Here is a 243,793-nt window from a genome sequence, read left to right as displayed (position 1 = left end):
TATGGTAGCATAACGCTTAGCTTAGCTTAGCTTAGTTTATCTTAGGTTTCTTCCACAGCCCATCCATTTGATTTTGTGTGTTTGTTGATTTCAAGGATTGATTTGACTCTCCCCATAAACCCGCGCTGTACTACGGAGGGGAGAGGGAAGATATTTGGCTGTTCAGTTTTACGCTTGAGACAGTCGGCCAAAGCAAGATTCTGAGAGCAAACACTTCTATAGTTCCAAATTGCTATCAAAATAAATCCCAACCAATACCGAGAACAATCTCATTTCATGGTGCGCTGTGTTTAGCCTCTCAAGATGTTTGACCTGTGATGGAAAAAAAAAATCAAATTTAATTTGCGGCTGAGCGATCCAAAACACAGAGTTAAGCCTTCAATAGATGGAAAATCACAGCTGGGGCACAGGCGTGCGATTTGTTGGGAGAGCCGTGTATGTTTAAGGGGCTTTACGCTGATCTCCGCTCAAACACAGACAACGGTGCGGCTCAAACGCAAATGTGTTTAATTACAGCACCGAGTACCTCGCTGTACGCTCACACTTTATGCAAATGTAACAAACAAACAAAAAATACGAGCATCGATTTGATCGACCCATCTTACATGCTTGAAGTCCCACAACAACGACGTGCCACATTCCTAGTCCAGTTGGTGGCAAGACTGAAAATTCCAAACGATGCATTTCTTAATGGTAACGTCACTTTTTTTTCCTCCCAAGATGAATTTTTTTCTTTCTTGTATTTGCTCACCGTGTACCCGCAACATGAATGCCGAAGAGTTTCTGCATGGGGTTGAGATGAGGGGCAAAAATGCAGACTTCAGCGGTGAGACGAGTCCTCTAATCGTGGCAGCCGCTGGTGGCCCGAGCGGACGACTGCACGAGCAAAAAGCATATCTGACTGGATGGCCGTACCATTGGGAGACTTTCCCACCGCTGACAGGTGGGGAGACACACGGAGCAGGCAGGCGGGCGGGCATCAGGAACAGACACAAAGAAACAGCCACACAGGGAGACCAAAGAAAGAACGCGAGGCAGCGGAACGGTGACAAAAGGGGCTTCTGATTATCCACACGATTTGTCCGAATCATGAGCGGCCAGTTCGGCGGCTCTTCAATCCATGATGGCCCCTGCCAGCGCGAGTACTGATGAATCACCATATTGCCCTTCTTCACATGTGGATCCAATCGCAACATCCAGTTCTTCAGAGCAGGCTCGGTCTGTCGTTCTCACCGGAATGCCGCCTGCTGTAAAGGACTCTGCCTTTCACACGCTGACACCAACTCGCCCACTAACAAATTCGAGTTTTAAGGTGCTCTTGTTTCTCACCCACCTGGCAAGGACCGAGCAAAATAAAAGTTGGAGTAAAGCACAGGGATGAGTCGTCTTACGTGCTTTCAGCACATGGCACTGCACGACGGTTCCAGTATAATTAGAGGAGGGTGTGGGGGTCTACTCAAGATGGTCTCTTCTGTCTGACACACTGTGCCACCGGCTTCAAAAGCTCTGGCCGGGAAATGAAGCCTCCCTGGAACATATTTCATGCGCTACTCCTCGAGAGTATATTTCTTTTTCTCATTGTATCCACCGAAGTGGAATTGTGACAAAAATGTGAATCTCGATTGCGATGATAATGATCTCCTATTTCTATCACGCAAGGTTGGAAATGTTCGATGACTGGAGACGTTGCAGGGCTTCGCGTTAGGGTAAGATCATTAAGGCAGATGATCAGGAACTACAAAAACAAACACGCCTGCCCACCTGCTCGGGATTGAGGATGCGCGCATTACTTACAATAACTGTCTCGGATGAGACGTGATGCAGCTGAACAAGCGGCAGTAATCAGCTTCTTATCAAGGTGAGTGAATAATTTCAACGGACCTGTCAGGATCCCTCGTGTTATTTACCGTTGCTCATTTAGCCGTGACAGTGTTGGCAGATACAACACCGAAAGGAAGGAAGCCATATCGATGCCTCAATGCACCAGTCATGATCAGAATTGATCATTAGACAAGATGACAGGACCTCAATGTGCCAGCACTGCTTGATGGGCTTTTGCACAACATGCGCACTGGCAACTTTTATCCGGCTCCTCTTTTTCAGGTGTATCGGAAACGAACGTGGGCCTGGCTGCGGAAAAGAATCTCATAGCCCGGCTGCCTATCGATTTCAAATATCACACTGCAATATTCGTGGATTACAGGAAATACTTATTTGCTTATTGCACAAAACATGCCGATCGTTGTCAGGCACGACAAACAGAATGATATCGATTGCTTCTGCCACCGAGTTAGCTGTGCCCTGCAGCTGCGCTGTCAAGCTCTCCTAGCACTGAGCACATTTTTAGCTGTTATGATTATGATCCCAAAGAATGTCTCCTTCCAAAGTGAGCTGATTGCAATGTGAACAAGGTGTTGAATTGTGTCGCACTACGTGATCAGGCGCGGTTGCATGCCGCGCAGTGCGTTTGAATCGTTCGGAGCAAAAAAATGGTGCCCTGTCGCCCATTCTAACACCATCAGCCCAAGTGAACCTTTCGCAGCGGCGTGTCGGCGACAGCCAATCCGAGTTGAGAATGTAGCTACACGCAGCCAAAAATAGTTACGAAAATAGACACACACACACACACACACACACACACATAGAACGTGGTGAAATAGGAAAAATGTGGGACAATATCATTGCCATCTGTAGGATCGGGAGCTTCCTTTACCGGCCGGGACCGAGACAAAAAAGCAGCTGGTAGTCGAATAGGGAGCAAGGATGGTGGAGAATTCATTCATTTTCCGAACCACTTTATCCTCACCAGGATCGCGGGGAGGGGGGCGGGGTGCTGGAGCCTCTCCCAGCTGTCTTCGGGCAGTAGGCGGGGGACACCCTGAACCGGTTGCCAGCCAATCGCAGGGCACACAGAGACGAACAACCATCCGCGCTCACACTCACACCTAAGGACAATTTAGAATGTTCAATCAGTCTGCCATATATGTTTGTGGAATGTGGAGGACCAGGCGAAAACCCACGCAAGCACGGGTAGAACATGCAAACTCCACACAGGAAACCTGGAGCTGGAATTGAACCCGGCACCTCTGCACTGTGAAGTTGACGTGCTAACCACTCGACTACCGGGCCGCCCTGGTGGAGTATCTTGGACTGAATTGTTTACATCCGTGGAACCGTCAATCAAGGTAGCATTTAGCAGCATACACAACGACCGGACACCAGGTTGACTGACAGAGCCCCTCCTGTCCGCTCGAAGCAACCCCGCTGTAGTCACCCCCGTGAACAGACACATGCAGGACAAGCGTCGCGTCGCATTATTTCACGTTTGGTGTGTACGCAGCATGACAATCTGGTGATGGAATAAAGATGAAGGGTGAGATATTATCCATACACGCTGTTCGGCATTCATTAATTGACCTGTTTGCAGATTTTTTTTTTTCTCCTGCCCTCCATTAGTCACAAAAAAGACACAGTACCTGTTTGTGATCTTCTGAAAACTATTCCAACAACAAAAACAAAACATCTGAAAATTGTGATTTTATTTTGCGCCAAAATATTGTCTACGGTATGTATGGTAATCATTTTGTATTCTTATTATTATAGGTTTTTCATTTTATTATTTGTAGTATGGAAAGCCATTGTTGATTCTGATTTCGATGCCATTATATATTTTCTGATGAGTGGCTTGTATGAAGAGATTAAAAACCCACTGTTTTTTTTTTTTAATTTTCCATGTAAGTTTTACTGGATGGTGTAAACTTAGTTTGATGAGGAAAATGAACAATTTATTGGTCAACACGTGTGGTCATTTTGCTGATGTTGGAAGTTACACAACATTGGCTGTAATAGACAAAAAGATCCTCAATTAGTCAGGAGAAGACTCATTAGGAAAGCATTAGAGTTACACGTCCCCGTGAATCCCTGAGGTGCACTCTCAGATAATAAAATGCAAGAATCATTTTAAAATGCAAAACTCCACACCTGTGTTTCCCACTCAAGACAGCGCAACCAGCTGCAACTTCTCAAATCGGGTTTCCTGGAGTTGCTTTTCTGAATTTGCCCACTTCCATTAAAATCAAGAAATTCACACGTCCCACCTTTGTTTAAATCAGGGCTCACGACTCCAGTCCTCGAGGGCCTCGATCTTCCATGTTTTCGATCTTTCAATCCTCGAACACACTTGAGCCAAGTGATCAGGTTCGTTATCAGGCTCCTGCAGAGCTTGCTGACGGGCCGATCATTTAAATCAGCTGTGGTGATGGAAGGAAACCAACGAAAAAATGCAGGATAGTTGATGACCTCCGATAATTCAAAATGTGGTGTGTTTCTCTTTGGAAATTGTGTTTCTAGTTGGAAAATACGTAAATTTGAAAAGTACATAATTTTCAAACCATGGCAATATTTGCAATAAATTCATGATAGTTTTTCTTTTAAATATATAATCACCTTGAAAAATCTTAAGAGTTCTATCGATTTATCAATCGGTCCTTCGGCATTATTCAGACTGGTAACAAAGCTGAAAAGAGACGTGTTTCCTTCTTTAGGTTCCACGAGATGAGCACAAGGTCAAAATAGACTGTTCATACAGCAAGAGTTTCCATCAGCCGCACCAGCGGTGTGCGAGTTCACTGTCTAACACACGGCTCCTGGCTTGCATATCCGTAAGTAAAGAGAATGGAAAGAAACGCTTGACCTTTTTCAACGCATGGTCTGGAAAATAATGTGTAACCATGTGATATCCCGCAAAAATGTAGCCCAAGCCCAAACACCCGGCATTAAAAGAACAAGCCTTTTGAATTTCTTACAGCGATAACAAAAAGAAGAGTAAAGCTTCTCAAAATGTTCAAGTCTGTACATTGTGAATTAGTCAGTGAGTCCTGTTGGAATTCTCCAGGTTGCTACTGATGGGAAAATGAAGCTTCAAGATGCTACATGAACCAGTTGGTGCATTTGTTTGATTCCTTTCAAATGCACCGTTGGTTTAAAGAAAGGGGCTTACGAACTGCCAACGGCAGCGCACTTTTCGCGCTATAACGAACAGAGAGGGCCATCGAGTCGGCTCGATAAACCCGACGGGTTCATGAAGCATCTTGAAGCTTCATGTTCCCATCACTAATTGACCCCCAAGTTTAACGTTGAAGAGCTGGTAAACGTTCACTTCGCCAAAACAATGAGAATCCCACCAAATGATTGTTTCGGGCATGCCTATTATCCAAGATTTATAAATGACTTGAAGTAAACAACGTATCAACATGAAAACCCTCAATCCATGAACTGCAACACTTGTCAGTCTTTCCTAAATGAAGTAGCATCGTAATTATCCAGGCATCAACTAAGTGGATTTAGGCTACTACAGTGTAAAGTTTTAAGTGAGTGCGATGCCTGATTGGTATTCAAGATCCGCTGCGTGTGTGATGCCAATTATCCATTGGGTCATTACTGCTCTTGTGAGAGGGCTCAAAGGCAAAAAGGCCGAGATTTTCATCAGCGGTTGCAGCGACTCTTTGCTAGTTTGTCACGGAAGGGTTGAATCTGTTACGATTGTTGTGCTAAAACAAAAGAGTCGCAGAGAATCAACGGAATCGCGTCAAAGCAAATAATACCATTTAATTCCTGTCAGGGAAAACCAACGATTCTGAAGAAGCCTCTTACGCCTCCTGCACTGAGATGCCATCAGAAAGTAAGAAATAACCACATGTTCCAATAGTAACAATAAATTCCCAGGGGGGTCATTTCTTCTGATCTCTTGATAACAGACATGCTTGGGTTGCACGCTGTCAATTAGAAAGTTGGTCCACCGGTTATTAGCATTTTCTGGCAGCAGCTCTTGTGTTGTGGAAATACATTAATTACCGCCTTGACCTTTTGCTTTTATGTGCGTGAAAGGGAACCATGTTTGTTTTCCTGTATTATTCATGCAGCCAATTCAACAGCATGAGAAAGTCAATAAATCAGTGTGAGAATCAAATGAAGGTGAGCAGCGTGATTGACTGTATGGCTGTATGGGGAATTTGAAGACCTCGGGTTTGGACGCTTCCCCGAGGCTCTCTGTCTACAGTGTGAGGTTGTAGGAGGCGCACCTCGGCTCCTAGAACATATATTAGCATACTACATTATTCATCATCTGTCAGCAGCTTGACTGGCAGCGGCATTAGCTGCAGCCATCGTTCAACCCACTAAATAGGGAGATAACAAACCTGCGAAACACTGTCGATTTGGCGGGAGAAGCTCCCGGGACCGGCAGGTTATGTGAAAGATCATTTCATTTGAAAGCAGTCTGCATGAGATCTGCTGAGCCCATTTTAAGCTTCTCTTTGTGCGATGAATATAACTTAAATAACAATGTTTTTACGAACCAGCCGCGGCAATAATTGAGACCGATCTTTATTTCACTGTATGGTGAAATCTATTAGAAACACCTCTCAGCGTCACTGCAACCACAGTATACAACATTTGGTGAAATTAAGACCTGATGACTTTGTCAACAATGCGGCATAATCGAGGGACCGCAAGCAGGGAGCAAAATTCGGCCATCTGAGGGTGGGGGTGGGGGCGGTATGATCAGTTCAGTCCGCTGCCATTCTACGACAAATTGTCGTTAACGACGGGTGCGGAGGGGTGGAGATCGTGGCCGACCGGACCGGACATTATACCCCCCCCCCCCCCCCCCACACACACACGCGCGCGCAGAAACGCACTAGTTGCATCTCCATGCCCGAAATAAGCTCCCGCACAGAACTGGGCACTCTTTTCGTCAGCACGCGACAAAACTGAAGTGGCGGTTCACCCCAGATGCTCCCTGGCTGCAACAGAACACGTATGAATCAAGGGCAAAAAAAACAAAAAAAACAAAACGGGTCCCGTCGTCAGGTTTGACGTCCTGATGAACTGCTGGCCAGGCAATGAGTAGTTTCACAGCAGCCCGGTTGTCACCCGAACAACAAAAAAGGCTTTCGGGCTTGGTTGACGGTGTTACACGGTCTCTGATCATGCCTCACCTTGCTTTGAAATAAGACGGGGTGCTGTTCGGGGAGCCGAGCTGGCTGCGGAGTCCGATGGCACAGTCCAAGGATGAGGAGAAAATCCGCCTCAAGATGGCGCTGTTCACCACGATGGTTCGCAGTCTTGGATTGAAGCGGCTCGCTTTCGACAGAAGCAGCACCGTGGAACATTTGCAGGGTGACATTGGAATGAAGTCATGATTGGGAATTGAATGACGACCTGTTCTGAAAATCTTTTTTTTTTGTGCTTGTCTGCTATTACCTGACGTCACGTCTGACGTGCACTCATTCCTCGTCTTCACATTAGACGTCTTTTGTTGAAATGAAAACTTATCGAATGAGATCGCAATTTTTTGTGCAAGTCAAGCCATGGCTTCCTCAATTAATTGAGAATGAGGCAATAGACTTTGAAATTGGGGGGAGGGGGGGGGGAATAGCACACCCCTCCACACAGACACGCAACTGTCCGACTTTGATGAGCGGACGGAGTGTCAAGGTTAGTACTTGGAGCCATTGCTGATGAGTGCCTGCAGGCTGCCAAGTGCAGAGGACACAAGGCAGCAAATATGCAGCCCGTGTCAACATGCTTGGACGGCAGCATCCTCTTCTTGACTTCAACTAATTGTGACTCGGTTGCAGCCTTCATGCTTTAGCAAGTCATAGTCATGGATAACAATTGCATATATCATTTTTGAAGGGGGCGGGGGCGGGGGGGGGGGGGTAATTCGGACTGCTGCCTTTGCGTATCCACCCTAATTAGTGAGCGACCTGGCGACAGCCTAACAGGTTGCCTTTTCTTTTTGACTTTGATGCGTCATATGTGAACCTTTTACCCATACACCAAACATTGTCAGAGGGCATTCAATCGCCATCTTATTTTAGCAACAATATTCTCAACAGATCCATTGTCGTCACCCCACTCTCGCTTATTTTTTATTTTTTTTTGGTAGGGCGGTGTGGGGGTTATTGTGAAAACGTCTCCGCAGCCTGCGGCATCTTCGCGGAGCATCCCACCGCGCACAGCCTTCGGATGTGCAATAAGTGACGTTTTCTCCGGGCCAATCTTGTTCCGATTACGCCTGTCGACGCGGCTGAACGAGAGCCGGTTTGACCAATGGAAGTGGTTCGGCGGGGTGAGTGGGCGTCCGTGTACATCACCGTCCCTCCTGTGGCTCGACCGAAGAGAGAGAGAGAGAGAGAGAGAGAGTTGAGCAAGAAATCCAGCCGGGTGAGTGAGAGCGCAAGGATGAGTGGCGCGTAAACGTTGCGCATTGGTGTGACATTGAACGCCTCTTGTTTAAATTTGGCAGCAACAAGGAGGACAGACTCGGACATTTCCATCTCTTTTTTTCCTTCCTTCTTTTCCTCTTTTTCAACCCATGGGCTTCATGCCAGGTTTGGGTGACAATGAAGCCCCTCGGACTTGAAACATGAGGGAATAGACTCCTGCGTTCATCTCGCCCGCGCTTTGCACGTTTATTGCTTGGAAGTGCATTTTTTTTTCTTCCACGGGACGTCAACCGGGAGCCGAGCATTGATTTTGGGAGACGCTTTAATGGGAGACACCGCAAACCACTGACCACCTGGCTGCTGGAAGATGAGACGCTGATCACCGCAACAGCCGCAGGTCACACGCTTAAACCTTTTACATTCGGCAAGTTAATTTGGGGAGGAAATAACCGAGACGTCCATGTTGTTTGTGCTACTCCCTTTTGCCTTTCTTTTCTTTTCCAATTATTACTATTATTTTATTTGTTTTCCCGGACCCGATTACCGTTGCCAGCGTCACGAAAGGGCTGTGAGCAGGCAGCCGGCAAATGTTCTCAAGTGATCTTGCTTATGATGTGTATGTGCGCTCTAAGAGTGGATCTCAGTTTGCCAATGCGAATTTCAAATCTTTACCGATCGTGTTTTAAACGCTTGGATGTGTAGCCATTCATTCGGGAGCCTGCAAACAACTTCCACTCTTCAATTTTCGCAATTTGCGTCTTGAACTGATAAGAGTGTACCATGTTCACCTTTTGTTAACAAAACCAATGGTCGCATCCTTTTTTTTTTTAATTTAACAGTGGGGGCCTGAGTGGAGCAACACACACAAATGGCCACCTTAATGGCTGATGCAGTGTGCTATTAAGATGCTTTTCTCTGAATAATTCCTTCAAAAAATGTTGGTAGATAAAACATACTGGCCCTTATTTGCGAAGGTGTTACGGAATTATTTTCATAAATGTGTTTTAGTTTATTTTCAATGTATCGATCTGAAGTCCAAGTGATGTTCACAAAGTGTTAAAACTTAAACTTCAACAAGGTAATTGCTCTGAATACAGTAATATAACGTGAACAATTGTATTGCTGAATGAAAAGTGTTCTGTGGAATCATGTTTTAAAAAAAAAAACTCCCCCTGAACATTGTTGACTGGAATGTTGTCATTGAATGTGTGGAAGACGCTAAGAATGATTCATTCTCAGTCAGGCCCATTATTTTTAGGTCGGCAAGTTAAACGGTTCGGGAGGAGTGGGGGAGGGTGCTGCGTGTCATTTTGATGTGATCAAGTTGCCTCCAAATTATTGACTGAAAGTGTTCTCGTTGATGTATTTTTAGGGTCGGACGATCCCCGTCGTCAGTGAGAAGTCTGCCACCGCCGTTTCTTGGCAAGAAACCTTTGCCTTCCTTTCTCTGTCATGGATCTAAAAGACTATTACCTGTTGGGCGCTTTGCTGGCTTGCATCTGGCTCGATCCTTCCATCGCCCAAGAACTCATCTACCCCATCAGGGAAGAGCTGCAAGAAAATGTCCTCATTGGAAATATCCCCAGGGACCTGAACATCTCGCATACAAATGCTGCCATGGGAGCAAGTGGCAATCTCGTGTACCGGTTGGTCTCCAAAGCGGGAGATAAGCCCCTGGTCCGCGTTCTGAGCAGCACCGGTGAGATATTCACCACATCGAACCGAATCGATCGGGAGAAACTATGCCCCGGCCCCTCCTTTGAGGACAGCGAGTGCTCCTTTGAAATCGAAGTGGTCATCCTGCCCAATGATTATTTCAGGCTGATTAAGATCAAAATAATCGTCAGAGACACAAATGATAATGCGCCCATGTTCCCATCCCCTGTGATCAACATCTCCATCCCGGAGAACACGCTTATCAACAGCCGCTTTGCCATCCCTTCGGCCACGGACCCGGACACCGGTCCCAACAGCGTGCACAAATACGAGCTGATCAACGGGCAAAGCGCCTTTGGCTTGGACATTGTGGAAACGCCCGAGGGGGAGAAGTGGCCGCAGCTCATCGTGCAGCAGAATCTGGACCGAGAGCAGAAGGACACGTACGTGATGAAGATTAAAGTGGAGGACGGCGGCAGCCCACAGAAATCCAGCACCGCCATTCTCCAAGTCACCGTGACAGACGTCAACGATAACCGCCCCGTCTTTAAGGAGAGTCAGGTCGAGGTGCACATCCCGGAAAACTCCCCTCTCGGCACGTCCGTGGTGCAGCTCCAGGCCACGGACGCCGACGTGGGGGCCAACGCGGAGATTCGATACGTGTTTGGGACTCAGGTGTCGCCTGCGACAAAGAGGCTCTTTGCGCTCAACACCACGTCGGGCCTCATCACGGTGCAGCGGCCTCTGGACAGGGAGGAGACGGCGGTGCACAAGCTCTCTGTCGTGGCGAGCGACGGCAGCCCCAACCCCGCCAGGGCTGCCGTTTCGATCAATGTGACCGACGTCAATGACAATCCCCCCAACATAGATTTGCGATACATCATCAGTCCCATTAACGGCACGGTTTTCCTCTCCGAGAAGGATCCCATCAACACCAAGATCGCCCTCATCACCGTGTCGGACAAAGACACCGACATCAACGGCAAGGTCGTTTGCTTCATCGAGAAGGACGTGCCCTTCCATCTCAAGGCCGTGTACGACAACCAGTATCTGCTGGAGACGTCCGCGCTGCTCGACTACGAAGGTACCAAGGAGTACAACTTCAAAATCGTGGCCTCCGATTCGGGGAAGCCCATCTTGAATCAGACCGCCTTGGTGAGAGTGCGGCTGGAGGACGAGAACGACAACCCGCCCGTTTTCACTCAACCCGTCATCGAACTGGCCGTCATGGAGAACAACAAGCGGGACCTGTTCCTCACCACTCTCAGCGCCACGGACGAGGACAGCGGGAGAAATGCCGACATCGTCTACCAGCTGGGGCCCAACGCGTCCTTCTTTGATCTCGACCGCAAAACGGGGGTTCTGACCGCCTCCAGAGTTTTTGACCGCGAGGATCAGGACAAGTTCCTGTTCACCATCACGGCGAGAGATAACGGCACGCCGCCGCTGCAGACGCAGGCAGCCGTCATCGTAACCGTGCTGGACGAAAACGACAACAACCCCAAGTTTACGCACAACCACTTTCAGTTCTTTGTCTCGGAGAACCTCCCCAAGTACAGCACCGTCGGGGTGATCACGGTGACAGATTCCGACGCCGGAGAAAACGCCGCCGTGTCCCTCTCCATTCAGAACGACAACGAAAACTTCATCCTGGATCCTTTCTCTGGCGTTATCAAATCCAACGTGTCATTCGATCGGGAGCAACAGAGCTCGTACACGTTTGACGTCAGGGCGGTGGACGGCGGCAGGCCTCCTTGCTCCTCGGCTGCCAAGGTGACCATCAATGTCATCGATGTGAACGACAACAGCCCCGTCGTCATCTACCCCCCCTCCAACACCTCCTTCAAGCTGGTCCCGCTGGCCTCCATCCCCGGATCGGTGGTGGCCGAGGTGTTTGCAGTCGACGGCGACACGGGCATGAACGCCGAGCTCAAGTACGCCATCGTGCACGGCAACCACAAGGGCCTGTTCAGGATTGACCCGGTCACCGGGAACATCACGCTGGAGGAGAAGCCGGCGGCGAGTGACGTCGGACTGCACAGACTAGTGGTCAACATCAGCGACTTGGGCTATCCAAAGTCCCTCCATACCCTGGTGCTGGTGTTCCTGTATGTCAACGACACGGTGGGCAACTACAGTCTCATCGCCGATCTCATCCGGCGCAGGATGGAAACGCCGATTGAGCGCAACATCAGCGAAAGCGGCGAAACGTATCAAAGCGGGGACTATTTAACCATCATGATAGCCTTCGTGACCGGAGCCTTGGTGGTGATCATTGTCATCTTTGTGACGGTGCTGCTGCGCTGCCGGCACGCTTCCAGGTTCAAAGCCGCGCAGAGGAAAAAACAGGGGACAGAGTGGATGTCGCCCAACACGGAGAACAAGCAAAGCAAGAAGAAAAAGCGCAAGAAGAGGAAATCTCCAAAGAGCTCCTTGCTCAACTTTGTTTCCATTGAGGGCAACAAACCCGACGACCCCGCCCACGAGCCCATCAACGGAACCATCAGTTTGCCGACCGAGCTCGAAGAGCAAGGGATGGGGCGCTTTGATTGGAATGCCACACCCACCACCACCTTCAAACCGAGCAGCCCCGACCTGGCCCGACACTACAAATCTGCCTCGCCGCAATCAGCGTTCCACCTCAAGGCCGACACGCCGGTCTCCGTCAAGAAGCATCATGTGATTCAGGAGCTCCCGCTGGATAACACCTTCGTTGGCGGCTGCGACACCCTTTCCAAGAGGTCCTCCACGAGCTCAGATCACTTCAGTGCCTCCGAGTGCAGCTCCCAAGGAGGGTTCAAGACCAAGGCGCCCATGCACAGCAGACAGCAGGTAAAGGAGCACTTTTACTGGTCTATAAGTACTGCCTATAACTGCCCGGTTCCACAGTGCTAGAGTGCCAGTTACCAGTTGAGCCTCACGCTTGGGTTACGGATGCAACGACAAAGCAAAAGGAAGCGCACCCATTTTCCCAAACGATAACACTAAAAAAGATGAGAAAAACAAACAAACAAACAGCAACTAAACAGCCGCCAATTACGGATTTGATGGACTCTTCTGTCACATCCATACTTTGGTGGTTCAATCAAAGACTCGTGCTTGTGTCATGCAAATTGCTGAAAATAAGTGAGTGGCTGCCTTATTTTATGTCTTCTGCACCCAGGTTAGATCATTGCTTCACAAACAAAACAAAACGATCTATCTATTGTGACTCACTGTTCATTGTGAAAGAAACATTTTTTTCTTGCCTATCTACTCAAACCTGACACCAGGGACACAACCTCGACAGAGATAGAAGACATCTCACCTCTCATAAACCTCGAGAGTGCATTTGTGTATATATTTTTTTGGTTTGTTTCAGTGTTCTGGTGTGTACTGTGACATCACACAAGGCCACGTTTTCGGTACCCATAAGCAGTAACAACAAGTCACAATTAGTCCTCCGGAGCGTCACATTTGAATGTCACAGACGGCTTTGCCACATCGTCGAAGCCTGAAGAATTACATTCTTCCTCTCAAAAGCACACGAACAAACTGAGTGAGGCTTGTCTGGGACTTGATACACATCCAATTCAAAAAGGATTAGCCAATAATGAGCCTCAAATTTAACCATAATCCATGCTGCTTTTTGCGGAAGTGGGGGGGGGGTGGCATCAAAGCCTTATTAATTTTTCTGCTAATAAAGCCCCACTACACCACAAACAGTTACAATCTAGCACACATGGACAAATACAGGGAGCAGCAGAGGTGGGGGTGGGTGGGCGCAGGGGGGGTGAGAACGAGGACAGAGGGAGGGCCGAGTGAGAGAGTTGTTACTGGCTCAGACTTGACTGGTGGTGGTACTGAACCTTCAGGGGGCAGCGTTGAGCCGCATGGCGGCACCTAGCGCGCCGCCAGACCGCAGTGGTCCATGCAAGGCAGGAAAAGAAAGCAGCGAAATCCATGTTGGCGTTCTTCGTGAAATACTCTCTTCTAATGATGCTGAGGCTGCACGGGCAAGATTGATAACGGCAGGTAGAGATGAGAGTGATAAGGTCCGGCCAGGAGAGGACGAGGAATTACTGGGGTGATGCCGTGCCAGACTCGACGTCGATCCGCACCTCCGGGTCATTGCTTTTGGACGAGTATTTCATGCCTTTTCAGGCATAGCTGTCCAAAAAGCCATTCGGTTTCCCCCGACACTCGTAAGTGTGAGCGCGTGGCTGGTGGCGGGCGGCGGCGGCGGGGGACGAGACAAGGTGATGACATGGGTGGCTGTGGGGTGTGACAACCGCGATGGCACATGCGATATGACACTATACAGTAAAAAAAAAAAAAAGCTCTCCATTGATTCTTTCAGTCATACCGCGCTTTCTGAATTACTTATTGGGATCAATATTTCTCACACTTGATCAAAAGGAGCACACCGTGCGCTGTCTTTTTTGTCGTGCCACATATAGCGCGAATGCAGGCACTTCAGCGCCACCTGTTTGCCAATAATTTCAGCAATTTGGTTGATTCTGTTTTGTAGGTGCTCATGGAAGGTCTTAAACGAAACCTTCTTTCATCCCCAGAGTCAAAACTGACCTCAGATTGAAAGCTGGACGTTGTTTTAAGCTTTTCTGAAGTGAAGAAGAATTCATTTTTGCTGACCTTGTACGTAATAGCTAATACCTTGTTGACTTCAAAATAGCCGCTTGCTTCACCGTCATATCAATTCCGCGTTCTCTCCCTGAGGTTTTCATATTTGAGGTTAAATGGCAGTTATTGAGTGTGGCAAAATGTTTCGACAGCCCTGGGAGGAAGGGTGTCATTTCAATACTCTTCTTGAACCCGAATGTTTTTTTTTTTGCCCAGTACCATCATGTCAATGTTCGGCCGATATGCAATGAATACATTCTCGGACGCAAGCAGTCACTCTCCTTAGTTTGAACAGTAACATGTCATCCTGGTATTAAATTGCAACATGAAGCGCCATTGTGGCAAACTGCGCGATAGGGGAATTCAGTCTTTACATTGTTTCCTCATGAGTAACTAACATCATCAATCACCTCCTCTTGTTTGATGTGGACGTGAAATAAGCAACTAAGCGAACAAGGACGTTAAAGGCAAAGAAATGGCTAAAGCTTTGGGGAATAGCCTTTGAATTGATTTTTTTCCCCCCCTCCCGGATTGAAAGCCATTCTGTTTCGTCCCTCAGGAGTCACTTCTATGCAGCATCGGCATCAATCAATAAATAAGAAAATTGAAAGCAAATTGATTAACAAGTAGACGGAGAGAGGAGAAAGGTCGGGAGCGGCTGCAGCAAAGCATGAAAAATCCACCGCCGGTATCTCCCTCTTCTTGAATAGACAACATTAGGAAAGCGAAATAGGAGCCATTTTAAGCGGCATCATCACTCGGCGTGGCTTTTGAGAGACCTCCAGCCTGCTGATAACAATAGGCGCAATCCTTGCCTCGTCTGTCTTTTTACACCGATTATTTATCCTCCAGTGACCAACATAAGCGGAAACAACAGTGAGTAAAAAAAGCATAAAAACGCTGTCCTACTTTCACACGGCGACACGAGCATCCAAGAAAACAAGCATAATAATGCTGCTCCTTCAGCATCAGTTACCCCCCCCCCCCTCCCAGTATTGAACATTTCACTGAGTGCTATCTGTATGATATACTGACAAGAACATGGAATCTAATCTCATCCAAAGGCGAGACACAGGTATGGTTCACTAGCGTAACGCCTGCCCAGTGGCTATGCGTTAACAGCACACCCGACATGAGATCCCAAGGCTCGCGTTGAGCACACATTAATATGATTTCTCTGAGTGCGGCGAGCTACTAAGTAGTCCGTGAGATGGCGTCTATTTATTCGGCACCGTGCTAAACTGATCACAATCCTTGCTGTGATTTGTCAATGTTCATACATCAATTATTTGCCGGGGGGAAAAAAAAAAAATCAGTGCCAGATACGAGAGTATGAATTTTGCACTTTTACATCAGCCTTCGTTCTTCACCTTTAGATAATTTCCATAGTGAATGTGAAAATATGGCTGTCTATTATGCGAGAGGCCCGTGCCTGTGAGATGAGTCCATTTTCTCCCCTCACTCACTTTGTTATGGTAATGTGACAATACTCTGTATGTGGGTGCACAATTACCAGCCTTATATGGGATTCACAGCGATGTGACCGCATAGCACCGACGGGCCATTTATTTGCTGCCGGTGATCTTATTTCATGATTTGTTTTCAATGTGGCAGCAAACGCGCATGCACTTTCGAGCATGGACCGACAGTTGAGTCTTCAAACATTGTTCACTCTGATGTGCAAATCATACCGCCGCAAAAAGAACATTTTAGAGGAACTCCCTTTGGAACTGTTTGGCCAGGAACTTCCGCTGTATCGTATCTGATGGCGAGTGATGTATTCCCAGAGTCATTAGCCGTAGCATTAGTTGACTGGAAGTAGGCGGAGTCAGCCCTTAAGGTGGGGGAAAAAAAAATAAGTGTGTCTACTCCCCTTATTCGACTGTTGCCAGGTAAATTAAACGATGGGCAACAGCGGATCATCAAGTTACTAAACAAATAAATAATGAATTATAGAAAAGAAATAATAGAAATAATATAGAAAGAATAGATTTGTTCTTGGTTTTACTGTTCGGTGCTTTCTACCGTCTTTGTTACCGATTTGTTTTACTGTTTATTGTATATGTTAAATTGCTCCATGTACAGCACTTTGTATACAGCGATGGCTGTTCGAAAGTGCTCTATAAATACAATTGAATTGAATTGAAATATATAATAAATAAATTAATAAATAAATGTAATTTTTTTTTTTTTCTGTAAGGGCTGAAATTTCGGACTGCATTTGAATGCACTTCACGCCTTGTTAAATTGCTCCATGTACAGCACTTTGTATGCAGCGATGGCTGTTTGAAAGTGCTCTATAAATACTGTTGACTTGACTTGACGCCTTGAGCCGCTGACGCCAGAGACTTGTTCCGACTCATACAATGGTGACATAATTAACTTGTGGTTTCTTAGCGTCTTAAATCAGCAATGGGGTGATGTTGGTAGTCACGAGGTCATGGCAATGGAACTGTGATGAGACAGGGCAAAATGTCGAAAAGACAAGTTTCGCCAGCACACTAGCACGTGGCCCAACTTCAAAATAAAAGGCTACTGCATTGGCGTCCATGATTTACGCAGTAAGCTTTTATTTTGAAGTTCGCCTTTGCATTACCAGTGCGTACCGGCCCACTTAAAGCACTGAGTGGCGTGTATACTAATCCAATCCACTCCAAGTGTATAGGAAGGACAGAAACAAAACAAAAATATGCAGAAAAAAATGATTATTGACCGCAGGCTCCCTTCAAAAACCTTGTCTCTTTGTTTGATGAATAGGCAGACTCAGCAGCAGAAATAGCTTTGTCTTTTTGTCTCATGACAGCCTACACAACAAAAAAAAAAAAGAGTTATTACAGGGTGGCATAATTGAACTTTGGAAGGGTCGTCTTTCTTGTGCAGGTTCATTTGGCACATTCATAAAGGAATTAGTGGTACATATATGAGGGTCGATGGAAGCTTGGAAGTTTAGGCAGATTAATGGACTATGACAATGTGGCACCTGGGGGGGAATGTCTGTTGCTGTCAACTTGGCTTTTCTGACAGCGATGTTGGCAAGTGTGACTGACGAAGTGGGAGAGAAAACAGCCATGGTTGTTGAATGCCATCATTCAGCATGTCCTTGTATTGTACATGCAAAGGGCACTTGTGTCCACACTGAAAAAAAGAACAGTTTTTTTTGGAGGGTGGGGTGGAGGGGGGTTATTTTGTGAAGTAGTCGCACTAAACAAAATCATCTGGGTCCAGATTCATTTTTGTCAGTAGACTATATTCCTACTTGAAAAATCTACCTGCATCCTGAACATTTTATTTTGTGCAATCACTTTGATGAAATCAAACTGAGTAAATTCAACACAACATTTGTGCTGATTAAGCAGTGGAGGCATATTTCGCATGTCCAAGCTGTAAGTCATAAGAAATAAGGTCTCATTGATGTGAACACACTCCATCAGCATATCAGTGATCTATCTATCTATCTATCTATCTATCTATCTATCTATCTATCTATCTATCTATCTATCTGTCTATATTAAAAAAAAAAATATATATATATATATATATATATATATATACACAGTATACAATTATTTTTTTCTGGAGCAGAGTACTCAAAACACAGATGATGGCAAATTACCAGGAATTTGTTTGTTTGTGCACATTTGTATTCCTGTGAGTGTATTTTCCACCCACATCCTTAAATTTGGCATCATATATAAAAATCTGTTTTGATAATGGCAAGCGTCATATCAAAGAACGCGCACGTGTGCATGTGCGTGCGTGCGTGCATGCAAGTGTGTGTGCATATGTGTGTGTGTGTGTGTGTGTGTGTGTGTGTATACGCACGAGCGTGTGCGCATATGCGATTTTTCTCTGTCTATCATTTGTTTGTTTGTCTGACACTTTTGGCTGACAAGCCATTCATCTTAGAAGTAAACATCGTCTATCTCTGCAAATTCTCAGAGCAAATTGACTGATGATCAATCATCCCAAGAGTCACTATAGGATATTCATGTTCCGCACGTTCCGAAAAACACAAGAAAAAAAACCCCAACAACAACAACAACATTATTTTGCCTTTTGTGGCACTGTCATCACTCCAGTCATCGTCAGGTTTTTCACTAATCCGGATGACATTGCCCGTTTCTTGACTGCAATCGATCAAGCTGACGTAGTGAGGGTTAAAAGGAAAAAAACAAATAAATGTCTACACCACTTCAGATTTCGACAGCATATGTAACATAAGAGTAGAGGGTGGAAGAAAATGTTTCTTGACTTCTTGCTTGTCTACAAAAAGTTTTCATGGTACACCATGGTGTGAATGCCCTCCCCCTCCTTTTCACCCTGCACCTGCCCAACTCCAACCAATGAAGCCAGAACCCCCCCGGCCCCCTCCCCTTCCCACTCCCTTCCAACAAACCTCTCACCCAACTTTTATCGAGGTCACTGCTGTTACTAGCAATGTTAAATCATGGATGGCATGGTCACCTTCTTTTTTTTTTCGTGTTCTGATCATTTGTGACAGATGGGAGTGCTTTGTGTTCAGTGCCCACTTCCCTTCAGGGGAATGCGAGTGTAAAAGATGGGCAAAGCATTGCTTGTATGTCTTGACATGACAAACCCAGAGGGAGACACGTCTTTGTCATTCACTTGTTGTTACATGTGACGTGCGAGCCGCTGCTCGCTCACTCGCTTGCGCCAGTGTCCAGGCTAATAGTTGTGCGAATGGCTTTGCCAAACAAACATGCCCAAAGCTAGCCGGGGGTGTGGGATTGGGGTGGGGGGGTGTTTGAGGTGAAATGTGACTGCCATTGACTGCTGTGCCACGTGGCCTCATCACTAAAAAGACTCTGTAACCCTCATCAATGTAAATCTTTATTGTATATATGAGATGTTTCATGTAAATTGAACTCCTGGTAATCTTGCCTAATGTGCTGTGTTAAAGAATAATGGACTTAATTTTTTGTCTGATTCGCCCTGCTTCTTTTTTTTTTTTTTTACAATTGTTTTTCTTTTGTTTTTGTTTTTTTATTGCTGGGACAGCTAAACAGAACAAAAAAAAAAACGTGACAATTATTTAGAACACTGCAAGTCCTGTTTTTGAACGCTTTATTTGAACACTGCTATTCTACCTTAAGAATTTCATAATAAATGTTTCCAAGAGCTCACTTGCTGTTTCTTATCTGTCAGTTTTTTCCCCCCTCCATCTCTGATGAGCTAAGACAGGTCGTGCAAACTGGGACGTGTCAGGTCGCTACTGCACAAATTGTCAACTGGCTCCCATCATCAGCCGCCAAAGAAGGGAAGGAAATTGAGAGAGAAGCAAGCTTTGGGGGTTTGAACAGATCAAGGTATTAGAACTACCGGTACTTGTTCTGTGTTTTTATAGAAATTCCTTACTGGAATTTACTGTTCGAAGGAAAGTGGCCTCACAACAGTGACGCCACTGAAGTTGATTTAGAAGGTTTTCACCCCATCACACAGTCGATTAAAAAGTCTGAATTCCACACTTAGCAAATCTAAATACGTATGTTTTAATATACATTCATCTATTCAAGTGCAGATATGTCCTCCTAAAGAGATCTGTTGACCCAATAATTCCTGAGATTGTTTCTGTCACTGAACAGTGCAATATAATTCTTAACAGGGGCCATGCCATCACTGTTTCATGCATAACATCGGTCAAAAATGTCAGTTTGCTGATCGGATGAAGACGGACGATGCTGTGGCGCAGATATGCGACCTGTTATTCAAGTCCACGCCCGCTCAATTTAGAAAAAATGGCTGAGCAACAACATGACAGGATCTTGTGCAAAGTTATTTTATTTCATTTGATTTTTTTTTGAGTGGGGTGCGGGGTGAACACACATTCCGAAGCATTTCGGACCCAGAATTGGGTTGTGTCTGGGCACATTTCGGTGAGGATGACTTCCCCATTGGGTGGAAGTACCCATATTCTAAAAGGAAGATTTCACTCCATAACAACACTTGCACGAATAGTCAACGTAGCAATTGCAGCTAGCTAGCCGAATCCAGTCAGATTCGGGGAATATCTAAACCTCGCTCATGTTCCTTGCTAGTGGGCGAACAATACAAGGCTTGGTGAATCCTGCTTCACGGGGCTTCAAAGGTTGTGTCGAGTGAAAGTGGGTGTGGAAAATGAAGCCCCGTTTCGAGGGGCGTGTCAGTGACGTTGTCACGGGACATGGGGAAACTGAGGTCTCGTCTGCGCCTGTGCATGTCGAGCGGGGGGAAAAAAAAGTCACGTGACCGAGAAAAACGAAGCCTCATTTGGGGCGGTACTTGTCGAGCTGAAAAGGTCATGTGACCACGAACAACGAGCGCTCGCATTCGCGGGTACCGTGGCACCGTTTGAAAATGATTTGAATCTGGCGCCAGCGCCGAGCTAGTTCGGGTGTTGAGCAAGAAAGAGAGTGAAGAGTATTGTAGGTAACCATTCATTCATTTGTAGACTCAGAGAAAATTCAGAAATAGTCAGTCACGCAGTTACTTCAGTCGATCATCGATAAATAGTTGCGATTGAGTCATTCCGTTCAGTTGCAGTGTGGTGTGTTCAGAGTCTTAGTGAATTAGTTGAGCCCAACCGATATGCAACAGTCGGAATTTGGAGTGAAGCGACATGACGAGCTTTCGTCTCAAATACAAACTGCAATACTGCTCACTGTGCAGCTGGGGTCCTAAAAGAGACACAACGAATGAAACATCAAGGAATGAACCATTGGCTGATACGTGAGAGAAAACGGCTTATTGGTTCATAACTCAACACTTTGCCCCTCACCAGATTTTAAGGTTCTCTTTGTGCGACGAATGGGTGGAAATCAAAGAATTTAAGTATTGGTTATACCATAGGTGTCAAACTCAGGTCCTGCAGGGCCGCTGCCCTGCATGTTTTCCAAGTCTCCCTGTTGCAACACACCTGATTCAAATGATCAGATCATCAGCAAGCTCTGCGCAAGCCTGACATTGAACCTGTTCATTTGAATCAGGTGTGTTGCAACAGGGAGTCTTGGAAAACATGCAGGGCAGCGGCCCTCCAGGACCTGAGTTTGACACCTATGGGTTATACGATACCATTAGAAATTTCCAAGGGCCAGATTCGTATTAGCGCCTCCTGTGTGTTCTTCATTCTCCATAATCATGAGCTTGCCTGCTAACTAACAAACAAATCCACAACCAAGGCCACATACGCAGGTCAATGAAATATGTTTACTTTTATTAATAGTTCAGCCTTGGTGGAGCTTCTTAGTGGCCTTGTAGTATATACGACTGTACAGTATACGATCATTATGGCTGAACAACCAATTCAATGCTAGCGTAGGGCTATTTCACTGGAACTGTTCAAGGAGATTGAGGAAGAAAAGCCATCTTGCAGTCGGTATCCTCCATAATTGAATATCGTGGTTTACAGTTGGGTCAAATTTGGCGTTAGTTCTAATCCACATAGTCAAATCTACCAACGCTGTCTCTATTTTGCCAAGTAGCCAAACACACGGCTTGCATTTCAACAATACGGAAAACAAATCAACTTTGAACAGTGACGTTGACACTGACAGGATTTCGCTTGTCATTCACTTTCGATCCTAAATTACAAAAAAAAACAAACAAACATAAAAAGAGGTGCCACTTCCTCTCGAAGGTGCGTGGGCACGTGCGTGTGTGTTGGGGGGGGATTTCAAAGTGCCACACCGTCATATCTATGGAAAGTGGACCTAACTCATCTTAATCTGTTCACTCTGTTTGAAAGCCAGAAGCGCAGCTTAGTCTGCATTTGGGAGAGGAGGAGGAGGAGAAATAAACGGAAGGATGAATGAATACATCAACAAATAAATAAATAAATATCGGCTTTCGAGTTTGCCCTCGCGTGTTCGGTCACTTTCAGAAAGCCATGTGCGCTTTCAAACTGGATTTTGAAACCTGACTTCTGACCCCAGGTTTCATCAGATTGCCTTTCCTTCTGAGAAAAGTACAAAAGAAATGGCAATGACCATTTCTTTTTTTGGGGGGGCGGGGGGGGGGGGCTAAAAATAAGGCCATAATTCATCCATTTTTCTGGACTCTTAATGTGCATGTAAAAAAAAAAATTGACTAAAATTTCAACATGGGGAAAGTGTCTTGGCAAGATTTACTCGCATAGTATTGAATGGGAAATTGCATTTCCCTTCCGAAATGCGCGTGAACGCTGGAAGATGAAAGAAATGAATTGAAGACTGTAAGCGAGCGTTAATACGCCGCCACTATCCTGGGATACTGTACAACTGCCATGCCCCCCTTGGGGCAGTGAGCAGCGTAGCCGTGACATGAGACCAATCGGTTTGCCTGTATTTTATTTTTTTTCTCCGATCGTCGTTACAGCATCATTTCATATGAATTTGAATTTAAAGAGAAGTCAATGCGATTACAAGCCGTTAAAAATGATTTGCGATGTTAATAGTCGGCACCATCAACATTCACTGACTTCTGCATGCACACATTCAAACAAGAATCCAACTTTTTGCCTGAGCTCTCAAGCATTTACTGTCGGGGGGACTTGCAACGTGCAGCTTTCTCCGCACGCATCCGCAGCCTAAAAAGATTTGCAAGTGTGGAATCGTCCATACCATGACTGGCCAGACAGAACTTCGGCCACTGTCCCTGCAATCCTTGAGCGGTCGTACATGCCCACCGTCATGTTGTCATTGTAAATTCATGTGAAGCGGTCCGCTTGATTGCAACTTCTCTTCGTTGGCACGGCAAACACGTGGGGGTGAGTTTTCCCGATGCGCATAAATTGATATCGAACATCAGATGCTTTTGTCGCGACACATCGCTTTGACGTCAGTAACGTTTCATCAGAATCAGAATCAGAATCAGAATCCTCTCTATTGGCCAAGTATGTAAAACCTTTTAACTGTGACAAGTTACTTTGTAGACGTTTTAGTTAGGAACACATGATGAGGATATGTTGTGTCATGTTGTTCACTCTTGCAAACGTCATGATGGGTCGTTACCTGAGCAACTGTGACGTGGTTTTCGGTCGACGGCGGGTGACAAAATGGCCGCCCCCTCAGTCGGATAAAAATGGGTGCATTTTGCGATCGATTTCGTATTCCAGGATAAAAACAGCAATCGAAATGCGATGTTTAGACTGGGGGTGGGAGTGGGGGTGGGGGGGGGGCAGAATGACATTATAAAGACCAGTTTTCTTCCACCCCACCCATCACCATCATTACCCAACTTTCGATTGAGACCTTCACTCCAAATGTTGCATCATATCTCTGCACAAGACAAAAAAAAAGTCCACATTTCTAAACGTTACTTCCGAGACACAGTGCAAAACTGTAATGTTCCAAATAAAAAGTACCCATCCATGTATCTCTTCTCCCTCCTAGTGTGACACCGCTACGTCACGAGGGTCAGTGTGGGGAGTTTTTTTAAAAATCAATAGCAGTATGTGTGTGTGAGGCGCTATGAATGTTTTCACTTTGCAGTAACAGAAGTCAGTAGGGGTTTGAATTGAGATGGCGCCCGAATGCACGGGGCCCTGCGAAGGGGAAAACATGTACAAATATCTTTATATGTGCATATTCTTCTTCTTTTTATTTTTTTTCATCAGATATTGAATTCTTGGCTGCAAAACAAGATTCCCTGTGGGCAAAACACTGCTGTAGAGGAAACATTAAACGGAGCAAAAATCAAGATCAAGCTCGTTCCTCAATAGCTTGGAATTGGGGAACAAGCTGCAAGTGTTGATGTGGATCGTTGAAAAGGCAACAATAACCATGGCAACATGAGCAAGTACTTTGATGAGATTTGGGGTAAAGAAGGCCGAACAGCCCAGTCAAGTCTCCACAAAGCAGAGCGGCTTCGCTAAATATGCTTACATATGCTTCGTTCTCATATCTTTTCAAGAACTGACAGATGCCTTATGAACACAGTGTTGGCTGGGAGCGCCACGAAATGAGTCATATGCCCGACGCTATTGCGCCGAATTAAAATCCGGATAAGTCAGAAGCCCGCAGGAGGCCCAAGAGTTGATCCTTGAATTCTATTTTTTTTTTCTTTCTTTTTTTTTTTTTTTTAAAAAAGCTCTCACTGATTCACTGATGCACGCCTCGCCAGTGACAGCGTGCTTCTTGTCCCACGGACATCTCCCTCCCCCTTGTGTAATCTTTCTCATTCGGTGGCTCATCTTTTTCCTTTGGGTGGACACAAAAAAGAAAGGTGAGTCTGTCTCAGAATGTATCCGCAAATGTATATGGCTTCGAGTGGGAGAGAAACTTTTCTATTTATTACCATCATGATAGCACATGATCCTTCTGGACTGCACTGGGTTGTGATGTTACAAAAAAAGCCGTCGACGTATTTTTTTTTTTCCATTTCTGTCTTCAAGGCCCACTTAGAAATGTGTGCATGTGTCCCACATGCACTTCAAAAGAATAAAAAAGTAGCCCCAAAGTTGCATCGCTGTACCTTTGACCAGAGGTTTGTCGGGCTTGAGCCGACATCAGAAATTAGACTAGGGAGTTTAAAAAAGTATAAAAGTATTACAGGAAACCCTTAAGCAAGGCACTTCACCCTCACTCCAATGCGGTGCCGGGTTTTTTTAAATTGAAATTAATTTTTTTAAATTATCTTTCCAGGCAAAAAATAAAATTTTTTGCCTGGAAAGATAATTTGTGCTCAGTGAATTTTTCCTTGGGCGAAACGGCAACACGACACAAAATGTCAAATCAGGCGGCGTCAAACACATATTTATTCATGTCCCCTTTGATATTTGCCATAATTGAGTGAAACACTCACTGCCCACTACATGAGGTACTTTGTTTTTGCATTAGTTGGGGCCTTGTGGATTAACCTTATTTGAATTTGAAAGAGAGATGCACTAAACACTTACCATTACTGATTAACGTGAAGGGCAATCGGTTTGGAAAAAAAAAATAATAATAATTATATATATACACAAACGACTTTCTACTCTCTCTCTGCATTTGTTTACATTTTCAAATGATCACTTCTGTAACAAATCCAAGTGTCCAATAACCGGCGAGCTATTCTTAGAATCGGCCGCAGGCAACATATTGCTGACCCTCGCTGCAGTTCAATGACCGTGTATTTGGATCAAGCAAAATTCATATTTGGTGCAAGGTAAAAGAAAACAAGGCCACTCCTTGTCAATCATATTTTCTGGGGATTGTCAAGGATTTGCATTCAAGATGAATGTAACTAACAACATGGAAATAAAAAGGATAATCCACCATGATGAGTTTTATGTGCATATATTCAAGGCCATTGCCTTCAACACGTTTGCTTTCAACCCGCCCCTCACTCCCCCCGAAAACCCAAAAACATTTCGGTTGGTGAATTGAGTCAAAGTGAAAGCTACATTGCAAATGAGTTTGTATGAATTTCCTTTCATTGAATTTGAATTCAATTCATGTTTTTGGAGATTGCTGTTCGAATCTTCGGGCTTGGAAAATTGTAACAGGTGATTTGCTGTGAATTAGCGCTTTAGTTTTCGCCTCCTCAGAAGTTTGCTCTTTGGTTCTAATTCAGGATTTCCCCTGGCGCAGTGGATTAAAACTGTTGATTAATTGGCGTTAAGTTGAATTATTAACATACACGCTGTGGTCTGTATAACATCATTAATCGTTTGCCGTCGCTCACCGAGAGCTCGCACTGTAGCTTCACAACTCTGGGCTGACGATTTTCCTCGGGAGGAGGAGATACAGTATGTGCGTAATTTAGTCGACGTTTAATGCTCTTCAGGGAGCTAATTAGATAAGAAGTTGTGATGTATAGCTGCTTGAGGGATGTGTGTCAACCCACTCCGGTTCAACGTATAGACTGCAGATTTGTATTGATAGTATGCTCGGTCTTGCGCCTGGGGCTGAGACATCGTGCGCCGACGCCTTTGTCTGGCGAGGCCAGCCGATAAGGCTCCTGATAAATCTGCCCGCGAATGAGCTGTCATCGAGGTGCCGCGCACGGGAATATTTAACGCAAACATAAAATATAGCTTGTCTGTTGTTTTATCTTCAGGGGGGGGGGGGGGGTTCGCGATATGGCGGAGTTTTAAAATACCCTCACCTTCTTCGCTTTGCACTTTTCCATCTCAGCGGGCCTCGTAGACACGGAATCATGTTGCTGTTAGGGCCGGGGAACAAGACCCCCCCCCCCCCCCCCCCCAACCCCCACAAAAAAATGAGGAAGAGAACACATTACACGGAATGGTGAGCCCGAGCCTTATCGCAACTGAATAATATGCAGAGGTGTAAAACATTTGGCTGGCTTTTTTAGATGAAATGATTCAGTTCTGGTTGTGCAGACTCAGTGAGGGCTGAATGGAGGCCTGTGCTGGGCACAGGCAGGGAGGAGGATAAAAAAAAAAAACTGCTTTGCCCTATCTTACGCCGCACAAAAAGACTCAGCGAGCTTTCGTCTCTCTGCAGAGTCCCCTGTGACGATAACGTATGCTGATCATGGAGACATGCTCGGAGATTTCTTTTGTTATTTCGTGACGCTATAGATTTTCCAGGAAACTTCTCTTTTGTTTTAGTCTGAGCATCAGTCATCTGCTGTCACAAAGAAATGGTCGAAAAGGGTTGTCTGCCATACAAGAATAAACAACAACAACATGTTCTAAAGGCCAAATGCAGTTTTGTAAATGTGTGGCTACGATTGAAAAAAAAAAAAAAAAGCCATGTAAAATGTTCACGCAAGCATGCGAAGGTTTTTTTCCGCCCCTCCTTGCTTAGTCATGATCTCATTTAAAGCCATTGTAAGAATCGAATTGATATAACCACAGGACACATCATGAGGTACACCCGCACATTCCAAATAACATCCGACACAAGAGTAACACAATTTCTCGCGATTTTGCCGCCTCTAAATGTAAAGTGCTTTCAGCTTTCAGTATGATGCACTGCAATTCCGTCGGAAAACAGCAAAATACAATCGCAATTAGATATGAATTCAAGAAATGAAACACATGAAATACCTCTCAGATAGTGTCAATCTCAACCCAGTGCTAATACTTTCATCAACTCAACTCAACTGTGTTTTTGGAGCACTTCAAAACAACTAAGCGCTGTACATGGAGCAAAAATAATTCATACAACAACAAAGCATAAATGAATAACAAAGACAGTAGAATGCAGACAAACAAGTTAAGAGCCAAAGAAGAAAAATGAGTATTAAGGTGAGTTTTAAAGCTGGGTAGCGAGAGGGCTTGCCTAACGTTCAGCGGGAGGTCCTTTCAAAAAGAGGCACCGGCAACGGAGAAGGCAGCATCCCCTCTGAGCCACCGCTTCGGTACCTCTAATAATGTCTGGTCTGCAGACCTGAGGCACTGGGCAGGTGCGGAGGAGATCAGAGATTTGAAAACAATTCATATAATCATAAAAATAACTCTCAAATATATCGGGATACCAGAGTAGGAGTGACGTGCTCCCTCTTATGAGTACCAGTCAAGAGCCGAGCAGCGGCATTCAGGAGCAACTGGAGACACTTCATGGAGGATTGGCTGACATCAGAAGCAAAATGTCACATTCCATGACTTTCAAATGAACCAGGAAGTAGCCTGAACGCTAGCATACTTTGGACACTTTACAAAAATAAAGAAATACGTTTTCACTCTTTCGGATAGAGCGCTTGGGGATCATTCGATTGTGCATGTGGCCGATACCTAATCTTGTGACCAACGATTGCCCCAATTCTCTCCTTTATGTCTTCTCTTTAAAAGAAAAAAAAAAAAAAAGGAGGCGCGAGTGGCTCACTTTGTCATGTGATGCGCTTGCTCGGGCGTTTCCGTGTCCCAGAAACTGGCACAGCTTCCATGCGGGGAACAATGAGGTTCCTTGAGCGCCGCAGACTCCGGACTGTGGACGCCCTGGGCCATTTATCATATGGAATCCCACATGAATATCGGGCACGCATGCACGTGTGCGCGCGCACGTGTGTTTGATGCGCGTGCGTTTCCGAGTGCAGTGACGATGGAGCTTTACGCTCGCAGCACTTAGTCAAGGCCGCTCTAAGCTGTTCCTCCATAAAGATCACCGGGTGCCTTGTTGTGGTCCATATCTTCACAGAGGGAAGCGTGCGCCTGCCCACTTATTAATAGCGCGGCCTCTGGCTTGATATTCATACCCAGAGCAAGACGGGCTGGATTTAATGCCACGCAGCGGGCGGCGGGACTGATTAACATCTCGGAGGATCATGTCCTTTGATCTTGTTTGGACTCGGTGATTGGCAACGCGCCGTTTGAGGCCATGTGACTCCACGTGGCACCAGAGACAAGGGCGCGCTTTATTGCTTCGAGATGGTCATGAGCTTCGCAGTCTCTTTCTCGGCCCCTGATTTTATTTGCCGCCTCGCAATGGGGAGACACGGCGGTTAGCATACTTTCTCCGCTCTAATTGATTCTTTTTTTGTCATACGTTGGAGACGCTGCCGAAGATGACCAGCGTGAGGAGTTTTCGTGTGCCCACAGTTGAGCGCGAGTCCAAAATGAGTCAAGCAGGGCAGTCTTGCGCTGTGCGAGCAAAGGGTCAGTTTGTCACTTTTGCTTTCGTGCCTGAGCACACACATATACATCCGGCATATTCTATTATTCATGCCGCTTTTCTACAGAACTAACTTGGCCAGCTCTTATTATCCAACATGATTTTCTAATTTACTTTCTCCCTGTGTGTCATCTCCACATAAGACGTGCTCCTAATGCCTGTCTGACCCCAGCCTGACCTCATTTCCAATTTTAACAAGGGCCAACGCTAACCCATACGGAGCCCTGTATGTCTCGAAGCCACCGTTGAGTCTGAAACTCATTATTAGTCTTACACAGACATATAATTAAGTCACGGAAAGATGACATTTACTGTGGTATTTTATTTTTCAGACAACGTGTTTTTAACCTGGAAAGTGAACCCAAAGGAAAGTGAGGTAACGTGGAGGATGACACAACAGTATATACTGCCCGCAATCCCCAACCAGCACGGTGCGGGCCACCTAGATTGAAAAATATATATATACTGTGGAATTCCGTGTAAAATATCCCCCCGCCCACATTCAACCCAAAAAAGTCTTCTTTTTTTTCTCTGAAACCGTGTATAATACGTTGCCCTGATTTTCTGTGATCCCATATTATCATCTGGTGGCATTTGTGCAAGTGCATGTTTTTAATGTTCCCATAACACAAATCTCGCCTCCAAACTCTAAAACGCGATGATTGAAAATTGCCCTCTTGTTGACTGTTTCGCCAATCTTGGTGGTTTAATGCTGCTGTTTTGGTCAAGCTAAAATATCACATTTAAGTAAGCCTGATTTGTTCAAAAATGATCAATAGGACCGGCAACGGTGTCAGGCTGTCAGCATCAAAGTGTGCAGAGTCGTTTATGGCAAATAAACTGCCTTCGAAAAGTAACCCGACAGCTCTTCCCCAGTACTGCTAGCCGCTAGCGCGGCCGCCGCTAAACGCTGGCAACAGGCGCCGTAGAACACAGTCTCAGCGTAATGACGTTGTTTATGTTTTGAGCATCTTCAGTCAGTGATTGAACGTTATTTCAGGCTGCCGTTGTGTAGTTAAAGACGTAGCAAATAGCAAAGGTTTGTGAAGGCAAAGCCTCAAGATATGGAAAACGACTCACGTCTGCCGTGCCGCGCTGCTGGGAACATAAACGAAGACGTAGGCATTGATGTTGTTTGGTTGGGGAAGGTTTCTTTTGATGTTGGCCTTCTTACCACTTCGGGGGCGTGACGCATCGCACAGGACGGTCGCTGGTCCGGGACAAATCTGGACTACCGTGGACTGGTCCCCTGGCGGAAAAGAAAGCTCCACATATTTCATTTATGTAATAACACTTCCTCTACACACGCAAATATAAAACGTCTCTCTTAGCGTGTCCGCTGAGCATTCTGCACCTGGTTTCTGCATTTAAAGCCTCACAAGAAGGACTTCTTTCATCCTTCTGTCCTCACGGGTGTGCACGTTTGTGTCGAGGCCATGCCGAGGTCACTACCTTAATTGAATACAATAAGTGAACGAGAAGCTGTCAGGCTGGAGTCCTTATGTGACATTAAGGAAAAATGTTGACAGCCACCCACTCAGAACGCCAATTCAATTGTCAATAAAGTCTTAGCTCACGAAACAATAACCGACAAGCTTGCCTGCTGAATACCGAGGCTTCCTCCATCTTTGCAATGACAGAAGATGAACCCCCCCCCCCCCCCCCCCCCAAAAAAAGTAGGTTTGCATGTAGTTTTGCAAGCCTACCGAAGGCTTTCCCGAACGCCGGCTCTAATGTTTGATGCGGCTTGAGCCTTTTAAAAAGCCCTGTAATATCAAGCACAAGCAATCAATTCTGGCCAATCTCTTGAAGCCTTAATGGACTTGGAAAGAATATTAAGAGGTTTTGTCTGCGGAGAAGCTTTCTGCCACAGCAGTCGTCCCTCAGCTAATTTGTGTTTGTGTGCCAAGGGAGGCCACACACTGGGACCGCTGTAACTGGCTCTCATCCCCCCCCCCCCCCTCCCCCTTCTTAGTAGCTGCTGCCAGGCCAACAAGCAGGCACACACACAAACACACGCCCACACGCACACGCAAATATGTGTTGGCTTGAAACATGATGTGACAAGATGATTTTTAGCATTTGTGTTTGTGCCGCTAAAAGTTCCACTTCTCGGTCAAATGCGACATTTTCCGTAACGATCTCGCGTGTGAGGTTCCGTTTGTGACAGCGTGAAGGTGGCATTTTCGAATGCCAAGATGAATGTGCTGCGAGAATGTGGGAACGGTGCCCAATCCTTGGGTGGTGGTCCACTTGCAAATCCGCCTTTTGTTAACAGAGATTGCTAATAAGACTAAACACAAGAGTGTCATCGCGCCTTAGCCTTCCCTCGCTGTTCCGCATAACAAAACTCCGCGGCGAGAATTCTCATTAAAATGCGCTACGGACGACCTCCTATCCTAGTTCTTAGTTTTCTGCGGAGGGCTCGACTCAGATGCTCTCTCGAAAGGGTCGGCTTAGGACTCTGACTTGCTTGTATTTTTTATTGTTTGTTTGGTTGTTTTTCTTCTTGTCTCATTTTCCTCTTTCACTGCCATGATTGTTTTTCTGTCCTACGTTGATTGACAAGAACAAAGGCCACCTGGGAGACAAAGTCATCCCCCCCAGCTATTAATGACGACGAATGCGACACTTTGCCTCTGCCAGAGCTCAGGTGTTTAATCCTTTCTGTCGTTTCTTGCGACTGATTTCCTGCATTTTCTCACTTCCTACTCGTACGTTTTCCCTCTGCCAATTTCAACTCCATTTCCTTGCCGCCGCTGCGCTCTCCTTTTGCACTCCCCAATCTTTTATCTTTCATACCTTTCTTTCCTGTGCATCTGCCATTTTGTTCCCTAATTTGTTTCTCACTTTCCATCATTCGCCGCCCGTCCGGCAATTTCCTTTCAACACAAACATGGCAGCACTCCAATTTGACAGAATCCCTCTGTTCCTTTTGTGTTATTTTCACTTAGCCCGAGTTTATTGCACTATGTACAGTCACCATTTGATTTAACTTCGCAAAGCCGAGCCTCTCTCCGCGACCGCTCGACTGAATGCCAATTCAGAGCAGGTTTATATTCAGGAAAGGAAGGCGGGTGCCAAAGAGGCAGATGGTCAGAGGCGGCTGCAAAAGATGCTGGGAAATTATCCCCTAACCTCTAAAGCCTACACTGTCATTCCAGCCGTCCATTTTCCTACTTTATCTCCGTGGTTTCGTGGGTGATTGAAACGCAGGGGCAAAGTGGAAGGCAGCGACAGGCGATGCGCAAGCCACAGAATGGATGCTGCTTTTTGTTTTGGAGGCAACAACACCATGCCGGTGCCTGTGTGCTGAAAACCTACTTCATAGTCTACCTGTATATTGAAAAAGGCGTTTTTCAATATTGCCTCTACTTGTTGTTGTTGTTTTTTTTTGCATTTTCTTTCACCAGTTTATTTCCTCATTGTCATTCAGGTGGAATCCGTTTGTTTGCATTCAGTCATCTCAGTGTGTTACAGATTGTATTTTTTTGCCACCTTTTGTATTATCTGCATTCCCTTGTTGATTCACTCCTCTATGCCCCCCCCCCCCCCCCCCCCATCCCATACTCAAAGCTTTCACTGCTCTGTGAAGTCTAAGACTGCCCATGCAATTTAGACTTGAACAATAAAACCTTTCAAGATGTCTTACAATTGCACAATGTTTCTTTGCTTTGCCTCACTGGGGAGAGTCTTTTCGTCAGGCGCTGACTACCAATGCATTTGCAATGATTAAAAGCTCTTTTTTCCTTTTTGTCTCAAAATATACGCTTGATGTTTTTTTTTCTCCATAGTGACTGGACCGCAAGTGACCCCTTAGTTTGTGTTGCGTTTAATCTTGAAAGTTGTTATCACCCCCTGTTTGTGCAGACTGCTGTCTTTATTGTCATTACTTGTCCAACCATGTCACACTTCATTTACTATTAGTGCTGCTATAACTGCAGTTAAAAAAAAAGTTGCAATGAATGGCTGGCATCTTGGATCCTAAACGGTAAAGTGTTGCAATTAGAGCAATCCTGGAAAAGATTACGAAGTTTTGTTTACTGGTGACCATGTCTATTGTCTGGGAAGACCAATGGACATAAGATGTTCTTACAAATAAAGCAGCAATTCAAATGAGACATTTCTTTAACCCACCCATCCATCCATTTTCTGCCACTTATCTGGGGGGTCGGGATGCTGGGCCAACAGCTTTAGCAGGGAAATCCAGACTTCCCTCTCCCCAGCCACTTCTTCCAGCTCTTCCGGGGGGGATCTCAAGGCTTTTCCAGCCCAGCCAGGAGACTTTGCCTCTCCAGCGTGTCCTGGGTCAGTGTCTCCTGCGTGGGACACCTCCCCGGGGTGGCTTCCAGGAGGCATCCTAATCAGATGCCCGAGCCAACTCATCTAGCTCCTTTCGATGTGGACAAGAAGCGGCTGGACACTGAGCCCCTGCCGGATGTCCGGGCTTCTTACCTTCTCTCTAAGGGAGAGCCCGGAGGAAACTCATTTCAGCCACTTCTATCCAGGATCTCCTTTTTGCGGTCACGACCCACAGCTCGCGACCACAGGTGAGGGTAGGAACGTAGATCGTCCGGTAAATCGAGAGCTTCGCCTTTCGGCTCAGCTCCTTCTTCACCACGACGGACCGATACAGAGTCCGCATCACAACAGATGCTGGACCGATCCGCCTGTCAATCTCCCGCTCCCTCCTGCCCTCACTCGTGCACAAAATCCCACGATCCTTAAACTCCTCCACTCCTCGACCTAGAGAGGGCACTCCACAGTTTTCTGACGGAGGACCACCTATTTGGCGGTGCTGATTTTCATCCCAACCGTTTCACACTTGGCTGCAAATTTTCCCATTGAGAGTTGGAGATCCTAACTTGAAGAAGCCATCAGTACCGCATCATCTACAAAAAGTAGAGATGCAGTACTCAGCCCACAAAAGCAGACTCCCCTCACTGCTTCGGCTGTGCTTAGAAATTCTGTCCATTAAGGTTTGGAACAGAATCGAACAGAATTTCTTTAGCATACATAAAACCCCCCAAAATAAAACAAAACAAAAGCAAGCATACCATTCAGGATGGCTAAGAATAAAGACAGGACCACCATCGTGGTTCGCATGGCGGATGTCCTGGCTGTGAAAGCGCTCATACCTCCGTGCTTTGCTTTGTATGGCAGTACTTCAGCTGCCATGTTTCAGTGTGTATGGTTGTCAAGGGTAACGGGCCAAGACAAGAGGATGAGAGGCTCATTATTACCTTACTGAGGGAAAATTGCCCTTCACAGGACAGTCTTGCATCTCTCTTGTCATGATAATTGGTCCACTTCACTGCAAGTGCTGAGGTCGCTCAATGAGTGATACGTCTTCTTTTTTTTCCCTTTTTTTAGGCCGGCAATTATTTGTATACATCATGATTGGACTTTGAGTCCTCGCCTCCCTGTTTTCTGTCAGTTTAAATTGCAATCAATACGAATTGGCAGACAATCTCCGGTTCCTCATTGACGATTCTAAATGAACGACCCTTTCTATCATCTTCACATTGATTTCATGCGAGTCCGTCTGTAATTGAATGCTCTGTTATCGCAAATATGATCCTTTGGGAAGAATGTGAGCCAAGTCGTGATTCGAGCCTAGATCCTTGTCATCCGTCCGTCACGTTCAGCAAAATTAGCATTTACCAATACATTTACAAAGTTGGAGTTTGACGAGATTGATTTGTGATTGATGATTGCTAACTGCGCGTTTCTCGCAGGAAACAGCCGTGGTGACTTTCCGCGTGCCATTTCCGCAACTCTTTTATTGGCAATCTGAAGTTCAGTCTGACCTGGATGACTCCGTAGTCTGACGTCAGTGGTCAATTGTCACAGATGTAAAACGATTCCCATAGCGGTGGTCTTTTTCATCCAACGCTGCAATATATGTTTGAGTTCATAGTTTCCAATCAGCACTGGCTTGCCGTGTTGTTTGACCATTCCCCACAATTACGTGAGACAAAGAGGGTGTCCGTGCCTTGACTAGGAAACCGTGCCCCAATTAGCGCGCCGGGTACTCCATCCACTTAAGACATATTCATGCCTCGCTTTTGCCATGAGGAAAAATGAATCGTCATACCTGCACTCACTCATAGATGCCATTGTTCGCACACAGGCGGTATCAAAGACTGCTCGCATGTTCTCAGATGAATTAACCCGGTGTCAAGGAGTTCCTCCGCTTGGTGCAGTACTTAAGCTGATCCTACGTTGCGTGGAGAAAGTGTTTTGAGTCATTGCGGTGATCGCTCCGCATTGCAGCTGGTGTGCATCCTTGTTGAGGAAAAGGGCGACGCATTGAATCTACCCCGTCTGCTTGGGTTCATGCCATCTAACTGTAGTTCTCCATGACGGTATTTCTTTATTCAGTTTCCCGCGGACTAAATTCACGCCGAAAAATGTTCTTCATCAAATGACAGGCGTCACCCAACAGGCGCGAAAGCAATATGAATCACTCGAGTTGTTTTCCACTAAGAGGTTCTGACTCATGTGCTCCGGGTTTGTTGCTGTCCAGGTGCTGACATTTTTCTCCGCCTTGAAGTTTGCGTCACAAATAACAATAGCAATCGAAATGCGTTATTCCATTGAGTGAACCAGCACCTCTGAAAACGGTTGACTGAGGCACATTCCTTCTTCAAGGTACATATGAGCCTTGAAATTGACAGAAAGCTTCCCTCCCATTGGAGCAAGTCTCATGTGTGTTTGGATTAAGATCAGCTGCTCATCAATTTCTGTGTCCTCGCTCATTTCACTCATTCAGTTGTACGCTGTACAACTGAATGAGTGAAATGTACAATAAGAGGGTACAATAAGAAAAGCTTTTAAGGCTTAGAAACCATTAGCTTGTGCCGCTTTAACGATCGTTCATTTTGCCGCAAACTGAAAAAAACAAAACAAAACTGCACACCTTGCTTCTTGTTGTTCTTCACTCGCCGGTGAGAACGACACGGCTCCTCTTAAAAACAATACTTAGAGCTTGTTAGCAAGGACCGCCTTCACATTACCGTCAGTCCAAACGAATTGACTTTGGCAAATCCCACCGCAATTATACTTAATTCATAATTAATGTAGGGAAGACAGGGGACCTAATTTACACTCGCACGATGTCACGTTCTCTGCTTGTGCTTGTCATTCTGCATAAGAGTAAACATGAGTTGCTTCGGAAAGAGGGGAGCTTCTCTTCACTTTTACCTCGGCTCGAGGGAGCACAGTGGCAGATGACTCTGCAGTTGGAAAAAAAAAATGTAAAAAGTGAAAAAACAAACAAACAACGATCTGACAATGCCGTTTAATCAAATACGAGCAGGTGCTCACGCGCGGGAATAACACCCGCATAGTGTTGGATGTGGGCTGTGTCGCTTATGGTGGATCAAAAACATGACATTCAGTTCCGGCTGAGCTATTGGAATAATCTGGATGTGTGCGCTTTGCTGTCCGAAGTGACGCTTCTGATAGACTTTGACACGCCGCCGCAGACGAGCAAAGACAGTGGCTTGGCGAAAGAACCCCACCGTACTACTGCAATCACAGCTCTGGCGGGAAGACTGACACTGAAAACAAAAAACGGTGTGATGAATTTAAGCCCATGTCAGACCATTCGGATGAAGCCCGATTTTGACCTGACAAACGTGCCTCGGAGCCAATTTTTAGTTGTCTTGACACATAGTAGCCCGCGTCGTGTGAAATACTGCACAATTAGTCATGGGGCGTCTGGGAGAAGTCGAGGAAAAGTTCGACATGTCAGAGGTTTTGTGCGTCCTGCCGCATAGTGTGGGTGGCCTGTCCTACTTGGTCCTTCGATCAGTTCTTCGGCATTAAGCAATAGGAAGGCGGTGCCCTCCGCCCGATGACAAGAGACTGCACGTAGCACACGCAGTCACAATGCGGTGTACAGTATTGAAAAGTGACAAGGGGAAATATTGGAAAGGATACGAAGCATTTCAACTTGTGCTACGTTTGCTAAGTGAAAAGCTGCTAGCAGATTAGCAAACACGGTGCCATGAAACAAACTTAACTTCTTTTTGGAATGTCCATACCGCCTTCTCCTCACCATCCAGGAACGGGTCAACACTGTCTTTTTGTTTTCCTTTTCTGAACAAAGAAATACACATAAGCACATAACGATTCAATGACTTTGACAGCTGCATGGACTGAATCTTTACGGACTTTCAGTGTGATTCCAAGACACCGAATGACACACATCCGGTGGTCTGACAGCGTGACCGTCGTGTGAACGACAACAAAGTGGTGTGGTTTGACGAGGCCATTACGCCGTTTCATTCGTCGTTTCACAACCACTTGAGGGAATAAAATTGAGTCAGCACACCTTCCAATGAACGTCAACGTACACTCAAGCGATCCTTCATTTGGTGCACTCGTGCAGCAGGGGAATGAAAGCAAAACTCACGCAACAGCTGGCAAGATGATATCATTCAAACCTAAACCCAAACAGAATATTCACACAACAAAGTAGATCTCGTCACTGTAAATTCTTCAACCAAGTTGTTGAAGAGCACTGTTTTGCGTGCTATCAAACATTCAAAACAGGTGGCAAGATTCCTCCCGGATCGGAGTGTTTTTATCCACCAAACATTCAATGACATCAACATACACCAAATCTACTTGAACCGAAATAGAGTAGCAACTCATATGAAACTGTTTTTTTTTTTTTTAGCAGAATGGTCGTAGCGGAATTTTTGGAGTGCCATGACCAGCTGAGGTCTCCAAGTGCCATTTTTGACATGGCTGATCACCCTCAAAGTTTTTCCCTTTGAAAGACGTGTTGCTGTCTCGTCTTCACATGGAATTAATTAACTGCCAAGGTTGCTAATTCCTGCGATTTAACAAGATGCAGCGTCTTCTGTGAGCGGAAGCCCACAGGAGAATGAACATTTAATTGAGAAGTCATAAATATATTTTTAGCGGTCTGGGAAGAATAAGGGACTACAATTAAATGATTTTTGAACAAATTCAAAGTAACGTTTATATCCAAGTGCATAAAAGGCAAGTTATGATGTTTGGGAACTGAAACAAATCAACAAAGCCAATGCGATACTTTGCATCATGGAGATTTTAAAATTTAATTTTGACGTGGTTTATTATATACTGCAGAATACTGAGAGAACTCAAAATTCACAGATCGTGTGGACAGAAGTGGTGTTATGGAAGCAGGGGCACAGCGCAGCAATAACTTGAACGAAAGCAAACACTCGCAAATACAAGCCGTCTGCTGGTGCTTCACAGAGACATATCAAATATGGTTCATGAGGCCGCAGTTCGATACAAGAGACAGTGGTGCCACGCGAGACGCGCCATCAGTTTACACGAGCGGAAAAGCTCGTTTCTCCTCGTCATGGTTCGGCACGATTTGCGAGTTGACACCTGCCTTTTGGACGCGGTATCTCAGCACAAAATCAACCGTCGCAATTTTCACTAATAAATAGTGAGCCACGTTAATGTGCTAAAAGGGGGGCGTGCCCAACCATTTTGGACCGATGAAAAAAAAACTCCAGCGTTTTGAAACACCTCCGTTCGGATGCATCGTGGCAGCCGGGCAAATTGCAGCCGCGCAAGCAAACGGATTGGCAAAACTGTCATCATGCAGAGAGATAATGACCCAAAAAGCTGCAGCCAAAATTACAAAGGAGTTCATCAGGGCGAAAAAGGGAGCGGAAGCTTTCGGAGTGGCCAAGGCAATCTGCAGTCACGAACCCCATGAGCATTCGACTCTTCGACTTGATCAAGAGGAGCGTAGCCCCGCAAAACAAACAATAGCAGAAAAGGGAGCTGCGGGAGGGGTGGGGGGGGGGGAAGAATCAAAACACAGCTGCAAAAATTGCAAGCAGAGGATTTAGATAAGCTACTCAATACTTCTGTCTACTTAAAATTTCTCTGTCAGAGCACAACAGGCTGGATGAATGTCAGGAAAAGCACAGGACGCAACTTCTCCGTGGTTTGAAATGATTTCTTTTTCTTTTTTCAAAAGCTTCCTCAGTCATTTGCGTCACGCCCGAGGGCGAGTTTTTCAGTCACAAGTTGTTTTCTGTTTTCAAAGCCTTTATTGAGAGAATTGGGAGCACAACCCTTTATTTCACTGATGGATCACATGGTGGGTGTCGGGGTGAATGTCATGCAGAAAATCACCTGACAGTCTTTGGCAAAGGTCAAGTTTTATCAATCGTTGCTTGTATGACCTCATTGCCGCCACAGTTCAGTCTTAAAAAATAAAAAATAAAAAAATGGAGTTGATCGGTTTTCACGTATCCCTCTGATGTCCAAAGTTGAGCATGTCAATTGCAGTGGATCGCCATATACAGCGTGAGTCCACTGCTCTCGTCGTCTACGGCAGCGGTCCCCAACCTTTTTTTTTGTCACGGACCGGTTGAGACAAGTACATGCTGTTCACGGACCGGCAATCATTTTCCCGTTTGAAAGCACCGAGAATGACAAGAAAGATAATTATTGGGTCTGGGGACATTTTATGAACAAATGTCATTAATTTTCAAACAGTCTTACTCAATAGTACGACAAAGGCAGAATAACATAAACTAACACCGTGAACTACAGTACAACGAACTAATCAGGAATAAATGAATACGCCTTATAATGTAAACGTAATCATGTATAAGTTATGATCCGGCATGTGGCGTTAGCATCGTTGCTACTTGCAAATGCGACTGACCCAGAGATGACACGATTGATTGCTGCTTTCATCCCTGCGGCTGCCGGCTACTTATTAGCGACTAAAGTGCTTGCTACTGCTTACGCGGCCAGGCTGTGCAAACTCCGCTCGCATTTTTGCTACATGTACAAACGATTCAACCGGTTTCTTTTATCGCCTTGTTTTTGACGACAAAGCACGCACGACAGCTTCTTCCACCACGTCACTACGGGAGGAACTTCTCTTGTCAAAATGGCTTCATCTTCAGAAGTCACGGCTGCCTGTCAGCTACGCATTTAGCCTTACGTTTGGTTCATTTGTTCTGATTACTTTCTGTTGAGTGCTTCTTCTTTCGTTGACTGACGGATTGTGTACATTTCACCTTACAAATCGATGTTAGAAGCAGAACTCGGATTGCCTAGAGTGGCGCAAAATCTCGCCACATCTGATAGTAAATTTTCTGACAGCTCGCAGGTCTGCACTTGTGCGGCCCGGTCCCAACAGGGCCGTGGCCCGGTACCGCTGGTCTCCGGCCTTGGCAGCCTCTGTCGGAGTAACCGAAATCCTGACGGCTATACAACTTTGGTGATAAACTATAAGGTCATCCGAGCATAAAAAGAAAGCTTGCCAGTGACACTAATGCTGAGTGATGACTCGGTTGTGCCAATGCTTTGTTTTGGGAAGCCCCGTCCTCTCGTTCTCCAGCTGCCGTATCTGACAAGCGAGTCTGCTAAATTGGCTTTAAGTGCCAGGTCGTCCCGGACTCTATTTCAGGCGCAGCCGACACGTTGAATTCATAAAACATTTAATGAAGGAATCCACACATTTACTGCGACGACTCTTATGGGCTCAGAGGAAAACAAAAAGAAAGAATTGTGTGGATCCTTTTTTGGGGGGCGGGGGTTCTTTTTTCCAATGCACACTTAACATTGGCTGATTAGATTTGCGAAAAATCTAATTTGAAAGCGTCACAGTGTGTCTCATGAGGCATTCTGGAAACTCTACCAAGCGTGTCAGATGACGCATTTGAATTATTTTCGGCGACGTATGCCAAGAAATAATTTTTGATCCAATGCATTTATAGTCACATGCGCTTGCACAAACATCCAACGCCTTGAGCATTAACTAGTTATCATGACTCCCTCATCTACCTTTCGTCAAATGGCAACGATTACCCGACGTTGTGAAGCAATGTCACTTTTCCCCCAAACAGACTTGTGACTGGTGTTTTTCAGTCTGCAAACGGGCCTTTCTACCTGCAATGCGCTTCGGGCCTGGAGGCATCCGGCCCGCAAAGCCGGGATGAACAAAACGCTTTCAAGTCGCAAGCGCACCCCTTCCAGCTCCAACTTAGGAAAGAAAGGCCTCCCAAATGGATCTTTCTCACACACCTTCTGCATCATGCACGCCATGATTTTTGTCCGAGGAGCTCATCCTTTGACCTCCCGTCTGACGACCTGTTGTGCAGCGGCGTATTTTCCTTCTGTCTTTTGTCCTTGTTGTTGAAATGAACCGTATGCTTTTCCCTTTTTTTTTTTTTAATGGTGGCTATTTTTGTACTCTTACTGTGCTTCTTGCGTCCGGCTTTCGACTAAACGGACAAAGCGATCAGGGGAAATGATGTTGAGAGTGCCCGCTAGTTATTTAGAGATAAACCCAATGCCCGGTGACACTCTGAAAAGAACATTGTTTTCCGCGTAATCGTTTTTTTGGCTGGCAACCGGTTCAGGGTGTCCCCCGCCTACTGCCCCAAGACGGCTGGGAGAGGCTCCGGCACGCCCGCCACCCTCGTGAGGAGACGCGGATTAGAAAGTGGAAGGATGGATGCTGATTGTACATATCTTTGATAGTTACAATACTTGTTTCAGATGAAAACAGCCAAAGAGCCCCGCTCAGGCAAGTGAGCGTTGTGATATTTTCGTACGGTATTTCCACAAGCACAAACATGGCCACCCGGGAGCTTTAAGATGCAATAAAGTCAACATTTTAAGCGATCGACTCTCTTTGCAGATATGCGCAAGTACGATTTTGCGACTCTGCCGTGCCGGTAACTCAATTATGTCTCTGCACGTGCACATTTAGCACAGACACCAGTGAGTCATAAGTTGGGAGACAGATGCAAAGGGAATGCACATTAGTGAAGAACATCAGTGAGGAGGAGGAGGAGGAGGAGGGGGCGGGGCAACGACAAATGATGAGGTGCCGTCGCGGCAGGGATGGAGGAGCGAGTCTCTTGCTTTGGGGCAAGACGTAAAAGTAGCTGCCGCCACCCCTTTTGTGCTTCATGGCTTGCAGCTGGTGTTTTATTTGGCTAGTCAACATGGAGGGAGGATTGTGTGCAGAGGAAAAGACGAAAAACCGAATTTGGCTTTGGTGACACCGCAGATGCGACACATTCACACTGACCTGCTTTGAAACCCATTCAGCCTTGTATCTCACATCGCGAATGTTGGGTTTTCGTCAGGGTTCTCAAAAAGTCGCAAAAGGTTGCAAACCGTTTTTTTTTCTTGTCAAAAAGAAATTTTGAACATGTTGATATATTATTTATTTTATACATAAAATCTAATCATCTGGATAGAGGGCAGCGATTGACCGGTTCGCACGTCGACCTCACAGTGCAGAGGTTGTGGGTTCGATTCCAGCTCTGGCCTTTCTGTGTGGAGTTTGCATGTTCTCCCTGTCCCTACGTGGGTTTTCTCCGGGTACTCCACTTCCACATTCCCAAAACTCTCTGAAATTGTCGCTTCATTTGATTGTGAGCGCGGATGGTTGTTCGTCTCTGTATGCCCTGCGATTGGCTGGCAACCGGTTCAGGGTGTCCCCCGCCTACTGACCAAAGACAGCTGGGATAGCACGCCTGCGACCCTCGTGAGGAGAAGCGGATTGTAAAATGGATGCAAGGTGTGATACAAATACAAAGCTCAGACAGTAAACAGGTAAATGTCAAGAAAAAAAAGCCCAATTTTCTAAAATAGTTCACATTTGGACAAAAATGAGAAGTCTCACTGCCACTGACATTATCCTGAATGTATGTTCGTGTCGAAAAGGTCGGTATTTGATATTTTCGGGCTTCCTGTTGTTTTCGGCGTGGTACTTTGGTATGTGAATGAGGTGTGACGCATATCGTAAAAAACCTCAACTACAGTCTAATACAGCGAATGAGGCGCCACGTTTGCGACTTGCGCTTTCCCACCTGGACCGAAACCAGTTGAGCTGTCACACGAGTCAAAAATTGACGGTGACTGCCCCTGACACTAATTAACGAGTGACAGTAAAAAGTTGCCTCAGGAGCCGCATAATGAGTGAACAGTCATTTCCATTCTGACCTTTTCCCGCTAAACTGTCATGGCGGTTATTTTCTTGCACATTGTCTGAGTAATGTTCTGGCATTAACTTTAATGTCATTGGTTTTACTGCCAAGCCGCCATTCATTTTGCACGCCATCAAACGCAGACGGAGCCGCTGACACCGGACACGTTCATTGATTAATACACGTTGCGATTATTTTGTCATGAACCTTAAGAGCCTCTCTTGCAAGATGCATGTATACCGGGAGGGTGTCGGTGGGGGTGGTGATAAGTCAATCATTGTTTGCCCTGTGGCAGTGGCGTCCCCTATTTTCAACATTCCTCCATACGGCAATGCGTTTGGGAACCTTTTGTCACAACGAGACCAATCAAGAGTTTATAAAGTGAAACCTGTCATTAAACTTAAAAACCTGTTTCGTTTCAGTTAATGATTGGATTTGTTTCTGCTACAATGATCACCCGGAGGCCATTACTTTACCATTCAGAGTTAATTGGCTATTTACTGTATCGAAAGAAAGCCGGAGCGCAATTACGATTAGGCCTTGCAGGTAAGAGCATTCAATGGCTTCAAGTTATTCCACATCTCCGCAAAAAGTGTGTCGTTAATGCCATTTAGGATGAGAAAATTGAGAAAGTCTTGAATTCCATATTTTAATCAACTCCCCCACCCCCATCATAAAATTTTAACGGTTGACGAAAAGCTACATTTTAACATGATCCACTAATTTGAGGAGCTTGGACGTTTTCTCAGCTTATCTTGAATGCTGGAACGTTTCAGGTGCACCCGTGGCGGTCGGAAGGGAAAATGCGGACGTTGCTGGAGCAACACAGAAGATGTCCAACATGTGGCAACTTTGCTTTTGCCCGTGTAACACGACAACCGCTGGCTTCTCTCTCTCCTCGCGCCCTGCATCGGCTCCAGTGCTGTTTTTCCATCTAATTGGCCATAAAAACGAGATCCAATTACTAAGCCAGCAGATGCCGACATCAAGTACCATGCGTTAAATGCACGGGAATGATCGCATTGTTCTTCCTTCATACCATGTTGCATATTCAGATGCTCATTACACTTTTATAGGATGTGTAAATAATGTCGGCGTCCATTCCGCCCCTCTGTTGCCGATAAAGTCAGTCAACATGAGTGCATGCTGCGCTGGCGCTAAGTGGACGTACTGGAGCAAATAATCTGCCAAGGACACCCAACGCATTTTTTGTTGTTGTCATCATCGTATGATCGTACAGTATGTTGACCAACAAGATCACCTCTCCCAAACCGTCCTCCATTTTCAAGGGCCTTCATTCGTGACTGATCATAAAAATGAACTCCTCTCACTAAAAAAAAAAAAAAAAAAAAAAGATGACAGCCACTCACTTTGAGTCCATTTCCTTTTTCCTCCATTGCTTTCTTTGACTCTCGAGCCGGATGTTGAAAAGCACCCTGGAGTTCTGTGGAGCAGCACAAGCGCTCACTTGCCGGTATCTGCTGCTATTTGCATTTGATTGACAGGTGTGTCATGGCCAGTGACACAGTGGGCAGACCCCCAACTGCCAGTTGTCTTTGTGGGGCTGACTTGAAGCCGCCGACATGGATTGTCTGGCCAACACGGAGAACATGCTGAATTAGAGAAGTTGACATGGTAAATCAGCCCACTTGGCTCTCGGTGGACTGCTGTGAGCCATGCAGATCCGCCGCGCACCAAACATTGCGTCACACTTATTCACCATTTCTACATTCCCGGACTGCTACGAGTGTTCTCTTTCAATGGCAGAAGCTTACTTTTAACAAAATGACCAAACATAAGCGAGCGCAAGGACTCTCCTCAAAAGCGATGGTGCTGATTATGATATGACGGTATGAGCCGAAGATGGAGGTGCTCGGTATGGAGGTGGAAGGGTACACAGAGAAAGCTCTGAATGAATCCAATCTATCGCACGCTAACAAAAACGATGAACATGTTGAAGAGGGAATCTGCAGTCATGTCGACCTGTGACAATTTGGGTACTGTTTTTCGCGAGGATCGTCATTTTTGAGTCGGACACCTGTGCTTTAAACAATTGATTCTGTCAAATTTTAAGAGACGATAAGCCTCGACGGAGAGCCCAAAAATGAGTGAGCCTAATTCGTAAATGCTCTCGTCACCTGACATTCAGTCCCATCCAGGTGGACATGGAGACAAATCGTGATGCGAAGGAGATGTTTTAGGCGGTGCATCCTCGTAAACAGACAAGAGGAGAGCGAGCAACCCACACTGTCGGAAAGATGGCGAGGGAGGGAGGCAGGCAGGGAGAAAACGGGATTGTTTTTGATTAAGCCGATCACAATGCGCCCAAACCAGGAAGACGATACATATCCATGCTTGGCTGTCTCTCAGTGGTCAGAGTCAGTCACTCCCACCCTGACCCTCTTATAGCCAGGAGCTCTAAACACTGCAAAACCGATTCATTAAAATCTGCTGTTAGCGAGAGGACACACACACACACGGATGAGCAAATGGACCACGGCCAATTATGTGATTCCCTGCCAGTTAGAAAGAGATTTAGGCAATACGCATCTGAGGAGGGAGCTCGCACTCACCGCGGCTTATTTGCACACGATTGTTGTTTGGAAGCAAGCGTATACGTTGTCTTAACGCAGCACATGAGGCTCCTGTGCGACTCATACCAGCACGGCGGTCACGATACACGGCGACGAGTTGAAATGCACAGCCGCTTTTCAATGAAAAGAAAGGCGCCGTTGATGCAAAGTCAGAACAATGGAGGACATGAACAGAAAAAAGAGAAGAAAAATCCTCAATTAAGCAGGGGTCGACTGAAGTTTGAAGTTGTAATATCATCATTCAACACTAGGAGACAGCTACGTATTAGTTGTGCTATATTCCAACGTGAGTAGGCCGAACAATTTTTTTCTTTTGTGGATTTGGATTGATTTACAAGACAAACACAATAATATAAACGTTTTGAATGAGTTAGTTTTGGAGAAAATGAATTCTTGCACTTAATGCTGTTTTCTTGTTCAGCAGTTTTGTGCCATCCTTGAATTGCCATTTTTATGGAAGAGAGCCCTGAGCGCGTAGTTATTTTGTTGTTGGGTTAGCATAGTGCATTGAAAAATGTTAACAAATGAAATGTATTAAGAACACGCATTTTGGATAGAGGATAAAGATATCAACTTTAGGATGCCCGGAGAGCAACTCAGATTTGATATTTAAAGTGCCATTTAGGAGTATGTTCAGTTTGATTCAGCAGGTTTTCTAAATTTCAAGCAAATATCAGTGAATTGGTAAATGCAGATTCCCGTCAGAGACGCAAACATGATGGAAAGGAGTACAGATTGTTTTGTTTTTCCCCCCCTCTTGGTTGATGCACCTCTGGAATAGCCATTCCATGTCAATTCCACGTTCTGACAGCATAAAAAAAAAAAATCTGAAAATTACCATTTCGGTCCTGTGTTGTTGTTTTTTTTCTTTCTTCGACTTATTTGCGTTGTAGCACCCGAGAGATTATTTCACTGCTTGTGCAGTGACGTGTTCATATTCCAAAATATTTGGAGTAGAACGGCCATTAAAATACGCTTACGCGGTCGTGCAGATTTGGCGCCCCGGGGTTGGAATTGATGGCGAAAGGCCAGCTCACATTAAGAAAAGGACTTTATGGCAGCGAACAGAAGGCCGGCTCCAAACCTGCCGCTTTGAAAATTCATTGCCGCAGCAGCTGGGGGGGACGAGTGAAAGGTTGATGGCAAACTCCCCTCCAACATTCTAACTAACAGCTCCCCTTTAAGTCCTTCTGAGCTTCGTTAATCCCTAAATGCCTCAAAAACCCGCATTAGGGATTGATTGTACTGTTTATTTCTCTCGATACCTCGAGGGCATCGGCAATGCGTTTGACGTGAAGACCAATCGATAGCGCACTCTAACGTAACCTGGGTTTTACATCCAGCTTGACTTTTCCTGACCGCCAGTTCTGGGCGGTCCTCGCGTGTGGGTTTGAAAACACATTAAGCTTCTCAGGCGACGGACACTTTATCTTCCGGAATCAGTCTAGGATGTACATACATAATGCATTCCAACACATCATTAGGTACAATAATGTAGTTGTTAGCGCGGTCGCGGCCCGTCATTAGTGACACTAGCCGACCTCGCGAAAGCCTCTGCGGCCATTCAACGTCCCGCATTCTGACCACATCGGAAGTACAAGAGACTCTTTAAAGCAAAACATCCTCCGGTTGAAGCGATCGTTGTGTTCCGGAGCGCCTGCCTTCTTCCTTTGCAATCTCAAAGCCTTCAAATCCGACAGGTTTAGCGTCGACTGAGTGATTTAGATTGCGCTATTAATGGCATCCCGGAGACGCTCGATGTGGACCGTTGGCCCCACTGCACTTGACTTCATCTCATTTAGTGGCACGATGGCTGGGGCGCTGCGGATAGCATCTTCTGCCTTTATTAACGCTGGATTACCTGCCGCAGCCCCTCTGTTGACTCATTTCAATCTGCGCTAAAATTAATTTGTATCACTTTAGGATTTATCACAGGCTCGCCTTGGCCCTTTACTGCCTTTCTCGCCAAGCATTTTCTTTCAGTCGTGTCTGTTTGTTTTGGATTTTTTTGACAGCCCCGGCCGGCTGGGGTGAAGGGCGTTTCCCTCCATTAGGCGCACCTGTTCCGCGTTGACCAATCAAGCCCGCCGTGTGTTTCCGGACTGCCGAGCTGCCGAGTCATTGGCGGATTTTGCTCAAGTGTTGTTTTCGAGAACTCTCGTTCTCGTTCATGGTCATTTTGCTCTCTTAGTTCCTCGTTTTGTAAGTGTTGGTGTTATTGAGGCTTTTTCATCTTGTTCTTGTTTTTCATGTAAATTGGACTATTGTCGTTTTGTTGTTACTTTACCTTGCCTTTTGCAAGCACTTTTTGCTTATGCCTTGTTTTCTCCTGGCTCCTTGCGACTTTCTGTTTAGACTGCGTCAGTTTTGCGTTTTCGATCATAAACATTTTAGGTCATAGGTGTCAAACTCAGGTCCTGGAGGGCCGCTGCCGTGCATGTTTTCCAAGTCTCCCTGTTGCAACACACCTGATTCAAATGAACAGGTTCAATGTCAGGCTTGCGCAGAGCTTGCTGATGATCTGATCAATTGAATCAGCTGTGTTGCAACAGGGAGACTTGGAAAACATGCAGGGCAGCTGCCCTCCAGGACCTGAGTTTGACACCGATGTTTTAGGTGTTCGCCTTTTGTCTATGTCTGCATCTTGGGATCCAAAACATTACAAACATTTTCCCTAAATTGAATCTTAAATCCTAAAATTTCTAACATTTATTCCTGATTCTTTATTATGATGATGATGATTATTATTATTATTTCATTTTATTTTAAGAGTATGTTTTTGTTTCACAGCAATGATTCTCGCTTGCACTGGCCAGGACTCAGTGCTGGTACCTGAAATAATCACTTAATGTTCTTGCAAGGCTGCAGTTGCGTTGAGCCGATTGTGCAGGAGTTCCGTCGTTTCACGAAGGTGACCGAGTGCGATTTGTGAATGGGCGAGGGAGCCGAGGGAGCGCGGGGCAAGGAAGCAGGGCCCTGAGTGCTGAGCAATGTGTACATGAAACTCGCTTATCTCCAACACCATCTCCTAACAAAACACCAAACATTTATGGACAAAGCGGCTAAGCCCTCCACAGTCGGGGGAGCAACTGTGTTTACTTGTTCAGCCACAGCTTTGTACTTTCTCTTCAGCCCACCTAGTCGTGTGAATGGGCTTCTCTTCACTTTTGTATTTCTTTTCCAGGACGTTTTCAACAGAGTTTAAATGTTCAATTGTGTGTGTGTGTGTGTGTGTGTGTGTGTATGTATGTATATATACAGTATATATATATATATATATATATATATATATATAATTATCCATTTTCCGAACCGCTTGATCCTCACTAGGGTCGCGGGGGGTGCTGGAGCCTATCCCAGCCATCTCCGGGCAGTAGGCGGGGGACACCCTGAATCAGTTGCCAGCCAATCGCAGGGCACACAGAGACGAACAACCATCCACGCTCACATTCACACCTAGGGACAATTTAGAGCGTCCAATCAGCCTGACATGCATGTTTTTGGAATGTGGGAGGAAACCGGAGCACCCGGAGAAAACCCACGCAGGCCCGGGGAGAACATGCAAACTCCAAACAGGGAGGCCGGAGCTGGAATCGAACCCGGTACCTCTGCACTGTGAAGCCGACGTGCTAACCACTGGACTACCGGGCCGCCCTATATATAATTAGTTTTTCATTATTATTTTGGGCATCTTGGTGGTCCAATGGTGAGTGTGTCGACCTAACAGTGCAGAGGTACCGGGTTCAATTCCAGCAGGCCTCCTTGTGTGGCGTTTGCATGTTCTCCCCATGCTCGGTGGGGTTTCTCCGGGTATTCCGGTTTCCCCCCATATTCCAAAAACATGCATGGCAGGCTGATTGAACACTCAAGATTGTCCCTCAGTGTGAGTGTGAGCGCGGATGGGTGTTTGTCTCTGTGTGCCCTGTGATTGGCTGGCAAAGGTTCAGGGTATCCCCCGCCTACTGCCCGAAGATGGCTGGAATAGGCTCCAGCCCTCCCTTGTGAGCGTATTGGAAAATGGATGGATGTTTCATATTCTTCGAAAATATTTCTTAACTTCTACCTCTCACACAACACAGATGCTCTGTCATTTCCATTGTTCATTTTGTTGCATGTAGTGGTAGCTCACTGTTGATGTTATTAGGTCGGAGTTAGGTGATTTATTCATTTATTTATTTTTCTGCGAGCTAGGAAGCATTTTAGGTGTTCCGAGAGATCACCGCGATCCTCTGGTTGAATTTGAATGAGAGAAGCACGCGCCGTCGTGTCATGTTGGTGTGTAAATATTTAAGCCAAATTGCTCAGTGAGAAGAGAAGCAAAGATAAGGATTTTATAAGATAAGATAAGATAAGATAAGATATCCTTTATTTGTCCCGCAATGGGGAAATTACAATCAGAATTCAGAAAGGAAAAACGCTGGGTAGGGAGAGGGAAAAAAAACCCACGCTCGAACTATCGTCTTCCGAGGATAATTTAAGTCCAGGATAAAAAAGACCCTAGCACATGAATAAGCCTTAGACAGTTACAACAAGTCACAAGACATAACATGTATAAGGGGGGGATGAATGGGAAGGGGGGTAGGAGGGGTAGGGTAGGGTAACCGTGACCCGTCCGAAATGACCAGCTGCACGGATTCACACGAGCGCTCTGCATGTCGAACCACGTCACGGGGGGAAAAAGAATCGGAGTGATGAAGACGGTGATAACAAGGATGTGTATGCGCGTGTGGTTGTCCAGTTATGTATGTGTATGCGTGTGCAGGTCATAGCTGCTTCGTCGAGGTCTGCTCATCATGAAGACAGTCCCGGCTTATCAGTCCATGGCCGAGAAGGAGGGGGGTTGGTGGTGGGGGGCCCTAGACTCCATGCGTATTTCCATCCAGGGGAAAGGCCAGATAGCGTTGTTTGTTTTGGAGAGACGGCCGCCAACAATTCCAGACAGCCTTGAGTCCTTGGTCTGTATCTCTCACTGGTGCCGATCAGCCAATCCTCAATTCCTTTTCGAAGCGAAAATTCCAACGTCTCCATGGTATTATCGATCGCGCGGAGTCGCTCCAAACCGCAACAATATTGCGGTTGAGCTCAGTCACCGCTTGAGTCTGAGTGTTGGACATTCGCGCCAAGCCATCCAGAGTGACCGGCAGCTTCTTCACTTCCAATATATTTTATATTTGTATTCAAGTTATTTACTCGGGTCAATTTCTGTTCATGTGTTTTATATGTTGTGGATTGCATTTCGTACAAAATGAGTAGTGCTACAATACTTTTTTTTCTAAATCCAATCCATTCTCTTTTTGCCTTTTGCTTTTGGCTCAACATTTAAAAAACCCTTTGTCAGATTTGAGTTTAGGTTGACTGAAGACTCCAAATTGTCCTTTGGTGCGATTGTGGGTGTGAATGGTTGTTTGCCTCCGTGATGATCCAGTATGTGCCCTTCAATTGGCTGCCTCTCGCCCGAAGTCATCTGGAATAGGCTCCAGCACCCTTGTGACCCGAAAGAGGATCAGAGGCTTAGAAAATGGATGGCTGGATTTATTTTGGAACGTGGGAGGGAACAGGAGTACCCAGGGAAAACCCACACAAACGCTAAGAGAGCATGCCAGTGCCACACAGATATTCAACTGTGAATTGAGGCAGATACGATTGACGCCACACGATGATGCCTTTGTCATGTCCTCTGTTGAAATTAGCAGGACAAAGTTTCGGACTCATCGTGTGTGACAGAGACAGATCTTATCGGCCTTCATTAATCGAAGACACCGTTTCAACGCTGGACAAACAGCTTTGCCCCTTCCGCATGCAGCACCGTTTCGAACGGGACACCACCAACAACATATGTAGACTGTCGACCGTTTTTAGGCTTGGGTAGTGGACACAAGACCTTATTTGACCTCACTTTCCCGTTTGGCAGTTTTCTGTCCAAGAAGCATTATCGTCATCTCATTTGAAAAATGCTAACATCAATTGGTACGGGAAGCAGTGCTGGGACAAGTGGCTGTTGAAGGGTTGAAGAGCATTAGCTTAAACACCTGAGCTACTGGTAGCAGCTGTTCCATCTCCCAGCTGGTTTGCGCTTTGTCCCACCTGGCATTTGCTGGATTCAATCTTTCTCTCATTTTTTTTTTCCCCAGCGCAGCAAAGACTCCAATAGACTCTGATAAAGAGAGGAGTTGAGCAATTATATGTCTTTTCCTTGGAAGCCATTCTGTAGAACGCACATCCGATACTATGGACTTCATTTTACTTGAAATCACGTGCTCACTTCTCTGGGGCTTGTTAAAATTGCAAAGTCAACTAAAACGTTGCAAAACTTTAATGAGAAATCTGACTGGCTTAAAAAAAAATCTATTGGAGGGAAGAACCTATGAGGCAGTGGTTTGAAACTCAGGTCCTCGCAAGCTGCTTTTCCGCCTGTTTTCCAAGTTTCCCACCTCACCTCACATGATTCAAATCATCAGCTCACCAGCAAGATCTGTCGAGGCTTGCGAATGGACCCCGATCGTTTGAATCAGGCATGTTAAATTGGGAAACCTCTAAAACAGGCAGGACAACGGCTCTTCGGTTGTCTACCTCCTGGTGTAAGGAGACAAAGACGGAGAAGGATGGTGACGAGGCACACGTTCAGCATTTTACGTTTGGTAGGAAAGCTTTGTGAAATGGGTGCTGTTGCTTTCCCCTCCTGAATAATTGGAGGTGATGCCTTCCACACGCGTTCTGTCTGCCCGCCTTGTCGCCTGTGTATAATTGCATGCAAAATTGTATAATGAAGTGCCGCATTTGCACCAGGAGGCGGGGCAGAGAAAGAGAAACACAATGTTTGGCCTTTGGCTTACTTTTTCAAACTGAGCCGCGCACATTCATTTTCCAAACAACTGGTTGTGGGGAATTCTTCACCAAAACACAGACTGTGACAAAAAGAGAACGGTGAGTACAAAGTAGCCGTCAGAGAAAAGGACACTTGCTGCGCAGCTTTTTGAATGGGAGAATATTTGAATTTATTCTATTCACATTAGTGTCCATTAAGGTAAAATTCTCTGCACATTGCTGAGGTGTACTTTGTGTTGCGATCTACCAAGACAGCCTTGCTCGAGGGCACCTCGACAATTGCAGGCACGCAAACGAGCATCTCTCTAACGAGTTGCCAATTCCAAAAAATTGACTCGTGTCCTCCAAATCCAAACCCCAAGACCTCAGCTATGACCGTCTAAAATCAAATAACTGAATAGAAATAATAATTTGGTCAATTTTTTTTTTATCAGGATAGCCGTTGCATTGTTTCCTGTAGTGTAGATGCAGATGGACAGACAAACAGTCGAGTACCTAAACTGAAGTGTCTGATGATGATTAAACAGAGGAGGGAACGAGCGTCTTACCTTCAGGTTGCTTCTGAATGACATTTTTTCATGTTGTTATTCGAATCTTATTTTATATTATAAGTCAGGAACGCAGATGACCAGACAACACAACTCCTCTGATTTCAGCCTGATGTCCGGGGGGACTTTCCCCACGCAGGACCACTTACCAGGCTCATTTGTATTAGCACCGCTTCAGCTTCCACGTCATCAGGCTGAAAAGGAGCAGTGCGCCATGCCAGCACAGGGTGATTACAGCCTTAATATATGAACCCAGATTGGGCCATATCCAGGGACAAGTCCCGCGAGGCTCGACTTGATTTGACTGCGCTCCGAGTGCCACCTATGAAAGTTCCTTCATGCGGAATTTGCTCATTGCCCAATTTGAAGTCCTGCAAGGGGTTACTCAGGGTAGGGATACGGACCCCTTCTTGTTTTGCGTCGCCAACCCGTGACAAAATGGCAAATTGACCTTCACATTTCACAACAAAGAACAACAATCACTTCGATAGAATATGTCAAACGGTCACTGAATCAACTTGAAAGTGAACAGGCTGGCATTTGGCACAATAGAAACTCACCAGGAGCGCACACTCGAGGAGCTTCTGAGAGAATCCACAAAATTGCGGCTTCTTGCCATCGGGGAGGCTTGGCTATGTCCTCGGGCTGCTTTGCTCCATCCGACAGAGGGTTTATTTCTGTGCAGCAACGATGGGGAGCGGGCCAAAACACCTGACAATAGTCACAGGTGTCGTTTGCTTACTGAGATTGCCTCAAGGTTTTGCAAGAAAATGCTCTGATGAAAAGTTTCCATCATTTATATCTTTTATATATATATATATATATATATATATATATATATATATATATATATATATATTGTTTTGTGGGGTTTTTTTGGACCACACAAAAAGCAATGCCAGATCGGCCTTAGTTCCTAGTCATTCTCAGTAGATTATGTTTTTATTAGTTGTTTCCCTGATTAGTCACTTCATTTGAACATAAGGGCGGAGAGAATTTTGTCGCCATGCAATTGTTGTCCTTGAGGCAGTACAGCGCAAGACGCTAGAGGTGACGAAGACTTTGAAAAAATTGTGAGGGTTCGGATTGTGTGATTGTTGTATCGTTATCGGTGCCTTAACCCGACAGCATGAAATATTTCATCAAACAAATGCAAACAATCGAGTGATTCATTAGAGCTCCTGAATCTTATGAGCAGTCACGAGTTGCCAAACACCGCTCTTTTCTTTGTACCGCACGCACAGACACGCGCACGCACATAGTTAAAAAAAAAAAAAAAAAAAAAACTTGTTGGTGGAAGGATGTAGTCTTGTGATGTCAGGGAAGAGTGCACACTGTGATATCGCCGATGTAATTAAACAGAACTAAAGGTCTGCTGTGACTCGCATGCGTTGGCAGCGCTCGGCTAATGGTAAAGCTAATTAAAGTGTGTTTTATCCCCCTAATGAAACTCATCTCCTCGCCCACAAGTTCAGCGGAATGACTTTAAAGGCCCATGGGGAGATTCAGCACGATGATACGACTTCTTACCTTTCCATGTTCTCTGTAAAAAGCGTTATCGACAAGGGTGAGAATGTGATTAGAAGCTGAGTTCATTACTTAGGGCGAACCCTTTTTCTCCAGTGGTCACGTGGTCGTTGTGTTCCGACAGCAATTTTATTGCCAGCGTTATTATCGGCCTTTGATGAGATTCCCTATCACTTTGTTTACAAGTGATACAATTTCTTTTCAACTTTCACTCCTACAATGCAGGAAAACAACCACAAGATGGCACAGAATATACAGTAAGTATACTGTATACAACATTTAGCACAGTGTAGCATCAAAAAAAAAATAAAACAGACTACCCTTTTTTTTTGCAGAACAATAAAGGAGCTGATTATGTATTAGTTGTTAAACTTTACATACTGGAGAAAATTTGTTCAAGTATTTTGAGTCTGGGGGCAGAGATCTGCGCTTGTGAATAAGTTTCACATCCGATGTCGCCTTTGCCGATGCCGAATCCGAGTTGGACGCCGCTGCCTGGATGAGGGCTACGCCTTCCGTCTTTGTGCTTTAGCCCTGCGTCGATGTTGTTGATCTGGGTGTCGGCTAACGACAGTGATTCATGCCTGAGGTTTCATACGGAGTACGTAGCCTCATTACGCGCAGCCATTTTGAGAATCAGCAGATAATTATGGCATACATCAAGGACCTCGTGGGGCCCACAAGATTCAGTCCGTTCCACTGACTTCCAGTCTCATCTCGGGCACGGGGCCCAAGAAATGCGACAAAAAAACAAACCAAAAAAAAATGGATGCTGCAATTGTTTGTGACAGTATTTGCTCCTAATTTAGCACGCGGGATTTCCTTTCGAAATCTCACTCATTTGTACTTTTAATTGTTCCGCCATGACAAACTGTTCCACATTATCCTGCTCCTGATTGATCTCGATTCAGTGCAAGGTGTACAAGCGCTGGGCTCCTTTGAGAACTGGAGAAGAGTTTTACATTCAATGATGAATTGCATGCTTGTAAGTCCGGTATGTTGCTTGACTTTGCCCCAGTGCAATGTACTCGTTGGATTTTGTAAAAGATCTGCACAAATAACTTTTTTTTTTCTTAACGTACCATTTTCTAACTTTTATTTTCTAATCTTCGTTAAAGGGAACGCTAACGCGCACCCGAACTGAACTGAACCCTGAATATCTGGACCTACGTCCCCGAGCTGAGCTCAACCCTGAATATTGGACCCCTTGCACACCCTTAGTGAGTACAAATTGTCCCATTTGTCATGAATCACCATGCATCCAAGCATCTCATTCAATTATCGATGCATCGTACGAGAATTTGGCTTGTGAAGTTGAAGTGACTTGTTGCAAATCCAATGTTTGCCTCTCATTCAAGCATGCTTGGTCTCGTCCTACTCCCTTCATACACCAAGTCTTCTTCACTCATTCGAAATTGTCTTCCATTGTCGTTACAACCTCATTCGGCTCATCGCTTGACGTGGTGAAATTATGCCTGTCCTTTTTACCGGAGTAATAAGTACCGGTCTCATGAAGGGCAGACTTGGAAAACATAGCCTGATCGTCTTCCGGCGGTTTGTTGCGCATGCACGCGGGAGAATGTTGACGTCAGTTTCTCTGACTTTTCCCGCTATCAACACAGGCAAGGTTTCTTTATTCACATTCCATTATGAACGGTCTCGCCACGATAATTTGCTTCTGTGCCTCGGTGATCCTCTTGAAAGCGCAGCTTTTCTTTTCTTGATCTCTCTCTATATGCACCTGACTGATGATTGCCCACGGTGATTACGATCCCATGGAACTGCCATAATATCCTACAAACATAACGCCCACGCGTAGCACGTGCGCTTATATAGAAGGTCCGCAAGGAGAAGAAAGAGGCACAGACAGACGGCAACATAATGATGTCTACAGGGTCCATATTAACCCGTTTTCTGTCTACCTGTGATGCAAACGCACCTTGTGCCAACATGGTGGCTGAATATTTTGGCGTGTTATTGTAATTGCTAAGCCACCGCCAATATTTGTGAAAAGATTCTCTTCCTCAATGGGAATTATTCAATTGTTCATTTATTTCTTTTAACGGGGACCTGCTTCCTGCCACTGTTTTTGCCCAAGGTTTCAGTTACGTGTTGTCAAGATAAACTTAAAAAAAAAAAATCATAAAATATAAGACGTCCCCACACCACGGTCAGTTGCTAACTGCTTACTCCAGTCCAACCTCTCGTTGAAGTTCCCCGTTTACGTTTCCACCCTTATCCATCCATCCATCCATTTTCCGAACCGCTTGATCCTCACTAGGGTCGCGGGGGGTGCTGGAGCCTATCCCAGCCGTCTTCGGGCAGTAGGCGGGGACACCCTGAATCAGTTGCCAGCCAATCGCAGGGCACACAGAGACGAACAACCATTCACGCCCACACTCACACCTAGGGACAATTTAGAGCGTCCAATCAGCCTGCCATGCATTTTTTTGGAATGTGGGAGGAAACCGGAGCACCCGGAGAAAACCCACGCAGGCCCGGGGAGAACATGCAAACTCCACACAGGGAGGCCGGAGCTGGAATTGAACCCGGTACCTCTGCACTGTGAAGCCGACGTGCTAACCACTGGACTACCGGGCCGCCCTGTTTCCACCCTTATAACGTTCACATTTCACAAGTCCCGATTTCACACCACTCATTTTCCATTTGTCTGCAATTAGCTTTCTCTGAAACAATTAGCATCTACAAGACGCATTACACATCACACACTGACCTCGCGCAGTAACAGTTTTGGATGGAGAGAAATGTGCACCTTTCTCCCCATCCAAAATCCAGAAAAAAAATTATTGTCAATACATGTCATTCAGCATTATGACAGACTGTTTTTATATTTGTTTTATTCTTAGTTTTTTGGTTTTTTTATGTTTTTTTTTTCTTGGGTGAAGCGAATGACAGATTTTACCTTTTGGCGGTACGGCGAGGATCCTGGTTAAAATAAAAAGAAAAAATGTTTCGATAATGTGTGAATTTCAGAATAGTACATCAAATAATGATTCTATCAGAACCAAAGGCCAAATAGCAAATCGGGATTTAGAGGGTGATTCCGAGCCTGAGTCTGTACAAAACGTTTTACCACAATGAAAATAAAAAAATTATATATATACAGTGATTCCTCGCCATTTCGCGGTTCGTTTATCGCGGCTTCAGTGCATCACGGATGTTTTTCAAACATATTCATAAAATAAATAAATAAATAACTATTTTTTTTCATATACATGGAGTACAGTACTGTATATGCGTGACTCGCTTTTGTTTTGCAGCTTCTCGCGGATCGTTTGCGGACTTTTTGCGGACTTAAAAAACAACTTTTTTTTTACCTGGATATGTTTATTGGTCGCTAGTACGCGGATTTTCGTTTATCGCGGGTGGTTTTGGTCCCCATTAACCGCGATAAACGAGGGATTACTGTGTACAATTTGCATCCAAATGTTGTTGCATCAAAATAGCGTGGTTCCATGCATTTTGTCTCAATGTGTTGCTTTGTTTGACCAGGTATTATCTTGCCGCCTACCTTTATTCTCATTAGTTGTGCAGACATGAAACATTTATCACCTGCGCTCTTGTGGCTTGAATATCAACACGTGGGGATGGCTCACAAGACAGCAGGACACTGTCAGCATAGACAATGGAAGTCTCACCTCGCCGAAAACTCCCGATAGGACGGAAACAAGCCCTCGGGTACCGTCTTGTGTTGCACTGATTAGACCAGAGTGGCTCCAGTCAGGCGTCAAACCACCGCACATCTCCAGAATTCACTCGCAATATTCCCAGCCTGCGATGACATTTTATCTTTCTGTGGTCATGAGCACGAGATGCTTTTTTGATTTAAGACTTCTGGTCCTTCTCACATAACAAAACCCTCCTCAGGCTGTATTTTTTGGGGGGTGATAAATGCAATTTAAAGTATACTGGGAAAATGGCAAAAGCAGGATTTGCTTGGTTGTTGATATCCATGTGCGATGTTCCAAAATGGCGTGTGGAGAAATTGCTGTTTCAAAAGGTTTCAAAAGTTTTGAAACAGGAAAACCGCTTGGATTAGTACTTTGGTCATCAAAACAGCTCGTTGTCTCTGCTGGCTTGAGAATGTGAATACGTGAATTTCATGACGACTCAAACGTTGGTTACACATGATACAACCACAGATGGAACCGAGGTGGAATTCATGTATGCAGCCAGTTTTGTGAAAGTCAGCCGTGACTTTGCTCCATTTGGGCTGTGCAGCCTCTTTTTGTCTCCCCCCCCCCCCCCCCCTCCCCATTTCTCTTTGGAGAACACACATCAAAACAAATCCTTCTTAGACAACAACAGGAGCAGCAGCATCTCCAAATAACGACGGAATCCATTTAACGTTGACATAGGTGCAGCCTGTTTGGTCCCCGTACAGTCGGTGTCATGAGTCGGGTCGACAGTGGCGCCAATACAGACTGGAAGTCTGATTCATTTTTCAGAGACGATTTGATCCCACCGAGGCTGACCTTTTGTCACCAATTTCGTCCAGACAGCTTCAATGACCGAATTCCAAGGCAGAGCCAAAGCCTCAGTATTACCGTACGTCTTTCCTTTTTGGGGATTACGTGGCCCCGTTGGCTTCATCAAGCCGCAATCTTCAACGCTCGCTCGCTTCGCAGCCGAGTGCAAAGAGGTTGGAATGAGAATCAGCAGGTCCAAATCTGAGGCCGTGGTACTCGGTGAGTAAATGGTCGGTGCGCCTTCTCCGGCTCAGGAAGGAGATCCTGCCCTGTGCGGAGAAGTATTTTGCGGTCTTGTTCACAAGTGAGCAGAGGACGGAGTGGGAAGCTCGGCGGCCGGATGGGGGCAGGATCTGCAAAAATGCAGACTCCATCTACGGTTGCTCATATGGGAGGGTCGAGGAGGAGGGTCATCGATTGTCCCCCATTGAGAGGAGCCAGAGGAAATGGTTCGGGCATCTGGTTCCACTATAAAAAAATACGGTGTTGAATTTCCTCAATTTCATTTTTTGCCAGGTGTTTGCATGAGAATAAGATCAGCTGGTTTCAGGACAGGGCGGCCCGGTAGTCCAGTGGTTAGCACGTCGGCTTCACAGTGCAGAGGTACCGGGTTCGATTCCAGCTCCGGCCTCCCTGTGTGGAGTTTGCATGTTCTCCCCGGGCCTGCGTGGGTTTTCTCCGGGTGCTCCGGTTTCCTCCCACATTCCGAAAACAGGCATGTGATTGGCTGATTGGACGCTCTAAATTGTCCCTAGGTGTGAGTGTGGGCGTGGATGGTTGTTCGTCTCTGTGTGCCCTGCGATTGGCTGGCAACTTATTCAGGGTGTCCCCCGCCTACTGCCCGGAGATGGCTGGGATAGGCTCCAGCCCCCCCCGCGACCCTAGTGAGGATCAAGCGGTTCGGAAAATGGATGGATGGATGGATGGATGGTTTCAGGACATGTCGCAGAGATGGAGGAGCATTGTGACAGATTCATGTCCACCAGTTGCACTTATTGTATTAACACAAATGAATTATGCCGACATCAAACAAACATCAAATGAAATAAACAACAACAAAAGAAATGTAGAACTGTCGATGTGATAAAGGTTTAAGTGGCCAGACCTCTCCCTTCTCCCAATCGCTCGAAAAAGTAGCTAGTACAGTGCCTCCTTTCTTGTCAAGTACAATTTTTTTATACTTGCAATGGGTGATATGAAGCAAGACTTGCCACTGGACATTTATGACTCCCAAAACCTTCGCCAACCAGACTTGGACCTCAAGTTTCTCGTCTGATGTCACTCAGGATTTATCAAAGAACTGTTTCACTTTCTTACGGGACCGAGGATCCTCCAAGACAACATGGACATTTGCAGACGGGTGCGCACGCCCTCTCTTTGCTTTCTTCCTGCCCAAAAGGAAATGACTGCTGTGCTCCTAAGTTACCCGACATCTTAATTATCTTGTTGCTTGAGAAGTTCTACCTCCATCGACATTGCCAGTGTGTTGGAGGCTTGTTGCAGAGCGGAGACAGACAATGTCAAGAACACGCCGGGTAAAAATGGATTCCATTGGCGTGAAGGAGGGTCGAGAGGAGCCTCGGCACGCCGTGCTCATTAATCCTGATGAACCTTATTAGGCATGAATGGAGAGAATGTGATCGAGTTACCGTGGATTGAACACGATGCGTTCTTAGCCGGACGGATAAATACATGAAAGAACTTAAATCACCTCGGCGACTCAAGTCAACTTTGTTTATAGTCCACTTAAAAAAAAAAAAAAAAAAAAAAAACTGCAGCTGAAACAAATTGCTGCGCAATAATGACTTCTGCTCCTACTCATAAAAAGGAAAACTTATTATGGTGATAAGTAAATAAATAAAAGCAAACAAATATAAAGATGAAGCACGTAAGAGCATAAAAGCAGTATTCGACAGCGGTCCGAGGCGAAAAACACAGTAGAATCTCGTGATTGGAGACCAAGCATCTAAAATAAATGGGGGGAAAAAAAAATTATAATAATAATTGATAGCGTCTATTAGCATCCCAAATTAGATTGTGTTTTGACAAATTTGAAAATATGGGCCCAGGTTCATTCCAAGTACAGATTGTTAATTAACATTTAAAACAAGTTAACGCTACTCACTGACTGGCTGATGAAATTCGTGTCGGTGCTAAATTGAATCCTGTGAGGCCAAGAATAATTCGGGCATCCTATTTTTTTGTTCTTTAACATGTCACATTCCCCGAAACTTTCACAGAACACGGCGATAGATCAATAATCAAGTCATTAAAAGAAGTGTAGTGCCCAACAACATCTAGAAACTACAGCGGAGGCCGCTCTATAATTGCCATTTCTGTGTCATCTTCACCAAACATTTCTCTTGCATGTTTTCAGCCAAAAAGCATCAGCCTGCGCCCGACTCGAAATTGTTCTCTGCAAAACAATAAGCCTCCCTTCACGATATGAGTTTTTTTTCTTTTTCTTCAACCAATCATTCAATTGTTGTTTAGCGTGTGTGTGTGTGTGTGTTTGCTTTGATAAAGCAGCCGCCTTTGTTGCACAAGCAGTGTGCCGTTTCACACAGCCAACCAAAGCCGTTTCAAAAGTGCCGGCGTCCTGCGATGACGCTCAAGCGACAGTAAATACGCAGCGAAAGCAATTTGCTCGCTTCCTGTTCTGTTGGCACCGGACGCTTGGTTGATATTCATTGCGCTTCACTCAACTTTCAGTCACTTGTGTTCTTTACGCCCGCTGACAGACATTCCTGTGACGACGTCAAAGATTGGAAGACGGGAGCATTTGGTTTCCCAAATATCTCTTCTTGTTCCCATTGTCATGGTTCTGTTTGTGACCAACAGGTGGCACTGTAGGGCTCCGCGTGCAGCTGCACCCCTGTTGGTCATTTTGTCATTAGTTGTTTGTTTAAAAGGACTCCTGGCACAATCACTCAATGTCGGGTCGTTGCCTCTGTCACGGTTTCTGTTACTATTATTTTTTTTTGGCTTCAGCCATGGTTTTTGGTTGTTACTTTGGATTCGTTTTGTTTTCAGGACTCTGTTTTGGATTTAGTTTCCTCAGTATTTTGTTCAATCCAATTTGTCCAGTTCACCCTGCTCCTCCCTCTTGCCCGCTTTTTGGGGCCCTCCACCACCACACATCGTGACACCCATTCAGTGTCCATGGCTTGCCAAGTGTCATTGCATAACGGTGCTCGGGCGACGGTTCAGCGCCGCTTCCGATTCAGCCCGCATGTCCTTGAAGATCGGTCTGTTGTTCCGAACTCGTCAATTCCCCTCTGGTGAACTTTGGTGGTAACATAGCATTGAAAACTGGCCAGATCTTGAATGGCGGGTATTCATGGCAAACTCTACCCCTACATGGAAATCCACCCAAAACGTGTGAGGACGCTCAACCTTCACACGGGGAAATGCTGCTCAAGTGCCGATACGATCCCTCGCAAATGCTCCAAACAAACTATTTGGGCTGGTCTCATTGAACTTACATGACCCAGAGACTGAGAAGCCTTCAAACGGTTCAGGTGTGAATGTGTGCCAAAAAATGTTACGCGGAGTAATCAAAAAGGGTCGACGCCCTTCTGCGATCCAAAAGCCACGAGTGGATTAAGCCGCAGTGGATTTGTATGACACGCCACTTTCTCTTCTTAATGTTGGACTTTTTCCGAAGGTCACTTTGGCCATTAGCTCGATCAGCCTCTGAGCCACTCCCAATTCTTTTCACTTCTCCTGCCCGTGACCTGAAACGCAGAGGTCTAAATCTATCTTCAAAGGTAAGATGCCAACTTGGTTACTAATTGCCGCTCGCATTAACTTTACCGGTTGGAGACATCTGTCAAAATAACAGGCGCCCATTTGTCCTCTACCCCCTTATGCGTCTCCCTTCTCTTTTTATCCCCGACGTGATCCTCCCATCCCGGTTTTTATTAACAACGGGGCTGGTGGCTCGTGATAACTGGTCACTCCTCCAGGCGTCGAGAAGCAAGGACACTCTATTATCCTTGCGAGATGGATGGGGTGAAATATTGCCTGCAAGTGGCGGAGCTCACTGCAACAACTCCCACAGACTTAAAACCTCTTTGTCTCCGACAAGGGAGGAGTGGGGGGGGGGGGGGAAATTAGTGACAGTGGCAGGTTTTGGGATCGGGATGGGCTCCTTTGAATGCAAACCACGGGGAGAAAAGTATGTCAGGAAATCCAGAAAATGCACAGTTATTGTTTGCTTTGAGCGCCGGGCCTTGACGAAAAACTGCTGCATTGCTGTTGATACCTTTGCTTTTAAATCCCCAATTCCCTTTCCTCCCCTTGTGATACATACAGTATGGAGGAAGAAAAAACAAACAAACAAATAAGATTCAAAGAATGTGAGTCTCTGGAGAATATTCATCTTAAGAAATAGCAGCCTTCTTTCTTGCGTCGGTTTTTCTGAGGCACCTCTTACCGCCCTTTTGCCGTTTCTCTCTCACACTAGCATATGCGCTAGCTCGTTTGATATCTATCCGAGAACTTTGTACTGGAAACAAAAGTGTCAGCGTTGAATCACACCACACTGGAGTGTCTGTATTCGATGAAGCAGAGAGACTTACGATCTCATGATTGATTCCAAAGTTGAGGCAGAGAATCCCTTAAACGCACCAGGGGCAAAAAGCGGATCCATTGCGGTAAACTTTGACTGCGTTGGAACATAAAGTTCATTCGAGTGTGCAGTAATCCACCGATATCGGAAGTGGGTGATCAATTGTTACAGCCCAGCTCAAGCACAAGTATAAAAGCAGCAAAGCAAGGTTAAATTTGGCCTGTTGCGTCTCGTGGCCCGGGATATTCGCTGGACCGGTTCTGTTTGTACTCCGAGGTGGTTAAAAAAAGAAAAAAAAAGGCCACAAGCCAGAAAAAGTTGCACCATGTTAAATTCTACTTTTGCGTTCACGGAGGACAATCATTGGAGCAAAGCGCTTTGGGCTGTGACACTTACATTTGACTGCGGCAATGAGAGAAATTGGTGTCCTGATTACAAGGCTGTTTAATGCAGTGCTTTCATAGCGAAAAAGATCACAGCTTTAATTGATTCTGTTACTTTGTTGACAAGACGCCTTGCAAATTGTCACCGAGCCGCACGCTTGTGAGCAGAAAGTTTGCCATTGGGCTCACGCGCATAACACGCTCACGCTCCAAAGCATTTCTGGTTTTCATTCCTCGTGGCCTTGCGATCTGAATTAAAACGGGGATGAGAAATGCACAGGACGCAGCTCGTCGTCATTATTTGTATAATGATTGAAGGATATTAGTTTGGGAAGAACCTGCTTGACCCTGTGAAATGTTACTTTTGTCTTCTGCTACTTAGGCGAATATCATTAAATTCCGTGTCACTATAGTTGTGCTTTTCACGATACGTCACTGGCATAGATAGATGAAGAGATGTTTTAAAGATTATATCTAAAACAAGACTAATACTTTTCAGTCAAATGAAGTGAAATCAGATCATGTCCCGTGGCACACCGGCTGCCTGAGTCAGCACGCGGGCTCCCCTTCGAAGTAAACTGAATGGCTTCAGACTTCGGCAATGAATTTCACTCCTTGGCAACTGCTGGGCCCAGCCGGGGTTCAATTCATTTTGCCCCAGCTAGTTTACTGTCTATTTGAAAAAAGTACCACTCAAATGTATCCGGGCTTTATAGATTTATTTACTTTTTTCTTCTTCTCTTGTTTGCACAAGCCAATGTATAAGTAGTCGACAGGAGAGAGTTCAACATGTAAAGCACGGAGCATTTATCCTCATTCTCCCAATTATTCCATAGCAAGGACCGCGCTGATTTTGCTGACGTTTATTTATTTATTTTTCTTGAGCTCCAGCTCTGGTTCTTGACACACATACCCTCCTGGGTTTCCTGTAAAATAAGACTTGATTTGACTAATTGGTACCAAAGCTGTTAATTGGGACAGCGGAAAGAAGGAATGAGGCACCGCAACATTCACTCCAGGGAAATATGTTTATTCAACCTCATTTTCTACCTTTACACATTGTTTATTTTTGTTCGATTAAGGGGGGAGTGAAGACATTTTGTTGTCATAACAAAATGGCCCATAGAGAAATGCATTATAAAAACAAACATAGTGGCTTAAAGTAAAGCGCCTGCATCAACTGTGCCCATATTTGTGCAAATGTACTCAATGGCAGCCCTCAGATTAGCCATCCATCCGTCCCTCCATTTTCTAATCCGTCTACGAGGGTCGCGGGCGTGCTGGAGCCCATCCCGGCCGTCTTTGGGCAGTAGGTGGGGTACATCCCGAACTGGTTTCCAGGTAATCACAGTGCACACGTAGATTCGCGCTCACAGTCGCACTGAGGGACAATTTCAAGTCCTCCAAAATACTTGCCATGCGTGATTTTGGAAAGTGGGAGGAAACCGGAGTACCCGGAGAAAACCCACCCAGGCACATGGAGAACATGCAAACTCCACAAAGGAAAGCCGGAGCCGGAATCGAACCCTGCCCCTTCGCCACAGTGAGGCGGAAGCGCTAATCAGTCGATAACCGTTCCGCCCTTCAGATGATCTGTTTCTGTTTTGTTGTTTTTTTTTGTTAAATATCATTGTGACATTCATAGAGTCGTAAACTTCCTGCCGCTGAGCAAAATCCTCATGCTATGAACCCTGGGAATCGCAAGTAATAAGTCCGTGACCATCATCAAACACGTTGCGCGGACAAGATTCGTGTGCCCAGGCAACAGATGTGAAGGCAGCCTTTGATGTGCCGCCCAGTCCTGAAAAACCCACGCAGCTTCAATCTGGACACCACCAACAAAAAATTCTGACATGCATGACAAGGCCACGTGAATCCACTCAGTGATGTGTGTCATTTTTGCAGGTTCTGTTGAATGATCTGACTCATCAAAATGAAGTGATTTCTGGATGCTAAAAGCCTGTTTTGTCATTGAATTCTTTTTAACATAATCCATAAAAAAGGCGAAGGGGGGGGGGGGGGTCTAGATGCGGCTGGACCAGGGCTTGCCAACCTTAAGTACTGTAATTTGTATTTCAAAAGTCAAATCAGCTCTCAAGTTCAGCGGTGAAAAATAGAAAACAAAACAAAACAAAACAAAAAAAACAACATTAGAGAAATTGGCGATTGAGGAAAAAATAGAAAAGTATAACTGTTGAAATTTATAAATAAACCTTCAATTTCCCGGGGTCAGCCTCTGTAGACCTCGTGGTCTATGAAGGCATCATTAACCGGCTTTATCAGCATATTGACCCGAAATCCAGTACCTGTGGGGCCTGACTACAGTGGCGCAGGCATCGGCGGATGAGTCTTGCTTGGATGAAATGAGACTTTGAAGTGGATTTTCTATTTCAATGATTCTGCTGGGATTTTGAGTCATGCCCTTTTTTGGGGGAAGGAGGGGGGGGGGTCTTTGAGGCTGTACGGTTGTGTGGGTAGAGAGAGTCATAGTTACTGAATTGAGGGTAAAAAAAAAAAATGCTCGTGTTGGCACTTTTTGTTTTATTCAACTAGAATATCGACTGCATAAGTGAAGTGCACCTCACATTCGTTGCACACCATCAAACACCTTGTGGAGACAACAAACATGTTACTTCTTTAGTATGATGTCATTTCATGTCCCAAGTTAGTGCCATCGAGCGCCAGGCAGAAAACATCACACATGAATAAACGTGACAATGTATCAAGGCATCCGAACTGTGAGCCAGGCATGCTAACCACTCTGCTTTTTGTGGAATGCATTTCATCAGAATAGGAGGTTTTTTTTTTCAATTTTGCTTATTTCTGTCGAGTTTGGCAAACGTTACCTTTTTTTTTCCTGTGTTGAAGAATGCTAGCAAGACTGGCATTGTCTTTGTGATTTACCAGTACCTTTAATTATTCTGGAAATTGGATCTGCAAATTTACGATGATTATTTCACTACAGATGGAAACACCCGCCCCCCGCCTCCCCGGCCAGTCCCCCCCACCTACAAAAAATATCATGGATATTCCTAATCCCCAGTATATGTTTTCATGACCTACTTTGGTTATGAAATTTAGAGAATGTTAATCCTTGAACGTAATGAAAGAAGCCATTCGGCACCATTGACCTATTTCAAGAAAAAAAAAAAGCCTTTTGTTTTGAACTAGTCTGCTAAGCCGCGCTATCAGCCACATGGCATACGCCGAAACAAATTTGCAGTCCACGCACAATAGCAATTTTAGGATGATCTTATTAATTAGTTTTTTTTTCAGTGCACAAGTCGAGAACAAAGATGCATTTGAGGCATCTGTCACTGACAAGCTTTGACTTGAAGCAAGGTCAAGTTTACCCGCCAAGAGGAATTCTGTACCTTTATAAATTGGGGGCTATTGTATTCAAAATAAAATGTAAATACTTTTTGTTGGTGTGATGCTCGCTTTGAGCTAATCTCGAAGAATCTTTGGTTCATATACAATCCTTTTTTTTTTTTTTATATCAGGGGCGAGACGACCAAATGCGTTTGGATCATTTCGTAATGGCAGTTGTAACCTTGAGCAGTCAAACGTCTTAAATCCCCGCAGATTGTATTCTGATTGGATTAATACGCTTAATCTGCAATACTTCCAGGGCAGTGCAAGTGCCAAGCACATTTCAAAATACAAAGTGCCAAATGGAAAATGTTTGTTACATGGTCATAGAGACCTAATAATTTTGAAGAGCAGATCCAACAAGCAACCACACAAAGCAAGTTTCTAATGACGCAATTCGAAAAACTCCCGTAACACCGATGGGCCGTATTTGAGTTGGAATAGCGCCCGTACGCTTGTCATAAAAATGGGCAGAATTTTTCTAGCCGCTGATGTTTAGGGCCGTGCTCCTCCTCTCTGAGTATTCTGGTGCACGAAATTGCCTCGCCCCCGTTTCATCCAATAATATGTGAACAGAAAGTAGTCTGCTCACGGCATAAAAGCGGCCACATCGTCATTTCCGTGCAGAAGCAATGGTCGAATTTGGCTTGTTTTTGAATTAGAGGACGTGCTATGCTAAACTCGGCGTTCTTCCGTGCCCTTGCGCTTATCTGCAAATTTGGTTTCAAAAGTTACACCACATTTTAGACTTTAAGACAGGGTGTCCAAGGTCGGTCCTGGAGGGCCGCTGTCCTGCCCGTTTTCCAGCTCTCTCAGGAGCAACACACCTTATTCACATCATCAGGATTGTTCTAATGCTGCTCCATAGCTCATTGATGAGCTGATCATTTGAATCAGGTGTGTCACAGCCAGGACCCACTTTGGACACCCCTGCTTTAAGATGTCCCTTGTGCCGCACAGCTGGTGTATTTCATCAATTCGCAGGCAGAAAAATTCGGCTCTTCACAGATGTGTGTGGCGGGAGTTCGTTCATAAACATGACACCAGCGTGGGACACTCTCTCCGAATCTTTGAACAAATCGTTAAATCGTTATCAACTTAGAACTGTTTTAATACCACCCCGTCATATTGGGAAGGGTTACACATGAACGGTGCACGGTGGTCTCCAATTGCCCACGTCACATGCACGGCCGAGTACGTAATCCACAGGGGGAGATCCTGCAGGTTATCTGCTCAATGTCATGCACGGGCTCCAGCGAATGTATTTCTGCTTCCGCAATGTCAAGCACTGTGTGCGCTTGGACCGCCTCAATTTTAATGTTAATGTAAAATGAGGGATACCAGCGTTCCATCGCGCAATATCGCAGAAAGGCGCAAACACCCAATTGTACCAGTGTAAAGTCCCGCAAACTACCAAAAGAAAAAAAAAACTGCACCGCCCTGCACCGTTAGGCTACACTTTGCGCTTGACCTTGCCCTGAGAACCAAAATAGAGCCGTCGACTGGACCCTTCCCTGAACCCCCTACGAATAAAGATTATACAAGGGGTTCCCAACCTTTTAAAAACGGTGAGCTGTAAGAAACAACACTGTATTATTGCAAGGTAAGACTTTGAGTCAAAAACTTGTAACATGATGAATTCTAATAGATGGATGCCAGACAATAATGTCAGGCATCTAGCTAGAAAACCTGACCACACTGCACCACGCAAGTTCATAGCCTATTGTAATCAACTTTATTCAGCTGTGCACTATTGTCGAAATTGCCTTTCCGTACATATTTATTCATGCTATTTATTATTATAATGATATTTTAATGTTATTCAGGACAGTTCTGAAGCCTGACTAGGAAGCAAGCCTGCAAATGAGTTAATTTTTTTTTTCTCAGGAAATGTTGTATGTGCCGTCCTTGTAAATTAAATATTAATGTTAATTTCACTATAGTAAAAGGTAAAAAACACACATAAATTAAGCGGGCCAATGCTTCTTTCAAACAACACGTGTCCTTTCCAAGTATTCTGCCTTCCTCGTCGTGGCGCTCTCGACTTGCCTTTCTTCATGTCTTTCATTCTCTTCATTTTAAACCCTTAAAGTTAGGAGGGCCCGCCGAAGGGCCCTCCGTCATCTGTCAAAACAAATCGCTGATGCACGTCGTCAGCTGAGTACATGTGTGAACATGTTATACATCTTTTAAAGCTGAGTTTCTGGAGATTTGAATGGTACCCTAACAAGTGACAATTGTCGAATTTGAACCGGGACTTAGGGAGACCTCAAGCTCTGATCCTGTCGTGTTTTCAAGTCCTAATCAACATTTTAAATCCATTTTCAAGGCAGATTCACCTTTCTCTTCTCTTTTCGAATATCCATAGTTCATTGACAGGAGCACTTACACAGATTCTTACTGTATGGGAGAAATATTCATCATGATGAAATTTTGAATATTTAAAAAAGAGACCAAAACTATGCTAATACTCCAAATGGTTCAAGAACAGCTACACATTTACCTTGGGTGCACCTTTCCATAGGCGTTTTTGGCAAAGTTGCCATCGGTTTAAGGGGTTGACGAAAGGCGATGAGAGGAATGCCAAAAACTTCAGCACCTCAGGATCTAAATGATAAGCAATTAGAATAGGTTACTGTGTGATGGGCTGAAATGAATTTGATGCCACGGATGGAACACAATGACCTTGACACAATGTGAAACAAACACAGCACTTTGGATGCTACATTCACTCTGCAGAGTGTGATTCCCAATTCAGAATTTTGCTAAATCCGATCTTTTTTATGTACTCGCTCATGTTCCAAAAACAAATGTGGCTTCTAATGTGAACGCAACTCATCCGTGATGTGCCACGCATGCCCGCAAAGCATGGCGTCAAGTGACAGCACCAAGAAAAACTACGCCACGTGGTTTTTGGACGTGAATGCGGTCCTGGGTGTAGGGGCGAGGCGGGAGGAGCTAGAAATGTTTTGAGGATTTGAAGCAACGCTCCTCAGTCTCATCATTTAACAGAGATGTCGACAAAACGTGACATCACGTCATTGCTCCGCGCAAGAAATTTAAAGTGGGATTAAATGAAAGCCAAATGCAAAGACAACAACTGTTACTCAAAACAACTTCACGGATGATGTCATTCGTCTAGCGAGCACTGTGCCCCGCCCGCGCGTACCACATTTTTGGCTTTTGATGATTTATAGGCCGGAGGTGTGCAGATGAGCGTTCATACTGCAGACGCATGTCATACAAATCCAATTTCTATCTACATTTGAAAGAGGCTCAGCTTGGGTTTGGAAAACAAAACCAAAAAAAATATATACTGTATATCGGAATTTGCCCAAAGTCAGCTAAGAGCAAGGCTCCGGCTTCCTACAACCTGGAACAAGAATGGCTGAATAGCGAATGATGACGCCAGTGAAGAATGCTAAATGTTATTTTCACCACATGCGGCGATTATATTTCATGTTTTCTATGCGTTTAACAATAGCAATATAGTTATGTATTTTCAAATCACATGTACTCCATTGTGTGGCTGCACAGAGGGGGAGAAAATGGAGTCTCAATATGTGATATTTCACTTGTGCATCGTACATTCATTGATGACACACTCTGCTGTCTGTGCCGATATCTGATTCTTTCTCACCTGATGGCTCGAGCAGACAATTCTTCCATTTCTCACCCACCTTTGATTATTCTTCTCGACAATTTTGACACCTACCGCTGTTCTGCAGCACTCAATTATGAAACTTATTTTAAAAATAAGTGTTTTAATCTTAGATATGGCACCTGTTCGGGCTTGTCTCTGACAGTAACTCATAGCTTTACTTGCTGTGTAAAAAGGGGGGGGAAAATAAATCGAGCAAGTACAATGGAAGGAATTGTGCACAAAAAAACAAAACAAAAAGATAAAACAAGTAAAATGGAAAGATTTCATTAGCTATGGCAAGGTATTTTTAAAGTCTTTCTTTGTATGCAACCAAATAACCTATTTGATTGCCTCTCATTAATATGGGGGGGGGGGATACTATATGTGGTCCTGCGTGTCGGGGCGAGACAGGAGGAGGTAGAAATATTTTGAAGAGAGATGTTCACAAAAGATGATATCATGTCATTGCTCCGTATAATAAATGAAGCGTCTGCGTGGCTGATTTAGTGCCATCGCCACAAATGTCCCCTTTGTGCTTCATTTTCCGAGTGGGATTCAATGAAAGTCCAATGCAAAGACAACAACTGTTACTCAAAACAGCTTTGTCGATTGACGGATGATGTCACGAGTCTACTGAGCACTCTGCCCCGCCTGTTGAAAAGAAATACTGAAAGCAGAATGGGGAGAGTCGAAGCAATAGATTTGAGTTGGGCTGCTCCATATGTATGAACGTTCCAACAATAATCCGGGTCGAGCGGAAAAGGGGGAAACCAATTGAAGGACCTCTACAACATGAAAACATTGTGCCGAGGTTGTCCTCTGAATGTAATTTTAGCATTTAAAATGCAGTTACTGTGTTCTTTCTTTTCAGCGTGCATTCTGAAAGTCTCGGCGGGGAAAAAAAAAAGTTGAGAAAACACAATGTTGGAAACAGTGCAGCATGTTTGTCGAGGGCTGCTTCTTTAATCTTGTATTCAAGGTGAAGCTGACTGGCGCTGCCGACTCCCTTGAGTTGCCTTTTCTTTTTGATGATGACGTGAATGGCTATGTGTTGGATACATTTCATGGCTCACTGACTTTGTCTAAGACAGACAAGTGACTTCAATGCCCTCAAAATTCTTCTCCATAGCTTTTACCTATTCGTTTTATGACCACAGGAAAGGCCATTTCACAGCAGGGGGAATACAGATCTCATTTGAGGCCCTGATTGGCCACAAGCGATGACTGAACGGAATTATGCAACTTGCATATTATGGAGAACAAGCATGTATCTGATATTTGGCCAATAATTATATTATATTTCGCGGTATAATCTAAACATATCATTTTATAGGGGCTCCATTAAATCATGTGCCTGTGTTCCTTGTACATCTTCCTTTCTTCCAGTGGCTATCATCGCTCTGACAAGGCGCGAGCAATAATTCAAAGAAAAGTGGTGGCAATGGTGTCGTGAGTGTGAAACATAAGAGAGGATCGCAAGGTGGGGAAAAGATAATCATTGAATTCACCCATCGGGTCACTGTTTAACATGCCCGTTTCTAATTCTAATCTACATTTATTTGCTGTTACATTGAATTGAGCCATGTCATCACTGCCCGGATTATGTTCTCCGCAAACTGCATTTTTTTTTTTAGATTGAAGTCGATAGATTTATGGGCCTGGCTGTCGCCACAGGGAGGTGGCCTGAGTTAAAGAATCATTACAATTTCCACCTGAAGTATTTCCCATGAGTCATTGGGGCTCAATGGGTCAAGCATGACTTGCACTTGTGCGCTGCAGTGAAGAATCTGGGAAATTGAGAAGCCCTTTTTAAAAAAAAGCATTTCTGGACAAACTACAAGAAACAACTTCTTCTATTAACGGGATTGCTTAAAATGCGTGTGTGTGTGTGTGTGTGTGTGTGTGTGTGTGTGTGTGTGTGTGTGCGTGTGCATTTCTTTCTGTCTCATATAATTTGTTGCTTGTTTTTTTTTTTATACAGCTGTCAATCTAAATGACAGAATCTGGCACGATTTTTGCCCAAAAAGGACAGGAATCAATGAAATAGCCGCGAAACTTGATGACATTTTATTTGCGGTTTTAGGGACTTACTGACAGAAACTGTAAAGTACTGGGAATAATTTGGATGTTTCATGCTTTAAGCTACTGTTGACCTTCACTAAGTGGCCAGACTGTCATGTTTACCGGGTGTCGAACAAGCGCTGCTGACATGTAATTCTTCACCTCACACGTAATTCCAGAAAATGTTAAAAAGGGCCTTTTCCCTTTTACAACCGTTCGAGTCCCACGGTTGTTCTTGACATGATTTTAAAACCATAGACATTCCGATAAATTGTTCTGGAAGTGAATTTCAAAAGGGTGGGCGCTCTGAATAATGACCTTTCACACACAAATGCTGCAGTAAACAGACGGTAAATCACAGTTTCGTACTAATCTGTGAAAAATGACTTCAATGAAGATGAAGGAACTACTCCTGTTTTTAATCTACTTCCACTTGGCCTCTGAGGGGCACCACATTGCCCCTCAGAGGCCAAGGCACACATGGGCGGATTGGCAGCTATTTATTTTTACTTTGTTGGGGGAGGGGGGTTGCTCTTATTCTGACCTTCCATCCATCCATTTTCTGATCCGCTTTATCCTCAGAAGGGTCGCGGGGTATGCTGGAGCCTATCCCGGCTGTCTTTGGGCGGCAGGCCGGGGACACCCCAAACCAGTTGCCAGTCAATCGCAGGGCACGCATAGACAAATAACCATTCGCGTTCACATCACACCTGAGGACAGTTTTGGAGTGCCCAATCAACCTTCCATGCATGTTTTTAGAATGTGGGAAGAAACCTGGAGTACCCGGAAAAAAATATATACTGTATATATACCACGCAGGCACGGGGAGAACATGCAAAGACCACACGGGAAGCCCGGAGCCGGAATCGAACCCCGCACCTTTGCCCTGTGATGCCGACATGCCCACCGTGCCGCTCTGAAGCTAATATATGATTATTTTTAATTGGTCCTGAATTCATTCCCTGGTTGTGGTTGTTTTTGCTCTGTTCAAAGTTGAGTTTTGTTGTTGAAGAAATACAAAGTTTTGAATCAATGAGCAGTTGTGTTTTAATCACGATTTCAGTATCTATGGTGGTGCTGATTTTATTTGATTATTTTTCATGACTGTGTAGCACTCTTCTCTTGACCACCGGGTCTGTTTAATGACGGCCTCGTTCCCAAGTTTGCCTTGTAGGGGTTCCCTCCGCAGTCTTGTCGCTAAGTTCTGCTCTGCTGCCTTTTAGACGTTGTGTAACCGTCATCAACAATCCACTTCGCCTTTATGCGTGTATCCCGTTCAAATCTGTCGCCCCGTTGGGGAGTCGAGTGAGTCGCTTCCGTTCCTTTTGTGCGGCCAAACTTTGTTTCGCTGTTTTGTTTCCTTGTTCATCTTCCTTCCTTCTCTGCCGGTACTTGCTCCGTGGCTGACGGATGCGGCTTTAATAACCACTCAAGGATGCTCTCGGCTTTTTTATTTTATTTTTTTTTATCTTCCCCTTGACTTGTGTGTACCACTGGGAGCTGTAAGGGCGACCATGTGAGGATCAAATGCAATAAAGCATTCTTTGAGAGTTTGTATTTCCCGACATTTTCAGTGGGAAGGAACTGTACGTAGGGAAAAGGGCTCATGATGTATTGATTTTATCTTCCTTGTGAATCGCGCAGGACTTTAAAGCGCCTCGCGGTTTTGTTTGCGCGTTGTTTGCCTTCAACCCGCAGTAGGCCCGGATGACTGTATAGGGGGGGAGAAATGAAATGGCACTGGCAGCAACATGTTGAGAGATCCCCGCTGTCGTTTGAACACCGACCATTTGAAAATGGTCCCTTTGTCCCTTTGTTGTCGTCGGCTTCATTCGATCACTCCGAAGGCTTCATGATCATCAAAGTCATGTAAACATGTTCCAGTGTTGCTTTTGTTTGTTTTTCTGGTTCTGTTTTCCACAACTGGGGAAGCGGCGCTTGCAGTCACACTCTAAACATTGTGTCCATTTGTTATTGTTTTTAGAACAGTAAAATATTATTTATCTTTCCTTGTGTGCTTTTTCGCAAGTCAGTGACTGTGGACACACTCTTGGCTGTATCGATGAAGTCCCAGGCTTCATCTGTCGAATTAAGAGTGCTCTTATGGGAGGTCACAATACATTCCGTGTTGAAGGCATTCTGTATCAATGACAACCTTTTGGACGTGTGCGCCATTCCAGCGTGAACGCGCGCAAATACACTTCAACATTTGCCACAATCATTCAAACCGACTCTCCGCCTGTCCCGAGCCAACAACTTTACACTGTCATTCTCAAATCTTTTCCTCGTTCTGTCGCGGCCTGACAAAGACAATTGGCACGACCGTTTTGAAGAATTTACAGTTTTGACTTCATTCATTCGTCGCAAGTTGTCAATGTAGGTGGAACTCTCACGACTCGACTTGTCTGTTGTATTACGATGTAGCAATGAAGATTATGAAGCATTTTATCCCTGTTTTTACGAGCAGCCGTTTCTTTGAGCCGAGTGAGAAGGGTTTAGATTCTCGCTCCGTAATTTGTACATTTCGATGAATAATGGAGGAGACTTTGAGAGCGAAGGTGCATCATGCACTTCTGAAGCCCATGGTTCCCAATTAGGAGTGTGGATTGGTGCCAGAGCACATGGTTTATTTTTTTCTCCCTCCACTGTATTTGCTGGCACTTTTGAGACATACCCTCCTGAAGAATTAATGAGACCAGCAAACAAAGCAGTACTTGCCAGAGATATTTCATGCTGCCTTCACAAGTTTGCCACTGTGCAGCAAGAGATTGTCACATCGCATGCCCGCACGCAGCTGCTTTCCTAAATGGCTGAGGGAGCAGCATCCATTTATATCCGCAACATCTTTCCGACTGCTTTGCTACGCGATAGCAGCGGCCACTTTTTGTCGTTTGCCATCCACACCAAAATACTCAATAATGATCCTGCTGGAAGTGATTTATTTTTTATTTTTTAGTCTAAACTAAATCAGCTTTTATCTTTGAGGAACCTCCTTTTACTTTACTTTAAAATGCCTCAAGGCACGGCAGTCTTTTTTTTTAAATTTTTGTTTACTAAGAAAATAAGACCTGTTTAGGGAGAAGCAAAAGAATATTCAGCCAGAACAGAGATCATTTTAGGTTGAAGGTTTCTTTTTTTCCCAGCCAATGGTCTTCTTTTTTTTTGGTGAAGAGCAAACCTCTTACCTGGCTGAGAGTTTGAGCTGTCACTTCAGCCTTCATCGGAGCTGTCACTACTTCCCGGTGACATGTCGTGAAAACAGCTGGCACCATCAAAAAAGACGAGGGGGCTTACATGCTCCCACACACCTGGGACACATTTCTTCAGCGGCTGCAGGGGGTTGGAACGCAACCTTGACCGGGTTGGGGAGCCTTATTTTGAAGGTTTCCTGACCCGGTCAACTATTTTTAAGACGTCACCAGGAAGATGTGACAGCTCCGATGAAGGCTGAAGCGACAGATGAAATTGTCAGCCAAGAGTTTTGTTCTTCCAAAAAAAAAAAAAAAAAAAAAAAATTGGTAGTCTGGGGAAAAAAACAAACACATTTTACCATAAGAAGACAAAATGAACGTCATAGCGTTCGGGTTGTAGGTGGGAGTCACCCTCAACTGGCTGCCAGCCAATCGCTGGGCACACGTAGACAAAAAAAACATTCATGCTCACAATCACACACAAACATAAATGTTCAAAATGTACACTTTATGAAGTTTAGTACATTTACCTGGATTACTTCAAGGATGAATCTGCCACACCCAAGATGGCGGACACACGGATGGGCCACCCCCAGGAGTACATCTTTGAGCAACCCGTTGAATGAATCATCAGCTATATGTGTACCAGTCCAAACCTCCAAAGGCCAGCATTCCTTTTTTTGAATCCATTTAGTCCACAGGTTAGAGCCATCATTTGCAAAGAAAACCTTTACCAACTTTTCCGCTGCACATACTATGTTACGGGAGTCAAAATGCGACAAAAGCACACAGACGATAGGGACCAAGGTTCATTCAACCACAGCAGGGCACCGCCAAGGTACCCCCCGCCGCGCCTGATATACTAACGCAATGCAACAATGTATTTGCATTTCAACCCGATAATATATGCAGTTGTTTTTGGTTGTTGTTGTTTTCTTCAAGAGAAAGTAGCATCCCGCTCAGTGCATACTACCGAGCATCTCGCTTGAAACGCCTCATGACAAAACTTGAGTCAAAATTGTGTTGTTGCCGACTGTCCGCGGTACCCCACGCCAAGATGTTACTTTGGTCTTTGTACAACATCCACATTGCACGATTTGCCATTTTACTTCCTGTTGTTTTTTTGTCTGCATATTGCATGATACCACCTGCAGTCCGGCCCAGTACAACAATGCCCGCATTTAAAAGCATTTGTGTGTTCATTTGCCTGCTGGCTATAAAATATTAAACCCCTCAAATCGTTATTTGAGAATTGAAGGAAAAGTAGTCAACAACAGCACCGTTGTAGAAAAACAGTGAGCTATAAATCTACGCCTTGTTGTCGGGGTTTTTTTTCCCTTCCTATTAATCTGAACATAAGTAGAATGCCACTTTGCCTCGGTGGGTGTCGGGGAGTAATGTTCTGCAAAACAAATCGGAAATAACAGTGGCACTGTGCTGCATGTGCAGCCATTAAGAGGCCGGCAACTGTCAGCCATGCACAGTCAAACGCTTTTCATGAAGCCAATAAGACAATTAATACGCTCTTTGAGGCACACAAATGGGCCGCACACGCAGACGCGTAAAGTCCTATACAATTCCTCTCTTGATCTAATAATATGGCAAGTCGTTGAGCGCGTTGTAAAACATCTCAATTGTTTGCTGAAGCCGGTCTTTAAAACTATAACGCTTTCAATTACAGTGGTGATGGTTTGAAAAAAAAAAAAAAAAGTAAATTACTGACCACATTTCGTCTCCTTTTATCACGCCGTCAACAATAGCAAACACTAGAAATTGCGATTCTGAGTGGTCACTCGCTCGTTGGCTCTCCAGCAAGGCGACAGCTAGGCCCACGCAACAAATTCTCAGTGTGAAATTGAGCGACTATTTTTCCGCTTGCCCGTCTTCATCTGAAAGGCGTCCAGTGTCCTTGGGCCTCCGACAGAGGTCAGCTTTCACAGCTTTGTCTGACTTTTTACCCTCGCCCTCATTCTTTGGCCGTCTCCTCCAAAGGCCCGCACTCGTTCAGCAAGCGCGGCGAGGCAAACAACGGAGTCGCTTTTGCAGCTCGGGCAAATTACACGACATGCCATGTTGGTGGTGTCGCAGGTAGCCGGCCCCACGGGAGATTTGCCGGCTTTAATTACATTTCTCTTGCTGGCCGTTGAGGAGAAAGGAATTAAACGGGACAGTTTTCTTCATCAGCTCTCACTCTGTGTGTAACCAGCCCGGCTTTCCAAATGAAAAAGTGCATTGATGTGGAAACGCGGTGCTGCATCCACTCGTGCCTATGCGGTAAACAATGGCATGCCTGTGTGTGTGTGTGTGTGTGTGTGTGTGTGCGTGTGTGCGCGTGTGTATACAAGCGGATTCAAGTTTGGAAGATGGACTCCTCGGCGTGGGCTTTGCTTTCTAGCAACCACTGAATGGAAATGTGTTCCTGCTGATTGCTGTCCTTGGAAAGTGAACATCTGCTGGCAGCGGTGTTGCAGTCAAATATTTTCAGCATGAGGAACATGAACCCTCTGTGTGGGCACCAAAACTGCACGATGATGTAGCGTGGCCAATATCCCGATAATGTAGCGCCTTCTTCAAAAAAATGGACAACTCTCATTGCAGTTGTAAGTTCATAATCAGGACGACGCGGTGGAGGTTGTGGTTTGCACTTTGGATTGTAAGATTCTGGGATGATACTCTGTGAATGAGGGTGAATGAACGTTGATGTCGATGTGCCCTGTAGTTGGCCCACTGTCGGTTGGGATGGATTTCAATGGCGACAAGCGTGAATGGAAATGGACGGATTGCTCCACAGCCCTGGTCATGATTTTTTTTGCGTTGATTCAGAATCTGCCACAAACGCATCAATCTGATAACACAACTATAAAATGTGACACGGTGGTAGATTGAGTAACGTTTATGAATTAAGGGTTTAAGAGGGATCGCTGGAAATTGGTGAAATTGTTATTTCACAGAACAAATTCAACACCTAAAAATAGGTGGACATTTATCTGATAAACTAGCTGTTGCTTGAGGTGTTCCCCAGGGATCGCTGCTTGGTCTCCAGCTGTTTGACTGAGACGTAAGCAACCATTTTTATGTAATGAAATGATTACAACTAATATTGGTGGAACGAACTCGTGAGTACAATGAATGCAGAACTCAGTAAAATAAAAATGTGGATGGATCATAACAAATTAATTCTCAATGTAAATCAAACAAAAGTATTGATATTTGGTTTATTAGGTTCAGCAACAGGTGGGATTTTTTTTTCTCTGAAACATCACAGCTGTCAACGACAACAGATGCTCAAATCTGTGTCGCATGTGATTTCATAATTCAAGCCTGAAAAGCAGAAGATGTCTCAAGAACCCTGTGTGCTAGGAAAAAACAAAGTCAAGACATTCTTTAAATCCGCATCAAAAATAAGCGTAGGGACGCAAAACTATCTCGGAATGAAATTTCCTGTTGACTGATATGATTAGAATGTAAACGTCAGCCTTATTCTCACACTTTTTTCACTGTCGCAATCACTTGTTTCCATTGTTCTGTCATTGCATTTGCCATTTCATCCTTTTGTGTCGGTCTTGCTCGGCTACAGCGTGCGTTTTTTTTCCCTCTGGATGCGCTCGGAGATGGCCGAGCTACAGCTGAGAATTTACTGCCCCATCAGATGCTTCTTAATGTATAAAGTAGAGCATAATGGCTATTGAACAGGAGAGAGAGTTATGATGCACGGTATTTATACCCCTGGCCCCTGAGTCCGATAACACGATATTGAGATTGAGCTGCCCGCCAAGCAAAGGGGGAGTCGAGGAATACCGGCCGCTCCACGCGCACGAAGGGCAGAAAAGGGAACGGGGCACCTCGAAATGAAATAGGGCCAGCACGGTCCGCAGAAGATAAGACAGTCTCCGGCTAAAGCGGCGTATTAATCCTGATGTATTCTGACATGCTAATGTCAGAGGTCATGAAAGAATGCCAAGGATGAAGACATGACCTTTCATCCAAGGCTGTGGTTGAGGTTGAATCTGATGCGCTTTGACCTCATTCCCCCGAGAAGAAAAGGTGTGAAAGCCAATCAAAGTTAAAACTCATGTGGGATTAAACCAGGGATAACTCTGCCCTGTGGTTCCTTTTGTGTGTGTGGATCGCGAGCATGTGTGTATCTGCTTACAGTGGAGGTGTGTTTGTAAACACAGGAGAGAAACCTTAGAGGCTGATGATACTCTGCTTGGTGTTGACACTAAGAGAGTGGTGCCACAGTGTGGATCAATCGCTGAAAGTGCTGGATAAGAGAAACACACACAGTGTTGTACATACAGTATATCTATATATCTATATATCTATATCTATATATATATATATATATATATATCTATCCCGCGACCCTAGTGAGGATCAGGCGGTTCGGAAAATGGATGGATGGATATATATCTATATCTATATATATCTATATCTATATATCTATATCTATATATATATATGGCGGGCCGGTGATCCAGTGGTTAGAGCGTCGACCTCACAGTGCAGAGGTCGTGGGTTTGATCCCGGCTCCGGCCTTCCTGTGTGGAGTTTGCATGTTCTCCTGTGTGGTTTTTCTCCAGGTAGTCCGGTTTCCTCCCACATTCCAAAAACATGCATGGCAAACTGATTGAACACCCAGAAATTGTGGCATTGGCTGCCGGACAGCAACTGAGCAGAAACCTTCAGCGTCTTTCCTGCGCAGTCTCATACTGTCAGTAAAGTAAAAGGCCGACTGACTGTATGTAAGAATTGTGAAGGGCTACTTCCCGTGTTTGCTTCTTGAATGACTACGATGGCCTCTGCACCATCACGTATCAGCCATGTAGACGGTTTTGTTGTTTCTGACGTTGTGGTGGATTTTTAATTTCATTCGGGTCAGCATTGTGAAGGAAGACAAGTTATAGATTTCTGTGTGAGGGCGGGGAGCTTAAACGAATAGGCTTGTCTTCTTGGGGCTTCACGGCGGGTCGTGACAGCACACGGCATTTGGCCTTAAATCTTTGAGCAAATCGGCTGCCAAACCGAGCAAGACTCAAACATCAGCTCGTTCCACTCGCCTCAGTTGGGCAATCGCACACCGTACGCAGTTATTTTTACATACGGGGCGATGGTCACGGTGCATACTCCATCTCATTATTACGCAAAAGTAAGATGGTTGGATCTGACCGTGTGGGACAGTCGTAGGAGGATCTTGTCTGCCGATGCAGCATCGCATGCGCGCATGGGTCACGATGCTGACAGGCTGAAGTTGTTTTGTTGTTTCCAGAGTGGCGCGCGGCTCAGAAATGGCCTCGGGGGGTCAACCGTGCTCTTCAATTGCGAGCTCAGGAGCGCGTTTCCGGCTTGATGAGAGAGGAGGGGTTCGCACTGAACACAAGTGGAAGCCAAAAGTAGGAAAATGCTGAGAACTTGAGCGTATGATGCCAAGTAGCCAAACATTGATTGAGATCTTCAAGTGCATTTTAGCATTCAGGAAGCAGGTGCAAGTGGACTACCTCTGTTAATACTTGCGACACACTGATACAGGAGGAATAATTCTGAATAATTAGGCGTTGTTTCTGCCTTGCTCTCCACACAATTACTGTACGTATGTTTTTTTTTTAATTTATTTTTTTGGTGATTATTTTCAAGCGTTCTGAATATGGTCTGAAATGTTCTACTTTGCATCTGGACAGGTCGTTAACAGTATTTGCAATAGAAAAAAAATCACACCTAGTTGATAGATTTTTTTATTTGGGGGAGGGGGGATCATTTGACAGAATTTCTTTAGACTTGCCAATCAATTTAAATGTGCAGAATATCAAAAAACAACATCTAAGTGGTTTAGCAAGAGAAACTGCATTCAAATGCGTTTTTTGGGGTGACACGTGGATATTTTAATGCGGGTTTATAAAAACCCACGCAACCTATTTGTTGAGATGCCATGACGGTCAACGTGCACGGCCGTGACGTCGGCTGTTGAAAGCCGTCTTGGCCTTGCCGTCCGCCCAATCCGACGTGGCATTTTCTTGGTCAGATTCGGACGAATCTCGGTTTTGTCTTGCCATTTTCCAGAGTCAATACAGAAGGAAGGTCTGTCGCTCCGTCACCGACGAGACCCGTTTTGCTTGCTCTGTGCCACACGAGGCCCTTGTTGCAGCGAATAATAAACAATCCGCTGCCGTGTGTGAAGGCGGAAGCCTGTCTGTGATGTGGGTCAGGTTACATCCTTTCCATTTGAATACTTCAGTAAATCAATCAATATCCGAGTCTGGATGTCACGTTCACGGCCTTGTAACCGACCGGGCGACGTCTTGCTGTTGGGTGAGGAAGAGGGCGGCGCTTTGACGCTTTGGCACTTCGGCGCGCGGGCATGCCCTGAAGGGCAGTTGACTTTTATTATTTTCTATGACAGCCCATTAGGGTACGGAAGAGGATTTTTTTTTTCTTCATTGGTCTTAATCCTCTTCCGGAGGGTCACCTAGTGAGGAAAAATAAATAAAAGACAGAATTTACATCCATCAGCAAGCGATCTTGCTTATCACTCAATCGCAACTGATGGGTGCAGGAACGGCCCAGTCAACGATTTGACATCACATCCGTTCCCAATATGGCGTCGCACATTAAAATGAACCAGGGGGATTATTAAGACGACACACAAAAATGGGAAGACCAGATATTTGTCCAACTTCACAACATTACTCTGTTTCTCCGTCAATACCTCAAAATGGGCGGTCGGAGGTCCAGGATGTGGGAGCAGGAGGTCACCGGCACACCAGAAGGAAGGATGGAGCAAATCGTGATGCAAGCTCCAACACGGCCGTGCAATCCAATCCAGAAGAAATAACAGAGAAATCTATTTGAGAACAGACACCGTCTTGGCCTAGGTCGGATGATTGGGATTGGGAACCGGCTGAGTGATCCTGACGGCAATTTCAAACTCCGCAGCACGCCCGCGCGGGGCACGCGCCAATGCATGCATATAAAATGATCCGCGAGGATAATAGGAAAAGCAGACACGGGCGCTATCGCGATCACGGTCGCAGGCTTTCCATGAACCTGTTTTGTTCTCTTTGGTTTGATATGCGCCGTCCTCCAATCGCCGTGTCTCGGTATCGCTCCGTCTTATCTGTCGCTCACATCAACGAGAGCGACCGACCATCGAACAGTGCTGGCAAATATTGCTCAGTCAAAATTGCCTCCTTTGATCGAACATTTTCAGATGCAAAGTTTGCCTGGCAACACTCGTGCCCTTTCAATTTTTCATTTTTCTTTTCTCGCGCCACACTTTAGTGCAGGAATCATTTTGGACAAGTAGCGAGAACAAAATCATCCATCCAAGTGTGACATTCAGGCCTGTTGTGGTGCTGTAAGACTGATGTCTTGCAACCTTCATTTTGTCATTCTGGGTTTGGAACGGGAGCACCTCTGACACGCATCTCAGCACTGGCAACCGTGTGGCAACAGTTGGTTTGAAGTCCAGCGCTGATTTTTAAAAAATCTTTTTAGTGGTGACGCCCAACATCGCTTTCCACAATCATTTATGATAACACTTCACTACTCCTTTTTAGGGTGTGCACCTCTCCATAAAAGACAATTCAATTCACTTTTCAATGCGCGGGGTGCAAAACAATTCAAAGAAAAGTGAAACGAATGCAATGACTTTTCTTCTTGTCATTTTACATACATTTGATTGAACTTGGCCAGTCTTGCAAATGAGTCGTTCCCTTCGAAGATCGAGCGCTCCAATACATAATGATTCGATAGGTATCTCAGTGTATTATTTTGAAGTGGAACGATTCGTCTTGATTCGATTTGATGCACTTGCATCTTTTAAATTAAAACAAAAACAATGTTCCTGTTTATGTTACTCACGTATGACAAAAAAATATAAATATATATCATATAGTTATGGGTGGCACGGCGCTCGACTGGTTAGCACGTCCGCCTCACAGTGCAGAGGTGCAGGGTTCGATTCTGGCTCCGGGCTTCCAGCGTGGAGTTCGCATGTTCTCCCCGTGCCTGTGTGGGTTTTCTCTGGGTTCTGCGGTTTCCTGACATTTCCAAAAACATGCACGGCAGGCGAATGGAAGACTCGAAATTTTGTGAGGGTGAGCATGGATGGATGTTGGTCTATGTGTGCCCTGCAATTGGCTGGCAAACGGTTCCGGGTGGACCCCGCCGACTGCCGGGAGACGGCTGGGATAGGCTCCAGCACACCCCGCGACCCTTGTGAGGATAAAGCGGCTCGGAAAATGGATGAATGAATTAAAAAAATGTGCACTGGTTTCAAGCGCCAGGGCTAGAGCCAATTTCAGCGGTGGAAATAGAAAGAACTGGCGCTAACCTGGGCGCTGGCCCGCAACTAGCACAAGCACAAGCGCGGTGGAAAAGGGCCAAGCGTGTTGTTGTGGTGTTTGGATCCCACCAACACTGTCTTGCTGCTCATCCTCCAACAAATATCTCATTTTTGACAAGTGTGAAACGGCCAAAGCAATATGATGACAAGGAGAAAGAAAAGTCACAACTTTTATTTTATTTATTAATTATTTTTTTTTGCAAATGTCACCCGCAGAGCAGAGTAGAGTCGCCGAAACAAGACACAGTGGGGCGGTTTTAATTCAATTTTGCCTCTGTGGGTTTCAGAAGATGAATTGCTACAGAAATTCCACTGTGTTGTGGTAACACGTGCATGTATTTATTGTTGTGCACGAGGGTCTCTTGCTCTCATTTCCAGACACAATCAATCAATCGTATTTAGCGTAACGTGCATTAATGGACATGTTGGTTTACCTACATTGTCGGGAAACGACACCAGAAGACAGACCGCTGTGGTTAATGGCCAAGACGGATTTCCCAATATGCGGAAGAACCTACTTCACGAAATGTGGAGGAACAGAGTCATTAGGGGAGCCAGATGGCTTCGCCTGGCAGGCCCACATCCTCGGAGAGCGTCAAGGACACAGATTCAGAGAATTTAACACCGCTGAACAAGAAACACGGACAGAGGGGTCAAATGTAGTCTTTGGAACAAGAGCCCTGCGCTGGAGAAACCTTTTCCCACCTCTTTGGAAGGACCTCGCGCCAAACGTTGGGCAAGCCCCCTCACTGCCCAACTTTAAAACTCGTCTCAAAACTCATTTGCATTCTTTGGCTTTTGACTCAGCATGAGACTTGCTTCTCAGTTCGGACTGTTTTTGCGCTTTGGACTATCTTTGTCATGAATTGATTGTTTTCTGTGGTGGTTGTTCTCAAAGTGCTCTCGAAATACAACCGAGGTGAGTTGAGGCAAAAGATCCAACGCGGTCTGCGCTCGTGTGTCAACACAGACGTTCATCTCTGGTGGAAAGTTTTGTTTTTCCCCCTGTTGATGTAACAGGAACAATATGGCAATCGCTCAAAATGAGACTGCATTACACCCCCCCCCCCCCCGCCCCCCAAAAAATGGTCAAATCATTTGAAATAATTTCTGTTCAAAGCTGTTATCGCAGTTTGTCGTGCCAGCGAGATTCGGTGTGGGCGTTCTGCTTTATTTCTTTTTCTTGTCGTTATCCTCGTGAGGATAGCAATAAAGCGATGGACATGAAGTCGACGCAGAGCGGTTAAGCCACGAACAAACTCCGGTCGTCGGCGCGTCTTCGAGGCGCGTCATGAAAATCCATCTTTGATAAGACACTTTGGATCACAGAATAAGGGCCCGTTAGAAATAATTGGCACCGTTTCCAACGCTTTTATTCTGGATGTGGGAGTCACCACGTGTGTGTGTGTGTGCAGGCCTACAGAATAGTCAAGGTGAAGATGTTGCAATGTAAAAATGACGGACTTGAGTGGAGCAGCGATGCCGATGCTTCAGACAGCTCAAACTGGGAAAGACAAAAAAAAAACTCTCCACAGCTGCGTGTCTCTTGATCTGTGAGTGGCACTGGCGCATGGATGTGCTGCCAGTGCACAACTGCCACCCCCCCCCCCCCGCCCCGCCACCCACTTCCCCACTCTAAAAGTGGCACATGTCTCCTGGGGGCGCACGGGGGATTGCTTGAAATTGACAATCGCCAATGCTCATTAGCGTACGTCCTGGATTTATTTTGGAGTTAATTTCCTAATGACTTGATTATATATCGGAAATTATTTGTTGGCGTTCCCCCACTTGCAGCGGTTTGCACAAGACATTCATTACTTTGAGAGTCTCGGGATAAGTATTGATCGGGTGGCACTCCTGCTGATTCTTTGCCACACGCTGGAATCAAAAGTTGATTCATCACCAGATGTTGCGACTGAATTTGATATGACAGGCGTCGCTTCAGGAATGACCCGCATACTGTCCGGCGTACGTTCAGAAGTGGAAGAATTGCTTCTGTTTTATGTTTAGTTTCCTAACTTTCCACGCGTGCCAGTTGGTGTGATTTACACTTCAGCCACGGCGGTGAATACAAATGAACCAAAGTGCAGCTGCATTGTACATAACTCTGAACAGTAATCGTGCTTGTTGCACATAAATAAACGTCCGGGTTGCTCCACCGATGTTATAAAACATTTGAAACAGGGGTGTGGTTAAACCTGGAGGAAATTGAGGTTCTGCTGTAGATGCAGACACAGTAGCGTTAACTTAACCCGTTGGGTTTGTCTGCCCACCAGTTTTTATCAATGCTGTGCTCCTGTTCACATGTTAGCGTTTTGCATATGCTGTTTCCTTGCTTTGCGTTTGGCGCAAAACTCATTTTCTGGTTGGCTGCGCGGTGGTCAACGCAGCAGTCTTCATGAAGAGGCGTCTTCGTGCTTCAATTGACATATTCACTTGGGTGCATTTCCCTGCTCATCAATCCTGGCCTGACAGCCTCCCGTTTACGATCAAGACGGTGAGAATGTTCGGGTTTTAGAATGAATAGACGAGAGAATAAATACAGTCAAGTACATTCAAGTTCTGAGTATATCAGCAAATTGGATCATGTCCCTTTTGACAGATTTCGAAATCATTAGTTTATCATGAGAACTAGTTATCCTGGCATCAAAAATGCCCAAAGCATACTACATCATTTTCTACCGCTTATCTGGTATCGGGTCGCGGAGGCAGCAACTTTAGAAGGGAAGCCCAGACTTCCCTCTCCCCAGCCACCTGACCAGGGAGGCGTCCAAGAGGCATCTTAATCAGATGCCCGAGCCACCTCATCTGGCTCCTCTCGACAGAGATAAGTAGCGGCTCGACTCTGAGTCCCTCCCTTTCACCTTATCTCTGAAGGAGAGCCTGGACACCCTGCAGAGAAAACCCATTTCGGCCATTTGTATCCGGGAACTCGTTCTTTTGGTCACGACCCACGGCTTGTGACCATAGGTGTGGGAGGGAACGTAGGTCGACTGCTAAATTGACAGCTTCTCCTTTCGACTCAGCTCCTTCTTCACCACGACGGACCGATACAGAGTCCGCATCACAGTAGACGCTGCACCAATCCTCCTGTCCATCCCTCTGCCCTCACTCGTGAACAAGACCCCGACATACTTAAACTCCTGCACTTGGGGCAGGATCTCATCCCCGACCCGGAGCGGGCACTCCATCCTTTTCCGACTGAGGATCACAGTCCCCGATTTGGAAGTGCTGATTTTCATCCCAACCGCTTCACACTCGGCTGCGAACTTCTGTGTTGAGAGTTGGAGATCCCGGCTGGAAGAAGCCACCAGTACCACATCATCTGCAAAAAGCAGCGATGCAATACTCAGGCCACCAAAGCGGACCCGCCTCACTGCCTCGGCTGTGCTTAGAAATTCTGTCCCTAAAGGTTATGCACAGAATCGGTGATAAAGGGCAACCTTGGCGCATTTTCCAACCCTCACTGAAGACAAAACCGACTTACTGCCGGCAATGTGGACCAAACTCTGTCATCGGCAGTACGGGGACACGACAGCCCGTACCGGGGGTCTCGGTACAACATACTCCAGAAGCAAGAATGTCACCCACTCATAAAATGTGCGTCTGCATGTGCATTTTAATCCGCGAGGGATGCATTTACAACCAATTTTTGTTTGATGGTGACGCTGAACGAAAAGGCGAGTTGATCGTCTAATAACGAGAAGACTGCCCCAAGAACTGTGCTTACGGCGAGCAAAAATTGTAGTTGAGACAGACTTGAAAATGTGGATTATGGTTCTGATATACCGTATTAAGCTTGTCAGTTCATGTTGACTGACTGCCAGGACTAATTTAGCATATTCAGCGGATTCAGAGAATGTTTGGGAATACGTCTTTATTTTTTCTCTCTCTCCATCTAAAGATTGGACAGCTTTGGAATATATCAAGAAATGCACGAGTCCCTTTATCATTCCTTTTCAGTTCTTCAGTTCAGGCCGTTTTTGTTTTTATTTTATCTCTTTTCAGCAGCCCAACTCACAAGCCGACTGCGCAGTGCTATTAGAACGCTCTTAGATTGAGACGGAATTGCCACGCTTGTTCTGTAAGTGCATTTCAGAGTACGGCGGCCATCCTTTGGGAGAACACAGATGGACTGTTTACCATCCCCGTGTCATTGCACGTTTCCTCATTTCGTGTTCACTTTTGAGGTCCTCTCAGTCGGACATCTCTTCCCCCTTTTCCTTTTTTCATTATTTACCAATGATTCACCTCAGACATACGCCGTGTGACATTTTATGGCAGTGACTAAGAGAAGCGTGCAGGCCTTGCATGAGACGTTGACGGTTCTTTAAAAGCCTTTTTTTGCCAACCCAATTTTGACGTTGTGTGTGGGCGGCTTTTGCTATTTTTAGATCTACAAATTACATACGTCTCTCAAACTGATGGGGGGGAAAAAAGGAAAAATGTAATTGTATTAATTTTTTTATGGCTTATTTCTCAGGAGTTGCTTTTGTGTGCGCAGTGGGCTATGCGAGTGCAGGATGAGGATCGCACTAACGGGATTGTATCATAAAGTTCATTTGTTTTGAAACGTGCAACATGACAGTTGAGTTTCTCTGAAAATATTCGGTGAAGAAAAGAAAAAAACCCCGCTGAAAACATGCAGACCATATTTTGTTTACTTTCAGCAGATGTGAGAGGGAAAGAACAGACACACGACACGCCGTGCCACACCTCATACCTGCGTTTTTGTTTTACGCACATTTTTTTTTCCCCTGGAGAAGTCAACGAAGATCACCGCAAAAGTCATTTTGACTCGTTTGTCATTCAAAGGCGCAAACTTGTGTGCTGAGAAGCTGAACCCATCAAAATTGGAGCCATGAACAAATGAGGGGAATTTTTATTTGTGTTATGATGATGATGATGATGATGATGATTTCCGCACCATTTGGCTAAGCTGATCCGTGAGCACATGGGCAAGCACGTTTCTTGCGCATGAATTCCTGTAATATTTTCTTAAATTTGAATGCCTGGAATATGTTCTCAAGTTTATCCTTGAATTCCAGCTATAAGTCAAAATTTTGGTTTCGCTTGACTTGAAGAACCTGAGAGAAGATTTCAAGAGGGGCATGGCAGGAAACTTTACTTCCAATGTTAATTTAACAGGGTTGAAAGTGATTGTGTTACGAGGAAACCTTGGTTAGTGTTGCGGTTCCGCATATGTTGCCAAGTATTTAATTATTTTTGTAATAGCTTTTTTATTTTTTTTCTCAGCTCAGCTGTATTTCTAGAGCACTTATAAATAACCACCACTGTACACAAAGTGCCGTACATGGAGCCAACATAATTCATACAGCAAACAATAAAGAAATAGATGAAAAGCAAAGACAGTATAAAGCACAAAGATGAAAAATGAAGTCTCATGCTGAGTCAAAAGCCAAAGAATTCAAAGGAGTTTTAAGAGGAGTTTTAAAGGTGGGCAGCGAGGAGGGCTTGCCTAGCGTTCAGTGGGAAGCACCAGCAACAGAAAAGGCTCGATACCCTCTGAGCCTCCGCTTAGTTCTCAGTAACTCTAATAACTCTAATAGCGTCTGGTTTGCAGACCTGCGGCACCAGGAAGGTGCGGAGGAGCTCTAAAATGTGTCGGGAGCCAGTGAAGGGATGCCAGAGTAGGAGTTCTGTGCCCCCTCTTACGAGTAGCAGTCAAGAGATGAGCAGCGGCATTTTGGACCAACTGGAGATGCTAAGTGGAGGATTGGCTGACTTCAAAGTCAAGTGCGCTCAGTAATCCAGCCGAGATGTGACGAAGACATAAATGACTGTTTCCAAGTGCTCTTGAGAAAGGAGAGGCTTGACTTTAGCCAGCTGCCCAAGATGAAAGAAGTTGGATTTGACAACGGCATCAAATTGTCCAATTGCTTCAAAAGATCTGTAAATGCTCCTCTTTGCCGCATGAGGGACGGAGTTCGGTTCATGCGATGCAAATGCAACTCACTTCTGAGTGGCTGCTGGTGCACATAAGGGAGTTTGGCAAAATGTGTTTTTGGAATGTAGCCCCCTGAAAGACGTCCCTCCCCAAGGTAGCCGCAGTATGGTGGGGGTTCGCCAGCTCGGCAGGAGGCTCCTTGCTTGGCATTCTGAACCACACTGCGGGGGACACTGCGGTGGCCACTCAACTCAGCCCTGCTCACTTCAACTTTATTCATAAAGCACTGACAAATAAAATGTGAATAGAAGTGCAACAATTAATCACTAATCGATAGTCAAATCAATTGATCATTATTTTTGAGAATCGATGAATCTTTCAAAGACCTTGTTTTATTTAAAGTCATCCAAATCCTCAAGAGTTCAGCCTCTCACCGCAAAATTCTGTAGCTCTCCATGAAAGCTAACTGACTAGCTTTGCGTCGAATCCAAATTAAACATTTCAAAACATTCCCTTTTACTCTGGAAAACATCGATGGACATTTTGTTCCTATTTTCTGACATGTTATGGACCAATAACCAAATCAGTATTATGTTTGTCCATTTGAAATCTTTTCCGATTTTGGATTGTGGGTTGGAAATTAAAACATGTTCTTCAAGTCCAATAAATTGATGAACGGACAAATAAGCAACAGATTAATCGATGATCAAAATAATTATGAGTTGCAGCCCTCAATGTGAAAGAAGTGACACTCGCGGAATACTTTTGCGAGTATTCATCATGTCTTCCAAATGTCATGAAAGTACTGTGTACCACATAAATAAACACATTAAAAACTCTCTCAGTCCAAGAACCCCCCCACCAAAAAAAAATCGATTCAATATGATTTGAAGGTGAATTGGAGGAGAATAAATTTAGTTTGAAAAGCTTTAAAAATAGCTCATTCTTGTGGCTTTTAGCTGATGGCTCTGATTGCTCATAAAACAACCGAGTGGTTTTCAGCCCCCACTTCGTAATTTCTGCAACCACACGACACAATAATTGCAAATAGTAAGTCGTGTATGTGACGGACCCTAAATAAATAAATAAACAAAAAAAATATATAAAACCTGTATTTTACGAGGCTCTGTGTGCACCTGAGTCACTCGCCGAGCAGCCCCCTTTATCAGAGAGGAGCAGCAGGATGGAAGAGCACATCTTGGGCTGATAGCGAGGCTGCTGCTTCTGGCTAATCCCGCTCCCTGCTCGAGAAATAAAGAAATAAATAAACAAGGACTTGAGAAAGGGGGTGGGGGGGGGGTGGTGTAAAAAAGAATCCGTTGTATCGAGAGCAGTTCAAAGGCTTTCAGCCATATAGAGGAAATCGCTAGTTGTGATCCAAAAGATAAAGATTGGGTGGCAGAGACAGGAAATGCTGACGGCTCGTCGTGCACGCGCACTTCACTGCATTTCTAAACACACTATTGATTTTCACAAATCAAGTTATCAGTTTGACTCTGTAAGTTTCTTAAATTTTCACACGCACTCAATTTAACGGCTCGTACGCGACTCTCAGCTGAAACTTGACAAGGTGCCTGGTTTCAAATAGTCGAATTGCATTTGACACTTAAGAGACGCATTAGTTGGAATGATGTCGGGGAAGCCTTTGCGATGCTCTCTGCATTCGATCATATTTCTCTGTTTTGCTCGCAGAAATCACATGGCGTAACCTTTTTATTGCTTGAAACGACCGCTGTCCCAGATATCAAATGTTGCCGACCTCTCTTTCTCAGGTCAATCTTTGCTACATGTGAAATAACGGCCATGCTTTTAAATTTCCAGTTTTAAAGCGCTGCTACCGACAACAAAGATAATTATAGAGTGATGGGACTGATCAAAAAAAATGACACGACTGATTGTTGCTTCCATCTGGTGGCTGCCAGCTAGTTATTAGCGACTAATCTGCTAATGTTTACGTGGGTAGGGTGTTCAAACTCAGCTCGCATTTTTGCTACTTGTTCAAATGATTCAACGGGTTTCTTGTATCGCCTTGACAAAGCACGCACAACAGCTTTCTCCTCCACATCGCTCTGGAAATACCGCCAGCGCGGGTACGTCTCTTGTCCAAATAGCTTCATATTGGGAAGTCCTGACTGCCTGGCAGCTGCGTGTTTCACGATACGTTTCGGCACTTTGTTACTATTCCTCTCTGTGTACTGCTCCTTCTTTCATTTCTGTTTAATTCAACGAACAAGGTTAGCAGGGAGACTCCGGTGGGCTCGAGCCGCGCGCATTTCCACCACGTCTAAGTGAAGCAAATTTGCTGACACCTCGCAGGTGTATGTGCCGTCCGCTCCCAAACGGGCCGTCTGCGGAGCGGTGGTTGCGGACCAGTGGTTTAAATTAGGATATTTCAAGTCTAATTTTAAGAACTGGGGACAGGCAACCAATGCTATTTTTCCAGTTGTTCAAGAGAGTTTCAATTAATCTTTTAAAAATTGCCTGTATTAAATATGCAATCAGATCAATGTGCAGCACACTTAAGAATAAAATTAATAATAATTAAAAATGATTTACAGTTCATTTTGTGTGTATGGTATTTTATTTCCCTGGGCTGCAAATGGAACCAATTCAATGGAAAACTCAATAATAATAATAATAATAATAATCATGATAATAATAATAATAGGAAGAATAAGAATCCGACTCGATGAACCCGATTCAATCAAAACGAGAAAAGAAGAAAGAAAAAAAAAAACTTCACGATGGCTTCGAGCAAAGCACTGTGATTCTTATGCCGTCGGGCAATAGACAGTGACAGTGGCGTGACAGGAGCGTTGGAAGTATTTCAATTCTTTGTTGTTTTTTTTTTTTTTTTTTGCCAGTCATGTGTGTTTTCAATAGTGAATAGATGATGTAGCAATCTGGAGACCTGTAAGTACATCACCCTTGTGCCTGTGCAGGCTGCACCGAATATGGCTGATGTTCTGCCCGGAGGCTGAACGCGGCAATAAAAGCCTTTCAGGCTGACAGGTTGTCAGTACGCGTTCACTTACTGACTTGGTGGAATTGCATAGCGTTCTGTATTTAATAGACTCCTCCACAAAGCCAGCGTGCGGCGTCCACATTTTCTCCAAGCTGACGAAACAACTTTGGACTCAAACCGTTGGCGTGACCGCATGATCGACCACCCACACCTTCGTCCCCACCAAAGCACCACGATGCCATTTTCTTTTTCAAGTGTTTCATACCACGATGAGAATGAACTCATCGCTTCTTGTTTCTTTTGTTTTTTTTAACATAAAAAACACTTCTCTAGGTACAAGGTTTTTTTTCTTTGACGAGATACATCAGAGCAAAATATTTCCTGATGGTTCACTTGCAAGCTTACGATAGCTCGCAATCACACCGAGGGACAATTTGGAGTGTTGCATTCACCTGCCATTCATGTTTTGGGAAAGTGGGAGGAAAGCGGGGTACCCGGAGAAAACCCATGCAGGAATCGAGCCCCGCACGCCCACCGTGCCGTCTCACGAGATAGATTAGTGGGATAGAAAATGAATGGCTGGATTTCTGTTGCGTTGGGTTGTGATTTAAAAAATTGGCTGACCTGTAAACAAAAGTGATTTAGGGTCATTTTAGCGAGCATACAAAAAAAACAACAACAATAACAAGCTTCAATGGAATTGACCACTCTTTAAAAACAATCTGGATTCACATATCGCGTAGTTTTACAAGTGTTTTCTCAAAATCGTTTCTTTCCCTCATTTCCACATGCGGGAATGATAGAAAGCTTAGGAGTCGTCATACTGCATGAAGAACCAGTGCTGCAATCCTTCTGCGTGGAATGAAATAAAGGTCTCACATCCATCTTTGGTCTTCACTGAAAGACACGCTACATGCATCCATTTCCCTTTGCATCCACTTTCTTTGAAAGGATGACAGCTACATCACAGTGAGTCGAAGTTGTCAAGCCAATACTTGGCAAGCCAACTTTTTTTTTTTCCCCCTTTCCGAAGAGCAGTGGGAATCGGCAATCCTCCCGGCATCAACGAATTGGCTTTATTTCCCTCGCCGCTTCCGCTCCCTCTCTTGTTATTCTCCGAAGGGCTCCGTGTGACCCCCAACATCCTCGAGGCACACTTCTTTTGCCGTCGTTGTTGTTGTTGTTGTCAATGTCGAAATAGCCATTCAGGGATTACTCGCTACTTTTGAGTGTTTGTTCTCGGCCATGCTGACACATTTGTAACTAAATGTGAGGGAAAAAAAGAAACGTCTAATTTCAGCACTTGACACGTTGGCATTTGTCAGAATCATACCCCGTGTAATGCATTTATGGTAAAACGGAACGTGTGCGTGACTGAATGCAATTAGTCAAGGGCATATTCTGAGCAAATATTTCATTCTCTAAAGTAGCTGCGCTGAATCAATAGTCCATAGTTAGAGTGCACAGTATGAGGACATCAGCGGGAAAAGTAGGAACGTCTTTGAGCCTCTGGTTAGCTTCGACCATGCCGCCTAATGCAGAGTGGACCAACGATGCGGCGGTAACACCCATCATCTCGCCACATTGCTCACGCCGCTTCCGCGTTTCCTGGAAGCCGGCGCGACGCAAAAAAAAAAAAAAAAAAACTCCAATCTGAAACCGTAAAAAAAACACAGACGTCACAAATCGGCAAACGCGTTCAAAGTCGATCTTGCTACAGGCCAGAATCACTCGTGTGCGCCGCACAGAATAAAGGCGGCGATTTTGGAGTCCGACGTGATCTTTGGATCTCGTTTGAGGGTTGGGCTTGTGCGGTTTGCCATCAGCCAGAATGCTTTACGGGACAGCGGCAAGGGTAAGGCGAGGGCTCTCAGAGGTGAGCACCGCTCGACGCTCGCCCATTTATCACCAGCGCCACGGCGAGGATCGACGAGACACGCTGTGAATGCAGAGCGCTATTATGGGATGCCAGTCTCTTGATCTTGCCGGTGATAAACATTACACCGGAGGCCAAGTGTGTCTTCCACTGTTATTTAAAGGACTCTAAATCGGAATATCCTCCCTGCGGCCTTACGAGGCTTACTTGTTAATCTTCTGTTCGCAAACACGCGTGTGCGTTTTGAGCGGCTTGATGCGTGGACACATATTACTGTGCGTCTTAAATGTAATGAGAGCCATTATTAGCACACGTGCACGGGCAACGTTTTTCAAGGCGGCGCACGACGCCGGCACGGTTTTTTCGACCGGCCTCAGGGTGAATCTCAGTGCGTTCCGCAGGTGCGAAACACACATTGTAAGGCGAGATAATGAATCATGCATCATTATGCATGAGTTCCATTCAGCCTCATCTTTCATGACGTGAGGCGGCAAGTTGCAGACCGCAGCAAGGTCTAAAAGTGCACGTGCTGCCGGGAAAGCGTTGTGCACATTGCTCACCGATGCCGCACTAAAATACTGATTGCAAGGTAAGGCATGATACAAGCCGAGGGAAATTCCACAGTCATCCTTTCCTCACTTTCTGGGCCTAAATGTGCTGGAAAAGGCATTCTTAGCATTCATTTCGAGGAAATAGACCTTGTGATTGGCTGGCCACCAGTCCCGGGAGTGTCGCGCCTCTCTGCGGCGGATGGGTGGATTTACTCGACATTAAAAAAAAAAAAAAACAGGGTGCTCACAGCCACACTGTGACGAGGTGTAAAGTACGCTGGAAAAGATCTTTTCATTTTCATTAATGCTCATCTGACGTCTCCTAACACATCTCGAACGATGGTGATTAAAAATACATTTAGAAGTGAAAGTACACATCTGCTAAATGCGTTTAGAGCAGATTCATGTATAAATAGAAGCCTTAACGTCAAGATGTTTGTTGTTGTTTTTTTTTGGTGCATAATGTGAGTGGTCAGAACATCTCAGATCAGTTGTTTCTTCTTTCTACGTCAACAACAAACAAACGCCGCTGCAGATTTTAGTCATTAATCAAGTCGGAGTAACTTGGATCAAAATGCATCACCGGACTAATTTATGAATTCTCAGCATTCGGAGGCGAGGGGTGGGCAATTGGCAAACAACGTGAGCCGTCGTCCCCTTGTGCCAAAGGGGTGCATGCACTTCCGTAAGCAGTCTTTCCAAAATGTTACTCTCTCATCGCCCCACCTTTATTTCCTCGGTGCCTCTGATGGGGAAAAAAAACAAACAAACAGCCCTTTGGGGGACCCGGGGGAGGGAAAATGTCTAATTTTCCTCCACCTGCTAACCAATAAAATAGAACTATTTCCTTCCATCAGCGACATCCGATCCCCAGCAAAGACCCGCATCACAGAGGCCACCTTCCCTGAGATCGCAGCATCTCGCCGTCACTTCCCTCAACCCCTGCACAGTCATTTTTGTTCCCTTTCTCGGTCATTATATTTTAAGCTTTCAGTCGTGCTGAGCTCATTTGGTTTCCATTTAGCTGCTCCCATCCTCCTGTCCACACCTCCTAGTAATGGGCTTTTCTTACACCCACAAAAGAACGCTGAACTTGACATCTACTGTACCTTGCGCTGTCAATGGTTGTCGGCAGGCTGACAGACAGCCACGAAAGACAAAAGGTTGCCCCCGCTCAGGCTAATTAGTTCATAGGATAAACATGCATATACTCTCAGAAAAGCAGGGGGTTTTTTTCAGGGGGAGGGGGATCCAAAGCCCCCGCAGGGATGCTTATAGACATACTTTTCAACACCAGACTGGTGATCTTGGCTGTGCTCTGAACACTGAGCAAGTCTTCGAATGGACATACGTGTATTAACTCACATCTTATTCCTGGTAATCGTTTTTTTTTCCCCCTTGAACGATGTACTGTAATTTTTCAAGAATAACAAGATCCTCGCCCCCCCACCCACCCGAAAAAAAAAATGGTTTGGACATAATTCCCTCATGGAACTAAGAACTAATTAGTATTTTCCACACATGTTTTCTTGGCATAGATATGGAAACTAAATACGCTAGCACACTGTCGCAAGTGGCTAACAACTGCCCACATGGTGGCCATGTTGGGGAGGGCGACATTCCCATCAGAAGACAGTGTATGACCAATGAAATAAAATCATAACATGCACATTTCTCAAGAGGTTTTTCCTTTTGTCAACGCCAACGTGTGTGCTCTTAATGGAGAGCATTTGAAAAACGTTGCTTTTCTTGTTGTCCATTCACTTGAAATGCACTGATGATATTGCCCCTTCTAGCTTAGCGTTGCTGTCGGCAGGCTAGTTCCAAAGTGGCATGTCATGGCGACCTATTCATACCCGTGACCCCGAGGGGTGCCAGCCGAAACTGTTAGCAAGGTGAGAGAGATTCTCTCCACACATAACAAAATATGCGTCTGATCAAAGCAATATGCAGGTACATTTTTGAGCATGGATCTCAGCAAATTGGGGCAGCGCATAAAGTACAAAGGCAGCTTTTGAAGGGCATTTTTGGGGGGCATCTAATATGCATGTTTATTCTCAAGACATTACGGTTTGAGATTCGGATAGAATGCGAAAAATAGGGTGGAAAGGATATTGCAAACGCTTGTAAAAGCAGAATGTAAGTTTGTGACCTGTTCAGTGAAATGATTAAAAAGCCCCCCCTCCCACTCCCCCCAAAAAATTGCAAGCCAGGACACCCGAAAAAAGCTGCCAGTGGCACAGGCCGAATACCTGAGCCAGTTTTTGTAAAAAAATGAATGATTACCCCCCCGCCCCCCCCCTCCACCCCCATACATTGAATACAGATACACACATCACAGCACCCCTCACTTGGAGGGAGGCGACACTCCTGCAGAGGGAGTGTGTAGTGGCATAGAATTACCATGAATAATTAAAAGGCTGGTGTGAGCATTCTGGTAGCTCTTTGATTGACTCTGAAAGCCCCGGGAAGAAATTGGCAGATGAGAGCAAAACTGCAAAATAGCCAGCTCTTTGCTCTCAGTTCCTTGCCCAGGATTTGCTGGGCTAAAACCTTGAATCAGCAGTGTGTTACAATGCCCCTTTTTGTGTCTGTCTGCCCCATGGTGGGATCCAAATATAAAAGGCGAGGAAAAAAAGAAAATACCCAAGCTCGCGCTTCTGGAATGTGAGATGACGGGGTTTTCGAGGTTTAACATCTATTTGGGGACATCCGATGGCCTGGAAGCTTTTAATGTGACGTTTCTTTGCACATTCCCCATTCTGGTCCTCGTCGTCACCAACGGCCATTAAAGAGCTTCGAGGAAGAATCCGATTGGTTGCCTGAATTCACTTCTTGGGAGAAAGTCCCACTGGGGGACAGAGAAATATGCCAAGCGCACGGAAAGGAGAGGTCAGTGGGGAGTGGGGCTTGGCGACAGCCCTTCACCTTCCCACAGAGTCCGGACACGGGCGGCATCCCATTACTCATCCATATCAATTTGCCAAGCCAGCACGGCCGACCTTACATATGTGACATGAAGGCCATGGAGTGAAATGACGCTTCGTTTTGGTCAGCTCCAAGTGATGATCTGTAACGCTTTGCAGATTCAACCATTTGACGACCCCGCCCTCATGATTTCTTTTCACCATTTTTCATTTTTATTTAATTTTTGGGTAGGGGAGTGCCCAACAGTGTGAATTAGAAGAGGCCCCTATCTGGCGATGTTGGAATGCACTGATTTTATAGTTGTGTATATGGGTTCCTGTATTTGCTGAAAGCCTCGTACGACTCCAACATGACTGCTCTTGAAATCCTTCTTTTATTAATTGCATTCAAGTGGGGCAGTGGAAAGTGTGTATTTAGGGCCAGCACGTTCTTTTTTTTTTTATAGTTTTTTTACTTGTAAACAGCTATTTGATTGCAAAACAAAAGGTGTACGCATGGACATGCTTGTAAAAAGATTTGACGGATTTGCTCGTGTGTGTCACTGTGACTTCCTCGTCAGTAAGTAGCCTAGTTTGCCATTCAAACAGGCTAGTGTGCGTATGTTGCTTTGAAAGATGTATGTGCCAAGACTTTAAATGTACATTTCAAGCTGGCGGCATTAAAATTGCTCTAACTTTGTCAGTCTCTGAGGAACCTCCATGGACCGTATGCCATTTTAAAGGGAATTACAAGTCGGTTTTCAAATGTATGAACATCACTTTTTGTTTTGACCCATGAGGACCATTTAGCCAGAGCCCATCACAAACACTCTTACAGTGAGATGCACTTGAATGCAACTGAATGTCTTGCTTTCATACACACTGTTGAAAGACTCACAAACTACAAAATCATGAATACTCTACTAAAACTCACTATTGAAATGCTGTCATACCCACTTATAAAAAATAATGACATTTGATAGCTAGCTAGCTGACTGGATGGATAGATAGAGAGATAGAGAGAGAGAGAGAGGTCACTCAACAAAAAGAGTGTTCTGTGCAAATCAGCACCAAGGAAATGTCAGGTAGCTTTCCTACCTTACCGCCTGACCTAAATTTGCCGTTTGATGCCCCTTTGTGCACTCTGAGAAAGATTAAGGGGTTCCAAGGAAAACATCCAGTACGAGTGAGAGGTTAAAGGTTTTCATAATTGCATTGCTGCAAAAGGAGGACCATTAATATGATTGACACCCATCACATCGGTGTGTTATGTATTCTTTTAAACAGAATAGCTTGCAGCCATTTAGTTTCCAGGAATTAGTTTAATGCAACGTAGAGGCGGATTACAGCTAAGGCGCATTAATGGAATAAATGAATATTTATGGGAGTAATAAATTAGCAAAAGGCTTTGCAGCTGAAGCGATCAAGTGTGTGCCTCATATTTCATACTCCAACAAAAAATACAATGGTAGACTTATTGAGTACATTTGGAATGGGGCAGAGGTAGCTAGCTCCCTCTCTTGCCCTGTTGTCTGTCAACGAATGCAGGCTAGTAGAGTTCCTGGCTCATTTGAACCAAATTTCTGCGATAATCAAAATACAGTGGTCACAAATGTTTGATTTCCAGCAAGTTGCGATTCCAAATAGTCCATTTTATGCAACCTCGCCTTGAATTAGTACTATGAATGTGCACTGCTTTGTCTCATTTGTAAATAAGAAAAAAACAAAGTCACGTCTTCGGAATGCTACATTCACACAGCAGGGGTGAGCAGGTTGTGGAAAAAATCTTGTACTGCTGGCCAAAATTCAGATGTGGTAGCCTTCTACGGATCCAGTAAATGTAGGCCTTTATGTGGAGAAACATCCATCCAGCCATTATCTGAACCGCTTTATCTTCACGAGAGTCGCGGGCATGCTGGTGCCTATCCCGGCATCACTCGATGGATGATAGAGAGCTAGCTAGATAGACAGCTAGATAGACAACGAGCTAGATCGACAGCTATCAATCTCTCTATCTATCTATAGATAAATAGATCCTATTTATAGCATCCTACTTGTGAGTCCAGGGCCCTTCGGGAGCGGTGTGATGTTATTACATAAGGCAGACCTGGGCTAGCTTACAGGAAACTTGCATTTATCAAAATTCATGTCATATGCAGCCTTTTCTCTTCCGCAATCAAACAAGTATGAGTGTTGGCTTCTGAAAGCATTGGCATCGTGAGAATTGCCATCACAAGACTTCATTGTCTGCCACTCTGTCAGGATGGAAGTGTGCCAGCGGTACATTTGCTCTAAAGCACTAAGGGAAAACTCTTTGCATCATTTTACATGAACTGACGACAGTTTACACGCACAAATGCTGCTGCATCAACATTTTGAGAGTGATCAGAATGCCTAAGTCTCGTAGCTGCTCCATTTAAATTTCAAAGTCATGTTTTCATTTTTAATATCTGTCCATCCATTTTTCCGATCCACTTATTCTCACAAGGGTTGCGGCGCGTCCTGGAGCCGACCCCAACCGCCTTCGGGCAGCAGGCGGAGGACACCCTGAATCGGTCGCCAGCCAATCGCAGGATTTTTAATATAGTCTTTTGAATGGTTGTGACTTCTGAACACCATGTCATGTTTTTGTCAGTATCGTTTTATTGGTGTAACCTTCTGTCACTTTTTCCATCCCTAAAGAAATGCGATTTGAAGACAATTTGCTCTCTGTAAGCAGGGTCAACATGTTTAGCATCAATCCAAGTTATATCCAGATCTTGCCCAGACTGTCCATTTGGCAACCTTCTTAGTTGTCTTTAATCCCATTTGATATTTTTATATTATGTCTGCCCAATCTCAGCAGAACAGTTTTTTAGTTTACAGTATTGTGCTTATGGGGGATCACATTATTCCCCGCCCCCCTATCATCCATCGTATTCGTGCATATTCTTCTTTTATTTACTTTTTTTAGTCTTCCCTAGTCTCTTTAGTGTGAAACTATAATATACGATTGCGTACACCCTTACTCGCCTTTTCAATCCGTATCGTCAAATTAAATAAATCAAACGTAGTCATGCCAACAATAATACCTGTGTACCCGGATGGAGACAAACAAAAAACAAACATGGTACATACTGTAAGTAAAAACCCAACCGTTTTGAATGCCATGTTTCGATTGCTCTCGGTTACATTGTTAAACAGACTGACAGGATGATTGAACAACAAAAGGTAGAACGACTGATAAAATGGAGGTGTGAAAGCCCCCATACATCACTGTGAATCATATATGCACTTCTTCGGCCGGTAATCAGTCGGCGCGAATGCGGCAGATGAGTCACAATTTTCTACTCCTTTCGATATTAGCCATGACCACTGAAAAGCCCCCTGGCAAAATATACCTTGAAAGTAGCTTCGGAGAGAATGGCAAATGTGTGTGCGTGTTTGAGGGGGAGAAGACTGCGCGATGGGGAAAGGAGGGGAAGAGAGAGAGACAAGGGAAGCAAGGTAGCTAGGCAGTGAAAGTAATGCTTCTGTTTATGGATCGGGGCTATTTTGTACATCAAAGTACACACCAAAAAAAAAAAAAAAGAAGAAGAAATGAGAAAGAGGAGGAAGTAGGGGACCCTGCTGCAGGCCATTCCATTGTCATTGTTTCTCTGAGGTCATGTGGGAGTGCACACTACACGTTTTAATTCTATTTTTCTTTTTTTGTTTCTTTCTTATTTTTTGTGTCTCCGTTTCTCTGCAGTGAAGTCAAACAGTGCCGCTGAAAGTGTTGTTGACATGAGCCTGTAACGTGCACATTGAGCTTCTCTTTGTTGTTTCCATGGATGAAAACCTCAAAGATTGCTCCTTGTCCTGCCTCTCTCCTTTTCTTTTAAAACGCTACGCACGACCCAGCCATCTAAGCCTTTCATAATCATTTTAAAGTAGTCAGTCTTAATCGCGTCATCCCTCCCCTTAATCTCATCATACCTGTTCTTTTAATCTCCTCAGCGAAATGGTCGGATATAGACAGAGGTTTGCTCAAAGTAATTGGAATAGATACTGTGTAAGTTCCAAATGTATATGTTGGCTTTTGTTTCGAGCCAGATATTTGTTTTCAATATTCTGCGCTCATTCGGCTAACGTGCCCTCTGCGTGTAGCCTTGGAGCCGGGACACCTAAAGCCGCCGAGGTTCGCAAGCGTTTGTGGAGGTCGCAAATGTTGACTTCTCGTCACGGTTTGTCAGGGGTCGTTCAAGGTCGCAAACGTTCGCCAACCCCAACAGAGACATTCCAATGTTTTTTCATAACGTGTTCAAAATTTTCCCTTGTGACAAGAAAAACTGGCGGCGTCCACTGAAACTTTTGCCGCACGTCTTTGGGCGTCTTTGCGACCGTTTGGCACCTTGAGAGAACCCTGACAAAAAAAAATTGAGCAAATATTCACAAATGTTCAAATGGGATGCTGCAGCTAAAAACCCCGTTTTGCTGTTTCCGTGTAGATGCCCTCGCAACGTTGTTCAGGTTGAAAAAAAATTGCTGACCTGTAGGTAGCACCGTGTTTGAGTTTCCATCCACGGGCACACTATGCCGAGGCTAGTCGAAATTTGAGAGAGAGGTGGGTCACGCCCTCGACTGCAATATCCGCACAGAAATGTCTCCAAAGATCACGAATGATCATTATGAAATTAATTCAGATCCACACAAAAATTTCACGTGCAAGATGTGTCCTGCGTGCAATATAAGCCTCAGTCCACACTACCACTACTGCTGCTGTTGTTGTGTGTTGTTGAGTTTTGCATTTATTTAACCGTTATTTTATTTTATTCTACTTGATTTTTTTACGAAATGCACTAAGGAGTGGCACCCAAATTCCGTTGTATTCTGTACAATGGCAATAAAGGCGATTCTGATTCTGATTCAAAAATGAAAGGTAAAAAAAAAATAAATCAGTCTCTTAAAACAGTCGCCTATACTATATATAAAACATATGACAAAGCATTAGACATCCATTCGAAGAATGGGAAGCTGTCTTGTGTGATCCAATGTTTTTCTCAACCAACATGATGAAAAATTTTGATGACCTGAAAAAAATTCTTTGCCCTTTACGTAGACAAAATTTGATCAACTCAATGAAAATTGGAATGCCTTTATTTTACGAATTATATATATACGTGTGTGTGTGTGTGTGTGTGTGTGTGTGTGTGTGTGTGTGTGTCACTTCCCCTTCCTTGACACTGTCTGGAATGTCCTTGGAGTCCCCTTGCATGTAGTGGCTTGTGTGTGAGAGCCCGTCCAAAGAGATTTGACAAGGGCCATGCAAGGAGAAGGAAATAAAACGCAAAGAGATGAGGCAAACATTAATCTTGTTAAGTTAAACGCCGACCCCCGCCTCCCGGTGCAGCACCCGCACTCGCTCTTCTCCTCTCCCCAGTTGCCTACCCGGAAAATATGCGGCATTCACAGTGAAAAATCTGCTAATTTCAGACCGCAACTTGGTTTGACTCATGGAGGCTCTGTATTTTTGCCATTACATGCCCCCCACCGCCATTGTCTCTGCTTCACTCTCTGTCACGCTTCCTGGGAGTCCTTCATGTACACACACACACACACACACACACACACACACACATTCAAACGCATTCAATCTTCTGTCTCCATTCCGTTGCCCTCACACACGCATTTATCTCCGTCCTTCATCCTTGCTCTTTCAGTGACCTTGAGATGTATGATGGATGGGGGTCTTGGGTTTAAGTGAGTTTGAAGTTTTAGACTGACACTGATGGACCAAATTGATTATGTTGTACAGTACAATGGAGAGGAAGTGGCCAAAAGACAAACATACAGTCATACAAATTACAGAGGAAAGAAAAAAGGGAGGCGGGCGGGGGGAATGAACTCCACTGTTGGCTGATGTGTAGTTGGACAATGTTTCCCCCTTGTGGTACTGGCAAGCAGGTAGGATTTGACCTGTATTTGTTGTCTGCCTTAAATCCAAACGGAGCAGCTGAGATTGCTGAAAGCTGGCCCAGTTTCCCCCGGGCTGCATCATGACTTTTTCAAAGAAGGCGAAGGAACTGGAATCCATGTTAAATTTCAATCTTTGTCGATCTCCCTGCACTGCTCATTTCGCCCCATTGCTGCTCTTCATTCTCCAGAAAAGCCCCCCCATCATCTCCCTTGAGGAAAAGAGCACTGGCGCTCTTGTGATTCTTTGTCATTTTTTGTAGTTATGAGAGGGCGGCACGCTGAGCAACTGGTTAGCACTCCCACCTCCCAGTGCAGAGGTGCAGGGTTCGGTTCCGGCTCCGGCCTTCCCGTGTGGCGTTTGCATGTTTGCTCCGTGGCTGTGTGGGTTTTCTCCGGGTACTCCGGTTTCCTCCCACATTCCAAAATCATGCATGGCAGATTAATGCAGCACTCCAAATTGTCCTGGTGCGAATGGTTGTTCGTCTCTGCGTGTCCTGCGATTGGTGTTTCTCCCCCCGCCTCGCCTGCTGCCCAAAGACAGCTGGGCTGGGCTCCGGCACGCTCGCGCTCCTCGTGAGGAGTGTAATTATGAGAACCTCAGTTCAGGTTTTGACACGCAGCCGTACATATCCACCTTCTCCAACTAAAAGCAATGCATATTTCGGCAAAATCACATCATACGTACATAAATGAGTTTCATAAATGTGTGTGAAGAAGTTCACACACACACGCTGGAAAGGACTCCCGTTTCCGGAATATTGAATTATCCATCCAAGGAAAGCAAACTGGGAAATCTGCTCTGCCATCACCGCAGATGTTGCACCGCAATCGAGAAAATGGCTCTTAAACCTGAACTTGCCCTGCTCTCGCTTGCTTTTAAGTTTTCAGCGGCACAGCCAACCGGCTCCACCGGCTAATGAGATTATACGTGATCGAGCAGTGAAAAGCCCACATCTCTCCCATATCCGGACCCGTTCCCCTTTTTACGACGCATCATCTGCACCGCCCTTCCTCTTGCGGACAACAGAGGTCAGCCCTCTAAATGCTGACCGCCGCGCTTGAGCGCTACGCGGGTGAAAGAGACAGACGGAGCATAATATGAAGAGACACACAGCTGGTAATGCTGTTACAGAGCAGCACTTTGCTGTTCGTCCCAACGCTTGATATTTATCAAGGGAGAGAAAGAGCTCCGAGTTCTTTCTTTCGAAATGCGCTTTCAACGCTTCTCTTTCCACAGCCGAGGAAACCGCTAGGGAGGTACTGAACGCTTGTCGTCCTCACCGTCCACACCTTTTCTTGGCATTCAGAAGAGACGTCGGTCGATATTTTGGCGTACGATGGCACACAGTACGTCTTCATAATCATGAGCCGCCACTTCTTCAAGTGCCCGTGGTAAAATCTTTGGAACTGGACGACGGACAGAAGGGAGCCACATTGCGAGCTCCCACTTCTGTCACTTGGCAGTCAACAGTTGCCGATCGAGCGTGCGTTCGTGTTCGGCAATGCGTATGCGCGCGCGCGCGGGCATGCGCCTTCCGCCAAATGGCCGAGCATATGGTCACCCCGTGGCGGTATGGAAGCCGTTAATGCCGCGCGGCCCTGAGAGCTTAGCGCCGTGCGCGGCAGTCGTCCTGCAATGGACGGCCGCGCCCGACTCAGCCATTACGCGGCTGGTTTTAAGCTCTTGATGACACTGTGCCATGAAAGACGAAGATTATTCTTCAATTGTGCAAGAGAGATGTGGCAGATTATCTCTGCGCGGAGATCGCTCCTCTACAATAACTGGGTAAGCGGAAGCCTGATAGTTGGCTACACGCAGCCGAAAGCTTTGATTTATTCATGACATCAGAGTATGGCACTTCTTTCGCAGGCTTTCGAAATGGAATGACATTTCAAAAAAAGCAAACAAACAAAACAAACAAAAAAACTCATATCCATGCAAACAAAAAGTAAAATTCAAAAGATACACGGGTAGTTAAATATATGCTCTTCAATTACATGAGAAGGGGGATTAATTCTCTTTTGATGTGTGTTTAAAGAGTAAAACACACACACATGCACACACACAGTACAGAAATGCAGGGTTCGATTCCAGCCTGCGTGGGTTTCCTCCGGGTGCTCCGGGTTCCTCCGACATTCCTAAAACATGTATGGCAGGTTCATGGAACACTCTAAATTGTCCCTAGGAGTGATTGTGAGCGCAAACAGTTCTCCGTCTATGTGTGCCCTGCGATTGGCTGGCTACCGGTTCAGGGGGAGCGTGCCCCGCATCCCTTTTGTGAGGAGAAGAGGATTAGAAAATGGATGGAGGGGTATGTGTATGTGTGTGTGTGTGTGTGTGTGTGTCTATATAAATAAATATATATATATATATATATATATATGTATATATATATATACATATATATATGTATATATGTATATATATACATATATATATGTATATATATATATACATATATATATATATGTATGTGTGTATAGTATAGTGGATATACAATCGATGGTCAACACAGACACATTGAATTTGCCAAGGTTTAACTACAAGATCAACTCCAGCCTCAAGTATTTGTGTTGAATCAATTTCAGGTCAAATAGTCGCCAAATGTTCATTAGGAGATAGACAGGAGTGAGGTGATGAACACGGAAAGGCCAGCGGGAATCGCTGATGAGGGGGCGCAGGGGGTGGGGGGCACGATATCCCTTAGCTAACAGGGAGGAAAGCACCTATTCAAGAACAAGTACAGGAGAATAATTGGAGCACAAGAGCTCGCCTCACATTAGCGGATCGGCGGGCTAAGTGCTCGGCAGGGTGTGGGAGCGCGCACGCAAAGACAATGGAGACGGATTGAGAGAGGTGAACAGATGAGGGGACGGATCGACCTGAAAGTTGATGGATGTTTTTGAAGGTCAGAGCAGTGAAAGTAACATGTCAAAACATTTTACAGCCCTCGAGATGAGTGTTCAGCAAGCTTTGTGTGAGGTCACCGCAACAATTGGAGCCATAATATCGCACAGATGCGGACGCACGTTACCCGGAAATTAAAGGGGCATCTTCAAGCTGTTCAACGGTCATTGACTGGTTAAGGAGCAAGTGCTCCTGTTCTAGGAGAAGAAAGTTATGGTTATTATTCTTCTTATTATTATTTGTTTCTTTAGAAAATCTCTATTTTGGGCAATGAGATGCAAATGTATTTATCTTGATCTCATTGCTGTTTTTAAATGTCAAGAAGAAAAACAATTCTAATCCGGCGCTGTTAAATTTAGTGTGCGTGTCAATCAAAGAGCAAGGCAAAATGAATTTGGAGGAATTTTCGAAGATCAAAAGACTTTGCGTGTCGTGCTTACAGTGTACACTCACACACGGAGGAAACCGTTTGAGCAACAGATCCCACCGCAAATAAAATATGATGCGTATGTTCTGCTTGTGGGCGATATAAATGCACTTCAGTAGCGAATGTTTATTAATACCGGAGACAGTCACGAAAACTTTGTTGAAGTTGAACAGTCGCGACTCAATCAGCCAGCAATTGAAGTACAGAGATATTTTAAACTGACTATGAATTCAGTATATTGTTTTGGTCTTACTTATGTCATCATATTTATTTTCATTTTCTCCTTTTCACGACACCGTTTTTCCCGCTCGCTTTGCGTTCATGTTGCAACGGCACGACCGAATACGACACTGTTTTCCGATACCCGAGTACAATACTCTGCAACATGTTTTCATTGGACTTTTTTTCTTTTGCTGAGAAACCACCTCAAGCTTCCAGTGTTTTTCCTTGATGAATTTACGGGCAGGTTAACAGGCAGTACCGTACTGTAGGTCACACTGTATTACGCACTCGTCTAGGGTGAGGTGCATAACATAAATGGGAAAAAAAATATCACTCTCAGTCCCCATAGGCGTGCAAACGAAGGTTCTACCCCAACACAAGAACGAACTAACTACGAATTCTTGAACAAGAGGAGGCCGAGCGGAGGTGAGCTACGGCTCCGCGGATGACCTTTCAACCTGGCCGCGTGAGTTGTTGGCCAATCAGGAAGGGCCCCTCCCTCGTCTCCCCAGAGATCCTATTAAAGAGATGAACGGTCACTAGCACATACAACACAATAGACAGCAGTGCCCCCCCCCCACCCCCCATTTTGTGCGCGAAGCTGCACGCGGTGTCGTGCGAGTAAAGTACATTCGGACTCAACTGGATTGAGATCAAATGCGACCGAGCGATAGCGTGATATTGATGGCGAGATTCGATAGACTGAGCGAGCGGCCTACCACTCGTGCTTGCTCCTGCTCCCTCTCTATTGTTCTCTCTTTCTTTCTGCTTGGTAAACTCCATCAGCTGTCAGCTCCGACCAAGAGAAATCATGGCAGGCGAGCGAGCACTCAGCCCCCTTGAAAAACAGCACGTGCTCCCCAGCATATCCGTCTTGGAACTGCACAACACTGAAACCGCATATGGTGTCTCATTCTCTTTACTTGCTGCTTGACAACAGACTCACCTTTGTTTCCTGTTCCGACTCTCTCTTATCTTCTACCTTTTGTCCCTTCTCTCTTTTTTTTTTGTTGGTTTGTTATTTTTGTTCATGCCTGGATATTCTCCCTGAGTTGGCATTGCTGGTTTTGAGGTACTCTGGCTTCCCATCACCTCCAAAAGAAATATGATGATTTTTTTTTTAAATTGAAGACTAGCTTTCACTGACGTTTCTCTGTGATGTAAGACAGAATTTTTCAATAAAAACACATTTTGTTACGATGAATAATTCAGTCATCTTGAAATGGCTTTCAAGTCAAAATTTGACATGACCTCCAATTATATTTTTATTACTTTCCACGTAATTGGTCAATTTTGCCCATAAATTTTAAGTTAAGCTTTGGCATTTCAACTACTACCCATCTGTCACTTCCAGTAGAAATGCCCCATCATTGAAGCAGTCCATACGTGCATTTATTGATTATCACACAGTGACCGGTTGACATGTCTCTTGCATGTCATTCAGTCATACATGTTAATTGTTGAGCAAAAAAATAAATAAAAGCAAAACTCAATAAGCGCACTGACTCGCTTTATTTTGTGGCTCCAAGAGGAAAGAAGGTGATTGTGTGAAAATGTTAGAATTGAAACTCAGTGCGGTAATGTTTTGTTTATCTTTGCCCACTCATGAGATAAATCGAGGCATGTGAATAATTTCGCTAGAAAGACACTAAGATTCATATTTATTGAAGTCACACTTTGCATTCTGCCTTGTGAGATTGGAATCTATAAAGTTATTTCAACATGTCAAAAAAGATGGATACGGAGGAGCAAAAACAATCACTCAACGTTCCGGAGCATTTCATCTCTATCTCTGTGTAATTTCCCCGGAGCGAAGGAGACCCATCGGTATCCAGCTTGCAACCCGACTCGTCATTGCGCCAGCGGCCCGCCCGCATTAGCCCTTGTTCCCCAAACACAAAGGATAAGCTTCTGGCTTGCTCCCTCTTGGGCTTTTTTGAAGAGAGCTCGAACAGACTCCACCGGCAGGGCGCAACGCGTCTTTGTAGACTAAACACATTCTCGGCAAAAGTCGGCTCGCTTTAAGTGATCAGACAGCTCAACGCTGTAAAGGCCGCATGCAGACAAAGGACCGTTCACCTTATGGGTCACTGGCTACGTTCCGAAAGGGAACGCCGTGGTCAGGCCTGAGCGGCGGCATTCCAATTCCGTGACAAATTTTCTTCAGATTTGGATTCTGGTTCAAGAAACACTTGTGCAATTGAAACAGGCCCGGACTATATATTACACCCCCCCCCACCCCACCACCCCCACTAAACACACCGTGCTTAACACAGTCACAAGTGGTCTTTCTGTCCGCAACAAAGTATGCTGGGAATGCCAATTCTTGGATGATGACACAAAAACTGCTCATGCTGTAGAAAAGGCCACCGGCTAATTTATTCATGAAGACAAACATGCGATTCTTTATTAAGTGTCACTGACTAATTTGCATGCATTTGTATCATGTTCTCGCTTGAGTTGAGTTCACACAATTTGCACGTGCGCGTTGGCACGTGTGCAAAGTGTGCGAACTCAACGTCGTCATACGTGTTAGCTTGCGCTGTGCACTCCACTGTGAGTTTGTTCAGAAGTGTGCGCCTTTGTAGTGTGTACTTAGTGTACGCTAAGTCGTGTCAGTGTCATGCAAACACAGGGTCAGCCAGAGGTTCTTTTCAGCCCAGTAATTTCCTTTGAGTGTTTTAAGACTGTGGCACCCAACCACCGGTCCGCGGACCGGTGCCGAGCCACAGCCTTTTCTGGTGCCGTGCTGCACACAGACAGACCTGCAAGATGTGAGCATATTTATTCCACCAGACGTGGCGGAAATGCGCGGGACTCAAGCCCCCACTTTGACCAGAATGCAACCGCAGCCACGATTGTGGCTTCTATCCGATGCACCTTATAATGCGGTGCACCCTACATATGAAAATAGGCCAATCATTGAAGGTGCGCCTTATACATTTTCACCGCTGTAACGTTTGCATTTCAAAGTCCCGATTTCACGTCATTCATTTTCCATTTACCGATTTTGCTTACAACGAACGCCTCAATAACGTAAACTTTATTATAACGATTGGATTTTTCCCACAAAATGGTGAAAGGCCTTCGTTACAACAAACCCTGAGAAGCCAACTGCCGTTGCGACCTTGCTTATGAACAAAATGTACAGTCCGGGATTCTCCTTCGTTGCTAAGCAACACTACTGATCGACTCGGTACGTTGTCAAACTTCCAGAGGCACGGCGCACACGGTCTGAAAAGCAAATCTCCTTGTCTGCGAAGGCTGAAATTCTCACTTTCAAAAGCAACCCAGCCGAGACGACCGATTGGCAAAGTCGACGATTTTGGCAATCATCCGTAATGGCGACAAAATCATGGCAGAGTTGGACGCCAACAGATTGAAGGATGACCATATACCGCTTTGGGGGGTGGCACATCCTGAATTGGAGAAGAGGCACTTTTCATTGGCTGACTCAATATTTCCAGATAGGAAATAAAAACACCACAGTTGTTTTTCATTTCATATCTTATAAAATCCTTTTTGTCTTCATTGATACGCGGATTTGTAATTGACACGCTTTCACTGTATTACATGTTTTTACATCTATAAATGTTCATATTGTATTAGACATTGTAGTTGGTGGCCATTTTGTTGGAAATAGTTACAACGAACCACCTTTTGAACGCACAGATTCCCTTTGTCCCCTGAGGTACGTGGTAACGAGGCTCTAATGTACACCTATAAATATACAGTAGTCCAATTCCCACCTCCCATTGGTTAATTATAGCCTCCATTATAATAGTATACTTTACTGTATATAATTATATACAGTGTATATATATATATATATATATATATATATATATATATATATATATATATATATATATATATCTATATATATATAGGGCGGCCCGGTAGTCCAGTGGTTAGCACGTCGGCTTCACAGTGCAGAGGTACCGGGTTCGATTCCAGCTCCGGCCTCCCTGTGTGGAGTTTGCATGTTCTCCCCGGGCCTGCGTGGGTTTTCTCCGGGTGCTCCGGTTTCCTCCCACATTCCAAAAACATGCATGTCAGGCTGATTGGACGCTCTAAAATTGTCCCTAGGTGTGAGTGTGGGCGTGGATGGTTGTTCGTCTCTGTGTGCCCTGTGATTGGCTGGCAACTGATTCAGGGTGTCCCCCGCCTACTGCCCGGAGATGGCTGGGATAGGCTCCAGCACCCCCCGCGACCCTAGTGAGGATCAAGCGGTTCGGAAAATGGATGGATGGATGGATATATATATATATATATATACACACGCACACTCATATACACACACACACACACACACACACACACATACTTTTTTTTGTTTGTTAACAAGAACCCTGCTTCTTGAAAGTGAGCCGTCTGTCGAACTGTGCCAGTGTTTCAGTCTGTGGTTACAGTTTAAACAGGGGAGCAGAAAAAGAAAAATTCAGCATTAACCTGTCAACAGCTTTCAGCAAAGCGACTTATAACCTCAACACAAGTACGGTGGCTCAAAGAGCCAAATGAAGAAAAAAAAGTGCATCAGTTTGAAATTCCCCAGCTTGTTTGGCTTGCCGAGCTGCCTTCATTTGGTCGCGAGCATCCTAGTTGATACTCGACCAGCTTAATCATCGTAAAATATGAGTCAGATCGGCTGCTTGTTTTCCTGGAGGTAAAAGCTAGTAAGTCCGCTTGTAAATACACCCAGAAGAGAGCATATATCCTCAGAGACCAATATTAGCAAAAGTGAGGAAAAAAAAAAAAAGAAAGGCTGCCTTGTTGTGTATGTTGCGCGCAGCCTTTATCTGACAGAATGCCTCGCACGGTTGCGATTGCTTGCCTGGTCCCGGGATTTTTATTCAAGGCGGGGAAGATGATTAAAGCTTCACAAAGCAGAGGTTGGGTGACACTCAAGGTTATTTTGCTTTGTTGTTGTAGCCTATCATCTCCGGCCCGTCGTCGCGGCCATCTCAAAGTGCCGAGAGGCCGACGGCGTCTGAATATCGCAACGAGATCCCGCAGCAGTCGTGTATTCCCGCGGCCGGGTAATACCCTGGGTACAATCCGCGCATTTCTGACATTGCCTCGTAGCATCTTTCATCTTGACATAAGCTGGCATATGCTGAGTGGCTCCACATGTTTATCTTTGTGCAACAAAAGCAAGGCCGAGGCATGTAAGGTAATCACTTCAAAGACCTCTATGCTTGACTCCAGCGTGAGATGCCGCTTTCCTTCTAATCAGTCGTTGACCGTGTGGGTATTATGTGCATTGGAAATGAGTTCACAAGATTTTCACCGACTCGGCGTTGGGCGAGATAAATTGGGTGTTTTCCAGTTCAAGCTGTTATGGAAGAATACACAGAAGCAATCTTTTCAAGGCCAGCCTTTTAATTATCCCAGCCGAGATGCCCAACTTTTTCATGAAAAAACTTGGCAAACTTTTGTGCGCGTTGATGAAACACAGTCGACAAAACATGTTTGTAAAGTATGAATCTGTCCACTGCTGGCTCACAACGATATTAGCACCTCAACCAAAATGTTTGTGGGGGATGGTTTAAAATTTTGTTGCAATACATTTTCATCATGAGTGTGTGTGGGGGTGGGGGGGGGGGTTGCCAAACAAATAGCATTCCTTCCATCTTGGGAGGTAAATAAACATCACGCCTTACTACATCTTTTTGCGTCTCATTTCTAATGTTGCCAGGAAAACAGAGAATGGAACTATCGAGCTATTCATTCGAACTTTTGGCGGGGGGGGAAAAAAAAACCCATTCAAGTCACGGGGGTGTGTTCGAATGGATTTGCTTGACAAAAACGTTGTGACATTTCATTTGTTTTCTCTTGATAACCGAAAAACACCTGTAATCAGATATCCTCAAATTACACTCTTCAAAATGATAATCCATTTAATCTCATGCCGCATGCGCTTGGTAATGTTTCTCTTTCCTCTCTCCAAAAGAAGGAATATGCACAGTCTGTCAAATGGTTTCCCTTTCCCGAGCCTTCCATTTTGGTCATGTACACACATGAGCAAAGTCGGAGATGGAAGACAGATACATGTGGCGGAGTAAGAGCCCCCCCCTCCCCCCACCCGCCCCTCGTTGAGTAATGAAATTAAATGACAGCTCTTGAGCAAGGAGGGATGCTGTGAGAGCGAGCGAGAGTGAGAAAGAGAGCGAGGGGAAGCGAGGTAGGGCGATTGTGTCCAGCCAGGAAATTGAAGCCACGGCAAGCAAATTGAGTTCAGGTCATTTTGGCGGGCAAGAGCCGACCAATCAATTTGGCCTGCTACTCAGTGCCTGTCAGCCTCACAGAAGGACACCTTGGCATCCAATAATAAGAGCACAGCAAACAACCCAAGTCCTGGCTCACTTACTCTAAGCTAACATCTCGCTAGCTATAATTTCTCCTTAGGGGAAACACACCGATGTAAGTCGAGTCTGCTATATGAGCTATATTTGTGCTGATACCAGCTGTCAAGTTAAAAGGTTGGACCCATTTAACTGGGTCGTCTATCTACCGCGTGCATAGTGAGAGACCGCGTTTGCGTTCGTGCAGCTGTGAATCTACTCCTCCTTGCTTTCACGTTTTTAAACTGGCGTTGCATTGGAACCGTAGCCCGTTCCATTCGTCGGCTAATTCACAAACAAATCTTGTCTCGTTCAGCAAGGTGGATGACAGTCCCCCGCGCTGGCAGATCCACAAAGAAAAAAAAAAAGGAACCCAACTTTCTCATGTTTGAACGGTTGAAGTAGAATTAAGCAAGGAAAAGTGCCTTGGGCATTTCGAACGCACGAGGAATTTACTTTCCAAGTTTACAACCCGTCCAGAGGAAGGTAAACAGAATAATGACCAGCAGGGGGAGACAGAACGGGAAGCCTGGCGGTTCGCTGTTAAGCGCCCCGATATCAACTTTACTTATCCACATTCACATATTAATCCTGGATAAACATAAATAACAGAAGCTTTGTTGTCCATTTCCATTTTACTAAAGATATAAAAAAGGTAAAGAGCAAAATGCATCAGGGAGTTGACGGGGACATGTTTTTTTAATCAGTCATGTGTTTGTTTTGCATCGTAGCCTCTGCTAATCTGTGGACATTGACACAACATTCCTGTTAATGAACTAAATTACACAGCAGGAGCACTGTGACGCTACAATGCTGAGGCAACAGGCAAAAAAATAAATAAAAAACAAACCAACAAAACACAAAAACAGTGGAATCAGACAACCCCAAAGGCCTAATTATCTCTGTTGGCTCCCAATTAATCCATTAAGTTGTTCTGGCTCAACTGCAAGACCTGCGGCGCCATTTTCACATCTCAATGTATTGCACCATCAAATAGAGATGCTACAGAGCGTTGTGATGGCTAGCGTGCTAGCCGGTTCTCTGTTTTCAAAATGTCTCCACCTTTATTTTCAATGTAACCGTAAAAAGTGGCAACTGCCTTCAGACGTCCGCAGCAATCTAGCTCGCATTCTACTCACACAAGACCATTTTTATTTTATTTTATTGTCGACGCCTGTACGTTGTTGCGCCTTCACTGGCTTACCTGGATTGACTGTCAGACCTTACCATATGTAAAACTGCACTCATGGTATTGATGACTTTCAAAGCAGCCAATGATTGTTTATTGGATAAGCCGCTGGACTTGTGCGGGATGCTAAGAGGCGCTTCAGGGCCCTCTCGGGTGATGAGATTGACGGCGCTACGGACTGAAGACATTAAGTTTGTTTACACACTGCCAGCGGAGTCGAGTTAGCGCGCGCGAGTGATTGTTTGAATATTGCTCTCATCTCTTGAAACTAATAATCATTGCCGCACACACCCAAAGCCCCAAAGATAGTCTGCCATCCCCATTTACTTCACTTCAAAAATGTTAATGTTGTTCTGTCAAAGATGGTAACAAGGGATGGGGACAGTCCAAAAAAAAACATAAAAAATAGAGGATATCGCTATTTTAAAATTGGGATGAAAGTGGCACTTTGTCTCGCTTGGATTTTTAGGCAGTTTCAAAGACTCCTAAGTGAGCACATGCAAATTTACACACGCACACGCGCACACACACACACACACACACACACTAGTTTGGAGTCTGCGCTCTCAATTATATAGAAAGAGAAGATGTTGCTGCAAAAATGCTGAGTTGTAGTTCATGTTTTGTATCTCAAGGGATTGTTTTCTTCTGGGATGCGTTCAAAATATGTAAAACTGTGCAAGTTTTGCCTCGAGGTATACTTGAATGGAAAACATTATTTCCAGTTATGTGTGATATAATATTATTATTATTTATTTTTTTTATATATATTTCCGGTTCTTTCCATGACGTAAGGGGCACATGTTTGTGCCAGATGTTACTGAGGACATATTTAGGGAGGGGGCGAGTGTGGCAAGTCTGCAGCTTTAGCCAAAGGACAACCCTTTTTTTTAAGCATACTTACAAAAGTAGCTTTTTTTCATGCTATGGTAGCAATAGTTTCTTTTTACTACTTTTAACTTGGGCTTCATTGCTCGAGCTTGCCTTGCCAGGATGTGTTGTGATTATCCCTCCACAGAGTACAATTACCCCTTAGAACTTGGGTGTGTAAAGTGACTCGGTCAGCTATTTCAGCTCCAATAGGGGAAAATTGTGTTAACTGAAGATATTGTCCCTGGGCGGGCCCACACCTAGGACACAGTACCATTCTGTGACGAATTAAATGTAATGCTTCGCTCGCATCAGCAAGACTCATCTTTACAGCTGTCAGTAACAAAACACCAATCAGGTACATGACAACAAATTGCCATCATTCACCTCCCTTACAATTGCAAAGGTTACAACTTACCGTAGTTTGCAATGATCCAACAACAGCCCAAAAAAAAAAACAAAATAATTGAAGAAAGAATAAAATGCAACTCAAATATTCCACCTCATGTCACAAAAGTGAAGGCGGGGCCATTCGACTGACACCGAGGACAACAAGTGAATACTCTTGCACAAAACCTCTTCTGGAACCCTTCCAGCACGACTTTTGACAGGTATTCTTGTGATCGTACATCTATCGCTCCGGTTACGTGAAACACAATGACATCACATTGACCAATTCAGGCACCGAGGAGTAATGACGTCGACGTTGCAAAATTTTGTCCTCATCATTTCTATGGTGGTGAATGATTTCTGATTAAACATGGTTGACTTTCATGATTGTTAGACCCATCGGTTTTCCGAGTTGATCGGGAACGGAAAGAATCCTCTCAACGCACCTCATGCCACAGGACAGTCAGTTCGGGTCAGTCATGGCTGGTGAGGCACTGACAGTAAAACGGCACTTTGCAGTTTGCAAACTGTGAGCAAGTTCTAAAGGAGGCGTTTGCATCCATCAGGGATGGCCATTTGAATTTGCGATAACGAGAAGGACTGCAGCCCGACTTGTCATCTATGCGGTTTTGTACTTTGCTAGTGGAAGAGGCAAAAAAAAAAAAAAAGTATTACTGAGAAAAAAATGTGATGGCTGATAATTTGAGGGATGCCAGCGGCCACATGAAACCGTGGCTCAATTGGTCATTCCTGCAGGATGGCTAACACGAGTATAAAGCATTCCATATTGGAGCCTTGCTCATTTTCGAGTAGGCCCATTTCACTTTCCACCGGCTCCGTGATATCGACCTTTCACAGTCATCACGGATCCTGCCGTGAGTGTGATGTTGCAGCCTGGCAGCTGGCGCGTATGCTCAGAGCACAGTGGCAAGAGCAAAGATCTGGTGGCAATGTCAACAACTTTCCGTGGCGCTTGAAGCATCGGGCACCACATTGATCCCATTAAAAGTAACTAATTTGCAACAGGAGATGAAAAGACCTTCCCCTCTCAAGTGGCAAACCACTTCTATTCATCTAGAACAATCTGAAGTCACGACAAATCTTGAATTTACCTGGTCAGTGTGGGCCACCGATGAGCGCAGTGGTTCATATCAGTGTTAGAAACAAAAACAGGATGTCATGATTCGGTTTGGGACCAACAGGTGGCACTGTAGGGCTCCCCCTGCAGCTGCACACCTGTTGGTCATTAGGTAATTAGTGCTTTAAAAGGACTCCCAGCCCGACCACTCATTGTCGGGTCATTGTTTGCTCTTTGCTACTATCATGTTCGTTTGTTTGCTGTTGCTGTTTCCTACTGTCATGTTTGTTTGTTTGCTCTTCCTTTGCTGCTGTCATGTTTGTTCTGGTAGTGTTTTGGTTATTGATAGTTTTTGTTTAATTCATGGTTTTTGTTTGTTACTTTGGACTTTGTTTTGGATTTAGTTTTCTTTGTTTTAAATACAATTCGTCAAGTTCACCCTGCTCCTCCCTCCTGCCTGCTTTTTGGGGTCCACCACCCCCTCGCAACGTGACACAGGAGATGCCAGAAAAAAAAAATGGATTGCCTTTTGTATTTTCAGCCCTTTAGAAACTACCCCCCTCTCCCGAAAACAAATAAATGTCAATTAAACATAAATACTCTAGCAGTCTGCTAGAGTAGAACTAAATGGAATGATGAAAAAATGGTCATCGCGGTTGAAGAAGTTCATAACACAACTCCATCTGAATGCCCAAAAAAATCAAATCAAATTCAACAGATGCACATTATTTATTCATAACTAAGGTTGTCTTCTTTCATCTTAGGCAGCTGCCTGAGGCCCAGCCTCTCCTTTCTCAAGAACACTTTGAAACAGCATTTTATGCCTTCGTCACATTTCGGCTGGATTACTGTCATGCACTTGACTTTGGAGTCAGCCAATCCTCCACGAAGCGTCTCCAGTTGGTCCAGAATGCTGCTGCTCGCCTCTTGTTACTCGTAAGAGGGAGCACATAACTCTTACTTTGGCATCCCTTCACTGGCTCCCTGGCCTTTTCACTCTCTGGTGAGGAAAATCTAGTCGTTATACTGAAGTTTACGTTATCAAGGTGTTCGTTGCAAGCAAAATCGGCAAATGGAAAATGAATGACGTGAAATCGGGACTTTGAAATGCGAACATCATAGCGATGAACACGGGGTACGTTAAAAAGAGGTTCAACCGTAACACCACCTCCCCATTGAAGGCTCATCACGTGACAGGCACAAAAACGCTCTGCTGCCAAATGAAGTTAAACTATCTTGACGTTGCAATTGCATCTCATAGTTTGCCAAGTGATTGCGCACTATGCACTGTACCGCCATGGGTAACAAACGCATCGTGTGGACATGAATGCAGAAATATGCCGAGCCCGTTTTTAGCGGTTTTGTTCGTCGGCACCTCCGCACTGTTGTCAACAGTCGCTTGACTGGCAAATTCTCTTCTCAACGTGAAAGAGTCACACGGAGAAGAACTGCTGTCTGTGGCGCTTTGCGGCTGTCTATGCCAGCGGAGGGTGGTGCCAATGAATGAATCAGACGAGGCTAACGTGTAGCTGACGCTCTGTGGCACTTCAACAGATTTTCACAGCCCCGCTTCAGGCGCGCAGAGCGGGTTGCACTACTCCAATCTCGCAGTTCTCACTAACCTGAAGTCAGCTTTATTTAACGACAGACCAAATTTAGAGTGAAGGTGGGGAGCTAGCAGTAGTGAGATGTTCACTTCGCCAGAAAAAGGAAATGTGACTTCTCGGTGAAGGGAAAGCACAGTCGATGGGGAACTCAAGCTGTGGATGGTTATAAAACAAAACAAACAAAAAAAAAAACAGGGATAAGTCAAGTCAAGTCAAGTCAACAGTATTTATAGAGCACTTTCAAACAGCCATCGCTGCATACAAAGTGCTGTACATGGAGCAATTTAACATGCACAATAAACAGTAAGACAAATAGGTTATAAAGGCGGTAGAAAGCACCAAACAGTAAAACCAAGAACAAATCTAAGTCATGCTGAGTCGAATGCCAAAGAATACAAGTGAGTTTTGAGGAGGGTTTTGAAGATGGGCAGCGAGGAGGCTTGCCGAATGTTCAGTGGGAGGTCATTCCAGAGAGAGGGACCAGCAACAGAAAAGGCTCCATCCCCTCTGAGCCTCAGTTTAGTTCTTGGTACTTCTAATAAAGTCTGGTCCACAGACCTGAGGCGCCGGGCAGGTGCGTAGGGGCGGATGAGCTCAGAGAGGTAAGGTGGCGCGAGATTATTCAGAGATTTGAAAACAAATAAGAGGATCTTGAAAATAACTCTAAAATGAATGGGGAGCCAGTGAAGGGATGCCAGAGTAGGAGTTATGTGCTCCCACTTACGAGTACCAGTCAAGAGGCGAGCAGCGGCATTCTGGACCAGCTGAAGGCGCTTAATGGAGGACTGGCTGACTCCAAAGTAAAGGGCATTGCAGTAATCGAGCCGGGATGTGACAAAGGCATGAATTACTGTCTCAAAATGTTCATGTGAGAGGAGAGGTTTTATTTTGGCCAGCTGTCGAAGGTGAAAGAAGCTGGATTTAACAACGGCACCAATTTGCAGATCGAGTTTGAAATCACTGTCGAGTTTAAGGCCCAAGTTTGAGACTGTTGACTTAAGATAAGGAGACAGGGGGCCCAAGTCTACAGGATGGAATGTACAAGGGCCACTGGGTCCAAACAATATCACCTCTGTCTTCTATTCATTGAATCTCAAGAAATTTTGTGCCATCCAGGTTTTGATTTCTTCCAGACAGGATAGGAGTGGCCTTAATGAGAAGGCGTCTTTCTTGCTCAGTGGGACATAGATCTGACAGTCATCTGCATAGCAGTGGAAGGGAATACCATGTTTCCTTAAGATGGAACCCAATAGGAGCAGATACAGTTAAGCATTTTTCGGAATCAGAAATGCATCAATGCAGTCAAATGATGACACCACAATACTCACAATCTATATCTATATCTATATATAGATATAGCTAGATAGATAGATAGATAGAAAATAAAAAAAAAAACCTTTGAACTAAAGACATATCTGAAGTTCATCAGCTGCTTTGGTACATGGTGACGGAAGAGTGAAGAACTTCTTTGCCTGTTCCTGGGTTACGTCATCATATTGCCATGGCACACTTCCTGCCCAAAGACAATGCTCACACTTTCACAGCTTTCTTTCAACCCTTCCCAACCATGTCTTTCGTAGTCCAGACATTTCATGCAAGCTTCACTGACGACATCGCTGATATTTGCTTTTAGCAAAGTCAAGCAAAATGAATGAATGAATCCTTCAGGCAGTAGGCATTGCTTTTATAAATGCTGCCTAAAACTTTGGACTGAAGTCACAAGATGACAAGAAAAAAAAACCCAAAAAACATCATGGCGATAATCCGCAAATTAATAACATTTATTTTGGAGGCGGTGTCTTCTGCACTGTAAAAAGGGGGGAAAAAATGAAGTTTCAAGATGATTCATGAATCAGTTGTTGTATTTTTTGGACTCCTCTGGTTAGTTTATTTAATGGAAAGTCAGTGCCCTTTCAGCTCTACGTTGAACAGAGAGGAGTTTAAAAAAAACATCTTCAAGATTAAATTTGTCATCACTGCTTTTTGCTCTTGAAACTGCACGCAACCATGTGATTACTGCTTGATCCATTTTCAGGTTGCAAGGAGTTTGGGCCCATCCGACTTGACTTTTAGACTTAAGAGGCTCGGTAGACCTTTGTACTGAAGGAGAAACAAACAACATTCCATAATTACACATCCAGCTTAGGGACATTTGGGTTTTCCAATAAATCTCCACCAACTGCGTGGAAGGGAAGGCGCATGAGGGCAAATGTTTCACAAAAAGGCTGCAGCTGCCCAGGGAAGGAAATACATTGTTGATCCAATAAAAGACTCGGATTTGCCATAGCTTGGGACAAGAAATTATACACGGGTCAATAAATCACCGCATCTCATTCCCGTGCTGTCGTTTTATCGCTCGCATTACTCTTTTGGGCTGTACTCATCATCCTCATTTTCCAACTTTGGCAGATGACTCAGATAAGCAGGCCCAGCTCAGTAAAATTGAGAATGAATTTTGGACGAGCACTCATGTTGGCAGAAAGACTTCTTGAGGCAAGCTCATCAAATGAGGATGTGTGCAAAGGTAAAGTGTACTCATCTGAATGTTTGTAGCATTTATATATTTTTTCCTCTTAATGAAAAACAAAATGCACAAATGGCTCAATTATGATTATTTTTATTTTAAACAACCTGTATTGAGACTGGGCAAAGTACACAAATACACTCACAGGGACATATTTTTCAAAACGTAAGGGCGATGACTTCACTTTGAGACGTGGAAGGCTGCAAAGTTTGCCACAGGAAAGGCAGTCAGAGAAGAATGAGTCAATGTTTGAGTCAAAATCCAAAACAGGCAAGACTGATTCAACTGTCACTTTGAATGAACGTTTCTTCTAAATAAATAAGGCTGGAGCAAGATGAGCATTTTTCAACATTTCATTGTTTTTGGTTTGTTTGAGCCCCAAGTCAATAGACACGTAGTTCCAAAGATGGCCAGCAGATGGCAGAGCACCTTTGGTCTTCGGGGAAATGGGGAAAGAAAGGGAGAGATGGAAAGAGGTCTTTTTGTGTGCGTTCTACTCTCCCGGGTGACTGATCTCCCTTAGTGGTGTGATTGTGAGAACACACTCGTGGGATGTGTTCTCTCACTGCAGGCGTCAGACTGCTGCGAGATCAGATTATTTGTGGGGGTGAGGAGGTTGCAGTCTTCTGGGTGTGCAATTGTGCGCGTCTGTGCATTTACATTCTGCTCAGTGTGTGTGCTTCTCGACTGAGGATCGCACCGTTTTCCTGAAACACAATACCGCACAGAAGTTGTTGTTGTTGTTTTTTTTTTATTATAGTTTTTTAATTAAACACTGCACTCCATGTGGTCAAACTCAGGAGCAAAATGAGTGCGCAGAAACATCACGACTTGTTTACTGTCACATCAAGCGGCCCTTTAGTTTGATCGTAGTGACCAAACCTTTTTCCTGAACAGGTCCGTTCAGGAAAGAACGAAAGGCTGAAAGAAAAAAAAAAAGCCTGTGATGCATTGCATTTTCAGTCTGCTTTAAACACAGGCTGCGCCTTTGAAAGTCAATATTCCATTTCAGTTTAAAGGGCTACTTGTTAGTTCTTGAATTTAATATGAAAAGCCAAGCTCCGAATCAATGGACCCCATGCAGTATAAATTCATTTGCAATGCAACCGACTACATTTATAGGCCAATCTTAGATTTAGAGCTACAATGGTTTCGTAGCAGGCTAAGATGCCTTATACTGTTGGAGGATTTTTGTTGACTTGGATGACGTATGCCAAACTGGCCTTTGATTTTACCTATTAAATTCTGTACAGTTTGCTTTGCAAACAACATGCAAGGACAAATGCAAGTCCTCATCATTTGCAAGCTTTTGACAGAGTGTTTGTGTCGAGTGTGTTTGGACAGGGAGATGATTTTATTTAAAAAAACAAACAAACAAACAAACACAAGCAGATAATAAGAGTTAGCCGGCGTGATAAGCCATAATATCTTGTAAACTGGCAGCAGGGACAGTTAAAGCTGGTCTTACGCTAATATTATTACAAGCGACTCTCGGCAAGCCGGAATGCAGAAATGCTTCCAAACGCGCATTCGGCCACGTCCCGCAGATGGAATCAATTCACACATTGGCAAGTCTCAAGTCGTAACGTTCAAGTCTGAAGCCGTTCCCAAGTCAGTTTGACTTGGGCGAGTCCAGTCCCGTCCTGCGATGAGTCAGATCACAGGCTAAGCAGCGGTATGTGCTCTTCATCAAGATTCTGTCTTGGTCAAAGTGGTCAAATAATAACAGCCACCAATGTAGCTTACGTGCCCGATGAATTATATTCGAGAGTAATTCAACATTTGATGAAGATTCATTTTAAACAGTGTTATTCTCCTGGACAACAAATGTAGAATAAAATAAAATAGCACCGTGAACTACAAAGAAATGGACCGATGAGGAATAATTAAAAACGCTTATAATGTACCAAAGGCATGAGCGCCATTGCTACTTGCAAATGTGACACGATTGATTTCTGCTTCCATCCGGTGGCTGCTGGCTAGCGATTAAACCGCTAATGCCGACGTGGTCAGGCTGTTCAAATGACACTCACATTTTTTGCTACTTGTTGAAATAATTCAACGGGTTTCTCGTATGGCCTCGTTTTTGACGATGTAGCACGCACAATAGCTTCCTCCTTCACGTCGCTGCGGACGAACTTCTCTTGCCAAAGCCGCTTCATCTGCGGAAATCATGTCTGCCCGGCAGCTGCGCGTTTGGATGGACGTTTTGTCCATTTGTTACCGTTACTTTCTGTTAACCGCTTCTTCTTTCATTTATTGGCGGACAACAAAGACAGAATCATGACACTGTTAACAGCCCTCCATTTCAAATGTAATTTCCTTCTCAATTTCCCCGTCAGGGTTGACACGCTAATGATTAGCACGTCTGCCTTACAGTGCAGCGCTCCAGGGTTTGATTCCGGCTCCGGCATTCCTGTGTGGAGTTGGCATTTTCTCCCCGTGCCTGGGTGGGTTTTCTCCGGGTACTCTGCTTTCCTCCAGAATTGCACCTCGGCACTGTGTCTCTCTCTCTCTCTCTCTCTCGGACGAGATGCACTTCTTGTTAATGAGAGGATTGCAAAGATTTGGCAAGCAAGGTACAATGGTCCACACACTGAGTAGTTTCCACCCACCTCCATTTCCATCCTCGCTTTTCCATCCCCTCTTCTCCGCTTTAGTGTACCCATAAATACATCCATCCATTATTCACATCCATCACGACAGAAGTATTTGAATCTGAAGGAAACAATCTCTCTCTTTGCAAGATGCCTCCCACCCTCCCCCCCCCCAACCCCCTCTCTCCTCCACTCACACAGACCCCCCCTTTCCACATTCTTGTTTCTGTTATGAGACACCTTTTTGGTTTAATTGAACAACTGCATGTTCTTGGAGCAATTTTAAATATATAACGAGGTCATTTGCATGAGACTGCAGATTGGGTGACCTTTACTTTTGCCAATAATGAGTGTAAAAGCTGTGGCTGTCTGTCATCAACAATGATGTGGCACGAACACCTCCCCGTGACAATGAAAGGTTAGCTGGAGGCTCGCGTCTGGATTTAGGAAAAAGCCTGAGGAAAATGTCATTAGAGCTGGTGGGGGGGGGGAGACAATCGAAATTAGTCATTGAAATTCAATCAGGTGGGCTTTGAAGATCGAGTGCGTGGGTGCGCGTGGGCGCCCGCAAACCAATAATCGCAGAGTTTACAAGTCATGTCTGTAGAACAAATTGCTTTTCTCCACACGAGTGTCAAATGTTTTGTTCGGTCCGCTTTGCTGTGGTAAAAATCAAATCAAAGTGACAACACTCAACCATTTCGGCAGCAAAACTCATGTGATAAAACATTGCCACTAATACCACAAAGAGATCGTCTTTATGTTAAATGTATGACATATCACTGAAGAGATCATCACACGGTTTCAACTCTTCACCTCTTTGTATTATTTTCCTCACGATGTGTAATTTGCTTGCTGTTATGGGTTGTCATTGTGCAGTGAAACGTGACCGTTTAGCGTACGGTGAGGCCCCTCACGACACTTAACAGCAAATCTGAGGCGAAAACGTTCTCAAAATCGCATCTTAAGTCCTTACTCTAATGAGTCTAAATGAGTCGATGGCCAAATCCGAGGCGGTGTCTCACAAACTTCAGCGCTGTGAAGTAGCGAGCACTCGTTTCGATTAATTTCATGATTAAAAAAAAAAAAAAAAAAAAAAGCGCGACGCAGAGCATTAACATGCCAGGCTCTGTTCTGTGCTCTTGGTTCTAGTCGCAGCGGCGCGTCACGTTTCACCTGCCGGACGGCTCCCAGGAGAGCTGCAGTGACAGCGGTCTGGGGGAGCACGAGCCCGTAGGCAGTGGCGCCCTCCTCACACAACCTCTCCCTCTGGTGCAGGCGCAAGACGACCTCTACGAGCAGGCCTCCCCCGACAAGAGAACCGAAGCAGACGGCAACTCCGATCCCAACTCCGGTGAGTTTGGTCATTTTGTTTTTCCATCTTTCAAAAAAGTCAATCATGAAACACCTTGAGAGTGAAAGAATGACGTTGTGAAGAAAAACAAGTGATCAAATATCATTTCATTTGGAGTCATCCAGCCGCTCAAGTGGGTTTCTCGCGTATACATGAGCAGGTCATTCATTTCTCGGTTAATCATCCAGACATGTTGGCGCTTCCCAAGAGCAAACCTGGGCCTCCCGAAGGCTCTTCACCTATTTGTTAAACTCATTGGATTTATTTAGAGATGATTTCCCAGTTGGAAGTCTTGCTGCTCTCAAGATGTTAACGTGCCACTATTTCTGGTTGGGGGATGTACATCGCCGACCCACTTTTCTCATTTTATCATTCAGTGGCAAGCGCACCGCCCCGAGGTCGGCGCCAGGTTGGGTTGCGAGGGCGGACCGGCCGGCGCCACATAAATACGGGCGGCAAGAGAAAAACGGCGGGTGATCTCTGACAGAATCGCGGCCGATCTTTTCGCAGCTGACAGATGAACGAAAGCGAGCGCCGCGTTGGCCTAATTGACTCTGAAATTGTTTTTGAAGAGTATCTGATGATTTCAAACGTGGGATCCGTCCATGGTTTCTATCGCTCTGGTTTTTTGATGAGCCGGATAAATAGAATGTACAGAGGTTCATAATGAGTTCAGTTGTTCTGCTCGCGCCCGTGCCGCGTCTCTCTGTGAGGTGGAGAAATGTTTACTCGTTGTCATGTCCAAAGTTTGACGTGTGCAGCCGCTCCTCCTCCATGCAATAGATAGAACCATAGTGCGCCCCGAGTTGGTTTATGTTTCATCCAACCCTCGCGGTTCGGTCTCTACGCACGCACCATTTAGGCGTTTGCACATTCAACCTGTGAAATAAAAATGAATAAATAACGACGATGGGGATAATGTTTTCACTTTTGTGGAGGTGGCTTTCCCTCATAAAAGCTGACATTTTATGTCAATAAATTGCAAAATATGGTGCTGGTTGCGCTTATATTTTCATATATTTTTTGAAGTGGACAAAAGTAGAGCTGTGCATATCAATTTTGGTGACGATTGGTCACCATTTTGGGACACTAGGTGACACCAAAACGTGACAAAGCAACAATATGTGGTTGCACTGTGGTTGAGAGGAAAGACTTTTCATCTGTGCTGTCTGTTGCACATAGAGCATATTTGACATTAAAGCTGACTTGACTTGACTTGACTCAATGCTTGCCTCTTCCTCCCTTCAATGATTTAAGATCAGATTAAAAAAAAAAAAAAAGAAAACAGGCCAGGCCCCCCCAAAAATGGTTGTCATTAAGATGTGCTGGACAGAGAATGAATGAATGAAACAAAAACCAGCATTAAATCACAACTGAGTTTAAATGAGACGGGTGGGGGTTGGGGGGGGGGGGGTGACATCATTTTTGCACACTGACATTTTATATCAGCGCCAATGTTCAACCCTACAGGCAGAATACACACATCTCACATTTTCAAAACTGACCTCTCAGTAGTCACCGAATGAATAGAAACTCTTGTCGACTCCCTCCCACTACAAGGACATCAACAGCATCTTAAGAACAAGAAGGACACAAGAAACTCAATAGATCACTTGGTTAATGATTCCGAGCTGGTTGAATACAAGTGCAGGTAAAAAGCTGAGTAAATGACACAATGGCCTAACACTGTGACACTTTCAAGCTAATTGACGTCTTTGTTAACAGAATCAAGGCTTTTTTTTTTAAACGACAGACATAAACAATAAATGTCAGTCCTCCTAGAATCCCACATGACAAAGATATATCCTGCAGCGTCATAATATCGACATGGATATATAAACAGATCCTAAAAATAAAACCCCCCAAAAAACCACAACAGACATGAATTTATTACACCAAACGTTAATCAAATAGACCTTTGCCAAGAAAATGTGCGCATGCTTGATGATCAATAAAACAGCTTAAAGCATTTTTACTCCGTCCATAGCCGCATCCGAAAAGTCATTCGGAGTTTAATGATGCTGGGAAGCGAGCCAAACAAAATGAGTGAATGTGGAATTTTACAGGGTTAAATGGCCACCGGATGGCAAATCGCTATTGGCGAGACACCACCAATGTTTCCACCCGGCAATCATAAACTTACTTTTCTATTAAGTTGCCACAAATTGAGTCTTGGGATGACAGAGTTAGAAAGTAGACTTTCTTTTACATTTTAAAGTGTAACGCCGACGTGAATAGACCGGGACAGTTACACTGTCACCTCCGTGTTTATCTGTAAGAAAATGTAACAGACAGAGGAAACCCTTTTTTTTTTTCTCAAATGCATACATAACATGGACAACATACGGAGGCAACAAAAAAACCCCCATCTTATCTCAGCCCGGAATGCAATACAGGTTCCACGGTATTTCAGCAATTTTTTTTTTTTTTATGTTCTGAGGAAAACACTGCATCCATTCATCCATAATTAATCATACAGTATTTACAGTGAACCCAGAGTTGAGTCAGCAGGCTGCATCTCGATCTCCACTTTAGCTAAGACGCAACGGGGAGGAGGATGCGCCGTGTCACTTTCTTGCACGCACAGGCTACTTTTCAAGTGGAATATCTGCACTCATGTCTCGTCTTGTAATTTCAGTTTGAACATAAATAACACCCATGCGCACACTACGGTATGAAAATACATCCATTCATCCATCCATCCGCTCCTCATGAGAGTGGCGGGCGTGCTATCCTCACCGTCTTCGGGCAGTAGGCGCGGGGACACCCTGAACCGGTAGCCAGCCAATCGCAGGGCACACGGAGACAAACGTTTACACTCACAGTCACAGCTCGGGACAATGTCGAATGTTCCATGAACCTGCCACACGTGTTTTTGGAATGTGGGAGGAAACCCGAATATCTGGAGAAAACCCACACGGGAAGGCTGGAGCCGGAATCGAACCCTGCACCTCTGCACTGTGAGGCGGACGTGCTAACCAGTCGACGACCACGCCACCCTATGAAAATACAGATGACTGATATAGTCGAACCCTTAGCAGGAGGCCTCAGCAGTAGCTATTATCGTCAAAAGTGGGTGGCGATCTTGAGATGTTGATTGTGTGCGTGTGTGTGTCCTAAATACCAAAGACTTGCCAGACTCACGACATAAAAAACTTTAAAAAAAGACTACATTTAGCATTTGTTACTATGGGAGAAGACGTGTAGCGGAGGGGTAAGAGGGTAACTACTCACCTAGCCTGTATTGCTGTGCTCCCACTGATTATTACAATTTGCATATTGCAGTATGCGGTGAAGTGAAGCCACTTGAGGATGAGTGACGCTAACATTTCAAAATACTTGCATGAGGTACGCGCAGAGACAACGAGGTGACCGAAACGGTGCAGCGGGAGAGTGGCGATAAGTGGTCAAGTTGGGTGGTCAAGTAGCATCTTGCTAGCCATGAGAAGCCGATAATGCGCTTGTTCGAAAAGGGTGTTTGTTAAAAAAAAAACATGCAAACCACAATGGCCACTCGTGACATGAATGGTTCAGACCCGTCACTACAAGTCATGTGTCATCAGATTTACTATAGTAGTTAACTGAAAAACATGCACCTAATGTCTCTCTCTGAGAGAAAGACTGATGGTCGACAGTGAACAGAAACTAATTTTGTGAAGCAGAAAAATCTGCATTTCATCATTCACTTTTCGCATAATACCAAGTATCAGTTTAATGAGAATCATTTGTTAGTCATCGCGCAAATGTTTGAAATGCAAAGTGGACACATTGCTTCTTTTCTTTTTTTTTTTTGCTCCTCTACTTGCTCACTTGTACCTCTCGTTCGGGTCCAAGGTTTCAAACTTGGAGCTGTTGAATGCTTTGATTTTTTTACTCAAGTCTACTTGCACTCAGCACTTTTCATGTGGCATACAAATGTCACCTGTGCGTCATTAAAGGACCAAAAAGCTGTATTTTGTGATTATACTCTTTACAATTCACAAGATAATTTAACCATGGGATATGTTTTTTTGGTTTATTTGTTTGTTTGTTTTTTATGTAAATGCATTCCAAAAACATGGTCGCAGACAAAAGGCTGATGTTTTCTTGCGTCTAGCTGGCCAGGGAGTCGGACATTTCAATAAAGTCATGGCAACGGTATTAAACAGACACAAAAGAGCTCGACCCTTGCATGTTCACGGTTTCAAATTCGTAAATTCCCCTATTCCCAGATTGTAATTTGGCAAAAAAAAAAAAAAAGTTTATTTATTTCATCCATCCATCCAATTTCTTATCCGCTGATCATCAGGGGGTGTTGGGCGTGCTGGAGCCTATCCCAGCCGTCTTCGGCCAGTAGGCGGGGTCTTCCCCAACTTGTCGCCAGCCAATCGCAGGACACACAGAGACGAACAACCGTTTGCTTTGGAGTGTCCCATCAACCTGTCAGAAATCGGATTACCCGGATAAAACCCACACAGGCACAGGGAGAGCAAGCAAACGCCGCACAGGCCAGAGCCAGAATCCAACCCTGCACCTCTGCACTGCGAGGCAGACATGCTAACCAGTTGACCACCGTGTTGACAAGTTTATTTATTTATTTGATGCCTATTTACTTTTTCATCTTCATTGCAAAAATACTTTCTGTAGCGGGGATCCCTAACCGCTGGGCTGCAAACTTGTATTCTGCCCCAAACAATTTGGTATTGGGCTGCAGCACAAGTCTCTTCTCCCACCAACGGTCCAACACCGAGTGGTTGGTGTGGCGGGCCTTTTAAAAGAAAAAGCTCATGACATGATGACCAACAGGTGCGACGCTGGAGGACAAGCTCCTCTAATGCCACCAATAAAAGGACAAGTGAAAAAGAGAAACACTACTTGGAGCTGTCTCCATAATAGTTAAGGTATTTATTGTCCTTATTTTTAATTTTATTCTTTCCGAGACAACAAATGGTTTATGCAACCAAAGTTTCATCCCAACGACCAAATCACAGACCTCTCAGCAGCCAAATTGGATTTGTGATTGACAGTATGAGTGGCTAGAGGAGATTTGCAACGCCCAAGCCTCTGTTGGCTCGCGACAGGAAATACGGCCTCAGGAACAGCGGCTCAGTGGAACATCGTAAAACTGGGTGGTCGTGTTGTCGTTTGACTAATTGTATCAACCCGCCCCCCCAAAAAAAAACATTGCTGTCCAACCAAAACTGCAAAATGAGCTTTCCTGTCATTGTCACTGTAATATACAGTCCAATAAAATTTAGTATTTTATCCTAATTGTTGATTTCCAATTGAAATGTGAAAGGTGCAATGGAATTATTTGGAGAGTATGTGGTAAAAAAAAAATAATAATAAATTACTAAATAAAATACCCGCTCCCCACTCATACAGGGAAGCGGCTTGAAATCCACTTCAATGTTTCTTTTTAGAATGTTGTTTCAGAAAATGGGATCATACTGATTTTGGGATACTCGTTGAGACAAAAGTGTCGACACGTCTGAAATTCTGAACTCCTTCCCAGCAGCCATGTTGTTATTGTAGTTCACACGTCTTTTGACAATCGAGGATGAACAAAAACAGGCTGTCACTTTGGCAGCCGTGCGACCCCATGCAGCAAAATTACTGTACGAGTGTACTACTGATACTTTTTGGAGGATTCATGTTTATATTGAAAGACAATTCAAGAACAGCCAATCATGAAAAAAAAACAAAAAAAACAAAACCAAACATTGTGGATTTATTTATTTATTTATTTTTTTCTTGTATAATTTTTCATTTGGCCTGACAGATTTTCCTTTCAGAAAAGAAAATGAATATAATTATATTAATTTTGGGAGGTATCATTTTGACAGAATCAATGTCCGAACTCCCTACGAACCGCACCACGTGTTCAGAAGATCGGAGCGGGACCATGGCCAGAGTTGCTCAGGCCCTCGCCCCGAGTCTGTGGAAGGGCGGCACGCATTCATATATCGGGAAGCGGTGTTCATCTCTCCTCGCTATTGGAAAAGCGGGCCTCTGTAAATATGTTGCCCTAGGATACAATGGGCTTTAAAGGATTTCTGTCTCCAAAGAGAAATTAGACAGGTGCTTGAGAAGTGAACTAAATGGAAATGCTTGCTGGAGCATGCAGGGGAAGCGGGGTGCTGCTGTCAACCAATAAACATCGTCTCAAACTCGCCTCAGTCATTATCGCCAGAGTCAGTGCCAACAGCTTGGGTGAGCAGACGGGGGCCTGATGAAGAGCATCCTCTAAGATGATTAGTCACAGTAAGGAGAAGAACGTTCCCAGGAATGTGGAATTACAGGCAACTCTTTGGTCCCTGCTAAAGTTGCAAAACAGAGCGATCAGCCAGTACTAAATAGTCATTTCATCAGTTGCAATTAACAATTTTAGAATTTAACTGTAGACTCTGAGTTGAGTCGATAATAGATAGATAGATATTTTTGAGCCAACAATCACTGTGAATATAATGTGCGTTTTCTAGTAAATTCATGACAGATTGTTATTCGCTCTTCATCCACTGTAAATAGAATCACCAACAGTATTTTGTGTTGGGCAAATAACCTAATTGCATAGTTTGCGCAAGATGATCACATTCTCTCGATGCGAATGTGTTTGGGATTGGACAAAAGTAGCCATCAGGAGAAAGCATTTTTTTTGCTTCACGGGGCATAGATCTGACTGTTACCCATGTAGCAGTGGAAGGAAATAGCATGTTTTACCAGGATGGAACCTGGCGGCAGCAAATACCAGGAATACAGCAGGGGCCCCAAAATAGAGCCCTGTGGATCACCATACAATAAAATTGAGAAGTGCTGGTACTCCATACTGGTGCGTACCGGTACACGGTCTCCTTATATTTGTGGTAGTGTTGTACTCAAGACCACACAATTCGGAGCAGTTTTTCTCTTTATTTTCAATTTCCTTTAAAAACATTTGACAGCCAAAACAGTGTTTGCATTGTTTTAGGGTTTTTATTTTCAAAGCACGGCATCCACAGGTTTTCCAATCTTAACACTTTTATTGGAAGTCGAGTTTGAGATAGCTAGGAGACCTTGAAAATGTGGTCTCTCGAACAAGTACAGTCTCGAGTGTTACAACACAAAACTTGGTGGTACCACAATTCATGCTATATTAATGTTGAACATTTATTGTCACGGCAAAGCAAGAAATCCAAAGGGTGCGCATGGGAAACAATATCTTATCTGGGTAACCAAAGTTCCATTTACGCTGGGCTCCTTCCACTTGTCAAAGTTGTTTTTATTTGCAAAGAACTACATTGCTTCATACATTATCCTTCACGTCGATGAATTTATCTCAGCGGCGCAGACGCTGCCGTACAAAATAATCCTCTGTTATTTGTTTGCAGACCATTTTAAAAGTGGTGATCAAGAAAAAGAGCAGAGAAGCTGAACCACGTGCTTGCGTGCGTTCACTGATGCTAATCTGCGACTATTTCGGTTGCAGCACCCCACCCAGAATTTGTTGTGAGAACTGTGCTTCAAAATGAGTTCATTCAAAAGATGAATTTTCATGCGGATGGTCCATTCGTCCATCCGTTTTCCGAGCATCTTATCCTCTTGAGGGCCGCGGTCGTACCGGAGCCGATCCCAGCCGTCTTCGGACGGAAGGCGGGGGACACCCTCATCTGGTCACCAGCCAATCGCGGGGTACACAGAGACAAAATCACACCTCGGGACAATTTGGAGTGCACAATTATCCTCGCAAATGTGGTTTATTTCTTTTAAAATAATATACTGGCAATAGCGTAGGAAAACCGAGGAGCGTTTTGATTTTATAAAAGCTTGGGCCATGTCTTCAACACTAGCGTGTGCCGCTTACTGAGAGTCGCGCTCTGTTAGTGCACATCTAGGGAGGAGTTAACATGGGCACCACCAATAAGAGGCCAGCAAGATCAGATCGCATTGAAAATAGATGACAGGATGACGGCTGAATTCAAGGTGAGCCGACAGGGCATCGAGTAATCAACGGCGAGTAGAATGCAGACTGATCCTGTAAGTGATAGAAGGGAAAAGGTCACTCGCGGAGCGGAGCACATTTGAGGGGAGAAAAGGTTGTAAAATGCTAAAAGCTTTTTCAGACAGTAGCAACGTGAATCTCGACGATGACGTTGGGCACGCTTGCGTTGATATCGCATAGGGTGGAGATTTTAAACACGGGAAAAGGGACTTGGAATTTACATACGACAGCATATAGTCCTCAAAATGTTTTTTGTTTTCTTTGTGGAGCAGTTTGGCGAACCTTTTTTTATTTTTTTATTTTGCGGAGCAGTTTGGCAAATCAATGACTTCATTGGAGGAGCGACTTTCCAACTTTGTGGACCTTTTTTGTTGTCTGCAGGTTGATCCTAGGAAACTGAAGCAAGAATTTCATTAAACAACACAAATATGACAATATAATGAATGAACTATTGGTTTTCTTTTTTAGCTAACTGCCTCTGCGTAAATGGCACATGGCTTCCCTCGACCTCCCAAATTCCTGCGCAGGTGACGTGGGCCGAGCAAAGAGTTTGAGTCTCAGTTTTGCTATCTAATGTGTATTAATGAGGTGCAAAATATTCTTTGTGACGCATCTTATTCCGAGCCTTGCGGTATTGTGACCCGTTGTTGATTATCTTGCGGCCGCCACCCGTCCCTGCTTTTTTTGGGGTCCACTACCATGACGTCCATATGACACTCTGTATAAGGAGAAATTTAAGATATGGAGAAGTTTGAAGAAAATGACGTCTCGCGGCGGAGGTTTTTTCGCATGGAGCCCCAAGAGCGATTGCAGGATCGGTCATGGTGAAGGTGGAAGATGTTATCATTGAAGTGAAAGTGACAGCCATTCCACATGTCGATCGTTCTTACGAGGCAGCGAGTAAGATGCAAAAGGCGAATAGTTCAAAGAACGATGAAGATTGCGCACTGAGTAGAGGGCCTGTTGCCAAGGACACAAAATGCCTCGTGTGTGTGCTGCAGTGGGCCAGCCATAAGAAGAATTCTAATGACCCGGTGGAGTAGGAATCGTCTCGCACTTTGGCACCTCACGATAAGTAACGTAGCTGGCTTCTTTTGAGGCTTTAAGGCAAACCTGTATTATATATATATTTTTTACCGGCGGTCCATCAAGAACACCCACTCTGTCATTTGTGTCTATGCCTTTGACTGTAGGACGTGTGCAGTTTCTTCTCATTTACAGGTAGACAAAAACCATGAACCGCTTTCAGACCTTTGGGGTGGAAAAAAATGAATTTGCTGACATTTGACGATCTATCGTTTTCCAATGCATTCCATTGGACGGGCGGTCGATGGACGTTTTTCCGTCATCGTCGTCGCATAAATGCCTGAAGCAAGTGGTAGATGAGCTGCAACAGTCTCCTCCGCCGGCCCCTCTATGTTCAATCCATGAGTCAATTATTTTCTTTCGCCTCATGTAAATTCTCTGGCCTCTATTTTCGCACATGCGCTCAGCATAAAAACCGACACATCTTGATTTTCCCGCCGTAGGAAATGTATTTTACCATGCGTGGGGAGTTGGAGCAGGTCTAAGTTGTGACGCAGGCGGCATAAGACAATTTTGATGAATTCGATCGAGGTGCAGCCAGACAGATCATGTGCTCCGTTGGAATGTGTGGTGGATATCACTTCACTCTATTTCATTTATAGACATAACAGTGTACATCAAACCCTCTGGGTAATTCAGTTGTGTTTACTCTACGAGAATACCTAAAGAATGATGTGCACAGTTGCGCTTGGTGATAGAATTGCAAAAATAGGGTCCTCTGTCTGTGCGTGACTTCTCCAACCACCTATGATTTTGCTACTTGATAGTTTGGTCTTGCGTGAGTTCCAAATTCAAACTGCCACGCTTTGGCACATGACCTTGTTCAACAACAAAAAACAGAATAGTTTCTTTTTTATTGTTCTGCTTGTTTTTAGTAAAAACAATACACTTATTTTATATATTTTATGTGTAATATTTTGTAAAATAGCTGCCTGGATGGGACGGGTTTGGACATTCACATTTATATATGACTCGATGTGGCAGAGAGATTAAATGAATAGACAAAAACGTACATTGTGTAGTGTTCAAATGTATTATCTTTCTGCCATCATGGCAAGATATCATTTGGAACAGTTTGTGCTTGACTCTTATACTATCTTGTTATCTCATGTGGTGATGGGATGTAAGGTCAGTGCTATACTGCACAACAACTGAATCCCCCTCAATAAAAAGACCTCCACCTTACAACAATAATAATAATGATAATGGTTTATATTAATCATCATACTTATACAGTATACACATGTGCCAAATGCCCTTTGTTGCCTTTTTGACATTCTTATTGAAGTGCTTGGTTTGGTGTGTACATGTGGCGGCGGTGGGATGGCTATTCGCTGTACCTCCTAATGTGTCCTTCTTGAACCCTAAAATCATGAGCTAATCCCTGAAACTGCCATCCGGATCTTGACAAGCCACCGGTTGCCTCCCGGTGTGGAATTTGCCACCAGGTGAGAGAGATTGCCTTTAATCTTCTCTCATTACAACCTCCAATTTTGCAAGCTAGACACTTATGAACCAGATCAAGTGTTTAACACTCTAACGCCTGCTTCACAGGGGGCAATCCTCAAGCGGCTGAATACAAACTTTTCTTTTACTTTCAAAAGTCAGCTTTTTTTTTCCTTTTCATTAAAAAAAAAAAATCATAATAAATAGGGGGTGGGGCATGAGGTCCAGTATGCATTAAAGGTGCCAGTAGATGATCCTCTGGACATGTGAGCGTAAAAGATAACTGTGCTTGATGGCATCTCAGAATCCTGACACACAAAAAACAAAATCTGAAAAAAAAATGAAATAAACAAAGCATCACAAAGAATGTGGCCAAAAACATCATCTTTGATGATGACTAAAATAATTAATAATGCATGTCTCCCAATTTTCTTAGTGCTGTCATTATTTTTTCACCATTATTAATGAAAAAAGGTTGTACTTTTTGAGGTTTTTATATGTTTCGATTTATTTTTCAAAGAGGATTTAGTTTTTCCATGGTCAGACTTTAATGTCTCGATTGCAAGCATCCTGATTCAAAGTTATCTGCGTGCCATTTTTCAGTGAGCTGCGGACAACATTCCACCCAGTCTACAAATTCCCGTTGGAAAACTTGAAAACGGACATCATTGGCAGTAAACAGTCAGGGGGTATGTTGGGCGTTGCCATTCGGGCCGAATCTGTCATGATTCGGTTTGGGACCAACAGGGGGCACTGTAGGGCTCCCCCTGCAGCTGCACACCTGTTGGTCATTAGGTAACTAGTGCTTTAAAAGGACTCCCAGCCCAACCGCTCATTGTCGTGTCATTGTTTGCTCTTTGCTACTGTCATGTTTGTTCGTTGCTTTTTGTTTGTTTGCTTGCAACTGTCATGTTTGTTTCTGTCATGGTTCTGTTCCTGTTAGTTTTTTGCCACAGTCATGGTTTTGTTTTGCTACTTTGGATTAGTTTTGGTTGTTAGCACTTTGTTTGTTTTGGATTCAGTTTTCTCTGTTTTATTAAATATAATTCGTCAAGTTCACCCTGCTCCTCCCTTCTGCCTGCTTTTTGGGGTCCACCACCACCTCGCAAACGTGACCGAATCAGAATGTGACTGAAATGAGCTTTAAATCAAAACATTTGTCAGTGTTTGAAATGGCACTGAAAAAAGAAATGGTGTGTTAAATTGGTGACATTTGATTTCATGAAGGGGTTGCACCAAATATAATCATCTGGATCCAGATCCATGTTCTAAGTCGACTCCATATTTGGATCTCGATGATGCTATTTCATGCAGCTGTTCAATGAAATCAAATCGAGTAAATTCAATAAAAAAACTTTTTCAATGCGCAGTGCCCCCCCCCCCCCCAAAAATCACGCAGTGTATAAAAAAAAAAGTGTTGAATTGACCCAATTTTATTTCATCAATGGGTTGCACAAAATAAAATCATCTGGATCCAGATACAATTTTGAAACAGATTATTTCACTCACAGACTGTTAGGAGGACCTCCGCCTCCCGGTCAAAATCAGCTGGGAAAGGCTGCAGCTCCCCCGCGATCCTAAAATGAGGAAAAGCCGTTTTGAAAAATGACGACCGAATGGACCATCCAACCAGTGTCTCTTTTACGATGAAGTCGGACGCTGTGCGGGTAAAGAGTTCAAAGACCCCTCAGCCCTGACATGTCATTGATATTCTGTATCCTATGAAGCGGCTTTATTACGGAATACGTTGGTATTGTGTGAACGGGTGATTGGTGAGTCAAGTTGCCAGCGCTTTGTGGCATTCTGATGTCTTCATGAAAGATCTGCGACATGACATGTAAAGAGCCAAAAGCGATGGCTTCATCAAAGACGAGCGTCACAAGTTAGTTGGCCGCACTCGCCGCAAGTTGAACAAACTCCGTCTCAAATCCTCCGATATCAATGAGCGGATGTTCACAAGAAGTTCACGTTTGAAGCCCCAATGCGTATTCCGAGCCGCATCAAAAATCGGACCAATTTCCTTTAATATGGAAGCTTACGGGAAAAGGAGCTTTCACACAAATCCCAAGTGTCTCAATTAATATTTATATTTGTCCATCGCCTCAAACTCTGCCTTCCAGCGTTCATTAAATTATCATCAGTTTGGGCCGAGGCTTTTTTGTGCGTCATGTAGTGCCGTGCTGCTCTGTTGTAGCGCGTGCGCGAGATGTCACACGGTTGCACCGCGTTGCTCAAATCCTCAAATGAACACGTTGATTGTTTTTTGACGACGTGACATGACATGACACACAAACACGAAGCAACGGCGTCAACAAATTGGGGGAAGGCCATTCAAACGCTTGTTTGTCTCCCCGTTTATTTTGCATCAGCCAGCGATGCGGAAAGTTGCCTTCGGCGGCCCCGAACTCTGAACACCCTAAGCGTGACATTCTGCACAATTAGTGGCTGTCCTGCGAGGTCTCCGACAGCGCCACCAGGAGGCGCGCGCTACCTTGCGCTCGTCGCGGTGTTGCTAAAACGCACGGCGGCTATGGTAATTAGCGTTTCGAGCCAGAAGCTCCTCACTGGCGTCTCATCCCTCCCCGCGCTGACCCGGGGAGATTGGAAAGACGCCTGGCGGCTCCCGAGAGGCTGAGCCTGTCAGGTCTGTCGCTTCTCTCGTGACACGAGCGCGAGCGGAGGTGTTTCAAATGCCAAAAACGACACCCTCTCCAGAGCCATCGCCTGGTGCCTGAATACGAGTCCTGTCCGTCAGCGCGTTTTGTTCCTTCTCCGAGAGACCCCGGAAGCAAAGCCGAGGCTAATTGTTCGGGATGAATTACCCCATCGCGAAGGAACCGATCCCACCAGATTAAGCGACATGGTTTCCACGTGAAAATTGAGTCCCGCGTTACCTGGAAATGTACTTTTGCCGCGCAGGTTGTCACAGCAGCGGAGGGCTTTTCTAACACGGCGCTAATTTGAATTGATTTTCAAAAAAATCCAAGTGCGTCAAGAAAAGTCACAGGAATGCGATAACATTTGTATGCAGGCGTACTTGAGATCAACAAGAGCGAGTGCGCTGCCTCTCTGCCGATCTGCATAATGATATTTGTTTGCACTGTGTTTGTTCTCCCTTTGACACGAAGCTCAAAGTGATGAGATGCAAATTTCATGGTTTTTAGAATGAGAGGCTCATGCTGCGGGTTCCTCAAGTGAATACGAAGCAAAGTCATCCATGCTAAGTAGAGAAAGTATTTTTGCACGGACCTGTTGTTTCCGGCTCACAGCAGATGAGGAATTTTTCAAAGTCAGACTGGAACAGGAAACAGCTTTGTACCTCTGTTCAAACTGTAACTGCGCTTAAACACTTGCTTAAATTCCGAGGCCAGGCTCAATTTCCGTATGTTATGCTCAGAAGAACAGCGGGATCTTTTTTTGGGGGGTGGGTCCGCCATATTGCCATTTCATAAACACGTCCACCAAAAAGTCTGTTTAAGAAATGAAAAAAAAAATCCACAAGGGCTGAGTACAAAAATGTCAAGGTTTCAATTTAAACTGGAATGAAAAACAATTTGATTTTCTATAAATAAATAAAAGAAAACAATACATTGTGATATGTTTCAGCTTTTGAAATGTAGCTTTCGGAAATATTGGTTTATTCGGAGAGAAGGCGATCTATTGTCAAATCCAAATGCAAGAATTGCAAAAAAGAGTAAACAACTGTTTTGTACGCTAAGCTCATATCATCATTCAAAATGGATTCCTCTCTTACATTATGCAAGCAAATAGTGACTCTGTTTATTTCATCGTGCATTCAGGCTTTTTGAGGATATTTCTTTCCAGCCTGGTTTCTGAAAACCAATATCTCCTAATCATACCCAAATTGTATTTCAATGTTCCCAGAGTCGAGTGCAGGAAAAAGAGCAATCGACACACGTGGACCAAAGCCTCGGCAATATTAGTTGAAAGAAAAGAAACATCTATAAGTCAGTGGAATCGTTTGCTGATGTTTCAGACACGACAATCCGAGCAGCCCGCGCACTGAACAATGACGACAACATCTCCTTCTTTCGCTTCACGATTGAACGGCAATTTTATGAAACTATTCATTTCATAAAATTCCCTAATTTCTTCCTGTGACATTTCATCACGCCAGTTACATTTGATTTCCTCCAAGCCACCAAATACTCATCCTGGAGACTTTGAAATGAATGCTTTCACCGTTACCATCTCAAGAGCTGTCCCGCTCTTGCCTTGAGAATTCAGGGCTAGCAATTGTGCTCCTTAAAACCCATCATGACAACAATGCTTGTTTTCTCCAATTTGATTTTATTTTTTTGGGGGGGAAATGACTGCTTGCGGAGGAAAATGAGCCCAAGTGAACAGCGAGGCATGATGTAAGAACCGCAGCAGATGGGTTTTAGAGAAGAGAAAAAGAGTAAACCTATCCTACCGGGGGGGGCCATATGCGACTTGGATAGCATCCCAACCCGTGGCGCGTAAATACGGCAGATGTTTGCTTGACGATTGCTGCACTCCAAAACAGAAACTTGAAAGTGGAAAGTAGATCATTACAAAGCAGAAAAAAAATAAGATTATTGTTGTTTTTAATTTCCTCTAAGATCATGCCGATTCAAATGTTTCGTACTCCACATTATAATTCATTGAGTTCCATGGACATTTTTAATTTTTTTTTAAAGAATCTAAACATTCAATCCCAGATTCATCTTTATGTATTTTTTTTTCTCCACTTGGTAGGGTAAAGAAGCGTCTGAAAATGGCTGGTCCTGACTGTGTAATGCACTTGACTTTGGAGTCAGCCAATCCTCCATGAAGCGTCTCCAGTTGGTCCAGAATGCTGCTGCTCGCCTCTTGACTGCTACTCATAAGAGGGAGCACATCACTCCTACTCTGGCATCCCTTCACTGGCTCCCTCTACATTTTAGAGTTCTTTTGAAGATCCTATTATTTGTTTTCAAATCTTGAAATGGACTCGCCCCACCTTAGCTCTCTGAGCTTCTTTGCCCCCAACGCTCCTGCCCGGTGTCTCGGATCTGCAAACCAGACCCTATTAGAGGTAGCGAGAACTAAGGGGAGGCTCAGAGGGGATGGAGCCGTTTCTGTCGCCGGTCCTTCTCTTTGGAAAGACCTTCAAATCTCATTGCCTGTCTTTAAACCTCAGTTTTCTTCTTTGGCTTTTGACTCAACATTGGACTTGATTTTTAGATTGACTGTTTTTGTGCTTTTTTTACTGTCTTTATTATGAATTTATTGTTTTTTGTTGTATGAATTCTTTCTGCTCCATGTGCAGCAATTTGCCTACAGCACTTGATTGTTTTAAAGCGCTCCGTAAATACAGTTGAGTTGAGAGTTGAGTTTTCGGGAAGGGTTTAAAGTGACCTAGGAAATGACAAGCTGTCAACAAGCAATTGTTGACAGCTCCGAGTTAAGGCCTACAACGGATGTCACAGTATCAGCGATGATGCCCCCGTGATATGACTCAGTTGGAGTTGAGGCCTTTAAAAATGGGTCGCCGTGACCTTTCCCTTGGGTACGCGAGCTGTCCGGTAGAGAAGAGCTGATGCGGCTGTTTGCACTGTGGCCATTATGCCATTTGCACCGCATATTCAGCATTCATCGCTGTTTAGTGCCAAAAGCTTTGTTAGTCACTGCTTTTTGATGATCGGGGCTGACGGGTTAAGCAATGTAGACATTAATGCTGAACAACCTCTCGTGTTGTCCCGATCGTGGCCGGCGGTATTCTTGGGCTTTTGTTTTAGAACACGAGGATGGTCATAAAACACTTTATCGGCTAGAATAAACGGGGTCAACATGCCCATAAATGGATACAGGACACTATCCGAGCTGAAGACTGCAGTACAAGAAAGAGAAAGAGACAGCTATTTTATTTCTTTGCACGGTCCCTGTGTCATTTACACTTGGCCGGAAATAGAAATGATATTGATATTTCGTAGGGCGGATGTTGAAATATGTCTGATTGCCCTTGGGGGACTTGAGTTGCCCTTTAAATTAAGACTCGGAACAATCAAATACGATGAATTTTTATTCTTCTTAATCATGAAAAGGATGTGGGGGGGTGGGGGGCACGGCGGATCCAGAGTTGATTAAAGTGCGGCTGAGATTCATTGAATCTGGCTCAGAGCTCAAAGGAGTGGTTTAAATAGTCGTTCATTTAACAAAATGTTACCTTCTTAATGGGTAGGTAATAAGATGGTCTTTATCTTTTATGGAAAAAAAGTGGAGTCGTCTCACAGCATGATGTATGCCTTTTAAAAGGGAGCTACTTTGAGCAAAGGCAGCGGGCTCGAAATACCATGAGAGAGATCAAACATTTGATCATGACTCCAGTCCGCCGTGACGCTTACCTGCAGGCTCAGAGTACAACCGGCAGTTGGCGGCACAATAAATTGCTTCAACTGAAACTGACTGTTTTATGCGTCTTCAAACCAAGATCGAAAGAAAACGGGATCAATGACAGTCAAGTTCACTCGCACCTTACAGATGTTCTCTCCGAGGCCACGAGTGCCGTTCGTGGAATTAATTGCAACTTGATGGACCGTAAAAAACATCAGGACCAAAAAATGCAATCCTCAATATAACCACACCGGAGCAACTAATATTTTCCTAACCTAGATAAATAACGGTTAATCGGGAAAAAACAAAAACAAAACAATAATAAACCCGTCACACCTACATACCACTTTTCTCACTGTCAGCAGACATTTTCAATGTGTGGATGTGAAACACGCGGCTTTCTTTCTGTGAACGTGGCTGGGGATCACACCGTCCATTTGGCTTGTTTACGTTGGTCGATATATATATGCACCGCCCAACTTGGCGTGAAGATGACAAACATCACGGGGTAGCAGAACTCGTCGCTGGGTGTGAAGAGCAGCACGTCACCCTTCCTGTCTGGATCTTCTGATACCCCTTTTCCACCCAGAAAAAAACAGGGCCCGTGCTGTGCTTAGTTGGTGCTGAACAAGTTCTTACCAAGCGTTTTGAGATAAGAGCATCCTCGTGGAGCGAATCAGCCTCCGACTCCCTAGCAAACAAAGCAAGACAAATGCGTGCTGCAAATACAGCAGCCGACTGGCAAAATGCGTACACGTGTGCTCCAAAACAGTGTTTTTCAAACCCTGTGCGAGACATTGTCAGGTGTGCCGCGGTAAAATATCCAATATGTATGCCTGTGCGGTCTATCGCCCAGAAAGTAATCGTGTAGTACCCTCCTATACCGCTAGGGAGCAGCAACAGCTAGCCAATTGCCTTGTGTTTCGACCACTAGAGACAAGCGAATTTGTGCCGCATGAATGCAGGACAACAGTGAAACAATAAATATGGAAGATTATAAAATACTTTTTTTTCTTTGTGCTCATTTGATTCCAATTCAAGCTGTTATAACGTCATTCCTCAATGTTAAAAACGGTCATAGTAACAATATAACACATTAATGGTTCTTTTTTTTTTTTCACATTTTCAGCTAGTGGTGTGCCACGAGATTTTTTTCAATGAAAGAAGTGTGCCTTGGCTCAAAAAAGTTTGAAAAACACTGCTCTAAAAGACATCGACTGTCCGCTGCTGTTCTCACTCTGGCAGCTCCCGTGGATGAAAGCGATTATTGCACTGCAATCGAATCCAGTCATGAATTCGCTCGTCGGTTTGATGCGGTCGTTGAAGTGTCAGGCGGACGTGTTTACGGGTCATCTGAAGTGAAGGGTAAGAATAGCAGGGACGATTTTATGCATTTCTTGGCACACAGGACAGCCACCTTAGGCCACAAAGTATATCACATCCAGAGTAATGTCATTTAGACCTTGGCATGCTTCTTGTGGCCCTCTCGGGGGACTCTGTCGCCTCCACAAGGCCTCTCCTCTTCTCTCCGCCTTCTGCCTCCTGTTTTCCTCCACACCTTGGCAGCATTGTTGTTCTTCCCCCCCCCCCCCCCCCCATTTCTCACGTCTACTTCTGCAAACACCACTCGTTGTGCTTTTGGTCCTTTTTATCCTCCTCCATCGCCCCATTGCTTTGTCCATCCCGGTGCTCCCGGAGCACCGGAACGCCATTGAGCGTCGTCACAAAAGCAGTGCCGTGATCCAGAAACCCCATTAACGCTGGGATTTCACCCAGAGATTATTTAAGTGCGGCGTGCCTGCCAGGCAGGGTTGTTCTCTGTAATCTCTACAGCCCAATGAATAGCGCAGGACTCGGGGAAGAAGGGATTTGCAGGAGTTTGAAGGCTGGTTGGGTTCGAGAATGGATGCAAAATGGGCTTTTGGGCATTTTCAATATTTCACTCCCGTATGGAGTTGGATTTAGGGCGTGGGGGCAATCGCGCAATGTGTTCAAGAGAAGTGGAGGTTAAATCCCCGGCAGTCTGATCCCATTCTTCGTTAGCTCCGTATCCTTCGGAGGTTTGCAAAGTAATTTAATTTGAAGTAATTGTCGCGAGGATCCGTAATTAAAATAATCCAAATGCACGCCATTTATAGAAGAGGAAAATGAAATGATAATAAGGCCGCCGGCTGATTCTCCTCGTGCCCCATACATGGCTTTCCTTTCATAATCGTTCCTTTGTGAGTGCATCTAAAATCGCATTTTTTTTCATGTGTCGCAGGATTGAACGTTGGATAAAAATAACAAACTTTAGACAAAGCCAACAATGGCACCTTTCATCTGACTACTTTGCAAACATCCCTGGCTGTCTTGGGGACTTGTATCTATTGATTCGCACCTTTTGTTTATGGTGACCGTCGCTGTTGTTTTCCCATTTGCCGTTGTGGAAAGACTTGTCCGGATGTCTCTCGGGGTGATAGCGGAGCGTGTCCTCGCCGCAACACGGTTACCCTCTCACAGCGGCGGAGGTCTTTGACCCAATCAGTGAGTGCAGAGTGCCTGCTGAATTTTTGACATTGAGAGGGGCGCAGACAAAGCCGCTCATCAAACATCAAATGATGGAGCGGATTGGAGGAGGGAGGGGTTTGCAGGGGGGGGGGGGCCTTTCCAATTGGCATGCTATCCTTGCTGCGTCGGCCACTGAAAGAGAAAAGATGATTGTTCTGGGCAACATATAACACGAAGAACAAGGTACGGCGTCCAGCGCCGTTCTGGTCATCCCGGAAGGCTGATTCTCGCATCTACGGCCCCATCTCAAGGTTTCTCATTTTTCCCCAGGTGGGGGGTTTTGAGTTATTCCTTGCCCTCCTGGGGGTTAAGGTTGGGGGATGTCGTGAATACTTGTCAAGTGTGGGCATGCGAAGCCCTTCGGGACCGTTTGCAATAAAGAGCTCCATCAATAAATGTGACTTGACTTGAAATGGGTGGCGGTATTTCTTATAGTTTGCCCATCGAATGTAACGGTGTGGCTCATGAAAATAAAATCATGTCATCAACAGGATCCAAGATGGGTTCAGCAAGCACTGCAAAATACTAAACATCACCCTTCACGCCTACCTCAATAATGAACATTGTCATCACGAGAGAACACGGTTCGAACAGCTCAGAGAATATGGCGCGATTGTATATTTGATCAGGAGAAGACATGTCATGCATTTCAAAGACATCAGAGAAAATAATGTCATCTTTTTTTTCTGAGAAGTGAGGACAACTAGATATTCTTGCACCAGGCCTGATATTTGATATAAGACAAGGTAGTTTTATTTTTAGCACCTTTCGCACACGAGGCAACTTAATGTGCTTCACACGAGCAAATACAAAATACCGAAAAAGCATTTACAAACGCAACAGTTTACATTTAAGGAGCAAAGAGAAAACAAAAGTAGCTTACAAGAATTTCCAGAACGTACATTGAAACCGTTTGAACGCATTATGAGGACACTTCAAAAACATTTGTAACTCGGATAAAAAAAAAAAGGTTAAATTGCTGTCGAGGACCTTCATCAAAGGTATGCGAAAGAAGTTTTTAACCTGGATTCATAAGCGTTTACACTCAGGGCTGACTTCCCTTGTGTTGGCAACTTATTTGTGTTTGTGCAGCATAACAGCGAACTGAAGCTTCACCGTGTTTACTTTGAACTCTGGGCTCCACTAAGCGACCCGCATCTGCAGATCTCAGAGCTCCACTGGCTTCGTATTCAATGAGCATCTCCGTTATGTATTCAGTGATTTGCAGACCAGTCAACAGTATTTTCTTTTTTGAGGTAGATTCTAATACTCTCCCTGTGTTTTATAAGCCCGTATTTCTGAAACAAAACACGGATGTGAGACTAAGAATTTGTACAAATTCGCAGGCATTACAAAGTGACAATTTCATAGGTTGAATGTGTATTCTGTCTTTGTACAAACTTGATTGTACGAATGCCCTTTCTGACACAACTACGCCTGCAAATTCACTTGAAAGCCCATCAAAGTCCGCATTGCATTATTTTCACGTGGATTAGTGCCAACGAAATGATTCTAGCCTCTAATTAATGAATATTTATTGAAAAGAGGTGCAAAAGGTTTTCTTTTTGGGGGTGGGCAGATGTCTTGGATAAATATGGGCCATGTGGTCAAAAGGATTAGTATTGCCTGTCTCATTAACAGCAACGTGAAATGCTGTCAACGAGACTGCTTAAACCAGGGGTGTCCAAACTTTTTTCGTTTGAAGGCCACTTTTAAATTCTTCAAATTTTCGAAAGACGCTAAAGTCAGTCAAGAAAGTAATTCGAGATTGTTTGTATTGTTCATCAGCTTTCTGTTAATGGTGTTTAGGCAAATGTTTTTGGGTGGCCAACAGCCCTCGACCACACAGACTAGAACCAGCTCGGCGCTCAACAGCAGCCGCATGCCATCTCCTCATTCAGGACCCGAAAAAGAACAACCCGTCGTCAAGTGGCCATTTTTCAAACAGTTACTTGAGGATCATTCATGTGACGTCTTCATAAATCGGTCATCGAGAACAAAGTGCAAGAAACTATTTTTGCCACAAAAATTGAATTATCCTCATTCACTACAGTGATAAATGGTGTTATTCTTTTAATCATAAATTGTATCTTCGACTGTAGAGAAAGGTTCGTTGACAGTATATGAACAAATGTCATTTTTATTTATTTTTGTTGGGGTTTTTTTCATTATGTCGCGGGCCGCTGAAAAATCGATGGCGGGCCGCACATTGCCCCCAGGCCTGTAGTTTGGACACCTCTGGCTGAAACCAGCTCTGTTCAGCGACAGTCTTCTCGGTGATTAAAACCCACGTTCACATGCCATGTCATTTCATGAGTTTTGGCTGGTGGTAAGCGGGAGTGTTCCAAATGGAAGCAACGGAGTCCACTTTCATCCTCGTGTTTCGCAGAGAGAGTGCACGCTGGAAAGAGTCGCTACGGCAGGACTGGCGGGGGAGAGTCCTGATTGTAGGCACAGATGTAAGGATTTATGAGTCCTCATCGCTGGCATTTACACAAGGCAGCATAATAAAAATATTCTCATTTTGGGCCCTGGGAGACCCGACGAAAGCCCATAATCCTCCAGATTAGTGTGATTGATTGTTTCCTCCAAACAGGATTTAAAATAGCAAGATAGTTACAATCTTCCTTGTGATTGACTGCCGAGCAGTCCCGGGTGTACGCCGCCGCTCGCTCAAAGTCAGCCGGGAGAGACGCCAGCTCGCCCCCGTGATACTGAACGGGGATAAGGAGGAGGAAAGAAATGAATAGATTAGAAAGAGCTGCAATTTTACGCGCCGAGATTGTTTGGTTACGTCGTGACTCATAAAGTGCAGGTCAGTTCACAATATTTTGGTTTTGTTTTGTTTTTTTACCCCCCCAGTGTCCTTGAGCTGGTTTCATTTTCATTGCTTCATATTTATGTTTCAGCAGATGTTTTCCGTTCTTCATACTAACGCCCCCCCCCCCAACACACACACACATGACCCGGAAAAAGAAATGGAAGCGCAGGAACCTTGTGGGCAGCGTGTGAAATGACCTCGACAAGTGCACATCTTGTATCACAGCACATTTGATTTTCTCGGTTTGAGATTTCAAAGGTATCACCTGCCGTAATTGCCTGACTCAGGAATCTATAAATCATTGCTGAGTAAGGTCATCTTAGAATTTCTTTCCTGAATGTTAGCATTTATTTTCCTAGCATGCTCTCTTTTTCGCATTTAATCTCGCCGGGTCATTTGAAAGATTAATTGCTGCCATCTTCAAAAACAACCAATTACTTGCACGCGTCCTGACATTAAACGTAGGCACCAGCGGACACATCAATACAAATGCGGGGGGGGGGGGGGGGGGGGGGGGGGACTACCTTGCAGATGAAGCTATCACTGTGGTGCCCTTTCCAAATCAATCAAGTGTTAACCCTACAAAGCGGCCCTGTTTTTCATGCAAAGAAGTTCATTTTAACAGCAAGTCCGGACTACAATTGGTGCTTATCCATCCATTCATTATCTGAACCACCTACCCTCATGAAAATTAAACTAAATGACTCCGGTGACATTTCCTCATCTCTTTATTTCGAGGAACGCTCTTTCCCCAGCAGCAGTGGTTAATTACTAAAATCACATAAATGCGGTGAAAAAACAAAGTCGAATGCGAAATTTGAACTGCCACCCACATTCAGCAAATTAATTCGGACACATATTGAAACAGATGGCGAGCCCCTTCGCAACCTAGCTTCCTGATAGTTCCGATTTTTGATTGATTGAAATGCTAACTCGTTTTTTTTTCTTTCTTCTGTATAGCTAGATGCATTTTTTTGGGAAAACCTTTGAAATGTATGGATTAGCAATTTGCTGTCTCATACTGTACTTGACCAATCTTCTCAGCTCTTTCTCCCTTCACTCAATCGGTCGTTCCTCCTGGTCGCCCAGGCAAAAAGTTGTGGTTTGTCAAGATGGAATTGTAGTACAAAGATAGCGTTTGGGCATCACGCCCTGCAGCGTGAACTGAGCATTTATTGATCTCGCTACTTTACGTTTCTCCAAAATCCGCGCTACCCAGAGGGAACGCTCATTTGCTTTTCAGTCAGTTTTGGTTACTGAGATGGGAGGGGCGGTGGGGGTGGTTCAAGGATACGACGTCTTGGAAGTGCAGCCTGATGTTGTTAAAGCCACGGTCTCACAACAGCTTCCAGCCGGTTTCTGGATGAACACAAAAGTCATGAGCCATCCGTTCATGATGAAAAGCTCTTTTCTGAGTCTGCTTTTAGAAGTTTGGAGCAAGTCCTGCAACAATCTCTGCTCTGAGCAAACGGTTTGATTGGATCATTGTTGTCATGCGATCAACACAACAAGGGTATCCGGTTGGTGACGGCGGCACGTGTGAAGAAAAAACAAATCTTTGGAAACACTTTTTGAAGATCCATCCATCCATCCATCCATTCTGTGTACCATTTATCCTCCCAAGGGTCGAGAGTGTACTGGAGATGATCTCAGATGATGTCAAGCGAGATGCGGGGTCTCCCAGAAGGACACAAACAGACAAACAACTACTCACACTCACCTCCATTTGGACCTACAATATTAGAAATAGGGCCTGTTCAAGTAAATTAAGTAAAAAAAAAAAAAGAGACCAGTTCAAAATTTCCCAATCGCCCCTCCCTCCGCTGGACAGTAAGTTGTACCAGAAGGCACGAGACGGACTGACACAGCGCGCGAGCGAGTGAGGCAGACTGCTTTCACTAATATCGGAGTGCCTGAAATGTTTGCAGATCGCTGCCTTTGAATCTCCCGTTGCTGGTCTTGAGTAATGAATAGACACTGGCAGACAAAGCAAAGGATCAAGTATTTATGTTCAGAGGTGAAAAGCGGGCAGGCGTTTACCGTTTACGTAACCCGCCGGCTGCAATTCAACACCACCGATTCATCTTCATAAATAAAGTCCGTACGTTTTGAAACCAACCGGGATTGGCCATGATGATGATCTTTCCCACCGATTGCATCATTCACATGCATTTAGCATTTTCGCAACTCCTCTTCCGCACCGATGAGGCTCGTGGGCAGACAATTCACGCATCCTCTTCCATGGCAGCTAATTTAATGCCTGAGCAACTTGCAAACTCGGACTGGATCGCTGTCGTTGTCGTGATTGTGAACTCGGCGAGACTATTACCTTGAGATGAACCGCGAGCTGATGTTTAGCTGCGTGGGACAAATAGAATATCACAAACAGTTTCTTAAGTAGTACACGGTCATGAAGTCGATGGGTTGAGGTCGGATACCGCTTCCCTTTTCAATCTGCATCTGGATATGCACGTGAGTGAAAACGGTTGCTTTCTCTGCACATCCCATTTGGGTGACTGGCAACGAGTCTCGGCACTGCCTCACTCCCAAAGTTTCCAACTCACCCGCGACTCACCTTCGTATTGCAATTACAGAGCTCTCATGGGACGGACAAGGTCCTGGTCTATGACCAAATTCCTCCAGGCCGAAGGTGATGATGAACATAGAAAGTCTGTCGCGGCTGCACTCTGCGATCTTAATCTTTGTCTGCTTTGCTCCTCCATGACTCTTATTTCTGACAACCTTTCACAATACGTGCGCAAACACCGGCCATGAGCGACTCCTCCTTTCTCCGTGGATTGGTTTACCCCATTCCCCACATTAACGCTGTACCTTTTGCAACATGTTGCCCCCCCCCCCATCCCCTCTTTCGAGCCAAGCGATGAGATAAGATGCTAAACAAGACAGAAAAGAAAGAAACCCAAATCTCTTGGCATTTAGCAAACAGATGCTACCATCACGTTTCCAGACAGAGAGGAGCGATCTGCCACTCGGCAGAACACTTTCTTCCATTTCAGATTCCAGAGGCAGAAAGCTTTGCACTACTCCATCAAAGGCTTGGCATTGTGCTTATTTGTGCAGAAACCTTGGCCATGAACACTTTTACGACCCTCCTCTCATTTGCATGGCTGCATTTTGGTGAGCTCTTGTATGAAAAGTAGAATTAAATCTGAGGAATGCAATGGACACCACCGTTACAGCTTCATAGCGCCTCTTTGTATTAAAACTGACTCGTCTAAAAATGTCAAGACTAAAACTGCTGTCTGAGTCCAGTAAGAGACAATTTCACTTTCTTTTATCTGGCTGTGGCATTTGAATTTGCATGTGTTGCAATATGTGGAGATGAGGCCCCTGACCTAAAATCCGGTCAGTTAGACACCGGATTCTTCATCTGTGTTCTATCCACTGCCGTGACGGGCAAATCATAAGTTATCCTTTTTAATTTCTTAGATCTGAAATGAAAAGACATGCTCATTGGCTAAAGTGAAGGCAGTGCAACAACCGAGAGAATACGTTTGCTTTCGACGGCTTCACCACAGGGACCGAACAAGCTCCCCCGGATCTCTCGAGGAAAAATTTTCAAATCATGCAGAAGATTTGCAAGAATGTGTCAACACCTTCAAGCAAAAGGATGACAACTTTTTGGGTCTTCGGAAGTCCTGGAAGCAGTCTATGGTGTCTTGTGAAACATTTTGGTGGGTGATGTGGGTAATTATTTCCCACTAGGATTTGAGTTGTTGGTAATATAGCACGGGCGAGACTGAGTGAACAAACAACGGCCCTCCTTCACTGATCCCTCCAGAAAAGATAGTGGCAAACTGTGTGCCAGACCTGATTAATTGCTCAGGCAACAAACCACTATCTGAGATAAGACAAAGAGAGAGAGAGAGAGAGAGAGAGAGAGAGAGAGAGAAAGAAACAAGGTCGTGTGCCCTGTTCCTGCTTTCTCACAGGCAGGGATCATGCAAAACAGGGGAGTCCAAACTTTTTCATTTGAGGGCCGCATTCACAAAAATGCAAGGATGCAAGGGCCACTTTGAAATTCTTCAACTTGAAGTCATGAAACACACTAAATTCAGTCCAACGAGCAATGATATATGTCAACCTTTTCAGGTTCAATATTAGCTTTCTGTTCAAGGTGATCAGGCAAATTATTTCGGGGTTTTCGAAGTTTTAGGGTGGCCAACGGCCCTGGTTCTCACGAGACTCGAACCACCTCTGCGCCGAACAGTAGCCAAAATCCCATCTCCACATTCAGAACCAAAACAAGCGCAAACTGTTGTAAGAGGACCATTTTTAAAACAGTAAGCTGAGAACGATGAATGGGACTCGTTCATGAATCCGACCTTGAGGCAGCAGAATGTGTGGGTGGGGGTGGGGCCGGGGGAGGGTGGACAATTGATGCTCCTAAAATTTAATTCTCTTTATTTGTCGTGTTTTGAATTATGTTATCATTTTAGTTGTAAATACATGAGTCCATTTGTATCTGCATATGTGGAAAAGCTGCTCAGAGGTTGAATCTATTTACTTACTTATTTATTTTGGGACACCCTCCTTTCTCACTCTGCCTCCCTCCTTTCTCACTTTTTTTTTCTAACGAGGCTTGTGGACCGGCGTCAAATGGCATTTTTAGTATATGTCGCGGCCCCTGAAAAATTGATGCCCAGCCGCAAATGGCCCCCGGGCCATCGTTTGGATATCTTGATTTAAAAGGTCAACATCCCATTGGGAATTAGTCGAATTAGTCTATCGTGCAGAGTCAAGACCGAACTGAATTTTGCTGACGAGAGAAGCCGTCCTCACCTACATGTCATGTCATATCAGTTGCTACGAGCTAAAAAAGAATCCCCCTTCTCAGATAAATGACGCTTTGGGAACCAGCTTGCAGTGCACTCAGCCTCGACTGCAAATTCAGTGATTTTCTTCACGGTGTGTAATGAGCGGCAGAGGTTTCATCCACTGGAACGCCGTCTGTATTGTGCTTGCGCAAACTTGACATCACACTCGGCACATTCCAAAGCCAGTCGTTAGAATGAGATCCAAGAAAGTTTCTTTCCAAAATTGACGATGTGACAAAGTCAACAACGGCAAACGTCATGGCTCTTTAATATAGAATCACCAAACACGTTCATGAATGGGAGAGTGCGTATGCCGCTGGGTTTCATTTCTGTCATGCACAATGCGTTTCACTTTTAGCATAAAGTACTGGGAAGTGGAATTGTGTGCATACCTATTGCTATAAAAAGATGATTTTATTGGTACAAAATTGACAAACGTGTAAATGTCATTCGGTTGGAAGAAGACTTTGTGTTGTTTTTTTTTTGGTGTATTTTTTTTCACTTTGCTTTGCCTTTTTCTGCAGCTCCCCTTCTAACTTTCTCGCTACTCTTATATAGCCCTCTGATCACCCCTCACTTCCATTCTCCATTTTCCCCCCACTCATGTTAGTTCCGCTCGCTCTTCATCTCTTCTCACAAGAAGCCGCTCCCTGGCCTCAAAGGAAACACTAGAAAGGATCCATCAACTGGACGAGTATTCTCCAGAGGATGCAGTCAGTGTGTTGCTATGTTATGTTCGCTATCATATTTAACCAGCCTGCGATAGCCTTTTTCTGTAGATCACAGGTCTCATTTGGAAATTTGCTGCAGAGCCCCATGAAGTCGCATGACTTGTGCGATATTTTGGAGCTCAGTGTGAAGTATATATATATATATTTATATATATATATATATATATACATACCCATTACACACACACACACACATACATTTTCTCATTCGCTTTTTCCTCACCCTCGGGTGGCGGGCGTGGAGGAACCTATTGCAGCCATCTTTGGGGTGCACACCCTGAACTGCTCGCCAGCCAATCGCAGGGCACACATCATTCGCGCTCACAATCCAAATCACCCGAGGGACAATTTTGAGTGTTCCATTAGCCTGCCGTGCATGTTTTTGGAACGTGGGAGGAAACTGGAGTAACCCGAGAAAACCCACACAGGCACGGGGAGAACATGCAAACTCCGCACAGGAAGGTTGGAATTCAACCCTGCATCTCTGTACTGTGAGGCCAACGTGCTAACCGGTCGACCGCTGTGCCGCCATTTCCATACGTAAATATAGATTTATTTTTTTTCTCCAGATGCTTAGCTTTTTACATTCATGTATTGGTGGTGCATCCTGCATTGTTGTTGCCGTAGCTCCTGAAATGGTCACAAATAAAACCTTGGGCAGATTTCAAGATGGCAATCTTCTACCTTGTGGGTATTTGAACAGCAGCTGGAGACGGCAATCTGCCACCAAAACAGAGTTGCGTTCCTTCCCAAATAGCAACATCTGGGCATGCTTAACAGCATGGAAAAATAAACAAGCCCTATGGACACTGGATCCCCCGCACTCCATCACGTTTACTCCCTTCCCACCCGTTCTTCGCGCTATTGTGAAGGCCGTAGGTTGTTGGCGTGCGCCTGGCACATCAGTACTGATGGAGTGCATCCAATTAATTAGCCAAACACTATCTCATTAGCGGTAGCCAACAGAGAAAAAAAAATAAAATAAGAAAACCAAGAAGAAGAAGAAGACTCTTTTAAACAACCTTCTCTCCTCTTCTATAACCTCGGCGGTGCTGAGTGGGAGGGCCATGAGAGAATATGTGAAGCGCTCTTCAGTAGGAGTGCCCATCTTTAAACAACAGTATTGCTCTGGGCTAACATTTATTCAACTGTGCGTACAGAATTCATCAGATAGACCCACAGTGCGTCCTCACAACTTTGTGTCGGGATGAAATCTAATGGCTTTCTTTGTCTTCATGAAATCCATCTGGGTGGACAGCTGCAGCTTTTGCGCAGTGCTGTAAGCAAAACTCGGCACCTTCTGACACACTTCGGAATTTCTCAACATTTGTGGCTCCGTTTTATTGAAAGCACTCAAGGGCCGTGTACCAAACCAAAGTCACTGGCTATTTGCCTTTTTTTTTTTTAATGTGTATTTGTGCTTGTTGGCAAGATGAAACTTTGAGCGCGGAATACCCATCAGTCTTTCTGCTTCACTCGCTCTAACGCCGTCGTGCCCGATAACATGCTCATTGTGATTACAGAAGGTCAAATTGTATCGAGGCAAACGACGCAAGTTAAGGCGCTATTCTTGGGCCCCGAGACAATCAAAGACGCCAGCCCGTGATAAGCCTCGGAGGTCACTGATTCTTAAGTAAGGTCGTTTCTAAAAAGCAAGCAAAAGGGGGGTTTGTTTTGTTCCCTGCGTCGGTGCGCATCGATCGGATGGACTTAAAACACCGAGGTCACAAAGGAATAAAATCATGACTCGTCGGAATCTCAACATCGAGTACCCAGCGAAGTGGCACGTTTGTGAAAGTGGTCGTGTCGTTCTTTAGCAGAAGCGGTTTTTGGAGACTCTGGATGCACAGCAGGTCATGAAGCGAAGGCTGCCAGTTTCATACACGCTTGTGAAAGGGCGCGTTTGCTGAAATGACCTTGAATTACCTGTCGAATGAAAGACATGTCAAGACACTGATTACATTTGAAGATAAAGATGAATCATATCAATGTGCTGCACTTTTTCTCTGCAAATATTCATATTTTAATCTGATCACATCACCGGTGAGCTATTTTTAGAACATGGTTGTTGGGGTTTACCGGTGCCCCCGGGTCGGTGAGCCCTGCTCGAAACTGTCCGTTTAAGACAAGGTGTCCAAACTACGGCCTGGGGGCCATTTGCGACTGGCCACCCATTTTTTCAGCGGCCCGCAACATGACAAAAAATAAAAAGAAATTAAAGACATTTGACATGGGCCGCAAGATGAGTTACAAAAACGGTGAAGGTGGACAGAGTGAGAAGGGAGGCTGTCAGAAAAATAGGTGCCGTTATGACTCAATACTATTTGTCCATATACTGCAGAACATTTCTCTACAGTCGAAGATACAATTAAACCATTTATCATTAAAAGATTAACACAATTTATCACTGTAGTGAAAGAAGATAATTCACTTTTACAGGCGAAAAATAGTATCTTCCACTTTGTGCTCGACGGCTGATTTATGAAAACGTCACATGAATGATCCTCAAGTAACTGTTTGAAAAATGGTCACTTGACGACAGTTTGTTCTTTTTTGGGTTCTGAATGAGGAGATGGGATGTGGCTGCTGTTAAGTGCAGAGCTGGATCTATTCTGTGAGAGAGAGGGCCGTTGGCCACCCCAAAACTTTGCCTTACCACCTTTAACAGAAACAAACGAGATAGAATTGCTTTCTTGGCTGACTTTGGCGTCTTTCAAAAAGTTGAATTTAAAAGGGGCCCATTCATCCTCCCATTTTTCGATGTGCGACCCTCAGACAAAAAACAGTGGACACTCCTGGTTTAAAACAAGCAAGTAGAAGTTCCGACGTGATATTTTGATGGATGTAGCGATTCTTTCATACAAGCGAGGCGTTTATATGTGTTGAGAATGTATCATTTGCACAGCTGATTGTTTGCAACATTCTTGAAGGTCATTTAAGAAAGCAACCTCAGCCAGCCACTAGTATTTGAATTTTCAGACTCCTTACCGTATGAAGGTGATGCCCGAGGGCTCCACCTCATTATTTGTTTTCTGTCACAAACATGACTGAATATTTGTTTGTTGTTTTAAAATCAATACACAGCATAATCTTTGTCAATGAAGCGATCATAGCACTCGCACGGTCGCTGATTCACTGTCACGTGTATCCTCATGTTCAAATGTGAGAACTGCAAAGACTTCACGATGACGCTCAATGTCATCGTGCTTGACAATGAACTCCGTATCGTGTACACGCACACGCGTCTCGCCGTTTACCATCTCTCTTCCCAAATCGCTCCCCTGACGTCTACTCGCCGGTCGACCATCTCATTGCAGGAATTCATCCTGCTGTCTCACGGGTGCCATCGATTATTGCTTTCTGTGGTTATGCACGCGACAATGGTAATTGGTGTCTCGCTTGGAATTTCGGCGTGCCAATTATGGCCTCCTATTATTGCGATGGGCTCCGTGTTCCCCGAAAGTGTCGTCATCAGGCGTCACATTTCTTTGCGTCACAAGCCACAACTTCATGTTTAGGCCTCATAGATTAGTTTTGTTCAGATGGAGATGTCCTTGTCAAAGACTCCAAATACATTTATTCAAATATCGTACACATGAATGACCAATCATAACAGTCCGCTCCCATCAAGCCAATTCAATATTCTAGCATCGCTTAAAGGAGAGCGCACAATATCAAAATTGCGCACAGTGCTGCCTCACAAACAATAGCATCAACAATGAAGAAAATTTGACTTTTTTTTCCCCCTTCAGCAAACCAGCAACTCACGTTCGTCAGGCATGCACCAGCATCACCCATCCAAAACCTTTTCAACTTTTTGGGGTGTTGATGGTTTGCAGCCTGAAAATGCACCATTTTCTTGGCATTTCTTTTGAAAAAAGTTACAGTTCATTCCGAGTCCAGATGACATCAAGAGTAAACCTTAAGACAAAAAAAAAAAAAAAAAAAAGAAGCTATTTTGACAACCACAAAAATAAATTTAGATTCAACACTCTTCATGTACCTACTGTGTGTGCCGATAAATAACAAAAAACAATTAACTGTTTTTGTCGTGCCCGTGCCATTTGTGTCTGACATTGTCTTCTTACAGAATCTGCAGGTAGCTTCATGTTTGTTTGTTTGTTTATTTGTTTGTTTTTTTGAAGACGTGGTGGCTAACGCCAATTTTGGAGGGTTGGAAAAGCCAAATGATCCAACCCCGTGACTGAAAGAAGAAGTGTGGTTAGTTTAACCAATCATATGGCAATTTTTGTAATTTAAAAAAATAAAACGTTTCTTTAGGATGTTAATTTTCAGGAGTAAAAACATAGTTGAATGCTGAAAATATATCAAGTCGCTAAAAATATTTTTTGAGTGCAATGGCCGAGTGCGAGAGGAGTCGCAGTCATATGCCAAGGAGTTAGAGTCAAATCCGGACAACAAAAGACCACGTCGGGTTCGGACTCCAGCACTACAGCTCTGCCTTCCGACAGAATAAGCGTTTTCCAATCGCTGCAAAGCAAGAGGAAGCTTTCACTTCATCAAATTGCAAATGCACATTTTATTTAATGAGGATAAAACAGTCTAGGCAAGTTGGTAAACACCATGGAATTTTTACATTGCTTAGCCATCAACCAATTAGGTGCGTGTCGAGGAAAGCGACAAATCAGAACAAATAAATTTATTTTTCTGCCTTGGACATGCAAAAGAATAAATTGTGGGCTTCTTTAGAAAATACAAGCCAGTCGACAGAAGAGGAAAACAATGATTACAGTTTTCAAGCCTTTCAATGACATTTATTAAAATGATTATCGCAAGTTTGAGGTCCACGTTCATACAAAGAGCTTTTCAAGTCAGCAATGGGGTAGACAAAGGTGCCCCCTGATATGTTCTCATGCTCTTCAGCCATCTTTTGAAATAACGTGGCAGGGAACAAGGTTTGGGAGGATGTCACCCTTTACTCCGAGATCATGAAGGCAGGGCGCTCTGGTCGTCAGTCTGCCTACTGACAATATGAGGTTTTTCTTTCTTTTGCTTTCGTTGTTTGAAATGACAGTGTATGTGAATGAACACTTCCAAAAGGAAATGTAAATGCGGCCAATAATTGCCGGAAGGCTCATTTCCATTGGTAGTCCCCCAGCCATAAGGAGCAATGGTTTACTCAGCCAATTTGAAACGTTTATCATGACCTTGGTCATGTGTGTCGAAACCTCTGAGTGGTCTGCTCCTTTCATGAAAATCACAGTGTCAGCTGCGATCTGCGTACATAATGCCCTGGCAGCCGTGGCACACAAAGGGTAGATCATTTATTTACAGACAAAACAGAGTTGGATTTAGGATTGACCCCTGTGGGACTCCAGTGACAACATCTCGGAAAGTAGATGTATTATGGACAGAGATCAGTTAGTGAGGTATGAGTTCAACCAATTTGAACCAATTTGCACTGACCGTGTGACAAATTAGTCATTTCAATTCAGCATGCTGTACTGACCTGTTTTTCTTTCCTTTTCCATCCTCTCAGACGGCCCGCTGGGACCGCGCGGCCTTATGGAGGCCTCAGAAATGTGCACACAGGAATGCCTCGTTCTGGGGCACTCGGACAACTGCTGGATGCCTCCAACTTTGGCACCCTACCAGCAGCACAAGTCCCCCGTGTCCAGTTTTGGGTCGCAGAGGGAGTGGGGTCCCAAGGACAAACTTCTCAATGGACATACCTTGACTAGAACCTGGAAAAAGGAGAATGGGCAGTCCGAGCATTTTTGTGACAGGAAGCAATTTGGAAGTGAAGAGGGACACTTCGCAAGCAGCGGCATGGCTGATATTCCTTTGGTAAGTTTGAAGTCCTGCCCGGACAGCTCGAAGGACCAGCAGCTTTAAAATGGACTTCTGTCGCAAACGCACAAACGAACGTACTTGAGCTATTCTTGTTTTTTATGATTTCTTCTTTTCATCGTCTCTTACCACTTCTGCTCATGCTTCTGCATTGTGGCAGCCGCGTGTACAATATACTCGTACGGCATAAAACTCAAGTGCTTATGCGGTGTTCCCTCCACCTCAACACTTCTGAAGCTCCGTCTTTTATTTTTATTGAACCTTCGTGGATTGAAATGTTTTCCGTCATCGATTTGCAGAGGAAGAACATCTAATGGAGCAAAATGAAAAGACATTACGAAAAAGAAAAACCCAACTATATCGTGGCAGACTGATATATATCTACAAATATGTAACGTGGTTGCTATTGAGCTGTTCTCAACTATTTTATTCACCACAATCAAAGAAACTGGAATGAACATTTCAGAAGGCAATGCTCTAAAACACTGTATGTGGACAATTATTCATTGCTTAATTCATTCATGTCACTGTGTGTTTGTAAATAAGACTTATTAACCACGTTCATGTACTGGACCTATAATTTGGAGAAGTCACGGCTGTCGTCACTGCTGTAGTCGTCAGGAGTGGGATTTTTAACTGGATCTGTAACGTGTTTGCGTCCCCCTTACCCCCTCCCACCTCCCTTTTGAACTCCCACATTTGCTTTTGAAACCAAATTATTACCATGGTATGCCCATTGTTTCTCATATGCTGCATAATATTACTGAAAACATAAAACCACAGATAATTTAAAAAAAAAAACGTATGAAGGATGTCAGTACTCAAATATGTGCATTAAAAATACAACAATGCTATGAAAACTCTATAAACTGATTTTGAAAGTGTTCGGTACAATTGGATAGCAATATATTTGTAAATGACTAAATGTTTTATCCGATGTTGATCTTATCGCTGTATAGACATGGTGACTTAACCGGTACAATCCTGCAGTAGTATTTGGAATTTGGTGACATATGTATATACGTATATTATTTCCACGTGGACTATTATTTTCCACGTGTCAAAAAATAAAAAATAAAAAAAAATCACAGATGGAGATAATATTTCAATCGCTGTGCCTTCATGACTTTACTTTAAGAACTGTTCTTATTCAACAATTTACAAAATGTTGGCCACAATAACTGCCTTATGCACTGGCTGTTTGCCAAATTCGGAGTCATAACTACACAGGTATTAAAAGGAAAATCATATTGGAGATTTTTTTTTTTTTACAACTATATATGTAAAGGCATGTGCAGAGAACGCTCATACATTCTTCCACTGTCTGAAAAGGTTTGTTTTCTTCCACAGCATGGATGGCTAAATACACAATGGAACAGCATGCTTAACGATATAGCTCTTGAAATTGACTTCATTTTGTGTCGTTTTTTTGGGGGCGGGAGGGGGGTAGATTTTATCTGTGCATACAATATTTGGTTTGTGAAGCACTTTCATGTTTCTGTCACAATATAAAAAAAGTTAAAGTAGGATGGAGTGATTTGCTTATTGCGGTATGTGCCACTTGTGAGGGTGTTTGACATCGGCGGTATTGAAACAGTTAATCCTTGTTACTTCTATACAGGTATACAGCTACTGCAATAAATGTTTTAAATATGTGGATGCATCATTGTGGATATTTCTACTTGCCACCACTTTTGAGACTTGCACATTGTTGTTCGTTGCCTGACATGAAACCACAGTAAATCTAGTGGAGGAATAATATCCTAAATAAGACATTAAAAACATCACGCGATGACAGTTGACACGTGAAGGATGGAAAGCATGTACTGGGTGCCTTGAAAACACAGTCAAAGCACACCATACTTGAAAACGGCGCCCCAAATCAACCTTAAAAAAAGTAGTTCACACTCCCCCTCTATTTTGGGGTTAATTTGTTGGAGGAAAAAAAAAATGCACAATCTGCATAAGATTTCACAATCTATAGTTTAGTCAAGCAGCACTCCAGCACCAGTTGCACTTTTCATGCCAAATTCAAGCGGCGGCTCTGTGCACGTGGCACGGGCCGTGGATACATTGGCCAGCAAACAAAATGCTGTCACACTGGGGCCCAAATCACTTCCCTTAGACCATAGGTGTCAAACTCAGGTCCTGGAGGGCCGCTGCCCTGCATGTTTTCCAAGTCTCCCTGTTGCAACACAGCTGATTCAAATGATCAGATCATCAGCAAGCTCTGCGCAAGCCTGACATTGAACCTGTTCATTTGAATCAGGTGTGTTGCAACAGGGAGACTTGGAAAACATGCAGGGCAGCGGCCCTCCAGGACCTGAGTTTGACACCTATGCCTTAGACAAGTAAAGTATACACGTTGACATGCTTGTGTAATTTGACACTTGTTGGTGCTGCATCAGACGTTCCAGAGTCCTGCATAGAATTGAACTTCTAGACAGTATCGGAAGCGCTTCTCTCGATGGTGGCGGGTGTGCTGGAGCTAAACGCAGCCCTCTTCGGGGAGTAGGCGGGGGACACGATGAACTGGTTGTATTAGGAAACAAACAATTCAACAGTCCCTTTTCCATAATATGATGTCTCCTTTGAGGGTTTGGTAATTCTCTGATTTAGTCGCACGGTCACTCATAAGACCGGTGATGAAGGTTCCAGGCAAACTAGAATAACTACGAAAGTAATGAGAGTTTCTCTCTGTATCTGTTTTTCCGTTTCTTTTATTCTTTTTTTTTTTTTTACCCGATATCCTATTGATGTATTTATCAGCTGTCACCCAATGGACCTGCTGAAATTTTTTATTGTCGTGCTAGCAAGAATTGTCTCTGAAATGCATGAAAGCTAATTGGCTTGGAAGAGGGAAGAGAGCGAATTAATGTTATGCCACGTCCAAGAAGAAAAGGCTCCATATCGCCTTTGTCTTTTCACAGGGCTTTAAGAGATTTCTGCAAAACCTTCATGCACAAGGTGGAACAGAGTGGATAGTCGGCATACTATTTGGTGCCATTTTTTTAGATTAAGACATGAAACCTGAGCATTGTGTTGTGCATTGTGTTTCAAATCAAACAGTCCAGAAGTGAGATTTGTAAGGTCCTTTATGAGAAAATTGACTAAAAAAAAAAACAACCTGCCATCTACTGTTTTGGGATGTCACCCATTTCTAGATCACAGCACAACCTTTCCATGTCAGAGTGTGGACAAATGCACCACCCCAGAAATGGTCAGAGACAAAGTAAAGGCTAATATATCGCTTTGAAAATTCCACGCAATAATCTTCATTTGGACAGATTGGAGAGCTAAGTATTCACGATCAAATGTTCCCTCCAGAAGCGGAGGCTTCCAAAACGGAACATGAAGGTCAGCCGGGAAAATGATGAGCGAACAGATACTGTCATGCAAAACCCACAGTAATAACTCTGACAGATTAACGGTCACAAAACATTGCGCCTTCTTCTACTATGACCTTATGTCATACTTTTGAATCATCGGCGCTATTACACTGCCAGAGGCCACACCATTATATATTGTAGGTCACATTTCTGGAATGAAGGAGGAGTATCAGCTTCAGTCAGGCATTTGGAAAACAACATGAATAACGCTTGGCTCATTTTGAGAATCCCACTTTAATGTACGTGGCATTACGTTTGAAAATAGCTTTCCATTTTGACATTGCAATTAATAGTATTAGCTATAAGCCTTGTAAGTCTTTTAAAAAATCAAATAAAATTACCGCCCTTTCCCGTTTACCAGTGGGACTGCGACTACCTTGCCAGAATATATTTGCAAGTTTACGACCAGTTGTTGAAGGTGGAATATGCAATTTAAAATACACACTGGCACATACACGTCTGTTACACTTTTATTTGTCAGATTCTCATGAAATGTGGTCCAGGTGACATGAGAGCCCCAAAATAAACTTGCTCACAACCAGGTCACAATGTTATTTGCTTTAAATCAAAACATCCTGCAGTGTGCTCTTCAATAAGTAGAGAGAGTTCACTCAACCCTTTGTTTGCAAAGACATTGTTGAATGCTGTGGTACTCCATTGCTTCATATATTGTAGCACTTGGTACCTGAGCACTTCAGCCATTTATATATATATATATATATATATATATATATAATATATATATATATATATATATATATATATATATATATATAAATGGCTGAAGTGCTCATATATATATATATATATATATATATATATAAATAAAAAATAAGTGGCCCGGTAGTCCAGTGGTTAGCACGTCGACTTCACAGTGCAGAGGTACCGGGTTCAATTCCAGCTCCGGCCTCCCTGTGTGGAGTTTGCATGTTCTCCCCGGGCCTGCGTGGGTTTTCTCCGGGTGCTCCGGTTTCCTCCCACATTCCAAAAACATGCATGTCAGGCTGATTGGACGCTCTAAATTGTCCCTAGGTGTGAGTGTGGGCGTGGATGGTTGTTCGTCTCTGTGTGCCCTGCGATTGGCTGGCAACTGATTCACGGTGTCCCCGCCTACTGCCCGAAGACAGCTGGGATAGGCTCCGGCACCCCCCGCGACCCTAGTGAGGATCAAGCGGTTCGGAAAATGGATGGATGGATATATATAAGACATATGTCAATGTAAGCACTGTCAAATATTTTTTCATTTATTGTTGACGAAACAAAGTGCGTTTCTATTCCGTGTTGTCAAGTTCTGGAATGAATCATTTTCAAAATCTGTGTTATTTTGTGATGTCATTTTGATCAACTTAGTTGCAGGTTTTGCTTTCACAGTTCTCCTAATTTAGGTCACAAGTATTCTCAGCTCGACTCTGCTGCCATTTAGACTGAATTGAAAGAGTAATATCTATAACTTGGCTGGCTTTGCCGACTATTGCACTTAATGTAGTGTCTTTTGAGTACCTGCGAGAATGGAAAGATATCATCGATTTCCATTAACATTTTAATGAAAAGACTGCACCGAACATTACCAGAAATAAGAGCTTTTGCTTATTCACATGCTAATGACCGGACAAGGAATTTCAGTGACCCCCTCACTGACATTTGATTTGGAGAAAATTGATAAATTAAAATTCCTCTCACGATGGAGTCCCGCTGGGCCATGTGATTAACTGCACGATTTTCATGCATCACCATGTGCGTCTGTACGTGCACGTGTCATTGCAAGAATGAATATGAATGCATCTGGTTGTTTTCAGTTTTGCATTTTGTGATGAGACGAAGACTTTTTTTGAAATTGCAATTACAGTCGCAAAGGGAGTATACGGACCGTGGTATCCATCGATCAATAAATCATATCTATATTTGGAACTTTTTCACACAATGTTGAAAGTATGAAGTCATTTGGAATGACATAATTACAAAGAAACAAATTCTTTTCAGGACCATACTAACATTGAGAAAGCTCAATTGCTAGCAATATTATTCTGCTTATTGAAAGAGATTTATGTTATGTTTGTATTCATTGTGATTGTAATTAATTGTGTGAATTCTGTTCTCCGTGAGGATTTCATATCAGTTTTCATCATTGGTCATTTTGTTCTGATATTGAATAATAATAATAATGAACATGATTGTCGAAAGCGCACCTTTTTTTTTGTTGTTGCGCGTGCACACACTACAATACAAATTATTATTATGATAATTTAATGTTGTTTTTAAGACCCCCGCCCCAGGTTCCAGGCCAGATATTTATTTGACTGGTATTTTCTTTTTGAACGTTTAAGCACAAAATCCCAAAGCGTGTCGCACATCAACCTCAGACGGTCCGGCGTCCGTGTTCAATGGTCGCCTGATCAGACATTCATTTGGACATGATGTTTGAAGAAGACGACTTTGTTTTCAGCCGTCCCATTTTCACGATTCAGGTATTTCCATCGACACTTCTTCTTCCGCCAATTAGCTTCCTCCAAAGGATGAAGAGACGTAATCTCTAAGGAGAACCAACGAGCAGAAGTCATTTTCCGTGCCGCATCAGCATCATCGCCCTAATAAGGTGTGCCGAGTACAGAAAGGGCTTTTTTTTTCTGACCTTGCGATGGGTTTGTAATCTCCTTTGTGGAAATTACACTCTCACTTTATGAATATATTGTAATTAGGCATATGTATTCTGTCGGACAGTAAGATATAGTTCCTGCCTAATCTCTCATTTATATGCAAAGGAGCATCGGGTAAAGAGCTTAGACTTCCTTCCGTCTTAGTGATTCTTTTCTGCACTGATGAAGTTGCTTTTTTTGCTTTTTCATCCCCATTGCTGTCACATGCCTCCGTGATGAAAAGAAAAATAATGTAATCATCATGATAATAATAATGTTACTCGCAACTAGCTTTTGTGGCTGATTTCCAGAGAACCGAAGAGCCGCTGAATTAGCCGCGCTCAAGTTCCGACTGCTAATTCTTCTCGGTGGCGAATGAAATGAGGTGGCGATCGCGTAAAAGGTCACCCAGAGGATATCGCACACGCGGAGGCATAAGTTGCTCTTAAATAACATCCGCACAGAGTATTATCATGGGAACTGCTTCTGTCTTTCCTCTGGGGATAAGCGAAAGCTGTATTTTACTGCAAAATGGTGGCGATTATCCCGATGATAATCTTATTCCTACACAGAGAGCCTCTAGCCTCCAAACCGTGGAAGGGAAAAAAAATAAAAATAAAGCAGGGATGGCAGCAAAAATACAAAAAGCCAAGCATTTACAGTCAAAGTGTACATTGATTTCAAGTTGCATTTGTCAACGGAAAGAAAAGCAGCACAACATTGTTACTCTTAAAACGGTTCCGTTTCTAAAAGAGATCTATTAAGAAATCCAACAGCACTGTGATATTTTTAGAAGGAAAAAGAAAAAAAAACAGAAGGCAGCCTGCATATTTGCTCTCAAACCTTTCAGTCATTTAAGAGTAAGCTCCAAACAACTTCATTTACTTGCCGCATGTGTTCAATTGATTTTGCACCTCAACTTCAAAGCGGCAAAAGTCAGAGAGCTTGAAAGCAAAGGTTCTTCGTCTGGCTCGCTTTGCAGAACTGATCAAATGCCTCCGACTTGGCCGCGCCAAATATCCCCGCAACCAACCGCAATTAGTATTCATTGAAATTCCAATGACGCTTTGTTCTATCTGCCGCCGACTTCAGGCACTGGGAGTGAAATACGGAAACTTGCGATTATTCTTCAACCATCAGTGAAAAACTTTGGTGCTATTTACCCTGCCTGCTACACCATTCCATCTCCACTCATCTTAGTGCGCCACCACCAGCAAAAAAAAAAAAAAAAAAAAGTGATGTTCATTTGTAAATAATTTTAACTGAGAGCAATGCTGACTGAAAGTTTAAAAGTACTCCAAAGTGAGAATGCGCAAGAGAGCTCTTTTTATGATGACTTTTATCAGGTCAAGGTTGCTGCCGAGGTGAGATGCGTTCATTGCGAAGATTATACAAATGATAACTTGCTCTAATTATTCGACTCTATAATTCTCTCAAGGTCTGTACTTTTTTGTGTGCCACACTCTGACACACATTCAGAGGACAGAGTACGAAGAAAAGAAAAAAACAAAAAGCTATCTTCAAGTTGTTGAAACTTGCCATGAAATGTTGGACAAGTTTTGCATTGCTTCCATTTCCACTTTTCTATTTTAAACAGAAAAACAGCAATCTCTCGAGAGCACAGGTGTCAAACTGCAGATCCGGCCCACCGCGTCACTTTATGTGCCCCGCGAAAGCAAATCACGTGTGTCAACTTGCACGATCCTTGCTAAAATCTGTAACGCAAAGTCAAACTGTCATGTGGAATATAACGTTCCGGTTTCACAATCATTTTGTTACCCTGCTTACACTCACTTGAACAATAATTGAAACAAAATATTATCATACTGGGCGGCCCGGTAGTCCAGTGGTTAGCACGTCGACTTCACAATGCAGAGGTACCGGGTTCGATTCCAGCTCCGGCCTCCCTGTGTGGAGTTTGCATGTTCTCCCCGGGCCTGTGTGGGTTTTCTCCGGGTACTCCGGTTTCCTCCCACATTCCAAAAACATGCATGGCAGGCTGATTGAACGCTCTAAATTGTCCCTAGGTGTGAATGTGAGCGTGGATGGTTGTTCGTCTCTGTGTGCCCTGCGATTGGCTGGCAACCGATTCAGGGTGTCCCCCGCCTACTGCCCGAAGACAGCTGGGATAGGCTCCAGCACCCCCGTGACCCTAGTGAGGATCAAGCGGTTCGGAAAATGGATGGATGGATGGATATTATCATACTGTATATTCGTAAGAACTTGTTCAGTACCAAGAAGCACAGCACGGGCCCTGTCGCCGAATGAGAACCACGTTTTTGCGTATCAGCAGAACGCTGCCAGCGGCCAGCATAGCAAGGAAAGCCTTTGGAGTGACTTGAAAAGTGCACGGCCGCCACGAGGACAAAAAATACATTCATCATCATGTCGCAATAGAAAGGTGTGCTTTTATTTCATTTGTTGGTCTGTCCAAATTTGTTTATGCGAAAAGGTTTGAGGGCAGCTGATGTAGACAATGGTGACCTGCAAACATGCATTCCGTCACAAGCACAGTATGATGAAATTATTTTTGTTGGACTCATTTGAAATAGATTACAAAACAAAAACAAAAATCTCTCCTGTAAAGTCCAGGCTGCTGGTAGCATTCCACACCTACCGACTGGCTGACCACACATCCGCTACCTAAGGTGCATTCAGATTTTAAGCGTGCTTTTTCCCGGGTCCAAGTGACATTTTCAAACTCATTAAAGATTCATGCGGGCATGATTCGAAGGCAGCCTCAGCCGACAAGACGTCATGCCTCCTCGGTGTACACACCCTCCGACCCCCTGAACCCTAACGCCCCGATGCTGTCAAATTTTCAATTGGCCTTTTAGTGTGGGCAGCCTAAGGTTGTTCAATTGGTGGAAGCATCATAACAGTCAAACTGCATATTACAGTGAAGCGGATCCTGCACACTCATGGTTCGCAACCCAGATTGCATTGCATTTTTTTTTTAATACGTACATCGAATGTTTATCAGTTTATGGAAGCATTTGGGGTGGGGGTGGGAGTTAAAAAAAAAAACGGTCTCCGAAATAGGCAGATTTTGGCTGTTCGCGGGGGCTGAAATATGGGGCCGCTGTTTTTTTTTTTTTTTTAAATTGCGGACACCTGTGCAAATAAATGATGCTGTCTAAACAGAATCTTGACATGAGCTGGATGAATTCTTTTGGAAAAGGAGAGATGATCACGAAGAGCTCATGAAAAATCGGAGCATGAACAAGGGTGACATAAAAGATTGATTTAAATACATTTTATTTTTTCCAAGTGAACGGAACAGTGTGACATAAATGCTCGACAGTGCTGAACTCACAGCTTTACAATTAAGGGAAGTAACTATTTTGCAGCATTGCAGTCACTCATGGAGCAAGTGTGAGGACCTTGGGGGCACTGAAGCCCCAAAATATGCTCAACCCCCCCCCCCCCCCAAGTGCCAGATAATTGACTTTTGGGTATTTCCGACGATTCCAGGATTTTTTTTTTCTCCACATTTCCTTTCCATTCTTTGGAAGGAACATACAACAAATGTTTTGACGGATTTTGGGAGTTTGTTAAAAAAAAAAAATGGAGGGTTGGGGTGGGGTGGCTTAATTAATCAAAGGACATTGTTTAGGCTGTTGAGTGGACAATTTATAACATCGTGTGACTGGAAGTGATGCCAGCCGAGAAGTAACAATGGGCTTGAGATGCGGTTGGGGGGGGGGGGGGTTGTTTCCAAGTTTTTGTTTTGTGGACCCTCTGAGCTAGCCTGGGCCACCCCACCGCCCTCTCAAAGATCAATAAAAGTCGAGCTCCGCCACTGATGATAGTCGTCGTAGTTCTAAGTTCGTGCGTCACAGACGGTGGCGACACAATCTTGAAGAAAACACTTTGTCAAGATGGAATTCCTGTGAATGAGAAACGTCCCTGACATTTCGACATTTACAGCACAAGTCAAAGGTTGGGAAAATCCTGACACATCCATTCCATGTTGCTATGAAATAAAATCCTTTGAGCTGATACAAATGTTCCCAAGCAGATGGTCTGATGTTAAGCTGGCTCTCGTGCCCCCCCCCCCCCCCCCACCCAGTCACTGAAACGATGTCGACAACACTGAGTTTCAGCCAGTTGGAAGGCGTCAACACTTGCGTGCTTCTCTCCTTCACTTATTCTCTCACTCGGTCTCTCCCTGTCCTCTATTTTCTTTTTCAGCTTCCGACGTCCCGAAATACGGGTTACCCTTAGGAGAAGGATAATTATTAACAATTAACATTCATAATGATGTCTGCGTCCCTGGACGGCCTTCGCAGATTCTCAGTCAAATGGATTTAGAATTCCATTTTTAATTTTACATAATCCAATCGGAAACGTGGCCGCAGCCTCCTATAACGCGGTCCCCCGTTGGCGCTCAGTTTCATTTCTCCGCAAAGCACGTTCTTCGTGTTAAGAGCGTACACCTCTTTCGATTTTGCTTTCAGGAAAAGTCGGCGAGGTTTTATCTGACGCTACTTTTGAGTGATCTTTTCAATTCGATTGATTTCATTGACAGATGGCAATCACGCTGTGTCCTGTTGGAGTTCTGCATTCCATGGCCGGAGTCGCCGAAAAGGATTTTCTTCCTCAACCAAAGGATTCGTTTCATATTGCTTGTGTGTGTCTCATTTCATCATCGTTGAGCATACGTTGTGAAAAGAATTGGCTTTTCTTTCCCCCGTGGGGTCGATTCGGCGGGAGAGGTCAAAGTGGGAATATTCAGCGGGCCTCGGCTGTGTTTTGCATCAAATTTTGATCGGGACATAATTGTGATAAATGATGCATGTAATCAAGCATTAAATAATGCTAGAATATGCAAGCTCCAAAGTTTAACAGTGACTAGCGTCCGCCCTTTGTCCCGAGGCGATGGACGCCATCTGGCCGCGGCCGTTACCGGTGACCTGAGTGCCAGACTCCTTAATGTGCAAGGAAGCTCAACATGGGCAGGTCAAGGCCCCCCCGCAGCCGACCACATGGATGCAACCTTGCCAAAGGTGTTAGGGGACAAATTACAATTTCCACATCGCCACCTCCTCAAGGTTCTTCTCTCAGGTACGCAGCTTGAATCGTGCACCGCAAAGTTCACTCTAAAACGCCCGATTGAATGCGTCTGTACTGTTTGAACGCCAGGACGTCGAAGCCGGCACGAGACCAAACATACGACGTCATACCATCCGCCGGGTGTTGAAGTTACTCCTTTTTATTTCAGCAGGTGCACGCACAAAGTAAAATCCTCTGAATGCAGGTAATTATCAGGACTATATCAAACACACAACACTCCAAATTGTCCCTCGGTGTGTGTGCGAGCGCGGATCATTGTTCGTCTGTGTGTGCCCTGCGATCGGCTGGCAACCGGTTCAGGGTGTCCCCCGCCTGCTGCCCGAAGACAGCTGGGATAGGCTCCGGCACCCCCCAAGACCCGTGTGAGGATAAAGTGGATCGGGAAATGGAAGGATGGATGTCAAATACGTTGGAATACAATTACAGTATATTGTTTTGGGATGTGATTGTTGTCAATAAAATCATGGAAAACCTTTTTCTTAATCTCACGAAAGATTTGCCCAAACAAAACCAAAGAGCAAACAGAAGGATCTGTTAGCAGGGCGCACATCTGCCAATTGAACGAAATTAGTGCGCATATTTTGCAGGCTCCAAATTTGATGCTTCGTCTCATCACGCTGTTTTGTATGGAGATTGCCACAGCGACAATCTCCTCGCATACTGAGCACGTCGGTCGAAAAGCTGGCGGAGGGAGAGTGATTGCAAAGTTTTCATGACGTTCCACTCCGAAATACCCCATTTTCACTGTGCGCTTTTCTTTTTAGTTGGAACAGAACATTTTCATATCAAATACGCTCGGCTAGAACAGCCGGCAAAGTGTCAACAATATGTGCGCTGATCCAAAAGAACAAAAGTCAGTCTTAAAACTTGCACTCGCAGCGCTGAACTCTGAGTGACCCGGTAACAGGCTGTCCATGTATTATTGGCATGGACACAATGCGGGTAAACGTGTGCTGACCTGACCAAAACACGTACAAAAAAACCCCCACCGCTTTTGCGGAGCCAACCCCCGGTGCCGCAGCACTGCGGCACGTACGCAGTTCATGTGTTGGTCGAGGGCAAACGCTGCTGCGCTAAGTGCAGTGTGAAAAGGCCTGAACCGCCCCGGGGCCACAAATTGGTGGCTTGCAGGCGAGATGCGGCCCATGCAGGCGATGTCTCTCGAGGGCCGCCCTTCAAATCTTGTTTGGTGCCATACTCACCGGTCGTCATGTGTGACCAAATGCGTATTCTTAGTCACAGAATTAGAATGGGTTCTATCTTTGAAGAGAAGTGTTTAAAAATGTATGCGTTCCCCTCCTGCAGAAGTGAATAGAAGTTGTCCTTGGGCAACTAATATGAATGGAATCATTTCTAATTATAAGCTAATATGCTATTCTGAAGCATGCTCAGACGCTATTACTTTACCGGGTCAGTCAATTTACATGGCGTTATCGTGGCTACGAACGATTAGATAGACGGCCTTTCTGCATATGACGCACACTGTCAACATGAGGTGAAAATATTCAGACTTGGCATTTGCCTAACCTATGCAAGGGATGTTTCGAAAGACAAGGCCTCTGCATGCCGAACGTGCATTTTTATTTGATTTTTTTCAAATGTATTTCCTTTTTCTCATCCTCTTCACTCCTTTCACTGCATGTAAATCCCTTGCGGACATCGCACGCATTATGTGCAAATAGAAGTGGCGAAAAACAACGGTCGCTCACTGATCAGTTGGGCGCATTCCTTCATGACTGCTTAGTTCAAGATCAATCAATTAAACAGTCAAACTTTATTGATACAACACTTATACATACATAAAAAAGTAATTCAAAGTGCCGTACAATGCTTTAAAACATTTCAAACTTACATCATTTTATTTTTTTAGGTGACATTACCAAGGTGTTCGTTGTCAGCAAAATCGGCAAATGGAAAATGAATGATGTGAAATCGGGACTTTGAAATGTGAACATTACAGCGGTGAAAACGTTGAAACAATGTTGGACTGTCATGAATAGCAAGAAAATAAAACAACGACGACAACAAAAAACATCAGCACTATTATGGCGCGCCATCAGTTGGGTGTTCTTCAGTCACAGAATATTCACTTTGTGCGCACACACACGCGCACAAACACACACACACACACACACACACGCACACAGAGGCTCAAATCAAAAGCTTCTTCATTCGTTTATATTTGAAACCCATTTGGGCTCATTATTTTCATGAGTCTCACTCCCGGCTCTTTTAAAATACAATTGTTGAGGAAGCAAGTGTCGAGGAAGAGTATCGTTAGTTTAAAATGACGATCTGGCTCTCAGCATTCTTACAATCTGTGTTATTAATGGGATTGCCTCTCATGTGTGAGTTGTAGCCAGGACCCGCTCGCTGGGACCGGTCGCCACTCGACCACAGGACACAAATTGAAAAGACAAAACCATCTTGCGGTTTGAAAATGAGGCTTGATTGCCTTTGCGGCGTGTTTCTGACTGCGATGACGACGCTTTTAACAAGTACTGTAGCCCGTAATGATTTAATGCCGGATAGTTTGTCACTCTGACACAATTCTGGCAAGTTTCTCGTCCTCTCTGACATGACCGTTATGGAAATTCGCTTTCAACGGATTTGCAATATTTGACAGAAGGAAGATCTCTAAATTCCCACAATTTGCATCTTAGCCACTGAGTGCCAGAGACAAGTTTCAAGCAGTGGCAAGTGAAACCCAGATCGCAATAAGACAAAGCTGCGAAATGCGGCCAAGAGGAAATGAGACACACGCCAGGGAGCAATCGGTGCTCAGTTTAGTGATCGCCTTTTGAGGAGCATGATAGGATTGTCTGCAGGTGACGCCGCTCTCACTTGCCATTTTCTCTCCTCGATCAAACCCTCACGTGCCAGAATGTTCCTGAGGAGGACGTTCTTGCAACAAATTTTGCAGGACGGTCCACAAAAAATTCATTAATTAAAAAAAACCGCCGCAGTATCGCTTCATTGAGAAATATGGATGAAAAAGGATGCTCTTGTCAATTGATCTTGGAATGGAAACCTATTTAAAACGCACACACACACACGAGCTATCAGTGGGAGATGGCCCTTCATTCTTCAGGTTCAAGAATTAACATTCACAGAATAGCACTGGAAAATACATAAACTCCATCAATATCTGGCCAGGGACACAAAGACTGTCTTCTTTTGTTTGCAACCTTATTTAGAATGCAGCAAGGAGCACAACCCTGACATTACAGTCATTTGGACTTGGCATATCTGTTTAAGACTAATTAGTGTGGGGGGAGGAAACAAAAGCAAACACTGTCAAGATACCATATGGTAGGAATGACAAAGCAGCTTGCCAAGGTCTGGTGCCACAAAGTACACTCAAATGCTGAAAAGATGCTCTGCGTCTAGTAAGGTACACCCTATGCAAATGAGGTCAAACATGATCATCGTGACATATTTGTTTCACGTTAACGGAGCGAGCGGGAGCCGAGGGCAGCCGGGTGTGCGCGTGGGAAGGGGCGGCGCAGTAAATAAATGCCTCCGTTATTTATTTCAAGCGGGGTCTCCGCCGTACAGAGGAGCAAGGCAAACACCAATTGACACGCTCAATAATCTGGATCTTCAAAGTGTCATGTGATTTCTTCGAAACTATGGTTGAGATGAGCGGGCACGGCACAGGGTCAGTGATATCGCAAGGGCTGGGGGTGTGGGGGGGGGGGGGGGTTGAGGGGGATTATGCTAATGCTGATTTAAGGAACATTGAGCATTGTCCTCAGTCAGATGAGACAAATCCTTGTGTGACGCTATTTTACAGAACGCTTCTATTTTGTCTTTCTACCTCGCTGTCCTGTAACAACAAGTCATTCAAGTATGACCAAAACGCTGAATGAGTTTGGATCAAGCGGAGACTGAAAATTCCGCCCTCCTTCAGCGTGCTGTGTGCAGTCTGGCGGAGAGCATTGAGTCCTTCAATTAAAAAAAAAAAAGAAAAGAAAAGGAAACCATTGGCTGCGATTGGCTAGCAACCGGTTCAGGGTGTCCCCCGCCTACTGCCCGAAGATGGCTGGGATAGGCTCCGGCACCCCCTGTGACCCTTGTGAGGATAAGCGGATCGAAAAATGGACGGAAGGAAAGAAGGGAGCCAAACGTGCTTGCTGCAAGCTGGTTCTTGCCACTCCTAAAAACGAAAAATTGATCAGAGGGGATTTCACGTTGTGTTTTGAAAAAGACGGCATCACTCTGTCCTACGAGTCAAACAGCTTTTTGCGAGCACAAAATGGGAATGCCATAGATGGGCTAACAAAGCAAGCATCGACATTGCGGTTGTTCATATGACAGCATGTTCTTCATGTTTCATTTTCATGATGCTGTCGCTCTTGAACGATTTCCTCCTGCCTTGGAAGCGCAGCGGCCAGCGTCAAAAAGAAGAAGTCGAACGCAGGCAAATGCAATCTTAATGGGGATCGTATTAAATCTTATGAGCACATGCCGCAGGCCAGTGAAAGATGCGCTGCAGGCCTCCAATGTGGTGTTTTTTCAACTCTATTTGAAGTGCTGGTTCATTAAATGAAACTGGGAATTTATGGGTCATCAATGTTCAGGCGCAACTTTACTCTCAACTCTCAAATGATCTCAATGGGTTTAACCTGCCCATCTTGAATGCAAGGGCTGCTGTATCAAATACTGTAGAATAAAACAAAACATTTCATGACATGCAGCTTTGAAGAGCTCCACTTGGACGGTATCGTCCAAAAAAAAATAAATAAAAAAAAAGGGTTAGTGTTACAAAAGCAAATAAATTGTATTTCGGTTTTGCATTTTATCGTAAAGTCATTTTAGTGAAGCGACGGTACATCATACCAGTTCCAATCTCTTGCAGAGACCACAAACCTACTCGTCGGCTCCACTGATTATTTGCGCTGTCACATGAATCATGACGAACACGGTGATTACTGAGCCAGTGTTGACACCAGTGTGGCAATGTTTTTTGTTCTATTGTTTTCACTTTATGGAGAGCGGTTCGATCATTTGATTAGCACCAAGTGGAAGAAAGTATTTTTGCCTCAAAAATGGAATGATCTTCATCACGTTTTTGAGGTATTCTCCAAAAGTAGTGCAATAAATGCGTATGCATGAAAATGAAACAGAAAGATGAAAAAACAGCTCCGAGCTTTGTTCATGCTAAAAACAAAACAGAAAATTGCAATTTTGGAATCGGTCTGCTAATTTTTGTTTGAATCAGCATAAAAATCTAAGAAAGCTTGGGATTGTGAAAGACTTCGACACGCAGCGGAGTAGGTCCACTCTGCTCTCTGGTGAAGCTTATAAAAGTAAAAAGAAAGTAAAAAAATTCTGTTGCATCCAAATGCTGCTTAACAAAGCGAATGTCACCCCTCACTTTTTGCTAAAAACTCAGTAGCTCTTGCTCATCTCGACCCTCTTTTTGCATAATCCTGCAAGCTAACAAGCTAACCCTCATCTCACTCATTATCCCTGACCTGAATGCACGGGCTCCACTATCTCAACACTTGCAGTGTTGTTCAAGGTGATTAACCTTGGATTTCACGCAAAGTACATATGTTTGCAAAAAGAAACTGCCGGACCCGGAGAAAAGCCATGCAGGCACAGGGAGAACATGCAAACTCCACACAGGAAGGCTGGTGTCATGATTCGGTTTTGCCTGTCATGATTCGGTTTGCCCTACAGTGCCACCAACAGGTGCAGCTGTAGGTTCCCCCTACAGCTGCACACCTGTTGGTCATTAGGTGATTAGTGCTTTAAAAGGACTCCCAGCCCGACCACTCAGTGTCGGGTCATTGTTGCTTTTTGCTGCTGTCATGTTTGTTTGTTTGTTTGTCATGTTTCTGCTCATGTTTCTGTTAGTGATAGTTTTGAGCTTCAGTCATGGTTTTTGTTTGCTACTTTGGACTTTGTTTGTTTAGGATTTAGTTTTCTGTGTTTTATCAATACACTTCTTCAAATACACCCTGCTCCTCTCTCCTGCCTGCTTTTTGGGGTCCACCACCACCGCGCAACGTGACAGCTGGAGGCTGGAATCAAACCCTGGACCTCCTGCACGCTGCCCATATATATATATATATATATATATATAAAACAAATAGATGACCTCGATAGTGTTTGATCTACATTTTGGGTTTTAGATGACATTAATATTAAAATGTTCAGCCTATGAGAAGGCGCAGCAGTGCTGCAAATAGCACAAGTGAGAACATTTGTCTTTCCAAAGCCACTGAGAGAAAATCTGGGGAAGACTAATTTAGGTGTTGTAATTCGTCAATTAAAGCCAATACATTTTCCAAGTCAGGACTGACTCCCCCGATTCAAATATAGTCCTTTGTGATAAATTCAATAAAACGGTACTTTGCAGTTAAACACTCAATGTAATGCACTCCTGAAAAATTAAAGAGAGCAGAAAAGTGTCAGTTCAACATTCATCTCGGTGACCAAATATGGTTACACAATCAAGTTAAGCTGCACGAGATAAATGGGCCGAAGTGGAGCAGCTATTTCCTCATTCGACAAGCCCTGCAGTTTTAGCACACAAACAACAAATGCCAGCTTGTTACAACCCGTAATAACTAACCACAGCCGAACCTCGTTTCGATGTACTCCGTATACAACCTTTAAACCGCTGTTAACGTTTGCATTTCAAAGTCCCGATTTCAGGTCATTCATTTTCCATTTGCCGATTTTGCTGACAACAAACACCTTTCTAATGTAAACTTCATGATAGCGACAATATTTCCCCCACAAAATAGTGAAAAGGGCTTCGTTACAACCGACCGTCGGAGGCTAACTACCGCCGTGACCTTGCTCATGACCAAAATGTACAACATGGGATTCCCCTCCGTTGCTTAGCAACGATACGGATCAATGCGTACGTTGTTGCACTCGTCCTGAGCACGTGCCCTGAAAACATGTCTGATAAATGGAAGCAAATCTCGCTGTCTGAAAAGTCAACAATTTCGACAACCGGCCGTAATGGCAAGAAAATCATGGCAGAGTTTTTGAGGCCAACAGATGATCGTCAACGGCTTCGGGGTGCGGCACATCCTCAACTGGAGAAGGCACATTTCAGTTGCTGGATGAATCTTTTCTTCATACCGTGCACACGTATTTGCAATTGCCACGTTTATACTGTGTTACATGTTCATGTTTTTACATCTATAAATGTCCATGCGGTATTAAACATCGTCGTTGGCGGCCATTTTACTGGAAACGATTACAACGAACTGCCGTTATGGCGTACAGATTCCTTTTATCCCTCGAATACGTTGTAACGAGGGTATGGGCTGTATCAATTCCAATTCGTGTTTGTCGAAGCAATCACCTACAGCACCAAAGTTGTCATCTTTAAAAATGACCGAATGTCTGTGGACTGAAGTGACGCTGGCTGCTTATCTGCCGTATTAGCATTTTGTGCCTACCATTTCTTTTAAAATGCTAATTTTCACAACAGAGCAAAATGTCCATCAGAATTCTGAATATTGAGATGTGTGCGACAAATCAAAAAAAAAAAAATCCCCACAACAGGCACATAATGATGAGTACCAACGGGAACTTAATTAATGTACTGACTGCAGTATTCCACAAAAGAAGCTTTGGCTTAAGCTTTAAGCTACAGCTCAGTGAGAGAACCACACATGTCAAAATGGACCTTGACACACTGGAAAAGAGCACGATTCCTCCTTTTCAGGAACTGGGCTGCATTCTGGGCAACGAGACGGCCACTGCACCAAATTGATACTAAGGGTGATGCGCCGGCCAAGTTTCCAGACCTTAACCTTATTTGGCATCTGTGGAGCAGCACAATGTTTCTAATCATCTATCATCTGCTCTGTGGTGTTGCCATTGCGGAATGAAAAAGCATCCCAGTGGCAAACTGGGATGTACAGCCATTCCCAGGAGGGTTGAGGCAGTGCTGGTCATTTTCACACGGAAGGGTTGTCACTTTTGTTGCTGGCGGTTTTGACATTAATGGCGGCGTGGGCGTGGTCGAGCCTATCCCAGCCGTCTTCGGGCAATAGGCGGGGGTACACCCTAAACTGGTCGCCAGCCAATCACAGGGCACACATAGGCGAACAACCATTTGCACTCGCACTCACACTGAGGGACAATTTCAAGCGTCAGTTTGTAAAAATAACTCACATGAGTGGACTGACCACTGCTGTAAATTTGAAAAAAATAGATCTACCAAATTGTGATGTTGGAGGTTTCGGCCTGACACCAACAATATGCTATTTGTGTTATAAATGTTTTTTTTTTAAATTGTGTTTTATTGTTCTAGCATAACTTGTGGTTGGACTTATATGATAATAATGTTACAGTTTTATATCAAACAAACACGAATGCAGAATTGTAGGTCTTCTGTCTCAGCGTGACGGAACACATTGTGGGTGACCTTCAAGGCTTCACTTTTGTAATTTTCCGTTCTTGTCCAGCAAAAGAGGCGAGCGCCTTGACGAATTTAAGTCACAGGGGCTTCCAATTCACTTGCAATTCTCTGCAGATGCACAAGTCCAACTGACATTTCTTATTGAGCTGGTACAAATGGCATTTCCCCAGACAACTTGTTAACTTTTAAAGGTTGATGGATTCAATACACATCTGACTCAAATAAGCAGTGGATCACTTTGAAAAACAAAGTCCAGAGATTAGCCGCTGTCAGCTCAAGGATGAGATGTGCAATTTTGAGTGGCAAAATGCGAACACCATTTATCTGGCCACATGGAACATATTGATCTCGAAGCATTTGTTGGAACCAAGACCCTAATTTGAGGATCTCAGCTGCTGCAGCTGCTATCCGTGTCCAGTGACTGTAATTCAACAAGCACTTTCAGTTAAAAGAAAAAAAAAGGCCTCAGATTTTCATTTGGCAAGTTAAAATGGTTTGCATTGGCATGTACACGACTTTTGTCAGACTAAAGAATAAATACATCCACTCAAAGAGGACACATTTGCCTAAATAATCCACAATGAAAACAAGGTACCCTTGAAAAATACAGTACATTCATCATAAAGGCACATTCATAGTCCTGCGCAAAGTGCTACGATAAAAAGGCTCAATTCAAAGTCATGATCCTTGCATTTTCAAGGTTAGATCATAAAATTACCTGGTGTGTGCATTTAGACTGAAGACGAAAATAACCGCAAAGGTCAGACTGTCATTTTCACAACAGGAAGTACATTTCTCTCTCTCTCTCTCTCTCTCTCTAGCTTGCGAAAGTATCTATCTATCTATCTATCTATCTTTCCAGTTGGCTAGCTAACCATCTAGCTAGCTATTTACGGTAGCTAACCCAGATATTTAGCTAACTGTATAGATAGCTAACTAACTACAGTCTCTATCGATCTATCTGTCTAGCTATCTATCTATCTAATCCATAGGTGTCAAACTCAGGTCCTGGAGGGCCGCTGCCCTGCATGTTTTCCAAGTCTCCCTGTTGCAACACAGCTGATTCAAATGATCAGATCATCAGCAAGCTCTGCGCAAGCCTGACATTGAACCTGTTCATTTGAATCAGGTGTGTTGCAACAGGGAGACTTGGAAAACATGCAGGGCAGCGGCCCTCCAGGACCTGAGTTTGACACCTATGACTATAGCTACCGATTTAGCTATCTATCTAGCTAGCTACAGTATCTATATATCTATCTGTCTGTCTGTCTGTCTGTCCGCCCGCCTGCCTGTCAAAAATTAGCCTTTTTTTAAATTGTAATTATCATTCTAAGTAATCAGATGGCTTTCCTCTCCCTTTCTATCTCTGCTGTGACCATTCCATCCAGTTCATCGAGTCACTGCAAGCAGTCTGGTCTAAATGAGAGATAATATGTGAAGGAGACTTTGAGTTTTTGACATTTCATAAAGATAATGAATACACACTCGCTCATGACATTTGCATTTTCATTAATATGTCAGGAAGCCTGGGTATTGAAACACATTCAGCATTCAAAGGCAATAGTTACACTGGGAGTATTTCAGCATTTAGTCAAACAACACGAGTGAGCTATTGTACTATTACTCTTTAATTGCTTGCACACACACACACACACACACACACACACACACAGTTGCATCTCAGTCGTGTTTGCTCCCCCATCACATATGAAATTAAACAGACAAGAAATTCGGTTGTCGACGGCCCATTTACGACCTAATTTGTAAGCTGCATACAATTCTGTGAAATATAATGGATTTTTTATTTGAAAAATATGTAATATTGGCCTTCTGACAAGTCGTTTTTTTTCTCAGCTTATTTGGATACAGTATGTGTGAGACGAGTTTCACACACTGACTCGGAATACTGAAATACATCTACTCTGGCTCACTTACAAAAAAAAATGGACAATTTCGACTGTTATAGCAATTCATTGGAAATGGCAACAGGCTAACTGTCAGTTGAAATATACAAAACATAACAGGTATTGTACTTTTTATTTTATTTATTTATTTATTTTTACTGAAAACACTAGTTAAACCCCGAGCAAAACAAAAGTTAGTATTTGGAGAACTCTTCATTGGCAAGCGCAGTTTCTTGAAAGTTGGTGAACATGTTTACACACAGCTCAGGGGGGATTTTGGCCCATACCTCTTAACAGAAGCTTTTTAAATCCTTCAAGTTTCTTCGCTGCTGCATGGAAACAGAAACAGAAAAGTTCCTAAAAGTAGTTGAGGAGAGTGAAATTATGGATAGTGTATATACATGCAAAAACATGTTTGTTCACTACGTCTCATACTATTGGCCTGTTTTGTTACTCTCGCAATTCATGCAACAATTAGAAAAAGTGCATATCAGGAGACTGGATAAATGTGTTCACAAACACAAATTGCTTTCTGGATTCAGATCACAAAGAGAGCTCCATAGTCAAAAAGAAGGTATCGGTGTTTATTTATCGAAGAAAAAAACCCCCAAACATTTGATATAATAAATGAAAAAAATGTTCAGGAAGTTGGAGCGTTATGAATATTGGGGTTGTTTGACATTGGCTGAAAAGCTGTTTGGGCAACAGGCTGCTATTTTAGAAAATGGGTAACTTTCAGTCATCTGGTTTGGCTATTGCGTGTGGTGACCCCCAGGGGTCAGTGCCGGGACCTAAACTCTTTACTCTACACATGAGTGGCAAATGTAGACTTTATAAATCACTAGAAATTGTCGGCTTGCTGATGATTGATAACAATCTATTGTCTATACAGCAGCCCATGCAGGAAAAAAGTGCGGGTTACATACAAATAAGCGGTCATTCAATTGAGGCAAAACAACGTTTGTACTGCTTGAAAGTCATAACAGGGGATAGTGATTTGAGAATTATTATAGAGGGAGTTAACATAAAACATGTTCAAGCTAATTAAGCAAGTTTTTTAGTCCAACAGTTGGTGAATTAATCCTTTGAATGTACAGATTCTTTTGATTCCGGACACGAAAAGGAACTGCCGTGCCCATCACGAGCAACCAGCTTAAGGCAAGACTCGAAATAGCTGTTCAACAGAAAAAAAAAGGCAGCAAATTAAATGTTTAAACCATAACTCAGATATACCAGCAATATCTAATGTTCAGCCAAATCTTCAAAGGTAAACAGAACACAGAAATAATATGTTCCCAACAGTGTCACACATTAAGTATAATACTGTACATGATTGAGATTTATGGACTAAACACAAAAGAATCCTGCTTAAAATGTATTTTCTACGTCGTTCTTTGTCCATTCACGATTGCCAGAAGAGCCACATTATACTGTGACAAGAGTACTGGAAATGCAATCAAAAAGTGCATTTTTCATGGTGCTGAGTAAAAGGACCCTATTAACTTCTCAGCGCGCGGCACCAAACATGCAAAGATTTTATTTTATTTTTTATTTTTTTTAAACAGCGGAAACCCTTGCCGGCAGTTACAAATTTCCGTCAAGCCACCAATGAGGTAATGGCTGCATGGCTAAAATATGAGGCCGCTGCACATTTACATAGTTTCGAGTCCACAAGTACATGTTGTTGAGCGAAAGTACGTTGTTGAAATGTGTCTTTCAGTCACTGCTTTGTGCTGGGTCGCGACCCAAAAGAGAAGTTGAGCATCACAGTCATTTCCAATCGATACCTCGAGCGAGACCTCATCAATATTAAAAAAATATAAATAAAGCGCTAATCCACAACTGCGACGAGCGCTTCTTTGAGAAAAACACCAACATTCCGTTGCATGCGGTACATTGACAACACGAGCTGAACTCATGTCAATTCAAGAGATAAACGTGTGAATGATTGTGGTACTATTGTGCTACATATCTGAAAGTTAACAATTGTGAGTAATGTAATGAAGCCATGTTTGAATTAGCATGACATTTGCATCTAAGCTTCCACTCAGTCAAGAAAAATGTCCCCCAGAGAGCCTGCCTTTGTTTTGTATTAAGCCCGGATTTGAATTTTGGCTTAAAATAAGGGCTTTCGAATAACACCTTTAATGACAGCGGTGCATGCGTGCGTGTGTGTGTGTGTGTGTGTGTGTGCACTCTCACAGGTACACAAAGAGGAATGACCAGTATGCAGGACAAGAATTATTGGACGTCATTCATTTTTAACTGATATTTTAAAAAAAAGATGAAATTGTTCAAGCCACATTCGAAATTTAAACTCAACCAAACTAGTTTGCAATAAATCAACAAAACCAACCAGTCAACATGGCCATTATATTGTAAGTGGCCATACATTGGAAACTTGTACTTGATAATATTTTCCAATTGTGGTCGATGAAAAAAAACTTTAATGGAAAAAAAAAAAGACTGTTGGAAATAAATTATTATCACGGTCACATGTCAGTTGTAAATGTCGGCCTGTGCTTCTGCCCGCGTTTGGGCCGGAGCGAAAGCTTTGAAGACCCCGACGGCACGCCACTTGTGTCGCTATACCTGTACTGTTCTGTACAAGCGCCACTGGCAAAGAAAAGAATGGCGAGTGAAGTCGGCCCAGAAATTTTCCACCTCTGGAGGGAGTGTCAGAGCCGCAACTAAAGGTCGTGAGGTACCTGTATGTAAAAAAAGCACAACGGATGCACCAAAATATTCCTTTCTTCTGCTCTCTCTGTTCAGCTCAAAATGATCACTGCGTGCCCAAGAATTTTACGTCACACTCAGCATTGGCGCTGATGTCATTACGTATTAAAATGATTTGATTGTGGGATGTTGCCGCCACTGTGCACAGCAGCAGAAACTGATCACGGACGGCTTATGTAAAACAGGCAAAAGTTTACTGTTCCTGCTCGGGTAGGGCGGTTGCTCGAGCAGTGTGGCAAAGGTGTTGCGTGCCAGCAATTAGCAATTTCTGTTCTCACATTTTGTGCCGATTGAGTGCTGATGATGAGATCTATAGATTCACGGTGACACGTTGTTCTGGAGCTGGTGATTAAAGTTAGTCAAGTCCTCAGTTCTTTGAATTTGCCTTCATCACATCCCGGCCGGATTCCTGTAATGCACTTGACTTTGGAGTCAGCCAATCCTCCATGAAGCGTCTCCAGTAGGTCCAGAATGCTGCTGCTCATCTCTTGACTGCTACTCATAAGAGGGAGCACATCACTCCTACTCTGGCATCCCTCCACTGGCTTCCTCTACATTTTAGAGTTCTTTTGAAGATCCTATGATTTGTTTTCAAATCTTGAAATGGCCTCCCATCACCTTTGATCTCTCAAACTCGTCTCAAAACTAATTTCTATTCTTTGGCTTTTGACTTGTTTTTTTTTTTGTTTGTTTTACTGTTTTTGTGCCTTCTACTGTCTTTGTTATTAATGATTGCTTTATCGTTTGCCAACTGATAATGGAATCCCAGTGGATTTAAAGATGCCAGCAAGGCACATTTTTGAGGTCCAAGAAGTGGAAAGGTCTTTTCATTTGATTACACTTTCTTCATATTTCAACACTGGAATATTTGTTTCTTATATCTTATTTCGTATATATATTTATATATATATATATATACAGTATATACCCCCCCCCCCCCCCCCCCCAGGCTCACCAGTGGTATTTTGCAGAACACAAAAAAACTCAAGTTTGGTTCAAACCATGTACCGCTAATCTGTAAAATATTTTTCCAGTTGGCAAAACATCTCTGTCTTGTGTTCTTTTCCTTGGGGAAATAAGTGGGAAGTAGGTCATCCCTTTTTTGGACTCGCCATTTTCCTGTTGATACAACATGAATATTTGATGCATGTAAAGTCTCATGTGGATCGGAGGAAATATCAACTACTCGGGGAGGAAGTTGTAAAAGATGAAGTAAACACAGACTCTGAACAGCGGCTCTCGACACTGTACAGCTACAAATATGTGTTGTGACGACTGAATACTGAAACATTCTCAGACTCCACAAAGATGCTCATCAATACAAAACAAACTCAATATAAATGAAATACATATTTAGATATCTTTATCTTTTATGTTATTTTCAGTCAAACCAAAAATGCGAATTTCAGAGAGACTGTTCACGCCAGAACGGCTTTTAATTTAATCTCTTTTGGAAACCAATATTTAACCATAAGAAAAAGAAATTGTTGGCACTCACAAAATTTCTTTATTTATTTCTTAACAAGAAGCCTTTTACTGCAGAATCCTGATGGTCCAGCATGCTAAAGAAGGTGGTGGTAATGCACCAAAAGTAAGGGAACAGGGATCAGGGAGGCTAGTGAGATCAGGAAGCTACCTGGAGTGGGAGGAAGGGGGGGTGGACAGCAAAGGGCGTGTATCGCCTGTCAAATCTGTCAAATTGAACATCAGCTGGTAAAGATGTGTCACACACCATCACGAGACACTCTAAAGAAGGAGAAAGGCTTCCACCGAAACATGTCGGGTAAATAACAACCTAAAAGAAAAAAAAAATGTTTGAGATGAAGGAGCCAACAAGTTCAATGACCTGCCAACCGCCAAAACAAAGAAGAACAAATGGAAGAAGAAGCAAAAGAAGGGAGAAGAAGTCAAGGCAACTGATGAGTGACATGGCGAGTTTAACATGCAGGATCTGCCACACGGATTAACCATTTACGCCACCAGGATTGTACCTTTGGGCACATTGCAAATGAAAGTAATCCATTTTCAACTAAAAAGAAAAAGTGAGTTAGAAGCGTCAATTTGGAATGCACCCGGAACTCCAGAAGGATTAGGGAACGGGGATTTTGGATGATGCTCCGAGATCTAATTTTAATACGCACAAATAGCCTCTGAGTAGTCAGTGGCATGACCAGCCAAACTATTTCTCTGACCGCCACCCACACTGCATCCAATCTCTCTCTCTTGCTCCTCCTCCCTCTTCATCCATCCATTCCATCCATCTGTCTCGTGATTTTCAGCAGGACCAAACGGTGCGAGGGTATGGATGGTCATCTTGCTAATTGCCTGCGCAAATCCAACTTCGGGAGTTGGCAAAGCTCCTCCCTTCCTGGGTGAGTGAGGTGAGGGCTTGTTGAACTATTAAGATCCGTTGAACTCGCATCTGAAATTTTCCAAAACTGTCAGTTGAATTTGCCTCGCAGGCTCCAGGCGGGATGTTGAACTTCTCGTTTTGACCTCCATCGATTGAAGTTCTGCAAAAAACCCTGCCAGTGTAAAAGTACACATTGCCTGATAACTGTATGAGTTATGATTATTGATTCGATAATGTCAATGCAGTATGGTTGAATGACTGCTTAGCGCATCCGCGCAACAGTCCAGTGTGTGGATTCAAACCCAAGCTCCGGTACTCCCATTGAGTCTTCCTTTTGTCAACGATGATGATATTTTTTTTCCGTGACGATGACGAGCTAAACGTGGCTCTTTGATGACTAAAATACGATGTGATGTCCGTGAGTTTTCGTTGACGAGACGAGACTGGACCAAATGGTTCGCGTGCGGTCTCTCAGACGTTGAAAGTGCATGACGTCTCTTCCTATGGCACATGTCATCTGTCTGTCAAAAAATATCAGCAACGCTGCTGCAACCTCTCCTTGTTTGGTCGCGCCACCCACCGGCACGACACAACGCGGCGGTAACAATATTTGTGGGCCCAAACTAGGTGGAAAGTCTGCTTATTTGTGCCTCGCCCGCCGGACATCCGCCAGCAGGTTTCGGTGAGATTCGGAGGACAGAAGTGCAGTCAAAATCTTCCCGCAAAGTCTTCAGAAGGGCACCTCTTATTCTCATCCATGTCTTCACCTGCTATTATTATTATTATTTTTGTAATGCTGTAAACATGTCGTAAATGGCAACTGTTGTGGACACACCTCTGGAACCTGTTGTACTTTGGCCTGCCTCCAAAACACCCTTTTATTGTTGTGTTTTTAAAATGTCATACTGGTGAGAGATAACTGAAAGGGAGATATTTTATTGTGCTTCAACAGAAATAAATAAGTTGTGGCCTAGCAATAAAATGTGTTAGTTTGATCCATATTTCAGCCCATCATTTTTGAACGGAGAAATGCAGAATGATTTTGACACTTCTGCAGATGATGTCGTTCCCCCCCCCCCCCCGGCTTCTATTTTTGGACTAAAACCAACATGAAGCAGCGATGCATGTTTTATTATGCATTAATCGAGACATCCTAGATTTTACAGTTCCGACCCTAAAAGCATCAGGCTTTCAAAGGGCAAAAGCGAGCCGTCACTGCACTTTGGAAGATTAACGCGAGGCTTGCAGGTCACCCTTTCGACCGGAGAAGGACAGTGCACGGGCCTAAATCGAGGAATGATGTGAATTGTGACGTTGCAATGTATGAACTATTAGAGCAGGGATGCCCAACGATCGCAAGTGGCAATTGCAGACGGCTGCCCGCTAACAATTTGTGATGCAGATCACGCACCACCCTAACATAAAGTTTTAAAAATGGTCGAATAGCATCGCATTTGATCAATTTGAACGACACAGTGTAGCTTTTGTACAACCTTCAACTGGGTGTAGGAGCGATATGATCGACTATTTAATCCATCCTAAGGCTGTACAATATAACAATGACTGGAGGTGTGACCTTCTCAAATGGTGGAGGACGCTCCGACATTTGTGTCACAGTCGAGAGCTTCTGTTGGGAGCCTGACAGAGAGGGATAATCCTGTGGTTTAAACTTGGCAAATATTGATCCGGCGGTCCTGCGTTTCAGGCCCCGAGACCTGAAATTGGGTGGAATAGATTATTTTGCAGAGTCAAAAAGAAGACAAATGAGGAAGAGCAAAATATGCTATCTCCACGATCAAACGAGATAACACACTTGAGGGGAAGCAGAGCCATCGCCCCTGTTTGGAGCTGCTCTGCAAAGCAATGCTCTTCATTCACGAAAAGGATTGTCTTGCATTCAGGCGTTCAATGCACCTCTTCTCATCGGTCAAAGCAGGTATTCTCCCGGCTCCTGTGACATTAACTATGAGAACGTGGCCTCGCACAATGAAACCATGGAGGGTCGTGCAGTCCAGGAAGGGTCAATGCTAGTGTAGGAAAAGAAATAAGATGGCATAATACATACATGTATATCTTCACCCATCCATTTTCTGATCCGCTTTATCGTCACAAGGGTCGCGGAGGGTGCTGGAGCCCATCCCAGGATGCACATAGATGGACCACCATTCACACTCATCATCAAAATCACCCAAGGAACAATTTGGAGTGCACACTTAACCTAGCATGCATGTTTTTGGAATGTGGGAGGAAACCGGAGCACCCGGAGAAAACCCATGCAGGCATGGGGGAGCCGCAATCGAACCCTGCACCTCTGCACTGGAAAATAAATGACGTGAAGTCGGGACTATGAAATGTGAACCTTATCGGGGTGGAAATAATGACTTTCATCCATTTTCTATCCTATTTATTCTGTCTGGGTCACTGGGAGCTAAAGCCTCGTCCCGCTAACTTCAGACAAAGGGCTGACTATAACGAGGGACAAGACGTCATTCAATCGGCGGGCAAATACTGGCTAGAAAGAGGTTTGTCAAGCGCACACACACTGACAAGTGTACCGCTGCGCCATCAGTAAAGGGGATTTACTTACTGCACAAATTCCAAAGAGCTACATAAGAGAGGTGCGCGTGTGCGTGCGTTTTTGTGTCTTGACAAACAGACGTGCATTGCTTTTCGTATGTCGCATTAGCGTGGCGCGAAATGAACACACCTTCAATATACAAAAGGCAGAGATCACAGGTTACACTGACTGACACGGCAAAATGGTTTCCTTTTTACAACAAATCCATCGACAACTGAGCACCGATTCAGTGTTGACAAAGGTGAAATGTTCAATTCATGTTGATTTGATTTTATTTTCTGCAGCATTTGAGTCAACTCATCATGGGACATTCAAGCGTATGATTGCAGTTCAGCTCACATAGCTTCTGAATAATTTAGTGCTCCGGTGGCGTCTGCATTTCTTCTGTGAAACGCGAACGAAATGTCGTAAAAGTGCTATAACAAGGGACAAAGCGGGAACACCTTTGTGGAAGTGTGTCACGTCATGTATTAATCATGGGAAACATGCTCCTTCACATGTCACGGTGAGCAGCGCAACACTTTTTTTTCACACTTGGGCCTCGGTTCCTTGTTTAAGGGCACTTCGGTGTGTGTTTGAAACCGTAATATTCTATATTTTTATGCGAGACCATCGTTCAATCCACCCAAGAAAATGCTGAGGCAATATTATTGTTTCAAAGTAAAGCGCAGACTTCGAGGGCTTATTTGGAGATGGCGCGGCTGCGCTCAAGTGTATAAGCGTCACATTTCAACCGAGCCAGAAAGCACCGTGCCAATACGGATCCAGAACGAGCCTGGACAACTGGTTCCAGCGAAGCAGCACGAGCAGCCCCATCAGCCTAATCTTCGTCAGGTCAAGGAATCGCTCAATCCCTCAATCCCATTCAGAGCCTGTTATCTGCACCAGCGACGCCCAGTTTCCGTCAATGCCACATTGCACGCTCCAGCTCCCAAATCAGACTTTTCAAGAAACCTTTGTGCCCACTTGCACACTGCGCAGTAGGTTTTCAACAGAACACGTACAGGTCGGCAAAGATTGTTTCGTTTATCGACTGTCTTCGAGGAGCCGGCTGAGTAGGAAATGCAATCATTACTATTGTGGCATCCGAAGCTTAAAAATGATTGTAAACGCCGCAATATTTTGTCAACAGAAAGTTTCTTCTCCAAGCGAAGCAATACCACGCTCCCCGGTGACACAGCAAATCACAGTGTTGGTTCAGCCTTTGCTCTCTAGGCATGAGAACAAACACACAAACACACAGCCAAGCTACACAAAACAAATAAACAAACAAACAAAAAAAAACCCCACCATAATTCAGTCAGACTGTTCAACTTCTTATTTCAGTATTTCAGCCGCAGAAGATTCCTTCGCCAGGGTTCCTGCAGTTTAGTGGAATTTGATGTTGCATTTCAAGCAATCTTAACAACGAGGCACTCCGTGAAGTATTCCTCCATGCTCTCAATGAGTCCCTCAAGGGCGTTGGCCTACCCAGATGAACACACAGATCTTGACCGACTTGTCAATGTCGCCAGTAAGAATTGATCGTCGTCTTCGAGAGTGACAGAGTGGCTTCGGAAAACTTCATCTTTCACCGAAACCTGCTGAGCCAAAAAGGGAATAAGACCAGTCAACTGGCCACACGTTTGAAGACGGTGGCCCTTCATGGGCAATTATGGTTCCTGCGTAGAGCAGCACACGGTGCCCGTCTCTCTCAAATTCTCTGGTATCCACTCTGAGCCAAGTTGGTTTTGACTGTCCTCAACCTTGGTGATTGGGTTGCCCTGGCTTGAAATACACGAGCCCGCATATTGATCAGACGCACCCTAAAAGCACCGCTTTCAATCTGCGTGCCAGAAGTGTGTCATGGAGCCAGCCCAACATGACCTTCCAACTTGTCCCCAAGTGCGACAAGACCGCGACCTCGGTTGAGTTTTCAGCAAGGATCAGGCTACGGCCTTCCTCCTCCCGCCGCTCGTGGGTATATGCCATCGATCTCCAGTTGGGAGCCGATCTCCCTCGTGGAGGCCTTTAGAACATCTTGTGACTGGAAAGACAGCCTTCGGAGAATATCTGGTAGCAAGAATGCTTCAGCCTTTGTCCTCCCGGGTGGGTTTTTCTATCAGGGAAGGAAGGAGACGCGTTAAGACCTTGCGTGGACTCATAAAATCAGTAAAAAAAAAACAATTGGGAAACAAATCCCGCGCCCCTCACCCCCCTCCCATTGATTGATTCACCGTTCACCCCTCTCCGTGGTGCCTGTTCCAAGCTGTAGCTGCACGATGCTCACCACCTTGTTTGCATGAGAGAAGGTGATGAAAGGAAAAGGACATTCAATACCCCCCATGAAGCCACGACGAATACCTTGCATGCCCTTTGGGTTCACCGAAACCCGCGGCCGTTAAATGACGTCGTCCTCTTAATCCAGTCTAAATTAAGATTACAGCACAACAACTGTAAAAACAGGGTGCTTTTTTTAATTCAGGAACACTGCATAGGAACGTTTAGTTCAAGCACTTTGCGTACACACTGTCTTTTACACTAATGCCACCCCCCCCAAAAAAATAAAAATAAAAAATCAACTCTTGTAGGAAAGCTGAGTGTGCATTTTGCCGTTATGACTGTAATTGCTTCTGTGTCGTGTGCTTCTGTACAATATATTGTAAAATAGACATCCAGTATTGACATCCAAACAATTGCTTCCATGTAACGATCCCATAGGTGAGACAACATAAAAAAATAATAATAATTCTCGACACTTCAGGAAAAAGCCAAGAATTTGCTGAACAAGGTTTGAACACTTATTGAATCGTAAAAAAGTCAAAGAAAAGAGTTCCGCTCTCTCTGAGTTTGTATTTGTCACTTTTATTTTCACATTGTGAACTCTGTGGGAAACGTTTCCACCTTTTCGGCGAATTCAAACTTGAGAAATGAATTCCGAGACGCAAGACTTTCTACGTGACCGAGCAAATGTTCATGACATGTTTCCACTAAAGTCATGATGCTACGCAACAACGTGACTGTTGCCGTCTCACAAGAACGAGGCACTGATGTCACCATTTGCATCCGCCTTTGGATTATTCCAATCTAAGGACGTCCGAATTCTGCTTTCCGACTACAGGGGGGATCACACTCATCAGCTTCTCTGGTAAAGACTATTTCCTGGTGCTGGAGAGGAACGTCCGCCAAATCTCAGCTTCAGGAGGAGCCGTGTGGTTTTCGTCCTGGCCGCGGAACAATGGACCAGCACGACACACTCAGCACAGTCCTTGAGGTTGCATGGGAGTTGGCCCAACCAGTTTACTTGTGTTTTGTGAACATTCAAAAGTCGCGTCTCTCCAGGAGTTCTTTGGTGTGAGCGCTTCGGGACCGTGGCGTAGCAGACCCCCGGGCATGGGCTGCTTGGTCCCCGCACGACGGGTACCAGCGACGGGGAGGAGGACACGTTGGAGCGACTCCAGAGACCGGGAAGCTCAGGCTCAAATCGGAAGAACTGGATGAAGTGGCTCGGGAGAGGCAAGTCTGGGCTTCTCCGTGAAAAGCTGCTGCCCCGCAATGTGAGAGTCTCAAGGGGCTCCGCACCATCCAATAACACGGCGGCATCTGCGGATGGAAAAGTAGACGAGAAGGGGTGCCCAATGAAGACTTTGATTCTCGATTACGCTGCGCATTCAGTCGGCGCTTCAAAAATGCCATTATGATTGACAAATGAGCCCAAAGGATTAACGTGATTTCAGCCACCAAATTGCGTTCATTTGCTTTAACTGTGCCACTGTAATAGACGATTGCAAAGGGAAGAGAAGATTAGTGGAAGACAGCGATTTCAAAGCCTTTATGCATTCCTATCGACAAACGGGGAAAGAAAGACGCTGCCTGAGCGCAAAAATACAAGTATTAGTCAGACCCAGTCGAAATCCCTCATGCTCGGCCCGTGGCAGTGCAACATTGCCGGCTGTTGTCGACTTAATTTCCTCGGAAGATTATTTGCACTGCTTTGAGAGACAAACAAGCACTGAAATGCTCCAAGAGCGTATGTCACACGGAGGGTAAATAAATATACTGGGGGGAAATCTTGACAGGTTATTACACCCTGCGGGTTTAAGATGGAGGAAGTTCCCGCATGATTTTATTTGCAGTTTGTTTTGGACATCAAATTAACTGCTTTCAAAAGAGAGTCGGCGCTCATCCGATTAAGAGGGAATGCATAGTGGGCTCGTTCGACATTTGAGCAACTCGTGGGTGGACGTCATGAATTCGACTCAGTCAGAGCTGAAGTTGCATTCAGGCCTTGGCTGCCGTTTGAAAGCTGTGCTTTTTAGAAACACTTTTAACCATTTGACGATTATTTTCAATCATAAACACAATTTCCACAGCTTCAGAGCAATGGAAGGGCGTGTTTCCGAATGATACAATTAGCAAGAGTATATATGTGTCATGGTTCGGTTTGTGACCAACAGGTGGCACTGTGGGGGCTTTTCCTTGCAGCTGCACACCTGTTGGTCGTTAGATAATTAGCGGCTTTAAAAGGACTCCCAGCCCGAACACTCAGTGTCGGGTCATTGTTTGCTCTTGGCTACTGTCCTGTTTGTTTGCTGCAATCTGGTTTTTTTCAGTCATGTTTCGGTTGCTGTTATGTTTTATTTTCAGTCATGATTTTTGTTTGATACTTTGGACTTTGTTGGTTTTGGATTTAGTTTTCTCTATGTTTAATACAATTCGTCAAGTACAACCTGCTCCTTCCACCTGCCTACTTTTTGGGGTCCACCACCACCTCGCAAACGTGACAATATGCCAGCCATTGATTGAGACTCCGCTTCCTTTTTACAGATGTTTATTGCACAGCAAAACGCCGTAACATATCGTAGAACTAAAAGTTCAGAATGACAACACACAGCAACATATTACATTGATGACAAAGACACCTTTGCTAAGCATCAAGGCTAATCACGACAGATAATCCCAAATACTACTGACCACATTGGCCTAATTTCAATCAAGGACAGTCTTCTCCAAAAGATGGTGCTCAAAGTAAAAAAAAAAGAAAAAAAGTGATGCTTCAACAAACCTCTATTAACTTTGTATAATCACTCGGAGGAATGACGAGGAAAAAGTACGTGACACGCATGGCAAAAACCGCCACAAATGCTTCTTGGTTTCTTTGTAAAGCTTACGGAGACACATCATTTCCGCTACAGTTCTTCCAAAAAGGAAGGTATTTCAGAATAAAAATGGCAGCAATTACGGTATACATCAGGGGTGTCGAAATCCGGTCCTCAAGGGCTACATGTTTCAGATGTCCCCCCCACCCCAACATACCCGATCAGCTCGCTCTGTCAAAGCCTGACAACGACACTGACGATTTGAATCAGGTGTTTTGAAAACATTTAAAATATGCAGGATAGCGGTCCCCAAGGACCAGATTTGGACACCCGTGGTATGCATAATATGTACACGTCAGAGCCCCCCCAAAAAAAAACTGCTATCACCACCACCAACAACAGAAACATTAATATGTATAACACCATGGCAACTTCATTTCTTAAACGTAACTGGGGTCCTTTGTATCCAATGTGTTTTTTTAAACGACCATAAAGACACAACAGCAAAACAAAACAAACCGAAAACAATAACAATAAATCACAGTGGCACGTTGTGAGCATGTGAAAGTAGCCCAAGGGTATCTTTTTTTTTTTTTCTGCGCTTCATCAGCAAGATTGAGATAAGATATTGTACAAAAAGACGCATGCACAGCAGTACGTAGAGGAATGAGAGGAAAGATCTCGCTGAATTACACAATGACTAATGGGCTCTAAAATTGTCCTGCCTTTTTTTTTTCCCCCAGTATGCGTCCAATTTTCATTTGAATGATACAAAATAACAATTGCGGTTTGCCGCTTGTTACCAAGCCATGTCATAGAACGATGCCAAACGCTGCACTCTTTGACACGTTGGAAGAAAACGTGCAAAAAGCAGCAAGACCACAACAGGAATCAGAACCCTGATTGAGGCGACAGGTTCATCTATATTGTTACACTTAAACCTTGGACTTAAACCATGATTAATGTGCCCAGTAAAAACACACACAGTACCACTGTGCAATTAAATTCTCTCTTTGCTCGTCTCCCACCACATGTTCAAAGAATATCCATCCATCCATTTTCCGAACCGCTTGATCCTCACTAGGGTCGCGGGGGGTGCTGGAGCCTATCCCAGCCATCTCCGGGCAGTAGGCGGGGGACACCCTGAATCAGTTGCCAGCCAATCACAGGGCACACAGAGACGAACAACCATCCACGCCCACACTCACACCTAGGGACAATTTAGAGCGTCCAATCAGCCTGACATGCATGTTTTTTTTGGAATGTGGGAGGAATGTTCAAAGAATATAAAAGATTAAAAAGAACAATTTTAAACAGTGACATAAAAAATACTGAAGAAAAAAGGCAATGTACAGTACATTAGAAACATTTCAAAACAATGAAAATTTAAAAAAAAAAGTGCAGTGTATTTGCATTTGGCAAGAGTAACAGTCTAGTTTGTTCAAAAGAAAAATGTGTAAATGACTTGCACAGTGTAAACTGTGGAGAATGTACAGTGTAAACCAGGGGTGTCCAAAGTCGGTCCTCCAGCTCTCCCAAGAGCAACACACCTGATTCAAATAATCAGGAGCGTGCGTCAGAGCTGGCTGATGAGCTGATCATCTGAATCAGGTGTGTTGAGAAGTGGAAAACAGGCAGGACAGCGGCCCTCCAGGCCCGCAGCTGGACATGCCTGGTCTAAACGCTCACGTGAACAGGATTACAAAAGAAAAACATGGCAGAGAGTGATTGAAAGATTGTGATGCAATTTTTTCGAGAAACAGTCAAATATCACTGAGTAGCTTTTCAATGGATGCTAATTGAATGGAAAATACAGCAATCCGTTTTGCTCAGAATGTCAATTTGACCCCAATGTCAGCGCTGCAGGACACACGAACTCGGCCATTTTCACTGGAAGCTTCAGATTATGATGTTTTTGTTTCGCTTTCCATCGTTACCTCGACCAGCTAGATATGCGTAACCAGAAAAAAAAACATAACAAACCATTCTTTGATGCTGCCTGTCTCTTAAAGTGCTAAAAATGACTGTGGGTCAGTTCCAAAAACTGAAAGGGTTGCAGTCACCCGATGAATTTTCTCAAGTGAACAGATGGCATCCAAAATTCTGTTGACAGGTATCATGCTCGTGACGTGGCTCGTCCCCTTTCTTTAGGTTCTTCCTTGGTGCGTCTACCCTCCCTGAGAATTTCATCGGTCGTATTGGCAGCGTTCTCCTTGGCATAGGCAATATCACGGGGCAGTTGGCAGGCTGCTCTAATTGAAAAGACAAAGGGAGTGGAACAGTCTTTGGAATTTCGAACGAGCGCAACACTTCAAAAACAAACAAACACATGAATACGGCTCATGTTCCGAACTGGCTGATAAGCCTTTCGGGACGCTCGTTTTGCTCAGGCCAAATCTGCCTCAAAGGGACTGATTTAATTGTTTGTTTCTGTTAGCCGCTCTTCTTATTATTTTTAAGCCACTGTCAATTGTTTGTGTGCCCCTTCAGAATTCTGATGCGACACAGCAAAATGTCGTCTTTTCGGAGCGACGCGCTTTCGACATTGATCACATTTTACAATCCATCTTTATTGAGAGAGCGCTTTCACAACAGCCGCAGCTGTAACAAAGCGCTTGACAGAAAAGTTTACATCAAATAACAAAATACGGTCCCATAACAGAAGACATAACATAAGGCATGGACAGTCATACAATCGTAACCCCTCTTTCTGCAGACGCCTTGTTGTTTGAATTGTTGTCGATGAAAGAGGAGAAAAATCAAAGGCTCGTTTCACCGGTGGATCAGAGACTCGCATGACGTCCCACACGTCTGCTACAAGCTAAGTTTGAAAGTAAACAAGAAGCTGTAGCGCCCATTAACGAAAAAAAAAAAGACATTGGTTGACTGCTCCTGTCCCATGTCAATTCGCTTCAATTCCAAGCGCGTGACTCTCAGTTCCAAATAGGCCTCCTCGCTCCACGCCGACACTCCTCTCTCCCCCTCCTCGGTTCCACCAGCCATGCATCCAGCCGAATCAACGCAGACTGTCCCAACAGCGCCAACATCTCCGCTGAACAAAACGGGGCTGGGAAAAATGCTGTCCATTACAGGCGCAAAAAAACCACAAGCGCCCCGTGGCTGTCGAGCGCCGACATTCCCCATCAAAATGAGCGCTGGTACATGTTTGCTGCGAAAAAGCGCAACCATCAAGCATCGATTCTTCGACTTCGGCTAATCTCGTAGCCAAAGTGCTCATAAAAAAAAACAAAAAAAACAAACAAACCTGCAGAACAGGCAAAGATTGTGAGATAACGAAGAAAGTTTTTTTTTGGGGGGGGGGGGGGGGGTTTGGCAAGGAAACACCTTTTTTAAAATGCGTGTTCATGTATTTCCGGGTCATCTTCCGGGTAAATGAAAGCAATAAAGGTGGAGCGTTTTCACCCGTGGGCAAGTTTAATCACAGTTTACTTCGACATTGGCTTGCAATACAAAGAAAAAAAATCAGTTCCTTATCTTACGCATAAATAAGCCAAAGCCATCTGAAGCAGACTGTCGTCTCTCAAACAGCCGCTTGTTCGAGGCTACAGCAGCCAAACTGACCCGGAAGCACAGAAACGTATATTTTCTTAAAACAACAACAACAACAAACGTTCTTGTGCAAACAAATAAACAAATAAATAAATAAAATAATGAATCATCTCGCAATCTTTGCGCGACAACGCAAAACTTTGCAAGGGAATGCAATGCTATTTTTTCTTCCGTGTCACCTTTAGGGCTGTGTACGAAGGACAGCAAACAGAATATGACAAATAAAACAAACTTGCAGAGCTCTCGCAGACGTCTGCCAACTAATAATGCACATTTTTACCAACAACACTGGGGCGCACTGACTTCCAAGGATTTTTTACAAGGGTATACATCGCAAAACGTGACAAGCATTGGTATGGATAGATGAGGAGAGCGGTTCCCAAACACCAGGCGAATATTTTCCAGTCTAATGGTAGCGGCACTGCCGGGGTGTGATGTTCGTTAGCACCTTCACACACCCCCCCACCCCTCTGAAAGCCGGTTGCCGCTCCGTGAAATATGAACCCGGCCGTGGCCACAGGATTAATAGATGGTTGGATTCACAAGCAGTTTAGTGTGTGTCGAAACAAAGAGAAGCGATCGATTGCGGGTTGGGTCTTTTTCTTTGTTACCTGCAAACTTTGGCCTTGCTGCAGCGTATCTTCTTAAAATCACTTCCCACTCATTAAAATCTGTGTTTTTCTTTCCTCACACCACTTGTGAACTACAATTTCTGCTTCGTTTGCCAACGAATCGAGCGAGAACGTGACATTCCCAGAAATGAACATGGAACATACAGCGCAATGTTGCTGTTGTTTTTGTTTTTAATCATTGCATGAGATAAAAGGCAGAAAGTCCATCCATCCATTTTCCGATCACAAGGGTCGCGGGGGTGTGCTGGAGCCTGTCCCAGCTGTCGTCGGGGGACACCCTGAACCGGTTGCCAGCCAACCTCAGGGCACACACAGACGAACAACCATCCGCACAAACACTCACACCTCGGGACGATTTCGAGTGTTCAATCAGCCTGCCAAGCACGTTTTTTGAATGTGGGAGGGAACCGGCGGACCCGGAGAAAACCCACGCAAGCACGGGGAGAACATGCAAACTCCACGCAGGGAGGCCGGAGCTGGAATTGAACCCGGTACCGCTGCACCGTGAGGTCGACGCGCTAACCACCGGATCACTGGGCCGCCAAGACAGAAAGTGATCCTCTTTAATCCTACCATGGTCGACACACGGTACACAATCAAAAGACCTGCTTTGATGAATTTATTTTTTTGCTTATCTGCTTTCACTCTACTGGTGGAATTTTTAGGGGGGGGGGGGGATTAGAACAGAAGCATGTCCAACGTCTCTCAGTACCCAACACTAAATGGAGACCATAAAATGTGTCAAAAGAAAGAGCCGACAAAGTGAATCCGTTTTGCAATTTCCAGACGAATTGTGTTTTTAGAACGCAGTCTAGCACATATCATAAAAATAATGACTACGCCGGACTAAATTCATATTACGTATGTATTTAGGACGTTCTTTGCTCAAGAGAAAAGCTCCAGTTTCAAGGAGCATCCCGTACGAACCAGTATTGGCTTTTAGAGGTACAAGGTATCAACTCAACTCTTTATGTACGATATATGTTTTTACAAATAAATAAAGGAATGATTATAAAAGAACTGCAGAGTATTCAGAGAATCCTCATCGGGTTGCCTCATTAGTATTACAAGCCTTAAATTAGAAGGTGCGCTCCACATCTTTGTATTGCATCCGTTGATTGTCCTCCGTTTCTCTGTGAGTTGACTCATGCGACGAGATAAAACCACACACAGTGGCTTTCATCTTGTCCCCCCCACCCCCACATCAAGTATTTCGACCTTACTAATCAACACAGCAGTTCATTTGCTCAGTTTGACTCCTTTTTTTTCCCTCCCCTTTTTGCGTGACATCATTTTCACAATTCACAAAAGAGTGCATGAGCCGCGGCCGCTGTCCTCATTTTTCTGATTTATCCACCAGATCTGTTCACACTGTCAAGATGTTAAATTTTTTTTTTTTTTTTTTTTTGCTGTGAGTACAGATAAGCCCTTTTTTTTTTTTTTTGAACATGCTTCAATGAACCCCACGCCCTTGTCTCAGCTTCATTTTTGTGCGGTGGACAACATCACTTCTTTCGCACTCGTGTGCACGGGCAGCATGTCGGAGGCGCTTCTGCCCATGAATGAATACCGGCCGAATATTCAAAGGTTAGTGTCATCAATTGTGGTTAAGGGAGCGATGGGTACACGGGAGGACGGAGTGTGAGATTCTGTTTTAAAGGCAAAGACGGTACTGCGGGCGAGGCCGTGGATTTAGGTCACCTCAGATTAAGATAAATGGTCGCCTCAGAAAGCCAAATAAGTTTCTCACTCCCGGCCAGAATGTCATTACAAGTGAGGACGCAGACACGAAATATGTGTGGCCTTGAATAAACATCAACTCGCTGAGTTTAATCTCTTAATTTTGTCGAGGCGTTGGTGGTGGTGGTGGTGGGGATAAATAAAAATAACGACAACAAGGGTTGCATTTCCTTGCGACTATCTCTCGCACTGCAAAAGGTTAGCGAGATGTCTTCACGGTTTGGCGCCTCACTTGAAGGAATTAGAGTCAGATGATTTCCATATTTAACCCATGCTCCATTTCCAGCATAATCGGTATTTTACTGTACCGATTAACAAGTAATCACTTAATCATGTATTACAAATAAGCCTCTTAGTTGACTGTCGTACGTACGATGATGTATGAATCTTGGGGGAGATGTTAGGCAATATCGCCGAGCCTTTTGAGGCTCTGCTCGTACAGGAAAGAAAACTGACCCTGCGGAGACAAAGGACTTTCAAGCGGGCCCTCCGAGGCCCATTAAAAGCATGCAAACGCGGATCACTCACGATGGTATTCTTTTTTCTTTTTTGCTGGAGCGCAGTGGATGAAGGTCAGCGGATCAAAAGCTTTTGGCTGACATTTCTTGGTGCCTGATGAGCCCTCTTGGGTTTCATTGATTAGCCAATGAGAGACCGGGAGAACGACTTTGAGCAGATAAAAACAAAGTGACTCGTCCCGCTTCGGATGAAGAAAACTTATTTTCCCTACGGCTTCCCCGTGAGAAATGAGCTGTGTCGGGGTTCCCTCCAGCAACTTGACACTTAATCTGAGTCTGAGCGCTGACAAAGACCCTCGCCCGAACCGAAAAGTGGTTGAGAGGACCTCAACGCCGAGCGCGGATCACGTGGAACCGTTGGGAAGGTTCAAGGCATTGGTTGGCGCGCGTTATTTTCGGTGCCCTCGTTGCATTGGAAAAAGATTGGATTGAACTGGGACAAAAGTGACCCCTTTCAGAGTCCCGCTAGTGTTTTAATGAAGTCATTAATTATCAAGATGTACTCTGGTGGAATAGACCGAGATGTATTTCGGATCAGTGAGGAATCGGCGCTTGTTTAAGGAAGAGGGAAATTAAAAGTTGCCGCCTCCAGGCGCTCTTTTCCACTATCAACATTTGACCCCGATATCTTGGCCAGGTATTGAATAAAAGTCGTAGTGATGTGACAGCAATGCGTAATATCCGAGTTTTGGCGTGTTGAGAGAAAGCGCAGCGAGATATTCATCTCTTGGTCATTATGAAGCCGTGTGTGTGTTTTAGTGTGTACTAAACACAACACAAAACTAAGCGAACCATATTCCAAAATTGAAAAGCAAAAACTGTCTTGCTGCACTGAAAACAAGTTTGGGTTGAAGTTACTCCATTTTCTTTTGTCAAGCGGATGGACAAAATCAAACCAGGTACGTTTTGTAAGTGGCTGTATGACCTGCTTAAAAATCTAACAATCAAAGTAGATCTACTTAAAAAATGTATCTGGATCCAGATGATTTTATTTTGCGCGACCGCTTGACAAAATGCAATGGAGTAAATTCAACACACCATTTTTTTTCAGTGTCCTGCTATTCAAGACCAAAAAGTGGCTGTATGTGTCGGAGGAGGGAAAGAATCATTGTGTGACATGTTAATGAACGGCTTTCCAATCTTGCTGGCTCTTGCGCAAACATTTCTGAAATCAGCCCCGAATGACAAGTGGGAATCGCTGTTCTCAGAACCAATAATCCACATTTGCGATTGGCATCGTAAACTAGATGCAAAACAGTCTTTCCTCGGCATGTGTGAGCGGGTAAGTGTGCGCATTCCAACGCATTTGGGCGACTGGTGTTCATCAGCACTGGTCAAAACGAGACCCTCGGGCATTGCCTGAGATACTTAACGAGCGTGAGGCGCCGCACATCACAAGAGACTGAATGTTGTCCTCCTCGTCCCGTGGGCCTTTCAGGTGGTTCATGCATAATCTTGGGAAGTTGTCTTCGTCGATGGGGAGGCTTGAAGTCTTTCACTTTGTCTTCCCGTTGTCAATCAACATCGACCGATTTGCACTTTCGTTGGAGGTTCAAAAACGGGACAAAGGTGTCCAGGCCTGCCTTCCCCTTTGACTTGTTTTACGTGATGACGAATTGTTTGATTTTCAGCACACAGGATAAGAACGTTATCCGCATCATGTCAATTCCATCTCCTTCTTATAACCCAGCCCTGCAATGTCAGGGTCAGTCGAGGTCGGACTCTGCACTCACTGCGTAGCAGTGAGCTTACCACGGTTCGTCGCCTTTTCACTAATTTGTGGGAAAAATCTGGTCATCATAATGAAGTTTACATGATAAAGGTGTTAGTTGTCAGGAATGTTGGCACATAGAAAATGAATGATGTAAAATCGGGACTTTGAAGTGTGAATGTTGTAGCGGTGAAAATGTAAACGGCCAGCGTGGAAACGAGGTTCCACTGCATGAACATCCAGAGAATGTATTCTCAAGTGTCCCTCTCGCACACTTACAAAATGTGAAACTGGCATTTTACTTTGCGAAAGTCCACCCGATTGAATTGGCCTTGATGTAGTTTGGCTACTTTTGCCATCGCATTGTAGCTAGGCTAGCTGCATTAGTCTTGTGTAGGTCAGATACTCTGAATGCAGACCAGCACGCAGTTCAGCTCGCTAATTGCAAGTAGCTCATCCAACCCGGAAATAGTTCTCTGACCTGAACCCTGAAAGGAAACAGTCGGTTTATGGTCAACAGGGCTGGTCAGTGAAGCCAAATCCACAAGCTTTGTCCACTCAACCTGTGAGAGAACATCCATGGGATCCCGGATCACGGCTATGTTCAACGCGTCACACAAATCCGCAGGTTGGCAACGACAAATCTGTGACTCTGAACTTTAAGAATGAGATTTCAGCGCCTCGTCACAAGAAGGCGGTCAAATTCCTCCGCGACTCCATCCAGTAGATAAGGCTGATCACTGGGGATAATCGCATGAAGGTTCTGCTTTCTAAGACCTCTGTCCACCCGCCAGACCCAAATTAGGATTAGGCACCCGGAGAGATCCGACCGCGGCCAGACTGAGGCACCTCTAATGGTGCGTGACTGTGTGATTAATTGCCCAGCATCACTACCTATCACCTGGTCCGTCACGATGGAGCATTGTTGAACAGGGTGTTTAAAGATTGTGTGACTGGAGCAGATGGTCCGATCGGACTTTCAGATTGACTCACGTGATCGTTACAGTTTGAGACACGGGTACCGCGCCTACATTAAAATGTCATTGCAGTTCTTGTTGTTTCGGGTTTTGTGCTAAACTGTGCTGGAACTTCCATTCACTTTTCTGGTGGATACTTCAGATTGTTCCTTTTTATCCTGCTAATGTGATTTGCAGTACAAGAGAGAATAAAATAAGAATGTCCCAGATGATCCCAATTTACGGCAGATACCTCTGTTGCTGTGACATGAGGGTTGAGTTTAATGAGCAGAGCTTCATACCTTGCCAGCTGCCTCCCGAACACTAAAATGGCCGTCCCCGTCACTTTTGGCTGACGGATTGTGGAAGCAATTGATTTCCTATACACAGTTGCTATACATTGAATTCAGGAAGAGGCAAGGTGGTTAAATCTTCCATCAACGGCCAATCGCAAGATGACGCAGCTGCTATTTCCTGATCGCCGTGGCATCTAGACAAACATTATAAAGGTCCGTTTCGACAAATTTTCCAAAAAAAGCAACTCTAATTACGGATGCGGCCGCTGCACTGGCTGTGTTATGCAAAGATGAAGAGTTCAAATGCAAATGCTGTCAAGCGCCACTTTGACAGAAATAGAGGCAACGCCGACGAGCAGATCGTCTGGCCTGGGCACACATACGAAGCCTCGTCACTTTGCTTAAGCGAGAATCTGATCTAATTGGAAACACTCAAGCGACCAGTCGACCCGGCTCTCACAGGTGTGTCATCAGACTTCTTAGCACTACAGCAAGACGAGGCTAATTACACCTCATTTCCTCATCTCCCATATCCCACGGCAAGACCGATGATACCGTTCAGTTCACAGGCAGGCGTTGTACGGGAACATGGTAGAAGCTTTGGCCAATTATATAATTTGGGTCTTTTCGTCTGATGCTGTAGGTTACTTAGTAGAACATTTAAAAGTATACACAAGTACACATGGCACAGTTCGTACATAAGCATAGACAGGATATTTCTGTTTAACTACTGCACACAGGGTTTTGCCTCCATTTTTTTCCCCAATGGGGTCTTGCCGTTTGAATAAAAGGACAATGATGTAAAACATCCTAACGATTATACGAAGGAAGCAGCCGCCGGGCACGCATAGGGCCAACGCAGACCTTGCAATTATTGCGCAGGCACACCGTCTTTCGAATGTTGACACACATCTCTGTGGCCCGTCCCAAGAGTTAAACACTTGATGCGAGTGGCCCAGGGAAATAAGTGGACTCAGTCTCTATCACATAAAAGAGCAAGTGGCATCATTACAGAATTAAGAAGCGCGTGTCAAACCCCCGGTGGGTTCATGTCATGCAACGGTCTCTGCCAGTGGTTATCTGACACTGAAGGTTTCCTCAAAGACAATGTATTATTGCTCTCTCTCACCCCCCCGCCCCCCTTCTCGTCATGCCTTCGCTCTTGCTTTCCTCCCCCACTGTCTCACTTTCTTGTGCTGTCACCCTACAATCCTTGTCGGAAGTGCCAGTGAACTGTGGCTCATCGGCCTAAAAATACCTGCCCCTAGACAATGGTGGAGCATATTTGAAAGCGCTCTACCTGTTCTATTTGGGCCTACTTTTCTGGATCATCTTCCCCAGGCCCCATTTCTTTCTCCTTGAGCTACAATATGCCATGCTGTTCCAGAATTGAACAAGACACTCATGGCTTCCCAAAATGCATCAAAGTCACAGGTCGACATCCTGTTCTAATTGCTGGTTCCTAAATATAAAATGCGCATGAATCATGACAACGAGTAAACCATGTCTGTACAAAATAAGACATTAAAGTAGCACCAGTAACAGCCAAATGTGCCTGGCAATTGTACTGTAACATGCTAATGCTGGGTAATGCCTACTCCGATGCCCAACATGCCAACGTTTCTTTTTAATGGCATGATGTGAAGTGCCATTGCCACGCAAACTGCAAATCCCATCATGCAGCAAAACAGCCGTTTACTGAACAATAGTCAACGGCTCGCGATCTTCACTCTGCGACGTCCAAAGCCGGTCGATGTCTGCCCAGAGCAGCCGTCCCAGAGGCGGGAGCCACAGCCGCCACAACCGCTCTGGCGGGTGGAGACCGCTCATTCAGGTGAGTGGGACTCAGCACAGTATGTTCCGAATTATTTTGTGTGGTGAAGCCACCATCCTCTTCATAGTGACCTCATATGGGACTGCGGATGGGTTGGAATGTGGCTGGCTGGCCATATCTTGCACAGATCTGATCTGCCATGTCGTCAAATGCTAACAATATCCTCTCAAACAAACGGATTTAGCAGGGTGTCCCTGGTTTGTTATGGTCTCGGGTTTCATGACTTGATGTGTCATTTGCTGAATAAACAAATCGGACCGATTTGAGTTGCATTCAGTTGCATTTGACACAGATTGCAATCATCAATCATGGGCACTATTGATTTGAGAAGAAGTGCTCATTTGGAGGAACATGTGCACTGCATGAGCAGTTTGTGTTTTCTGTGTCAAAGATCCAATGGATGGATGGATGGATGGACAGATAAATAGTTAGATAGCTATCTATCTAGATAGCTAGCTACCTAGATAGCTAGCTACATAGAGAGATATATAGATAGATAGATGGATAGAAATGTGGGCGTGTGTGTATGGAAAGTGGGGGGGGGGGGGTCTTTAGAGGGTTTGTTAATGAGCCTAGGTAATCAATGCCAGAAGAGATTACTTTGATGGAAGCCTTTGAGAAAACAATGTGTCGTGACGACCTCTGTCTAAGGAAAGCACAAAGCAAAGAATCCAAACAAGAAGAGTGACCTTCAGCGGGTTCCAGCTAACACACCATTGACCCATTAATTCACTGCTTACACGTGTGTTGATTTTAGCTCACCTTGGAGAGAAGACAAGAATAAACGGGACCGGAAGCGGTGCATCTCATTATCATCCAGAAGGACTCCCTTTAAGTGTCGCCGTAAGATTGAAGCACCGGGCAAATGAATTGTGAAAAGTCGAAATCAGCTTTCATATAAGTCGTATCTTCCGTAGTCTTTCCTAATATAACTTAAATAGACGTTTCCATCCTCAAAGCGACTCTTCTGCATAATGTAAATGTCACAAATCCTTTTCAGTCTTTTCATCCATTCGGGATGATGCCGAAGCAAGAATTAATCCTGTGCATGCAGAAGTTACCCAAATGCCAATGTATGATCCAAACCAAGTGAGGGGCACGATATTGTCTTTGGTTCTCTTCCGTTTCCCTGTTAGGACGGGACTGCAGGTAAACAACTGCTTGGAGCCATTAACAATTGTTTAGTGAGCGATATTGTCTACGGGCCTGACGGAATATAGATAGACACTTTTGCATTTAATGTGTCGTGCGCACTCATGCAGGATGATGTGACCGGATGTGCATCTACGCTTCAAGTCTGACATTGCTGCTTGTATAACGGCATATCACAAAGTAATTTATATTTGTCAGTGATGAGAAGCCATTACACGGCCGTGCCTGTCATGCTTCTCCTCTCGCCATCATGCAAGTTTAATGGGAGGCTCCCTGCAAAATCATTGACTGCGTGCTGTGTCGAAGCAATTATTTTATACTGAACAAAAAAAATGTGTACAATAGCGAGAGACCTCGACAGCAGAATGCACTTGCGCACATTTTCACTGCAGGGGGGAGACCTAAACGGTTTCAGGCCTCAAAATGTTGCCACCAACTGAAACATTTGATGAGTGTGCAGTAACGGCAATATTTTAGCAAAATTTAGTCCAGGGTTAGGCTTAGTTAGTTCGTTTAACTAACCGACTGACTGAGCTAACCTTTTCCTTGTCTGTTGATGCCTGATTATAGCGCACAAATAGTTTATCTATTTTTACAAATGTTTTAATGAGTACGCAGAACGTACACATCAGAGGCATGCATATCGGCGGCCATGGGACGCTAAGTTCTGAGCTGAATAGATACTTTCTGTCAGCTGTGTGTTCAGCAAGATTGTTTTGACTTCAAAATGTCAGCCCAGTATCGACTGCACAAATCCCCTGTGGCATTAAAGTTGCTTTTGGCCACAATGCTGGTTAAAAATGCAACTCTGTGCATTTATTGCCTGCATAGTTTCCAAGAATTACTTTCAAAACCCAAAGTAAAAATAAATAAATAAATATTTCCAATGGCCAGTTGCTACACTTTTGGTTGCCTTATGCTGACTATTTCTCTGCTTTTGACTTCAGCACATGCAATCGCTTCTGGTTGTTTCCAGCACTTCTACCCTCTCGAAGAATTTTAATGCAGACTGACTTTTGAACTTTTTTTTCTCCTTTGTCCTGTAAAAACACACATACGTGTGTGTCACGATGATGAAAGACATATATTAAAAATTCTGTTTCTTTGTGGATTTTGGATGGAAGGAAAGGTGCACCTTTCTTTCCATCCAAAACTGTTGTACTTAATGCACTTTGTAGAACGCTAATTCTTTCAGATGAGGTCATTGCAATCACCTGGGAAGGGCCAATTGCTGCTTGGACCTGATTGGCCTGAAGCTCAAGTGAACTCCCTTTAAAAGATGAATGAGGAAGTCACTGGGGGCCGGACAACTTGGAGAGCAGTGCTACATGTGGGCTGCTCAAAACTGGTCAACTGTCACTCCTGAAAATAAAGAAAACTGGAAAATCTCCTTCCTGAATCCTGGCTGACTTGCCTTTTTATTCTTTTTTCACCTGGCCTGCTGTTTCGCCGCAATAACAGTGTGAATGAAGACATTTTTCTATTTGAGCGGCAATGCATTCTTACAGTTGAAACATAGCAATCAGACCCACTGCATTGTTTTGAGCGCATCCGAACCAAAGTGATGATTCGAAAATATGAAATGTAAACACTCTTGATGTCTTCATTACTGGAATTTACAAGATGTCTTTCTTTGCGACGTGAGATCGAACGCATGGTTGGCTGCGCATTGTCGTAGGCGTTGAACAGCTCCAAGCCCGTGACGGCATGTTCCGCACCACTGCTTTCAGTTTGCAGGATTATCTGTATGACTCGCAGTACATTAACTCAACTCATTTGGTCTGGAACGCAGTCGTGATGATGAAGCCAGACTCTGGCTTCGTCTATTTCACTAAGTTGATCAGGCTGAAGACATCAAATGTTATTTAAATAGCGCTGGCGCCAAGCCGAATCCTTGTATGTCCAAAATTGTGATTTTATTTTATTTTTCCTCAAGGGGACAACCATTTACCTTGCATTGTGAAAGAGAGCCAGTCTTTTTCAACACTTTAGACTGGTCAAAAACTTGTTAAAACAACAACACACCCACGCACACACACACACACACACACACACACACACGTGGACTGTTTGTCTAGATTTGTGGAAAAAAAATAAGTGAAATTTGCCAGATGTTGACATTGCAGGTTTTGGCCAGATGCTTTCAAAATGATAAATGTAATGATTTTTTATTTTTTATTTTTTAATTTAGCATCCCCACATCTGATGTAAATTTCATTACATTTATAAAATAAAATCATTACATTTATCAAAATGATAAATGTAATGATTTTATTTTTTATTTTTTAATTTAGCATCCCCACATCTGATGTAAATTTCAACTTATATTGCTAGGAGGAAGTTTTTTTGCCTCACAGGCCGGTTTCAGAGAGGGAAGTACTTCAACTGACGGGCATGGACACAAAGAAAAAGAAGTACCGTCCAAATAAAATTCCTGATGAAACCGTATAGCCGTTGTAATTAGTGGGGGTCAAACTAGGCGCTGCCATCGTGTGTTTAGCATCGCTGCTGCACATCTGGAGATGACATTTTTGCCCCATAACGACTGGTTAGCAGTTTGTACCTCGAGCTTTTAACATGGGTGTCAAGTCGGAGAGTCGACTTGTCGTCTGGTCATCCAACGCGGATACGTTTGTAACGGATAGATCAAAAAAGAAAAGACAATAGATGCCATTCCATATCATGACAAAACATCTGCAAAACAAATAAACACCCACTTGATCTTCATCCTAACTAGCCCCCAGTCGCTAATGAGAGCTAGATTGCTCCCCGCTCCTCGGCGGAAGAATTAGTCCATGGGATAATGATTCATTTCCACTCTGTATCCAGTGTCCTTGTTTGTCTGAGAAAGGCAAAGACCGCCCGCGTACGTGCCGCCTCCTCTTTTACTCGTGCCTCGGTGGCGCTCTCGTCTCATTTCTTTCTGCCCTCTTCAATATCATCCCCTGCTCAATCTCCTGGCTGCCCCCCCCCCACACACACACCCCCACCTCCCATCCAATCCTCATTCTTGAGCTGTTTCTTTGACACCATCAGCCTTGTGCAAGGGGTCATTAGCACAGCCACCATTAAATAAGTGAAATCAATCCAGAAAAACAGCTGCTTCCCAGGGAAAGGGAGGGGCCGGTGGATTTAGGAATATACCGGGGAGGCTCAGGCAGAAAATATTGATGGCGATGTCGTGGTAAGAGCAAGTCTGTGTGTGTGTGTGTGTGTGTGTGTGTGTGTGTGTGTGTGTGTGTGTGTGTGTGCGTGTGTGTGTGTCACTGTGCTCATATGACCGGGTGATGGAAGAAGACCTCATGTGAGGATCCTTACATTCATGCCAATCTTGCCACTGTAATTATGATGTAAGTGGAACAACAGCACGTGAAGTGTGTGTGTGTGTGGGGGGGGGGGGGGGGGTGGTAATTAACCCCAGGCAGCTGAAAAATGAGTCTAATGTGCAGAGCGGGACATTGAAGCTATTCAATCAATCCTTTTTTTTCCCCCCTCTGGAGCATTTAAATTTATCAGTGACCTTGTAATTGTTAACGGCGACACGCATTTGAACCCATTTAGCAGACAACAACAGTTCATTTGTTTTTCTGCCCAGTTTTTCAAACACCGAATGTGTCTTTGTCACATTTCTCCTCATTTCCGTCGTATGCTTTTGTTTGTGCTTCTGAAATGGTCACTGACGAGAACTCATTTTAGTGTCAAATTTGTTTTGTCGACTAATGAAGCAATTTTTGTTTGACGATGGACGTGAAAATTAAACATCAATTCATGACCCCAAATTCCAAAAGAGGAGGCTAATGGAGACAATCATCCGTTGGGCTCCATTGGCTAAACTTCATTATACGGATAGTCTTTCTATTTCAGTGAAACAATAATAAAAATAATTAAAAAAAAGACCATTACACTTTAATTTTCTGCAATTAAGATGACTTGTGCATGAATGCACAATTCCAATTGACATGACTGCAATTTTAGGGTTTACATAAAGTGTTTAACAAATGTATTAGACCATAGGTGTCAAACTCAGGATTAGACAATAAAGACAAATTGTCTCAGAGAGTATCAAGCATCAACGAGTGCTTTCGTGTTCCCCATTTTTTTGAGTGCGCAGTAGCTTTTTTTTATGGAGGGACGGGGAGGACAAAATATATGCAGTACAAAATCTTTTACATTATATATAACAGTGTAAAAAATATATACCTGTATATCAAAATAAATAGCTATGATTATAATAGTAATGATGAAGAAAATAAAAATAACGTAAAAAATAATAATGCATCTTTCAAAACAGGGATACCCGTCAGTTACTCTTGAAACATTTCAGAATGTGTCGCAATTATTGATCTAGATCTTTTAATATAATCCTTTCCCTCAATCCCAAAAAATTTAAACAGCGGTGTGGAATTCAAAAATGTACACTTGTGACACCTCGGAGGTGGCGCGAGCGGGGGCTGGGCACGTTTGCTTTTTCGATATATGTGAACTGGAAGATGTCGCGTCCCGACAGCCAATCGGCATCAAGAATGTACTTCCAGCGTCACAAATGCCAGCTAGTTTTTTAATTGACTTGTTTCCAGGTGTTGAACTGTGAACCGAGAGCGCAATAGCAATTAGCATGAGCACATGGCAACGCTAATCACTTTCCCAATGTGCTGCTTCCAAAAACCACAACATAGTTGATAATTGGCGGTCGAATAGATTTGTTCAACACTGTACGTATTATGTATATATTTAATATATATTATATATAAATAAATAAATATATATATATATATATATATATATATATATATACAGGGGCGGCCCAGTAGTCCAATGGTTAGCACGTCGGCTTCACAGTGCAGAGGTACCGGGTTCGATTCCAGCTCCGGCCTCCCTGTGTGGAGTTTGCATGTTCTCCCCGGGCCTGCGTGGGTTTTCTCCGGGTGCTCCGGTTTCCTCCCACATTCCAAAAACATGCGTGGCAGGTTGATTGGAAGCTCTAAATTGTCCCTAGGCGTGAGTGTGGGCGTGGATGGTTGTTCGTCTCTGTGTGCCCTGCGATTGGCTGGCAACTGATTCGGGGTGTCCCCCGCCTACTGCCCGAAGACGGCTGGGATAGGCTCCAGCACCCCCCGCGACCCTAGTGAGGATCAAGCGGTTCGGAAAGTGGATGGATATATATACAGTATATATCATTAAACGCTAAGGGGGGAAAAAAACAGGATTTTCAGAATAAAAGAGAGATTTTACAGGTTTGTAAAACCTGTAAAATCTCCGACTGGAGATGTGACAGACAGCGAAGGTCATCAACGTGAGCCGAATGACTCGACACCGCACGGAGGTACTGTCACATGAAGCATCTTAGCAAGAGAATCTATCCCAAAATGGAGTGCAAACTGCCGCCAAGTCCTGGCTCAAAACACGATTCCAGATGCTAATCAGAGCAGTGTTCACTCACTAAAAGCAGGCCACACTGCCAAATTACCAGGTTCCTTCTTAGGTAGACTGGAAACAGTTTTTATGGACACAAACGATTGAATTAGTTATGTCAAATGAGGGGACGAGATTGCTTTAGTTTGGGTCATTTAGCAATGCAATCAAGTGTAAAGGCACCTTCGTCGCATCAGATGCTTGACAATACATTCAGCTATAGTGCAAAAAAAAAAACAATCATCCAAGGTGGAGAGCTCACAAGGTCAATTTGAGCTTTTGGAAGTTTAAGTCAAATCTATTTGAAAGAAAAAAAGGACATCATAAAATTGGGAAAGAAAAAAGACCCGAAATGCTGAAAACCATCGGTGCCGCAATGCCTTCAGCCATCCATTGATCCGTTCTGAGCAGATTTTTTTGACATGTGGAATTTTGGGGGTTTTGTTGACTGTAAACGACAATCATATGAACCGAATTCGGTGTGTCGTGCTTCTGAATAATATGACCTCGTCCTTTTACGTTACTTGACTTGCACCTGTAGAAATGTATTTCCGTGACTTCTCATTTCGTTTGTATTTTTGTCCACAGTTATGAATGGAAACAATTCGTTTAGTTGCATCCAGAGTTTGTCACACGTCCTTCATGCCGAGCGTCTGATTCTTCTTTTGAACACTGTTCACAAAACACAAATTAATCAACGGTATGCCAATAAAGAGAGAAAAGGTCCCAAATACGCTTGTGGTTGAACAGGATTGTAAAGCGTTGATGCCGTCCCCTTAAAATAATCCCGTAAATTATTCTGACTCCTTTGTTGTTGTTGGGGCCAACAGAGCAGAGAAGAGTCAAGTTGAAAATGCTTTCATAAAAGATGCGTTGTGGCTGTCGCAATGGCGGCAGGAAGAACAATCGTGTAAAACTGAATTTTTACACCTTAATTAGCAAAAGAGGACGCTTTTGCATTTGCAAATGACACCGGCGGTCCCCCGGTGGGAGGAGCTGACAGATGAAGAGGTGATTAAGATGGGAAAAATCTTGATGTTGCGATACTTTGTTGCAGAGACTCATCATCGGTGACAGGTGGGGTTGTTCCACATTCAGACAGCTTGCAACCGAATCACTCTTGAGCTGTCCAAATCACTTTCAATATTACACTTGAAGAGTAGGCCAAGGCTTCACTGCAGTGAACAAAATTGGATTCAATCTTGAGAGTTTGAAAAGTTAATTGGAGACTGACTGCTAAGATCGAATAACGCATTCAAAGATGAAGACATATTAATAGTGTAAAAAAATGGGTGGGGGCGGGGCGGGCAATAAAATGTAGATACTTGTGTACATCTGGATAGCACTTGTTCTTAACATCAAATGTAAATAATTTGGACTTTGATGGATTTGAGGATGAGGATTGATCAAAAAAGAACGTGAGTGCATTGTTAAATACTTCGATCAAGTACCACCAAACTCATTTTGCTCCCGCTGCCTATTAAAAAAGCATACACAAGCGTGTGTGCATTGCTAGCGTATTTTTTTCAAGCTAGCGTACATTTTACTTTGCCTGCGTCCAATAATACAATGCGTCTTGTGTACGTGTTCAATGCAGAAATAGCACCCGTAACTGACACTACGTCTTTTAATACGGTGCGCCCATACGGCCGTGAAAATACGGTACTCACACAGACCGAGATCGGGATAGTATAAAGTATCAACGCTGTCCAATCAGAGAATTTGTCCCATGCAGAAATCGGAAAACTTGCTCACACAATGCCAGCAAACCATGATCCGAATTTAAATATCCCCGACATCTTCCCGATCAACATTTACGAAGGGGAAATTGTTGAATTGTTGCCCATTTACACATCGGCGCGTTTTCGCCACCGATACTGAGCGGGTCCATTTTCATCGAAGAAATCGAAAATAGCGCGAGGCAATTAAGTTTGCGAAATTGTGATGCAGCTCACGTTGCCGTTTTATGAATTGATGCATGTTCAGAGACAGGCGGGTAGCTTTACAGACTAACGTTTTATGTTCAAGCAAAGACATTAACATCCCAGGCAGCCATTAAGTACAACAGTAAAATAATTTGATTTTCCCCATTTTGCATCTCAAAGCATCCATTTGGAGTCAATATCAATGTTTGTATTACAGCTGCGGAACGGATAAATGAACTTGGTTTCTCTTTTATCCCCAACAGCATCACTGTTCTTTAATGTCCCCGCTCTTGGTGACTATTACAACTCCGTTGCATCCAGAAAATGATTTGTTTGCAACGCAGACACACCAGCCAGCAACGCTCACACAAGAAACTAATGCTACATTCATTTCCAGGTGGCCACGGCTGCCTTGTTTGGCAAAAACAGAGCGCGCCCTTGCCTTGAGAGGTTTTTTTTTTTTCCCCCCCGTCTCTGTATTCGAGTTTTGTTGCAAGACCCAACAAAACGTCAATGAAGGCTAAAAACCGGCCAAACATAGTGGGGATCTTTCGAATATTTGGCCATTTTTTCCTCTCTCGCTCTAAAGCAGGGGGACACAACCTTTAATGATCGAGGATCTACTTTTCAAGCAACCAAACCACAACCCAAAGAATCAGCCAACTGGAAAATGTTCATTGCAATGGGGACTATGATTCATACAGGAATATGTTGCCTTTTCGCCACCGTACACTTAAGAGGGTGAGTCAAAAGCTACTGAAAAAAAAAGCCAATGGGGGAGTGCGTCCTGTCACATTAGTGACAGTACGTTAGCACAATGGCACAATGATCCTGGATATAACCAAATGACACCTAAAGGGGCCATAGGCAACACATGTTCATCTAGTTTATGTATTATAACACTGAGTGCACATCCAGAAACATCGTATCTTTCACTGCAACGGATGGGAGTGGATCTTGCACAAGCTTCGGTCCTCTGCTAGGGGGCATGCAGGTTTCTCTCTCTCTCTCGCTCTGTGAGCTCCCAAATGGTCGTAAACCATGCTTCCCTGAGCAAACATCGCAGCACTGAACCACTCCCAGGTTGTTAGCTGCTGCGGGATCCGAAGCAAGATGTCGCTGTACATGCCAGTCTGTACTAGAGGCGCCTGCGTCCATTCATTGTCTTCTGTTTTAGGTGCAATTGTGTTTGTCTTGCTGTAAAAACTCCAAACGAATATGGATGGGGTTTTCCAAAAGAAAAACAAAGTCTTGAAAAGGTCATCAAACAATTTGACGTGACAGGCAATGCCCTGTTATCAGCAACGACGGCAAAAAGACTCTTCACTCTGTTTAACGTATAATGGACATCATATTAAGCCGGAGATTTTGTATTGGTTCATTTTCAGTTTACGTCCCAATATCTCCCGAGAAAGGCTCAGATTCAGCTCTAAGGCACATTTCTCAACTGTCGCTGCAACTGTGGAATTTAGGCAATGAGTCCCCTTTTACTTTATGCTTGTTTCACTGATGTGGCAATTGTGACTGACAGTTAAGAGCCATGAAACAACTCCTTGTACTCGTTTGTTGTTTTCTACCCCAGCACGAACATTGTCTAGAGTCCGTAGAAACAGTTGCACAACCACATGTAAATGACATTGGGAATACATGTAAAATACCACGCAAAAGTCCCGGAAAAAAAATCCAATCGTTTAAGTTTTGTGGGGGAAATTCCTTCCCATTCTTCCGTGATATAAAAAAAAAAAAAAACAGTTGCTCAACAATCTCGCATCATATTTTGCGCTTCTTAATGCACCACAAATTCTCAATGGGAGATGGGTATGGACTGCTGGCAGGTCACTCGAGTAGCCACACTCTTTTACGACAAATCCACACTGTCGTAACACGTGCAGAATGTGGTGGAGCATTGCCTTGCTGAAATAAGCGAACACATGTACAGCACTTTTAAAGTGCCGCATCAAGTTGAGTTGGATTCATTTGAAGATCGATTGAGAAGCATTCGCAAATCATTGTGTACTGCTTTGACTTACTTGCACATTCATTTGCAAAATCCACTGTTTCCATTCATCCCCGACCTTTCTGGTGAACTAAAACCATGACAGATGCATTTCTTTTCAAAATGTTGCTTAGTAGGATGATCTGCTGTTGTTCTTAATGCTGTGAGTGAACACTTTTGGCTGTGTTCAGCCAAGCAAAACATGCCTTCAGCTCAGCAAGCTGTTCTCGTCGTACATGCTCATCTGGATCTAGAGTGCACGCTTTATCAATTGTACAGCAGACCTTAATTTTCCAAACGTCTGGAGCAGCCGTGTCTCAGATCAAATGCAACACAGCAAATTCCATTACTGTTGACAAATTAGTTTTGTGCACGCCAACGTTTACACACCAAAACATGTTTGCCATCTTGGCACATTTATTCCAACTCCAAATTCAGTGTTCACATTACTCGGCCTGCTCCGCCTACCTCCTGCTCCTCGTCATCCGTTAATAGCGCCCCTACCCCCGTCACCCCCCCACCCCCAAAATAAACTTCCATGATTACTTTGAATGGACATGCCGTGGCAACACCCGCACTTGAATGCCACTCTCAAGAGTCGTTTTTCTCTCATTAACTAGAATGATTAACTAGCACTTTTTTCAGACTCCACTTGTCCGTCAGCCATTGTGCTGATCTCGATTGGCAGCACCGAGTCTGCCGCGGCCTCTCTTTTACTTTTACAACGTGACTTGGTGGAGGAGAACACAAAGACGCAGCAGGTGGAAGACGGACAAAGAAAAACGTTTTAAGATGTACACTCATGCTATAAACTTTTTCGTTTGAGGGCCACATGCATCAAAAAGGAAGGATGAAAGGGCCACTTTCAAATCTGTCAACCTTTTGAAACACGTTAAAGCCAGTCAAGAAGGCAATTGCATATTGTTGGTACTGTTCATCAGCTTTGTGTTTTTGGGTGGCCAACAGCCCCCTCTCTTACAGAGTTGATCCAGCTCTGCACCGAACAGCAGCCGAATCCCATGTCCATGTTCAGAACCAAAAAAAGAAAAAAAAAACTGTCGTCATTTGACCATTTTTCAGCTACTTGAGGATCATTAATGTGACGTCTTCATAAAGTGGCCATTGAGTGGAAGAAACTATTTTTGCCTCGAAAATTGAATTATCTTTTTGCACTACAGTGTTTTGAAGATACATTTTGTTCTACAGTCCACGCTCCCTTCTCACTCTGCCCACCTTCACCCTTTTTAACTAAACTTACGTCCCATGTTAAATGTCACTTTTTGTATTATTGTTATTATTTAACCTTTCTTTTTCAGTCATGTCGCGGGGCGCTAAAAAATGCGTGATGGGCCAATAATGGTCCCCAGGCCCTGGTTTGGACACCCCTGATATAAGCCGGGTGAAATGTGACTGCCCACTCATGTTGGAAATTCAAACGTTGACAATTTTTCCGCATCCAACGTAAAAAGTATGATGCGTGATGTTGACACATACGCGTTTGCCGTTCTGATTTGAACATGTCTGCCACTTGAATGAAAAGATTAGAAAATTAGGGAAAAGCATAATGAGGCAAATTAGTTAATTTCCCGGCTTTCTGGACAATGACCCCAATTTTCTCCAAGTCACACAAGAATCTTGATGAAAGCCTGCAGCCGCTTCTACCTGGAGGGCATTGCGGCCAGTTGTGGAGAACAGGCACAACTTGGGGTTGATTTCTGCAATTCAATCAATCCCTCTGCTTACTCTGTGTTGCAGAAAAACCACAACAACAACAACGACAAATATATCTGCATTTTCGTGGGATTCATCATTATTTCCATTTGCGGCGCAGAAGTGCATTCACTCATCATTATACGGGGAAAATGGCGATGCAAGCCGCCAACTTGTGATAAACACATGAATACATGAATATGTGAGTGAGCGCTGCCTGCAGGAGGCAAACGCGTTGTGTGAGCTGAGCGGGTTGGCTCTCTGCCATTTACATTGTTGAGGTGTGCTCTTTAATTGTTTCTGGGGGTGGGTGGGGGGGTGCATGTCGGTGTGACGAGACTTATGGAAGGGGCCAACCAAACCTCTTTGCACCAAACGGGTGATGGAACGTGTGCTCGTGATGAAATCAAGATCAAAATGGCTTTATTGAGGATGGGAGGGGGGGGGGGGGGGGCAACAACAACAATCAGTAAAATAGTCTGGTTGATGTTCACTCTCACCCGAGCGGCGAGATACATTTCTGAAATCCGTAAAATGGAAATTGACAATCGAAGACCCGTTTATGATTCGGAGGTTTATTGAATTTCACTGCCATGTTTATACTGCGCAGGGTATGCACTGCAAATTTGCCGCCTTGATCCGTCAATACATTGTAAAACAGAAACATTAAAATAGAAATAAATAAAAGCTCCATGGTGATTTATAGCCCTCATAAAAAGCTCCGGAGAACCTGCAAGGTGAGTCAAGGGCATTCGGCTTCTCTGCCTGCCTTAATATTCAAGGTGGGAGCATACCTGTCCCTGAACGCACAGTTCGCACACATTTCGTAAACCCCTTTCAGAGCACATTTCACAACCATCCCACGATAGAAAACCACGACCCTGATGTGTGATATTTTTGCTTTGTTGATAGGGGCGCATTTGTGGTGTGAGGAATATACTTACACCATGTTTGAGATTTTTCTAAATGCAATCTGCTGTTGCACATGTATGCCACAAAAAAAGGACATTTGTAGGATATAAAGTACACCGTCTTCTGAAACGTGTCAATCTTTGCACGCCTCCTTTGCAGGGGGGGTGCCCCCTGGTGACTGGAATGTGTTACAAGCCAAGTCGAGGTGTCCCGACAGAATACGAATGCAAGCATTTGACAACTTTTGTCAAAATATTTGTGTGAAATTGGCTTGTGTTGGCTTGAACAACAACAACAACACGAATAACAAAAGGATGAGAGGACAGCATGACTTTTGGATGACTTTTTTAAACTTGGACTTGTCTTTGTGAATGGGAACGTTTGGAAGCGGACCGCCGACTAATTGTAATATCAAAGGATGGATCTCGATGCTGAAAAGGAGCCCGTGGTTCTCTGAAGCCCGTGATTTATGCGCATCCTGCAGACTCAGAAGGACACTGAGACGATTTGTGGCGATGGGAGGACCGCAACCCCCTCCCAAGAAAGGCCAATGAGTGTTTTTGCATATGACGTGCGACTTGGAGTGAGCTCATTAATCATGAAATGGCAGTGCAGCGAGATTGAAATATGTCATTTCGGGAGATCGCTGGGGGGTGTTGAAACAATGGGGTGGAATTTATGGAGTTCACACTTGAGCCTGTTGCATCCTCTGAGAGCCAATTACAAGAGCGGGCAGTTCAGGTTCTCCGGAAGGCTATCCCAGAAGGCCACGAAAAATGTCAATGTTTCTTAATTTGGAGAGATTTTCAGATTTGGAAATCCTTTGAAGTGGCACATAATGCATTACATAAAAAAAAAAGTTAAACTCAAACCCAGCCGTTTTAATTGATTTTGACTGATTTACACGTTATTCTGTTCTTTTGTGATCGACCTGACTGATCCCTTCCACCCACTGCCACCCACTGGACAGATTTTAAATAATTTACAATGCAGACATGCCTGATCCTAAGTCAGACACAAAAAAAAAAAGCAAATGACGTATAAATACGTCATGGGTAGGCGGTCATGGTGACTTTTCCAGACGTATTTATACGTCATGGGGAATAAAAGGGTTAAGTAACGTGATTTTTGCTTGATTGATAAGATACATCTCTCGGATGCTCCTGAACACATCATCAGTGATATATCCTGGAGTCCTCGGATGTTTTGGGTCTTTCAACATCAGACATCCTCTTCCAGACGACCAAGCCATGGTGGATCAGACGTTTAGGTGGCATTTGCTACACCACCGTGGTTCTCCTCTCCTAATCCAGAGCCATCTCGAGGCTTTTTTTTCTGCATCCTCCGTGATGTTCCTGATGGCTCTCTCCCCTCCACCCCGGTGGTGCCCAGCGCACTCAATGAATGTGATTTGCTTGAAGCCTTCCCGACCGGTGCCAGTTTTTCAAACAAACCCCGGACTGATCGCTGTTCGGTTCCAGGGCACGTAGAGACAGACAACCGTTGCCCCTTGAAATTTATACCAATGGGACATCCTCAATGAGCCCAACGGGGTTAACTCTTCAAAAGCACCGGGATTTTCTTTTTGTAAACACGAAGCCAGTTATGTAAATTAGAGGTCAATCAGATGAAAAAGTTGAGGAGTAAATTGAATCAGATTTTCAACGGTGGTGAAGCTCGTGGTAAATTCTTTTCGTCTGTCACTCCAGAAGGAAGTAATTAAGTCAAGTCCAGAAGGAGTAATCAGTGTGGATTACAATTTGCTCATTAAGCGGACTCGGATGTCGACTTAACAGTGTAATGCGGGTCACTTTGCAACCTGTCTGACTTCTGGGCTCCAGGGCTTCTTGGACGAATCGATACCATGACCTCAAACAAGTGAGCTTGCCGTCTTTGCATTTGCAACACAAGAGTGTGCGCGTCCAGTGTGAGGTCTCCGGAAGTAATCGCTATTTTCTTTTCTGCCGAATTGACCAATGCCGTCCAGCCGGACATGGATTTTTCGAATCAGATACTCCAATCGGCGTGAAAGTAAAGGACAGCAGTCGCCACGATGTACGCAAGTGAAGCAAAAGGCAAAATGTTTTGAAGCTGGAAAGTGGAGAGGTGACCCCGCTGGCAAAGTAACATCCTGACTTTTCGCCTCCCTCGACGGCCCAGGATGAGGAGGGGAGCGGAATGCGGCGCGGCGCGCCTTTCAGCCGCAGCCAAGGTTTTGATGTCCTGAGCCCAGCGCCGCTGCTTGCTAAAGATAGAAGGCTCTTATCAATTAGTGGCGGAAAACACCCGACTCTGAGCACCTTGGTCAGATAATTTGTCCTTGCGCTGGGCGATTGGATTCCCACCTCCCTATTTGTCTGCCCCGTCTCCCGCCTTTCACTTTTCGGCACAACATGACATCCTCTCTCCCGACCTTCTCTCTTTTGACTCTTCGGGGCAACCTTTAGAAAAAAAAGAAACAAGAGGTGGGACGTTAAAAATAATCCAGAAGTGCATTTTGGTAACCACCTTGCAAAATATTCTTGTCAATGTGACTTTCACCATTGCATTTACAATTCAGTCCCACCTTGCCGTCCATTCTCTTCCAGCAGTTTTCACCCCCCCCCCCATCTGCAGAGGAAAAACGTCATTCCTCCATGCCCAAGAAAATATGAGCTGAATATTTTAGAAGACACAACGGATATATTGCTTTCTCTGATAACGATCTGTCCCAATGCAAATGGCGCTTTGGAATGAGCCAGCCTTGGAGAGCGCCGTTTTCGTGTTCTCCTCCAGCTTTCATAAACATCACAACGTGTTCGTTGGCAACTCGACTCGACGGCAGCACTGTTCGTCCAAATCTTAGCCTTTATCACAGTACAAATTCAATCCACTTCTTTGAAAGATTTATAGAGTCATGCAAGTTTTAGACCGAGCAGGGAGCGCTAATGGCTTTTAGTGCCGGGGCCCCCTTAAGGAATTATTCTGCATGGAAACGGGGAAAAACGCAGAGCAGCACTTAAAGTTGGCCGCAATGTCAGTTTCCTGTCCAAAAAGACACAATCCACTCGGAATACGTTCGAATGTGAACCGTGAGGTTTTCGACAAGAAACGACAAAGTGCTTCAATGGTCAGCGCCAGCTTGAATAATTTGCAGCCTCTTTTTAGCTCCATTTTAAGGCCATTTTCTTGACGCTGTTTAGTTGCGAAAGGGAGAACTCCCCTTAATGAAAGTGCATAGCAATTTGTCGAACGATGTGGCACGTGCCCGGGAAGCCCCCATTTACATTTCACGTCGGATCGCGTTCACTTCCGGATGAAAGTCTCAAGTGCGAATACGGGACTGTGACGTTATTTTGAACTGGCAAGAGAGGAAACAAGATGGGTGAAAGTCCCATTAGGTCCATAACATTTCCCTCCATTTTGTGCCCCGTTGTGCGTCACGGCTCTTCATTTGCATATGCATGAACTTGCGCCGTAAAAACGTATTGGGTGTCATTGATTACTGAGTTAGCGTCTGTCATTGGGCCCAGATGAAATCCCGGGGAGATGAGATAGCTGAGCCAAATGTCGTTGGAAGACGACGCCAGTCAGACATGCGCCACTAGAACCTTGAGCACCTAATAAATCAAGCGACATCTTCTGCCACCAACCTGTCAACGTAATAGAGCTCGACAACTGTGAAGACAGAAGGTGTCTCCGGTTGAGTCGCAAATGGTGAGTCTGGAAGAGAAAATAGCACATTTCGAGAGAATTCCACCAACTGCTGACCACATATGACAAAAGTGGTGACAACAAACCCCCCCCCACAAATCAAACTTTTTATTTTTTATTTTTTAAGCCAGTAGACCAAAGCTCTGAAAACCCGTTGCGTGAGAGTTGAGAGGCGGCGCGGCCGTGGAATAAAAAATTGCCACTGCTTGCTGTTAATAATTCAAAAGATTGCAATGGCACAAAAAAAGACCGGTTGGAAAAAGCCTGCCCGTTGACCTGACATCAGAATACGTCAAACGTTCTGCTACTTAAGACCTCTCCCTCCCGCTGATTGTCCAGGCCAACAAAGGCTTGCCGCGCACTTACAGGGAAATTTGCTGAGCTCCAGCAACCCTCGCGTCAAAATCGAATTATTTCACTGTGACGTGGAAGACAAAATGCAGTGAATTGACAACACGACCAAAACTGACAAAAAAAAAAAAAAAAGAGAGAAGATCGCGAAGAAGTTGATTTACTTCAATTATACGACTCAAAAAGTGAAACACAATTTATTTGGGACAAGCAACTGTCAATCAGTCGGAGTAGATTTGAGTTGCTCTACGGGTTACAAATGGTCGTATTTTTATTTTTTTGGACAATGCAATTAAGGCAGCAATCTATAATATAAAGAAAGAGTCAGACGGGTTGTGCTTTTTTTTTTTTCAAAAGTGTACCGGTGGCTTCCATAATTCCATTTTTGGCAAAGGGTAGGTTTTGTTGTTTTTTTTGCAATTCTAGTGAGTCTTCAAAATGTGCTTTGTGCAAATACCGTGAGGACGAGAAACAACTCCAATGGGGATACAAGCAAAAGCCTTTGAAACGACTTTTTTATTCTGCAGTCCGATGGATTTTCTTCATTGTGTAATCTTGCAATGGAGTTAATGATAATTGGATGCGCCTTAATACGTTAACACTTTTGATTTGATCTTTTTTTGCGGGGGTGGGGGGTATTTTATTTTGCTATTATTACGAGATCTTTGGGGCATTCTCATTCCATAAAAGTTGTTGTAGCACACAATACGAGACAAATTCTGTGTTTAGCAGGTTCAATATTGCTTTGCTGACGATTTTAACAGCTTTTGACAAATGTACAACATCTCCAACCATGATGGAGCAATGGAATGTCCTTGGTCCTTTTTTTTCTTTTTTCATTTTCAAAGGTAGCAGAAGATGAAACGTCCTGGTTTTGTGGCTCCCATGCAGAGGATAGCATCAGCTTTGGCTGGCTCCTCCGTCTGCTTGAAGCTAAATAAGACTGTGTTCAACCTCTTTGAACAAAATGTGACCGACTTTTCGACTGCGTTGGTACGTCTCAGAGCTTTTGAGATTGCTCATTGCCTCACATCTGAAGCGACATAGTTCGGGACGCAGTTAAGTCATGCGACTGTACACAGTCGCTGGCCTCTTTTTTTTTTTTTAAACAACATCCTCCTACCCTGCTACATTAGCAAAAAGCGGGATTGCATTTTTTTTTCTCTTTTAAGCCGCAAGAGCTGACATTGTTAAAGTCTGCGACTCATCCTCGAAAGTGGTCTCCAACAAACACTTTCCTCGTCAACAAAACAGCGGTGTCGCTATACCGGGTGTCGCGCACCTGTGTCGTGCAAAAGCTCATGGAGGGGAGGAAAAAGGTGGATGATGAAGAGCGAGCTCCCTTTTTACAAGAAGAAGCAGCTGCAGAAGGAGAAGAAGAAACTCCATAAAATCAAGCAGCGAAGGAATACAATACGATCGTACTTATGCATACAAATGTCGACCATATTCTTGGCTGTAAAGCTTGAAATGACGCCGCGGTCCAAAGTATTGACAAACATGGATAGGGTATATCTGGGAAGAAAAAAAAATCAGTTTGGCGTTCATCCGAAAGATGTTTGATGGTGTCTGTAAAAGAAGGTGCCAAATCTTGCCGCAGCACTTTGCCATAATAAACACAATCCACTCGTGACGTCGTCATCATCAGCGGGAGACGTTTTTGCGATTTTGTCGTCTGTCATCGAAAACATTGAACACTCATTTGCAACAAGTTGAGGTGGGACCTCATAAACCTGTGGCACTCTTTTTTTTTTTTCAATTCAACATACTCTCATTTCAGTTGAACTCCTTTCGGGCAGCCTTACATTTTGATAATAAAGGCTTGCTTACGGTGTGTAGTTATTTGTATTATTTGGCATTTCTGACCATCAGTACGTGAACAAATTCACCGATTAGCCTCTGATATGTTCCCGCGTGATGCCTCTTTTTTTTTTTTTAAATTAGTTGCCGTTTGCCACGGACATCTTCAAGCTTTATGTGGGGAAGAACAATCAGGGCCGTCCTTTGCTGCGCTCGGTGCTCCAATCAGCTTGCAAATTAACATGTCTTCCACTCATGTCATTCACATTCAGTCCGCAGGAGAGCACTGGATCGAACTCGAAAGAATCTTCCACTCCAAAGAGATTTGCCAATGCTGCCGACAAACAATGTCCTTGATCTGCTCTAATTTGGGCCGGGCCCGGTTGTAATGTCCTCTCCTGACAGGGAATCCGCCGCACTGACCAACATTGTCTGTCATTTGTCAGATAATCCATAAAATCTTTGCGTTCCCCCCCCCCCCCCCCCCCCATGATGATGAATGCCGTGCAGTTGGCCCCCAAATTAACTTAATGCCCACATGTTACTCTTTCTTTGACCCTACATGCATGTTTGCATGTTGATTCATTAATTAGCATCGCGTTCCCTGGGTTCCATCGCATCACAAAATGGATGGCTCTTCATGATTCTGTTCGTGGCCTCAATCTCATTTGTGAATGACACGTAAAAAATTCTGCAGCCAATATCAGCAGTGGCTTCTCAATGTTGTGTGTGACATTCTGTTCCGAAGAAGTCTCAGTGCTGGTGCTTATGGCTGCAGTGGCAGTTGTAACGATCCCCAAATGATCAATCTACTCAAACAACTCATGAGTTCTCATATTGTTTTATGTTAATCAATAAAAGGAGCATTAATCAAACAAACAGCATTAGCTTTCCACCACCCACGCTGGTCTTGGCGCCCTTTCAGCATGTGCAGGTTGCGCCGAGTTGAACAATGGATGGCGATGTTTATTTTTCAGTGTCTGGCAGGAGTGGAGGGCGTTCCCTCCTGAGCCGCACCTGTCACTAATCATCCTCGTTAGCCAGCTGCCTTGAAAAGCTCTGCCATGCAGAGAAGTGGCTGTCAGATTCTTTGCCTCTTCTCAAGTGCTAATTCTCCAAATGCTCATTCCTTGCTCATTCCGCTCTAGTTCATGCCATAGTTTGTTCCTGTTGTCAGTTGTGTTTATGTTACTTGATTCAGAGTTGGGGGGGTTGTTGTTGTTGGTTTTCTTTTTGTATTATTCCCGTGATTGGATTGTCTGTTTTGACAAGCCATGTACCTTATTATTTATTCCTTGTGGATTGTAAGCGCTTTTTGTTTGATCCTGGCTCTGAGTACTGGCAATCTCATTTGTACTTTGTTGGACTTTTTGTAAATAAACATTTTTGTCAAAGAATTTTATCCTCATCTATGTTTTTGGGATCCACTCCCACCCGTATAATTCCGGATCCAAACAAATCCAGCTCCAGTCAGCAACCTATTTTGACACCACACTCAAAACTTGTTTTTCTTTTTTTTTTTTCCAAGTGATCGCTGAAGTGGGAAATACAAGGCAGAGATTCTGACAAGAACGATATTACATGCAATAAATTAAAGAAATGTTTACCACATAGTGAACCTGCAGCTATACCCCCTCTGTGATCTGTTTCATTTGATCGTTTGGTCCGCCAGCTTTCATAAAGAAGTCGCTCGCAATAACACTGTGCTGTAGTCACACCTCTGGGCAAACTGGTCAGAGACCTGAGTCAGCTCATGGAACTTCCAAAAATGGTTGGTCTTCACTATGAATAGACCATTCAGATGTTTCTGTTCTGTTTGCAGCTAAACCAAAAACAACAATAACTTACAAAATAAAAATAAAACCTGCCACAAAATGAAAACAAAACAATCAAGACCCCAAAATAAGGCCACGCATCACACATTGATGTGATGTAAATGCATTTCATGTTAAGTTCTACCACTCAAAAATCAACTCATTGACATGAGCATGGCCTGCTTTTTTATTGTGAGGAAGAAAGTTCTACAGGCGATCGGGCAGTCGCGTTGTCCTTGTTGAATTGCAATGACAGACGCATGCTCGTGTTAAATAACGCATTATTCAAGATAATAATATCAAGCCAAGGTAGAAGGGACAACGGCGGTATGGCGGTCATGGTAACGGTTATGCTCAAGGCCGCTCCTATGAGAGTCACAGAACCAGGCGAGAACGCCACTTGTCACTATCTTAGTTCACACATTGATTGAATGCACCCCCTAATTTAGATGCCCGGGGCCAGACTATCCCAGCACACATGTGACCCTCGCGAGGATAAGCGCTACAGAAGATGGAGGCACGGATGCGATTGAAAATGTATTTCCATCCAGAGTCGCATTCATTTTCCGGCACTTTGCCGATAGTCAGGCCACTCTACTCACGCACGCGGCGGAGCTGATTGACCTCACTGCTAAGTGTAAATTACGAGTCGCAACAAATTTGAAGATTTCAGCCAGAAAGGAAAGAAAAAAAAACAAAAACAAAATAATAACTAGACTGCAGAGCACAAACACAAAATGATGCTTGCTTATTCAATTCGACTGTTGGAGTGGTGTGAACATAAACTAACAGCCTGGTTGCTCCTCTGCAAGTTTGCATTCAATTAGGTTGGGGGCGGGGGCGGGGGGGTAATTTATTCAGGGCAGGTAGTGGACCAAATCCTGTCAAATTTGCTTCCTGTGTATCATGATATTTAAATTGATAAAAGAGATGATAGATCAGATAGATAGCACTCTCTCTCAAAAATACACACACACACACGTGCACACGCACACACACACTCTGTGGTTGCCCTCGTTTTTCACTAATAAGTGTTGTGTTGCATCGTTTCCAAAGCTTCTTCAAGCACGTGTAGTCTTTTTGGAGTTATAAGTCTGGGCTGATCATGTTTGTGGGTCGCTCTAATTAGTTGCGTGTCCCACAAGCTATCTCTCTGATGTGATAATGTGTGTTATGGATTGAGAATACACGAGTAAACAAGCTCATTGTGCCTGCTTTGTATAAAGAGGAAACATGTGATCAGAATCTTTTACTTTACTTTTTAAACATTTTTATTTTTTCTTGCGTTATGGATTTAGCTGGGCTTTTGTAAAGACTGTGGGATTTTGCACTATTAAAGCGAGTGAAACATTACAGGAAAAGTGACAAGAATGTATGATTGCATTGTATGACCATTGACTTTCAAATGGGTGCAGGCTCGAGAAATCCAAGACACGTATTGTATTATCACCTCCAGATGTTGGCCGAAACACAAAAGAGTAAGAGAGCATTCTCTGCCATTTTAACATGAGTCAAACATTTAACTGACTGCCTGCAGCCAAAGCGATGCCCTTCCCTGCCGTGCGGGGATCACCTGCGCATCTGGCAACTTTGCACATGATGACGAAAGAGAATCTGTGCATCATCTCATCCGACCCTCTTTACGATCATTGCCTGCATGTATCTCCAAGATTTATTTCAACAAACAACTGTTGCGTGCATTAAAAGTGGCCTCTTGTTTTGGTTGCATGCCAGTGTCGGGATTTGAGGACGGCTGTGATGTGCTCCAGTTTCCTGGTGATTGTAAGGACTCTGGCAGCAGCATTTTGGATGGCCATCTGTATAAAGGGAGTCATCGAGGGAGAAGGGCCTTTGTCGGGGAGGCGATGGTCACTCTGTCAAAGTTCCTTCGCTCCTCTATGGAGAGTGGCCAAGCTTCCACAACGAAGAGCATCCCTGCAGCACTCCAACAATCAGCCCTGTATGGTTGAGTGGCCACTACCGCACAGAATAGGAAGGAAGCCGTTCCTTTGTAAAAGGCACTTGGAAGCCCACCTGGAGTTTGGCACCTGAAACACTCTTGCGCCACAGGAAAGAAAATTCTTTGGTCTGACGAGACAAAGATTGAAGTCTTTGCAATGCATGTCGATAGAAAAGGGACGCTCCCCATCCAACCTGATGGAGAGATGCTGCAAAGAGGAATGGCGAAAACTGGCCAAACGTGCATGGGCCGCCCTCAAAAAGACTTGAGGCTGTAATTCCGGGCAAATGTGCATCAACAAAGCCTCTGAATATTTAAGCAGAAAAAACACTTGACCCATGTTGTCATTTTGGGGTGTTGTGGGGGAATTGTGAGGACACATTGAATGGATCTATTTTGGGGTGAAGCGGTTTGACTGATCACCCAAATGTGCCGAATACTGTTTTTAATGGAAAACTATGATTTGTTCCTTTCCCGATGCAAATGCTTGATTAATTCACAAAGCATGCACGCGGACTATATTTTGACCTATTTTGAATGGGATGTAATTCATCTTTTTTTTTTTTTTTTTTTTTGCACTTGAACTTGTGACTTCATCATCTGGAATCGCACAAGCAGCTTTTCAAGTTGTTCCTATCAAAGGCTTTTGCTGCAGTGAGATCAAGGCAAGTGCTCGGATGATAAAAATCAATCAGTAAGTACAGAAATCAATACAAATGTTCTTTGGCCTGACAGTTTTCAATGATTTTCAGAACAACTCGGGTGATGGTGGACCGCATTTTGTTTTGGCCCAGGGTTTGATTGACAAATAATGGCCCCGCAGTTGTTGTTTTTCCTAGCTCGGCACGCAGCGTGTAACAGACACCCATCTCACCGGCTTGTGGCATTGGGGAATAATTACAGAGGGCCGCCCGCGGTAAGGCCTGGCAGAGCGAGTTCGTTAGCGAAGAGGGGGAAGGGTGGAGGACGGAAGCAGGGCAGAGTGGATAGTCTGACGCTGTACAAGTGCACATTCGGTGCAGACAAAGCATTTTACCAAGCATAACCTCTTTTCGCCGACCACTGCATGTCTCGCGAGCTGGAGGCAAACAAACAAGGCTGGGTCACCTGTGACTTGGATATTCAACTCATTTGTAGGGAGGCTGATATAGCTTGCCGCGAAGTAACACTGCAATACATGAAATTATCTGGTCACAAATAAAAATCCGCCATAAAGTAAATCTGCAATAACCGAACTGCAAAGTAGCATTGGAACACACTGTACATCCCTGTAAATGCACTTGAATAGAAACTGTCACATGGTCACAAAATTGTGTGCACTGTGTACATGCCTAATTAAATGGCATCCATTTCACAGACAATGCGTTGGTTTAAAAAAAAAAAAAGGAAAACTGAATTAGGACCCAGAAGCAGAGATGACGCAGAACTCGAAAAGTATACGTAAGTCTTTATCGACAAAAATACAAAATAACTACAGAGAGCTGGATGTGGAAAACACTCTGGTATAGAAGGCTCGACCGACTGACAACATGTCACTGAATCGTAATCCAAGTTTGTATATTGGAAGACATCAGGCCCATATGTCCCCCCCCCCCCCAAAAAAAAAGGACCGAGGCATAAAAGAAGCACAGCAACTGAAACATTAACTGAAGCAGTCACAACAAAAAACAAAGTAACAAATGCAAGGAAATGTGCAAAACTACAGCGGTCTGTGATGTGTGGCTTGTTTGTTTACTTGCCTTCAATAAAAAGATTCCATTTATAGTTTACTTTTGGTTTCCTTGTTTCTGCTTGACAGTGCGATATTTTAATGGAAAAATTAACCTCTTGATCTGCATCCAGTCAAATGTTTCTACGTGGGTGTATGACAGCGCATGCGCTTGCTAATTAATCTTGCTTCCTAACTCAGCATGGGTTTACCGCACAGAATTCGCAGCCATTTCTCTCTGTTGTGTCGCGTCTTGTTATTGAGCTCTTTGGCATTCGTGCATGGTACCTTCTACGATATCAAACTGATGCAATATTCGTCTGCCATGCCAAAAGAAGAAAAACACACTGATATTAACTACTGTAGTTGAACCGTGCTCATTCGCTGTGTGTACCAGAAGCATGCATGTGCCTAATTTGCAGCTATCGTAGCAACACCAAACAGAAACTGTCTTTGCTGAAATCTGACAGAAGCGAAAGTAAGGTCGGTTAAGGAGGAAGTTTAGCATTCTCTCTCTGCCTCTTCCGAGAAGCGAGAAGGATGTGGATGAGTATTTGCAGCAATAGCACTCGGCGGTGAAGTAACACGCGGCTGCACGGACCCCCGTGAGGACGCTGGGAAACGGATGGCCAGGATCAAAGGGAACGCGGAACAGCAGAACGAGGGATCTCGGAGCTTAAAGGCTCATTAGCAATATTACAAAGGTAAGGCTTGGAATTAGGTGTCTAGGATTTAAGACGGAGACAGTTTTAATACAAAACCCAGGGAAGGATAGCTTATGCGTGTTTTACCGACGTAGGTAGGGGATTTGGCGGCAGTTAAAAAGTGCTTGTCTTGTGTCATAAAGCCAATTATGATTAGTATCGCTGCAAAATGTTTTTGACCTTGAAGTGAATGCCACAAATGTTGCATTACTAGATCCTGATTGCTATAATTCTCAAAAATATGATTTATGTGAGTGGTACTCAGTCTGTAAAAGACTGCATGGAGTACATGGGCACACTTTAAAAAAAACAACAACAACAAAATATTCCAAAACCAAAGTGTTGGTACGTTGGGAAGTAAGTGAGAAGAACAAACAAAAATGGTGTGTTGAATTTTATGACATCAAGTGGTTGCACAAAATAAAATCAGCTGGATCCATGAACATTTTGAAGCTGATGTATAGCCGACCTAAAATATGTACCTGGATCCAGATGATTTTATTTTGTGCAACCACGCGATGAAATAAAATTGAGTAAATTCAACAAAAACGTTTTCGACATCTGCATCTTGATTGATCTGATCATTTTTAAAGAAGCCATATTTCGTGGTGGGAAATGAATCTTCTAGATGTTTCATGAACCAGTTGTTTTGTTTTGTTTTTCACTCAAGATGGCATTCTCTGTTCAACGTAGGGCTGGAAGCACATTTGACTTACTGGTTCTTAAACCCCTTTACTGAAAAAAAAAACAGCACCATCTACTAGAGGAGTAAAAACATACTGCTGGTTCAAGAACCGTCTTGAAGCTTCATGTTCCCATCACATACCTGTCAACTTTTCGGAGCGCCAACCTGTATAAACTACCAAAAAAATCCTTATAAAGAGCAAAAAATCCTTATAACATACCAAAGAATTTAAATGTCAAAATAACGACACCCCCCCCCCCCCACACGAAATTTTCAATGATATTTATTGTAGATCTCCATAATACAATGTCCGGTTAATGTCTAATCATCATTCTACTTAGTGGCATTACTGTGTTCAGAGTTGTATTCCTGCGTTACTTTTTTCACCAACTCCAAATGCTGACCCATCGGCTCGAAGTTACAGCATCCATTCATATTTACTTTGGAAATGAAAGCATTCGAGTAGCCTAGCACTATTCTGGGCAAAAGCAAACGGAACTACCTGTTTGGGGGGGGGGGGGGGGGCGGAAATTGTCAGAATCCGTATGATTTGTGCGATACGGCCATATAGTAAGATTCACCACAAAATCCGTATGAACTATGGCTAAACCGTATGAGTTGACAGGTATGCCATCACTTGTCATATTGTGCATGTTTTTACTGTACCAAACAGTCTCCATTTTTATTTTTATTTTTTTGGGGGGCGGGGTCTCTGCCTCACTGGCATTCTTCTGTCAAACTTATCATTGAATTTCCTATTTTTGGGGACGTTCTTTTCTAATGCAGATTCCAACGTGGCTGTCGTCGTTACTATGCCGACAGGGGTGGATCAAGGGTGTTGATTCAGTGCAAGGGCTATTCACTGATATCAACTTAAGCTTTATTTAACAACATTACCAAAAACTCGAGCAACTATTGGACAAAAAAAGTGACTTTGGTGCCGCTATTGGAAACTTCTTGAGACTGTCTCCCAAGCCCATGTTCCACCCTCTGTTTCCAGACTGCAAATGAGCCGTACTCATGTGAGGACACCGCTGGCTTAGATACAGTTAAATACCTTTCACACATGATGGGTTGGCAGACACACCAGAGACCCAACTTGATGATTCCACAGATTAGATTTGTAAATGTTGAACACACATAGTGCATTTATAGACTGGATGACTCGATTGGGACTCTGGAAAGTTTGAAGTACTTCCATAGCTTAACTTGGCGACCACCAAGAAATCCTGATTGAATTCATCATTTATGTGTTGCATATTTATGTGTTGCATATACAGTATTAGGTTGGTCATTGAAGAAAATAATGAAACCACCTGGCTTATGAATTAAAATTCACAGAGTGGCATGATTTCTTTCTGTTTTTAAACACTGCATCGCTCCTTAAATTGTATTTAAACCCAAGTACTACATGTTGGTTAATAGTATTTAGCAAATTGTGGCATGGCAGTAATACCAAATGTCAGCTGTGCTTTGAATGTCTTGTCGTGACGACGACAAGCCAGATGCTCACATCCTCTTTTTTTTTTGTTGCGAAAATATGCGTGTGTGTGTGTGTGTGTGTGTGTTATAATGAGAATGCGGGTCTTCCTGGCTTCCATATTCACAATACATGCCCATGGGTGACACTCTGTTGGAGTATTTAGCATGTGTGGGGAAAAAAGTGAGATTGGGGAGCCCGGGGGGGCGGAGTGGGGGGTAAGATTACGCCATCTGGGCGGGAGCATCAGAATTCAGGGGAGGGTGATGAAGAATGTTATTCACCTTGTGGCTAAACGTTTGGAAACAGAGCGCTTATTAATGTCAGTTGACTAAATGCCGGAACAAGACGATGCAAAGGATTCGTGGTTGTGTAACATTTCTGTTACACACAGGAGGGCATGAAAGCTCCCCTGAAGACTGAACTGCTTTATGGATGTTGTTCAAGAACTCAAAACAACGGGTTGGTATGTAAATACATCATTTGACCATCGTGTGAATCAGCCACAAACACTGATCTGACGACAACATGATTATGATTATTCAAATATTGTCGATCTGTGTCATCAGTTCCGCTTCCACAAAGGTAAAAATCTGATCACTATTATATTTCGAAAACTTTTGTGTCACGATTCGGTAAATGGAATATTTTTTACACATTTCTAGACAATCGGTCTGTCCACATATGTGGACAATCTTAACTGCTGAAATTGGCTTTCTCTTTCGATGCAGTGTTAACGGTGGATCTCACGTGCCGTTTTGGTGGTCTCCTGGAAAGTGATTTTTTGGGGGTGGGGGGGAGTGATTCCCTCCGATGCTAGCGAATGGTAAAGTACAACCTGAACTCACAAAAGTGTGTAGGTGTACATAACATCCTGTCTGGCGCATACCGGTTGGTCATTCGAAGCACTTTGCACGTGAAGACCAAAGCACAATGCACAATCGAGTCCTTGCACGTTACTTATCTGCGGCCATTAGGGGTCGACCTCAAAATTGGATCGAAAGGTACGAGAAACAGAGAAACTGAATGGATGGGAACCATGAGATGAAACTACTTTGAATAAATGTTTTTGAAAGCACCCAACAATGATGATAAACTCACAAACACTGTTGAGGCTCCGAGACGAGATTTTCACTGGTGAATCATTTGACTGTGAGTCAGTGCTAAGTGCGTGCTGCCTGAGGGAGAGGTTACTTTCATTCCAATGGATTTTACAACCCGTTTCTACGGGGGGATATTGCACACTTACAAGAGCCCAAAATTTGACCCATGGTGCGTGCTACTCATTGTGTTAATCATGCTGGAATTGCACCGCTCATCGTGTCAAACGAAGTGCAGAATGTTCCCGATTCCCCGTCATTTTTTACTTTGGATTCCAAAAGCATTGACATGATACTGCGGGAGCGCAGTGTGATTCGTTTATCCTGCGAGAGCAAAACACTTTTAGAATACTATCCATTTTTTGCTCACTGTTGTGAAGGAGGCAGAACAACGTGTCCCCGTGGCTCGTGTTATTCAATTGTTAATGCTAAGCAGAAGGTTATGTTACTTATGTTCCACGTTAGCCGCTCTGTCCTTGTTAACACGAGTCCCACGGTACGTTTTCATAAAGTGCTACTTGATTCATCTGTGCAGTCAGGGTCAGGTGAGATATATACAGTATATCTATCTATCTATCTATCTATAGATAGATAGATAGATCTATATATCTCGCTGTATTTCTCAGGTGTGAAAGAAAAAACGTAAGCCTTTCTGCCAGGAGAATACTAAAGCAGTTAAGACGTGTCCTCCCGGCATTGGTCGCCTTTTCTCCCCCGACTTTCTTTCTTTTCTGCATGACTTTCCATCCCTCCTCCTTTCTGTCCTTCTTCCCTTCATGGAATGCACTTTGGCAATATACGGTGAACGACTTAATAGCACACGCTAAGATACATCGCAGTAGCTGAGGTGTGCTTTTGGAAAGGTCAGCATCAGCATAACTCCAACGGCTAGTTGGTTTAACTATGACAGGAAGAGTGGTCTTTTCTGAAGGGAGGCGTTTAGGTCTTCTGTAAACTATTAAAAAAAAGTGAAAAAAAGACACTCATGTATCACACAGCAATGTACGTAACATGGCAATTCTTGTAGCGAGGCATTTTTATGAATCCAGAGAGGTGCATGCCCTCTGTTCTTAGGTGAGCCCATAGGTGAAGACATCTGGGAAAGCTTTCATGAGGGCAGTTGAGTGCTTTACCTTAAAAATAAAATAAAACCTTTTTTTTTTTCTGTAGACAGTTTTTTTTTTTTTTTACTTTTTTAAAAAATGTCTTTTACATATCCGGACCGGAGCTGGACATGCCTGCTCTAGTGGGTAGAATCGTCATGGTCGCAAGTCTTTTCCGGGCACGACTAGATTCAAGCTACCGCAGGGACTCACAGGCTTCCGGACACCGCAGACCGGCGGCAGGCTGGTGCAATACGTGTTGTGTCCTGGCGCGCGCCTCCATCGTCCGCATAACAGAGACACTCCAGGCAAAGGTATTGTTGACGACACACAATGGCAACGGCACCTGTTATTCAGCCTGCGGGGTACACAACATGACAGACATTTGACCGCATGCTTCCGGCTATTACACACAATTCTTTAGGTTTCAACATCTTCTGGTAGCCTTGGAAATTGAAATCACGACACGCAGCTGTGCGGTGGCATCAAGGGATGATGGATTTTTGGGGTGTGGGCATAGCTAGCTAGCTAGCGAGATTCATGCCTATTGTGCAAGAAACTGAACAGATAATTTTAACCAAATAACTTCTCCGGATAGCCACTGATGGAATAAAGGCACTCAGTCCTTATAGAGCAGTGGGTGGGCGACTCATGCTGGAAGCCCAAGTTTGTAAAAAACACAGACAAGTGAAATGGTCAACAACAGCTTTAACGTGATCTCTGCACATCTGGCTACAAAACACTTTGTCAGTCTTGGCACAATTTCAGCAATGATTTGTGAACATGCACAGTATTAAGAAATTTCACTTGACAGGGTTTTTAACGGCATTAGGAGTGAGCTTCACTGAAGCACTGTCGCACAGCCTTAGCTGGCCTGTCACACAGCCAAATGATAGACTCGTAATATTAAATTATCATATTCAAACGCTCAGAATGTGAAAGAGAACAGAAAGAGTTCAACTTTAAGTATCATGAAGCACATTAATGCAAAATAAATTCTATACCAGGTTTGCTTAACCTTGTCACATGCCTTGAAAAGCCCTGAAAGTGAAAAAGCCTGAAGCGAGGGATGGGTTCCTGAAAGCAGAATTCTGTATCATTCCTGCAAGACTGGTGTGCGGCACCATCTCACATAGTGTCCCCACAAGTGATGTATTTTATGTTTTTATTCATTTTCGGTATTTTTCCCCATTGTACACAAACCACATCATCAGGGTTGAGCTTAACATTATGATTTTTTTTTCTGTCTCTTCACATTTTCAACACACTGGCTAACCTTTGACCAAGTTGTGACAGTGTCTACAAGTCATTTATTGTACGCATGCCAAACACACCTTGCGATCATGATTACACTTTGAATAACCTCCCTGAAGAGAGCTTTGAAAACTGGAGAGTCTCCATCTTTTTGGACCGGCCGTCTCGCACTCCACCACCAACAGATGTGAGTCGCATTTTAAGAGTCATTTAAATATTTGCTGTGAGGTGTCCCAAAGTCAGGGTTTATTTTTGCAGGTTTGTTGCCATCTCTATCAACCCGATTTAAAAAATCTCCAGGTCAGTTATTTCCTCGCTTCCCTCACTGCTTGCATTGAATACTGACAACTTTTGATTGAAAATAAACCTGTAACACGTTTTGGCAAAGCGATGAATATTGCAAAAGGAGAAGCAACTCGAGTTTCATCAAAAATGCACTGAATAATTAAGCATGAAAGCTAAGTGCAAAATCAATCTATGGTCCTAGTTACTTTTCATTGAGTGAGTGAGCAGCCAGATTCTCAGCACAGGCGCTGCGGAGCGTGCCTGGATTAGGGCAAGATTTACATGCGGGATTTCAAATACATTCAACGGGCACACAGGTTATATTTGTACGTGGCGCCAAATCAAAACAAGTGTCATGCCTGTGCACTTTCCATCGGTAACAGTTGAAGAACTTCCCTCCCCTCATACATGATACACCCGTAAAGAACACCCAGCTACCGAAACCCACACAATTCAGCATTTTGGCAATTCTCTCTTTAAAAACTCAGTGTAATGAAGAAGCTTCCAGAAGAACCAAGAGCATCTGCCTCGACCTGTTAGGTCAGGTTGGAGTAAAGGAGGGGAGCGTCAGACGGGAGAAAGAAAGCAGGAAAAAGAGGAGCCAGAATTGAAATTATGGCGAGTAAAGGAGTCGTTATGACACAAACATACTTTGAAATGTTGAGACATTCCTAAAGTTTGATATCATACACTGATAAACATGGAGACTAAAAAAGATACACGTTGAGGTCAAATGGTTTGAAAATACATCTCCATGACGTTCAGAACTAAGAGCGTTGGGCGTGCGAACCGGTAGACCACAAAGTGTTGGAAATACACAAACCCATCACAACTTTAAAGATGCCAGCCAAATCCAGTAAAATGTACTCCAAGAAAGTCGGACCAGAGATTATTCCTCGACCAAGATGATTTTACTTACTACACCGATGCGGGGTTGTCATTTACACCGCACCGTCTTTCTAACTCTATGGGGACGTGATTAAGAAGACAGGTATCCATTACCTTGAAGAAGAGCAGTCCAATCTTGCTTCGGGCTTTATGTCACACTCTAATATATACAAAGCCCTGCGAATCTACCCTCTCGAAATCCCCCCGTGCCCTTTATCTGCCAATCCCATGACTTTCGGCGGCTGACTTGAAGGATGATACCCCTAATGTTCATGACAAATTAATCCACGGGGGAAAACACATGACAGTGAGCTGCCAGTAGGTCATCCTTTTGGCTAGGTCTGTCATTTTACATTTGCCGAAACTCATGTGTTTGCCTGCATAGAATAAAAAAAAATGAAAAAAAACAGAGTTGAGCAAATTAGAATACCAGAAACTTTATGTTACTAGGTCAGCGGTGCCCAACCTTTTTTGACTGAAGATCTACTTTTCAAGCAACCAACCGTCCACGATTGACCAGTTGGCGCACGCACGCACGCACGCCATGATGAGCAACAGCTATAACGGCTCCTGCTATGAACGAAACAGAGAAATAAAATCGATACAAGTGTTTGTGAGTTTGTGAAAAGGAAATCTCTGCCTACCTTAGGAGGGACCTGATGCGGAGCTATGGGACGAACTTTTGCAGCAATGTGTGTTAAGTAGCGTTCAACTAGCGTCCGTACGTGTACCGTTTCAAAACGCTTTGCCTGTTGCTCCAGATTCTCATTCTTCGCCAGCGCCATTGGTGAATTGTACATGACACAAACTTTGAATGCGAATCATAAAAAATATATATTTTTTTAGGTTAAAGGTGACCTGCTTTATAATTTATTTTTTAAAGATTTTCTTTTGTGTGTTAAAGTGAAACTGATAGGAGGCTTTGGGTGCAGTGTGCACTAACACAAAAATACATCATCAATAACACGCACACAGACACACATCTTTTATTTATTTATTTTTCCTCAATTTCCCTGTAGACTCCTCGACTTGAGACCAGTCTGCAGGCGAGCGGTTGATTGCGATCGTGTTTGTCAAAAGTGGCCCATTGCAAAACATGGCCCAAATTTTAGACGGTGTGCAGGCTTTAAATTGTTGGTGGAGATGTGTCAGCCGGGTGATTGTCTGGCCATCAATCCAGGGCGTACCTCGCCGCTTACCTGAAGTCAACTGCGATAGGCACCTGCTCCCTTGAGGGAAAAAAATGGAGAGGATTTGATGAATATTCAATTCGCAGCCTTTTGACACCGTCTAGTTCAGGAAAAAAAAAATACATTCCATTACACTGACACAAGAGATGACAGGAAATCGAGCTGAAAGACACCCTTAATAGATTGACTGTAATTTCAAATCAGCATTCATGTGCGTGCAATTAATTGAATCAAGATCAACGCATTCATTCCGCAACCGAGAGAAATATTTGACTTTTGTGTATTATGAATTTGAAAATAGTGCATTTGGTGAGTTCCATTTGCCATTTTAGTGTCTTGTTTGTCTCCCTGGTGTGTCATTTTTCGACGAGTCGAAGGCAATCAGCTTATTGCCTCCTCACTTGTTTGTCATGAGTTCCATTTGAATTGAGTTCCCGTCGTTCTCTCGGTCTCTGGTCGTCGTCAAACGTCGGGTGTGCTGTGTCTCGATGAGTCTGTTCTTCATGCTCCTTTTGTCTTACGGTTTGGACTTTGATTGATCATTTTGTTCCTGCCTTCCTGTACCATTGTCTTCCTTTTTTTTTCTCCAGTGAAATCAACGTTTTAGCCGGTACTCCTGTTCGGATTAAAACCTAAACTTTCAACTAACTGTTACCATCGCTGTACATTCAATTAAAGGCGCGGCCAAATGGGCGGAGTCATGCTCAAACCTACCCTGGTCATACACCCTCAAGGGGCTTCACAGGCAGCTCGCGTGGCAACACCGGGCCGTGATCACTTCTCATCGGCATCTTGTTGCGATATCAGAGACAGCAGGCCATCCATCAACGCCCCGGCACATCACAACGAGGTGGACGGTGCTCTGGCTGCCTGGTCAGCGGGGGTGCATTGGCAACTTTAACCGAAGTGTACATTGTGCCTACAAGCACAGTTTCTTCTCAATCGGACTACTTCCCCGTTTGATGCGCCTTCAAGCCGAGTTGAGCCGTTAACCTGGGACGTCAGAAAGCAGTTACTTTGGTACGTCTTGTAATTCGCTTGTTGTTGGCCGTCCATCCATTACTCCCGCAAGGGCTGGAGCCTATCCCAGCCGACTTCGGGCAGTAGGCGGGGTGCAGCCAGAATTGATTGCCAGCCAATAACAGTGCACCAGTCTCACCAAAAGGACAATATTGAGTGTTGAGTCAACCAACTGTGCATGTGAGAGGAAACTGGGCGAAAACTCCACACAGGAAGGCCGTGGCCTGGATTCGAACCTGCGACCTCTGCGCTGTGAGGCGTACATGCTAACCAGTCGATCACTGTGCCGCCCCAACAATGATATCCATCCATTTTTCTAATCGGCTCATCCTCACGAGGGTCGCGGGCCAATAATAATATAATTTAAAAAATAGATTCCATACGCTGAGACGCTTTGCTCCGATTTGGTCTCCTGACTTCCTTACTTTAAGACTGACTACTTATTACTTCCCCTTACTCAATGACATCACTTAACCGTGTTTCTTCATCGTCTTAGCTGCACTGAAATTTAGCGGGCCATCGGCCGGATTATTTTGTCCCGTGCTAGCTCATAAAAAAATGTCATTTCTTTCGGTGCACTTCAAATATCGCAGTAATAACGATAATGCAATATTCAGAACCCGTCTGGCATATCCGCTGTTTTTTTTCCAATGTCGTGCAGCCCCCCTTTGCATTTCTTCCAAGTTGAGTGGGCATGTAACAACCACAAAGTGTGCCCACTTTGGTATTTGGAGAATGAGTCATGATCCGACGACACAACGGTGCCGAGTTCAAAGCCAACCGTATTGCAAGACTTTTAAGTTTTTATCGGCCATTGCGTCCAATCATCATATCGCACGAATCAGATCACAGACTCATTTGGACAAATGCATCAGACAGCAGCGGCAAAATGGAGTGCGAACAAATGTTACCTTTCGAACCATCAGCTTCTCTGACCCAGAGGTCCCGTGTGCCCAAATCCAAATCCCGGATGAGTCGTTTCCTTTTTCTGGAGTTAACCAGCGCCTGTAATCTGGTTTTACTGAACTCTGAGGACCCTACCGTCTTGTTAGCGACGGTGCAAAGAACAAGTCCATTCATTATTTGGAACCTGATGAATGACTTGGTCAGACACTAAGGTATAAATGTTCAACCTCTCATAAATCACAGTGACGGCCAAGTCTAGACCTTAGCCTACATGTACTCAAGAATGATGATCCTTTGTATATTTTTCCCTACTTTTGGAGAAATATTAGTTGAGAGTCGATCTCTACTGCTGCCCCTCTGAGCTATTAATAACGTGTGTGAAACATGGTACAGGAGCAATGTGAAAGGTCAAAAAATATTCTTAATGGATACTGTAAGGAGGGAAGAAAAATGATATTTTCCTTTGTCATAGTAAGTCATCTGTCGCAAACTGTAAGCACCTGCAAAATATTACAAAGACATGTCCGTGGTGGCAACAGTGAAATCGGAGTGAGTGACTCCAATCTGGATGGGATTGAGCACCCCACAGTAACTCCGCAAAAATAAAACCAAGTTTTAACAAAGTGTTTTGATTGACACTTTTGGCAGCCATTTATGTCCAAGTTGAATCAATGTCATCAAGTGTTTTTAAATATGCAGCCGTTTTCGTACGTAGGGGCAGGGGCTGTGAAGCATGCTGAAAACAGGTGATCAAAACACATTTGTGGACACATTTTTATCCGACAGTTGTGGGGTAAACCTTTTGAAAAGAGCTTCGCCTAACCACTCATATTTTTCCAGAACTCTTTTTTCTTTTGATTTTGGGAGTGCAGCTGTGTAACCTTTCCACATTATCTATTTGAAAATGCCATCACACTTGTCCACATGACATCACAGTAAGGTCAGCACCCCAATCTCTCCTCCTCCTGAGGCTACCTGGTTTTGTTTTTGTCTCATGCTCGGAGCAGATTGGAGAAGTCTGCTCATTGACATCAAGACAAGTTCGTTTTGAACAAAAACTGTACAATTAAAGTCCACAGAGCTAACTTGAGGAAAGGCGTTTTGTTTTTGTGCAACGCAACCGGGTCGATATAACTAGCAGCCAAATGACAACATTAGTTTGATTTGATCGACACAAACCCGTCAAATGAAAAACCGGTGTGTGTGCGTGTGTGTGTGTGTGTGTATATATATATATATATATATATATATACATATTAGTCAGTATCATGATAGAAATAGGTCAGGTATTCACACTCACAACGACAAAGAACACAATTAAAAAAAAATAAAATAAAAAGATTCAGCAGGGTCATGCGAAAATACTTAAACTTCGCCTCGCCTCGTCCCACATGATTTGCACCGCACCATCCTTCAAACTGGGCGCTAAAATAGAACCCATAGTCTCTCCAGTGTGTCCTGGGGCCTCCTCCCAGTGGGACGTACTGGGAACACCTCACCAGGGAGACATCCTAAGCAGATGCCTTACCCACATCATCTGGCTCCTCTCAACACAGAGCAGTGCAGCAGCAGTAGCAGCAACAGCTCAACTCTGAGCCCCTCCCGGATGACCGAGTTTCTTGCTGTTACTATAAATTAATAAGATTTATTCCAAGAGGGAAAAAAGCTGTTTGAATTTGCAGTTAATGAAGAACTGCACTGGTTTTACCACACCTTTTTCAAAACCTCAACAAATGGTTATGCATGATGTAGAAGTACACGCACACATGCACACGCACACACACTCAAGTGAAAGCAATTTGGAAAATGTGTTTCTCACCAGAGACATAAATACATTGCCAGGAATTTACAGTTACATCAAACTAGATTTGATTTGATTGTTAGTCGTGCCAATATGGCACACTGGGTACGTCATGTGCTCAGGTATAAAAGAAAGTTTGAGGCTACCTAGTTCCATTAGCACAAGTCCAAAATGACTTTGGTAATTGATTTGTTTTCATTTTAATTGCGAAGTCCAGTCCGACCTTAACTGAATAGGAGAACATGAATCACCAGTGGACAGTAAAAGGTTCACAGACAATTAGTATGTATGCTCCTGGATGGTCTGGGTGTCGCCGAGAGACTGTGACATGCCTGTACCCCGGGTGCACATCCACCCAACCACTTTAATTGGACAGATGCTCAGCATTAACATTCATCTACACAGAGCCACCTCTGTGAATATGATGGCTCTTTTAGTGTGACAAATATGAGGCCAATTTATTGGTCTCCTTGGATAGTAAATAGAAGGTTAGATGCGGCACCAGAGCTTTAATTGCATTGTTGGGGAAAGGTGATTTCCAGCCACGGCACCTCTGACGTGCTCATCAGAACAGAAAAGACACTTTGTTTGCACACACGATGGAGACGATCTTTCCCAGCAGTTACATTTAACACCAGCCAATATTAGAAAAGCAGCTCGTCACTGGGGCTTTTATGCCTTCAAAGAGGTCACAGCTTCACGCCATTTACTCAAGTTGCTCTTGCACATCTTGCAAATGACGTTTAACTATCGGTTATCCCTCCAGTATTCCCAATCAAATCAGACTAATCCAATCTTGTTGAAATGTATCTCAACATAATTGGCCAGTGGATTGAATTTTACTTGCTTGGGCAAACCAAATAAACTTACCAGCAATTACCCTCACGCTGTACTGGTGACCAGTACAGCGCGAGGGCCCAAAAAAGAAGTAGTTATAGATCGGTCGATAGATGGATCGTTAGCTAGCTAGCTAGTTGGATAGTTAGCTAGCTAGCTAGACTGATGGCTAGTTAGCAAGCAGGATAGCTAGCTAAACAGATAGATAGATAGATAATATATGCTGTATCTGCATGAAATTAAGTAAAAGCACAGCATATGCTATACACTCTAATAACAAGTACAAACCTTGGCCTAAAGTGCCACTGATTCAAACTGTAATTTCATGAGATGGATGGATATCGAAATCCAGTTACAATACATGTTCTCAGCGGGGGGGGATCATCATCATAAACACATCCCTAAAACTAAAACTTGGTGGCATGACAGTCCCTCGTGTCTAATCACACTCTGGTTGAGGTTTGGAATCACAGCCCTATTATAGAGTGATCAGTGTGAATGCAGTCAAATTAGGGAATGATTGAGAAATAACTCCATATTCATTACCCAGATGAAACATTCCTAAAAACTGGACACTTTGGAAACTCAATCTGTGCGCACGTGCGTGTGGTCAAAGTACTGAGACGAGTAAAACGAAGTAAGACGAGATAACCGAATATGACATCATCCGAGGCGCAAGGATGTGAAAATCTCTCTCATGCAAAGCTCTCTAATTGGTGTCATCTTTGGCATGAGGGCGGAAGACCACCAGAAGGACAGAGCACAACTGGGGATAGAGGAAATAAACAGGAACAAGCAGATGGTCCACTCGAGAGGAAAGACACTCCAGCACATGGTACAAACTGGACACCATAAAAGTTAGTTTGTGTGTGTGTGCA

The 243,793-nt window shown here is 44.2% G+C and overlaps 1 protein-coding gene and 1 long non-coding RNA gene across 8 annotated transcripts; both read left to right on the top strand.

Moving 5' to 3' along the window:
- Positions 1-8,288: 8,288 nt before the first annotated feature.
- On the top strand, positions 8,289-161,482 carry pcdh9 (protocadherin 9). Of its 6 annotated transcripts, none has more exons than XM_086107856.1 (5): positions 8,289-8,628; positions 9,604-12,719; positions 55,642-55,743; positions 126,155-126,230; positions 159,517-161,482. In XM_086107856.1, exons 2-5 carry the CDS (start codon positions 9,684-9,686, stop codon positions 159,870-159,872), a joined length of 3,570 nt encoding a protein of 1,189 aa, XP_085963982.1. In that variant the 5' UTR covers positions 8,289-8,628; positions 9,604-9,683; the 3' UTR covers positions 159,873-161,482. The 6 variants fall into 6 exon arrangements, with proteins under 6 accessions (XP_085963982.1, XP_085963980.1, XP_085963984.1 ...); XM_086107854.1 differs by having other exon boundaries at positions 126,029-126,230; XM_086107858.1 differs by lacking the exon at positions 159,517-161,482 and adding an exon at positions 141,460-144,121 and having other exon boundaries at positions 126,029-126,230.
- A 2,637-nt stretch (positions 161,483-164,119) lies between these two features.
- LOC147208050 (uncharacterized) lies at positions 164,120-171,365 on the top strand. Of its 2 annotated transcripts, XR_015100477.1 has the most exons (5): positions 164,120-164,434; positions 170,381-170,480; positions 170,728-170,916; positions 170,995-171,109; positions 171,226-171,365. It is a non-coding gene; the product is annotated as an uncharacterized LOC147208050 (long non-coding RNA). The 2 variants fall into 2 exon arrangements; XR_015100476.1 differs by having other exon boundaries at positions 170,381-170,916.
- Positions 171,366-243,793: the final 72,428 nt, after the last annotated feature.

Source organism: Hippocampus guttulatus, chromosome 3, assembly GCF_054856545.1.
Source record: "Hippocampus guttulatus isolate MCC_2025c chromosome 3, RoL_Hgut_1.0, whole genome shotgun sequence".
Lineage (NCBI taxonomy): Eukaryota > Metazoa > Chordata > Actinopteri > Syngnathiformes > Syngnathidae > Hippocampus > Hippocampus guttulatus.
The sequence above is the reverse complement of the archived record's forward strand: the minus strand, read 5'-3'. Positions and strand labels throughout refer to the sequence as shown.

Coding starts and splice junctions, on each gene's coding strand:
- pcdh9 (XM_086107854.1), top strand. CDS start 9,684: ATGGATCTAAAAGACTATTACCTGTTGGGCGCTTTGCTGGCTTGCATC. Junction 55,744..126,028: donor GGACCCCTTGCACACCCTTA/GTGAGTACAAAT, acceptor TCTTGGTTCTAG/TCGCAGCGGCGCGTCACGTT. Junction 126,231..159,516: donor CAACTCCGATCCCAACTCCG/GTGAGTTTGGTC, acceptor CCATCCTCTCAG/ACGGCCCGCTGGGACCGCGC.